The sequence below is a fragment of the Stegostoma tigrinum genome, chromosome 40 (assembly GCF_030684315.1).
Source record: "Stegostoma tigrinum isolate sSteTig4 chromosome 40, sSteTig4.hap1, whole genome shotgun sequence".
Classification (NCBI taxonomy): Eukaryota; Metazoa; Chordata; class Chondrichthyes; order Orectolobiformes; family Stegostomatidae; genus Stegostoma; species Stegostoma tigrinum.
This window is the reverse complement of record NC_081393.1, coordinates 16,590,119-16,813,786: the sequence shown is the minus strand read 5'-3', so window position 1 is coordinate 16,813,786 and position 223,668 is coordinate 16,590,119. Positions and strand designations below refer to the sequence as shown.

The 223,668-nt window shown below is 44.7% G+C and overlaps 4 protein-coding genes across 6 annotated transcripts; 3 read left to right on the top strand and 1 right to left on the bottom strand.

The window, feature by feature from the left end:
- Nucleotides 1-1,266: 1,266 nt before the first annotated feature.
- On the bottom strand, nucleotides 1,267-19,417 carry LOC125448086 (VIP36-like protein). Of its 2 annotated transcripts, XM_048523097.2 has the most exons (9): nucleotides 19,279-19,417; nucleotides 18,076-18,197; nucleotides 17,236-17,353; nucleotides 11,078-11,160; nucleotides 9,204-9,236; nucleotides 8,425-8,586; nucleotides 7,597-7,711; nucleotides 4,986-5,105; nucleotides 1,267-4,159 (listed from the first exon to the last, which is right to left on the bottom strand). In XM_048523097.2, exons 1-9 carry the CDS (start codon nucleotides 19,394-19,396, stop codon nucleotides 4,017-4,019), a joined length of 1,014 nt encoding a protein of 337 aa, XP_048379054.1. In that variant the 5' UTR covers nucleotides 19,397-19,417; the 3' UTR covers nucleotides 1,267-4,016. The 2 variants fall into 2 exon arrangements, with proteins under 2 accessions (XP_048379054.1, XP_048379055.1); XM_048523098.2 differs by lacking the exon at nucleotides 9,204-9,236.
- Nucleotides 19,418-30,113: 10,696 nt separating this feature from the next.
- LOC125448083 (metal transporter CNNM4-like) lies at nucleotides 30,114-55,388 on the top strand. The gene is made up of 8 exons (XM_048523088.2): nucleotides 30,114-31,545; nucleotides 38,342-38,485; nucleotides 39,095-39,232; nucleotides 40,929-41,098; nucleotides 42,779-42,875; nucleotides 45,693-45,755; nucleotides 48,837-48,997; nucleotides 51,512-55,388. The coding sequence occupies exons 1-8, from the start codon at nucleotides 30,114-30,116 to the stop codon at nucleotides 51,707-51,709; spliced, it is 2,403 nt and encodes an 800-aa protein (XP_048379045.1). The 3' UTR covers nucleotides 51,710-55,388.
- Nucleotides 55,389-59,425: 4,037 nt separating this feature from the next.
- On the top strand, nucleotides 59,426-138,544 carry LOC125448152 (metal transporter CNNM3). 2 transcript variants are annotated; one of them, XM_059641102.1, is made up of 12 exons: nucleotides 59,426-60,740; nucleotides 63,737-63,877; nucleotides 66,334-66,486; nucleotides 67,236-67,405; nucleotides 69,370-69,466; nucleotides 71,292-71,437; nucleotides 71,888-72,023; nucleotides 73,101-76,224; nucleotides 81,603-81,695; nucleotides 83,389-83,444; nucleotides 99,715-99,836; nucleotides 138,434-138,544. In XM_059641102.1, the coding sequence occupies exons 1-8, from the start codon at nucleotides 59,429-59,431 to the stop codon at nucleotides 73,160-73,162; spliced, it is 2,217 nt and encodes a 738-aa protein (XP_059497085.1). In that variant the 5' UTR covers nucleotides 59,426-59,428; the 3' UTR covers nucleotides 73,163-76,224; nucleotides 81,603-81,695; nucleotides 83,389-83,444; nucleotides 99,715-99,836; nucleotides 138,434-138,544. The 2 variants fall into 2 exon arrangements, with proteins under 2 accessions (XP_059497085.1, XP_059497084.1); XM_059641101.1 differs by having other exon boundaries at nucleotides 73,101-78,453.
- Nucleotides 104,664-220,724, top strand: LOC125448151 (bone morphogenetic protein 1-like). Its single transcript, XM_048523220.2, has 21 exons — nucleotides 104,664-105,290; nucleotides 138,434-138,544; nucleotides 165,820-165,903; nucleotides 166,705-166,857; nucleotides 167,556-167,673; nucleotides 172,460-172,638; nucleotides 173,507-173,612; nucleotides 183,816-183,940; nucleotides 197,958-198,073; nucleotides 199,610-199,712; nucleotides 203,035-203,151; nucleotides 205,804-205,949; nucleotides 207,171-207,366; nucleotides 209,078-209,203; nucleotides 210,392-210,552; nucleotides 211,401-211,581; nucleotides 213,921-214,046; nucleotides 215,012-215,139; nucleotides 215,937-216,150; nucleotides 217,454-217,704; nucleotides 219,374-220,724. Exons 1-21 carry the CDS (start codon nucleotides 105,149-105,151, stop codon nucleotides 219,506-219,508), a joined length of 3,018 nt encoding a protein of 1,005 aa, XP_048379177.1. The 5' UTR covers nucleotides 104,664-105,148; the 3' UTR covers nucleotides 219,509-220,724.
- Nucleotides 220,725-223,668: the final 2,944 nt, after the last annotated feature.

The following is a 223,668-nucleotide window of genomic DNA, read 5'->3' as shown; positions in this document are numbered from 1 at the left end:
TGGACGAGTAGCACAGAATCCCACATTAATGCTCTGGGGATTTGGGTTCAAATGGCACCAAAGCTGATGATGATGTTTGAACTCAACAACAAAAAAAAATTGAATTTAAAAGCTGGTCTATGCCAACCATGTAACTAAGCTGTAAAGATGTGCCTTTTTAGCAAGCCACTCAGTTGTACCAAACCACTACAAAGTCGAAGGAATGAAATCAGGCAGACTGTCTAGCATCTTAACTCTGTACCTAACCCCGTGCTGTCCCTGGGAGTGTTTGATGGGAGGACAGTGTAGAGGGAGCTTTACTCTGTATCTAACCCCGTGCTATATCTGTCCTGCGAGTGTTTGATGGGAGGACAGTGTAGAGGGAGCTTTACTCTGTATCTAACCCCCTGCTGTCCCTGTCCTGGGCATGTTTGATGGGGGAAAGAGTTTCAATGGGGATTTAGTTTCATTTTAAAAGAGCAGAAAGAACCTACTTTCAGATTACAAGTGTAGGTGAGGCTTTACTTTGCATCTAACGCCATACTTTCTCTGTACTGGGAGTGTTTGAGGACACTAATTTTTGTATAAAAGAGTGGAGAGGGCTTTATTTGCAGTTTAAGAATAGAAACCTTTACCCAGTATCTAACAGTGTGCCATCATTGTTCTGTAAATGTTTGATGAGGACAGTGCAGAGAAAGCTTTACTTTCAATTTAAATGAGTAGAGAAATCTTGACTCTGAATCTCATCCATTACTGTCCCTGTCCTGGAGTGTTTAATGGGGACAGAATGGAGGAAGCTTTACTCTGTATCCTAAAACAATACTGTCCCTGTCCTCGGAGAGTTTCATGGAAAATGTTGGGGAGATTTATCTTGTTAAAATTTATTCTGTATCCAAATCTATGCTGTCTCTTGTCATGGAATTTTTGATTAGGACAACATAAAGGGAGCTTTCCTTTCAGTTTAAGAGTGTAAACTTTTCTTTGTCACAACAGTACTGAGGAAGGGTCACCGGACCCGAAATGTTACCTCTGTTTTTTCCTTCACAGATGCTGCCAGACCTGCCAAGCTTTTCCAGCAACTTTGTTTTTGTTCCTTTTTCACAGCATCTGCAGTCCTTTCATTTCTCAAACTTTTCTTTGTGACTCTCACCAGTGCTGTATCGACCCAGGGAGTGCTTGATGTGAAGTCTGGGTTCATCAAATGATAAATTTTATTAGCCAGCATCTTTTAGAGTAACATGTAGTGACCAAGAAAGACAGATGAAAAACAGATGGGGAAGCAGCATCTTTGTTTTTTTCCAGAAATTTCTTATGGGATTTATTTCACGATATTTAAACAGCAGCATGTGAGAACAGTGGTCTGATAACAGGTTCACCAACAAAAGTAGTCATCAATATTCCTGCCTGTCTAGATTTGCCATTGGTCTGGTGTTTGGATCATTCCAAAGAGGTGTTTTTTAAAAAAAAAGTTAGTCACCTCAGTACGTCCCAATCAAGTTCATATATTATTCAACTTGGAGCTGTACTGTCTGTTTAGACAGCTGCAGAGCTGATATTTGCTACTTTGTTTGATCCAAACACTTGTAAATCCATAGACTAAACAAAAATAGTACAGTGGTTATAAACACTTTAATGCTGACATTTGCATTTTCATCGATTCCAGTGACAAACTAGATATGAATCAACTCAACTCAAGTTGTCAATACATTAGAGAGAAGCTTGTATTTTGCCCAACACCTCGTGAACACTGCTACGGCAATACAGTAACCAGTTGGCTCAGTTTCCATTGTCTGCAGACTATCTACCATTGTATAACTGAAGTATAATACTCAGCAAGGGACAGCCACTGTAGTTGGGATTAAGGTAAACCCACCCTGCCTCCGACTCCGCACCCTGTAACAAGTAGCAACTCCAGCTATGTTGTCGCACATCTGTCTATAAGCAACTCACAAATCCCCTGACTCACTTGCTTTTACTTTGAAGCGAACAAATTTATGCCTTTATGTTCTGCCCATCCACCCCAAAGGAGGTCACCGAGTTCATTCGACAACAAAAGATGACACAAACTGGGCACACTGCGGCAGACTAGATTGGAGACTTGCACCTCAAAGTTAGCTGTGTTGGAAGAATCTGAGCTTACAGTCCCATTCCTTTGGGATAAACTTTCTGTTGTCAAACAGTTCTGCCTGCTCTCGGAGGATCCGGGCCACGCAACCAGCACCTCAGGAAAAAAGAAGTGCTATCTGGTCATTATTGTTTTGTTGGTGTTGGGACCTGGTGGAGAGCAAATAGGCTGCCACATCTGCGTTAAAAAGAACTGCATTTCAGTGCCTTTCGAGTAATTTTGAGGTTGCAAAATGCATTGCATAACATGCAAGATTCTGTTTTTTAGGATGTGTGAACTGCAACATCATTAACTGACAGATTATGGTTGTGAGAAGGAGGGATTACTTAACGATTGTAAAGGCAAATCTCCTTCAAAATACTGAATGCATTTTGCTGCCTGTGGCAGAGTGATGGAACACTCCATTGAGAGTGAATGAATTGTATTGCCATCAATACTCTACCTTCGCTCATCCTCAAACGCACACCATTTCACAACTACACCCCTCAGCAATGCTGTCAAGCAGCAAACTGTGGCCCTTGTTCAGGCAGGTTTGTGGGCACGTACACCTCCTGAAGGGTCATACAATCCAGTTTCAAACGTGGCTCCCTCACTTTGTTCAGAACATTTATAAGTACAGCAGTACACACAAAAAAGGATCAAAAAGTGCAGGTAAAGTAAAACCCTGACGAGAGACAGAGAGAGAGAAGCAACGTCCCTCCTCTTCAGACGGCCAGCAACTAACTACTTAAAAACTTAGTTTAAATGCACATTGATTCTCTCTCAGCCCCTCATCCTCATGGTTTCACATTAAGATTAAGGGCCATTGAACAAGAGGGCATGCAACCACAAGCTAACCCAACTGAAACACAAAATACCCAACATACAAACACACAGACTGACAAAACCCGACTGGTCCCAGCAGCTTAGTTTTTGGTAGTTCCGGAATTTTCAACCAGCCCACTGCCCGACAAGGCAAGGGCTTAGCTAAAGATAGTACTTTACAAGGCATGCAGCCCCAGCACTGTCCGAACACCCCCAACCTCACAAGGGTGAGCTCACCTTTACGGCCTGACACCAACGAGGTGTACAAATCCCATCAACACAGCAGTTCCATTCTGCACCGTGACAGTAAGGTTCACAGAGTAAAGAAAAGCAAACAGTTTTTCTGTGACAGTCGCACTTTTGATGCAAACTGATTCAAAAAAGGAAATGAACTAAGGCATTGTTAGCGCTCTTACACAAACAGATCACCAACTGTCCCAAAATCCCCCTTCCTATCCTTCTCCAAAATCAAAAGGTGTAAATCACAACTGAAATTTTAAACAACTCACACTCTGTACAAATAGCGACTAAATCCTCAGTGATTTATAAAAATTAAAAAAAGGGGAAAAATTCGCAAGATGATATTCTTCCTCAATTTAACTTTTGTTTTTCAAGTGACTTGTGACCAACTTGCAAACATGTGCTGTAACTCTGCAACAGCCACAGTCTCGTCTGGAGGAGCCCTGCAAGATTATTTGAAAGTTAGGGAAGTGAGATTGCGAAGACTTGTTATAACACACACACACATATATACAGATACAGGAAAGACATTTTAGATATATCAGTAGTGTCTGATAGAGGGATGAAAACAGAAACAATAAAGCTTTCACCTCTTGGGTCTTCTTCTTGCTGAAACCTCTTGCAATTAAAGGGGATTTTTTTTTTGCTGATCACTGATTGCAAGTCAGTCCCATGATCTTAGCTAGCAGTAAACTAGTTCCAATACTGTTTCTAATCTGTCCTCAGTACAATTGGAAACAAGATCGAAGAATCACAGCTGGCGATGATCCCAAGACACCGGAGATGAGGGAAATAAACCTGCGCTGTGTTCAATCTCACCCCTCTCCCCCGAAGCTGGGGCCCGAAACCTCGGTCCCCCAGCTGGGCCTCAGTAGAAACGCTTGCGGCTCTGTTCTTGCCACTTCTGGAACACGATGATGCCGATCACAGCCAACACCATCAGGCCAACGAGGGAGAAGAAAACGATGAAGAACAGGGTTAAACCACTCATCGGTTCGTAATCCAGGTCATCTGCTTACGGGAGAAAGAAGACCCACGATAGAAATAAAGTGACTGTGAAACAAGTAAAACCAAAATGCTGGAGATCTAAAATTTTTTTAAAAATAGAATGCAGGGGACATTTAGCGGTTCTGGCAGAGAGAGAAACAGGTATGTGTTTGGGGTCCAGCATTACTCCTCCAGAACTCAAAGCAACTTTGAAACAAGAGACTTGCACGGGGAGGGGTTGTCAGTAGTTGGTTTGCATACAACTAACAGCTCAATCCCTTGTCCAATGTTTACCGTCACTTTCAAACCTCTCAATGGACTTGACCATCCCTCTGCCTCCTTCCCATTCTGGGCATCTTCTCTCGCCTCCTCAGCCGCTGTTCCATCACCAGCACCTGAGCTTTCCGCGAATGGGAGTCAAAGCCCCGGTAACTCAATCCCAAAAATCTCTCCTCTGTAAACCAAACGTCCCAATACCTGTCCAGTTATTGTGTGTGGCTCAGAACCAATCTGCTTTACTAAAGGTACTATGGAAATGCAAGTTGTTGTTGTTGCAGGGACTGGCAATGTGGAATTAAACTTGCCTTTTTCTGGATGGCTGGGTCATCAATCCTAGGCCTTTGAATTAATCCTCAGCTTTCAACTCATTTTGATGAAGTAAGGGGCAGATATTCTCGCAAAAGAATTAACTGGACAGCTCTTCCAAAGGGCCAACACAGGCACAGAGGGCCAATAGGCTTTGTTCTGCACTGCAAGATTCTACAGTTTGCTGTCCCTGTCCCAGACTATTGAACATTCACATTCTGGTGTCTTTTCTGTGCTGGCAGGAAGCCAGAATGATTTGCCCTACCGTCTTGAAACTTGAGGTTATCCACACTTGGAACCAGCACAACGTCATCCAATTCAGTCTCCTCAGCCGTTCTTTGCACCGTCAGCTGGTAAACTTTTACCGATATAACGTCATGATTATCTACAGGGGAAAAACATTTAGCAATAAAAGGTACAGAGCACTCACTCTAAAAGTACACTCTTTCCTCCTCCTCTCGGCCAGCTCGGATCAGCCCTGAGCTCCCGCTCTGCACCAGCTGCCCGCTCCACATTGTCCTTGTTGTGGACGTGCCAGCTCTTCTTTGGCAGAAAGCCCGGCCACCGCGGGGACAGGCTGCTTCCGAATTTAAACCTCTCTCCTCCTCCCTCTAAGACAGCAAGACTGGTCCCCTCCACTGACAGGGCACCTGAATGAGGGAGGATCCTCAGCCTTTAGTAAAGCTTCTGACAAGGTTCATCACGGAAGACTAATGAGAAAGGTTTGTTCACACAGGATTCAGGGACAGCTTGCCAGCTGGAGACAAGGTTGGCCTGACGTTAGGAGACAGAGGGTGGTAGTTGACGGTTGTTCCTCAGACTGGAGGACAGTGACCAGTGATGGGTCCACTTTTGTCTGTCATTTATATAAACAATTTGGTTCAGCATTTGGAGACCTGGTTGGTAAGTTTGCACATGACACCAAAATTGGGTCAATAGGCTGAGGAGTGGCAGAGATGGAATTTAATTTGGATAAATGTGAGGCATTGGATTTTGTTAAAACATTTAAGGGCAGGACCTATACAATTAATGGTAGGGCTCCAGACAGTGTTGTGGAGCAAACAGACCTAGGGGTGCAGGTACATAATTCTTTGAAGCTTGCCACGCATGTAGACAGGGTGGTTCAGACGGCATTTAGCCTTCATTGCTCAGACCTTTGAGGATAGGAAGGTAGGATGTCACGTGGAGGTTGTTCAAGATGTTGATGAGGCCTCTTCTAGAGCATTGAGACCATAGGACACAGGAGTGGAAGTAAGGCCAATCGGCCCATCGAGTATTCTGGTCACCCTGCTACAGGAAGGATATTATTAAATTGGAGGAGGTTCAGAGAAGATTTACCAGAATGTTGTCAGGAACGGAACTAAAACTAGGCTGGAAACACTGGGACCTTTTCCTCTGGAACACAGGAGATTGAGGGGGGACGTTGTAGGGGTTCATACAATCATAGGGCGAATCGCAAGGGTCTTTTCCTTGGGGGGTGGGGGGTGGGTTCAAAACCAGGGAACATATTTTTAAGGTGAGAAGAGAGAGTTTTAAAAAGGACACGGGGGCAACTTATTTTACACAGTGATTTGTGTGTGGAATGAACTGCCAGAGGAAGTGGTAGATGGGGGTACAGTTACAACATTTAAAAGACATTTGGATAGGTGCATGAATAGAAAAGGTTTGGAGGGATATGGGCCAAACACAGGCATGTGGGACTAGATTAGTTTGGGAACGTGTTTGGAGTGGACTAGTAGGACTGACGGGTTTGTTTCCATGCTGTATTACTCTGACTCGGCTCATATGACCAATCAGAAAGCAAGAAAACCAGCAATTGTACACCTATTTCTTGTGATGTGGGCATCGCTGGTTGAACCGGTGCTCACTGCCCATCCCTAACTGTATCTTGTCAAGGCAATGGTGAGCTGCCTTCATGAACCACAACAATCTATGTGGTGCAGGTGGACCCACATTGCTGTCTCGCAGAGAATTTCAGGATGTTGACCCAGTGACACTAAAGGAATGCTTGGAGGGACGGTGTTCCCTTGTATCCATCTTGTCCTTATAGCTGGTAGTGTGTAGAAGGTGCTATCTGAACAGCCGCGGTGAGTTGCTGCAGGGCATCTTGTAGACGGTACACACTGCTGCGACAGTGCCGGTGGTGGGGTGGGGGATGTTTGTGGATGTGGGGCCAATCGAGCGGGCAGCTGCTCTGTCCCTGGATGGCGTCAAGCTTCTCGAGTGTTGTTGGAGCTGCCCCCATCCAGGGCATGTGGGGGGTATTCCATCGCCCTCCTGACTTGGGTCTTGAAGGTGGACAGGCTTTGGGGAGTCAGGAGATGAGTTACTTGTTGCAGGATTCCCAGCCTCTGACCTGCTGTGGTAACTGCAATATTTCAGAAGGCCAAAAAATCCCCGGGCTCTCATCCTTCACTGATGAGTGTGACCGTCCAAACCTCCTCAAAATGAGTCAGCCCTGCCCAGCGTTTAGGGACTGTTGGTTCAAATTCCAGACTGACAACACCAGCGCAGTAGAGGGACTGCAGCACTCTTGGGAGCAGTCTTGAGCCGAAGCCCTGTCACCATGGTGGTATTTTTAAAGCAACTAGGTAAGATCTCCCCAGTGTCCAGGGACCATTACTTATCCCTCAGACACTACAGAACAAACCAGATTGCCTGGCCATTCTCACAGCTGATTGTGGCAGCTTGCTGTGCACAAATTGGCTTCTGAACATCCTGTACCTTGTGATCTCATTGGCCCCAAAACATTTGGGAAGACCTTGCAATCGCTGAAGGTGCTATATAAATGCAAGGTGTTTCCCGCCTCCGCCAAGTTATTTCTCCAGTTACCCCAGTGCAACTCAAGATACAGGAAAGGGTTAAGTGGAACATACCTGTCAAATCACCAGTCGCTGAAGAGATCCCAAAGTAATAACCCAAAGGCAGTTTGACGCCAGGAATGTCAATGCAATCTTTCCACTCGTTCTTGCCTTCAATGTTGATCATGACCTGCAAACGATGAAAAAAAATTCATCAACTTACTTCACAACGTGTCTTAGTTGCTCCTGACATTGACCAGAAAGCTGAGGCTAAATACCTCATACTAACAGGGCAGCCTGTATGCCAGGGTCAGCAGGATACAAAGGTCTGCTTGAGGCACACAAACAGTAATAAAAAGAGTACGCTGCAAGAAACTGAGTCACTACATATTGGTCCAACGAGCCAGTGGGAGCCTCAGGTTCAAATCTCAATCCAAAGTTGGTACCTCGCACAAGTACACGAGCTGGAAGCCACAAGTACTCATATGCAAGGACCCATCCTCTGCATGCAAAAGGAACCTGTCCAGGCACTGCACCTTTCCCCAATTTCAAACCAAAAAAAAAAGCAAGGGGAAAATGCTTCTGTCATGCATTCTCCAGGGCAAACCCTCAAACAATCAGCAATGTTTTCTCATACAGTTTAAATTTGAAATTTGGCATTCTTGCACGTGTCCTGATAAGCAAAACCAAAACCTTCAACAACATATCTGTCTGTCTTCACTGGGCAAAGGCAGAATGTCCTCTGTGGTGTTGCCACCATCCAAGTACCCACATGAAGAGGGGCCACTTGAATGACCGCGGTTGGCACTGACAGAAACCACAGCTCGATAAGGGGATCGGTCAGGGTGGGAAACCTTACATTTTGCCAGGAGCCGAAAGACTGGTCCTCTGGCATCCACTCACCGTGAGCCTCCGTTTGAGGTACCGGATCACCACAAAGGTGTCATGGTTGAGATTGCGTACGAGGGCAGTGCACCCTCCGATGGTGGTGGGCCGTCCATCTCGCGAGTGATCGTACGACAGGCTCCCGTTGTTCACCATTGCAGAGATGTAGGGGAAAATTCGCTGTGTGGCAAGAGGGGACAAAAAAATAACAGATGAGTCTATGAACGCAGAGCACCGAGCTCACCAACATCCTTAAAACACATGCCTGGGAGCTAATGCCAGCCTACTGTTTCCCAAACTGACAGAAAGGAGATGAACTGAACGCCCTAACACACATTCTCTTAATCTAATGGCGGTCCTATTGTCACTTATTCAAAAGCAATCATTTGAACCCAGGGCTGCAGCAGACTGTGTCGAGCTCTCAGGGGCAAACACTCTGGTCCAAAACGGAGTTTGAGAGGATGCACAAGGAAGCTTTCAAATTCCACCCCCCGCTTCCTTGCATCACCCAACAATCTTCCCATCAGTCTCCCTCTCAAAGATAGCCTTCGACTTTGTATGTTCCAGCCAATTTCTTTGAGAGAGGCTGTGATCTCTCTACATGGTTCCGGTCCTTCAATGATGGTGGATGAGAAGAGGACAGAACACATCACAGAACACAAAGATTAAACACTGTAAATTAATAATTTTCCTTGTATGAGAATCACATGTTCAAATAAAAAAGAATGCAGAATGATAAACTCAGACAGGAAAGCAAGAAAACAAGCAAGAGCACGGAGATCGGAACACAAGACTACCTGATTGGAAGATGAATATCTTCTCTTCTTAGCCTGCACATCCCCGGTAACAATCCCAAATAGTAGCAATGAGATAAAACAGCAATTTCAATAACTCATTATTGTTTGCAGTCAACCGAGTGGCATGCAATTCCTGCAAACAGCAATCTGCTGCCAATACCGACCAGCGCAGAACAAACACATAGACTTCTCTCACCGCTCAGAGAAGGCAGTGCCCCTTATCGTAGCCTCAGTGCTGTCTTTCCAGGTGAGGCTATTCCAGCGGATTACATCTGCAGTGACGGATCAGGATGCAGGGAATATGTGAAACCAGGAAATGAATTGTGGATGGGGTCGTGGTTTTCACCTTCTCAGAATAGGTCCACCTCTGACTTTGTCACAGTCTGTTTTGACCTCGAGGGGTCCACCAGAAATGGACCAGGGCTGATGGTATCAAACAGTTCTGATCAATCCCACCTTTCGCACTGTGCCCAGTTCTCATCAGTCTTTAGATCCCACTGAGTGGTTAGTCAGATGGGGGCTCGGTGTGGGGTGGGGGTGGTGCACAAGATTGGCAAACGGGATCTTCAGCGAGAGAATAGAAAGGACTGAGGGGGTTCTGCAGTGCCTCCCACCCTGACAGTAAGCTCACTAGTGTTTTTGTGGCAATGCCAAGAGATTGGACAGGATGGGATACAAACAGCTGTATTCCTATCAGACTCTGGCTACCTTGCTGAGACCTGTTGATGTTCCTCTGGAAGGAATGGATCTTGCATTTGGTAGTACATGAAGTTCGGCAAACTGCAATATTGCAAATCTCTTAGCTCTGCCCAGCAAACCTTCTTTACTCAGCGCCGAAAGACGTATCATTTTCCTGACAGTGGCCACATGGACGTGAAGGAAACAGTTCTGACAACTGGATGTTGGAGCGCAAGCGAGGATCTGTTCAGATAAGTGAGCAAATGGGCACGTATGTATTTTTTTTTAAGGTTCTGAAACCCACAGTGCGAGACTGTGCACTTTGATAGCCTACTTCTCTGTTCCCTATCTTCAAAGCACGGGAAGGATTCAGAAATCTGAAACACAAGTGGACTTGGGAGTCCGGCTTCAAGAATCTCTTAAGATTAACATGCAGGTTCACTTAGCAGCTAGGAAGAAATTGGTCCGAAGAAAAGGCTCTGGTCAACATGCATTTGGAATATCGAGAAAAGTTATGGGCCCCGAGGATGTGCTGACACTGGAGGAGGTTTATAAGAATGAACCCAGGATGAAGGCCTTATCATTTGAGGAACAGTTAAGGACTCTGGATCTGTACTTCTTGGAGTTTAGAAAAAATGAAGGGGAATCTGATTGAAACTTACAAAGTACTGACAGGCCTGGGTAGAGCAGACATGGAGAAGATGTTGCCACTAGGACCCAACAGCACAACCTCAGGGTGAAGGGACGGCCCTTTAGAACTGAAATGAGGAGGAATTCTTTCAGCCAGAGGATGGTGAATCTATGGAACTCATTACTGCAGAGAGCTGTGGAGGCCAAATCATTGAGTGCATCTAAGACAAAGATATGTAGGTTCTTGATTGGTATGGGGATCAAGGGTTTGGGAGAGAAGGCAGGAGAATGGGGTTGAGAAACATCCCAACCTCGATCGAACTGCAAAGCAAATTCTATGGGCCAAACGGCCTGTATCTTATGGTCTGACATAACTTGGCAATCCAAAGAAACAATGCTGCCACTGATATCTTTGATTTTTGCTTACAGGTTAATCAAAATGTATTTTAAATCGATCATGTAGTTATATATCCTTCTTTCAAAGACCACTGATAAAAGATGTTGAGTTCTATTCTAATGTTCACATTATACTTAAGAGCCGCAAACTATTGTAATAACAAGCTCACCTCTTGCTGTTTCTCCTCATTGGGGTAGGTATCCATGAATATTCCCAGACCGGAGAACAGATCCTTACTTCCGAACACTGCACCTGAGGGGAGAGAGTGTTCAGAAAACTATAAAAATGGGTTTCCTGTCTGGCATCGCGTTTGTCCCCCCTCCCTATCATAATTCCTCCCCATCTCAACTAGATAGTGATCAAATTTTGAGCCACCATTTGGAAATCTGCCCAAGGAGACATTCAAGAACAAACTGTATTTATATGAAACCTTTAACCTAATTAAACATACATCAATCCTCACAGAAACAAGACGTGACCAAGCCATAGTAATAAAATGTAAGGCTGGATGAACACAGCAGGCCCAGCAGCATCTCAGGAGCACAAAAGCTGACGTTTCGGGCCTAGACTCTTCATCAGAGAGGGGGATGGGGTGAGGGAACTGGAATAAATAGGGAGAGAGGGGGAGGCGGACCGAAGATGGAGGGAAAAGAAGATAGGTGGAGAGAGGAGAGTATAGGTGGGGAGGTAGGGAGGGGATAGATCAGTCCAGGGAAGACGGACAGGTCAAGGAGGTGGGATGAAGTTAGTAGGTAGGAGATGGAGGTGCGGCTTGGGGTGGGAGGAAGGGATGGGTGAGAGGAAGAACAGGTTAGGGAGGCAAAGACAGGTTGGACTGGTTTTGGGATGCAGTGGGTGGAAGAGAAGAGCTGGGCTGATTGTGTGGTGCAGTGGCGGGAGGGGACGAACTGGGCTGGTTTTGGGATGCGGTGGGGGAAGGGGAGATTTTGAAGCTGGTGAAGTCCACATTGATACCATTGGGCTGCAGGGTTCCCAGGCGGAATATGAGTTGCTGTTCCTGCAACCTTCGGCTGGCATCATTGTGGCACTGCAGGAGGCCCATGATGGACATGTCATCTAAAGAATGGGAGGGGGAGTGGAAATGGTTTGCGACTGGGAGGTGCAGTTGTTTATTGCGAATCGAGCGGAGGTGTTCTGCAAAGCGGTCTCCAAGCCTCCGCTTGGTTTCCCCAATGTAGAGGAAGCCACACCGGGTACAGTGGATGCAGTATACCACATTGGCAGATGTGCAGGTGAACCTCTGCTTAATGTGGAAAGTCATCTTGGGGCCTGGGATAGGGGTGAGGGAGGAGGTGTGGGGGCAAGTGTAGCATTTCCTGCGGTTGCAGGGGAAGGTGCCAGGTGTGGTGGGGTTGGAGGGCAGTGTGGAGCAAACAAGGGAGTCACAGAGAGAGTGGTCTCTCCGGAAAGCAGACAGGGGTGGGGATGGAAAAATGTCTTGGGTGGTGGGGTCAGATTGTAGATGGTGGAAGTGTCGGAGGATGATGCGTTGTATCCGGGGGTTGGTGGGGTGGTGTGAGAGAACGAGGGGGATTCTCTTGGGGCGGTTGTGGCGGGGGCGGGGTGTGAGGGATGTGTTGCGGGAAATGCGGGAGACGCGGTCAAGGGCGTTCTCGACCACTGTGGGGGGAAAAGTTGCGGTCCTTGAAAAACTTGGACATCTGGGATGTGCGGTAGTGGAATGTCTCATCGTGGGAGCAGATGCGGCGGAGGCGGAGGAATTGGGAATAGGGGATGGAATTTTTGCAGGAGGGTGGGTGGGAGGAGGTGTATTCTAGGTAGCTGTGGGAATCGGTGGGCTTGAAATGGACATCAGTTACAAGCTGGTTGCCTGAGATGGAGACTGAGAGATCCAGGAAGGTGAGGGATGTGCTGGAGATGGCCCAGGTGAACTGAAGGTTGGGGTGGAAGGTGTTGGTGAAGTGGATGAACTGTTCGAGCTCCTCTGTGGAGCAAGAGGCGGCGCTATCCGACCCCACCACCCAAGACATTTTTCCATCCCCACCCCTGTCTGCTTTCCGGAGAGACCACTCTCTCCGTGACTCCCTTGTTCGCTCCACACTGCCCTCCAACCCCACCACACCCGGCACCTTCCCCTGCAACCGCAGGAAATGCTACACTTGCCCCCACGCCTCCTCCCTCACCCCTATCCCAGGCCCCAAGATGACTTTCCACATTAAGCAGAGGTTCACCTGCACATCTGCCAATATGGTATACTGCATCCACTGTACCCGGTGTGGCTTCCTCTACATTGGGGAAACCAAGCGGAGGCTTGGGGACCGCTTTGCAGAACACCTCCGCTCAGTTTGCAATAAACAACTGCACCTCCCAGTCGCAAACCATTTCCACTCCCCCTCCCATTCTTTAGATGACATGTCCATCATGGGCCTCCTGCAGTGCCACAATGATGCCACCCAAAGGTTGCAGGAACAGCAACTCATATTCCTCTTGGGAACCCTGCAGCCCAATGGTATCAATGTGGACTTCACCAGCTTCAAAATCTCCCCTTCCCCCACCACATCCCAAAACCAGCCCAGCTCTTCCCCTCCACCCACTGCATCCCAAAACCAGTCCAACCTGTCTCTGCCTCCCTAACCTGTTCTTCCTCTCACCCATCCCTTCCTCCCACCCCAAGCCGCACCTCCATCTCCTACCTACTAACCTCATCCCACCTCCTTGACCTGTCCGTCTTCCCTGGACTGACCTATCCCCTCCCTACCTCCCCACCTATACTCTCCTCTCCACCTATCTTCTTTTCACTCCATCGGTCCGCCTCCCCCTCTCTCCCTATTTATTCCAGAACCCTCACCCCATCCCCCTCTCTGATGAAGGGTCTAGACCCGAAACGTCAGCTTTTGTGCTCCCGAGATGCTGCTGGGCCTGCTGTGTTCATCCAGCCTCACATTTTATTATCTTGGATTCTCCAGCATCTGCAGTTCCCACTATCAGTGACCAAGCCATAGCTGGTCAAGAAGGTTGATTTTGAGGAGTTTCTTGAAAGAGGACAGATTCAGGCAGAGAGCTGTATTGGTAATTACAGATAACAAGGGTGAAGCTGGACAAACACAGCAGGCCAAGCAGCAGAGGAGCAGGAAGGCTGACGTTTCGAGCCTAGACTCTTCTTCAGAAACGTCTAGGCCCGAAACGCCAGCCTTCCTGCTCCTCCGATGCTGCTTGGCCTGCTGTGTTCATCCAGCTCTGCACCTGGTTATCTCAGATTCTCCAGCATCTCCTGTTCCTACTATCTTGGTAATTACAGAGCTTGGGGCCCAGGCAATTGAAAGGCCATTCAACAGTGATGAAGCGATTCAAACCAAGGAGACACAAGAGGCCAGCAACAAAGGAGCACAGGTACCACTTTTGGGGTGAAAAAGAGGTTATGAAGATTTTTGGGATGGGTGGGTGGGACTGGTTGGGTTTGGAAAGGACGATGAGCGTTTTAAAAATCAAGAACTTGTTTGACCAGGAGCAGGTCGGTGTGTGCGTGAGGGGTTGACAGGGCGAAATGGGACTCGCAGCGAGCTAAGACACAGGCAGCAGTGTTCTGGATGAGCTCAAGGTGAAGGAGGATAGAATGTGGGAGTGTGTCGGAATAACCGAATCTGGAAGGAAAGAGGAGGTTTCCAGCAGCTCTTGAGCTGAGATGGGGGTCAAGTCGGGGCAAGCTAAGCAAGTAAAAACAGGTGATCTTTGTCAGGGCAGGGGTGTGAAAAGATGACACGCAAGTTGGTGAAGTTGTGGACAATCAGGCAGGTTGTCAAAGGATACAGGATATCGATCAGTTGGAAAGTTGGGTGGAGAAACGGCAGGTGGAGTTTAAGACAGAAAAGTGTGCATTTTGGGAGGTCAAATGCAAAAGGAATGTAAATAGTAAATGGCAGGACCTTGAGGAGCACTGATCTGCAGAGGTCTTGGGATGCAAGTCCATAGCTCCTTGAAAGTGCCAACGCAAGTGGATAAGGTGGTAAAGAAGCCAGACAGCATGTTTGCCTTCATTAGTTGGGGTACTGAGTATAAAACTTGGCAAGTAATGTTGCAGCCGTTTCAAACGTTAGCTGGGCCACATTTGGAGTATTATGTGCAATTCTGCTTGCAACACTATCGGAAGGAATGTGGAGGCTCAGGAGAGGCTGACCAGGTTGTTGCCTGGATCGCAGTGTACCAGCTTGTAGGAGGGGTTGGGCAAACGTGAATCGTTTCTACTGGAGGCTGAGGGGCAACCTGACAGAAGTATGTAAAATTATGACAGGTATGGATAGTCAGGAGTATTTGGAAATGGCAACTACTAGGAGGCACAGGTTTAAGGTGACAGGGGAAAAGTTTAAAGACGTGTGAGGCAAGTTTTTTTTTAAACATAGACAATGATAGGCACCTGGAACGTGCTGCCAGGGGAGCTGGTAGAAGCAGATATTATAACGACATGTAACAGGCACTTAAATGATGCATTAACAGGCAGGGAATAGAGAGATACAGGCAGATGGGGTTAATTTAGATTGGCATCAAGGTCGGCACAGACATGGTGGGCCAGAAGGCCTGTTCCTGTACTGCACAGATATTCAATGTGGAGGTCAAATATGACACCAAGGTTTAGTCTCAAACAGTTGGTATGGAGAAGAATAGAGTTGGAGTGAGGGAAACAGTTTGAAGAGGTCCTAGATATGCACTGACTTAAATGTACATCTTGTATTTATCCTCTTATTTATTATTACTGGTTGATATGATCCCAGCTTGTTATTACGGAGATCCCAGACTGAAACCTGGCCTGATTGATCACGTTTAGTTTTCATGGACAAGTTGGATTGAAGGGTCTGTTTCTGCACTGTATGACTGTCTGTCTCATTGAAACATAACCACACGATGTTGTGGAATTGGATTGAACAATGAAAGAGAAATTTATGAAACAAAAGAAACAAAGACAAAATAGAACAGAATATTTGCTTATAACACAAACAAACATTTTGAAACACTTTTAAATTAACCCCAAAAACACTCATCAACAAAATCTTCAACAGCCCCCCTTGCACAGTACTCTCACCAGAACACCTTCCTCTAATACCTTGATAAGTTTAATCTAACTGTGATTTCAATTCCCAATCTGAAAAAAATCCAGGAAAAAACTGTCATACATTCGAGCTCAAGTGTACTCAGCTTCAAATTACCTCCAAGATTGTTATTCAAACTCTCGCAATATGGGACTGCCACTACATTGTTTGTTTTAAGGTAAACTGTTTTTTACCTTCTCCCTTTCTCAGGAAAACTGAATTAAACATCTGTCTTCATCCACCAACTTCTGCAGCTCTGCCCCAAACTTTTAAAAAAAAAACCACCTCTTTCCTTAAGCTTAAAAAACACAAGTCCAAATATTTCCAATGGAAACCCTGAAGCACAATTGCTTGGAGGTAAATTTTCCGAACATACACAAAAACCCATTAGTTCTGTCAGCCACTTTTCTATCAAAAGTTGTTTTGAACAGAAATCATCATTGCTGCAGAAAAGCTTGACAGGTTCATCATTAAGCCCTTCGGACAAGGAGAAAAACCCAACTGTCACAAATTCAAAAATCAAACTTTCAAACTTAACAATAAATGGTATGAAAATCGTTTGAGTTATAAGGAGAAGCTGGATAGGCCGGGACTTTTCCCACTGGAATGTAGGAAGTTGAAGGGTGACCTTGTAGAGGTGTATAAGATCGTGTGGGATATAGATTAGGTGAATGGCTAGTGTCTTTTCCCTAGGGTGGGGAATTTCAAAACATTGGGACTTTTTTAAATTTTTTTTTCTTATATTAAAGTGAGAGAAGATTTAAAGACGACATGAGCGGTTCATGTTTGGAATGAAGAAGTGGATGCAGGTACAGTTACAATGTTGATGAGATATTTGGGTTAGTACACAAGTACGAAAATGTTTGAAGGGATATGGGCGCAGGCAGATGGGACTAGTTTAGTTTGGATTACATCTGTGTGGGTTCGGCATGGGTTGTTTGGACCGAGGGTCTGTTTCTGTGCTGTATGATTCTACATATAAATGAAACACCTAACATCACATTATTCCAGTTTTGATGAAAGATGACAGGCGTGAAACATTAGTTGTGTTTCTCCAAGATGTCGCCAGATCTGCTGAGTTCTTCCATCACTTTTATTTTTATTTCAGATGTTACACAACTGTGATATTTTACGTTTGCATTACAGCATCAGACGGGGAAGATCTGATGTTATCTTTTCTACCTGTGATTGGGTTCCAGTAAATAAGCCCCATTCAGAGTAGTGTCACTAGCCCACTTATCTTGGAGATTTCAGATCACCGTACCTGGTTGCATGCGATCTTTGGTATACCATATCGCAAACCCGTCACCATTCAGATTTTTTTTCCCTTGGCCATGAATTTTGAAGTGGACCTGCACCTCCCAGTCTTGCATTAAACAGGCCTAAAGACACACAGACGGAGCATGAGTAATCTCTGAAGATATTAAAGATGAAACTATAACATGAGTAAATTACAGCACAAAGCAATTAAAAGGCAAAGTCCACATTGTCTCTTAAATTGCTGTGTCTAATCCTGTGCTGTACCTATCCTGGGAGTGTCTGATAGGGACAGTGTCAATGGATCTTTACTTTCAGTTTGAGAGTAGTAGTAGCAGCAGCAGCTTTACTCTGTATCTAATCCCACGTTCTCCCTATCCTGGGAGTGTTTTGATGGGAACATTGTACAGGAAGGCCTTTAGCCGGGTCTATCCTGTGCTTAACCTGCCCTGCAAGTGTTTCATGGGGATAGTGCAGAGGCCGGTTTCCTCTGTATAAATCACTGCTGTATCTGTCCGGGGAGTGTTTGATGTGAAGCCTGGGTTCTTCAAATGATTATTTTCATTGCTCGACAGCACTTTTCAATGTAACTTTGTGATGACCAAAAAAGACATCTGAAGCACAGATTACAAACAAAATACAGCCTTTGCTCTTCTATAACTTTGCTGTACTTGTCCTGGTGGTGTTCAATGGGGCGGAGGCTTTACTTTCTGCGAAAAACGTAGAGGATGCTTCACTCTGTATCACCACATTGATGCTGCCACTTGTGTGAAAAGCACTTATTTCCCTGTGCTAACATGTTAAACCAAAATTAACAAATACTTCAAAACAAGGAATGAACCCTTACTACACGATTCCAGATCGCTCCCTGTTTGCTCTGAAGATCCGGTGTCAGTCGTATAAAATGGGAGGTCACCATTGTGTTTCCCTGGAGGTCCCAGTGAGTGTTAGAACCTGTGGCTCCCACACCTACAAGAGAGACAGAAACAAGCAGCACTTAGCATGAAGGCAGAAGAGCTCTCTTGAACGAAATCATTCCTTTGCTGACACTGGGTCAAAATCCTACAACTGTCACTCACAGAAATGGGAGTGGCAGCAGATGCAGGCCATTCAGCCTTTTATCTGCTTTCCCCTATTCAATAAGATCGTGGCCAATCTGATTGCATGTTCAAATCTGCATTCCCAACTCCCCCGAAAACTTTTCACCCACTCTTCGCTTATAAAGAACCTCTTTCAACCTGGAAAACATTCAAAGGACTCTACAAATTCTGTCTTTTCAGGAGAGATCCAAACATTCACCACCCTCAGAGAAAAGAATCACCTTTCAAATGGATAACATCTGATTTGTAAACAGAGACCCCCTCGTTCTAGCTTCTCCCTCAACAGGAAACATCCTTTCCACACCCACCCTGTCCAGACCCCTCAGGATCTTAGCTCTTTCAATCAAATTACCTTTTAATCTCCAGCAGGTACAAACCTAGTCTGCTAAGACACCCTGCCCTCTGCCAGTATTAGTCTAGTAAACCTTCCCTGAACTACTTCCAATGCACTTAATCATAGAATCATACAGTACTGAAGAAGCCCTTCAGTCCATCGAGTCTGTACTGACAAAAATCTAATTTAAGTCTGCACTCATGCCACTTTCCAGCAATGGCCCAAAACCTTGAATGCTATAACATTTCAAGTGCTCATCCAAGTAAATTTTAAAGGTTGTGAGGTTTCTGTCCTCAACTACCTCCCTAGGGAGTGCATTCCAGACTATCACCACTCTCAAGTGATTTCCCCCCCCGAATCCCCTCTAAATCTCATGCTTTTTACCTTAAAATGATGCCCCCTTGTAATTGACCCAGGGGTCCATTCTCCCTGATTATGGTGATTGCGATCCCTGCACTTGGCCCCCCCAAAGGTTCGAGGTGCTTTGCTAGTAACAAATTGGGTGAAGAGGGTCCGAGGAAGGGTGATGGTGGTGGCATCGGTGTTGTTAATGCCATTCAATGCAATTCGTTCGAATGGTTGCAGCGAGAGGAAGGGTAGTAAAGGCAGCCCTTACCCTGGTAGGGTTTCATCAAGCTGTGCTCTCGTTTCAGATACTCCTCTGTGCCCGCGTCCGCCCGGGCCCGGCTGAGCAGAGCCACAAGCAGAGAACACAGAGCCCAGTGCAGCGCCATTGTCGCCGGGGCTGCAACCGCAAGCGGAACAGCTACGCGAGAGATCCCGCCTCCTCCGACTGCGCCCGCCGCTCGTGGATTGGCTGCTGCCGCGGTCAATCACGGCGCGGGCTCCGGGGCCGCGTTCCATTTTGGAACGTTGCGCTTTGGGCCCCCGCCGCCCATTGGTTGTCGGAATGGATACTTTTTCACAGGCTGGGCTCGGTCTATACTCGACAGCCCGCTGCTACCACCTTCCCAAATAGACTTTGCTTAGTTTCTGTCCCTCCACCAGCGTGGCAGGGGTCCAAACTTGGAATGAAACAAATTGGAAGTGCAGGAGAAACTCAACAGGTCGAGTAGCTTCTGTGCAGAGGGAAAAACACAGTTAACGTTTCCTCTCCCACATGACTTCTTCAAAAGACTGGAAATGCTAACTTATTTTTTGTCTCAACCAGCGTGCAACAATTGGACCCAGAGTTTTGAACAAAATTTGGATACATTTTTCTTTCGGCTGCTAATTTTAGCCGAGAAGCAGCGACGAAATTAATGGTTGACAAAGATTTAGGAAACTAGCATTCAAAGTAAAAACAACTTAAAACATCGTGGGCTGAAACGAAATCAGTAGTTTGACCCCTGTTTCTTAAAGTTTCCAAATTTAGTCGGATTTTGCTTTCCATTTTGACACCACAAAGTCCGACGGAGAGGTTCAAATAGAGAGATCCGGCAAATTCTAGTCATCAGTGGACAGTTTTCCTTTTAATTCATCTCAACTTAATAATCACGAGGAACATCACGTCTTGCGTGAAACATGCATTTCTAAATTTAAACTGGAGCTATCTGTCGGTTTTCAGTAAGCTGCACTGTAATAAAGTTGTCTGGCCAAACATATTTAGATAGAATTACAGAGAAAGCAATAGCTGGTTGTCGGTGAATCGGAAGGCACTAATTGAAGAGTTTCGAAGATGTCACGAGTTTTTTTATGAATGCCCAGTTAGACCCTAATTTTGTTATGTATGGGTATTATGAGCCTATTTTGAATGGTGGCAATTTCCTTTGAAGGTTTTTTTTGCAGTGAGATTAACAGTTCATTTCTCAAACTACCCTTTCCTGCCCCAAATCTGAGCTCTTCCTTGCGTGGGACGCCATATTTGAATACCCCCAGGGTTCACAGTCGATACAGTGTGGAGCTGGAGGAACGCAGCAGGCCAGACAGCATCAGAGTTGATGTTTTGCGCCTGGACCCTGGGACTCCAACGGACCCCAAACAATGTTCAGATCATCCCCATTTGGCCCATGTCGACTCTCCTGCTCCTCTGATGCTGCCTGGCCTGCTGCATTCCTCCAGCTACACATTGTATTGACTCTGACTCCAGCATCTGCCGTTCTTGCCACCTCCAGGGTTCAGCCTCCATGCTGCAATGGATCTCTTCAAAATCTCAAGTGTGTTCGTCTGAATCATAGAATCCATACAGCGTGGAAGCGACCCATTTGGCTTGTCGAGTCCACAGCAATTCTCTAAACAGCACCCAACCCAAACCTGCCACACTCCCCACCCTATCCCTGTAACCCTGCATTTCCCATGTCTAACTCATCTAGCCGTCGCATTCCTGGACCCTTTAAGACAATTTAGCATGGCCTAACCAAGTAACCTGCATATCATTGGACTGTAGAAGGAAACCGGAGCACCCAGTGGAATCCCACATAGACACAGGAAAAATGTGCAAACTCCACCAGACAGTTGCCCGAAGGTGGGACTGAACCCAGGTCCCTGTTGCTGTCAATCAGCTTTGCTGGTTCCAATAATTATTTGGGAAAAATTTCGGCTTGTCCAATATTAGATGTCAGATAGGCAGTCTGACAATTTAGACACAGTGGAAGTGGGTTCAGAGAGGTGATGGGAGGTAGAGCTGGGTCTCATCTGTGTGCACTGAAAACTAATATGCTTTCAACTAGTGTTACCAGGCAGATTGTTACCAAGCTTTTGGATACCTGTTTTAATATGGTTTGGTGTCAAATTCGGTTTGGGAACATTCCCATGAATCTCTGTACGTTGTTTAACTGGATTCCAGACACTGAACAGGCAGTCTTTGCTGTGTTGGAACCTTGCTGTTGTGCTTTTCATTTTCATATAAATTTGCTTATTGCAGGCAGGCACGTGGCTGGGGGATGTGAAGTTTCAAAGGAGTCATAGGGTTGTACAGCACGGAAACAGACCTTTCAATCCCACTTGTCCATGTCAATCAAATATCTCAAATTAATCTACTCTCATTTGCCAGCATTTGGTCCATATCCCTCTAAACCCTTCCCATTCATGTCCCCATCCAGATGCTTTTTAAATATTGTCCCTGTACCAGCCTCCACCACTCCCTCTGGCAGCTCATTCCATACACGCACCACCCTCTGTGTGAAAAAGTAGCCCCTCAGGTCCCTTTTAAATCTTTCTCCTCTCACCTTAAACCTATGCCCCTCTAGTTTTGGACTCCCCTACCCTGGGAAAAAGACCTTGACTATTCACAGTATCCATGCCCCTCATGATTTTATAAACCTCTTTTGGGTAATCCCTCAGCCTCCAACACTCCAGGGAAAATAGTCCCAGCCTATTCAGCCTCTCCCTGTAGCTCAATCCCTCCAACATTCTTGTAAATCTTTTCTGCGCCCTTTCAAGTTTCACAATACGCCTCCTATAGCAGGGAGACCAGAACTGAATGCAACATTCCAAAAATAGCCTAACAAATGTGCTGTACAGCTAGAATATGACTCTCCCAACTCCTATACTCAATGCACTTGAAACTTTGTCTTGAAATTTTGGGTAACTATAAGAGATTATTAGGTCACTTACCTCACTACTTATGGGGGTATACTATATGCAAATTAGTACATTTCAGAAAGAATGTCATTAGTGTTAAAGCCCCTTCGTGGCATGCCCTGGGACCCAACAGCAGAAATGTTAGGGAATTCATACTCTTTTCTCAAAGATGTGCTACCTCATCATTCAGGAGGGTGATTCTATTTCTGGGCAGAAATTTGAACTCAATTAGCTTTTCACATGGAGAAGGTTACAGAGTAGAACCTCAAAGGTAGGAATCTCTGGCTTACTCCCAGTGTCATGCTCTAGTGAGACTGGGAATTAAAATATAGGGCATATAAATTGATGGCTGAAGAGATGGTGCAATGTGCAAGGATTCAGATTTTTAGATCATTGGGATCTCTTCTGGGGCAGAAAAGACCTGTTCAAAAGGGACGGGTTTCATCTGAACTGGAAAGGAACCAATATCCTGGGGGAGAGATGTGCTAATTCTATTTTGGGCGCAGAGGGGGCGTGCGGGCTTCCAGCGTAGCAGTAAAATTAGAAAGACAAATGAGAATCAGAAAAGACCTTGTTAATGAGGAAAGGCAGACAAGAGCAAATCCGAAAACAAGGTAACCCCGAAGAATTAAACTGCATTTATTTCAATGCAAGGGGTCTCACAGGTAAGGCTGATGATCTCAGGGCATATATGAAAACATGGGACTGAGGTGTCATAGCTATTACAGAGACTTGGCTGAGGGAATGCAGCACTAGCAGCTCAATGTTCTTGGTTTTAATTGCTTTAGGAGAGCAGAAAAGGAGGCAAGAGAGAAGGGGGAGTGGCATATTTGATTAAGGAAAACTCGGCTGCTGTAATTAGGATATTTCTGAGAGGTTGACCAGTGAAACTATTCAGGTAAAAATTAGAAAGGGCATCTTGATGGAATTGTACCACAGGCCCCCCGAGTAGTCAGGGAAATTGAGGAACAAATGTGTAGAGAAATCTCAGATACATCTAAGAATAATACTGCTGTAATAGTAGGGGATTTTAATTTTCCAAACATTGACTGGGACTGCTGTAGTGTTAAAGGCTTGGATTGTGAGGAATTTGTTAAATGTGTTCATCTAAAGTTTCTTTATCCATATGTAAACACGCCTACTAGAGAAGAAGCAAAACCTGACCTTCTCTTGGGAAATAAGGCAGAGCAAGTTTTAGTAAGGGATTAGTGATCATAATTCTATTAGTTTTATAGTATTTACAGGAAAGGATAAATCTTCCAGAAAAGTTAAAATTCTTAATTAGAGTAAGGCAAATTTTAATAGTATGAGGCAAGCAGTCTCAAAAGTTGATTGGACTAGAATGTTGGCAGGTAAAGGGATGACTGACAAGTGGGAACCTTTCAAAAGTGTGTTGAGAATTCAGAAGCATTATGTTCCTGCAAGAGTGAAGGATAAGCCTGATAAGAGTAGGCTAAAATGGATGAATAAAGATGTTGAGGTTCTAGTCAAGAATAAGAATGAATCATATACTAGATATAGACAATTGGGATCAAATGAATCTCTTAAGAGTGTAAAGAGTGTCAGGGCATTCGTAAGAGGGAGATCAGGAAGGCAAAGAGGGAATATGGGTTAGCCTTGGCAGGTAAGGTTAAGGATAATCCAAAGAGATTCTGTAAGTAAATTAAGAGCAAAAAAGCAACTACAGAGAGATTACAATTCCTTAAAGATCAATGAGGCCATATGTGTGTTGAACTTCAGGAGATGGCAGAGATACTAAATGAATATTTCACGTCAACTTTTGCCACGGAGAAAGAAACTGAGGCTAGAGACTTGGGGAAATAAACATTAATATTTCAAAAACAGTTCATATTACAGAAGAGCAAGTGCTAGAGGCCTTAGGTGGATAAATCTCTGAGACCTGATTAAATTTGTCCTCGGACATAGTGGAAAGTTAGGGAAGAAATTGTGTGGCCCCGGCAGAAATATTTGTATCGTCAAGGAACATGGGAGAGGGGCGGGATGACTGAATGTTGTGCCTTTATTTTAGAAAGGCTGTAAGGAGAAGTGTGGGAACTATAGACCTGTGAGCCTGACATTGGTGGTCGGTAAGTTGTTGGAGATGATTCTGAGAGATTTATATGCATTTGCAGAAACAAGATCTGATTAGGAATAGTCAGCATAGTTTTGCGCAAGAGAAATCATATCTCACAAACTTGATTGAATTTTTTTGAAGACGAAACCAAAAAGATTGATGAGGGCAGAACAGTAGATGTTGTTTACATGGACCTTGGTAAAGTCTTTGACAAGGTTCCCAATGGTAGACTTATTCGTAAAATTAGATCACCTGGAATTCAGGAAGAGCTTGCCAACTGGATACAAAATTGGCTTGATGGTAGGAGACAGAGGATGGTGGTGGAGGATTGGTTTTTGGACTGGAGGCCAGTGATCAGTGGTGCTCCACAGGGATTGGTCCTGTGTCCACTCTTGTTGTCATTTCTATGAAAGACTTAGGAGCCATGGTTGGTAAGTTTGCAGATGACACTAAAATTGATGGTACAATGTACAGTGAAGAAGGTTCTCTAAGATTACAAAGAGGTCTTGATCAATTGGGCTATTGGGCTGAGGAATGGCAGATGAAGTTGAATTTGGATAAATGTGAGGTATTGCATTTTGGTAAAATGAACTAGGGCAGGACTCATACAATTAATGATAGAGTCCTGGGTAGTGTTGTAGAAAGGAGAGACCTGGGGTCAGGTGCATAATTGTTTGAAATTTGCATCATAGGTAGACAGGTGATTAAGAAGGGGTTTAGCACACTTGCCTTCATTGCTTTCAGTGTGGGAATTGGGAAATCATGTACAGGACATTGGTGAGGACATTGTGGAGTACTGAGTGCAGTCCTGGTCACCATACTAAAGGAAGGATATTATTAAATTGGAGAGGGTTCAGAAAAGATTTATGAGGATGTTTCCAGGTAATGGAGGGTGTGACTTATAAAAATAGGCTGGGGTAGGCTGCACATCTTTTTATTGAAGCCTAGGAGGTTGAGATTGTAGCAGTTTGACCCCATAAAAGTTTATAAAATCATAAGCGGCATAGATAAGGTGAATAGCAAAGATCTTTTCCCTAGGATGGAGGAGTTCAAAATTAGGGGCCATGTTTTTAAGGTGAGAGGAGAAAGCTTTGAAAGGGACATAAGGGTTTAAAAGAGAGTGGTTCAGAGAGTGTGGAATGAACTGCCAGAGGATATAGTGGAGGTGGATACACTTGCAACATTTGACAGACATTTGGATAAGTGGTTGAATAGGAAAGAAAAGCAGAAGTTGCTCGAAAAGCTGAGCAGGTCTGGCAGCATCTGTGAAGAGAAATCAGAGTTAATGCTTTGGGTCCGGTGACCTTTCCTCAGACCTGACGTAACTAGGAAAATGCTGGTTTATATGCAGAAGATAGGGTGGGGGGAGGGAGTGAGGAGTAAATATTAGGTGGGGATAGAGCCCAAAGACAAAGAAGAACAGTTGGACAGATAAAGAAATGTATAACAATCTGGTTAGGACAGCGAATAGCCGTTATGGCCTTGATATCACATCGTCTGCCATTACACACTACCTATTGTTGGTCATTAACAGTTTTGTGTATTGTATTCGCTGCACCCAACGTGGCCTACTCTACATTGGAGAAACCAAACGCGGACTGGGTGACAGTTTTGCGTAATACCTCTGGTCTGTGCGTAACCAGGACTGTGACCTTCTTGCAGGTGGTCATTTAACACAGTGTCCTGCTTGCGTGCCCACATGTCTGTCTTCGGCATGCTGCAATGTTCCAGTGATTCATGGTGCAAATTGGAGGAACAACATCAGAAGGAGGGTCCTGACCCAAAACATCAACTTTACTGCTCCTCTGATGCTGCCTGGCCTGCTGTGATCCTCCAGCTCCATACTGTGTTATCTTATCGTCAGATTAGGTACTTTACAGCCTTCTGGACTCAATATTGAGTTCAACACCTATAAATTGGGAACTCAGAGATGGTAAGAACTGCCGATGCCGGAATCACAGATCACACATTGTGGAACTGGAGGAACACACAGCAGGTCAGGCAGCATTGGAGGAGCAGGAAAGCTGATGTTTTGAGTCGGAACTGTTCTTCAGAAATGGGGAGGGGGAAGGGGCTCTGAAATAAATAGAAAGAGAAGGGATGGGGGCTGGGGAAGGTAGGTGGGATGGTGATAGGTGAGTGCAGGTATGCAGTGGTGGGGATTGATCAGTGAGGTGGGAGGGGCAGATTGGTCGGAGAGAAGATGGATGGGTCAGGGAGGTGGGGATGAGAGGGAGGGTTGGTCCTGGGATGAGGCCAGAGGTGGGGAGATTTTGAAGCCAGTAAAGTCCACAATGAGACCTTTGGGTTGTAGGCTCCCAAGGTGGAACATGTGGTGTTGCTCCTCCAGTTTCCGGGTGGCGTCGTTGCGACACTGGAGGCGGCCCGGGGGTCCAGGGAGTGGGAGGGGGTGTTGAAATGGTTCACGATTGGAAGGTGTTGTCGTTTGTCGCAAACTCAGCACAGGAGCTCTACAACAAAGTCTCCGAGCCTCCGCTTGGTCTCAACAATGTAGAGGAAGCCACATCAGAAGCAGCGGATGCAATAGACCTCATTAGCAGACGTGCAGGTAAACATCTGTCTGATGTGGAAAGTTTCTTTGGGTCCTTGGAAGGAGGTGAGGGGGGAGATGTCGGGGTAGGTGTAGCATTCCTGCAGTTGCAGGGAAAGGTGTCGGGGGTGGTGGGGCTAGTGGAGAGTGTGGAGCGGACGAGGGAGTCGTGGAGAAACTGGTTCCTATGGAAGGCAGATAGGGGTGGGGAGGGAAATATATCCTTGGTTGTGGGGTTAGGTTGCAGGTGGAGGAAGTGGTGGAGAATGATACGTTGAATCCAGGGATTACTGGGATGGTATGTGAGGACAAGGGGGATTCTGTCTTTGTTTTTGTTGTGGGGAGGGGATGTGAGGGCAGAGGTGCAGGAAATGCAAGAGATGCAGTTGAGAGCATTTTTGACCACTGAAGGAGGGGATGTCGCAGTCTTTGGAATAAGAAGAATCTGGGATGTTTGGGAGTGGAATATCCTATCTTGGGAGCAGATGCGGTGGAGGCAGAGGAACTGGGAGTAGGGAATCACATTCTTGCAGGAAGGTGGGTGAGAGGAGGCCTCCTCTACATGGGTGAGACCAAGCAGAGGCTCGGAGAACACTCTGTAGAGCACCTGCGCTCTGTTCGCAACAAACAACACCTTCCAGTCATAAAACATTTCAACTCCCCTCTCAACTCCCTGGATGACATGTCTATCCTGGGCCTCCTCCAGTGTCACATCGATGCCACCCAGAAACTGGAGAAACAGCACCTCATATTCCACCTTGGGAGCTGACAGCCAATGATCTCAATGTGGACTTTACCGGTTTCAAAATCTCCCCACCCCCAGCCTCATCCCAGGACCAACCCTCCCTCTCATCCCTGCCTCCTTGACCCATCCATCTTCTCTCCCACCAATCCGCTCCTCCCACATAACTGAGCAATCCCCACCATTGCATACTTGTGCTCACCTATCACCATCCCACCTATCTTCCCCAGCCCCACCCCTCCTCTCTCTATTTATTTTGGAGCCCCCTTTCCCCTCCCCCATTTCTGAAGAATGGTCCCAACCTGAAACTCCAAGTTTCCTGCTCCTCTGATGCTGCCTGTGTTCCCCCAGCTCCACACTGTGTTATAAATTGGGAACCCTTTCTTTTAGGTTGTTATCCACCCCTCCCTCCGTCCAAGTTTCTGCCTTCTCGTCTGGCAGTAGACACACCATTGTTCTGCCATTCTCAGATTCCGATCACTTAATCTGAACCAACATCTTTTCTCCACCAGCATCCTATACCCACTGCTGGCCAAACTATTATCTAAATGATGTCTCCTCCACACTTAACTTCAGCTCTGAAGAGTCATCCAGACTTGAAACATTACCTTGCCCTCTCTCCATGGATGTCTGACCCACCGTGATCTCCTGCATTTATTGTTTTCATTCTCCGTTAACAGCTTATCACTCTCCCAGCCAGATTGTTATTCACTCTTTTGTATGTCCAACTGTTCATATCTCTCTCTATGGGCTCTATCCCCACCACCTAGTTTACTCCTGACTCCCTCCCCCCACCCTATCTGCTGCATATAAACCGACATTTTTCTGGCTACACCACTCCTGAGGAAGGTTCACCACGCCCGAACGTTGGCTCTGATTTCTCCTCACAGATGCTGCTGGACGGGCTGAGCCTTTCCGGTAACTTCTGTTTTTATTTCTGATTTGTGGCCTCCGCAATTCTTGTGGTTTTTACATAAGTAAGAAAGGTTTGAAGAGTTAGGGGCCAAATGCAGACAATTGGATCTAGTTTAGTTTGGGAATATGGTTGGCATGGACTAATTGGACCAAAAGATCTTTTTCCATTCTGTCTGACTCTATGACTGTAAATATAAGTGGAGAGCTACAAACCAATCTAACCAGTTCTACAAATCTGTTGAGGTGGAATTCTTTCTCCCCGAGTATTGACACACCTCTGCAGCGCGCCTTGAATTTGCATGCCGGGGTGGGAAGGACTGGTTTACCTTTGGCGTTGGTAGAGCAGAATTAGGTCAGAGCTCGCCAATGGTGAGTCACATCAGAGTAGTGCAGTAGCATCCGAAGTAGTCACCAGCAAGGGCCATGCATTTTTCTAAATCGAGAAAGATTTTTGGCTGCATGGAGTGACACGTTGTAGTATCCATGGACTCTAATCGTGATACCCAGTCTGATGGTTGGGAGGGGGGTGGTGGGCGGTGACAAATTCTATGAGTAAAATCTGTAATTGAAAAGTAGTTTCACTATGCTGGTGGAACTAATGGTTTAAAAAACCTATCTGGTTCATTAAGGGATAATAAGGTGCAGAGCTGGATGAACACAACAGGGCAATCAGCGTCACAGGAGCAGGAAAGGTGACTTTCCGGGTCGAGACCCTTCTTCAGAAATAGGTTCATTAAGGTCTTTCTAGCAAAGAAATCTTCTGTATTGTATTGGTCTGGTCTACATGTATCTTCAAACGCACACTAATGTGGTTGACTCTTAATTGTTCTCTGAAATGACCATGAGACCCAGGCTAATCAAGGTCAATTAGGAATGGAGAACAAATGGTGGCTGGGAGTGTAAATATTTAACCATTTGGGCAGGGCTTTCTTTGATGGTCTCTGTCCACTTCTCCCTGTGGTTCTGAACTCTCTTGAGTTCTGAGCTCACGTCTCGTTAAGTTTTTGCTGCAATTTGTTTCCGCCCCTTTATCGTTTGATTGATACCATTCGAGCCAATAGATTCCGGGCGTAAGGACGGGGCGTGGCAAGGTGCTCAACGGAACACAGGGATATAATGATTGGCGTCCACATAGCCAATAGGACGGAAAGGCGTGACTGAGTGACTGGTGGTCTATCCAATGGAAAAGCAGGAAGTTATGGTGGCCCAGCCAACAACATACGGACTACAGGGCTGGACGACGTTTAGATTGGTGAGGCATTGAGGGAGGCGGTCGAGAGGCGAAGCCGTGTGACAGAGATGACCAATACGAATGCGATGTTCCGTTAACGAGCAACCAATGGGAACATGCAACCATCGATTGATGTGCATACTGGCCAATGGACGTAGGTTACGGGCGGGAGACGGCTCACGATTCGCAGAGGCGTTGAAAGGTCGGGCGTGGCTGCGTGACCAATCGAAAGGAAATAGTGTCGAGTCCCAGCCAATTGTGGAGCGGGAACCCGGACAGACGCGCATTATAGCCAATGGAGTTGGCGAGCAGGGCGGGAGGAGGTGGAGGATTGGCCAAGGTGGTGAGTGGCGGGGCGGGTCCGTCAGTGTCTCGAGGTGAGGGTCGGCGGCGGGGCAGGGACAGTTTCAGTCAAGATGGCGCTGTTGGTGGGGCGGCGGACCTGTGGTTGGAGCCTAGCGGCCGCTGTGACAGCTCTGGCGACGCTGCTGCACGCCTGGGGCAGGGCCGAGGCGTTGAACGAAACGGGGCTGGAGACCGGTATTTACGGGCTGCGGCTGGTGGCAGTAGAGCGGCCGCTCCAGGAGGAGGAGGGGTCGGCGGCGGTGGAGGGGGCCGGGGAGGTGCTACGGGTCCTGGAGGGCCAGACGGTCAAGCTGCGGATCTTCGGCCGGGGCATCGACGCCGGCACCTGGAGGAGGGTGGGCTTCGCCGAGCTGGGCCCCGAGGAGGGCTCGGCGAACTGGAGCGTGAGGCGGGCCTGCCCTTCCCGCAGCCGCGACCTGGAGGTGAAGCCCGGGGTGGAGGAGAGGCGGGAGACGTCGGGCCTGCTCACCGTGCGGGTGCAGCCCCTCCGCAAGCAGGAGAAGAGCCGGCTGTTCGGCCTGTGCAGCCGCCCTCCCGGGGACGAGGCCAGCTCGGCCTGGCTGCTGCACTCGGAGCCCGACAGCCGCCTGAGGGTGCACGAGGAGACGCCGCCGCTGCTTCCCTTCTGGCTGCAGATCATCCTCACTGCGCTGCTGCTGGTGCTCTCGGGCATGTTCTCTGGCCTCAACCTGGGCCTGATGGCCCTGGACCCCATGGAGCTGCGGATCGTGCAGAACTGCGGCACCGAGACCGAGAGGCGGCACGCCCGCTGCATCGAGCCCGTCCGCCGCCAGGGCAACTACTTGCTGTGCTCCCTGCTGCTGGGCAACGTCCTGGTGAACACCACCCTGACTGTGCTGTTGGACGGCCTGCTGGGCACTGGCTGGGTCACTGTAGTGGCTTCCACAGTGGGCATCGTCATCCTGGGTGAGATTGTGCCCCAGGCGCTGTGCTCACGGCATGGGCTGGCGGTGGGTGCCCACACGGTGCTGCTGACCAAGTTCTTCATGGTGCTGACCTTCCCTCTCTCCTACCCCATCAGCAAGATGTTGGACTGTGTGCTGGGCCAGGAGATCGGTAAGGTCTACAGCCGTGAGAAAATCCTGGAGATGCTCAAGGTGACGGGCCCGTACAATGGCCTCGAGGCCGATGAGCTCAACATGATCCAGGGTGCCCTGGAGCTGCGCAGCAAGACGGTGGAGGATATCATGACACCCATCCACGACTGCTTTATGGTATCGAGTGATGCCATCCTTGACTTCAGCACCATGTCAGAGATCATGGAGACAGGCTACACCCGGATCCCTGTCTACGAGCAGGAGAAGTCGAACATCGTTGACATCCTGTACGTCAAGGACCTGGCCTTTGTTGACCCTGATGACTGTGTTCCCCTCAAGACAATCACCAAGTTCTACAGCCACCCATTGCACTTTGTGTTCTACGACACCCGGCTGGACACGATGCTGGAGGAGTTCAAGCAGGGTGAGTGTCATGGGGCTGGCGTTCTGAGCTGAGCCCCCTTTTGGGTTGTTGGGGCTGCAGCCGTAAGAGCTTGATCCCTTCCTTTCTCCTCCTGTTGGTGCCCTGTTTGTTGACAGGAGTAGACTGACTGTGCTTATTGCTGGCACGCATTGTGCCCTGTAGCAGAGGTATAACTGGCTGTGCAGGCAGTTAGCCCAAGAGCACTGATCTAAAGACTCACCATTAGTTAGAGGTATGAAGGGTTTTGGTAGCAAGGAACGGTTTAGCATAGGAGGGAAGTAATCGTTAAGTAAAGCACTTGAGTCCTTAAAGGAGGAATTGAGAGCTGATAATCTAACCCTTAAATCTCAGACTGTGGTTTGGCCTTTCGGGAGGGAAAATAATTCTCCCCCTAACTGCGTTGATTGTCTAGTCACTGCAAGGTATTTTTATTTTCTGATCCCTGGTTACCAATTTGCTGCAGCAAATTATTTTTCTTCCTTTACCCTGGCAAGCCCTTTGCAGCCAACGTGAACCTTGGTGAAAAGAGACTCCGTTGCCAGAGCTGTTTCCCTTGGAATCGTCAGGATGAATGCAGAAAAGCCACACAGCTAACGATTGCAATGTTTTACAATCTGTGCGTGTGCAGTTTTATTGCGCTGATGACTGCAAGACCAAAAGTTTCAGGAGCGGATCTCTTTTACTGCCAAGCAGTTTAATTTTGCTCACTTTTCGTCACAGTTTCCTTCAGCTCATGTAATTGCCAGAGAATAGCCCCAGCATCTCCTGGGTAATTCAAATCTCCCGCATCCTGTCCCTGCTACTTCTGCGATTATACTCCACTGTATTCTTTCCAAGACCTTGACATAAACTCGCGTGTCAAAAGCCGCTGTCTCCTAGCTCGGTAGGTTGACAATCCTCTGCCATTTCCTCTTTATTGTCTCACTCTTAGCTGGCACTGGCAGTCCCTGCATTGAGCTTTCACTCTATAACCTGTTCCGAGACCGCTGACCACCACTCTGGACTGTCGCTTGACTCACTCGGGTGGATGGTTTGTCTTTTGGAATGCTTCCTTTACCTGTACCCTCGACTGTTTGCATATACTCCTGGTTAATCTTCAGTCTTTGCAGTACTGCTGCTTGGGTTACACGCAGTTTAGAGGGAGCTTTGTTTACAGTTACCAGTGTCTCTGGTTTGTGATGGAGTGGTGTGTGTGAGTTATGGTGTGGCTCATGTTTGTGGCCTGGATTCTAGAGTGGCTGTGATAATCTAGGTATGCAATTGTACTCATGTATAAATTTCCCTTTGCTTTGATGTAAACTAGTCATCAGCAGCTACTGAACAACAAAGGAGGATGATAAGCCACAGATTTGGGAGAGAAGTGGGGAAGACGATGGTTTCCAACCTGCTGGTCCAGGTGTTATCAGAACAGCTGCGACAGAACTCAAAACAGTACAATTGTGTCAGATTGTGGAAAAGATGAGCTTCAACCATTGAAGACTTTTTAAAAAAGCTGCGTAATTGATGTGCAGCTCGGTAATGCTGTCTGATATCTCGGGTTTCCCCTTCTCCGTTTCTTTTCCCAGTCCTGTGTGTGTGTGTGTGTGTGTGTGTATACGTACTGTGTGCATGGTCTGTTTGCACGCAGTTGGTGCACGTGTGGTCCTTCTGTTCTCTCCACCCTTCTTCCCAAGCTGCTCCTCTTCACTTTCTGAAGACAAGACATTTTCTGTTCAATCACTACCACCGTGCACGCAGCAGCCCAAACATAGGTTATGCACCAGGACTGTGGTTTGTGATTAAATGGCAAACGCATCAGGTTGGAGCTCCTCTGACCTTCAGTGACCGAGAATGTGTTTTTGATATGTAGAAAAGGGCAGTTTACAGGATGAACATTTAACCTGATCTTGGGCTTGATGGGGAGGATTAAATTTAATCTATTGTCTGTTATTGGGTTCTCACTATAGTTAGCTCTTTGGACAGCTTTCAGTGCCTTTCCACTTGGGATTGTGTTCAGATCATTGAGTTACCCTATTTTTGGGGTGGGGGTTGTAGGTGGAGGTTCTACCTCAAAAGGGTAGCATAGTTTTTCAATAAGGGGTCTCATTGAAGAAGGGGGTGAGAATGTTTTCTCTTCAGGGTCATTAGTTTGTTTAATCTAATTTCCTGCCAGCATTGTAGGCAAGAGTGTAGTGTATATGTAAAGCTGAGGTAGATGGATCACTAATGTGCGTGCCTTGATTTTGAGTGGTTGAGGAATGTGAAGGGCTGACTGGCCTGACTCCTCCTCAATTGTATGTTCAAAAAGGTGAAATGCTGTAGAGTCCTCGGCTCAGTATTTCTGTGTCAGGCAATTCTCTGAACAATGATCCTCTCTGATTGTTGAGGAGATTTTATGAACCCTCTGTGTTCATACCTTGTTCGTACACGCCCTGCTTTTCTCATCTCATGCTGGGTTCATGGTTTTCACTTCACAATGCCGAGCAACCCTGTTTAACATCTCAGCAAGTTTTGTGACATCGTTTTTGAGTTAGTCATGAAAGTGTGTTGATGCTTCAAGCTGGAAGCTTGCTTAGCGAGGTACGATAGAAGGCATTGCATTTCACCACCTCTGGGCATTCTCAAAGTGCAGAGAGTGAGGGTGCAAACAGCAGAGCTTTCCTAATGGTGGCTGTATTGTAGGTTAGGATGTGCAAAAGTGCAGATTCCATGGTTTTGTGGGACAAAATTTAGGCTACTGTGTCTTGCCTGGCTGGTCGGCACCTGCAGAGTTGCTTTTGTATAACCAATAGTGCGGTCGAGTGTTAATAGACGTCCTAATGTCTTCTGTTGCCCTGTGCCCCTCGAGGGGTCAGACTGTTTTGTTTGTTTTTGCCCTATCTCCTTGTTGAAACACTCCTGCTCAAATTTGGGCCATGTCTTAGCCGTACTCTGGCTGCATCTCAAATTGCAATTCATTTGTTGCACTGGTGTCTGAGTAAGGGACGGATTTAGATTGTTTACTTTCTCAGTAATGTACTTGGGTGTCACTTGCCCTTCATGACTCATGTCTCTGGGTGCTCGTGAATGTCCCTTTTTTCCCTTCTTTTCAGTCTTGTCCCTGATTTCAAATCCCGTCTTGATGTCAGCACTTAATCCTATACCTTCTGCCACCCTTTACAGTCTTTATGTTCCTTTAACTCTAGTCTCTTCTGCTTTTCATTGCTGCACCGTTGACAACCATGACTCGGAATGAAGGGGCATTCTGGAATTCACTCCCTAAATGTCCTGGTGCCTTTCCCTTTCGGGGCGCTTGATCAAATCTGTTTCTTTGCCACATTTTGAAGGTCGTGCAGCATGCATGTTAAGGTGGTTTGGGTTTGTGTGGATTTATTTTCCTCCCTCGTGCATTATGTAATGGCCATAAATGAAGTTTAACAAACTTGGAGCAGCACTTTAGGCTTGTTGCTTCAAGGTCACTGAGCTGTAACTGCTGGTTACTCCAGCCTTGGTCACGTATGTGAGTGCTTATGAGGCAGTTAAGCATGCTAGTTTATTTGTATGACCTTTCACAATCTCAATCTACTGTAAACCACTGAATTACCTTGGAAGTGCAGTCATTGTGGTAGAGAATTTTGGTGATTTTTGTGCCCATGGGTATCTGTGTAATGGCATCCAGTCAATCTGGTCTGTTCTTGCTCCTGTCTCAGGTGGGTCTTGGTACCACCTTTTTTATTTGAATGATCAGTGTGCACTCCCTTGAGTTTTTCAGTCTGGTACTGTATCCTGCAGAGAGGGTTTTGAATTATCTTATTTTTCTGATTTGGATCTGGAGAAGAATACTTGGTCTTGGGATGTTGCAGACCAGAGGAGCCTTCAATATGAAGAGTGAATGTGAACAGGGAGGGAGGAAAGAATCTCTAGGAGCTGCTACTAATCTGCTGTACAGCACTTGTGCTTTTGCGCTTTGTGACATACACCAGGAAACCCCTTTAAAGGGTTTGCTTTCAGATAATTGAAGCTGGAATTGACCAGCTGGAGGATGGGACTATGTATCTCTGTGTCACACTAGTGTATGTCTTGGTCTTAAATCACGCGTTGCCACTGGGAGAATTCGGTCTATTCTGTTACAGGATGTTTCCTATACTTGATACAAAATGTGTCTGTTCTGTGTTATCGAACTGGGTTAAACGTTCCCAGTACAGGTACAGCACAGACGTGATAGAAAGTAACACTTGGTGCCCTTTAAAGCTGAAAAGAGAGGTCTTTTGACATGGTCCCCATCTCATAATTCCAGGTCATGTAAAACTTGGTATTCAATAAAGAGTTAAGCCGTCTGCTATTTAAAATGAAACTAAAAAGATTCATCTGTGCTGTCTCATCAGACACTCCCAGGAAAGACACAGCATGAGGCTAGATACTGAGTTTGGTTTTCTTGACTGTTTTTAAACAGAAGGTAAAGCCAATTCTGTGCACTTCAAATTGCAAAGAGATTTCTCTACACACGGTCCCTATCAGACACTTCTAGAGAAGGCTGGATTTGGATGCCTGAGGTGAATGGTTGTCTGTGATCTGAATGAGCGACTGCCCAGTGGGAGAGAAGGGTTTTAAAATAAATAACTTTCTCAGCATGTGTTGTGAATAATACAGGGTGGAGATGATTCGAGAAGATTGCTCCCTTCAGACATGCTTCCCATGAGGAAAAATAGGCCCCCAACATGAGACAGTGGGGGAACCAAACTGTTCGTTTGCAATCGTTGGACAGGTTTGCAGACAACAGTGAGGTATAGATCAGCACAGGATTGTGCTAATTGGTACTTAGGATCTGAGTCTTTGATACAATCCAGCTATATATTAGTGAGAGTCTTGGCACTATGCCTGAATAAGCACGCATATGCAAGCTTCAGAAGAGCACTGCCCTATTCCCTGGGACTGGAGTCCAGTTTCTGCAAGAGTTGGGGGGGTAGAATGTGGCTTTTGTGGGTCTGGTGTTTCAAGGCTGAGGGGTGAGCCTCGACAGTTGGTCAACTCGATCGACATATAACCACAACAAGGCTTTTTCTCTGTGCTGTTAAGCTGTGGCTCAGGTATTTAAACATTCCAAGGTGTACCGTGACACGGAATGCGGATTGCTGCTTTGCCCCATTGGCATTGGTTGGCTTGTTTGGACGTTATTTCGAGTTATTGGCGATGTAATTGTTCAGCACTTGAAGGCGTTTTATGTGGAGAATCTTTGGCCCCTGGTTGTGTCACTGGGAGGGCCATGTGAATGAACTGTCATTTGTGTTGGGGAGAACTCTAATCGTTTAGTTCTGGGGAGTTGGACTGCAGCTTTGTGTAGACCAGAATCAGAAGGGTGAGAGGTTTCACATCTCTTGAGTAGTGGATTTTAATGTTTTGGAGAAACAAGTAGTTCCATGGCGCTCCCCTTGCTGAAACCACAAATGGAGGTACGGAAACATTTTGGCAGAAAGCTAAGTTTTAAGGAGTGTCTTGATGGAGGAGGAGAAGACAGAAGTATCGGAAGGGAATTCCAGTGTTTGGGATCTGGCAGTTGGACAAAAAATCCTCGGTGAGGTGGTTATAATTGGGATTGCTTGAGCGCAGAATCGGCCAGTTTTGAAACTGGCTGTAGAGGGATCTGAGCACTTGGTGATTGGAGGTTCTCACTGTTGTCCGATCTACTGGGCACAACTTCTGCCAGTCAAATGATGAGTGACGAAAAATGGGGAACGTGGAGCTCCTCTGCTTGATGCCTGCTGTTGGGTTCCAGCTGATGGGCTGAGTGGCAGTCACTAATTGTACTGTATTGGGGTGGGGGTGTGTGTGTATGAGATAGGAGGAGATGTAGGAATGAGCTGATCAGGAAATGTAGCAGAGACCCTGTCATGAGGGACCCTGTTTTCCTGCACAGTAGAGCATCTGGTCTTTTGATGTCAGCAAACACTGTGATTTAAGTGGGGAATTAGGTGAATTAGTGAGGTTCTGTATCAAACTGCCTTGCAACGAAGTTACAAACTACTTTTTTTTTAGCTTGCACATCGTACCGGTCTATGAGATCATTCATTAAACTGACCGCCCCTGCTCCCCGTGGCAGCTCTTGTCCTCTTATTATGAATCAGTGTGGGTTAATCTGGCAGTATGTAATTCAGCCTTTTTAAGAGTTCTGTGAGAGTGAAGCCATCCTCGTGGGTAAACATGAGACCGTAATCATTAAAGAATAGCAATCGTGTCATAGCCAGGAGTAGATTGGGCTTATGTTGACCATAAAGCTGACAGATTAGTGGCTGCACAAACTGAGCTTTTTTCCCCAGGAATGAAGTGAGGAATTAGATTTAGTGGAGTTGCTCCAAGCCTTTAGGGAGTTTGGAGCAAATAGAGAGAAATTGTTTCTGCTAGGAAGATAGTTAGCAATCTGGGTCAGGGGCAGAAATTGAGCTGGTGATCATATTTATCTCAAGTTATGATCTAACGTGTACTCTCTGAAGGGGCAATGAAAGTAAAAGTGTTTTAAAAAATTGTCAGGTGCTGAGGAATGCTTGGAAGTGGGGCTAATCAGACAGCTTTTAGAAGGTACAGGCATGCACCCATATTGTATGACTTTGGGGTAATGATAGAGCCTACAGACATTATAGTGGGAGCTTCACTGAATCTCATCTGGGCTATCCCTTTCCTAGGAGTGTTGGTGGATAGTGCAGAGGAAGGTTTACTCTGTTGCACAAGTACTGGGTAAAAACGAAGTTTCAGTTCCTTTTTCCCCTCCGCTCCGATGGCAGTGAGAATTTTGAGTGTTAGTGCAGTTTGTTTTACATTCCTCTCTCATTTCCACTGCTAATAGGTAAATCACACCTGGCAATTGTACAGAAGGTGAACAGTGAAGGTGAGGGAGATCCTTTCTACGAGGTGCTGGGCCTGGTCACCCTGGAAGATGTTATTGAAGAAATCATCAAATCAGAAATTCTTGACGAATCGGACATATTCAGTGAGTTGATTTTGTGCATGTGAAGATTAGAACATGGGGCAAGCAGAAGCTGTTTCTCCCTTCAAGCCAGTTCTGTTGGTCAACCAGACTGATCTGTGTCTTAACTCTGAACTACCATGGTTCTCTGCCCATGATAGCAGTGTCAAACCATGTGTCAATCTCAATGACTCTCAGCATTGACAACTTTGTGGGAGTGTGGCGAGCTCCAATTTCCACTACCCTCTGTAAACGTTTTGATTTCCGTTTTCTCGAATGCCCCACACTAGAAGAAATGATTTCTGTTTACCTTAGGAAACCCTTTCTTTATCTTAACCACAACAATTAGATCACCTCTTAATCTTTTATTACCACAGGGAAGACAGCCAGTTGTCTGAATCCAGTCCTGTTAGCATCCTGGTGAACCTGCAGTCTGCTTTTTCCAAGACCAAAATATCCGTTCTCATAGGAGTGGCTGGCCAGATGGGAGTGTGTTGCTCCATGTGTCTGAACCAGAGCTTTTTTGTATTGGCAGTGGGATTGAGTTGAGGGGTGAGGAGAATCTTTTGTGGGGGTTGTTGATTTTTGATCCAGCTTATAAGCTGCCCTCCTGTCGCCTTTTACCTTTTCCAGCCGACAATCGATCCAAGCAGAAGGTTGTCCACAACAGCAAGAAACGGGACTTCTCTGTTTTCAAACCCACTGTCCATGAGGTGAAAGTCAAGGTGTCCCCGCAGCTGCTGCTGGCTGCCCACCGCTTCCTGTCGACAGGTAAGTGGCTGCTTTCGGACCCCTGCGGCAGTTTGCTGCTCCTCGGCTTCAGGACCTGAAAGGTGGAGTACACACTCGCTCGTCCCTGGTCTGTATTTTGAACCTCCAGCCTGTCCAGGGGCTGCGAGCCTGCTGTGTAAAAGCACAGGAGGAGGAGCTGAAAAGCTGCTTTACACATTTGTTGGCCTCTGACTGAAAGCATGATGGGAGTAAATTTTGATGTTTTTTATGAAGTGGGAATGCAATTGTGCTTGAGGATCAAAAATAATTGACCAGAGGAATGGAATTAACTTTACTGAGATGCCATGGATACACAGGGCCTCAGCATTCTGATAATTCCATCTAAAGTTATAATTAGAAAACTGGAATGAGGTATTTGAAGTGAGATTTGATCATTTGGCTGAGACCGTGATGGTGTGTGTCTCTCAATAAGGGACTGCCTCTGGATGTGCCCCCATAGTATCCGCAGAACTTAAAATAAACCTCTCCTCTTTTTTTACCGTGGTGAAATGCACCAAGGCACGACCATCGTGGTTGATTAAACAAGATTTGAGACTGAACCATGTAATACGTCTTCAAGATAGACATTTTAAGATTCTTGACGGAGGTTAAGGGAGGGAATTAGGGGCCCAAGCTGCTGAAAGCCGGCCTGCCAATAATGTGCCAGTTTAAAACCAGGGATGTTTAAGTGGACAGAGTTGTAGATATCTTGCAGGATTGTCTGGCTGATGGAGGTTTTGGGTGGGGTGACACTACGGGAGGGATTTGAACCCCGTGAGAATTTTAACTTCTGAGGGATTGTTGGACTAACAGGCAATATAGTTCAGTAAGTGCAGGGGTGATTGAACCTTGTCACCACGTGTATGTTTGGTCACGATTGAGTGAGTTTCAAATATTAAGATTGTAAAAGCACTTTGTGTTCACTGAGCTGTGTAGACAGATGAGCTCAGAGAACACAGTCACCCGCAAGTCATGACATAATTACAGGGATCCAGGCAATTACCCATCTTGTCTGTCTCGGACTGTGGGAAAAACACGGTGCGGTTGCTGGAACAGGAACCTGTTTGTTATTCCAATGACTTGGCAACGATTTGGGCAAAATACATAGATCAGCCATTTTTTTCTGAATTTCCTCCCCTTTTTGTTTTGCATTTGGTTTGAGACAGCAGGCTGGTTAGCTTGGCATGAGGGTCTGTCATTGAGACCTCTGGCTCCATGTCCCTCACTGGCCACCATTCCTTTGGGCGCAGATGATCCACGTGCTTTGACCCTTTGAGGGTGAGGGTGCCATGGGAACCCTGTGATTGCCCCCACTATGAGCACGGGCTGTAGGAGATGTGGTTGAGCCCAATCACACCACACAAAAGCTGAAGCAATCCTGTCATTTCTCAAACTAACCCTTAGGAGCTATTGCAACATAGACTTGAGTGAGGAGGTGGGTGACGTGAGGATTGAGGAGGTGGGGCTATTGGAGAGTGAGGCAGAATACATAAAACGAGGTTTTGCACAAGTGTTGTTTGCTGTGATCTGGAGCTTGTCAATGAGTGGAGAACTTCAAATTGTTTCTTAACTGGGAATCAGTGTAGGTCAGTGAGCACCGGGGTGGTGGGGTGGATAGGACTTGCAAGTTAAACAGTGAGCACAGTGTTGTGGTTTTCTGAGATGCTTGTTTGACCATTCCCACTCTCCTTTGCAGAGGTCAGTCTCTTTGCCCCTGCCCACATCTCTGAGAAGATTCTGCTGCGACTCCTCAAACATCCCGACGTCATCAATGAGATCAAGTTTGACGAGAGCAACAAACTGGCTGCTGACCACTATCTGTACGTGCGTGGCAAGGCAGTCGATTACTTTGTCCTCATTTTACAGGTAAGCGGCTTCTCCACCTTGGTTCACTTTGCCATCTCACGTGAAAACTCCTTCTTGGTTTGCAATCTGAAACTGAGCTGCAGACAGATGCTGCACCACTAGATCTGTGCCTGGGGTGGGAAAGATTAAACTGAAGCCACCATGGCTTGTGTAACATTTGGTCTTCACTCCAACTCTGTTCCTGTGCCATTGACTGTCACAGTCAGTGTCTGAGACGGCATCGGACTGCTTGTGATCTCTGCATGTCATTTGATCCTGTGTTAACCTGCTAGCCCTTTCAGCTCTGTCAGCTGCTTCTAGCTTGCCCTGTTCCGGCCTGCCTTGGCTTGTCATCTGCCGAAAGCCTTGCATGTAGTTTTGCTACCTCCCGATGTGACGTTTCCAATGCACTCCAGACCAGCGCCCCGCCCCCTAACCCATCACCCTCTTTGCTCACTGACCTGCAGTGGCCAGTGTCGTCATCCTGCTTACAATTCTCTCAGCACCGGAACAGACCCTTCAGTCCCACCTCGTCCACACTGACCAGTCAGCCCAATCTGACTGAGTCCCATTTGACCCCTACCCCCTCAATCCTTCCTAATGATGTACCCATCCAGATTCCTCTTAAATGTTGTTGTAATTGAACCCACTTCCACCACTGCCTCTGGCAGCCCATTCCATACATGCACCACTCTCTGTGTGAAAATGTTGCCCCTTCAGATAACGTTAAAATCATTCCCCTCTCACCATTAAAGCTATGCCCTCTAGTTTTGGGCTCCCCCACCCTGGGAAGAAAGACATTGACTGACTAATCACCCCATCTATGCCTGTCTTAACTTGTCACCCTACAGCCTCTGCTCCAGGGAAAATAGCTCCAGCCTATCCTGCCGCCTTCCCTATCTCTGGCCCCACAAACCTTCATGGTATCTGTGGTGTAACCCTGCCCCCCAGTTGATCTTCCCTGATTTTTAATCACTCCAATGTGAGCTCTTTAAACCTCTCAATTGTTCTTTCCTTCTTTAAAATGGTCCTTTCAGCTTAATTCTGTGACCAACTATTTAGTCATCTGACCTCAGCTCTGCTAGCTTGGCTCAGTGTCAGATTTTTGTCCGCTGTGTTGCTGTCAAGTAGCATGGGATGTTATTTTTCATGCCTCAATACAGATGGAGTTGCTGAAATGCTTAATTTGTCCTTTTTAAACTGCCCTTTTCCCATTTCTGGCACACTGTCCTCTGCAATACTACGGCCCAGCATTAACCCGCTCAGTTTCCTTGCACAGTCCACCTTAGAATATACTGACAAAGATAGTCAGGAAAAGACTTGTCCATTGGTAGAGCACTGTGTCTGGTCCTGGGCTCATTTCCTGTCCGTGCTGCACCTGATGGGAATTGTGTTAATTGCACTTTTCCTGGGTTATGTCAGGCAAAGATCCTGATTGATTTTGGGTATCATGGCCAGGATTGAACCCTTCTCTAATGATGGTATTCTGACCTTCCTAGAATTGACTAAGGAAGGGAACTTCATATCAGGAAGTCTGTCAATGCTGATTAGGGAAGTAGGGGGTGGCAAGGGAGGCGCAGGGAGAGTAAGAGCTCTGAGAAAGGTGTCAAGATTACTGCATGCGGTGTTTCTAATGGTGCACTGCTTAAGTCTGTGGCTTCTGGTCTATGTCCTTTTGAAGTAAATGTTGTTATACCTCAGGGTAAAGTGGAGGCAGAGGCTGGCAAAGAAGATATGAAGTTTGAGACAGGGCCCTTTTCCTACTATGGTACCATGGCCCTCACCAGTCCCACTTTGGGTAAGAACATTTCTCTCTTTTTACCATAAGTTTACAGAAGATAAAAACTCTCAACCCAGAAATGAGATGTTAAAGCAAATGACAGTAGATGCTGAAATATGCACTGAAAACAAACCATTGCTGGCTGTGACAGTGGGTCAGCTAGCATCAATGGAGAGAAAGAAAACTGATGTTTTGACTCAAGATGACTCTGAAGAGTTGTCTGTACTTGAAGTGTTATTTGCTTTCTGTCTACGAGATGTTAGCAATTTGCAAGTGGGGAACCTCTTAGCTTTTTGACCATTTGAAGAAATCGTGGCTGATTTGTTATAACTTCATCTAGTCATTTTTGGTTTGGTTATCCTTCACGCTGTTGAGTAATGAAAATTTAAGTGACCCCACCATTCCCTCAGCCTTGACTTTGCAGATTGGGAATTCCTGGTTTCCACTGTCATTTTAGGAGTGAAGGCTTTCTATCTGGTTTCTCGCCCTGCAAGATGGCTCAGTGAGTAGTTAATCTTGAGTCAAAAGCTTGTGCTGTTAAATCCCATTGCAGTAACCTGAGCACAGAATGGAGGCTGACACATCGAAGGGATCATGGAATGATTCAGTTCAGTACAGCACAGGAGACGGCTATTTGGTCTGTTTGTGTCTAGCGCTGACTGTCCGCGTGAGCGATTCACCTTGTCGTTCAGGTTTGGACTGGAATGTAAAATGAATTTTTCTAGCTGCCCCAAGTGTCAGGCAGTGACCATCCAGCAAGAGAATTGAACTATCACCCCTTGATAGTCAATGGCATGACTATCGCTGAATTCCAGATGTCAAAATCCTGGGGTCTTCCATTTGACCAGAAAATGAACTGAACTCTTCATACAAACATTGCAGTTACAAGAGCAAATCGGAGGCTGGGAATCCTGCAGTGAGTAACTCCCCTCCTGGCTCCCCAAAGCCTGTCCCACCATCGAGTAAACACCAGTCAGGAGTGCGATAGGATAATCCCCACTTGCCCCAGATGGAGGCAGCTCCAACAACAGCCCACTTGATTGGCACCACATCTCCCCCCTCCACCGATGCTCGGTAGTAGCAGTGAGTACTGTCTACAAGATGCACTGCAGCAACAGACCAAGGCTCCTTAGCACCTTCCAAACCCACGACCCACTTCCATCTAGAAGGACAAAGGCTGCAGATACGTACGAACATCATCCCCTGCAAGCCCCCCTCCAAACAACTCACCAACCCAACTCTGAAATATATGGGCTGTTCCTTCTGTGTCGCTGGGTCAAAATCCTGGAACTCCCTCCCTAATGGCTCCGTGTGGGTGCCCCTACAGCACACGGACTGCAGCGGTTCAAGAAGAAGGCTCACTGGCGCTTTCTCGGGAGCTTAGGACTGGGTAATAAATCATGGCTGTTTTGTCCAGATGGCCCTTGATTTTTGAAAACCTTTCAGATTTAGTCTTGACATCTCCTTCTCCAAGGACAGCAGTCTGAACTTCTCCTGTCTTGCCAATGTAACTGAAGTTCCTCATCCTTGGAGCCATTCTCATCTGATGCCTTCACATTCCTGCTGAAAGTGGTGCCCAGTATTGGGTGCAGTACTCCAGCTGAATCTGACTGTGTAATTTTATCCAGGTTTTGAAGGACAGGGGAGTTCACCCCAATGTCCTGTCCAATATTTATCCTTTTTTCCAACATAACATAGGACTGGGGAATAAAGATCTGGTTATCAGGCTTAGAGCAGCACGATCGCTCAGTGGTTAGCACTGCTGCCGTCACAACGCCAGGGATCCGGGCTTGATTTTACCCTTGGGCGACTGTGGAGTTTGTAAGTTCTCCCAGTGTCTGCATGAATTTCTTCTGCTTGCTATGGTTTGCTGCCACAGTCCAAAGATGTGCAGGTCAGGTGGATTGGCCATAGCTAATTGCTTTGTAGTGTCCAGGATATGCAGTCTAGGTGGATTAGCCTTGGGAAATAGGTTCCAGGGTGTCAGTGGTGGGATGGTGTTTGGCAGGTCAGTGTGGCTTGATGGGTTGAATGGCCTGCTTCCAGACAGTAGGGATTCAATGATCTGGCTGCTGTTACATGGCTGTTTATGGGAGCCTGCTGAGCACAAATTGTCTGCCACGATTCATGCAGTAATATGCCTCAACAAGTAGTTTATACGTGGTGAAATACTGGGGGACACTTGAAATATCGAGAGGTTTGTCCAAGTGTCTGTCTGCCTTTTGATCCTTTCCTTGCTGACCACCAGTAAAGTGAATGTTTCCCTCAGGTTTTGTTCAGTTTAATCTATCTTTCTCTCTCTCCCCCCCCCCCCCCCCCCCGGCTTCTTTTCTCTCTTTCCTCCCCCCCCCCCCCCCCCCCCCCGGCTTCTTTTCTCCCCCTCCCCCCCCCCCCCCCGGCTTCTTTTCTCTCTTTCCTCCCCCCCCCCCCCCCCCCCCCGGCTTCTTTTCTCCCCCCCGGCTTCTTTTCTTCCCCCCCCCCGGCTTCTTTTCTCTCTCCCCCCCCCCCCGGCTTCTTTTCTCTCCCCCCCCCCCCCCCCCCCCCCCCCCGGCTTCTTTTCTCCCCCCCCCCCCCCCCCCCCCGGCTTCTTTTCTCTCCCCCCCCCCCCCCCCCCCCCCCCCGGCTTCTTTACTCTTTCTCCTACCCCCCCCCCCCGGCTTCTTTACTCTTTCTCCTACCCCCCCCCCCGGCTTCTTTACTCTTTCTCCTACCCCCCCCCCGGCTTCTTTTCTCTCTCTCCCCCCGCTCTTCTTTTTTCCCCCTCTCGCCTTTTCGCTCCCCCCCCCCCTCGCTCGCGCTGTCTCTTGCTTTCTCCCCTCCCTCGTCATTTCCCAGTTCCCACCTCCAGGCTCCGTACTTGCAGCCTCAAACGGCCTTCCCTATTTTCTTGGTTCCAAGGTAAATCTTGCATGGCTTTCCTCGTTTTTAGCTCGAACCTCCTCTGTTACCCTTCTGCCTGGAGAATGTGGGATCATGAGGGTAGGCCCATACTGCTTCCTTTCAGATCCCCTAGAACTTGGGGGATCATCACAGGCCGTGACTTTATCTTTGTGCCTTGCCCTCCTGGTGATTTAAATCTTTGGGTCTGTAACCTAACTTCTTCCCCCGCCCTGAGCCCAAATGATATTTTGTGCCCCTTAATCAAATCTGTCATCACCTTTCTCATCTAAACAAAAACCGCAGTTGATCTGTTCTTGTCAAAGAATAACACACCAACAATTTTCATTTCCTCTCCCACATTCCTGGATCATTATTGATTCCCAAATCTATTCCTGTGACCGTGTGCCCTCGGCCATGGTTAAGCTCTTCTCTCCTTGTCCTTCTCGATTCGTGTGCAGCGTTTGATTCCATTGACCGCGCTGTCCTCCTTGGGCACCTCTCTGTGGTCACCCAGCTCTGTGACAGTGTGCTTACCTGGTTTCATTCTTTGCTGTTCAGTTGTAGCTGCAGTATCATCTGCAGTGGTGTCACTTCCTGCTCCTGCATAGTTACCTGGTGGGTGGCTCCTGAGAATGTAGCCTTCTATTTCTGAACTACCTGATGCCCCTGCACGACAATGCCACTGTTAACAGACAGTGTCCGCATGGTCGTACGCAGCTTGACTTCCCTGTTGCCTCCCATGACCTGTCTCTAAGTTGTCTGGATTCAGTACTGGAAGAGCAGAAACCCTTTCACCAAGAAGGGCATCTTGAACTCAATCCCTCCCCACTTAAAAATACTAACTGCATATGTATACCTGTCTGTAACCTTCAGATTTTGTTAACAAAAAGTATCAATTTTGAGTTTTAAATTTAACAACTAATCTAATTCCTGTTTGAGGAATTCAAAACTTTTAGCATCCACTGTGTGAAGGAATGTTGGAGATACCAAGGACAGCAGGTGCTGGAGGCAGAGTAAACAGTGTGGAGCTGGAGGAACACAGCAAGTCGGGCAACATCAGGGGAGCGGGAAAGGTGCAGTTTTGGGCTGGGACCCTTCATCCGGACTCTGGTTCTGACAAAAGGTCCTGACCTGAAACACTGGTTTTCCTGTTCCTCTGCTGCCTGAAAGAATGTTACCTGATTTCACCACTGAAAAGTCTGACTTTAAGTGTGCCCCTACACTTACTCCTCAACCAGCAGAAATAGTTTCTCATTAGCTGTTCTCTTTAACTTGAATTTAGACAATTTGATGAAAATTTCGTGAGAGTACAGTGTCAGTTTGTATAATCTCTTACTTAATGTTTGCTGCCCAGATATGATGCTGATGAAGCTACACTGTGATCCCTTCAAGTCTTTCCTAAAGTGTGGGATCCGGTACTGCTCACATCTCTCCTGGTGTGAAGGATCGGGCCCTTCCTGCCTGTATTCTGGGGTAAGGGAGGTTCTGAATTTGGCAAAAACCTCCATGTCAAGTCTTGAGGTAGTGATGATCAATGGTTGTGGTTGGAAAAATGAGGCGTTGTGGAAAGTAACGGTCATTGTGCAGCTTACAGGGATCAGCAGCAATCACAGAACCATGAGAATGGTGTAACAATGGGAACAATGTCTTCACCATTTCTTTTAAGATACATGCATGCGCAGCTGGATATCAATCTTGAGGAACTGTAGTGCAATGAAGATGAACACCTCAAACAAACTGGAATTTGAATCGAGTACTCATAGGACAAATACAAGAATGCCAGACTGCAAATAGCAGCGATGGGCAGCATTTGCATGAACATCTTAGTATGTTGATAACTCCCAAGTTGAGATAATCAGTTGAGATTGTAGCATTTTTGCCAGTTAGTAGTGACATTAGTTCAGGTTTAGGGACCTTTTCTTGGTAAACAAAGGAACGTGTTCAAACTTTGTTCCTTTTTTGTTAATTCCTTGGCATGGGGTGTCTATTCTAGAACTACCCAATGCTTTACCCATGGCAATGCCTTGGTCAACCAGGGTTGTTGTTTGAAATTTTGGCATTCTTGCATTTGACTTGATGAGCACAAGATGCTCAGTTTTTGCAACATGTCTCTCACTCTTCAATTTAGAATGAATTCCTTACTGGCAATCTAATTTACCAACACTTCGCGCTCTCCGCCTCAAATGAGCATTGCTCGCCATGTCCATCCTACTGTGTATTCATGCCTTGGGAAGCTGATTCTTGTCAAACTATAAAACTTGCACCTCTTACAATTTCTTGGAGCCTCCAAACCCTTTCTTAGTCTGTTAGCTAAAAGAACAGCAATGAAAAAAGGTCATTATTTCCCAAGATTCAATCTCCAAATAGCCTGGGTTTTGGAAAAATGAAATCTTGGCTGAAATTGTTTAGGATTTAGCATCTTGTTATTGGAAAGTAGCCGTTCTGTGGTTGTGGTACCTAATAAAAGGTGGTTTCCAATTCACCTCCGTTTGCACCTGCAACAATTGCTTTGCTGTTTGTTCTCTGCAGGGAGTTGCAGACATTTGCCACACTGCATCGTTTAGAACAGACTTCACTGTTTGAAACAAATTCCAGCTTGTTTTGTAACTGCATGGTGATTTCTCTATAGTCCTTCATCGCAAGGGTTTTGTTGTGCAAAAGACCATCAAAATTAAAGAGAGCAAAAACAGGAGAAATTCTGACCAGTGATTAAGCTAATGTGCTAGAGCACACTGAGGGTGGGAAGAGCCAAGACTGCTCAGGAGTTTAATGTTCTAGGGAGACACAACTGTAAGGACACATGCTGAATGAGGATGTAGGGCAGAGGAAGCCAGTGTTGGATGATGTCTAAAGAGTGCTAGCACTAATAACATTGAGGCATAATCTGCAACATCTTTGGGCATGCTTTTCACTGATTACTGTTCATCTGCACTGCATGTGGTGAAAGATTTGTTTCCTGTGTGTGTCTGTCATTCTAGAGCAAGATCTGGTCACCCAAACTGACTGTTCTGCTGAGCTGCCTCGTGCCGTGCAGACCTGTCCAGAGTTGCGCTACTTATTTCAGACACTGATTCTTTTGGGCCCTCTGTTTCTCCTCAGAAACCCGACCGTCCTCTCGCACCAGTGAGCTGAGTCGCTCTGTCTCACTGAGCTACACAGAACGCTCGGAATCTGCGCTGTCCGTCGTCTCACCCCCCCCCTTGACGCACTATGTTCCGGATTTCTCTGTGAGGGCGCTGACTGACCTGCAGTACGTCAAGGTAAGCGGCCGCTGGGTTGGGCAGCATCAAAGGGAGCTATTTCGTCCCTCAAGCCTGTGCCTGCTCTTCTGATAGGGTGAACCACTTTGACCCATACTACTTGCTGTTTCTGATGATCCTGCACATTTCCCCCGTCAGGTACTTATCCAACCCTGTTTTTCAAGTTACTGTTAGAATCTGACCCTGCTACCAGATTATTATTATTATTTTGTTTACTCACAAGTGACTGATCCTGCTGCCAATGTCAACAATTTCTCTCTAACTGCATCAATGCGATCAATGGTCTTATTTTGAGTATTTGTCACAAATTTGCCTTTAGCCATTTCCATTCTCGAGAGAACGATCACAAATTGTCTCATCTGGGCATGCAAGTGAGATCCCTGGTCTCTCATGTTGTCTGGAACTCCCCATCTCCCCTTCTCCAAGTCTTTATATCATTCACAGTGTGGTACCCAGAACTTGTATTTGAAGTCTGGTTTTACTCCTGTTTTTCTTTGCCCTTTAAATAGACCCATGCAGTGTTGGCACTATGAATATAAAATAATTTAATGTGGGTTAATTCAGATTATACTTTGTGGATAATCAGAACCCTTTCTCCTGTACCCCATTTCTTTTGGTGACAACCCTCTTCACACAGACACAGCCCAAGGCTTGGGAGAGCTCCACTGAAATTAGCACTTTGAACCATCGAACGATTGCAGTGTAGAGGGGGCCACTTGCACTTCCTGCCTTTCTGTGCAGTTCCAAAGTCGGACTGCACAGTGTTCAGTGTTATTCCCTTCAAAGCACTGTCTGCCCATGCACAACTAAACCTGGATAATATTAAAGTTTGGTTTAGTAAGAGGCAGCCAGTATTTGCACTCTGCAGTTGTCAGGTGATCATTATCCGACAAGAATGAATCTAACCATTGCCGCTTTATATTGAATGATGGCTGTCTCTCTGTCAATAGACCAGGGACTGAACTGGACCAAACAGCGGTAGGTTTGCATCTGAGAATTCTGCAGCAAGTAACTTGCTTGCTGATTCACTGCATCCTGCCCAACCACCGATGAGGCACAAGTCAGGGGTGTGATGAAATACTCCCCACTTGCCCTGAAGGGGGACACTCCAGAAGCTTGACACCATCCAGGACACAGCAGCCCGTTTGGTACCACACCCACAAACATTAACTCCCTCCACCACCGGCCTTCAGCAGTAGGGTGTACCAGGTACAAGATGCACTGCAGAAATTCACACAGTCGTCTTGGACAGTGCCTTCCAAACCCATGACCATTACCAGCTAGGAGGCCAAGGGTAGAAACTAAATGGGACCACCACCACCCTTTGAAGCCCCACACCATCCTGACTTGGAAATATATCATTGTTCCCTCAGTGGTACAGGGTGAAAATCCTGGAACTCCCTCCCTAACATCATTCAAGACATGGGTCCACCACCTTCTCCAGGATAAATCAGCATTAAACGTTGGCCAGGCCAGAGAATCCTGCTTCTCAACGGTTGAGGATTGGGGCTGCAATACTACTCAAAACCAGCCCATGGCATTGCTGTGTAGTCAATGGTCTTGAAGCTCAGCAGCTCCCCCACAAGGTGTTTGGGTGGAATTACTGCTGTGATCATTAGCTTTTGTATGGACTGACTGAGAATATAGTTTCATTGACTGCAGAGGACTTACTTATAAGCTGGGCATGGTCCTGAAGTATGCAGTCATTAAAAAAAACGCCACCTGATATTGCAGAAAACTGGTAACAGGTCTGGCACCCTCTTTGGAGAGAAGTAAAAACAGTGAGTGCTTCAGGCCAAGATAATAAAATGAGAGGCTGGATGAACACAACAGGCCCAGCAGCATCTCAGGAGCACAAAAGCTGACGTTTCGGGCCTAGACCCTTCTGCTCCTGAGATGCTGCTGGGCCTGCTGTGTTCATCCAGCCTCACGTTTTATTATCTTGGATTCTCCAGCATCTGCAGTTCCCATTATCAGTGCTTCAGGCCAGTAAGCTTGTGTCACAATGGCACAAATTCAGCTTTTGCTTTATTGTTTCATGAGGTGCAGGCAACATTCTTTCTCGGCTGGGTGTGCATGCAGGCGCTCTGACCCTCAGCACGTGGTATTGGTATGCTGATCGTGGCATTGATTTCTGGTTCTGGAGGTGGGTACCACAGCTCTTTGCCAAACCCTAGTTACTGTTTGGCTGAGAGAGTCAACCACATTGCTGTGTGTCTGGAGTCACATGTAGGCCAGAGCAGGTATGAATGGCAGACTTCCTCATCATAAAGACCTTAAATTGCAGTTTTTATTTTATTGATTGGAATTCAAATTTCTCCCCTTATCCCACAGCTCCTGTAATGGGATTTGAACCCGTATTTCCAGAGCATTATCCTGAGCTTCTGGATTACCAGTCTGGTCACCACAGCGTGTATGCCTCATGCCAACACTCTGGCATGATTATTTGTGCTCTGCCAATTTAGTTATTGTGTGAATGGCAGAAGTTAATTCATTCTTTGTTGAAATGATCAGGTGACACGGCAGCAGTACCAGAATGGGTTACTGGCGTCAAAGATCGACAGCACTCCACAGTCCCCGGACAATCCCCACACAAAAGTCGACATCAAACTGGAGAAACCTGAGACTATAGCAGACGAAACCACGGACCTTCTGAACGAGCAGAACTCTTTGAACCGTAATTTGAACCACACTTTGGAAAACAGTATATGACCCTATGCCAAGATGCCTGGAGGGTCAAGACTCTGCTCTTGGGGCATTTAAAACAGTTCCTGCAAACAATCACAGTGCAATCTTTTTATAGTGTGTGTGTGTGTGTGTGTGTGTGTGTGTGTACACACATGGGGATGAAAGAGGAACAATACGACACAAGACAACTCGGGCCTGTCTAGTGAACGACTGATTTGCTACAGCCATGCAAGCCGGAGTCAGCATGAGGACAAAAAGATGAGACTGCTGATAACACCCCCCAACCCCAGGGTGGAATCTTCAACAGCCGTCTCTTCTCGTCCTGGCAAGTGAACCTTCCAATGTCGAATAAAGGCAGGACCACACGTCTTTGGCTGGTTGCCAACTATCTTGGACAGCTTCAAATGGGTTTTGGCTGTGCGTTGCTGGGTAGCGTTGCAGCTGTCACCCTGGGTTGGTGTACACTAAATACTCACTCCCCAGCGCCTCCTTCTCCAGACTGTGGTGTTTCCCCACCTCAGTCCCAAACTAACCTTCAGCCTTCGTTCCTTTGTACATTTTGACCATTGATAGGTGGCAGAAGAAATTTTTGCTGCTATTACAATGCACAGATAAGTCACTTCACTTTACATGATGGGCTGTAACGACCCGTAGCAGCTCTACTATTTGGGGGCCAGTAGCAGTGTTTGGGAAGTGGTTATTTTTAACCAGTTTAATTTTGTCCTGAAGTGATTCCGTGTTTCAGATCTGCCAATGTCTTTCCTTTAGTGTGGTTAAACCCTGAATAGCCGGTAGGTGGGACCTGGTGAACGTAGCCCTCAGTTGACACTGATCTCTTGTTAGTTCTCTGCTTGTCTGTCAGCGTTTAACCAGAAGATGGAGAATTGCCAAAAGAAGCTGCGTTAGTTCAGGTTCTCTGCGGACTTTTGTCCTGTGATCGGGTCTTTTGTGACCCTGATCTACTTTGATCTAAAGTGGCATAGCTGAGCAAACGGCATCTCAATAGTTGAAAGTATTGTTATCTAGAAACTAGAGAAAGTTTCAGTTCATTGCCACGTCCATTGGGACTTGTAGAGTGGGGCATGAAGTTGGGACGCATGAAATATTCTAGAGCGATGAGTCTTGTGTTCACTGAATGTCTGATCCAATTCAATTCTTGGAACTGGGGTTTATGTAAATTAGGACATTCGCAGTTTTAAGTATTGACAATGTGTATTCTGAGCGGGGATCCATTCCTGATATCCTCAGCCATGCATAACTATGCTTCAGGTACATAGCTGTCAATCACATTAATCGTAAGCCCTTGTGTTGTCACCCAAGGCCAGGTCACTTGTGCACGTACACTGCTGTACAAATCATACAATATCCAGAAATTCCTTTTTGGGCCAGTCCAGCAGAAAGTGCTGAGAGTCAACAAGATGCATCTGCTGCAGGGAGAGACAAGTCAGCACTTTGAATACAAAACCTTCATTTGAACTCGTAGCCTTTTGTTCTCAGTTTTCAACTGAAGGAAGTGTTGTCTGGTCCACAGATCAAACTTGTCCTGTTTTTTTTATTGTGGGAGGGTTTTGTTTTTAAGTTACTCCAACCTTGCAGCATGGTTCAGATCAGTTTCCAAAGTGCATGTCCCTGTTTGTGTGTTGGTCAGAGCTGCTGATAAGTAATTCTTCCAAACGTACATTGTGAAGGAAATCCACTCGTCGGTGAATCTTGCTGGGCCAGGGATGGGAGGTTATCAAGTGGACAGTCTAGAAGTTGTAACAATCCGCACCAACTCCATTGGCTGGCACCAGCTGATTCTTTTTTTAATAACAATTTATTTCTAGATCTCTGAGATTGACTGAAGGAACAAACTGGGGGGTCACCTCCACACTGCCAGGCCACACCTGTGTGCTATCATTCGTGACTGGGGCTAACAGAAAAGCTTATCTGTTTATTCTGATTAATTTGTAATGTGATATCTTACTCTGGTTTATTTATTATTTTATTATTGACGCTTGCCTTCTAATTGCACTCTGGGCAGCCTTTCTGATGGATCCCATTTTCTTGAGACTTTTTTATTGTATACAGTTCGTTTGCAATATGCTGTTCAAGGTGCTGTCTGCTTTAGAAGTTGGTTTGCCCAGAGTCTTCCCTGTGAATTAAACAAGTCCCTCTACCTTTTTTAAAATGGTGACCGGCTTGACTTTCAAATTGCTTTTCTTCGGAGACTCCCAGTTTGCCTCAGATTGTAAATCCGCTGCCTCTTTTGCAACCCTGCTCCCAAACTGAGGAGATTGCTGAGAAACTCAGCAGGTCTGGCAGCACCTGAAGCAGAGTTACCATTTCATGCCCAGTGTCCCTTCTGTGGAATACAAGAAAGGTCACTAGACTTGAAGTGTTAACTTCATTTTTCTCTCTCCACAGATGCTGCTGCACCGCCTGTGAATCTGCAGCAATTTGTTTAATCAAACTCTAATTGCTGTACAGAGAGTCCAACAGTTGGAGCCTGTCAGGCCAGCCCTGCTGAGAAGGGCTTGTGTACAAACTGAGAGGATGGGACTGAGATCTGAGGTGCCCAGAGTAGTCAAACAGGCGATTTAGAGGGCTGACACAATAACAAAGATTATTTCCACCAAAAAGCTACATAGAGTTGACCTCATGGCGTGTGATCACTTGTATAGTCATTTCCATTATTATCTTCTCTTGTAGAGTCAACAGTCTTTGCAAGGAGTTTCCCTCCATGTATTGTTTAACATCCTGTTGGTATTAAACAGCTTTACAATTTGTTCTTCCCTGGGGGAGTGCAGGATATTTAAATCTTTTAAAATAAAGCACACACTGAAATGGCAATCCATTTTTCAGAATGTACTTTTTTACAATCCTTTTCAAATATAAATCTGTATATGAAAACGTATTTTGGAGGTTGGCAGTAAGAATCAATCTTAAACAGTCATTTGCGTTGAGGGGGAAAATGGGGGAGCAAGGACGGGGCTTGCATCCTCTGCCTCTTGACAGCTTCTACAGAAATAGGCAGATTTTTTTTAAAAGAAAGTCCAGGAGGGGATGTGTGATTAAATAATGTTTTATTATTTTACCACTTGGTGCTGAATACCAGCAATAATTATAGCTCCAAAATACTGCAGTCTTCCCAGGCCGTCTTCCATGATTGTGGGTAATGTTCCTCTAATTCTGCATGTTCAGGGGTCATTTGAATTAAGAAATCTGATGGGTGACACTCCGCTGTAGACTATATTTATTTGGCAATAAGATGTTGTTTGTATATTTGATTTTTTTTTCCCATGACCTGTTTGGATTAGTATTCTGTCTAATGTCTTTTTGAACCAAACACTTGAAAACTTTTAATGTCTGTGTGTCTCCTGAGCGTTTTCGAACCAATTCCCTGTTCGAGTCGTGCACTTTCTGATGTTTTAAATAAGGTTATTAAATGCCGAACGTGTCTCTCTCCATGACTGGTTCATTGCTGACTTTTGCCAATGTAAACTAAATTTTGTATCAGTGACCAGCAGGTTTGTTTTATTTCCTCCTCCCTCTCACTACTTTAAAAACAGATGTGTCAAAAGACCTGTTAAATGGATATTCTTTGTAAGCAGGAGAGTCAATCCAGTTTCCTTATCGTCGTGGTGCATGTGGTCACCATGTGTAATGCGATTTCTTTGGATTTTGAGGGAACGTATTCTATATTTCTGTATTAAAGAAATAGTTTTAATCTCGTTTTTCTATTTTTTTAAATGTCTCAATTGTTTAAAAAAATTTTTAATAATGGAGGCTGTTGTTTTGAAACCCTGTTCCCTTACTGATGGATGGGCAGTACTCCATAGAGTTTGATCCAGGTTATTAGACCTTCAGATTGTTTGCCTATTGAACTGGTGGCAATAAGTTTCAATTAATAAAGCTGAAATTGAAAGTTGGTCTCAGTGAGGCACCCTCATCAATTTCTGGAAATCACCATCTGGTTCATCAGTGCCATTTTAGGGGTGGAAATCTGTCACCTTTAATCAATCTGGCAGCAATGTGGTTGACTCTTACCCGCTCTCTGAAATGGCCCAGTAGCATGAGTTTGAGGGAAATTAACAAGGGGTAACAAATGTTGGCCCAACTGGGATGCACGGTGGATAAGTTATCAATTAGGAATCTTCAGAATGCCTTACTTGTCGTTCCAGATTGAGGCACATTTCAGGCTTGCTTTTTGCCTCTGTGTTAATTAAATAGAACTGGAGGGAGGAGGCTAAGGAGATAAATTCTTCTTTTCATGTGTTACTAGATCTTTCTTGCTGTTTCCCTTCTGACTGAAGGTGTGCTGGAGCCTGTCCTTAAGCTGTTGAAACACAAGTTGTGAGCCAAATGTAGAGTGCTCTGTTTCTGATGTGATTGGATGTGAGGGAGCCCTGGTTACAGATTCCCTGTGGATTTGCTGCAACATGATGCATTGTTTTCCAAGTACCATGGTAGGGGATTATACAGTGGGGGAAGCATAGGGTTCAGCACCAAGTCTGCATTTATCTTGACTTACAAGTTAAGCTTTACCTTGAACTTTGCAAGTAACTTCAAAAGAGCCTGTTCCAAAAAGGTGCATGTGTATTTAGAGAACCAAACTGAGTATGAATAGTGATTATTACTAAGGACATGGCCCAATGCAAGGGATTCAAAGAGCTTTTTAAATCTGAGAATTGTACCCAGTGTTGTTTGGAGAGTAGAGTTAGGTTCCTGCTAAATGGCAAGACTGGCAAAATTCACTACAAAGTGCTCACTGACCTGACCTGACCTGACCTGACCTGTGCTCGTCAACCAATGTCTTGATTTTTAAAGTTCTCGTTCTTATTTTCAAATGTCTTTGTGGAGTAAATCTCCCTCATTTAGCACTCCGTCTGTGTTCCCTTTATCCGTTTTCAGCTTTCCTCATTTAACCTGTGCCAATGTTGGCAGCCGTGCCTTCAGCCGTTCCCAGGCCCTCGGCTCTGGAAATCCCTCTGGCCATCGCACCTCTTTCTTCTCTTGTTGACCATCTTTAAAGACCTGTCCTAATGTGCTGCGTGGCTTAGCACCAAATTTTGTTTCACAGTGCCCTGTTACAACACTGAATTCAAGCCACTTTACCCTCCCCCAATAACTAGCATTCATAAAGAAAATCTGTGCTGTATACTACCAAGTTCATGGGAAATGAGAGCTTGCATCTCTATAGCACCTTGAGCCCTCCAGCTATCCACCGGTTTGTTCTACCCAATAGAGTAGTTCTGAATTGCAATCAAGTTTGTATTATAGGAAACAGTAGCCAAGAGGTAGAAGAAAGAAGGCATGCCTCTCAAAAGGGTCTTTAAAATTCTGAAGAAGTTTGATAGACAGGAATAGTATGTCTGTCCATAACTAATAGGTAGCTATTAACTGGAATCGATAGTAACAAAACTCCTCCTGATTTGCCTCACTGTACTCAATGTTGGCTTGGAGACAGATCATTAACAAAACTAGCTTTTCACTAAACATATCTTGGTACTTGAGAGGCAAGTGGCGAGGAGAATATGAATAGAACGTGGTCTCCGGATGTAGGGAGGCTGTTTAATCCTTGCCCCAGTCCTAATGCCTTCATTCAGGGTGGTGAACCTGTGGAAATTTCTGCCTACAGAAGGCTGTGGAGTCCTATATTTTTTAAGAAATAAATGAATTTCTAGTCGTTCAAGGCATGTAATAGTACAGGGAGAGAAGGTAAAAGGTCGATCATGACGAATGATGGAGCAGTTGCTATGGGCTGATTGATTGGCCTACACTCATTCCTATTTCTGCCTTTTATCAAGGGGAAAAACAGGAGGTGGCTCTTGGAATCACTCCAGCCATTGTACATCCTTTCTTCTTTTGTGACCCTTCTTAAAGACCTGTAGTACTATTTTGCTTGGTTCAGTACCAAATTTTGATCGACCCTTTACCTTCTCTTTCCCCCCCTCTATTACATGTCTTGACTGACTAGAAATTCATTTATTTCTTAAATATAGGACTCTGCAGCCTTCTGTAGCTGGCTGTTAGGGTGCATAAATACGGCTATTGAACAGATGGGCCAAATGGCCTGTATCTGTGTTGCAATTGGTTTTATCCCATTCTCGAATGGATGGCCATCTCAAAGACTTCTAATTTTAAAAATCATCAGCCCAGAATCCATGTGGCTTAAAGTTAGTTACTGGAGACCCCAGTGCTATCCAGGGTACCCTTTGTTTTGGCAGATTTTGCCTGTGGAGGGGAAAAACAGAGGAAGGGTCACTGGACCTGAAACGTTAACTCTATTTTCTCCTCCACAGATGAGCTTTTCCAGCAACTTTGTTTTTGTTCCTGATTTACAGCATTCACAGTTCTTTTTGATTTTATTTTTAAAAAAGATAGGTGGAAGGCCAGGTAGTCTTGAGGAAGCAGGGAGGCTGCAGAAGGGCTTGGACAGGTGAAGAGACTAGGCAAAAATGTGTTCCATCTGCCATGATGTGGGAAGGTGAGAGGTGATGCATTTAGGTTACACCTCTTGTTCCTCCCTATTTTCTAAATGGGGAAAGGCATCAGAAAACTGAGGCATAAAGGGACTTGGGAGTGCTAATTCAGGGTTCTGTAAGGTTAACATACAGGTTTAGTTGGCAGTTAGGAAGGCTAATGCAGCATTAGTGTTAGCACTCACTCTGAGAGAGTGAGAATAGAATGCTAGGGATGTACTGCTCTATAAGGCTGTGGTTAGACTGCACTTGGAAAAGTGTGAGCAGTTTTGGGCCCTGTACTGAAGGAAGGATATGCCGCCAGTTGAGGGGACACGGGAGGTTTACAAGACTCATCCTGAGGATGGAGGGCTTGTCATGTTCAGGAGCAGTGGAGGACTCTGCACTTGATGGCGTTCAGAGGGATGGTGGATGGATCTGATTGAAACAGAATACAGAGAGATCTGGATAAAAGTGGACAAGGTGTTTCTTATTAGTAGGAGAGAATTGTACGTGAGAGCACAGCCTCTGATGAAGGGATGGCAGTTTAGGACTGAGATGAGGAAGAATCCCCAGCCAGGGCATGGTGAATCTGTGAAACTCGCGGCTGTAGAGGTCAAGTCAGTGCGTGTATTTAAGCGAGAGATGTGTTTGCCTTTAAGGGGATCAAGGGTAGAGCAGACTTGGGTTGAATGGACTAATTCTGCTGCTCTAACCCAGTCACTTCAAACGAAGTAAAATCCCTTTTCCAATTCGACACAAGCTTTCTGTATTCAGTTGGAAAATGTTTGAGGGTGGGACCTTGAAATAAAACAAAAGCAGATTCCTTCTGTAATGCAGCTATTGTTTTCACTAGGGGGAGAGGTGTGTCGTATTTGTGGTGAGGATCCTGGTGACTTTCCCCCTTTAAGAATCACTGCTTTGGGTGTTGTTTACCCTGCACACTCACCCAACCTTGGGCAAAGGTGGTCTCCCTGTCCCCTTCTGATTATGATTGGCCAGTGTGGGACGTTGGGTGGGGCGCAGAGCACGATTAGTGGCCGGGTTGGATGCCGGTCAGTCGCTGCTTCGAGTCTCGATTGGATGGGGCGACTGTCGGACAACAGGAGCGTGCCAAGGATGGAGTGGTTGAAGCCGTCAATCGGGCGAGTTCGGCCGGCAATTGGACGGAGAGGGTCTCAATCAGCGGCAGAGGTCAGCGATTGGTCGGCAGGGTCAACGAGCGAGTTAGGTTGTCCACGGAAACGGGGCGGGCTCAAGATGAGCCCACCCCCTCACATTTGCCCACCTTCCCGCGAATATGGCGGCGGTCGACGGGAGCCTGCGCTTGGCGCTGGCCGCCCTGTGGGCCCTGGCGTCCGGGCAGCCGGACGGGGGCGAGGTCGAGGTGCGGGGGGTCCGGCTGGAGGGCGGCGGCAGTAGTGGCGAAGGCGGAGGCCCGGTGCGGATGGCGGGTGGCGCTATCGAAGCCGGCGCTGGGGCCCGTTTCCAGCTGAGGGTGTTCGGCCGGCGCCTGGTGGCCGAGAGCTGGCCCTGGTTGGCCTACAGCCCCGAGCCCGAGTGCGGCAGCGGCAGCCTGGAGACGGCCTGGCTGGACCTGGGGGATAACCAGACGGACGGCTCGGTGTTGGTGAGCGTCCGGGCCGGCCTGCGGGGGAGGCGTTACTACCTGTGCGCCCTGGTGCACCGGGAGAGGGGCCTGTGGCAGCCCCCTGGAGGCTGGGAGACCCCGTTGGACATCCGGCCTCCGCCGTCCCCGCTGTCGGTGTGGGGCCAGGTGCTGGCGCTGGCCGTCCTGCTGCTCGCCTCGGCGCTTCTCAACCTGCTGCGCCTCAGCGTGCTGTGGCTGGAGCCCCTGGAGCTGCACATCATCCGCCACTGCGGCACCGAGGCGGAGAAGCGGCGAGCCGAGTCGCTAGAGCCCCTGAGGCGGCGGGGGAACCTGGTGCTCTGCTCCCTGGTGCTGGGCAACGTGCTCGCCAGCTCGTGCCTGGCAGTGCTGCTCCACCATGCAGTGGGCACTGTCCTGCCGGCCGTGCTGGCCTGTGCCGGCCTGCTCTTCCTCCTGGGTGAAGTGGTGCCCTATGCCATCTGCTCGCGGTACGGCTTCACCGTGGCCTCCCATGCTACCTGGCTGACCCGCCTGCTGGTGGTGCTGGCATCGCCGCTGGTCCTTCCCGTCGCCCTGCTACTGGACTGCGCCCTGCGCCAGGACGTCAGCACCTGCTACGTCCGTGAGAAGATCCTGGACATGTTGCGCTCCACCGACCCCTACAGCGAATTTGTCAAGGAGGAGTTCAGCCGTGGTACACTGAGGACCAAAGTCGTGGAGGACATCATGACCAGCCTGAAGGACTGTTTCATGCTCAGTGCTGAAGCTGTGCTGGACTTCAACACCATGTCTGAAATCATGCAGTGTGGCTACACCAGGATCCCAGTCTATGAGGGGGAGATATCCAACATTGTGGACATTGTCTACGTGAAAGACTTGGCCATGGTCGACCCTGAGGACTGCACTCCTTTGAATACCATCATCAAATTCTACAACCACCCCCTGCATTTTGTGTTCAATGACACCAAGTTGGATGCTGTCCTGGAAGAGTTTAAGAAAGGTGATTGTTTATCACTGGTGGAATCTGTTCCACCATCCAAAAGGAAACATTAATTTGCCCCATGCTTTCTGAAGGGCTTTTGAACAAGGTGTGCTCGTGGTGACCTGAACTTTTTAGATCTGCCTGGAGATCTTCACACACCACCATGTTTTTCCCCACTGTAATCCAGGGGCCCTGCTAGAGAAGCACCACAGAGTGTTTTATTGTATGTTTCAATTTTGTTTCTCTCCCAGGTTCTTTCTACTCTGGTCCTATTTCACAATCTAGTGCTGTAGTTCAGTTGTGGGATCACCTACACGATTCTCGAACTGCAGTTAGGCAAGTTGACACGGTTGTGTTTAACAAAAACATCAGTTTTAGAAATAGTCTTAGAGTGGCACAGTGAGAGATATTGTGTTGAATATTCTGGATGGATAACTGAAGGAAGAAAAGACCTTTTCTCTCTCTTTTATGCGATGTGGGTATTTGCTGACCATCACCGATTTCCCATGAACTGAGTTGTTTGCCTGACCTGTTCAGAGTCAACCACGTTGCTGTCGATCGGAGTCATATAAGCCAGATCGGGTAAAAACCCATCTGCCATCTTTACGTGAATTGACAACAATTGTCAGAGTTGCAAACACTGAGACTAGCTTTATTTGCATTTAAATTCTGAGACAGACATGTTTGTAATATTTAAGGGAATCAAAAGACATGGGGGAAAAGGCAGAAAAGTGGAGTTGATTACTCGGTCAACCACGATCTCATCGAATAGCAGCAGATTTGATGGGCTGAATGGACTATTCTGCTTCTACACCTTTTAAATTCACTTTAAGGACAGGAGCTGCAGTTATTCTCATACCAGGGAAAAGGAGAGTCGATTGATGTTTTTCCAAATTGTAAATGATTTTTAATAAAACTGGGAGAAAATGTTTCCAGTAATTGGAGGGTCAGTAACCAGAGTGTGCAAAATTTCAGTTTCGAAAGAACCAAAGGCAGCACAAGAGTTTGCAGGACCTGAAAGGGTGATGTTGGCAGATTCACTGGTAACTTTAAAATGTATATCAGGTGGAGCGTGGAGGAAGTCCTTTGAAAGACCACGGTGGGTTGAATGGCCTCCACCTGATAGGCTCACTGATGCCTATTCTAGTGGTTGACCTGAAGCCATGAAGCTCGATAACTCAAAAGGTTTGGTGGCGGTTGTTAACGCTTTGCTGTTTGTCAGCACTCATTGACACAAATTGCCTTATCTGCTTTGTCACAAGGGGGCTAGATTCCAGCTAAGGACACGGTCAACTACTGATACCTATTCTACAAGATCCACTGTAGAGGTTCAGTAGGGCTGAAGTAGTTTTATAGTGATTATCTTGAGAGATGATTTATATTTAATAACTCCTATTCATGAGCAAGAGTTAGCAGGCAGCCTTCAGGTCATGAACTGTTGCTTGAACTGGTTAGGGAATTTCTAAAACATTTCTCAATCTAAAAGCATTTGTATCAATGTCAGATCTTGGTGTGGCTAAATATTGTTGATGACTTCTACTTTAAGATGTAGAGGGGCCTCTCATTTGCTTTCTAGATCATCTCAATGTATCCTGTTTGAATTTGTGAGCAGAAGCACAATTATGGTCCCACTTTCCATTGTCAATTTGAGAAACCTACTGTTTTATTTGAGAATGCCCAGTTCATTTTTCCAGGATTTTATGTCCCATTCTGCCTCTCCTGACCGATTTAGCCAGGATCCCCTGACTCCTGTTAGGAGCTTGAGTACGGGTTGTTGATATATTAACTTCAAACTTTCTTTGCAGTGATTGCCTGAAATGCCAGCCAGATGCTGCCGCCCCCCCCCCCCCCCCCCCCCCCCCCCGCCACACACACACACACACACACACACACACACACACACACACACACACACACACACACACACACGGGGTACTGAGCAACTTCAGCTGAAGGCTTAGAGCAAAAGGGCCTACCACTCTCAATCAGGGTGTGCAAAAGCAACACAGAACTGTTACAGGACAGAAAGACACCATTCTGTTTGTGCAATTCACTGATTAACATTTTTCCTCCTCCTCTCCATAATCATGCGCACGCTTTTATTTTCAAATTCAGCCTAATTCTAATTCCCTTTCAGTAGACCTCAACGTTCAGTAAAACAAGCTAAGAGAAGGTGGTGGTAATGTCACTGAATTAGTAATCCAGAGGCTGACAGAACTTGAATTCAGTGAATTATTTTGGTATATAAAACTGGAGTTGGTGAAGGTATAAAAACTTATTGTTGATAGCCTTAAAAACCCATCTGGATCACTAAATGCCCTTTAGGGAAGGACGTTCTTCATACTTACCCGGTCTGGCCAGTGAGATTCCAGAATAGTGTCCCCTCCTAGTTGCCAGTTGTGCTTGTGTTGTATGCACGGCGATCGGTGGAAAAGATTCCAAATGCAGCATTGACTTCCGATGCGGCATTGACTCCCAATTCCAGAAGACAATGCTGTGCACGTGCCTTGGAGACTTGAGCAGCCAGCAAGAAAATTAGTGGAAAGCCGCTCCAGGTGCACAGCAATGTGGTTGACTCAGCCCTCTGAAATAGCCAAGTAAACCACTTCAGTATAGGACATCTGGAGATGGGCAACAAATGCTGGCCTTTCCAGCAGTACCCACATCCCATTGAAGAATAAAGAAACTAAATGTAAATGACTTCCCAATATCTTTGACTCCCCTATCAGTTCTGAATCAGCCTTAAAAATATTCAGTGACCCTGCTTTTACTGCTGTCTGAGTTTTCCCCTCTGTCTGGAACAGGAGACCTCTAATTTGTAAGCAACACCCCTTAGTTCTAGTCTCTCCTTTGTCCTTTCCATATTTGCAGATTATCAGAGCGGGAGATGTACAGCAGCAAGGAAATTAAACCTCTCTGAAAAAGACTTAAATCCAAGTTAATCTTGGTTGTTTTTTATTATCTAACCCTGTTCTGTGGTTATAACAATGCTGTGTTTGTCTTTTTGTTTTGAGGCAAATCTCATATGGCAATGGTTCAGAAGGTGAACAACGAAGGCGATGGTGATCCCTTCTACGAGGTGCTTGGTTTAGTGACCCTTGGGGATGTCATCGAAGAAATAATCAAATCTGAGATCCTCGACGAATCAGATAATAGTAAGTAGAAACAATAGGAGTTTCGAAGTGATGGCTTTTGAAGTTGGGGGTGGCGTCACTAATCTCCTTCTCAACAGGATTATTCAGCATTTCATTTCAGGGACTGACCATTCTGTCTTGCAACTTTGTGCCAATGTCTATCGTCTATACAAATGTCCTCTCTGTCATCTTCTTTTCACCCATTCAGCATGTCCTTCTAAGATAACAAGGTGTCAGAGCTGGATGAACACAGCAGGCCAAGCAGCATCAGAGGAGTGTAAAGGCTGACGTTTTGAACCCAGACCCTTTTTTTCAGAAATGCATATTCAGCATATCCTTCTGTTTGTTTCTCTGTCTTGTTGATCTGCCTTGCCATTAAACGCATCTCTGCTGATGATCTCAAATTTCCACTGTGTTTGTGTGTTCCACAGTCCAACCGTTTCTCTTGAATTTCCTGTTGGATTTATAAGTGACCACCATTGATTTATGGCTGCTGGTTCTGGTATTTCCTGCTCTTGGAAATTTACGTGTATCTGTCCTATCAAAATTATCCATGATCTTGAACTTGGACCTGCTTAGAGCAGAGAGCCCCCAGTCTGTCCACTTTTTTTTCACGTGTATCTCAGTTCTTGGACTTTTAGCATACTTTTTTCTTGCCCTTTGGTGCCGCTCAAGTTCTTTCTTTAGTAGCCCAAACACGACTTGTGTGGTCCTAACCAAGGTTACATACATGTTTAGTATGACTTACATTACACCAAAAACTGCAACACTAATGCTGATTCACCACAGGACACCCTGTAAAGCAGAGGATGGATCAATTTCCTTCTACTTTCTTGTGCAAATTCATTCCAGGGACATTGGTGCTACAAGCAAGACAGGCATTTATTGCTCTTTTTCCCTTTGAAAACGTGAGGGTGTGCCGCTGCCTTGAAGCTCGTGTGATTTTTTTTTATGGTGCAGCAGTAGGCCATTTGCCCCACTATTTGTACTGGTTCTCTGAATAAGCATCTCTGTGCCATTCTCCATCTTCTCGCTGTAATCCTGCACGTTCTTCCTTTACAGATGGCAGTCACATTCCCTGTAGAAAACCCCAACTGAGCCTGCATTCTGCTGTTGTGTCTTCCAATCTGACCCCTTGTGAAAAGACTTTACTCCTGTCACTTCTGTTATCTCCGACTTTGAGGAAATCCACCAATGATCCTCAGGCAGTGCCTTCCAAACCCATGACCATTTCCATCTAGAAGGACAAGGGCAGCAGATACATGGGAACACCACCACCTCCAAGCTCCTTTCCAAGCCACTCGCCACCCTGACCGTTTCTTCACTGTCGCTGGGTCAAAATCCTGGAATTCCCCCCCTCATAGCATTGTAGGTCAACCCACAGCAGGAGGAATGCAGCGGCTCAAGAAGGCAGCTCACCATCACCTTCTCAAGGGCAACTAGGGATGGGTGAGAAATGCCCGCCAGGCAGTGTCGCCCACATCCCACGAAATGAATAATTAGAAAAAATCTCAGTTGGCTGGTTTGCGATACAGAGCGATGCCAACAGCTTGGGTTAATTCCTGCACTGGCTGAAGTTACCTGTGAGGGACTTCCCTTCGCAACCTCTCCCCTCACCTCAGTGACCCTCGGGTTAAATCACAACCAGTTGTGCATCTCTAATGGTAGGATTATGGCGACTTTACCTTTTAGTTACCACAAGCAAATTTCTTAAAGGAGGAGTGAACCACGTGGGTTTTGAATGACAGTTGACAGTTACAACATTGGCACCAATTTCAGGGCAAGTCTATCCTTCCTAAAATATGGACTGCATCCACAATTCCAGATGTGGCCTCATTAAAGCCCTGTACGTTTGGAGCCTGACTTTCTTGATTCCGTTCCATTGGCAATTAAGACTAAAGTGCCATTTGCCTCTGTAACTGCTCATTGTACCTGCTCAGTAATGTTCTGCCTTTTGTGAAAGTGCCACCTAGCTTCAGGCTCCTCAATCGAGGGCACAGAAATCAGTTATACAGCATTGTGACTCTTGTGCAATAATATTGATTTCCAGCCCGTAAAGATACAAGTAATCAAAGCTGAGAAAAGGCCCTTAGACTACAAAGACTGTCCCTCTTTAACAGCTCTACATTCCCAACTGTAGTGCTTCTCCAATGATACAGTGGTCCCGCGGTCCTCCCCCTCTGATGCAGTGCTTCTTCAGTATCGCATCTCCAATAGTGCAGAACACACTTGGTGTCGATCATCCGACAGTCACAGAGAATAATCTTCTGGCCTTTGAAGGGTGCACGTGAGCTTCATGATGGATGGTGCTCTTTTTTTAAGCTGGGATCTCACATGAAAAATGATTGACATTTCAAATGGGAATGACCTGTGTTGATTTGCTGAGATGGTAGCAGAGGATTGGGAGCAAATCACAAGTGGCTCAAAGACTCTCAGTCAGTTCCAGTTGTTTTTTCAATTTTCTGTTCCTTCTACAGCGCAGGTCAAGGTGAAGAAAAAGCCTGCTCCCATCAGCACTTCTGTTGAGCGCAAGAAGGAAGAAGTCTCATTTTTTAAGGTGCCTGATATCGATCTAAAGGGAAAGATTTCACCCCAGCTTTTACTAGCAACTCAGCGCTTCTTATCCAGAGGTAGGGAGACAGTTACTGCTGGGGAAAAGGCTGGGTTGTGAGAGGGGTGGTAGAGTGTAAGTGTCTTTGGTTCCTCTCCAAAATGTGCAATGTTTTCTGAAGAGAAAAATCTGTGAGTTTGAAGGGCAAGTCAGCTACTTAGTTGACAGGCTTTTAGTTTTAGCCTGGCAAAAGTGTTTGGGGAGATCAGCGCTGTGCTGAAATTTGTAATACTGTCTGGTGTTGGCTGAGAGATCAAAGACTGAAATCTTGCATTGTTGCTCTGTGTGTGCATGTCTCTGTGCGTGTGTGTGTGTCTGTGTGCGTGTGTAGGTGGGGGGAGCTGTAGATAGTTGGGAACTGGTGCAGGGAATGAATGATGTACGTACGACAGAAATTATATTTCTTGTATTACAGGCTTGATTGATTTTACTCCCACTTTAATGCGGTGCTGCTGAATAATAGCAAATGTGTTCATTTGTTGTCATTCAGATTGTATGCCAATGTGATTTTCTATTTAAACACTAATGTGAATAATGTGCTATTTACTGCTGAGAGGAACAGCTGAGAGTCTGCCTTTAGTTGTTCATGTGGGATTATAAAATCAGTGAGTTTGTTCTCTTCAAGCCATTCTCCCCCACCCCGTTCCCATTTGAAGAATCCTTGCTTCATTAACTATTAACTGCAGCGAAGTTTGTCACTCTGGTACTGAGCATGTTCGTTTAATTTTGCTGCTATACTGCTATAACGACCGCAGGTTGTGTTTGCAGAAGTGGAATTGTTCAGCCCCTCGCGGGTCTCTGAGAGCGTTCTTCTCCATCTACTCAAGCATCCCAGTGTCAACCAGGAGGTGAAATTCAACGAAAATCACAAGATGGCCCCAGAACATTACCTGTACCAGCGGAATCAGCCAGTTGACTACTTTATTCTGGTGCTGCAGGTACGAGCTCATTCTGATGTTTCTCCTGGACGTGAAATTTCACTTGGGTATGTGCCTTTACCCCAGTCATCAAGGGAAATGAGACAAGTAACTGAGACCAAAGGGTCTAGAGGGTTGCTATAGTAGAAAAGAGGAGGAAAGCTGGGTGGAGGCCCAAGGAGGAGTGGAATGTGAAGTACTGATAATATCACTGGTTGAGAGATCCAGAGGCCCAGGTGAGTAATTTGGGATCACAGATTCAAATCCCACTTGCCAGGCATTTAAATTCAGTGAATTGATAAAACCTGAAATTGCAAGCTGGTTTTGTCAGTAATGCTGATCACGCAACTATGATAAAAGGACATTCAACGATAATTTATGGAAGGACATCAGCCATCAAATGTGTGGCCTGGCCTCCATATAATTTCAAACCACAGTCATCTGTTTGGCTCCTAACTACCCTCTGAAATCGCCATGCAAACCAGTTGAAGGATAATCAGGATGCCAGTGACACGCACATCCCATGGAAAATGCAATAGTGTCTAATGGCACACAAAACTGCACTCATTGTCCATGCATGTTAATCCAGAAACATCTATGTGCACAATTCCAGACATGCTGTGTCATCACATGCAGTCTCACTGATGTCATTCGCAAAGGCTTGTGCAGAGGAAGAATGATATTGAAATGGGGTTTAGCAGGGCAGTGAGGTTGTGGGAAGAAGAACGAAAAGGAAAGGACATCCTGTTTAAACTTGAAACCCCAATTTGCATGTGTGTCTATTTAACTGGTGCATAACACAATGTGCAGGCAAAAAAGAAACGAAAAGGATTGGGGCATTGTCATTGGAAATGGATTGATTGTGCCGAATAATTCATTTCTGTGCCTCATATCATAGCTAATTCTGTGCCGAGCATAATGTAGTGGCACTTAGAACTAGCAGAGAGGGCAGGGTGAGTGTAAGTAGAGTGGGTGATCAGTCAGAGGGATTGAGGACTAAGGAGATATGCAGCTTTGGAAAGACTTATTTTTGAGGAGCAAAGAGTCAACTGGTGTCAGGGAGTGGTAACTGTGTTTGGGAACATGAGAGAGCAAAAGCTTGGTGTTGGGCTGGCACAAGACTGTAAAGTTGACTTTAATAATGAAAATGTTGCTGTTCTTTCGGGGACCAGTAACATGTGGGCCAAAGGGCAACAGAGGTTCAGGGACCCTGCACTGAAAACTTAGGCTCTAATATTTACAATGCCTGGCAACTCCTTTTGTGCAGACTTTACTAAAAATGCGAAGTGGGATGTTCTATCTTTTTGTCTGCCCACTTTAATACCCAGTCATGCCGCCACTCTATGCAGAGGTGTCTGTGCAAACAGCACAAGTGCAGTCCTTCAGTATTGTCGGGGCTGTCATCTTTCACATGAAGCATACATTGTAGGTAGACTGGAGACGGGATCCTGATAGGTTCTTGGTTGATCTGGAAAGGGCTAGATGGACCAAATGGCCTAACCCTGCTCTAATTCCCTATATCCCATGGCACCATTTCAAAGAAGAACAAAGCTGTTCTCCCCACTGTCCTGGCTAATATGTATACACTAAACAACATGACTAAGAAACAGGTGATCTGGTTCTTACTGCTGTTCGTGGGAATTTGCTGTGTGCAAACTGGCAACAGCAGTTCTGAAATGACAAAATATTACACATTGTATTTCTTAGTCTGTAGTTGGGATGCTATACTGTTGATGAATTCTTTGGCCAAGATACGTAGCTGAACGTCAGTAACTCAGCATAGTTGTTGTGTGACACTGCTCGTGACAATAATATTGCAGTCTTTTCACTTGTTAACATCGTGAAACCTTTTTCAATATTTCTGTCTTAAAAAAACTCTTCAGGTATGTCCCCTGTCCATATCTGCTTTGCTGTGTAATAGAAAGTGTTGTTGCATTCTTGTTACAATCAATAATAATGTGTTGTAAATCTGCTCTTGAGAACAGGGGCGAGTGGAGGTGGAGATAGGCAAAGAGGGTTTGAAGTTTGAAAATGGAGCCTTTACCTATTACGGTGTCTCCGCACTGACTGCCCCATCCTCTGGTAGGACTATATGCTTTGTATATTTCTATTTGTTCTCTACACTCCCATGTAAACTTTACTTTAGCATTCCACTGATGTGTATGCAAACAGCTCGGATGTATTTAGGAGCTGTTACCCACATTGTTTCTCTGCATTGGTAGCAAGAGGATAGGGGTGGGTGAGACTGGTTGTTGGGGGGCATGAGATTGGTGGTGAAAGGCACTGTGTTGGAGCTGTCCTCTAAGTACTTGATACAGGCACCATAGAGAGAGCTTTGTTTTGTATCTAATAGCACATGTGCTAGGAGTGTTTGTGGGCAGTTTAGAGGCAGCTTCACTTGCAGGTGAAAAGTGTAGAGGTAGTTGTACTCTGTGTTTAACCCTGTGTTGTCCTTGCCCTGGGAGTGTTTGATGTAGACAGCGTGGAGGCAGTTTTACTTCCAGTTTAAAAGTAGTACTTTCCATTGTACCTGACTTCAGCAGTATTTGGTGGTAACAGTGTCGAGGGTGCTTGAATTTCAAATGAAAGGAGTTGAGGCAGCTTTACTGTGTATCTAAACCTTGTGCTGTCCCAGTCTTTGGGGATGTTCGATGGGGACACTGTGGACAGAGCTTTAATTTCAGCTCAAGAATAGAGGGTGTTTTGCTTGCCATTTAACCCTGTACTGTCCCTGTTTGGAGATAATGCGGAGAGAACTTTACTCTGTATGTTACCTCGTGCTGTCCCTGGTCTGTGGATGTGTGATGGGGTCAGCTTTGAGGCTGCTTTACTTAGTTTAAAATAAATAGTAGGGGCAGTACTGACACTTTAAAAGAATAGAGGGAGTTTAACTCTGTCCAACCCCTTTACCAATGTTCAGAAAGCTTTACTTTCAGTTTAAGAAAGTAGTGGAAGCTCTGCACGACCTAACCCTGTGCTGTCCATGTCCTGGGGATGTTTGGTGGAGACTTTGAAGAGGGAGCTTTACTTTTGGTATAGAAGAGTAGAGGAAGATTCACTATCTAACCCTGTGTTGTCCCTGTCCTGGGAGCTGTTAAAGGGGACATTGTGGAGGGGAGCTTTACTATCAATTTAAAAGGGTGGAGGGAGCTTCACTTATATCTGCCTCTGTCCTAGGGGCATTTGGTGGGGACAGTGTTGAGGGACCTCCACTTTCAGTTTAAAAGAGTAGAGGAAAGTTCTGAATCCTTACCATGTACTGTACCTGAAACAAAACCTGGAATTGCTGAAGAGACTCAGATCTGGTAGCACCTGGGGAGAGAAAACAAGTGTTACTGTTTTGGGCCCAGTGCTCCTCCTTCCTGTTCTGGGAGTATTTGATGGGGATGGTATCGTGGAAGCATTGCTCTTATCTAACTTGGTGCTATACCTGTCCTGGGAGCTTTTGATAGAATGATGATCTAAGCTGTATGATCTGAATCATTGTCTCCCGTACTTGTATGTTTAGAGCTCATTCTCCTGGCTAACTACAGTTGTATTTTACTCTGCAGATCTGTTGCTTGTGGACATTTTATCTCTTGTGAAATGCTGTCTCTGATAAGTAAACACACCAGGTGTGTGACATTTTTACACTGCACTTGACCAACATCGATTATAAATGCAGTGTTGTTGTTTAGAATGGAAGTAAAAAGATAATCTCGAATATTTGGTTTTTAAAATGGAATTGAATTTCATCTGCATGCATGGCCCATCTGACTCCTGCACTCTAGTTCCATGACACTTAGTCTAAACTCACTGTGCATTGTCAAGAGTAGAGGGCTTGGACGCTTGCTGAATTTGTCGCAGAACCTCTGTAACTACTGTGTGTTTCACAACTGTGGTGCTCGTTTAACTCTCTTTTTCTCAGTTCATCAGTCACCAGCCACCAATGTGAAGTGGAGTCGGCGAGACCCGTTCTCCAAGGACCTCCTGGAATCTGGGGAGAATGCAAACTTTTCCATGTACTGCCCTGATTACACTGTGAGAGCACTAAATGACCTTCAAGTTCTGAAGGTGAGGTTGCATCTAGAAAAGGTAAAGGAAGGGAAAAGAAAACCAAGTGAAGCAAAGCTGAAAATGTTGCAGTCATGCGGTGGAGAGGTGGAGATGGCCTGTTGTCATCTAACAGCAAAGAGACAAGTCAGATTTCTGGTCCACCTCCCCTGTTGGAGCAGCTCTTTCTCATTTTACACAGATTACAGTTGTACAATTCTAGATGTTTTTAAACAGCCTATTCACGTGTATTACGGCACACTGGACTAGCTAGGTTTTGTACCAGGCCTTCTGGCTCATTACTGAGGAGCCCTTTGTTTTGGAATTCTGTATAGAGTCTGCATCTTTTTGGAAGGGAGTTTGCATTCTGAATATTAATTGGAGCAACTCACTAATTTTGCCTGCCTGTCTATCTATTGTTCACCACTGTTAAGCAAGGGCAGTTGTAGACTCTCTTTTGTTTCCCCTCAGGTTACTCGGCTGCAGTATTTAAATGCGATTATGGCCTCGAGAATACACAGTTCTTCACTGTCGCCAGATACATTTGAGCTGAAAGTGATTCCCAGCAGTCAAGCGAATTTGCTCAAAGATCAAAACTCCTCCAGAAGTGAGTGCTCTTTTTTTGATGTGCTGGCCTTCATTGTTTGGAGGCTGTTCAAAAGAGATTAACTAGACTGGAATGAAGGGTTGACTTTAAGATTGGCTGAATAGGTTAGGCCTTTATTCATCAGAATTTGAGTGAGAGGTGAACCTGTTGAAACACGGAAAATTCTGAGGGAGCTTTACCAGGTGGGTGTTGAGAGAATATTTTTGTGAGTGAGGAAGCTTCAGACTGATGGGCATAGTTACAAAAAATAGGAATAATCATTTAAAATTGAGACAGGATAGAATTTCATCGCGAGAGGAAAAGGCAGAGAAGGGACATAGGCTGAGAGCCGGCATGACTGACCTAATGGCCGCCTCAAATGCGGTGACATTGCTGCAGTTCTGGCATGGGGGAGACAGTGGTGAAGCTAAACCAGCTTTTAGGAGTTGGGAATTATGAGAAAAGATTTTCAGTTCAGGAGGAAGATGTCACCCTACACGACTGTCTTTGTTTGACTCAAGATGACGATGAAAATGGTAGCTTAGGGAGAGGTTGTCAACCACTGGAGGCTGTGCTGGAACGAAGAGACATCACGACAGGGAATTGCATGTGTAAACGCTAGAGGCATCTGTGAGACCACTGGCACTTGAACTGGGACAATCTGGGCTCTTATTTGAGGAACAAATCCAAGTGTAAAATAACAATAACTTCTGGTTCATAATCTCATCATCCATCCGTCCTCTGTATCCATTGCCCTTTGTAATTTAGCTAGTGAGAGAGACAGGCTGAGCATCTGGCGAGTTCTGAAAATGAATGATGGCTATCTGTTAGAGCTGTCTGTTTTCTCTTGATGGAGAGCAAGAGAAAACCATGGTGTATCCCATAGGCCATTTAGATTTCACAGAGAAAGACGAAAAGTGGAGCAATAGAGAAACTATCTGAGCTGGAGCCTGCTCACTGCTTTTACCCACCGTTATCCTCTGGGCTATGAGTCACTGTCAGACAAACTGCATAACATCTCAGATCTCACATGGGTTATCTTTGACAAAAGGTTGACTTTTCTTTTGTTTTTCTTTTTTCCCTAATTATTGTTGTCAGGTACCAGCAGACGTAAACCACAAAGCGAAGAAGACAGTCCAGAGAGGGATGATGGTGTCTAACCTAAGAGAATATGCGAGGGTATTTGACTTCTGTGTCCAAAGCCACACCACTTCAGTAAGCTGCGAATGTACCGTGCTAGTGCCTGGCTGGAGCTATGGCCATCCATTTGCTGGACAAACTGTAATTTGTTGCAAAGTGGGTTTGGGATGGGTTGGAGAAAGGACTCTCTTATTTTTGTAGACTTTGTGCATCATGAAAAGACGGTGGCATTTATAATGCTAAGACAACTAACCGTGACTAATTCCTCAGATAGAACTCTTTCTGTGATTTTTAGACTTGGAAGGATTACAGTATAAGAGACAAAAAGGTTTACATCACTTTTCTCCCGTAGACGATGAGGTCTAAAGCAGTTACTTGAAGACTACGGAATGCAGATGTGTTTGAGCAATATTGAATGTGAATATACCACAGTTCTTTTGTTTTTAACCCCCACACTAAGAGGAATACTATTTATAGTAAAACCCTGGTTCATGAATTCTCTCTTGAGTTTCTGGTTGCTTGCAAGTCTCTCTGTCCATGCAAAGTCTTCATTTAAGAAGTAAAGAAAGTCTTTCATTTCTGCAGGGATTTTTACTATCTCAGGATATGTGAAAGTGCTTTACACCTATCAAAGTGCTTTTGAAGCATTGTCACTGGTGTAATGCTGGAACGCAGCAGACCCGTTCTCACTCAGCAAGATCCTACAAGCCGTAATGTGCGAAGGACTGGATAATCTGCTTTAAAGTTGTTTGGGCAATAATTGTAGAGTTTCAGCTGCGAGTGGAAAGGCGGGGATTATTCTCCCTTTTGTTTTTGAAGTGCTGCTGAGAGATCTTTGACATCCCACCTGAGAGAACAGGAGCAGCAGTAATTGTTTCATTCAAAAGCTAGAATATCCAAATTTGAAGCTCTGCCCGCAGTACTGCAATGGCTTGTCAGCCTGGATCATTGTGTAGTTTGTGATCTGTGGTTACCTGATCAAATTTTAATAACGTGGATTGAACTGCAAGTGGCCAACAGACGCTTATGGACTCCTCAACTCTGCTAATCTTAGGAACGATAGATATTATTGAGCTAAGGATGGAGAGCTTTGTCCTTTGTCGTCAGGTGATGCTCCCTTCAGGATTGCTCAGAGTGGATTCTTACACGAAGTACAAAGGGGGGACCGAGTACCAAAAGAACCAATGCATTCAGGGAACCAGATGGGAAAATGTTTTAGCAATCAGTTTTGAGACGCTAAGATTTCTGCACAATCCTTGCAGGAGAGGCCGTTTACTGTTGACCAGGCAGTATACATGTGCCAACTAGTGCTTTCATATTGAATCACCTTCTGCCTAGAACCTAATGCCTCATTCAGTTGGTTTGAAATTCTTCACGCTTACCAATGAATTATTGAGCGACAAAGAGATAAAGAAAGGTCAAGAATGAGCGTTGTCTTTGGGCCACGGATTCATTCCATTCTGTAATCGGGAACTGGGCTGTTTCTTGTATTCTTTTTGGATGGAGCTGAAAGATAAGCACACGTTATCCCTTATGGAGCACTCTTTTGAAAATTACTAGTTGCCTTCAACCTTCTTTTGGCTAGACTCCCTGCTCCAAGCCCTCTGAGTCTTCATTCATCTTAGGTCTGACTGTGGGTTGGTGCAAGCCTTCAGAGATGGCATTGTTCTCGGCATTGCTGGTATCTGGAAAGGGAAGGTGAATAAACCTAGAGGCTCCCCTAGGAAGGAAGAAGATTGCATTTAAATAGTCACCTCAAAGGCACCTCAAAAAGCTTCATGGGCTGTGAGATACCTTTGAAGTGTAGTCGCTGTTCCGTATGCAGAAATATCTGGCAAAAACATGAAGTGACAATGAACATACTTTTTTGAGGGATAAAACTTGACCTGGACATGAGAGAGAGAGCTCCCAGATCTTCAGAACTACACCAAAGATGTTTTACATCAACTTGAGATTGGATGGGTGCCTCAGTTTGGCGACAGCTGCAAAGGTGCAGTGCTTCTTTCTTGCTGTATTGAAGTATTGTTTGAAATCATCAGGCTTGAGTCTCGAGATTGGAACATGAACTGACAAGCTATCGAAATTTGCATTCCCTATTCCATTATATAGAGAGCATGTGACACGATGCTGTTGGAGTGAGTGTTTTCATCAAATACTGAATCCTGAGCTGTCTGTCGTTGGAAAGAAGATCCTGTAACTACTCAGCTTTACGTATTTGGACTTCAGGGCACCTAGTTTGCATTTCTGAATACTACAGCATATTGATCCATCACTTGGAGAAGCCAATGAAAGCACACTGCTGTTCTGCAGTTAAAGTCGGGCTTGAATTGTACTTGTGCCACACCATTGCCATTGCTGAACCCTCTCAAATATTGGCCTGTGAGTTACCATTGACCAGAAACTGAACTGGGCTCATCACTTAAGTACCTTGACTGCAACAGGTCAGGCTTGGTATTCTGTTTTGTGTACCTTGCCTCCTGACTCCCCAAAGCCTCTCCACCACCGACAAGGCACGAGTCAGGAATGTGTTGGAATACTCCCCACTTACCTGGATGGATGCAGCTTTAGCTACACTCAAATCTTGACACCACCCAGGACAAGACAACTTGCTTCATTGGTACCACTCCCATGAACATTGGCTCCTTCCAACTCAGCTGCTCAGTAGCAGCAGTGTGTATCACCTGCAGGATGCACTACAGAAATTCACCAAGTTCCTTAGACAACATCTCACAAACCCAAGACCTCTACAATCTAGAATGACAAGGAAACAGATGTGTGGGAACACCACAATCTGCAAGTTTCTCCTCCAAGTAACTGGCCATCCTGAACTGGCACTGTATCATTGTTCCTTCAGCGTCACTGGGTCAAATGCTGGACTTCTCTCCCTAACAGGACTGCAGCAGTTTGAGAAGGCTAGCTCGCCACCACCTTCTCAAGGTCTGTTAAAGTTGGGCAAGATATGCTGGCTCAGTTAGCAACACCCAAAAGGATAATAAAAAGTGATGGTCTGGCAGAATTATAGCAGAAGGATTATGCTACAGTGGATGCAGCCAAGCGGTCAACATGTTTCACCCTCAGCGGGGTAAGACGTGAATTTGAATTTGACAAACCTGGTGTGTTGGAGCAAGTGAAATAAACTGAAATTGGCCAAGTTATTAACAACCCAACTCAGAGCGTTTCCTATCTCCCCTGTCTCTTACTTGAAGGAGAAGAACCCCGTTGCATGAATACAAATTCAATCTTTTAAATTAGAAACAGCCTGAGTTTGGACCTAGAGTTCATTAATGCCTCAGACTGGTCATGCGTAGCATTAGTTTTGTAGGCTTACTTTATCGTCTCATTTCCAGTGAGCTTTTGACTGCTGTTACTGAACTGTTCTGAAAAAGGAAACCCTGCCACAGTAAGAGTTCCAGTTCAATTTGAGTGGTTTTGGTGGCCTGCTAGTTACAAAAAGGTAGATATAATGGAGCGGGAGGGAGAGAAGGTGGATTCAGCTGTTCTGCAGTAACGTGTCAGAGAGAGGGCTGGGACACTGCATTGATCCTTGACTTCTGTCCCTGCATCTCTTGAGACCTCCCAACAAAGGGAATAGCAGTTATTGTCTAAAGTCATTGCTGACTTAAAACCTCAGATGATCAAACATGTGGATGTTTCTGGACAAGTGCCACTTGGTAATCAGTTAAGACGGTCACTTGCTGCCTAATTTGTTTCCCTGAAGACTTGTGCCATCTCTGCATCATGCATGCAGTGTGCTACTTCTTTAGGGCAGGTGCGCAAACCATGATCAAACCTTGCATCTTTTTGATCGGATTTTCTGCAGAATGTGGAATGTACACCCGTGGCACACGGATTGCAAACATGCATAGCTGCTTGTCTTTCACAGGTATTGGTGCAACCAAGACAGGTTCTGACACAAACCAAGAAGTCATAGGTTCCATCTCTACTTCATGTAGAGCTAGCTGGTTTTGGGCAGGTACATGGAGTGGCATTACTATAATCAGCCTGACATCTGCAGATAGGAAGTGAGAAACACACCGGGCTTTTCATCTCCTGACTGCTTTGCAGTGAGTGCAAGGATCAGATCTTTGCAGCAAAGTCCCACAGTCAAACAGCATCACTAAAGAATGGGTAACTAGATGAGGTTCAAGAAGCTGAGCCCAGCAACAGACAGGAGGGATGGAAACTGAGAAAAAAACAAAAACACCAATCACACGTGACAGCTGATCGTAAGTGTCACAGCTGAAAACAGAACTAGAATGTGATGAAGCAGTTCAATTTAGCTTTCTTGTCTCTCGATCTGATTCTGTTTCTCCTTGGCTGGTATCTCTGTCTTCTCTTTTAATGCAAGCAACATTGAAATATTGTAGGCAAAAGCACACTGTGATTACATACTTTTTGAATACGTAAGAAGTAATTTATAAAATTCTGTTTTACCAAAGAGTCTAGGAAGAAATGTAAGTGCCAATTATTCAGCCAAAATCAGATTAGTTCTTATTCAAAATGCTTGGTTGTTTTCCCAGTATATCTAGAAGCTTCTGAATCAGGAAGCAATCATCAGGTTTCATATAAATGATTTTGAGGGTTACTTTGTGCACTTGTGTTTTATATACAAACAAATGTATTAAAATTGTGTAGCTTCTGGTACATATTTTAAATCACATTCCAGGTAAATATTTTTTAATCATTACAATTAAAAGGTACCTCTCATTTGTATGTACATTTATAATGTAAAATTGCAGATATATATTTAAAAAAGAAATGGGTCTGTATTGTACTGATGGAGCTGTTGCATTAGATTTCAGGTCAGTTTAATAAATAAATAAATAAAAACTCCTGAATGAGTGCCATGTACACTGTGGAGGCACCAGCTTGCAGCCTGAATTTACCTCCCTTAAAAACTGCAAGATGATGGAGAGTTTGTCATCTCTTGGACAGCCTGATGTTTGAAGCTTTGTTCTTTAAGCCTTCTAGGTCCAACAGCTCTTTTTCTCTTGTGTTCTGTCAGAAGTTGCATATGATGTACATGAGTGCATGTTGTATAATTTTTAACAAGTTTTTGCCTGTTTCTTACCTGCATGGCTGCCAGCACTGCAGCTCTTTATTCCTTCATCTGAGTACATTGATATGAATGTGTGGAATGGTCTATTTGGCCATGTTTGACGAATCATTTATTATGATTGTATTCATTGAATGTTTACCAATTTACTTCCCATTGGGAGGGGAACAGGTTAGAAGCAGTAAATAATTGAAATGCAGGTTGATCTCCACCCATCTTACCCAAGGCGAACAGCAATGCATATTACCAGTTAAGGTAAGTTGGCACAGTTAAGACATAGGTATTTGGGCCTTTATGTTTGCATGGTTTGACTACTAAGGGTGGGATATCTTTACCATTACTTTGTTGGATCTCGAGGGGTGGCGATGCTTGTGTCTGCAGACTGCTCAGACTTTCTGTTCCTCAATCATTCCACATTGTAGAAAGGGGCTACTCTCCAGCTCATCTTACACAAGTGTGCATTCTTAAACAGCTACCATGGGTGTTGCGCTCCTCCAAGGTAATAAATTACCCACTGCTTTCCCAATCTTCTACTCCTTTCCCTCTTTCTCGATCTCTGCAGTGTGTTTTGCATTTGACATTGGAGCATTCAAAGGTTGTAAAAAATGCTTATGTATATGCAGGTTTATTTCTCATTTATTATAAATCTTCCTTCTGTATCTAGCATATCAACAGCAAATTATGACAGTATCAAATTCTCGTGCAGTTGAATTAGTTGCTGCTGTAATTGACTGAAATTGGAGTATAGATGTGCCCCAAAATCATGTGAGCAATGTTTGAAGTCCAGTATGGCAATCCGTTCTTGGGGGAGATGTAGTTAAAGCTTGGTTACCCTCCTCGAACTGTAATATCTTGAGTTTGGCATTGAAGGTTTACTCTTTCAAGTCTCTCCAGTCTTTTTTAAACTCCTTGAGTTTTTGAAATGGGTGCACTTAGTAGGAGGAGACCAGGAAACCTCACACTACTGTTCCACCATTCTGTTCAATCTTATCTGTATCCTGACTCCATAAATCCTCAATGTCAGCAGTTTGACTTGCTATATGCATGTGCTTCGCAACTTTTCTCCCCCACACATTCCCTTCCCTTCAACAATATTAAGCCCAACATTATGTCAGCATTTTGACTTACTATTTGGACTTTGCTCACAGTCCTGCAAACAAATTATTTAGTTGCTACTGCATCCTCATTCCTCCGTACTTCAATGAGTCCGATGTCAGTTTGGCAATGGGAGAGGAACCAGGGTAGTGCAAGGTACCCAGTGGACTTGGGAGAGGCAAACTACATTAGTATTGAGAGTAATTTAAGATGAAAATAAAAAGGAAAGACTGAGCGTTTAGAATCTGCCTGCATTAATTCACACAGCATGGTGAATAAGGTTGGTGAACTGCAGGCACGAGCATCACTTCACTATTCAGAATAAAATAAGCTGGGATGTCTTTGTCCTTCTTACAAGTATGTTCCCCTGAAGTCTGTTGCTACCCTGCTCATGACTTACTACATTTCCAAGCTGAATCATTCGCAAACTTCAGTATTTAATTCTGTACTGAAGGCCTACCCCTGTGCTTGCAAAGTGAAAAACAATGAACCTAATTATGACTCCTTAGAGACCCTACCTTGCACTTAAGTCAGAAATGCATCTTTTTGTCACGACTCTTCTATCCTATGGCCACTTTTATGTGTCCAAATCTCAGTTCCTTGTTATACCATGTCAACTTCTGTTTTCTCAATCAACTAGTACTTTATCATGTGGCATTTTGGAAGTCCATATATACATCTGTCCCACTTGCTCTGTCAACCCTGGTACTTCATCTCAAGCTAGTCAGACATGATTGTCCTTCAACAAATCTGTGCTTACAATTCTCAAAGTCAGAATTGATCTTGACCTTGATAAATGGTCCTTAATCATTTTCATTGTCCTGCTGTCAGTTGGTTTATTCCTTCTCCCCTCTTGCTTTTCAGTAGATGTGATGGCTGTCTCCCAATATATGACACTAATCATAAAGCCAAAGAGCATTTACAGATTGTAATCGTAGCCTCTGCATTTTCCCCCTTCCCTCCATAACCCAGGATTACCTCATCCTGACTGGGTGACCTGTTAATCTCAAGTAATTGTCAAACTATATTTTGAGCATATCCAGTACTTCTGTTTCCTCCCTCCTCTACAGTAAGTTCAGGTAAGTTTTAGTTTTAAGGTTTAAATATAGATTTTCTTGACTTAGAACAAACAATCTTCAAGTCACGTTGGATGTCTTGTTTAAGTAGGGAGCTGCTTGGTAATAACAGATATCTGACAATCAGCTGAAAGCACTCGGTTCATTTGCTGAAGTAGGAACCTAAACTAACTGGTGGTTCATCAGAAACTTTATAGAAGAGGCATGTTTTTCAAATCACATGGTGAGGAGACTGGCTTGATTGAGATGTAAACTGAATAACAGCAAATTAGGTTAATGAGAGAATTTGGTGCTTGGAGGAAAGAGATGCTTTGAATAAGGATGATTGCAATAACCAGAGGGTTTCAAATATTGTTTGGATTTAATAAGGTTTACTCATTTTTGTAGGTATTATTAAACTAAGACGAAATGAAGCTATTATAAGCAAACCAAAGGAAAAGTCACATAAATGAAGTGAAGTTAAGACTTGACGGGGCAGCTCAGTAGGCCAGTTGGATGCCCCATAAAAAATGAGAAGTCATGGATGCTTTTGAAAACTCAGATGACCACATGGAACTCAGGACGTTAAAGTTCAAGCTGTGGAGGATCCACAAGGCAGAGAGCCATGTGGAAAGGAAGTTGAGAGAAGTGGTCATTGTCAGAGTTTAGTAGCTTGGAGGCAGAAAGAGGATGGCTAACCATTAGACAGTCCAAGAAAATCAGGCAGGCCTTGCAGGAGTTCCCTTGGGTCCTGTTTATTAATCGGTTTCCCCTTTTGGATACTATTGAGGGAGTGAGTTGCTTAGAGAGTGCAGTCAGATCCAGGTTTGTGTCAGCTTTGCTGTACAACAGAGGAAGACAGTGAAAAAAAGAACAGTAATGAGATGTGATTTGTGGTTGGCTAACCAATTAGATGCTTCTAGATGTGTTTCCAGAATGGTATGTTGCCTCCATAGTGCCAGGCCCAAAGATGTTGCAGAACAATAGCAAGATATTAATATACACAAATCCCTGGGTTGCGAAAAGATTCTATTCTTGAGTCTGTTCACAATTGGTATGCAAGTTGGAACACAATGCAGGACAACATAAAGGACCCATTCATTTATGTAGGCAGTACTTGTATGTCAGATCTTTAAAATTTCAGCTTTGTATGAGATCACGTCCATAAATCATGGACCCCTACAGACATCTTTTAATGCTGTCAAACTCCTGTGCTGTAGAGTATTTAACCTTTGCTTTTTTTCTGTTTTTCAGAGTCAGTCGTTAATTTCGCCCCACCCCCCCCACTCCTCCTGGGGAATCGTGAACAGCTGGAGGTCGTGGCCCAGATTGATGCCAGTGATTTAGGTAGGAGAGGGCAAGGTGCCCTGAAAGCAGATTTTAGGGAGCTAGAAAGAAGATTGTAAAGTGACCGCTAAAGCAGTAATCTCAGGATTACTGTAAATTCCATGTGCTAACCCGCATAGAATTAGGCAATTGAACTCTAGGCTAGAAAGTTGATATAAGAAGGCAGGCATCAGAACTCTCGGGTGCTAGGGCATCTTCTGGAGAAGATGAACCAGATGGTCTACCTCCAGAGCGGGACCAGGATGAATACCCTCAAGAATATTAGCTAGTACTGCTGGGCAGGGTTTAAACTAGATTGGCAGGATGGAGAAGGCCTAGGATCTTTGGGGCAAAATCTGACCCCAGGCTGGGAGACAGTCACCCAATAAATTTCCTACGACGGATGAGAAAAGCAAAGGTTAAAAAATGTGCAGTGCAGGAGATTGACAGTGTTAATATGTATATAAATCCAGAGTATAGCAAATTTAAGAAAGGGGCCCTGTTGCAATATTAGCTGAAGAATCAATTACAGCTGTCTGGAGGAATGATACACTAAATAAATCGTCAGATGTGGCCATGTCAGTTGAGCTCAATTTAAAACAAGGCAACCACACTGCTAGGGGTTTATTGGAGAACTCCAAATAATGAGCAGAAGATGGAGGAGCAAATACGTAGGCAAACTGATGAGTGCAAAGGCAATGGGACAATCACAGCTGGCAGTTTCAACTACTTTAAAATGAACTGGGATACGAGCAGTGTGCAAGACACAAGCAGAATATTGTCAACGTAACAACAAAAACAAAGTCGGTGGAAAAGCTCAGCAGGTCTGGCAGCATTTGTGAAGAAAACAAAGAGTTAATGTTGCGGGTCCAGTGACCCTTTCTGAGGAAGGGCTACCAGGCCCGAAACGTTTTTCTTCACAGATATTGCCTGACTTGCTGAGCTTTTTCAGCAATTTTGTTTTTGTTCCTGATCCACAACACTGCGGTTTTTACAGAGTATCGTCAAACTACATTCGAGGAAACCTTTTAGCTGGCACGTAACATTTCTTGCTTTAGTTTTCAGAAATGATGCTGGCAAGCGAATGAAGTTGTGGTAGGTGGCCATTTTAGGGACAGCAACCACAAGACAGTTAGATTTAGCTTCAATTTGGGGGAAAAAATGCGAAGTACCAAATTTTGTGAGGCTAAGATAATCTTCAAAAGGTGGATTGTATACAGCTACTTGAAGGAAAATCAATGGTGTGGGAGATATTCAAAAACAAGATTCTGTGGGTACTGTGTGGACATGTTGAAATGAAAAAGGTGGTACTGCCAAACCTGGAGACCCTTTCTCTTCCCCCCCCCCCCCCCCCCACACCCCCGATCTCATCGCTCCCCCCCCCCCCCCCGCCAAAGTTATTCAGAAGCATACAAGATAAGACAAAGCAGGAAAAGAAAGCTTATGACAGTCACAGAAACTTCTTTCTGTAGAAAGCCTGGAGGAGTATAAAAAGTGAAGTGAAAGGGAAATTAGGATTGCAGATGGCGTATATAATAAAATATTGAATGTTAAAATGGAAGGTCATATTTCTCTTTTCTATCAGGAAAAACAAAATGAGAATATTGATAGAAAGATTAGTGCCTATCACAAATAGTCAAGATAAGCAGTTATACATAAGTGAAGATGATGTGGCAGGGTTCTTAATGAGTTCTTTGTCTCTGTCTTCACAAAGGAGCAGGAAGAAGCAGACATTCTAGTTGAAGAGGAGCAGTTGAAATATTAGATACAGTAAGTATAATGTGAGAGGAGGTACTGACATCCTTGAATGTGGATAAGTAAACAGAGCCAAATGGATTGTATCCTTGGCTGTTCAAGGATAGTAGGGAGGAAATACTGGGTGCTCTGAGGATCATTTTCCAATCTTCCCTACATGCAGGTGACTTATCAGAGAAATGGAAGTCTGTCAATATTGTACCATTGTTTAAAAGGGAGTGAGGGGTAAGGAAAATAATTTGTCTGACTTCTGTGGTGGGTAAATTATTGGAACCAATTCTTGAGATAAACTGTCGTTTGGGAAGGCATGCATTAGTAAGAGATAGTATGGTTTTGTTAAGCAAACATCAAGTCTGTCTTCCTCAAAAACTCAAGTTAGTAACAGGAAGGATCAATGGGAGTAGTGTCACAACCCAGATGGGAAAAGTGCACTGGAAGTCAAACCCCATTCTTCCACAAGTCATCACAAATGTGAAATATGACTAGTTTGATTGCTAGCATGGTTAGTTTGCCTGACTGTGACCACTGAAGTAAGAAGTCCTCATCAGGTTATGTTATTAAGTGAGAAAACAGAAACATATTTCTTGATAAGTAACAAGTTCTTTAACAAGTAGCATTATTATTAAATGCTAAGATGCATACTTAAAATATCCCCCCTTTAAAATCCAAGCAAGTCCATGCTCATTCACAAATAGGTCAGGCAGGACAGACAAGTCTGTGGCGGATGGAGAAAATAGATGGAAAAAGAACGAGGTCTGTTGATCAAGGGTCCAAATCAAAAGATGTAAAATGGGGTGACTTTATCAGAATTCTTATAGTTTTCTGCGGTGATATCACATCTTTGACTATGACGAGCCTCACTTGAGTAACCGGACAGTTGGACCTAGATCTGGGCTTGAGTATCAAATTTTTCTTTTCTTTTTGCAGAGTCTTTGTTATTTCCTTTTCACTCACAGGAGGAGAGTGAGCAAACAGGCTTGCTTTATAGGCTTTTGAATGTCTGAACGGATGTCTGTTCCCTTCTCTGTGACAAAACTACATCTTACAACCAATCTAAAAGCTGTTGCTGGGTAGCTGCTTTGTGTTTCAACCAAAAGCATCTAGTGCCAACTGTTCTCATACAAGTATCAAAGCTAGATTCTCTCTAAAATTGGGTACAATTGGGTAATCGATGAGTGGTCACCACATAGTTCCACTTTTACGTCAAGTTGTTAAAAAGAAATGTGGTTCTTTCTTTGTGACAAAGCATTTCAAATTTCCATTTTTTAGTTTAGATTTCAGTAACATGTTATCCTTAAAATAGTACAAAGAATGTTGTCTACATGGTTTTTAGTGAGCCTATTTGACAGATTCACAACTTACTTCCTGGTCAGAAAAGCCCATGGAATGAGTAAAATATGGTGAGTTGAATCTATAATTGGCTCATCAACAGGAAATGTGAGAGCATGATTCTGAAATTTGCATGTGAAACGTAAAATATTGGCCAGTTGGCTTGCAGTGAAGAAAATAGCTGTCAACTTCAGAATTGTACCAGCAGTTTGGTTGAGTAGATGGAAGAATGACAGTTGGAATTCAGTTTAGACAAATATGAGGTACTTGAGGTATGAGGTACTTCAGTTGGGGTGTGCAAACAAAGCTAGGAAATTCATAATAAATGATAGAATGTTGACCGGGGTAGAGGAAGAGAGTAACCTTGGCATGCATGTCTACCAATCTTTGAAGAAATGCTTTCGTTTATTGGACAAATTATGGGATGCAAAAATGGGTGTGTAATGCCGGAACTGTATAAAACAATTGGTAGGCTACAGCTGGAATTGCAGGTGAGACAATTGCGCTGGAGAGAATTTGCATAAGTGTTGCCAAGGCAGGAAGTTTTCACCTATGAGGAATGCTTTGAGAGGCTGGGATTTTTTCCTTAGCAGTGAAGGCTGGGAAAGATGTTGTTAAACTTTACAGGGTACAGAAATGATTTATAAGGCTGTTGCCAGAGTTGGAGGGCTTGAGCTACAGGTAGAAGCTGAATAGGCTGGGGCTATTTTCCCTGCAGCATTGGATGCTGAGGGCTGACCTTAGAAACAGCAGGGTAAGGTTTATAATTGGGGGAAGGGTAATTACAATTCTGTTAGGTAAGAACTGGGTAACATAAATTGGGAACAGATGCTGTCAGGGAAGAGCACTATTGAAATGTGGAGATTGTTTAAAGAATACATACTGCGTGTGCCTGATATGTTCCTAGTAGTCATGGAAGATGCGGTAGAGTGAGGGAGCCTTGGTTCTCAAGAGAGGTCGAACGTCTGGTTAAGAGGAAGAAGGATGCTTCTGCAAGGCTTAGGAAACAAGGAATGGAAAAGGCTTTAGAGGGATACAAGTTATCCAGGAAGGAGCTGAAGAAACAACTTAGGAGAGGTATAAGGGGGCATGAGAAAACCTTGGCAGATAGGCTTAAGGAAGACTCCAAGGCTTTGTACACGTACGTGAAGAATAAGAGAATGATCAGAGAATGGGTAGGTCCGATCAAGGATTGTAAAGGGAATTTGTGCACGGAGCCTAAAGAGATAGGAGAGGTCCTTAATGAAAACTTTTCTTCGGTATTCACAACTGAGAGGGACCTAGTTGTAGAGGAGGACAGTGTAAAACAGGCTGGTCGGCTACAGGAGGTCACTATTAGTAAGGAAGATGTGCTAAGAATTTTGAGGACAGGTAAGTCCCTCGGGCCTGATGGGATTTATCCAAGGATTCTATGGGAAGCGAGGGAAGAGATCACAGGGCCTTTCGCGCTGATCTTTTCGTCTTCACTGTCCATGGGTATAGTCATTCCCTTGTTCAAAAAAGGGAATAGGGATTACCCCGGAAATTATGTCAGTGGTGGGCAAATTATTTTATTATCACTTGGAAAGGCACAGTTTGATTCGTGGTATTCAGCATGGATTTGTGAGGGGTAGATCACACCTCACAAACTGTACTGAATTCTTTGAAGAGGTGACCAAACATGTGGATGAAGATAGAGCAGTGGATGTGGTATACATGGATTTAAGTAAGGCATTTGATAAGGTTCCCCATGGTGGGCTCATGCAGAAGGTAAGGACGCATGAGATAGGGGGAAATGTGGCAGACTGGATTCAGAATTGGCTGACCCTTAGAAGACAAAGGGTGGTAGTGATGGAAAATATTCAGCATGGTGCTCAGTTATGAGTGGTGTACCACAAGGATCTGTTCTGGGTCCCCTTCTATTTATGATTTTTGTAAATGATTTGGATGAAGGAGTGGATGGGTAGATTCGCAGGTTCGCAGATGATATGAAGGTGGGTTGCGTTGTGGACAGTGTGGAGGGCTGTTCTAGGTTACAAAGGGACATTGATAGGATGCAGAGCCGGGCTGAGAAGTGGCAGATGGGGTTTAACCCTTAGAAGTGTGAGGTGATTCATTTTGGAAGGACAAACTTGAAAGCAGAATACAGGGTTAACAGAACGATTCTTGGCAGTGTGGAGGAGCAGTTGGATCTTGGGGTTCGTTTTCACAGTTCCCTGGCAGATAGAGTTGTTAAGAAGGCGTATGGTGTGTTAGCTTTCATTAAGAGAGGGATTGAGTTGAAGAGCAGTGAAGTTATGCTCCACCTCTCCAAAAGCCTGGTTCAGCCACATCTTGAGTATTGTGTCCAGTTCTGGTCGCCTCACTACAGGAAAGATGTGGAGGCATTGGAAAGGGTGCAGAGGAGATTTACCAGGATGTTGCCTGGAATGGCGGGAAGGTCTTACGAGGAAAGGTTGAGAAAGTTGAGGATTTTCTCTTTCGAATGATGAAGAATGAGAGGTGACTTGATAGAGGTGTACAAAATGATCAGAGGTAGGGATAGAGTAGAAAGCCAGAGACTTTTTCCTCGGGTGGAGGTAGCTATTACAAGGGGACATAGTTTTAAAGTGAGTGGGGGTGGATACAGGTGAGACGTCAGAGGTAGTTTCTTTACTCAGAGGGTGGTAGGGGCGTGGAATGCATTGTTGGAAAGGGTAGTGGAGTCGGCCTCATTTGGGGCATTTAAGCGGCCATTAGATAGGCATATGGATGATAGTATAAGGTAGGGGTGGAGGTTAGATAGACGTGAGGATTAGGGTAAAAGTTCAGCACAATGTCATGGGCCGAAGGGCCTGTACTGTGCTGAACTGTTCTATGTTCTGTGTAAAATTATGAGGGGCCTGGATAGGATGAATAGCCAAGGTCTTTTTCCCCAGGGTAAGGGAGTCCAAAACCAGAGGGCACAGGTTTAGGATGAGCGGGGAAAAGATTTGAAAGGGACCTGAAAGGTAACTATTTCACACAGGCTGGCGCATTTATGGAAGGAGCTGCCAGAGGAAGTGGTGGACGTGGATACAGTTATGACATTTAAAAGATATCTGGATGGGTACATGAATAGGAATGGTTTAGAGGGATATGGGCCTAATGTTGGCAAATGGGATTAGATTAATTTAGGATGTTTGGTCGGAATGGGCGAGTTGAACTGAAGAGTCTGCTTTCATGTTGTATGACTCTGAAATACTGAGAGACTTATATAGAGTGGACTATAAGTCCTGTTTCCCTAAACAGAGAGGTCAGTTATCAGGGGCTGCAGATTTCAAGTGATTGTTAGAAATATTACAAGGTATAAAAGATACCCAGATTTGCTCCTGAAGTGCAGTAACCCGCTAGGTTACGAACCGGGTGCTGGAAGATGGAGACGGAGAACTTGCATCTCTCTTAGGTGGCATATAGACACTAGATTGAATGACCTGTCTCAGTTGTAACTTTTTTGGGGTATTACCATGAAAACATCAATCTGTACAGTTCCTTTTATGGCCACCAGACACTCTGAAACCCTTCACAGCAAACTTCCTCCCAGGTGTCACTGTTGCAAAGTAAGGAGTGTGGTAGCCATCTGCACGCAACCACCTCCCATAAACAGCAATTGGGTAGTGACCAGAGAATTTTATTCAATGAACATGATGAAATACAGGGAGTAATTCCCCTGCTCCTCTTCAAAGTTGCTCATCTGAACCGGGGAATGGAGCTGAGGTTTAATATTATGTTCAGAAGATTGCAGCTCTGACAGTGTTGTGCTCCATCTTGGGGATTTTGTCCTATCTGCTGAATGACCCAGCCAAAAACACTTGCATGTCATTGCTCAAGGGCCAAAGTTGTCACTTGCATTGAATGAGTCACCAGCAAGGTGACTTTTCCACCGTTACAAAATATCTTCCTAATCCAGCAGATGGGTCTTTGCATTTTTATCTTTCTAAGGTTCTGAGAATTATGGTGTAATAAGTGATAAAATGCAGATGATGCATGGTACAGTTGAGGCAAGGGACACATAATAAACTCCAATTGTACAGCATAAGTCTGCGTTTTTCTCCCCATTGAAGGAAACGTGGCAGGATTACTGAAAGAGAGAAGGAATTTGAGGTTGATTTGGTAATGAGATTTGGTAGAACACAGTTTTTCAACTGTGTGGCTGAATGGATGATCTCTTCTAAGGAAATTTATTAATTTTGCACGTAAATGCAGGAGAGCAGACTAGACTGAAACAATGCCCCCAGCAAGACCCTACACCTGAACAAGCAGTTATTGTGAAGTTATGCAGCTAGATAGCTCTTGGGTGACTGGAAAGACAGGCAGGTAATGAATGATTTGTATTTATGTAGTGCCTTTCAGTATTGTAGTGCATCCCAAAGTGCTTCAGAGCTCAGTGACTCCCACATGCCTTGGTGAGAGAGAATTACTTGGTGGGTTTGTTGATGTTGGTTGATCGCTTCATGGAAGAATGCTAGGGTATATTTTGCATCCATTCTGGTTTACTATCTCATTTGAAAGATCGTACCTCCCATAGAGCAGTGTCTCCTGCAAGCAGGTTTGTTTGCTTGGTGTGAGTGTTAAGGGCTTTTGACTTGACAATTGACTAAAGGATTGACTTGAGCCTAAAGCCACCTATTATTTATTTGTTCATGGGAGGAAGGTGTTGCTGGCTAGGTCAGCATAATGTATTGCTGGCTACTGGAGCATTGGACTTGTCATTGAAGAAAGATAGCCAGTCATGGCTGCATTGTGTAGAGCTAACACATTATCCCTCTCTGTCCTGTCCCACCAGCAGAGCTGGTAAGTGGTAAACAGTCTGGAGGGATTTGCCCTGGGAGTCCTCAGCATTGACTGTAGATCCTGTGAAGTCACATGGCTTTAGGTTAAACATGAACAAGGAAACTGACTGCTCATTATCATGTACCATCATCCCTTGACCGATGAATCAGTACATCCCCTTGTTGCACGACACTTGGAGGAAGTTCTGAGGGTAGTAAGAGCAGAAAATGTTCAGGGTGGGGGCTGATTTCAATATCCACTACCAAGTGTTCCAAAGCAGCAGCATTACTGATCAAGCTGGTCAGGTCCTAAAGGACGTAGTTGTTAGACTGGGTCTGTGATGACCAACAAGGAGGAAAAATATAGTCCTTACTGGAGGTTGCAGATGCATCTCTTCATGACAGTATCAGTAAAAGTGACCACTGTACAGTTCTTGTGGAAACAATATCATGCCTTCACCTTGAGAATATCCTACATGGTGTTACATGGCAGTATCACGGTGCTAAATGGGACAGACTTGGAACAGATCAAGCAACTCAGGATTGGACATCCATGATGCACTTTTGGGCCACCATTAACATCAGAAATATACTCCAGTACAATCTTCAACCTCATGACCCAGCATATCCCCCACTCAATCATTATTATCAAGCAAGAAAATCAACCCTCGTTCAATGGAGAGTGCAGGAGGTCATGCCAGAAGTAACATCAGGCATACCTAAAAATGAGATGTCAGTTTACTGAACCTGCCAAACAGGACTACATGTATACCAAAAACCATAAGCAGCAAGTGATAGGCAAAGCTAAGCAATCCACAAGCGATGGATCTGAGCTCTGCAGTCCTGCCACGTCCAGCCAGGAATGGTGGTGGACAATTAATCATTGACTGGAGTTAGGTGCTCCATGAATATCCCCATCCTCGATGATAGAATAGCCCAACGCACAGGTACAAAAGATAAGCTGAAGCATGCACAGCAATCTTCAGCCAGAAGTGCCGAATAATGATCCATCTCGGTCTCCTCCAGGGTCCTTAGTATGACAGATACCAGTCTTTAGCCAATTCGATTGACTCCATGTGATGTCAAGGGCTGATGCACTGGATACTGCAAAAGCCCTGACAACATTCTTGAAATAGTACAAAGAACTTGTGCTCCAGAACTTGCTGCTACCATAGCCAAGCTGTACCACTTGCATCAGGCATCTACGGGACAAAGTAGAGAATTGCCAGGGTGTGTCCTGTACACACCAAAAAAAAAGGCACATCTAACTTGGCCAATTCCAACACCATCAGTGTACTCTTGCTCATGAATAAAGTGATGGAAAGTGTCATCAACAATGCTGCCAAGCACCACCACCTCAGTGATGCCCAGTTTGTCTTCTGCCAGGGCCAATCGGCACCTGACCTCATTACAGTCTTTGTCCAACATGGACAAAAGAGCTGAATTTCAGAGGTGAGCTGAGGTGAATGTGACAGCCATTGACATAAAGGCTGCATTTGTCTTGAGTGTGGCATCAAGGAACCTGAACAAAACTGGAATCAATGGGTATCAGGGACTGCACTGGTTAGAGTCAAACCTGGAACATGGCAAAATGTTTGAGAGTGTTGGAAGTCAGTCATCTTAGCTCCAAGACATCTCTGCAGAAGTTCGTCAGGATAGTTTCCTAGGTCTAACCATCTTTAGCTGCTTCATCAATGACCTTCCCTCCATCATAAGGGCACCGTTCAAATACTGAATGAGCCCATGTTCAACTGGGTAATATCCAGGTTTGGGTTGACACGTGTCAATAATATTCACACTGTGCAAAAGCCAGGCAATGACCATTTCCAAGAAAAGGAGATCTAACCACAGCCCTTTGACATTCAATAATGTCACCGTAACTGAAATCCCTACAGTCAACATCCTTGGGATTACCATTGACCAGAAACTCAGCTGGACTCATCACATACATAAAGTGGCTGCAGAGTAGGATCATTCCTGCATCCAATCTGTCTAGCCTATCAGAACTGAATATATTTCAGTGTGATCCCTTCTTGTTCTTCTAAACTAAAATGAACACAAACCCCATCATTCCACTGTCTCCACATATGGCAGACCTGCCATCCTGGCAGCTGCACCTTCTGAAATCACGACCCCCTCCCCTCCTCCGCCCACTGGGAAGGATGAGGGCAGCAGAAACATTTGAACACCAGCACCACAAGTTGGCATTCAATTCAAGCAAGATAGTGACTTGGAAAAATTCTCTTCTGCATACGCTGTTCTACTAGTTGATCATCTTTGGACTGAGTAATAGATGTGTGTAATCTACGTGTATAAAGGGACACAAAGAAGGTGGGCATGCAGAGCCCGGTTGCAGCTTAGCCGTGATCTGACTCAATGGTATACAGACTCAAGGGTTTCAGTCAGCTACTATTATAGCTATTGAAGGTAAAAACCATGCCACTGTAAATTAATGTTTTAAAGGGGACACACAATGGAGTATCTGCTGTGGTTTAAGAGTGGTTGATCACTGGCTTCCATCCTCCAGCTCGTAATACCATGTGTCCCAGACAAATTCAACTTGACACCACTAGAGGGACACCTCACATTTCCTTCAGGAAACTGGCAAAGTGCCATTTGTGTGTGTGGAAGCGTTATGTGGCACTTTCCACAGCAGCCAAGCTCATCCATAAAATTAACATCCCCGCATAAAGTGTAGTCTTCTCTCAATCATTAAGAAACAGTGGTCAACTTCAGCTGCACCAGGCTAGGAACTTCCATTATAGGTAAAGCTTGCAGAGGATCACACTCTGGCTGTATGTTAAACTTCTCTTAGAAATGCCTTTAAAGCCCTGCTCCTGGACTCATCCCCTTTGTTTTATTGGCAAGCTTAGCAGCTGTTTTGTGTTTGGCAGGATCACCTAAAATATCCTGGAGACAAACGATGGGGGTTGACCGTTATCTTTGAAATGTCACAGCGGCACCACAGGAACTCTGTCATCTCCCTGAACTGAGAGAACAGACAGATGGTAGGCCTTGTTAGGTCCCACAGGAGTTGAGCTTTCCCAAATTCTGTTAATTCAGGCAGCGTTTTGAACCTGGGATCTGAATCTGTTTGCAAACACAAACAGTGTGAATCTGGGAGTGGTGAGGATAAGCCCTCTTTACTTTAGACCTGTTCTGCTCTGTGTGGGGAAGTCTTAGGGTGAAACGGTGTGAGCTTGAAACAATTCCCCCCTTAAGAATGGAGCTAGATAGTCATCTGACTAGGAGTGGGTGACAATTTATAGAGACAGGACACATTAGTTCCAGGAGATATGTAGTTCCGTCTGCTGCTGGACTGATGTTCTGAGGTCCATGGTGCAAGAACCAATCTCAGGAATAGTCTCACAAGTGTGCTACTGAGGGAGGGCTGCCTTTCAGTTGAAACGTCAAACAATGTGGACACAAAAGATCCTGCAGCACTAGAGGAAAAGTGGGCATGTTCTTCCTGTTCTTGCAGCCCATGATTTCCCTAAGCCGAAGGCTAAAAGTAATTATCATCATACTGCTGTGAGTGGAAGATGGTCACCATGTTTCCTACATTACACCACCTCTGGAGATGCCCAGCATCACGCATGCTGGTCTTCAGGCAATTCGATTCACATCTTGTCGTGTTGACAACTTTCGGATACTGCTATGGTAACATTCTGGCAATAGTGCTGAAGACCTTTGCTCCAGAACTGGTCATGACCCAAGCTAAGCTATTCCAGTACATCTGCAACACTGGCACCTTCCCAACAGTGTCAAAAACTTTTGCCCAGGTATGTCCCGGATGCAAAAAGCAGCGCAAATCTAATCTGGATCATCAATAAAGTGATGGGATGTGTCATCAACAATGTCATCATACAACCACTGCTCAGCAATAACCTCAGTGTGCCCAGTTTGGGTTCCACTAAGGTCACTCGGCGACTGTCTTTATTACAATCTTGGTCCAAACACAGACAAAAGATCTAAATTCCAGAGGTGAAGTGAAAGTGACTACCCTTGATTAGCGTTAGTGGCTGATCTTTCAGGAATCACTGGAGTTAGGCAGGTCCCAGAGGACTGGAAAGTAGCTAATGTAACCACTCCTCTTCACCCCCCCGCCCAGTTTAACAAGGGAGGAAGATAAAGGATGGGAAATTACATGCCAATTAGCCTGACCTTGGTCATTGGCAAGATTTTGGAGTTCGCTGTGAAGGATGAGATTTCTGAATACATGGAATTGTATGGTAAAATAGGGCAAATTCAGCATGATTTCAGCAAGAGGACGTTATGTCTGACAAATCTGTTAGAATTCTTTGAGGTGTAATGAGCAGCTTAGAGAAAGGAGAGCCAATGGATGCTATCTACTTGGACTTCCAGAAGACCTTTGACATGGTGCCGCACAGGAGGCTGCTGAATTCAATAAGAGCCCCTGGTGGTAAAGGAAAGGTAATAGAATGGATAGAAGATTGGTTGTCTGGCAGAAAGCAGAGAGTGGGGATAAAAGGGTCCTTCTTGGGCAGCTGCTGACTACTGGTGTTTTGTAAGGGTTAGTGTTGGGACCACTACTTTTTACTTTATACGTTAATGATCTAGGTGAAGGAACTGAGAGTACTTTGGCTAGGTTTTCAGATGTTACAAAGTTAGTTGGAATGCAGGTAGTATTGAGGAGGTAGGGAGGCTGCAGAAGGATTTAGGTTAGGAAAGGAGACAAAGAAGTGGCAGATGGAATACACTGTGGGAAAATGTGCGGTCATGCACTTTGGTAGGATCACTAGAGGCATAGACTACTTTCCAATTGGGGAGAGAGTTCAAAATATGGAGTGCAAAGTGACTTTGGTGTCCTAGTCCAGGATTCTCTGAAGGTTAACTTGCAGGTTGAGTCAGTAGGTAGGAAGGCAAATACAATGTTGGCATTTATTTCAAGAGGACTGGAATATAAAAGCAGGAATGTACTTCTGAGGCTTTATAAAGCTCATGTAATGCATTTTGTGAGCAATTTTGGGTCCCATATTTCAGTACGGATATACTGTCCCTGGAGCAGGCCCAGAGGAGGTTTGTGAGAATGATCCTAGGAATGAAAGGCTTAATATATGAAAAATGTTTGAGGACTCTGGGTCAGTACCTGATGGAGTTTAGAAGGATGACAGTGGATCTAATTAAAACTTACTTAATACTGAAAGGCCTGGATAGATTGGACATTGGAAAGGTGTTTCCAGTAGCAGTAGAGACTAGGAAACAAGGGCACAGCCTTACAGTGAAAGGAAGACCCTTTAGAACAGAGATGAGAAATTTCTTCAGCCAGATTGTGGTGAATCTTTTGAATTCATTGCCACAAAAGGCTGTGGAGGCCAGGCCATTCAGTTATTTAAGACAGAGATAGGAATCATTCTTGCTTGTTCAGGGGATCGAAGGTTCTCGGGAGCAGGCAGGAGGATGGGGTTGAGAAACTTATCAACCATGATTAAATTGCAGAGCAGACTTGAGCTGAATGTCTAATTTCTGCTCCTTTGTCTTACCGTTTTGAGACCATTGTCTCATTTGACCAAGTGAGGATCAATGAGCCCTGACTAAACTGGAACCAATGAATAGGAGGGGAAACTCTTGACCGGTTGGAGTCTTACCTGGTGGCACATTGGAAGATGTTTGTGGTGTTTGGAGATCAGTCATCTCAGCTCCAGGACATCTCTGCAAGAGTTTCTTAGGGTGGTGTCCAAGGTCCAGCCATCTTCAGCTACTTCATCATTGACCAAACTCCATCGCAAGGTCAAATTGTGGATGATTGCACAATGTTAAGCACCATGCGCGACTCTTCAGATCCCATAGCAATCCATGTCAACATGCAACAATATCCAGGTTTCAGCTGACAAGTGATACCATGGAGTGTTGTCCAATGACCATCTTCAATAACACTATCTCTAACCATTGATCATTGACATTCAGTGGTGTTACCATTGCTGAAACCATCCCCCCCGCCATGAAAATCCTAGACTCATAGAACACCTAAAGAGTGGAAACAGGCCATTCAGCCCATCATGTTCACGCCAACCCTCCGCAGAGCACCTCACCGTGATACACTACTCCCCACCTTTTCCCTGCAACTCTACATTCTCCATGGCCAATCCGCCTAACCTGCACATCTTTGGACTGTGGAAAGAAACCAAAGCACCCGGAGGAAACCCAACACACTGGGGAGGACGTGCAAACTCCATGCAGACAGTCACCCGATGGTAGAATTGAACCTTGGGTCCCTGGCGCAGTGAAGGCTGCAGTGCTAACCAGTGAGCCACCGGTCAGCCCTAATCTTGATAGCCTGATCTAATTTTCCCTACTCCAATCGATATTGAAAGAGGGATAAATATGGGCCAGTACACCAGGTTGATCTCCCCTGTTCTACAAAACCTGAATAAAATAACTGAATCAGCCTCAGCTGGAGTACTGTGCCTTATTCTGGGCATCACTTTGAGCAGGAATGTAAAGGCATCTAGTGAGAATGGTTCTGAGGTTTCTATGTTTCTGTGTAAGACTGGAGAAGTTCAGGCAGTGCTAATTACTGAGCCACTGTGCTGCCTCTAAGTCATTTACCATTGACCAGAAACTGAATGCCTAGCCATATGAGTGCTTGCAAGAGCACGTCAGAGGTAGGAGTCTTGCACTGTGTGCCTCATCTCCTTATTCCCCAAAGTCTATCCAATATCTACAAGGCACAAGTCAGGAATGTGATTGAAGACTTTGAGCGCAGTTCTATCAACACTCAAGAAACTTGACAGCATCCGGGACAAAGCAGCCTCCTTGATTGGCACCCCATCTACAAACATTCACTCCCTTCACCACTAATGTTCAGGAGCAGCAATGTGTACCATCTATGAGATACGCTGCAGAAATTCACCAAGGCTTCTTTGACAGCTCCTTCTAAACTCACAGCACTGTCATCTAGGAGAACAAGGACAGCAGAAAAATAGAAACGTCACCCCTGAAAGTTTGCCTTGAAGCCACTCTCCATCCTGACTTGGAAATATATTGCCAATCCTTCAGTGTCACTGGGACCAAATCTTGGAACTCCCTCCCTAATGGCATCGTGGCTCAACATACAGCACATGGACTGGCACAGTTCAAGAAGGCAGCTCATCATCACCACCTTCTCTAGGACAATTAGGGATGGAAAATAAATGATAGATTAGCCAGTGATGCACACATCCAATGAAGGAATTTTTCAAGAGGTGTTGTAGCAATTGAATTTGTTCTTTAATCATACGTAACTAACTTGTATGTTGTATAACATTAGTCAGTGAAGACTGCAGTCCACCACCCAACCTGACTTATTGATGATTTTGGATGCACAGTCACAAGAGCGGTTTTGAATGAGGGTTGAGTAAGCAGGTTCTACTGGCAAGAGATAATGGGAACTGTAGATGCTGGAGAATCCAAGATAACAAAGTGTGAAGCTGGATGAACACAGCAGGCCAAGCAATATCTCAGGAGCACAAAGGCTCTTTGATGAAGGGTATCAACCCGAAATGTCAGCTTTTGTGCTCCTGAGATGCTGCTTGGCCGGCTGTGTTCATCCAGCTTCACACTTTGTTATCTTAGGTTCTATTGGCAAGGTTGCTGGTGTCTCCTTCATATAAGACACAGCAGCACTGCCAATACCTTTAGCAGCAGTTCAGGGCATGGAGCCACTCCTATCCGTCACTTCTTTGAGCTGCCAAAGCGAAATCATGTTCAGCATTTTCCTTTTGAGTTTGGAGATTCAAAAATTATCCTTGAGCACCAAGCCTGAATCAACTCTTCATTGCACCTCTGAGGCAGCCATCATATGGGTGAGATGTTAAACTGAGGCCCTGTCTTCTGTCTCAGGTGCGTGTAGAAGATCCCGTGGAATTATTTAAAGAACGCTGAGACTTGATACATGGTCAATAATTATCCCCTCAATCAGTGCCTTAAGCTAAACCCAATGTGGCCATTGCAGTCTGTGGGAGCTTGCTGGACACAGATGGGCTGCCATGTTTTTTCTTAGGCAACACTCCTGAGGTCCTTTGCATGATCCATTTAGGATATACTGAAGTTGTGAAAGGCTGGAGAAAAGCAAAATTTTTCACTTTTCTTCTCCGACCGAGTTACATGTGATTGTGGTTTGTGCTGAATTTGCTCTGGCCCCATGATGACCCAACAAGAGAGTGTGCCAGCCTTTTTGCACACAGCAGCGAGGGTGAGCAAGCGGTTTTCAACACTGTTGGTTGGAGGGGGAAATGAGTGTGGCCGCTGTGAGGAAGCAATATTAGCCCAGGAACATGGAAAGCTGTTCACTACTTCCAGTCCTTCCACAGCATCGTTTAACCTCCAACTGGGACCATAACATCTCCTGCAGAGGGTTGAGTGGGTTGAAAGTTAAGGTCTGGCTAAATTGGAGTTCAGGCTTTAAAATTCCAGGAAATCTGCTCATCTTTAATTCCATGCTGCATTAGATTATTAGCTTAATATGTTGCTGCTTTATTATTACAAAGGTGCCAAAGGCTTTGGGGTTTAAAACTTTATTTGATTTAAGTAATAACAGACATTTGGCTGTACTCGAGCAGCAAATGGAAAGTAAACAGGTCAATTAAATTCAGTTACCGTGACCATAATCCTTCAATTTACCATCCTCCATTTTCTGCTATTACTTAAATCAAGTAAGCCTGAAGGGGCTTGGCATTTACTAATGACAGATTATCCTCTTTTGAAACTTCAATTGAATGGAATTATTTGACACGTCATGAATTACAACATTTGAATGAAAAAAGCAGGAACTCTATAATATAGATCAAATGGCAGCGAGTGATTGCAGGGCCATCATGGCCACCAGGGCTGTGGCTTCTGCATTCATTCACACTTACCAATGGTAGGGTGTGGGAAGTCTGCCTGATGCCAGTAGCCTTTGAAGCACTGGCTGAGTTAGCTCCTCTTGATTTTAAAATCGCCCTCCTGGTTTTCAAATTGTCCCTTGATGTTGACACCTCGCTTCTGTGCCTTCCTTCAAAATCCTCCACTCCAACCTCATCTCTCCAGTTCCGTAACCCTCTGAGATATCTGTGTTTTGCCAGTCTGGCCTCTTATGCTTTCCAGATTTTAATTGCTCCACTGTTAGTGTCCATGCTTTCAGTTACCTGGATCCTAAGCTCTGGAATTGCCTCTGTAAATCATTCTGTCTCTCCTTCTCCCAAATGCTCCTTACAGCTGTATCTTTCATGAAAGTTTTGGTCATCTAACATCTGCTTAAATGCTTTGATTTCAATTTTTTTCACTGATGATCCTCTGAAATGATTTGCATTTATGTAGTGCTTTTCATGACCATCAGATTGGTAAATGGATAGATTTTGCAATGCAGTTGTAGGAGACAGAGCAGCCAATTTGAATGCAGCAAGCTCCCACAAACAGCAATGTGATCATGACCAGATTATCTCTCTCTTGTTGGAATGTTGACTGAGGGTTAAATATTGGCTTGGACGCTGGGGAGAACTTGGATCAGTTCTATGGGATCTTTCACATCTAGCCATGTGCACGGTCTTTGGTTTTGATGTCTTTTCTGAATGATGGTTTCTGTCTTCAGTATAAAGGCTACAAAAAGCTTTTGGTATTGGCTGTAAATCAGGAGGTGATAGGAAGATAGCAGCTTAGTAAAATTAGCATCATGCAGAAAGTTGTTTTCAACAATCCAATGCAGTTGCAGATTCAGTCTCTGGATCGAGGTGGACTTTATCTTGGGGTTGTAATTTTCCAATATTCCCCAGATTGAGGAAAGGTTTTATCAGACTGGAAAGCAGCAAATAAAGCCTCTGAATTCAAGAAGGGACAGAGGCAGAAGCAGGAAACTATAGGCCAGGTAGCTTGATGTCTGTTGTGAGGTCATTGTTAGAATTGGTCATTAAAAAGATTTTAGTCACATACTTAGGAAAGCTCAAGGCAATTGGAGAGAGCATAGCTTTGTCAAAGGTAAGTTGTGTTGAGCCAATTTATTAGACTTCTTTTGAAGGAGTAACGTGTTATGAATAATGGTATATGAATATACTTGTGAAATACTGCACTTGTTTTACCAAAGGGTATTTGATAAGGTGCTACATCAAACATTATTGTGGGAAGTAAAATCTCTTAAGTGGAGGGTGTAACATGTTAACATGAAGAAGATTGGCTAGCTGGCAGAATAACAGAGTTTGTCTTATTGACAGAAATTGACAAAGGGCCCAGAGAATCGAATCTTCATCAGTGTCTGCGATGAGGGAATTGAGGGCATGGTACCTAAATCCCAGACAACACCAAGAAAAACTGGAAGTTGTGTCGTGAACAAGATGTAAGTAAGTTACAGGCAGGTATATAAGAATAAGATTGAGTGTGTGGGCATACATCTGACAAATGGAGTACGTTGGGCAAATGTGAAGTTGTTCACTTTGGCAGGACGAACAAAAAAAGTAGGGTATTACTTGGATGGAGAATGACTGAGGAATTGTGAAGTGTGGAGGGATCCGTGTGACTAGCGCATGAGTCACAAAAAGTTACTGTGCAGGTACAGCACGTAATCAAGAAGATGAACGAGATGTTGCTAACTTGCCTTATGAAAGGAATTGCATGTAAAAGCGGGCATGTCATGCTTCAGTTTTACAGGAAATTAATGAGGCTGCATCGCAAACACTGTGTACAGTTTTGGTCTCCTTATTACATAAATTCGATAAATGCTTTGATGGTGGTTCAGAGGAGGTTGTCTTATGAGGATAATTCAAGTAGGCTTGGCTTGCGCCTAAAGCCATAGGCAGTGTGCCAAGGTACCCCAGCAAAAATCATTGCTTTTCGAACTTGTGGCACTAAGGGTGGGGAGTTAGAAAAAGTAGTTTTGATCTGCCTTGAAAATGTTTTCAGCTTTTTAGAGAAGGCTTTTCTACAGTACCAAACCCGACTTCAGGGCCTCCCCACCGCTCCATTCTTACTATTGAGGGAGTCCAGCGGAGGTTAAACAGACCGATTACCGGTATGGCAGGACTGACATACGAAGAAAGACTGGATCGACAGGACTTGTTCGCACTGGAAGAATGAGGGGAGATCTCATAGAAACATATGATGGGTCAGAACAAGCTAGGTGTGGGAAGAATGTTCTGGACCTAGGGGCCTCGGTCTAAGATAATCCATTTAAGACTGAGATGAGGAAGAATTTCTTTACTTAGTGAACCTGTGAAATTCTCTACCACAGAAAGCTGTTGGGGTCAGTTTGTGAGATAATCAAGAGGGAGGTGGACTTGGCCCTTGTGCTGAAAGAGATTAAGAGGTATGGAGAGAAAGCGGGAGTGAGATAATGAAACTGCATGATCAGCCACGATCATATTGAATGGTGGTACAGGCTCAAGACCCAAGTGGCCTCCTCCTGCACCAATTTTCTGTTTCTCCGTTTCAAAGTGCTTTTGAGGTGCTGTCACTGTTACAAAGTAGGAAATGTGGCTGCTAGATTGCATATTGCAAGGCCCCACAGACAGCAATGTGACAACAATCAGGTAATTGCGTTTTTGTGATATTAGTTGAAAGATAAATGGCACCACAAAACTGGAATAAGATAGAGGGTGAATGTAATTTTCTGACTTGGATTCAACCTGATCAATTCCTAACACTTGGTGTTTCCCGTAATATCATTGTCATTGGTATTCCCATGACGTGCCATGAATGTGTTCCGTCCTTTAATCCAATTTCCAGTGATGCAGGAGTTTCCTTTTGTATAAGCATTGATAGAGTCGAACATCAGTTGAGTAAACAGCTGAACAGCTTGATTTAATGTTTCCCCTGGGAATAATCATCGGCAAGCCAGCAGATCTGGATGTAATGTTGTAAAGTGAGTCAGATGTAAAGGAAGCAGATGAGGTTGCATGACTGGAAATTAGTTATTTCTCTCTTTCTCTTTCTTCACATGTCTTCCAGCTTTTGTCTCCTATCACTGGTCTTCATAAAACAAAGGCAAGGTATATTCTGCCCTAAGACTGGGAAATGGAGACCACACTGGTTTCTAAAACTGATCGTACCTTTCTAATCCATTATGTCTGTCGCATTTTGTTAACATAAAGACTACTTTATGGTGTTTAATGAACAGTCATTGCAAATGCCTGATATATTAATTTCAAGAAACATTCCTTTGTATCAGGCCCTTGAGATTATAATGCAGGATGAATTCTCCCAAAAGTATATTTTTTGCCTTCTTGGGCTTCTGCACCTGTCACCTTTTGTTTCGTGTAGCTTAAATCGTTTGTGGGATGTAGGCATTTCTGATGTCAGTATTTGTTGTCCATCCCTAATTGCCCCTGAGTTGATGTTGATTAGACTTCTTGAACCATTGCAGTCTGTACGAAGTAGGCATACCAGAATGTTGTAAGGGAGGTGATAGGAAGATAGCAGCTTAGTAAAATTAGCATCATGCGGAAAGTTGTTTTCAACAATCCAGTGCAGTTACAGATTCAGTCTCTGGATCGAGATGGACTTTATCCTGGGAGGGAGCACCAGGATTTTAACCTGAAGGTGAAGTACTGGTGATACAGTTCTAAGATGGGCTGATTTAGTTTGAAGGGGAATCTGCAGATGGTGGTATTCCATCCGTCTGCTACCTTTGTCCTTGTAGATAGTAAAGTTCATAGACTTGGAAGGCACTGTCAGAAGGAGCCTTGTTTAGTGCCACTGTGCTTTGGTGGACTTAAGTGCATTTTTAAGGTGCCACTGGGGTATCAAACCTTCTCAAGTATAGTTGGAACTGTTCTCATCCATGCAACTTGGAAGTATTTCAACCCACTCTTGACTTGTACCTTTGGTGATGGACAGGTGTTGACAAAATCAGGAGGTGACTCACTCGTTCCAGCTTCCGTTGTGAGAAACTGTGCACCACCTTGCTACATAGTCAAAAAGGCAAGCTGTGCAGTGTTGAGGCATGTTAAAAGAGGCATCCAATTTTATTTACTCAAAAGTTACAATGTCCTGATTATTGGTGAAACACAATGGTGGGTAGCTGAAGTTTTTTGACTTTCTTTGAAAATGAATTGCAGAATATCCAACAAAACAGTTGCCAGCTGTGGCCTTCTGGGCTTGCGCTGTGTGAACTTAGAGGTATTTTTCAGCCCAATTACATTGAGCTGAGGTATTGGACGTGTTACCATACTTGAAGGGAAGGAGGTACAGTTGCCTGTTTTGATCTGCTTATTTAAGGTGGGATATTCGAAAACTGATACCAATTCAGAGAAGGTGCATGATACTGGTCCTGGAAGGATTTGAAATCAAACATTGTCTTGATTTTGAAATTCTATGTTTGACTGGCAACCACTGTCAGTCAACGAGTATAGGGTTCATGGCCCAATGGGACTCGGTACAAGTTAGAAAACAGGAGAAAGGTTATGGATGAGATTAAGGTTTGGATGACTGTAAGACTGGAGTCTGGCAAGAGAAGTATTGAAATGGTAGATTTTAGAGGTTATAAAGACATAGATACGAGTTTAACCAGTGTTAACAGCACTAAATCATGAGGACATGGACTCAGCTGATTTCTGGAGTAAAGGGATTGTCTAATGGGGAAAGGTTGATCAGGTTGAGCCTGTATCCATTAGAGTTCAGAAGAATGAAAGGTGATCTTATTGAAACATACAAGTTATTTTCAAGATCAGAGTGGAGGAGAGCTTCTAAACGAGAGCTCATCTGCCCCGAATGTTTTCTGCTTTCTCACTTTATTTTAGTTTTTTTTTCTCTATTTACCTTCTGGAGGGAGCTCAGCCATGGAGTGAGCAATGGCACTGGCTGGGGGCTTTGGCAGTCCGCCACCAGGTGGCTGTTGTGCCTGGGCAGAACTCTGGTGGTCGGCAGCATCGCAGTTTCTTCGAGGCCAGGAGCACAGAAGTAGTTCTGGGAGCCCAGTGCAGTATCTGAACAGGACCCTAGCCATGTGCGGTGGGGCAGCTGGTGAGCCCTTATGGTGGTCACTGGTGAGATGGCTGCTGAGCACAGATGGCAGTCGGCGCAGGGATCTCCCAGTGCCAGAGAAAGATCGAGCTCTCGTGCGGAGTGTGGACCTTTGTGGAGAAAGCCCAGTGTGGAGTGACAACAAGCCTTTGGCTACGAAAGGGCTGTCATTTTGAATTTTACTTCTTTATCTACTACTCTATGTGGAGAAGAACTCTAATGTTGTACTTTTCACTTAATTTATTTTTCCACTTGTATCTAAGATCTTGTACATTTTTCACTGCACTTCAGTGCAGGTGACAATAAAACCTGATTCCTAAGATTTGGAAGGGACATGAAGGTTCGATACTGAGAATGTTTTCTTCCTGAAGGAGTCTAGAACTTAGGGCACCGTGTCAGAATGTGGGATTATCCATTTAACGTGGGCCCAAGGAGCAATTTCTCTCAGAGGGGTCTGAACCATTAGAATTTTCTGCCCCAGTGAGAAGAGGAGGCAAGTTTATTGCATATATTCAAGGCAGAGAGATGTTTGACCCAGATGGGAGTCGAGGGTTATGGGGAACAGGCAGGATAGGGGAGTTGAGGCCACAATCAGATTGTTGCATGGCCGAGCTATCCCTCACCGCCTGTCTCCTATGTTCACTGGTGGGAGGCCTTCTCGAGGTTAGACGACGTGATGTTGACACCGATTTCCCCGTATTGCAGGGATGAAACGGGTTGTTAGAATAAAGCAACATGGTTCTGGAGAGTTGATTTTGAGGGATGGGGGGGCAGGCAGGTGTTAGATAGGACACCAGCCAAAAGAGAGCACTGGAGTAGCCAAGTCTGGAAGTAACAGTGGGATACAGTACTTCAAACACTGGAGACCATTTGGCCCATCGCGTCTGTGCCGGCTGAGATGCAACCACGGTCCCATCTCTTCCATTCTCTCCCCGCAGTCCAGCGAGTTTATTTCCCTGAAATGCCCGTTCAGTTGTCCTTTTTGAAACTGTTCGACGTCTCCCCTTCCGCTGTTCTGGCACGCAGCTCGTTAAAATCTCCTTGGCACCCCCCCGCGCACACATCCTCCTACTCATCATTGGGTCACCCTATTGTTTATCTGCCAAATAAACAATGTTGTGCAAAACAAAAACATTACTTTCCTTGTATATTGCCTGAGATACGGTGGGAGGAGACCGCAAGATCGAGTGTAAAACGCAATCTTCGTGAGATGACCGGAGAATTGTAGTTTTGGCAGAGAAGTTCTTTTGTGGGAAGTTGTGAAAGATTTGAATGAGGGATACGATTATATAAAGAGGAAACTTGAGGATTTGAGGAGAGCAGGGAAAGGACGCTGGAAAAATTCCTTCTCCTCGTCAGCAGCACACACATTCAGAAGAGACACGTTTACTGTGTCGAGTTGGAGTTTCTCTGTTGGTTTGGCTTGCTTTGCAAATCTTGCTCAGCTGATTAATGGCAGTTTAAGCTTTGCAGAGAGGAAAGAAAGGGGGCTGGAGCATTGCTGCTGACCCGCCCCTGGACCACACTCTCCACCTCCTGATTTCCCTTAAGCTCTGGGCTTTTTTTTTCCTCCTCTGATTTCCCTTCCTTCGTTATTCTTTGTGTGTTTTCTCTCTCTGTCTCTGTCTGCCTGTCTCTCTCTCTCTCTCTCTCTCCCCCCCTCTCTTGTCCCCAACACTCAAAGCCCCAGTGATGGCTATAGCCAGTTTTGTACTCTTTTGCTTGGCTCTGCACCGGGCAGCCTGCTTGTTCGACTACGACGACACCGTTTACGACTATTTTCCCGACCAAGACGATCCGACAGATGTCGATTATAAAGATCCCTGCAAAGCTGGTGAGTTTGCAAGTCGAGCCGCGTCCTAGAATGAGAAATGAGAATGGATTTAAAAAATCGTTGAAGTCAGATTTAAAACCAAGAGAAATGAAGCTTAACGTATGCAGATATTTGGAGAAGTTTTGCAGAAAGGTTTTGCAGGAGTTACTAATGGGATTTGTGTTTTGGCATAAAATGTGCACGTTTCAAACAGCAACCGCCCCCCCCCCCCCCGCCACCTTTCCCTTGGAAGAAATGACAATAAAACACCGACTGTGAAATTTTGGGAGTCTTGTTCAAATTCAGTGAGAGAGTTGGGGGTAGAGGCAGGCAGGGGAGTTAACGGGCAGCGGGTGTTGGGGGAGCGATTCAGATTGTCCCTTCCCAAGTGTCAGTTTTTCTGCCCGGGTCGGCTGTGCAAGTTTCCAGCCACTGTTTTGGATGTACGGCAGACGTTAAGACGCCTGGGGAAGAGAGCGGGAAATCTGAATGGGGGTGGGTGGGAGGGGGAGAGAAAGAGAGATAACATGGAAGATCGGAGAAGGGAGTGAATGCAAGAATTGGAGAACAGAGTGAGATAGAGAATGAGATCGAAGGAAGGGGGTATATTAAGAGAATGAGAGATATAGAGATGGGGAAAGATAGAGAGGAGACCGTAAGGGATGTGAGTCGAGAGAGGTCAGAAAGATTGAGAGAGATGGGGATCGAGAGGATTGGGGTCAGAGGTAGGATAGAGAGACAGTAAGAGAAGTGCGGTCAAGAGGCAGTAAGAAATTGGATGGAGAAACAGTAAGAGGCAGTAAGAGATGGGGTGAAGAGACAATAAGAGAGAGGCAGTAAGAGATGGGGCGGAGGGACAATAAGAGAGAGGCAGTAAGAGATGGGGTGGAGGGGCAGTAAGAGAGAGGCAGTAAGAGATGGGGTGGAGAGACAATAAGAGAGAGGCAGTAAGAGATGGGGCGGAGGGACAATAAGAGAGAGGCAGTAAGAGATGGGGTGGAGGGGCAGTAAGAGAGAGGCAGTAAGAGATGGGGTGGAGAGACAATAAGAGAGAGGCAGTAAGAGATGGGGTGGAGGGGCAGTAAGAGAGAGGCAGTAAGAGATGGGGTGGAGAGACAATAAGAGAGAGGCAGTAAGAGATGGGGCGGAGGGACAATAAGAGAGAGGCAGTAAGAGATGGGGTGGAGGGGCAGTAAGAGAGAGGCAGTAAGAGATGGGGTGGAGAGACAATAAGAGAGAGGCAGTAAGAGATGGGGCGGAGGGACAATAAGAGAGAGGCAGTAAGAGATGGGGTGGAGGGGCAGTAAGAGAGAGGCAGTAAGAGATGGGGTGGAGAGACAATAAGAGAGAGGCAGTAAGAGATGGGGTGGAGGGGCAGTAAGAGAGAGGCAGTAAGAGATGGGGTGGAGAGACAATAAGAGAGAGGCAGTAAGAGATGGGGCGGAGGGACAATAAGAGAGAGGCAGTAAGAGATGGGGTGGAGGGGCAGTAAGAGAGAGGCAGTAAGAGATGGGGTGGAGAGACAATAAGAGAGAGGCAGTAAGAGATGGGGCGGAGGGACAATAAGAGAGAGGCAGTAAGAGATGGGGCGGAGGGGCAATAAGAGAGAGGCAGTAAGAGATGGGGTGGAGAGACAATAAGAGAGAGGCAGTAAGAGATGGGGCGGAGGGACAATAAGAGAGAGGCAGTAAGAGATGGGGCGGAAGGGCAATAAGAGAGAGGCAGTAAGAGATGGGGTGGAGGGACAATAAGAGAGAGGCAGTAAGAGATGGGGTGGAGAGACAATAAGAGAGAGGCAGTAAGAGATGGGGCGGAGGGACAATAAGAGAGAGGCAGTAAGAGATGGGGTGGAGAGACAATGAGAGAGAGGCAGTAAGAGATGGGGCGGAGGGGCAATAAGAGAGAGGCAGTAAGAGATGGGGCAGAGAGACAATAAGAGAGAGGCAGTAAGAAATGGGGCGGAGAGACAATAAGAGAGAGGCAGTAAAAGATGGGGCGGAAGGGCAATAAGAGAGAGGCAGTAAGAGATGGGGTGGAGAGACAATAAGAGAGAGGCAGTAAGAGATGGGGCAAAGAGACAATAAGAGAGAGGCAGTAAGAGATGGGGCGGAGAGACAATAAGAGAGAGGCAGTAAGAGATGGGGCGGAGGGGCAATAAGAGAGAGGCAGTAAGAGATGGGTTGAAGGGGCAGTAAGAGAGAGGCAGTAAGAGATGGGGCAGAGGGGCAGTAAGAGAGAGGCAGTAAGAGATGGGGCAGAGAGACAATAAGAGAGAGGCAGTAAGAGATGGGGCAGAGGGGCAGTAAGAGAGAGGCAGTAAGAGATGGGGCGGAGAGACAAATAAGAGAGAGGCAGTAAGAGATGGGGCGGAGAGACAATAAGAGAGGGGCAGTAAGAGATGGGGTAGAGAGACAATAAGAGAGAGGCAGTAAGAGATGGGGCGGAGAGACAATAAGAGAGAGGCAGTAAGAGATGGGGCAGAGAGACAATAAGAGAGAGTCAGTAAGAGATGGGGCGGAGAGACAATAAGAGAGGGGCAGTAAGAGATGGGGTAGAGAGACAATAAGAGAGAGGCAGTAAGAGATGGGGCAGAGGGGCAGTAAGAGAGAGGCAGTAAGAGATGGGGCGGAGAGACAAATAAGAGAGAGGCAGTAAGAGATGGGGCGGAGAGACAATAAGAGAGGGGCAGTAAGAGATGGGGTAGAGAGACAATAAGAGAGAGGCAGTAAGAGATGGGGCGGAGAGACAATAAGAGAGAGGCAGTAAGAGATGGGGCAGAGGGACAGTAAGAGAGAGTCAGTAAGAGATGGGGTGGAGAGACAATAAGAGAGAGGCAGTAAGAGATGGGATGGAGGGACAATGAGAATGAGGTGGTGTCGGTGAGAATAGTGAGATGGGGACAGGTGAGTGAGAGAACAAGGCAGACAGAGAGACAACAAGAAGGAGATGGAAATTGAGAGTGAAGGAGAGCGAGGTGGCGAGATTGAGTTAATGTGTGTAACGGGCATACAAAGAAATTGAGAGGGGGAACGGAGAATACAAAGTGAATGAGAGGGGGAAAAGAGAAAACAAAAGAAAAATGAAGGAGTAGGGGTGAATGAATGAGAGTTGAGAATAAGGAGAGCAGATGAGAGATGAGAAAGAACAGGGTTCTCTCCCTGAGAATTGCCAGGGAGGTCTGTTAAAACTGAAAGCCGGAGATTGATTAATTTTCTTGGAAGAAGCCTAGAAGAAGGAATTAGAAGTGAAGACACGATGATCAAGGCAGTGCCAAGTAGGAAGGGATGGAAAAGTATGGAGTGGGAGCCATTGTTACATGTGAGGGCAGTATTGTAGTCTGAGGCATTTCTGGTCAAACTCGGTTTATTGCTGGGAAAGACATCAGTGTAGTTGGTGCAGGCTTATGGGATTCCTTGAGCACTTTTTCTACTTTATTTGTGTCATACCAGTGCTCGTCAATGCTCTGATCTCTTGGGAATAAAAAAAGCCACAAAACAGGTCATTGTAGTTTCATGATTTGAGGTGGAAAGAAAGGTTTGTCTTTGAAAACCTGTGCTATAGGATATAGCTTAGATGGAGGTTCTGTTTGTTCCCAGTATGATGATGATCCCTTTTAGCTTACAATGGCTTGTTTTTTTTTGATATTTGCAGGCAATATCCTTGTTTTGCAGTACTATCAAACAGATTAAAATCTTGTAATAAACTGCTAACCCTTACCCAGAAATAGTTATATGTAATATTCTTATCCTGTTTCTCTTATCTTAATGCTAAGGATCAGATGTGGCTCATTGGGCAGTGTGTGCATCTCTGAGTCAGGATGTGGTGGGTTTGGTCCCTCTCCATAAACTTGAGCACATAATGCAGGCTGAGACTCGGTTGTCTGTCTTTCAGACAGAGTGTTAATCCAAGGCAATGTCTTGCCCCTCAGGTGATTGCTAAAGTGGCTATGGTATTGTCCCTATGGAGAGCAAAGGACGTTCCTTCTGGTGACCTGGCCAATATTTATCCCTTGACCAAAGTCATCACATTGTGTGATCATGCTGTGCATGTACTGGCTGCTTCAGTTTCTGCACTCCAAGGAGGAATACACTTAGAAGCACTTAATAGACTGCAAAGTACTAAAAAGACGTCCTGAAGTGATGAAGCACATGATGTAAATACAAATGAAATGCATCACTGGTGTATAAATGTAAATGTTCCCTTCATGCTGTGTAGCATTGCAAGGCTGAGAAAATGAATGCTGGCTGTTTGGCACTGGTTATTTCAGCCTGTAACAGCTGCCTTCACTGCCAGTCGAGTCTCCATGAGTCATATTTTGCTTTTACCCACCTGTGCCCCTCTTCTGCATTTACCCCCCCACTTCATTATTTTCCTTGACTGTCTTCAGATTTCCTTTCATGTTGTGCATCTGGGGTCAGGCAGCCCCTTGTCAGATTTGAGGTTTAGAAACTCCAGAGGCTCTGTACAGCCTCCATTCGATAAGCATTCCCTTAATACTGATTAAACTGCTAGGATCGCTGGTTTCTTGCATTCTACTGTTTGCGAACCAGAGGTCATCCAAAACTCTCCTGTCCATGTTGCTTCTGTACTGGAGTGATCAGAACTACACCAAGAACTACACTAGCCTATAAACCCAATTTTCCTTGATGAAAAATACTAGGAAATTTTTATAGATGTGTTAAAGAACCACAAGAAATAGGAGGAAGAGAAGGCCACTTGAGCCTTCTCCATTATAGAATAACATCTTGGTTGATATGCTTGTAACCAGCAGGAATTTTGCTTTAAATATCAACTTGTTAAGATCTTGTTAAGATGGAAGGATGTTGGAAGCAGAATCAAAAACAACTTCCAGAAGGGAGCTAATTGATGGAGAAGTTTGCAGGAGTGATCGGGGACTGGTGGAGAGCCCCAAGAGCCAGTTTGGGCTCAATAAGGTGAATGGCCTCCTCCCGTGCACTATCACTAAACAAGTCAGACAAAGTCTTCTATTCTTGTCCTGTTTACCTTGTGCTGCTTGGCAGGGTCCTTGTGGTCCAACTGGTGCCCATAATCTGAGCACTGACATGCTCACTAAAATGATAAACGTACAGTCACTCCCATGTGACAATATCTGAGTAAATTACATAGCAATGGTGGGCAGTCTTGGATTTGTTTTCTTTCAGTTTGGGTTATTTTTGGTGCTTGATTTTAGCATTGAATCAAATTGCGGGATCCCCTGTCGCTGTAAATGAAGGGTTGGGCAGAACAGGCGAAGATTGTGGGGAATTATGGTGAATTATGCTCAATAGAGTGATCAGGCAAAGGCTAGAATTTAAATGAGAACCAATTTCTTTCTTTGAGCAGTGCGCAAGTTTTGGCTGCAATATTTTAGGAAGGATGTGAAGGTATCGGAGAGGGAGGAAAAGATTCTTGAGAATGGTTCCAGGGATGAGGAATGTTAGTTATGATGGCAGTAAGAGTAGGTTAGATGATATAAGATCATGTGGCATCTGAACATATAGAGAAAGAGAATATATACAGAGAAACTGTTCCTGCTAGCAAAGGATCAAGAACCTGAGGGCACAAATTTATAGCGATTGGCTAAAGAAGCAGCACTAACACGAGAAATGCAGAGTGGTTAGGATCCCCTGTTTTGTAACCATTCTACAAATTAAAGTCTCCCACCAGATAACAGGATTTGCGAACAAAGCGAATGTCTTTGACTGGATGACTCTTTTCTGGTGTTGCACATGGAGTGAGCAGGCATTTCCCATGTGAGGTTTCTGGCATGTGTTTGCTGTGTTTTCTTTTCTTGAGTCCAGATGCAGCACTTTGAAAAAAAATTCAATGAGTTTCGGTTATTTAGTTGAACAAGTGACAGGGGTATGAGGAGAAATGAGGATTTTCTTTGCTTCACTGAATAAATCCCTCTTTTAATAGTAATTTTATGGTCATTGCAGGCTTGGGTTGTCAGGAAAATCAGCTGTTCGTTCCCTTCTAATCCACCTGTTGAAACTATTATTCGGTCCACTGCTGTGTGGCGTAATATTGGACTGTAAAATGTACTCACTGTGGGGAACCTGAATTAGTCTGAACTTGAACAAGTCCAGCTTGTACCCTTCCAAATCTGATGAGTGCGCGGGCAGATTGTTTTGAGTTGTATAACCCAGGAGAGGTTTGGTCTGTAAGGAGCTGTAAATGGAGCACAGACAGTTTGAGGAGATGATTGATGAGTTACAATGACAGCAATTTCCCTGATAGTATATGGGCATGAATACACTGTATGTGCCCATACCACTGTTGCCTGATTGTAGCTTCACAGCCATAAAGTGCTGTGCGAACAAAGTGTATGCTGCATACCACAAGGTGTTTAGCAAAAGTTGAGTGTATCATGATGGACTTAGTAAACACAGAATTAGAACCAAACCTGTGAGGCAGCAACACAACCTGAGGTTCTATGAGAGTGCCAAAAGAACAGGATCAAGCATTGGGAGCAGTAACTGATTCAGAAAAAGCCTTGCACTTATATAGCACCTTTCCCAACCACTGGACATCTCAGTATGCTTCACAGCTGATTACAATGTGGCAGCTAATTTACAGACAGCAATCTCCCACAAACAACAATGTGATTATGATGAGATTATGTTTTAATTTTAATATTTATGCCTCAGTCAATATTGGCTGAATGCCAGGGATAGCTCCCTGAGCCTTCCTCTTCTTTGAAGTTGTGACCTGGGCTCTTCTCCATCCACTTGTGAGAGCGGGCAGTGACCTAGGTTTAACATCTTTGTATCATAGTCAAGCATCCACCTTTGTGATCAACTCCGACCTGTGATAATCTGCTTCAAAGACAAGAATGAAACTACTGAGCCACCTCTGCCGTTGACAGCTGACTGATGGGCCAATTCCTTGTCATTGAGGTTTTTGTCGAGTATTGATGTTCTAAGTGGACAACATTGCATTCTGTGAAATGTGTATTCTGATCCTTCCAGAATGCTGGATGGAAAGTTTACTACCTGTTAATGCCTAAAGGGGTGCAGAAGCAGTAACAGATTAGTGGTACCCAGAATTGCAGAGTGTGCGGACCATCTCTCTCCTGTTGTTTTGAAATCAAATCAGGGACTGAATCTTGGGACAGTCTGGTGAAATAGATCAGCTGCAATTATGAAGTGGGAGTTGCTGTTTCATGGCTTTGTCCCTTAAGGCGGTAAGATCGTATGAATGAGGATAGATCATTCAGCGCATTGAGTCTGCACTGCCATAAGATTCAAGAAGATTCTTCACTGATTGATTGTGATTTCACTTCCTGTTTTATGTCTGCCCTTCATAACACTCGACTCCCCTGCGGATCAAAGTTTTGTTCAGCTCAGCCTCGAGTATGTTTAGCAACTCACCCTTTGCTACTTTCTAGAGAACAGAATTCCAAAGAGTAATGAACCTTTGAGAGAATTTTGTTTTCTTCACCATGGACGTTCAGTCCCTATATTCTTGCATTCCCCATGCAGATGGCCTAAAGGCCCTCTGCTTCTTCCTGTCCCGCAGCCCCGACCAGTCCCCCTCCACTGACACCCTTATCCGCTTAGCAGAACTCGTTCTCACCCTTAACAACTTCTCCTTCAACACCTCCCACTTCCTACAGACAAAAGGGGTGGCCATGGAAACCCGCATGGGCCCAAGCTGTGCCAGTCTCTTTGTAGGTTACGTGGAACAGTCCCTCTTACGCAGCTACACTGGCCCCATCACCCTTTTCCTCCGTTATATCGATGACTGTATTGGCGCTGCCTCGTGCTCCCATGAAGAGCTCAAACAGGTCATCCACTTTACTAACACCTTCCACCCAAACCTTAAGTTCACCTGGACCATCTTCGATACCTCTCTCTCTCCTTTCTGGACCTCTTTGTTTCCAACTCTGGCAACCACCTGGAAACCGATATCTATTTCAAGCCCACCGACTCCCACATCTACCTAGAATACATCTCCTCTCGTCCACCTTCCTTCAAGAAAGCCATCCCCTAGTCCCAATTCCTTCGCCTGCGCCACAGTTGCTTCTCTGCAACCACAGGAAGTGCTACACCTGCTGCCACACATATTCCCTCGCCCTCAACCCAGTCCCCAAGAAAACCTTCCACATTAAATAGATGTTCATCTGCACATCTGCTAATGTGGTATATTGTATCCCATGTTCCCGATGTGGCCTCCTGTACATCAGGGAAACCAAGCGGAGGCTTGGAGACCGCTTTGTGGAACACCTACACTTGGTTCGTGACAAACGACTACATCTTCCAATCGCGACCCACTTCAACTCCCCTTCCCACTCCTTGAATGACACGTCCATCCTGGGCCTCCTCCAGTGGCACACTGATGCCACCCGAAGGTTGCAGGTACAGCACCTCATATTTCGTTTGGGAACCCTGCAGCCCAGTGGTCTCAATGTGAACTTCGTCCCCACCCCGACCTCATCCCAAAACCAGCCCAGCTCGCCCCCACCCCCCGACCTCATCGCAAAATCAGCCCAGCTGGTCCCCTCCTCCTTGTCTGTCTTTTTTCCCATTTATCTGCTCCCCTCCTCTCACCTCAACCCCCACCCCACCCCCACCTCCTACCTACCAGCCTCACCCCGCCTCCTTGACCTGTCCATCTTCACTTGAGTGACCAACCCCCATCCCAACTCACCACCTACACCCACCTTTACTGGCTCCATCCCCACCTCCTTGACTTGTCTGTCTCCTCTTCACCTATCTGCTCCTTTATCCACCTTCCATCCGCCTCCCCATCTCTTGCTACTTATTTCAGAATCCCCTTCCCCTCCCCCATTTCTGAAGAAGGGCTAGGTCCGAAACATCAGCCTTTCTGCTCCTCTGATGCTGCTTGGCCTGCTGTGTTCATCCAGCTCTACACCTTGTTATCTCTTGTTTTCCATGAGCTCTTTTAAATCAGCGAATCTGTTATCTCAGTCACTGAGTCTCGTAAATTCTGTTTCCTGATAACCCCTCATTCCCGAGTTAGTAGGAACTGCAGATGCTGGAGAATCTGTGAAAACAAGGTGTAGAGCTGGATGAACACAGCAGGCCAAGCAGCATCATAGGAGCTCGAAGGCTGACGTTTCAGGCCTAGACCGAAAGAAGAAGGCCTAGACTGAAGAAGTGTCTAGGCCCGAAACGTCAGCCTTCCTGCTCCTCTGATGCTGCTTGGCCTGCTGTGTTCATCCAGCTCTACACCTTGTTATTGCAACCCCTCATTCCCCTCCACTTTTCAAGACAAGCAATACTCTCAGCATACAAATTAATTTTTCAGGAGGCTCCCACTCAACAAGTCAAAATCAAGGTTCAAGAGGTAAATGACCCCATCACCACACAATCCGCATTTAGTTTTCTCAGTCAGACACCTTCATGCTTCAGCAAATTTAGATTTTTTTTAAGTGCCTAATTTTCACCCACTAACTTTGATCAGAAATCACCATATTTTATAATGCTTTACTCTTTGTCTCTGGCTATAACAGCTGGCTGAGGCATGAGAAATAAATAGTGTGCCATTTAAATTTCCGATCTTTGCAGCTATAGAAGTGTCCAGTGTTCAGCAGTCAAATTCACTAGTTGCGGACTCCAATTCTTTGGGAAGCAGGTTTAACAAATATGAACTGCAGCATATTTGAACAGGTTCATTTCCCTGCGTTTACCTTAATAAGCAATAGTTAATGATTGCCAACACTACAGTGAACTTGGGGAGAAGAGGGTAAGACAAGGGAATGAGCCACACACTTGAAAAACAGATGTCTCTAATTTCACTTGGAGATATTTCAGATGGCTTTACTGCTGCTTCCTTTGTATGCTGTGTGCTCCATAGGTAGTATAAACACACTTTTTCCCTTATCACCACGCAGGCATTTCATGTTTTCAGACATTTAACACCAATGGAACAGGCCAGTGATCAAAATCTTGCCCATTCACCCCTTTTATATCAGAGAGTCAAACAGCACCGAAACAGAACCTTTGGTCCGACTTGTTCATGCGAATTAGGTTTCCCAAACTAAACTGGACCCACTTGTCTGCGTTTGTCCTGAATCCCTCTAACCTTTCCTATTCATGTACATATGCAAATACCTTTTAGATATTGTAACTGTACCTGCATCTACCATTCCTCTGGCAATTCATACCGTATATACACTACTCTCTGAGTGAAAACGTTGCCTTTCAGGTTCCTTATAAATCTTTTCCCATTCTCCTTAATCCTATGCCCTCCAGTTTTGAATTCCATTACCCTTAGGAAAAGACCTTTCCTGTTCACCTTATCTATACCCCCAATGATTTTATAAACCTCTGTAGGGTCACCCCTCAACCTCCCTGAACTCCATCTGCCATCCTCAGCCCATTGGCCAAGCTGATCAAAACCCAGTTGTATTCTTAGATAATCAGTCTTTGCTGTTCACTCTACTACTAATTTTGGTGTCATCTACAAACTTATTAACCATGCTTCTTATTTATCATCCAAATCTTTTCTCTAAATGACAAACGATGGTGGATTCGGCATCAATCCCTGTGGAACTCTGCTGGTCACAGGCCTCCAGTTCAAATAACAGCCTTCGATCATCACCTTCTGTTTCCTACCATCAGACTAATTTTGTATCCAATTGGATAGCTCTCCCTGGATCCCATGTGCTCTAATTTTACTAACCAGCCTACCATGTAGAACTTCGTTGAAGGCCTTGCTAAAGTCATGTAGACAATGTCTACTGCTCTGCCCTCAGCAATCTTCTTGGTCACATCCTCAAAAAAACTTAATCGAGTTTGTGTGCACACCTTGAGGTTTTGAATATTTTCGTCATATCATAAGCAGTGTGTCCTGGTGATTTCCTTCACTGCATTCTAGCCACTTCACACTGAAGGTCTGTGTTCTAATCTCTGGCTGTTTTAAGAATCTTCCTGTTCCACCAAACTTACCGTGCACTTGACTTTATATTCCAGCTACTTCTTTGCATTTGTCTGCTGCTTAGGGACCCTGCCATACAGTTAATTGTCTTTAGCCCATGTTTAGTTTGGTGCTAATTCTTTGCATTGGAGAGATTGTAGCCTGCCAATGTGTACAGTCTGAGATAACAAGGTGTAGAGCTGGACGAACACAGCACGCCAAGCAACATCGGAGGAGCAGGAAAGGCTGATGTTTCGGGCCTAGACCCTTCTTCAGAAATGGGGGAGGATAAGGGGGTTCTGAAATAAATAGGGAGAGAGGGAGAGGCAGATAGAAGATGGATAGAGGAGAAGATAGGTGAAGAGGAGACAGACAGGTCAAAGAAGTGGGGATGGAGCCAGTAATAGTGAGAGTAGTGGGCAGGTAGGGAGGACGGACAGGTCAAGGGGGCAGGATGAGGCTAGTAGGAAGGAGATGGGGGAGTGAGGCTTGAGGTGAGAGGAGGGGATAGGTGGGAGGAAGGACAGGTTAGGGAGGCGGGGACAAGCGGAGCTGCTGTTGGGATGCGGTAGGGGGAGGGGAGATTTTGAAGTTTGTGAAGTCCACATTGATACCATTGGGCTGCAGGATTCCCAAGCAGAATATGAGTTGCTGTTCCTGCAACCTTCACATGGCATCATTGTGGCACTGCAGGAGGCCCAGGATGGACATGTCATCTGATGAATGGGAGGGGGAGTTGAAGTGGTTCGTGACTGGGAGGTGCAATTGTTTAGTGTAAACTGAGCGTAGGTGTTCCGCAAAACCTCTGCTTGGTTACCCCGATGTAAAGGAGGCCACGACGGGAACAGTGGATGCAGTATACCACATTAGCAGATGTGCAGGTGAACATTTGCTTGATGTGGAAAGTCTTAGGGTCTGGGATGGGGGTGAGGGGGGAGGTGTGGGGCAGGTGTAGCACTTCCTGCGGTTGCAGGGGAAGGTGCCGGATGTGGTGGGGTTGGAGGCAAGTGTGGAACGGACAAAGGAGTCCTGGAGAGAGTGGTCCTCCGGAAGCAGATAAGGGTAGGGAGGGAAAAATTTTAGTGCTAACTGAGCGTAGGTGTTCCGCAATTTTATTGTGAACTGAGTGTCAGCTCAGTCTTTTACGCTCACAAGTAATCCACCATCAGTTCTTTTCTTCCTCCCACTCTACATCAACTCCTCCTCACAAGCTCACTCACCCACTGCTTGTCTCACACTCTGCTCCAACTTTTTTATCTTCTTCGTTGATTAGTTCTCACAAAACGTTTTCAAATTTCAAGACTGCAAAGGATGCCAAAGTTAGCTGCCTGTTCCTTTTCTTTTTAACAATTAAGGGTGTCTTGCACAGCTTAAAAGTTAGGAAGCTATTACACACAGAGATCAGAAAGAAATTGATTCGTTTATACTGTGTTCTGTCTCTCGAGTTTTGTGGTGCAGTGCTTACTATCCCGAAGTTGGAGCAGGAACTGTGGATTTGAGTTCTGCCAAGGACATCAATGACAGGCAGTAAAGCAGGGAAATGTCCCTGGCCGTATGATGCAAAGAACGTAGCTCCAAACAACAACACACATGTAAAAGTACATGTTGCCACAACAACGTGGACTTCCTGTGTGAACTTTAACACGCCACCTATCATTTGGAAATATCCAAAACCTTTGACACACAGTTAATTATAAAGTGTAGTTAGATAAACAATGTTCCTTTGATGCAGAAAATCTCAACTGAAGCCCACCTTTTTGCCATGTTGTGTCTGGCATTAGGCACAGTTTTCTTAGCTAATGTTTTTGAGACACAGTTTGATTCTTTATGCACTTTATTCTAGCCTGTAACTGTTTTGGGTTGCAGCTTTCGGTTGAAAATCAACGTGGCTTGATTGTGCCAGAGTTGGAGGCATCCAGATAAGATGGTGCACCAATTCAAGGATGTTTTGATTATCTGTGGGAAGTGGAGTCATCTCCACCACAATAAACAGTTCGGATTTTTTTATAATTTCCTTTTCAAAAGACTACTCTCTTCTGTGACTAATATTTTAACGCAGTCACCTGACAGGATTCACAGAAAGTATTTGAGGTGTCGAGAGTCAGAAGTGGTGAACTTGCATTAGGGAAGCACTCAAGGGCAGAAGTTGAGCAACGTAGCTACAGCCTTGCTCACGGCCTAACGCCTTTTCAAAGTTTGAGGGCCAGTAACCTCAGACTGCTGGCAGTGGAACAGTCACAATGATTCAACAGAAATGAACATGGACGCCCTGCTATGTGCTACACCTTGGAGGGTTGTTTTGGACAGTAAGGCAGAAATGAAAGTTCTCACTTCAATTGGCTGTTTTCAGGACCAGAGAGGTTGCCTGTCAATCAATGGTTTATTAATACTTGTTTCATGAAATGGATATGTAAGTTTGTAGTGACACATTACACCCAAGCTAATGGTTGTACAACATCATGGTTAGAACAGACAGCCTGTTGTTATTTAAATGTTTACATCTTTATGTGACTTGAACTGTCACATAGTTTTTTTTTGGCTGTGATAATTTTGGAAGGCGAGCAAGGACTAAAGATCCCTTTGAGCTGAATATGGTTAATATGTATGCTTATAACAATAATTAGCTGCAGCCTATTGGTGGGATTCACATATGTAGATAAAAGTAAAAGGCTACAGATGCTGCACATCTGAAACTTCTAAAAATCAGGAAGTGCTGGAGAAACCCAGTATCTATTGTGAGAGAAACAGAGTTGATGCATCAAGATCACTGTGATCCCTCTGCTTCATGTGCTGGACTTGAGTTGTGAGTGGTCAGAAATTGTTGCCATGAACAAAGTTTCACCACACTTCAGACTGCCGACAAGACAAATGGCAGAAAGTTGTTGCTTGAGGGAGACAAACTTCTGTTAAGATCTGTTTGGCCACAGGAAGATTGTCTTTTGCTTTCAGTCTGAAATGAGAGACTAGACTGAGATGAACTTAACCTGGCACAAATCATACTTTGGAGATTTGCGCCAACATCCACTGCCACAATTCCTGGGAAAGCATCTCAGCAAGGATGGTTATCAGAATCTGAGTAAAAAGGGAGAGCCGATAACTGAATGCTTAGTAACCAAATGCACAGATCTTCAGAAAGAATGGAAGAGGATCTGGTTACTTAGTGTCTGAAATATGATGTTCACAGAGATTCCCTTATTCTATAAATTAATGGATCAGGAGTAGCCATTGAAATATCGGCAAGGCTGATGGCACTTTCATTAATTTAAGAGTAAATGGTGCAGGTATTTCAAATAGACTGTCATATGAGGTTGCATGAGAATATCCAAATTGTGCTGCTACAGCATTAACTTTATGAAAATGCAGCTCACCCAGTAGATTCAACACCAAATGTGAAAACTTGTCATTCTAAGCATAAGTACCCTTTTAATGAAGAAACAAAAACAGAATTCGTTGGAAAAGCTCTGGAGATTGGCAGCATTAACACTGTGGAGCCGGAGGAACACAGCAGGCCAGACAGCATCAGAGGAGCAGGAACGTTGATGTTTCGGGCCAGGACCCTTCTTCAGAAATGGGGAAATAAACAGAGAGGGGGGAGGTGGGCCTGGCGAAAGTAGGTGGGATGGCGATAGTTGAGTGCAGGTAGGCACTGGTGGGGATTGACCAGTGAGGTGGGAGGAGCGGGCAGGTGGGAGAGAAAATGGCCAGGTTGAGTCAGGTCAAGTAGGTAGGAATGAGAGGGAGGGTTGGTTATGAGATGATGCCGGGGTGGGGAGATTTTGAAACTGGTAAAGTCCACATTGAGACCATTGGGCTGTAATCTCCCAAGGCAGACTGTAAGGTGCCGCTCCTCCAGTTTCCGGGTGGCGTCATTGTGACACTGGAGGAGGCCTAGGATAGACATGTCGTCCAGGGAATGGGAGGGGGAGGGGGAGGGGGAGTTGAAATGGTTTGCGACTGGAAGATGTTGTCATTTGTCGCAGACAGAGCGGCCTCCGAGCCTCTGCTTGGTCTCACCGATTTAGAGGAGGTCACATCAGAAGCAGTGGATGCAGTAAACCACATTAGTGGATGTGCAGGTGAATATCTGTCTGATGTGGAAGGTTTTATTGGTTCCTTGGATGGAGGTGAGGGGGGAGATGTAGGGGCAGGTGTAGCACTTGCTCCGTTCGCAGGGAAAAGTGCCGGGGATAATGGGCCGAGTGGGGAGTGTGGAGCGAACGAGGGAGTCGCAAAGAGAGGGGTCGAGTTTGTTTTTTTTTTCACTTTTCCTCTTTCTTTTTCTTTGTTGGGTCTTTAATTCTTTGTCTGTACCTGATCTGAAATTAAATGTGTTCCTTTTAAATGAAACTCTCATACAATCCTTCCTATGTTCATTTCTCAAATCTTGGGTGACATTATGCCTTGGGCTGATAAGTGGCAAGTAAAATTCATGTTATGTAATTGTCAGGCAATGATGTTAGAGTCACAGAGATGTACAGCCTTGAAGCAGACCCTTCGGTCCAAGTTGTCCATGCCAACCAGAAATCTTAAATTAATCTATTTCCAGATTATTCCCAACAAGAAAGAATCTGACCATCTCCCTATGATATTCAATGGCATATCCATTATTAAATCCCCACTGTTAACAGCCTGTGGATTGCTATTGACCAGAAACTGAACGGGACCGCCAATTTAAATGCAGTGCAGGTCGGAGGCTGGGGATTTTGCAGGGAGTAACTCACCACACCAGAATCTGACTACCATCAATAAGACACAAGTCAGGAGTGTGATAGAGTACTCCTTACTTGCCTGGTTGAATGCAGCTCAAATAGCATTCAGGAGCTCGACAAAATCAGCCATCTTGTTTGACAGCCCATTCACAGCTTTGAACATTCACTCCCTCCCACCACCAGGTGCACAATTGCAGCAATGTGGGCTCTCTACAGGATACACCAGTGGCAATTCATCAGCCATATTCACTTGCACCTTCCAAACCTGTGTATGCTGCCACCTTGAAAGATGAGAGTGGCAGATTCATGAAAACACCACCATTTCTCTCTAGGCCACACACCACCCTGATTGGAGCTGTATCATTGTTCCTTCACTGTCATCGGATCAAAATCCTAAAACTCTCATCTTAACAACACTGTAAATTTAACGACACCAGATGAACTGCAGCAGTTCATGAGGCAGCTCACTATAATGTTCTCCTGAGCAATTAGTGATGAACACCCCTTGACATTAAGACCCACACTCCAGGAACAAATTAAACAAAAACCTCCAGCCCAGTATAATTGAATCTATTGCACTGAATTGCTGTCTTTTATCAGAGCCTTCTCTTCCTTCTTCCTTTCAGTCCAGTTAATGCCCAGCCTGTGCATACTCTCTGGGGAGCTCATTGTCTTTCATCCTTCTTGGGTATGTTCCTTTAATGAATCTATTAATGAGCACTTGGCCTTTGACTGGAGCTATGTTGCTGTTTTTATTGATGCAGTGACAAGATTTTATGCACCTTCTTAACAGCTAAGGAAGGTGCTCTCCTCTTGCCTCTCCAGCCCAGGCACATAAGCCAAACTGTCAGACAGATGGGGATTGCATCCGTCAATTCTTAGCAGTTTGAATGCACTTGGGAGTTGAGACGAGTATGTTTGCAGTTTGGTGTATATGGATGAATCGGTAGGTCTCGTCGGAATACTGTTGGTTATGACATGCATGTGATTTTGGTTCAAGTACCTTCTGTTGCCTCAAACCTGCCATATTCAATTTTGGACTTTAAAGTTAAATACTATGAACTCCCAAGAGTGTGGTGCAATTTTGGCGGAATTTGTTTCCTTAAGTTGGCTGGGGGTCAGTGAGCACTTTTGAAAATTTAAACAGCAGATTGAGCAGATAAATTTAGCTTGGCAGACCAGAGCATGCCAAGTACAGACTTACACACTAGTGATGCAGAGAATGGAACACCTCTGTTCCCCATCTTTCTCAGTAAGGAATAATAGCCTCATGGTCGTGTTATCAGTGTCCCAGGCTAATGTATTGGGACACAGGTTCAAATCCCAGCCATGCAGCTAGTGGAACGCAATAAATCTGTAATTGAATGCTTGCTTTGACTGTGAAACTATAATCAATTGTTGTAAAAACCCTGCTGTTCCCTATTATCTTTTAGGGAAGAAACTCTGCTGTTGACTGAGGAACTAGAGTAAGCAGAATGGGCAGCTACTATTAATTAACAGAATGTACCTGATGCCATCCACAGGGACTGAACTGTTCATTACATTTATAAATAATCAGTTGGCTGGAAGGCTGGTTTGCGATGCAGAGTGACACCAATATCATGAATTCGATTCCCACACCAGCTGAGGTTACCATTGACTTTCTGCCTTCGTGACCTTGACCCTTACCTGTGGCTTGGTGACCCTCAGTCATCCCTCTCTGATGAGAGACAGCAGCCTCTGGTTCTCTGGGACTATGGCGACTTTACCTTAAATAACTTTGATAACAAAGTGATAAAAAGCCACAAATGCAAGTTTTCAGCTGACAAAAACATAGGTGAAACTTGAAATTACCCAAGAGATATTGCGATAAAGTCCAGCAAAACTGGATTTCAGTGTAAGCAATTGCACTGAAAATGCTTGAGGCAGTGGAGATCCAGACAGATTTGGCTGCCCATGTAGATAACCTGTTAAAATATCATGGACAGGTACAAGAAGTAATCAGAAAGCAAGTGAGCTGAAATTATGCTTCACCGACACAGGCCCTGGCTAGACCACACCTGGAGTCACTGTGAGCAGCCCCGGACCCCACACTGAGGTGTGATATATTGGCCTTGGACACGGACAACACTGTAGATTTACCAGAATGACACCTGGACTTTGTAGATTAAATTACAAAGTAGAATGTACACGGCTTGTTTTTTGTTTTATTTGTACAGAGAATGTGGGATTCAGTGACAAGGCCAGCATTTATTGCCCATGCCTGTTGCACTTGAGAAGTGGCTAGTGAGCTGCCTTCTTGAACTGTTGAAGTCCATTTGGCATAGGTACACTTATGATGCTTGTTGAGTTCCAGGATTTTGACCCACTGACACTGAAGGAACGGTAATATATTTCCAAGTCAGGATGGTATGTGACTTGGAGAGGGGAACTTGCAGGAGTGATGCCCATTTCCTGCTCGATGAAAGTAGTCATGGTTTTGGAAGGTGCTATCTAAGAATCTTTGCTGAATTTCTGCAGTGCATCGTGTAGATAGTACACAGTACTGCTATTCAGCGTCAGTAGTGGAGAGAATGAATGTTTGTGGATGTGGGGCCATCCAAGTGGCCTGCTTTGTTCTGCATGGTGTCAAGCTGCTTGCATATTGTTGGAACTGTCCCCACCCAGGCAACTGGTATTGTATTCCCTGTAAATTAGACGGTTAAAGGGTTATAAGAATTAAGTTTTAAAGATGTTAAAGGTATCAGATAGTTTAGATGGAGAGAAGCCATCGGTTGTGTAGCCTAGGAGAAGTGGACGCTACCCAGGGATTAGAACTAGTCCTTTTAAGAGTGAAATCAGGAAACTTTTCTGTTTCAGAGGGTGGTACCAGTTTGGAGTTCTATTTCACACAGTTTCACTGATGCTTGATCAATTGTAAATTTTAGATCTGTAACTTGCAGGTTTGAAATAACCAAGGGTATTTAAGAATGGGGGTATATGGAGATCAGTAACAATAATATTAAACAGCAGAACAAGTTTAAGGAACTGAGAGGTCTACTTAGAGTTATAGATCATCCAGCACAGAAACAGACCCTTCATCCGACAAATCCATGCTGAACATAATCCCAAACTAACTAGTCCCACTTGCCTGCTCCTGGCCAGTATCCCTTCAAACCTTTCCTATTCATGTACTAATCCAGATGTCTTTCATAACTGTGCCCACATGCACCACTTCCTCTGGAAGTACTTTCCACATGTGAACTACCTCTGTAAAAATGTTACTCTTCATGTCTTTTCTTAAATCTCTGCCCTCTTCTTTGGGTCTGTCTTGAGCCAGATAAGGAGACACCTGGATAGATAACCAAAGGTTTGGTTAACTAGCTCAGCCTTAAAGAGTATCTTACAGGAGGAAGGAGAGTAACAGATATTTGTTTTGGTGTGATTTGCTGCTCTTTGTATAGCTGCTATTCATCAGAATGGGGATATTTTGTATTGAATTTTCCAATACTTGATGTGGTACTGACTCTGTTGATCTGTCTGTTTGTTTGAGTTGAAAAGCTTTGTGTTGTTTGAAAATAGCAGAAACTGTAGTTTAAAAACTTGTCATGGGCAGCCGTTCAAATGGTGCATTGTACAAAGCCATCAATCGTCGAATGACAAAACTGAGTCAAGCTTTGAGAAGTTTTGTTATTTCCTGAGTCTTCATATTAAAATGACACATGTTACGAGTGGAACTGAAATGCTATCCATTTGAGGCACCTGTGTCAGTCAGTTCAAAAACAGTATGGGAGAGTGAAGCCACACCACTGTTCCCATCAAACCCTCCCAGGACAGATACAGCACAGGGTTAGATACAGAATAAAGCCCCCTCTACACTGTCCCATCTCACACTACCAGGATGAATACACATGGGGTTATTTAAAGGGTGAAGTTTCCCTACACTGTCCCATCAGACACTCCCAGGACAGGGACGGCATTGGGTTTGAAGCAGAGTAGAGCTACCACTACACTGTCTCACATTGAACACTATTAGTACAGATACAGCATGGGGTTAGGTATAGAATAAAGCTGTCTTTGTACTGTCCCATCAAACATTCCTAGGGCAGGTATTGCCAGGGTTAGATACCAAGCTTCCCTTTTGATACAGTTTGACATCTTTTTATTTTCCTAAGGTTTTACATTTTGTGATACATTACATTATTCAGTAGTGGTGAAGTAGTTGAATAAATGCTCTTAAGCTACTGTTGAGTATTGTTGAGTGGAAGAGATGAGAAGAGAGTGGTCCTTGGCACTGGACCTGATGCTCGCTGTTGAACACATTGAATATGGTCAGGAGCTGGTTAATATAGGCATTCAATTCCTGCATTTATTGTCCTTTTCAAATTAGGAGAGAGTCTCTCAACATTCAAACCATGGAGCAACCCTGAATTGATGGTGTTGCTAATATTTATCTGTCCATGTGCTTTGTGCCTTCAGCAAGTGTCTTGGAGATTTGTGTGATATGGAGGAGCTTCCACAAGTGGCAATGTGAAGTTCACGCGGCAGGGGATTCAAAACTGGCTACGTTCCACAACAAACTTGCCAGTGTAAATGCTCTTCTCCCCTCTTTCTCCTCTACACTCTGCTAATATTGGCGAAGAAACCTGTGCCCTGCTTCCAGAGACCGTTTCTACGGTCTCCCTTCTCTCTCTATTGAGCAGCTGGTGTTTTCACTGGCAGACGATCTGTGTTCTGTATCCTGGCATCAGCTCGCATTGCCAAGCAACTGGGGACGCTGGTCGACATCAGCTATGTGTTCAGCTGCTTTCCCTGAAAAAAGGCTGTCCAACGAGCTTGGCTTAACAGTCTGCATACATTATTTGCTCTCAATCCATCTCCGTGGTTGTGGTTACCATCTCACCGGGATCCTGATACATTCACAGAGAAACCGTTCAGGGAAGTGACCGTGCAACATTAACTTGTACATAGAATGCGCCGATCACACAATTGATGTGTTTCTGAAGCTATTCGCAAGGAAGGAGAAGAGACCTATTCTGATCTTTTGCTGTGACTTTCGCATCCAGTAGTCTGATATGATAAGAAATGCTGTGTGATAAATGCCCATTGAGCTCAGCTGCTGTGACCCTTGTAGACGCATAGAGTCAAACAACAAGGAAACAGACCCTTCAGTCCATGCCAAACGTAATCCCAAACTAAACTAGTCACACCTGCCTGCTTCTGGCCCATATCTCTCCAAACCTTTCCTATTCTTGTACTTATCCAAATATCTTTTAAACAATGTAACTGTACCCCGCACTCACTACTTCCTCAGGATGTTCATTCCACACACACTAACCTTTGTGTGAAAAAAATTGTCCCCCATGTCTTTTTCAAATCTCTTTTCTCTCAGCTTAAAAATACCCCCCCCCCGCCCCGTCTTGAAATCGCTCATCCTAGGGAAAAGACACTTTTCATCAACCCTATCTATACCCTGGAACATGCTTTAATCGCCCAAGCCATGTGTCGAATGACTAATGGGAGGTTTTGCACCATTAAACTTCATCTGTGACCTGCCTGTCCAAGGGTACTTAATTTTCCTCTGATTCAGGCCTCAAGTCTCCACAGCTGACAGACCTTTGCTGTGTACGAAGGGTGTTGCTTCCCATGTTTCTTCTGAATTGACAGCTTCTACTGATCTAGGTGGCTGCAGCTGAACCAGCAGTTAGATCTGGACAGAGTGCAGCAGATTCCTTCTCTTCTGATTTCATGCCTGCACCCACAGACACAGTGAGGAGGCATTATATTTGGCTGGAAAGCTCCATGTGGCCAAATAGTCAACTGGCAGGTCATTTGCCTTGGCTCTTGCCTGATGTCACGATAAGGTTCTGTGATCTGCCTCCCTGTCTGGTGAGGTGCACTATCACAATCGTAGAATCCTTACACTGTGGAAGGAGACCATTCAGCCCATCGAGTCCACAACAACCTTCTGAAGACCACCTCACCTAGACCCAAACCTGCGCGCGTGCGTGCGTGCGCACCCCCCCCCCCCCTCCCCCCGTTATCCCCGTAACTATGCATTTCCTATGGCTACTCCACCTAGCTTGCATGTCCCTGGACAGTATGGGGCAATTTATCATGGCCAGTCCACCCTAACCTGTGGAGGGAACTGGAGCACCCAGAGGAAACCCACGCAGACATGGGGAGAATGTGCAAACTCCACAGTTACCCGAGAGTGGAATCGAACCCGGGTTCCTGGTGCTGTGAGGCAGCCGTGCATAACTCACCTTTCAGGAGGGAGAGGTTTAAAGGATAATCCCTTGCATTCAGAGGAGTCCACCCTGCTAGCTATTTATATCAGTGTCACAACAGTCATTCAGCCCAGCACCTTTCTTTCGTCCAAGAAAGGACTGCACTCCAGCTCTTCAGAATAGTGCCATTGGATCTTCTATATCTGTCTGAGCAGGGCAGACAGTCTCAGTTTGAACTCTGAACCTAATGATAGCACTTGGCCAGTACTGTTCTGGAGTGTAAGGGAATTCCAAAGATTTGCTAACCTCTGACTGAATAAATTCCTCCTCATCCCAGTCCTAAATGGCTGGACTCCTGCTGAGACTGCAACTCCCACCCCAACAGAGAAAAAGGGGGAAGCATCCTTTCTGCATTTACCCAGTTGAGAAGAAGAATTTTGTCTGCTTCAATAAGATCACCTCTAATTCTTCTAAACTGTAGAGAATGCAGGTCTGGTCTGTTCATAAGACAATCCTGCCATCCTGGTAATTGAAAAAGGCCACCGGAAATGCATTTCCCCATTGATCCTGGCAATGTGAAGTTCCAGCTCATTGACTTCTGCATGTCCAGTGTTGAGACATAGTGCCAGTTCTCCTCTATCAAGGTAACAATAAGTGCTTCTCAGGAGTTGGCAGCAGAAATTGAGCAGCAGATTGCTATCATGCTTTATGTCTCTTGGACAATGCCCAGATACAGGAAAAGGTGGCAGTATCATTCTCTCAGGGGTAGCCAGGTGTTCTTGTACCCCCATCACTGGTTGAATGGCCTTTGGCTTCCTCAGAAGCAGTCATTTTCTGAAGGGAGGAGTGTAACTGGTGCATAGTGGATGACAGAACAGTTTATACAAGGACGCACAGATGACATGGCTAATGGACTGCAGTTTTAGATGAACCACTGCACTAATCTGATATTGGCCATGTCTCCTAGGACGGTGTGTTACTAAATTGAACAAAGCTTAGTTCATTTGAATTTGTAATACATCATTTCAGAGAGACAGAAACCCTCAAAAAGTCACATTTGAAAAGCACTTGAAATGCCATAATATCCAGGGTTAGGGATCAGAAGCTGGAAAATGAGATGAGAGCTGCATAGCTTCTTTTCATTAGGCACAGACACAATGGGCTGAATGGCCTCCTGCTTTGGAACCTTGTCATATATCTGTCTGTTCACTGTCATCTATGCCCATGGTTTTGTGTAGGTCTTACATACTGCCATCATCTCACTGACAGTCTTTCGTGTAATTTAGATGTCATTTAGATGTTTTTAAGTTTCCACTTCAGAAGTTATTCAATCTATTACCTTCTCCATCTGACCACCCCCACCATCTCTGTCATCAGCAAATTGTCTTCTGTTTTCTCTTTTGGATTCAGTCAGGGCTATTGTTCTCTGACCTCCTGTTTCAAATGTTCACTATTTGAAGTTCTTTTCATGTATGTGTTTTCTCATGTCCATTCTTGGAATATATATGTCTTTACCAATGCCAACATTATTGCCTATTCCTAATTGGATTTGAGAAGGTGAGCTATCCTTCTGAGTTGAATTGCATGTGGTGTAGGGATATTTGGGCTTAAGATTCTACTCATAAGATTGTCTACAGCTGTGATAATTGGCCTCCCCAGCCACAATCAACTTCCCGAGAGCTTGGGGTGATTCCAGTCATTGGAGGGCCTTTCCGCTAATTCCCAATGAGTTCAGTTTGGCTCAGGCTCCCTGATGCCATACTTAAAACAAATACAGCCTTGACATCAAGGGTAGTTACTTTCTCCTCACGACTGGAATTCAGCTCTTTTGATCCGTGTTTGGTCCAAGGCTGCAATGAGGTTGGAAGCAAGTGGCTATAGTGGAACCCAAATTATGCATTGTTGGGTGTGTTACTGGCTAGTAAGTGTCACTGAAAAATACTGCCCACAACCCCTTCCATCACTTTCCTGATAATCGAGAATAGACCAATAGACTGCTAATTGGATTTCTCCTGCTTTTTATGGATCATACAGATTGAGGCAGTGTTTCATGTTGCCAGTGTTGAAGCTGTTCTGGAGTAACCTGGCTAGGGGTGTAGCTAGTTCTGGAGCACAAGCCTTCCACACTACAGCTGTGATGTTGTCGGGGCCCATATTCCAACATGTGCATCTCTGGTACAATAGGCGACGATTGCACTTTGGTGCCGGTTTGGGACATAGTTTCAGTCTCCACAAGTTGACTACCACTCCCATTTCTCCTCTCTTAAGAACACTACTTGTGCCTTGCTCAAATTATCAGTCTATTGTAAAACATTTCTACTGAAGTGATAAAGGCATGAATAGAAGATGGCTGTGCCAGAGCTGTCACTGCTCACCATATAGTAAGAAGGAGTAACCAGAAAAATTCTCAGCCATTCTCTGTACTGCTGTCAAAAGAAAATATTGAGTTTGATACGTAACCCAACATCTTTTATTTGTTTTTCACTCCGGGAATGAGACTAATTTGACTTCTTAGTATTATATGTTTCCAAAACAGTGACATTTCTCTGGCTGAGTGTAGCACTGATTCTGCCGCTGTAAAAATTCCAAAGGATTTTGGCTCATAAGAAGATATATATGTTATATTCCTTTTATGTGTCAGCCACAATTCTATGGCATGTTTTCAAGGAGAAATAAAGAACAGATTGGTTACACTGATTATTGAAGGAATAGAGGCCCCTTGCTCCCTTCGATCACAGGATTTGCACAACACAGGATTGCAAAGAAAGTGTAGACTTCCAAAAAGGCTCATTCTTTTTAATGAAGTATCCCCACTTATTCACCTGAGGACTCCAAAACTAGGGGGCTTAATTTTAAAAGGGTCCTGGGGGCAGCATGTACACACGGAGGGTGGTTCGTGTATGGAACGAGCTGCCAGAGGAAGTGGTAGATGCAAGTACAGTTAAAACATTTAAAAGTCATTTGGACAGGTACGTGAGTCAGAGAGGTTTAGAGGGATGTGGGCCAAACACAGACAAATGAGTCTAGTTTAGTTTGTAAAACTTGGTTTGCATGGGTGAGTTGGACCGAAGGATCTGTTTGCATGCTGTACGACTAGGCCTGTATTTACTGGCCTTTTGAAGAGTGAGAGGGAATCTCATTAAAACTTAAAATTCTGATAGGGCTGGACAGATTAGATACATGTTGGATGCTGTCCTATGTCTGCAGAGGAGTGTGCATGTCTACAATGGAGGGTCTCAGGCCACATTAAACTGAGATGAGGAACAATTCCTTCAGGATGGTGAACCTGTACAATTCTGTACCACATAATGTTGTGAAGGCCAGTCACTGAATATATTTGTTTAAAAAAGAATTCCCAATATTCAAGACATCAAAGGATATAAGGATTGAAGTGAGAAAATGAGATAGTGGATCAACCATGATCAGGCAGTATGACAAAGTTAGTTGAATAGGCTGTTACTCCACCTATTTTCGATGTTTCTATATCCGTCAATCTCATATCTGTCTTCTCATCACATCCTTTAACTACCTTTTGTCTGAATCTCTGCCCTTTTATTGGTGGTCATTATTACTTTATGAAGATTAGAAATATTATCAGTTCATGTTGTAAATTAATTGCTTCAGACACAAAGACGTTGCCTTCCACTTCAACACACTGTTGTCACCTACTGTGCTCCTGAGATGCTGCTTGGCCTGTTGTGTTCATCCAGCTTCACACTTTGTTGTTACCTACTAGCTATGTTTGGGAGACTACCTGCAAACTGTTTCTCCTCCTCACGGGACTCCTAATGCAATCTCATGAATCTGGCTTTTCTTTCCATGCTTTCGACCTAATAGAATATTGAAGTTGAATAAATCAGGCCCAGGATTTCCCCACAGTGATCCCAGATTTTTCAGCTATTAGCCATTCAATGATCGGACAACCTTACTGATTGAGATGACCAGGGGCTCATTAAAAGGAACAAAGGCAGCCAAGGGGAGCAAGGCCCTTTAACAGAATTTGAACAAAAAATGTCAGACTAATACAGAAAACTGTCTTTAAAGAGAGCAGGAGGGGAAATTACAGAGTTTAGTTTCAGCTTCCAAAGTCTCCACAATTTGGGATTTGACCCTTTAGTTTGGAACATGTACTGCAAACATAGTTCAGCTATTTAAGCAAGGAAAGAGGGAGAGAGATCAAGATATTATAAACCTGTTAGTCTAAAATCTATTTGGAAAGCTAATGCCAGGACAGAGCAGCTGAGAACTTGGAGAAATTTGAGCTGATTAGAATCAACGTAGGGTTGGTCATATACTGTGAGTGTAATTAGTCATACTAAGGATATAGCTAAAGTAGTAAATGAGACTAAAGATGACGTTTCTGTGAGCTTTCAGAGTGCATTTGACAAGGTTTCACATAAAACATTGTGAGTTAAAATGCAATGTTATGGATTGAAGATACCTTTCCAATGTGGTTGAGAACTGTTTAAACCTTAGAAGATAGAGTGAGGTTTCCACTCAAATTCAATACATGACATGTGGTGTTGCACAAGCAAATGTGCTCTATTTATATTCTTTATATTTATTCATGACTCAGACAATCCAGTAGAGATTTTTAAATTTACTGATTTGCAGGACAGGTGGAACACAAAGTGAATATTTGAGTTTTCTTTTGCTGGAACAAGGGTATAAATGGATATGGAGACAATGATGGTGAATGGTGTTAGGATCAGCCACGAACTCATCGAATGGTGGAACAAGCGTGTAGAGCTGAATGGTCTCCTCCTCTTCCATTGCATAGTGAGCTGGATTGCCACTGTTGAGTGACTTCCTTGTCATAAGCCTAAGGTCACTGCAGTGCCTTTTGAGCTCACCCCGGCAGAGACAGGCATGGTCAGGAAGTGAGACTGGAGCATTCTCAGGATGGCATTAGATGTCAAAATTACCATTGGGCTGTCGAGGGGGCTGTGCATATTTCACAAATAAATTGTGCAGCTGCTGACGAACCTCATACAGAAAATCTGCCTGCTCCACTGCTATCCTCTGACTTTCAAGTACAGGGGATTCCTCTTAAAAAGAAATGCACAAAAGAATTATTTTAAGTGGTCCACATATTTTGTATAGTACGCTTTTGTTTTAGAGACCACAGCATGTTTTCTGGTCTCAATTCCCTTTTGATAAAGATCTATTGCTCCTCCTCTGTTCACTGAATTATAGAAGGAACTATTAAACAGTCTGATGTACGAAGATGTGAAAACAATCCATTTACATCTACAGCTTGCGGGAATCTACATGCCGCAGTCTGTGTTCTTCGGCCAAGCAATTATATGTTCGGCTTTAATGAACTTCTTCATTTTTCATTCCTTTATTCCTGTTTTATTCAATTATACTTATGAGCATGAAAACCTTTGCAAACTTCAACTCGTTCAGATATGTGACTGCCCAAGGCATCGTCCTTGCTATGTACATACGGATCGGGAGCAATAGCATAGTGGTTATATTACTGAACTAGAAATCCAGAGGTCTGTACATATGATCCTGAAACATGAGTTCACACACATCCCAGCATGGCACCTGGAGGAATTTAAACTCAGTTGATTAAATAAATCTGAATTTGAAGAGCTATCTCCAGTAACGATTACCATGAAACTACCGCATTGTTGTAAAATCCATCTGGTGCATGAATGCCCTTTAAGCGAGGAAATATACTGCCCTAACCATAACTGCACATGACTCCAGACCTTCATCAATGTGGCTGATTCTAAAATGATCCACTCTGTTGCTGAGTTCCCTCTTTTTAACGTGTGCAGGTCTGTAGGGTGTCTGTTTCGGGCTTAGTTCCACAATTTTGATCCAGAAACGATATTGTTCCAAGTCAGGATGGTGTGTGGTTTGGACAGGAGCTTACAGAGAATGGTGCTCCTGTTCAGCTGCTGCCTTTGTCCTCGATAGTTGAGATTGCAGAATTTAGAAAATGTTGTTGAAGCAGCCTTTGTGAGTTTTGCAGTGCATTGTCTAGACAGTGCATGTTGCTGCCATTATGCACTGGTGGTGAAGGGAGTGATTATTTAAGGTGGTGAAATGGGTTCAATCAAATGGGCTGAGAGATAACATCTTAGGAGCAGAAAAGCTGATGTTTCGGACCTAGACCCTGATGAAGGGTCCAGGCCCGAAATGTCAGCTTTTCTGCTTCTAAGACGCTGCTTGGGCTGCTGTGTTCATCCAGCTCTACACTTTGTTATCTCGGATTCTCCAGCACGTGCAGTTCCTATTGTCTCTTAATCAAATGGGCTGTTTGCTTTACCTGGATAATGCCAAATTTCTTGAGTGTTGTTGGAGTTGTACTTATCCAGGCAAGTGGGCATGTTCCATCCCACTCCTGACTGGTGCCTTGTTGATAGTAGACAGACTTTGCCGAAGTCCCAGCTTCTAACTTGTTTTTTAGTTATAGTCATCAATAATACAATGGATGTTGATGGTAGCAATTCACCACTGATAATGCTACCCCAGTGAGGTGTAACAAGATGGAATACACAAAGGGCTGTACTTAATGGGGGTGCACTGATGTGAAATAAGTAGCCAGGTTTGCTCGAACTAACTGAGCCTCAGCAGGTTAATGGTAAGTAGGTGTCACTTGCTAGCACTGTCCACGACATAGTCCATTACTTTGTTGATGATCAAGAAGAGATTAATGATTCAGTAATTGACGAGACTGAATTTGCCCTGGTTTTTGTGGATAGGACACACTTAGGTAATTTTTCACTCTGTTGGGTAGATGCAGCTGTGTTGGAGCATCTTGGTTAGAAGTGTAGCTATTTTGGTCCATAAGTCTTCAGCACTGCTGGCAGAATTTTGTCAGGGCCCAGATTCACAAGTGAATCAAATTGACAAAAGACTGGCATCTTTGGTGGTGCCCTCAGAAGTAGACCAAGATGGATCACCATTCGACATCTGTGGCTGATGCTGATTACAAATGCTTTAGACTTTTACGCTGAGCATATACTCACGGAATGATTACATCATGAAGAAGGCCCTGCATCCAATCCTATTTGTTCTAATGCTCTGGAGGAGCAATTTAGCTGCAACCATTCCTACAATTTCCCCCTGTACATTGTTCCTTTTCCATTAATCTCCAGTTAAAACTGTCTCTACCAGACTCTCAAGCGGCACATTCCAGATCCTAGCCTCTCAAGACATTGTATCTGTGTAGATCAAAATTTCAACTTTGACTAACCCGATTATATAGAATAGAACATAGAACAGTACAGCACAGAACAGGCCCTTGTGCCGACCATTGATCCTCATGTATGCACCCTCAAATTTCTGTGACCATATACATGTCCAGCAGTCTCTTAAATGACCTTGCTTCCACAACTGCTGCTGGCAACGCATTCCATGCTCTCACAACTCTCTGCGTAAAGAACCTGCCTCTGACATCCTCTCTATACTTTCCACCAACCAGCTTAAAACTATGACCCCTCGTGTTAGCCATTTCTGCCCTGGGAAATAGTCTCTGGCTATCAACTCTATCTATGCCTCTCATTATCTTGTATACCTCAATTAGGTCCCCTCTCCTCCTCCTTGGCCAATAGATATATATGATGGAAAAGTCCGAAAGCACGCATAGGACTGAGATAAATACATGCTTGGCAAGTTTTGGGGGTTCAAGGGTGACGGTGAAAGGACAGCAAAGTGGGTATGCAGAGTGTTACATCAACCATTATCCTATTGGATGGAGGATCAGGTCAGAGGACCTATTTCTATTGGCCGTGTCGTCTTTAACGATGATATTTGGTAACTAGAAGGACAAGAACGATAGGTAAATGGGGACCCATCAGCAGGATGTTCCTATTCATTTTGATGCATTTTGGAAGGTCGAATTTGAAAGCTGAGTACAGGATTAAGGATAGGATTCTTGGCAGCGTGGAGGAACAGAGGGATCTTGGTGTGCAGATACATAGATCCCTTAAAATGGCCACCCAAGTGGACAGGGTTGTTAAGAAAGCATATGGTGTTTTGGCTTTCATTAACAGGGGGATTGAGTTTAAGAGTCGTGAGATCTTGTTGCAGCTCTATAAAACTTTGGTTAGACCGCACTTGGAATACTGCGTCCAGTTCTGATTCTCTGCTGATTAGCCAGCCATTCTTCATGAATTTCATCTCATGCCTGTATCATATCTAAAGTGGTTCTCTTCACTCTCTGTCCTGGGATCCCACATCCATAATGCGAACGATGAAATATTTTTGTCTTGTCTAAAATCCCTTTGTGCACTCACAGCTCCAGCCATGCAACATTGAGACAACGCTGGGTCTTCTGATTTCCATCTTCCCCACCATTCAAAGCTAGACTTTCTCTTAAGGTCTCAATTTCTGGAATTTAATCCTGAATCTTTTCCTATCTTCTCTCTCCTGGCTCCCAGACCAACTTGAGTTCTCTCTAGCCTGTCCCAACAGTGTCAAGTATCTTAGGTCCAAAGAGATCCTCCCACTGTGCCAGCATGACATGTTTGCAATCCCACGTTTCTTGGAGTGAAACAATTAAGTTGGTGTCGTGTTAGGGCAGTTTTGGTGTCAATTTTGCAAGCTAGGAACTGAATGAAGACTCGTGCTTATTTCACATCAGAGCATCCCTGTTGAGTCTTTAAGCATTCTATCTTGTAAAGCCCCACTGGGTAGCACAGTGGAAATCAAGCCCTGCTATTTCCAGAGTTGTAGTAAAAGTTAAAGATTTTAAAAGGTGTGCAGAATTCCTCAATTACCTTGCCTTTTAGTCCAGTATTGAGAGAAAGCACACAGCAGGTTTCCGTATTCAGGAAGAGCTGCTTTTTATCCCAAGTAAATAGATTCTAGTTATAAGTAAACAATCTGCATCTATACAAGCTAAATCTCTAATGCCCTTATAAACTCCTCCGTACATAACAGACTAACACACACAGGAAAAAACATGGGTGTTTCAAGCAGTGAGAAAGACTAGGAAGGCAGTTAGCAGTTCCTGTTTACAGAGTTGCTAAGGCAATTCTTCTGACTCTTGTGCTGGTTGTAACACTACTTCTCGGTTTACCTTCTCCAGATCCTTTCACTAGTTTGTAAGAGGCCCAGGGGACCCATTCACTCTTGTAGAAATGTCTCTGACTTACTAAGTAAAAGTCACAGCTTCTCGCAATTGCCAAAGGACAAATAAACTGGTGCTGTTGAGGCTTAAAGTAGGTTTTGCAGCAGGGAACAGACACTATTCCTGAGCTGGTGGAGATCTGAAAGCTTCTGTGTAACCTGTCTGCAGCTGCCAGCTGTTTAGCTACCTGAGAACCAGTAATGTAGTTTTTGGCAGGCAGAAGGCTTTCGTCAATGATAACTGATCACCAGTTCCCAATCACTAGTCCATGGACCAATCGGCTACTTGCTGCCAACCAAAACATCATCTGTGCACAACCCCTTGGCTCCTGTTCATTTGCAAATTACACTTCTACCACTGCTGGAACAAGCAGCTGTATAAGCGGTGCTTGCAATGAGATCAGATAACTTGCTTTCAAAATATACAGCAATGCTTCCTTTCTAATACAGTTCTTTTCCCATTTTGAGCCCTCACTTAAAAATACAGAAAAAATAAAAAGATGTTGTATTTACAATCTGGAGATTTCACTTGCATGTATTTCATTTTTGTTGGAATTGATGTGACCGTGACGCTACTAAATCTTTGTGCACGCCATGCCTGTTCTCCAGCATTCACTATGGAAGGATATTTCCCTGTTCTGTCATGCTGGATTGTAGGGTTATTGCGACTCAGGAACCAGGTGATTCTTTCTTGGCACTTTATTGGAGGGCTTATGCCATTTCTTCAGGTATAAAGTGAAATTCAAGGATGTTGTCCATAATGAGAATTGCTAGACCTGGCTAAAAGAAACGTTCTCTTGAAAATAATTGGCAGCCTAAAGGAAACCTGTCAAAACAGATTAGAAAACCTGCCTGTTAAACTCTGAACTATGTGCAAAATGTTAGCGGCTGGTTGAGTGAGAATGTCAAGCCTTCTCTCGAATCTGTGTTTGTGGAGAGGCCCTGCTTTGGGCTGCTAAAATGTTTTTCTGTGAGGGGGTGGTGTCTAGAAATAGCAGAAGGCTGTTTAGCCCCTCGAGCTTGCTCGCCACTCTGTCAGTTCCTGTCTAGGTCAAAACCTAAACTCAATTTTGCGGGCTTTGCTCAATGGCCCATCTATCACGTTGGTTACCATGCTACGGTCCCAAAGTCTGTCTTAAGTCATGACGATTTTGCTACAGTTGAGGATTGACTGCAGATTGAAAGAAATGTGCCTTTGGGCACCATTCCCTTTTTGTTATTCCTCCTAAGTTATGTCTGCCTCTTACTGCAGATACTTGCATCTCTGCTCATTCGCTGTTGGGATCTAATTTCGCTTTTTTGTCTTTTACTTTGACTCACCGTATTGGTCTTGGTCTTTGCTTTACCCCACAATCCCTATGCTTCTCAAAACCTACTCTAGTAAATCACAATCACTGCTTCTAGATCTAACTCATCTTTTCAACCTCTCTGTTCACCAACAGCTTCCCTTTTTGGGTGCATTTAATGCAAGTCAGAGCTCACAAAGGGGAGCCATTACTAAGGGGGAGGGCTGAGTGAGATGGATGCTGTGGTGAGGATGGGCTTTTCCAAGGCTTTGAAGTGCTCTGGAACAGGCAGGGCTGTGGCTAGTGAAGGCTGTATCACTGATAATTCAGTCTAGAGTTATTGGTGGAGAGGTAGCTGCCCTGGGTCTTCCTGTGCATGAGTTTTCTCCCCTGTTTCATAAAGCCGTTGACACTGAATGAGCTTATGCGTCCTTGCTAGCTGTCTGTAGAGCCATTCAGTTAGTCCTATTCCCCTGCTGTATCACCCAGTGCATGTACTTAATTTTTAGATTTTATATTGAATGTTTGAATTGTTGATTGTGCTGTTATTAACTCAGCTTGTAACAAAATGTTTTCCCTCACATTCGCAGTCTCTCGTATCTCCTGCCAAAACCTTAAATGTGTGTGCCCCGGCACTGTTAGCTAATGGTGCCAGCTTTTTTTTTAGTCTCTCTTATCTAAACATCTCCACATAATCTTGTACCTTTATCAAATCTCCCCTCAGCATCAGTGGTTGGATGGTTGAGGTGAGTTTAGAGTCAGGGCAACCTCCAGAACATAGGTGATAGGTGTGACATTTGGTAGTTCACAGCTGTGTGTAAGTTGGCTATACCACCCAGTGTGCCGAGGTTCACAATGCAAAAAGTACAAGGTGAATGTGTGGTTTAGCAAGTACAAGTCAATAGCCTTGGTTTTACTGTCCTCAATTTACTTGTTTCTCCCCTCACAGAGATACAGTTTGTGAGTGTTTAATTCGTGATTCCTGACATCTGCTTTGCGTTCTGTAGCTGCCTTTCTGGGAGACATTGCACTGGATGAAGAAGACTTGAAGTCATTTAAGGTCGACTGGATTGTAGATTTAAAGAAACATCGAATCCAGAAGTTTGGGCTGTCTGCAGGTATGTTAATTTCCATTACTGTTTGAACTGTCATGGCCTTGAGTTGTTTCTTTGTAAGTTTGCAGAATTGGCAAATAATTGGTAAATTGAAGTTCAACACAGATAAACATGAGGTACTCCACTTCAGTGGGAAAAATAGTGAAGTCACTGCTATTTGGAAAGTGCAAGTCTTGATTGAGTATACTGGCCTTGGAATACACATAGTCATATCATTAAATGTTGTGCACAAGGTTTGATTGAGTGGATTTGGAGGCAATGTTTCCACTTGTGAGGAAGAGCAAATCCAGAGGTTATCAAGATCGGACTGACCCCAAGGTATCCAATTGGGAATTTCAGCAGAAACGTCTTTACTCGGAGATTGGAGAGAATGACGAACTCATTCCCATGGGAAGAGAAGTCAAATGTATCGATATAAATTGAGAAGGGGATTGACAGAGTTGTGAAGAGGAGAGGATAGAGGGTTATGATGCGAGATGAGGAAAAGTGGAAGGAGGCTTGAGTGGAACACAGTCATGGCTCAAGACTGGATGGATTGAATGGACTGTTTCCGTGCTGTTTATCCTATTTCATTCAATGTACAGTTATCACGTTAGCAATTAAGCTACCACTGGTGATGGTTTCCTGCTCTGGGTACCCTCACAACCTGTTTCACTCATCCTCCTCCCTTTCAGTTAAAAGCATAAGAATAATCACTTCCCAAACCTTTTCTGTAAATGAAGAAAAACTACACTGGATTCAAAACATTAACTCTGTTTTTCTCCCCAGATGCTGCCAGACTTGCTGAGTTCTCCAGTGCTTTCTGTTTCTATGTCAGATCTCCAGCACCAGTGGTATTTTGCTTTTTAATTAATAGAAAGTGGAGATGGGATATCAGTTTATGAGAATGTGAATTGTCATAAAACAAGAGACTTGTGTTTCTGTAGCACCTTCCATACCTTCCAAAGCATTTCATAGACAGCTACCTAATTTTGAAGTGTGGTCATTGTTGCATAGCAGGAAGCCCAGCATTGCCTACAGACAGCAATTAGATTATCCAGAAGATGATACTTCCTAACAGTGCATTCCCTCAGTACTGCACTATTGCTTCAGTGTCAGTTTTGTGGCCGAGTAGCTGGAGTGGGATTCCAAACTGCAGTCTTCTCACTCGTACCAAGAGTGCTACCCAGTGATCTGAAGCACCAAAGGGCTGCATTCTGCCTGAACTTAGCAACAACAGTTCTCCTGCATAACATAGAGTCTCAGGTAGGGCCCATAGAAGGATGCCATCTTTTACAGGACATGCATTGTGTTGGAATTTTAGTTTCACTTAGACTCTGTCATGAGGTTATCTGATAGATAAATATCACTGCTCAGCAACCATGACTATAAAAATCATTCTACTGGGATTTTGACCTAACGTCAATACTTTTGACAAGCAGATATCAAAGTCAGTCAAGTTGCCAAGATCATTGGAGCAATGAAACAGCTAAAGCTTGCGTTTTTTGAGTAAAGCACTTACTTTGACAGTTATATTAAATATATGTTCTATGATTGCTGTTGTTGCTGCTATTGGAATTAATTTCACCCTAATTACCCTATCAAAACACGTGATATTGGAAACCTCAGTTAAATCTTCCCTTATTTTCTCCACTGCAAGGAAAACAACGGTATGTTAAAGTTCACTCTGAGTCTTAAGTTGCTGTGGCAACGCACATACTTTACGTGCCTTCTGCAGCCTGGAGTCAAGGATAGTGATGGTAGAGGTATCGATGGTCTTTCCATCTCATAGCCGTCCAGGAATCTCTCCTGGCTGCCATTAGTATGTATTGGAAGGGTTTCCCAGTTGATACTGAATGCATTTGGTCATGGTACGACTGCATCTTCCTTGCCATCATGTCCTGGGATGGAACTCAGATCAGAGCTTCTGGTTTAGAGACAGGGACGCTACCCAATGTGCCACAAAACCATCTTTGGTCCCATTACAGTGATTCTTTTCCGCATCCACTCTAAGACATTTGACATCCTATCTGTGTGGTGAACTGAGTTATAGTGGACAGTGTGCAATTTTTCCTCTGCATCAGATTCCTGTTACTGCATGCCTGTCGATGTCTCTATAAATTAAAACGAAAAAAAGATGATTTCAGAAGATCATATACAGAGTGTTGGCTGCTGTCAGAAGAATGATTTCTTTGGTTCAAAACAAAGTTAGCACAAGGCAGCAGATGTAATGGTAATTGAATAACATAAAGGAATGTTAAGTGACCAGGTAATGAGGGGTTGCTTAATGATTGATGGCCACATTCTGCGTTTGTACATGTAGAGGAACATGAGACTGAGTGAGGCTGCCGTAGAAGAACTTGAACCAGAAAGCAGTGAAGCAGTCTATCTGAATGTGTAACTGTGTGAGCAGTTTACAGATTCATTATTTTAAGCAGGATCGTCATCCTCCTGTGGGCCTAAAGGGTAAACAAATCGCAGAGCTATGGGGCAAATGTAGAGCAGGATAACTACATTGCTGTTGCAGAGAACCGTCACAGACAGAATGGGCCAAATGGCCTCCTGTGCTCTAACCTGTAGTGTTGTAGTGATTTGAAAAGTGCACTTTATGCATTTGCTCACTTTAAGAGAACATACTAAATTGTGCCAGTGGAAGGTGTATGCAAGACAAAACAGAAAGTTTGAAGATAATAAAGTGTGGGGCTGGATGAACACAGGAGGCCAAGCAGCATCTCAGGAGCACAAAAGCTGACGTTTCGGGCCTAGACCCTTCATCAGAGAGGGGGTTGGGGTGAGGGTTCTGGAATAAATCTGTTTGAATAAATTTGAATAAATAAGTTTGAAGATAACAAGTTGTAGAGCTGGATGAACACAGCAGGCCAAGCAGCATCGTAGGAGCAGGAAAGCTTGACCTCTCAGGCCTAGACCCTTCATCAGAAATAGTTCCTACTATCTCAGAAAGTTTGAAGAAGCTCCTTTTAATGAAGAAACCACTTTTAATTCTCACTGTCCCAGGCTGTTTCTAGTCTGAAGAACCGCATGTCACCATTCAATAATAGTCTAATAATGAAGGTTATATGCTTCATAAATGAAGGGGTGAGATTTTTAACAAAGGCAAGTTGAATTTGTTCAGGATTGGTTAGCCCCCAGTTGTTATATTGTGTCAGGCTCTCAGGATCCCATTATGTGGATGATATTGGGCTGTCGAAAGGTCAAAAGAAAAGTGCTTGGACGATGTTTGAATTCTTCTCACACATCTTTAGAATGTGGAATGGTTCATTGTTAGTCTTACTGAGACTAAGTCCATCACGTTATAATTTACATCCTGACTCCAAAAGCCTGCCCATCATCGACAAAGCACGTATCAGGATTGTGGTGAAACATTCACCACTTACCTGGCTGGGGACAGCTCCAACAACATTCAAGATGCTTGACACTATCTAGGATAAAGCAGCCTGCCTGATTGGCACCGTATCCACAAATATTCAGTCTCTCCACCACTGATGCTCAGTAGGAGCAGTATATGGCCTCTACAAGATACAATGCACAAATCACCAACTATCCTTTGACAGTACCTTCCAAACCCACACTTTCCATGACCTAGACAGCGAACGCACAGGAACAACACCACAAGCAAGTTCCCCTCCTTCAATTTCTCTCAGTCTTGAAATGGAGGGAATTCCTGAACTTTCTTTGTGGCAATACATGTTTGTGCATTTCCACTCATTTGAAGTACATTAGGCGGGAGAATATCTTTAATCCTAAACTTTGAATGAAAGCGAAGACCTAAACACTATAGAACAATGCTTCGAGCTGTTATCTTGACAACACAGAGACTGGTCCTTAGTCAGCAGCGCAGACTCATATGTTTTATGTGTTGAAGGAAGCTGATATCAATGGAAATGTTACCACCATTGAATGGAAGGGCTAAATAACCTCTTATGCTTTGTGGCTTCGTGATATCCCAAAATGCATGATAGCCTATGAAGTAAAAGCCAGAGAAATACTTGTCCCTGGCTGGGGAATCAGGAATATGGAAGGGTACAGTCTCAGGATAAGGGACCGACTGTCCAGCACAAATTTCTTCAAAGGGTTGTGAATCTTTGGGATTATCCACCTCAGAGGGTTCTGGGTATCCCATCATTAAAGGCTGAGATTGAGACAGAATTTTAGTCTCTCAAGGAATCAAGGGAGAAAGAAGCAGGTATTGAAGTTGAGGTCATAGATGACAGAGCAAGCTCAAGGGGTCAAACAGCTTAGATGGGTAATCCCAAAGATTCGCAACCCTTTGAAGACATTTCTTCTGGACAGTCAGCCCCTTGTATCCTGAGACTGTACCCTGCCATATTCCTGATTCCCCAGCCAGGGAAAAGTATTTCTCAGCGTCTACCCTGTCAAGGCCCTTGGGTGTCCTGATGAGAATATCCCTTCTTGTCTGATATACAGCCCCTCAATGTAGGACAGTCTCCTCAACCCAGGGAAAAATTCAGATGACTTTTCAGAGTCCATCTGTGAGGCTGATGTAGCCTGCCTTAATATGGAGAGCAAATATTGAAATCTGGATATTGCTGCACTAATGACAATTTATGTGCTGTCGAAGTCTCACAAACTGCCTGGCCATTTTTGCCATAGTGATTTTGGTTTAGAGACAAATATTGACCAAAACGCCCAAGAGTGCTCCCCTTGCTCTCATCCACATAACGCCTTTGGGTGTCTTGCATCCTTCTGAGAGGGGCAGAGAGGCCTCAACTTCCAGCCTCATCTAAGAAACAGTGCAACATTTCCTTCCGATCACATCAGCCTAGATTTTGTGCCTGTTTCTCTGGAGTGGGTGTTGGAGCCACACGTTTCTGACAGAGGTGAGGCTGTTACCACTACTGTGCCAAGGTGGTTGAAAAATACGCCAAATTGCATCAATAAGGAAGGGAGCTCAAGAGAGAATTGAAATAAGCCTCAGAATCTCACCTGCTGCAAATACCATTCGCAGATCTTATTTCTTGATCAAAAGCTCCAAGCTGTATGGGCTCATTTATGACTGAGTATTCAGTAACATCCCTTAGCCAAGATCGTTCTAGGATTTGCCAATGTGAGCTGCACAATGTGGCCTTTATCTCGCAGCAAACGGAATGTCTATCCAAACCCCACTGAGGATCCTTAAGCGGTGGTTCGAATTTTTTTTTAAAAATCAAGTTTGGAGCAGAGAGTCTGGAAATGAATCTCTTAAGAGATGTGTCAGCTGTAAACACTCGTCACAATAAGTTGGGTAATCTGTTTACAACGTGTTACACAACTTGAGGAATCCAGAATCGCAGTGTGGGAGAATTGCACTGCTGTCCACTTTGCTTCGCACAATGCCACAGGCACTGGCTGTCCTCCAGTGCAGCAACCAAATAACTATTCGTCTTCAGTGACCCTTGACAGTGAGTGTCACAGGCCATTTCATTGTGCATCATGTCACAGTCAAAATCAGAGTCTGTCCCCATCCTATCTCTCATGTGTCTCCTGAACAAGAAACACAAATAGGGGCTATGGTCCACATTTCCTTTTTTATCACTTGTGAAAAGTCACAGATAGTTGTCACAGCCACTGGTGCCCTTTTCAGTATGTTGTAGCAGCTCTTTTTTGTATTTGCTCTTGGTATCTTACTCTCCTTTTTGGAGATTTGTGCATCTGTGCACCTAAATGCCTTTACTCCTTGATCCAACCAAACTCCAAAGCCCCAAATGCTGAATGATGTCTTTTCGTTTTACAGCCAAAATGCAGCACCTGTTATTTATCTATGTTAAAATTCATTTGTCAACTATCCATCCATTTATTGCTAATGTCTTTAAATATATCAGGAGGTCTACAGAAGACATAATATCAATAAATGCTCATGCGCCTATTTAGTACTTTTGAAGGGCATCAAGCTGCAGGATGCTTGGACCAACGGTTGTCCACAGAAAATAAAGAAAAAGAATTGCATTTAGATAGCAACTACCTGACATCTGAAAACACGTCACAGTCAATAAGGCACTGTTTGAAATGTAGTTGCTTTTGTGTATATAAAACGAAGGAGCCAATTTGTACACAGCAAACTCCCACCAACAGTAATATAGTCGGGACCAGGTTATTTTCTGTGCGTTTGTTGTTAATTGCTGATTGAAGAACACATATGGACCAGAACATGAGCGCTAATTCCCCTGCTCTTCTTCAAAATAATGCCCCTGGATCTTTTGTATTCCTCTGTGCAGATAGTCAAAGCCCTGCCTGTCATTCTGAAGACAGTGTCCCGAATAGTGTAACATGCCACACTGGAGTGTTAGTATTGATTTTTTTTGCTCAAATCCTGATGTGTGAGTTGAACCCTGAGTCTTGTGATGCAGAGGCAGTTATACTACCAATTGAACCGTGGTTGTCAGATCTTCACCTGAGCACTCTGAAACCCAGATATTATGAAGAGAAGGTTGTCCAAAAGTTGTCCAAAATCATGAGGCATCTGGAGAGAATGAATGGGAAGTATCTTCTGATTTGTGGCAAAAGAGTTGAGAACCAGAGAGCACAGATTTACCTGATTAATTATCAGAAGTGCCAGAGACAACATGCCATAGACAGGCTCTGACGTTATGAAGACATTGTTGTGAGAAGAAGTAATTTAACTGGAAAGCACATGATTGTCTACAGAATCCACATTAGCTTGTGAATTGTAATGTAATTCAGAGATGATGGTGTAGACATAACATTACTGGACTTGTAATCCAGAAATCCAGGCAGTTGCTTTGGGAACATGGGGCTCAAATTCCTCCACCACTTTAAAGCAATTATGAAATTGAAAACTAGTCATTGTGACCCTGAAGTTATCATTGATTGTTATTTAAATCCCTCTGGTTCATCTGTGCCTTTCAGAGTGGAAAATCCCCCATCCTTAACTGGTCTGGCCTCCATATGACTCCAGGCCCCCGGTGATGTTGTTGACTCTTGACTGCCCTCTGAAAGTGCCGAAGGTGCCACTCAGTTCCAGGGCAGTTAGGGATGGGCAACACATGCCAGCCTTCCCAGTGACACCAGAGTTGCATTAAATAATACATTTAACACTTAATCATGAATCAAGATTCTTTTCATCCCTCCTTTTCCTTGCTCAAGCATTAAAAGGGAGGCTAGATAAGTATGTGAAGAAGAAGAGAATAGGTGGTTATGATCAATTTAGGTGAGACAAGGTGGGAGGACTGCAGCATTGTACTTAGATGGACTTGTTGGTGAATGCCCTAGCTGTATTTTATTCAGGTATCAATTATGATATTGAGTGTTATGTGGCCATCACCACAAAACAGCTTGTGATGTCATTGTTAAACATGTAGCAATCTCTGTTTAATTGTATAACTTGAATTCAGCAAAGGATTGACTTGTGCTGGCAAAAGAAGCTTGTAGATTGACAGTTCCTTGAAAATTCAAGATGATGGATCAAATGAACAAAATGTCATTTTATGCTTTTTTGAAGATCAGCAAACAGAATGTAACAGGTAGTTGTAAAAATGAAGACTTGTGCATTTGTTTTATACCTTTTCATTCTAACCTACAGCCAGGGCTACTTAGAAGAGTAATCTCTTTGTATCTGAATTCAAAAAATATGGAGATAGCCATCTGTCTCTCAGACTATCTCCCAGTTTTTAGAATCCTCAGTTTTGGTCTCTCTGGCACATATACCTGTGGAAACCTGGCAAGACTCACTGGCCGAGCTTCCAGACTGGACTGGCTGATACAGAGATTAATTAGAGAAAGTTTGCACACACACTGGAACACTGAGTTGAAGCCAGGTATTCCAGGAAGGTGACAGAGGTCAAAAGTCTACACATTCCTCAATGATGCATTCATGAATGTGTTCAGAAATGTTCTGGTGTCCGTTCCGAAGCTGTGTGCAAACAGCAGCAGCACAACTTCTGCAGCGGAGAAAGATTTACTGGAATTAGGAGCAGGACTAGGCCGTTTGGCCCCTCAAGCCTACTTCACTAATTGCTAAGATCACAATTGATCTGATTATGGCTTCAAATCCACTTTTCTGTTTGTCCTCAACTCTCTTGTCAATCAACAATCTGTCTAATTCAGCCTGAATATGTTCAGTTAGCCAGCTTTCACTGTGCTCTCAGAGGGGCAATATAGAAGAAGTCCAGCGTGCGATCACTTGGTTAGTACACGGGGAGTGCAGCACTGTTGGAGGGAAGTGTTATGGGAGTGCTGCACTGTTTATAGTTCTTTCAGACAAGGATTAAACAAGGAGCCCTCTGTGCCCATTCAGATGGGTTCAAGAGATTCTGTGGCCCTATTTCAATCAAGAGATGGGAAGTTCTCACATGTGACCTGGGACCAACATTTATCCCGTGACCCCATGTGACTACAAAAGATTATCGGTTGTCACTTGTGGAAGCTTGCTGTGTGTAAATAGGCAGCTGTGTATCTGACATGACAACCGTGGCTGCACCTCTAAGGACTTTGTTGGCATTGCTATGCACTTAGGTGTTGAGAGAGAGAGTACATACATACTCTTTTGAAGAGCGGTTATTGCACAAAGATGCTTCCCACTTGTACCATTTATTCAGTTCTATCGATGATGTATATCACAGTGACCATTTCCAAATTTATCCTGCCGAAGTCCAGTGACCACAGGTTGACAAGATCTCACCTTTGTTCTTTCTGTCTGTTCTGTGGGACTGATTGGTATAATTTTTTTTTGCAAGTGTTTATGACTTTGGAGTTTGACCTGACATAGACCATGAACAGAATATTTCTTTTAAGGTGCCACATAAAAAGGAGTCAGTGAGAAGCAGCATGATTGGAGGACACAGCCATGTAGTGATAATGATACTGGCCCATTTTGTGGGGACTTGTATTCGAAGCCTGCCATGGAGGGCAATGAGATTCAAGATGAAAAGAAATAATTAAAATCTAGTCTAATGGGGACTAAGTAAGCATTGTCGATTGTTGTAAGAAAAGTAACGTCCAAGCGGTTTCCTTCAGGGAAGGAAATCTACTGCCTTTGCCCCGTCTGGTCTATATGTGACTCCAAACCCAGAGCAAATTAGTTAACTCCTAAGGGCCTTCTTGAGGGTGAGTGAGGATGGGCAGCAATAGCTGATGATGCTTGTGTCTTGTGAAGGAAATTTTAAAAAATCTTCTGTCTTTATATAGTGCCGTTCATGTAATAAAACATGGCAAGGTGCTTCACCGGAGCAATACAAATAAAATGTCAAGCCTGGAAGATAGTAATAAAGGAAGCACGCAAGGTGGACAGGTCTCGAGAGGGCATTGCGAACTTGAAGATAAAGCTAACTGAGATGGAGGGATTAAAATCAGGGGTCAGAATTAGAGGAGTGCAGATGTCTGAAATGGGGGTGGAGAGGTGTGGGCAAGAAGTGGAACTTCTGGAAACAGAGGCCTGAATGAACAAGTGCCAGGGAAACAAAATAACAAGGACCAAACCTTGAACCTACTTCACTTCCAAGGCTGTGAAAGGCAATGGGGCAGTCCAAGCCTTTACTACTTTCATGAAAGGCAGAGAGGAACTCTTACACAAAACAACTTCCATTTTTAAATCGCCTTTAATATAATTGGTCTAGGATGTTTTCCTTAAAAAAAGAACAATGTCAGAAAGTCATTATGGCGCAAAAGGAAGCCTTTAAGCCCATCACATCAATGTTTGTTCTCTGCAGAGCAGTCCAGTCAGTTCCATTCACCTGCTGTGTGGCTGCTGCCCTACAAGTTTATTTCCTTCAGCGCCTGTCTGATTTCATTTTGAAATTATTGGCTCTTTCTGCTTCCAATGCTGTCATGAGCTGCGAGTTTCAGGAGTGGCAACTCCCACCCACCACCCCACCCACTCCCCTCTCACCCATCTCGAGACGGTTGAGACAGAAGTAGGCTGCGTGGCCTCCCTTGTATGACCTTGTGAAAGCCCAGTGTTTGCTTTCCCATGCAGCAGGACTCAGATACTGTGTCTCTCCTCCAGATCCCCCACAGGAGGTGTCTTTGCCTATGGAATAGCCGGGCAGGAAATAGGACAAAGTAAAACAAAAGCCCTTTAACTGTAACTTTCTATAACTAAAAGGAAGAAATGAGACTCCAGCAGACGGCTTCTAATATTTTCCACACCACAAACTGTCTGAAGCTTTTTATCTTTTATTTAATTCCCTGTGGGCGATATGTGGGCTGTAGACCCTGAGTCAGCTGTGGGCTGCAACCAGATCCTCCTTTGTATCTAGAAGCTGCTTTGGATTTGGCTGCATGCTGTTAGGTATGTTGCCTTTGAATTCAGGAGGATCCTGCCTTTCCCCCGTTGGCCTCTATTTGTCTCCTGACATGAACAGCCTGTAAAGTGCACAGCAAACCTGCAATCAGTTGAAAAGCTAGAAGTTCCGCCTTTTCCATTAAGTAAAGACCCCCACAAGTCTCTTTGGGGAGGCTTTTCCAATATAATTGACACAGTATATAGTCCACTAGTGGACTGAACCAAAACTGTGTGGATCCTATTAGAAGGGAGGAATTAGCTACAAATTATGGGTGCAGAGATGTAACACTAGAAAGTAGTTCTTGAGGATGCTCAGTGTATTGTGAAGGATTGTCTAATTGAAGTTATGCCAGGTGTTTGATATGGTGCATATTCCAAAGGAAGATGTGCTGTTTTGCAGAGAGGAGATGACTCAGATCTATTTTGATCTTAAACTGTGCAGACTCCTCTGAAACTTAAACAATCCGTAGCATATTTGGATGGCATCCAGGCAGCAATTGATCAATGGCGAGTGACATTTGGGCAGACAATAGCTTTCTTTAAGCAAGAGAGAATATAACCGTCTCACCTTGACAGTCTGTGGGATTGTTTTCACTCAGTTGCCCGTTATCAATATTCTTGGTGTTAACATTGACCAGAAACTGAACTGGCCGCGCCATGTAAATACTACAAGAGCCGGTCAAAGTCTAGGAATGCTGCAGTGAGTAACTTAGCTTCTGACTCCCCAAAGCCTGTGCACCATCAACAAGGCATAAGTCAGGAGTGTGATGGAATATGCCCCACTTGACCTGGGTAGCTCCAACAACGCTCAAGGAACTTAACACCACTCAGGATAAAGTAACCTCCTTAATCAGCATTCCAACCACTACCTTCAACATTCACTTCCTCTACTAAAGTATAATAGCAGCAAAATGTACTATCTACAAAATACCCTGGAGAAATTCAAGGGTTCCAAAACCATCTACCAACTACCAGCTACCGCCTTGAGGGATAAAAACAATGGATACTACCTGCTGAATTCCCTTCAAGTCACTCACTATTCAGACTTGAAATATATCACTGTTCCTTCATGATGTTGTCATAAAGTCTCTATGCCATATAGACTGCCACAGTTCAAGAAGATGGCTCACCAGCATCCAACAATAATCCGTAAAATATGCTGTCCACATCCCATGAACAGAGCTTTTAAAAATGAAGTTTTTCTCTTAAACCATGGAATGGCCAAAAGTCTGCAACAGAAACTGGTCATTTAGCCCACTCTGTTGCCACATCCTTCAGTCAGTGCTGGCTTTTCTGGCTTACTCTAGTTCGTGATTGATGCTGTACTGCAAGGGGACAGCCTTTCTGTCAACAACCAGTGATGGTACCTTCCTCAGAGGAGTACAGTGGCTTTACAGTTTTGATCCTGAACACACAACCCACTGATATTGAGATAATGGGAACTGCAGATGCTGGAGAATCCAAGATAATAAAATATGAGGCTGGATGAACACAGCAGGCCAAGCAGCATCTCAGGAGCACAAAAGCTGACGTTTCGGGCCTAGACCCTTCATCAGAGAGGGGGATGGGGAGAGGGAACTGGAATAAATAGGGAGAGAGTGGGAGGCGGACCAAAGATGGAGAGTAAAGAAGATAGGTGGAGAGAGTGTAGGTGGGGAGGTAGGGAGGGGATAGGTCAGCCCAGGGAAGACGGACAGGTCAAGGAGGTGGGATGAGGTTAGTAGGTAGCTGGGGGTGCGGCTTGGAGTGGGAGGAAGGGGTGGTGGGAGAAGGGAGGAGTTACCTCCCCACCTACACTCTCTCCACCTATCTTCTTTACTCTCCATCTTTGGTCCGCCTCCCCCTCTCTCCCTATTTATTCCAGTTCCCTCTCCCCATCCCCCTCTCTGATGAAGGGTCTAGGCCCGAAACGTCAGCTTTTGTGCTCCTGAGATGCTGCTTGGCCTGCTTTGTTCATCCAGCCTCACATTTTATTACCCACTGATATTGAGTTCAGTCGGGTTTGATTTCAAATCCTATCTCGAGTGATTGTGAAAGAGAAGCCTGGAAATGCAGTCAGACCTGTTGGCTGTCTGAATCTCTGGTATTCTTCAAGACATGGAATGTAGCCCCTGCCCCTGGAGCAGTTTGGCCATCCTGTGATACCACCATGTTCTTGAATCTGAGAATCGAAAACCAGTGCAGTCCTGAAGTTGAGGTTGAGTTGTATCGCTGGGGTAAACCAGAGAGAGCTATCCTCTTTACTAAGCAATCTGTATTAATATAGATTCTCAGCTTTTTGTGCTCCTGAGATGCTGCTTGGCCTGCTGTGTTCATCCAGCCTCACATTTTATTATCTTGGATTCTCCAGCATCTGCAGTTCCCATTATCTCTGTATTAATATAGCACCTTTCATGTTGTTAAAAAGCATCAGGCAAAGACCTCAAACACAGTGGGAAGCAGACCACACGGGATGTTAGGGCAGCTGGCCAAAGGCTTAGTCACAAAGGTCAGTTTGGAAGGAATGTTGTGAAGGAGGAAGGAGGAATGGAGTGTTTCAGCAAGAGAATTCCAGAGCCTGGAGCTAAAACAATTGCAGGCAGAGTCACCTGTATGAAGCATTCATAGTTTGGTGCACAGGGAGGGCTGAATTGGGAGAATGCTGATTTCCTGAAGGGCACTGTGGCTGTGGGGGCTGCAGAGATAGGGAAGGGCGAAGTTATGGAGAGATTTCTGATCAAAAATGAGGGTTTTGAAATCAAGACATTGTTTGACCGTGGGCCACTGTCAGCCAACAAGCATAGGGTGGGTGATTCAACAGTACGAGTTAGAATACCGGACGGAAGTTATAGATGAGTTTAAGACTGGAGACTGGCAATGGTAGGAATGAAGTTGTCAACTTCAGAGGTAACGAAGAAATAGATAACAGCGCTGAATCATGAAGACATGAACTCAACAGATTCCTCGCACAAAGGGGTTGTCGAATGGGGAAAGGTTGATCAGGTTGGGCCTGAATCCATTGGAGTTCAGAAGGATGAAAGGTGATCCTATTGAATATGTAAGATCCTGAGGGGGCCTCATGGTACAGAAGCTGGAAGGACGTTTCCCTTGTTGGGGTCAGCTAGAATGAAGATGCAGAGTTTCAAAATAAGGCCTCTCCCATTTCAGATGCAGATGAAGATAATCTTTTTCCCCTCTCAGTGTCCTTAATCTGTAAAATTCCCTTGCCCAGAAAACGATGGTGGCAGTGTGATTGCATATTTTTAAGGCTGATGTAGACAAATTTTTGTTTGACAAGAGGGTCTAACAGTAGCAAGGTAGGGGGTGCAGATGGAAAAGTGGAGTTGTGGCCGCAGTCAGATTAGCCATGATTTAATTGAAGGGTAGAGCAGGCTCGAGGAGTGGTCTGTGCCAGGTCATGATTTGTATATTGAGTTATTTAGGCTGGTGTTCCTTCGATTATGGAGATTAAGGGACGGACGATTTATTTGGGGTGTTTGAGATGACTAAAGGAGTTCAATAAGACCATGTGATGTAGGAGCAGAATTAGGCCATTCGCCCATCGAGGCTGCTCCACTGTTCAATCATGACTAACATGTTTCTCAGCCCCTTACTCCTGCCATCTCTCTGCAATCCTTGATCCCCTTACTCATCGAGAACCTATTTATCTCTGTCTTAAAGACACTTAATGACTTTGCCTCCACAGCCTTACATGGAAATGAGTTCCACAGATTCACCAGCCCCATCTCAGTTCTAAAGGCCATCCTTTCACTCTGAGGCTGTACCCTTGGGTCCTACTCTCTCCTACTAATGGGAATATCTTCTCTGTGCCTGCTCTGTCCAAACTTCTCAGTATTCTGTAGGTTTCAATCACATCCGCCATTACCCTTCTAAAGTACATTGAGTACAGAGCTAGAATCCTCAACCGCTCCTCATATGACAAGCCCCACTTCCTTGGAATCAAACTTATAAACCTCCCTGAACCCCGTCCAATGCCAGCACACCCTTCCTTAGAGACAGGGCCTATAACTGTTCCAAATGCGATCTGACCACACAGAGCTTAATACAGCCTTAGCAGTACATCTATTTTCTTGTATTCTAGCCCTCTTGAAATGAGCACTAGCATTGCATTTGCCTTCCTTACTGCCAGCTGAAACTGCATGTTAAACTTCAGAGAATCCTGAACTAGGGCTCCCAAGCCCCTTTTATGCTTCAGATTTTGAAGCATTTCCCTGTTTAGGAAATAGCCAATGCTGTTCTTCTGAGCAAAGCACACAACCTCACACTCTCCCACATTGTATTCCATCTGTCACTTATTTGCCCATTCTTCCAGCTTGTCCAAGTTCTTCTGTAGCCTCCCCATTTCCTCAACTCTGCCTGCCCTTCCACCTACATTTGTGTCATCTGCATCTTAGCAACAATATCCTCAGTTCCTTTGTCCAGACCTTAATGTGTAATGTGACTAGTCGTGGTCCAGCACAGATCCCTACAGAATTCTTCATGTCACCAGCTGCCATCCTGAGAAAGGCCCGTTGATCCCCACTCTCTGCCTTCTGCCAGTACCTTGCCCCTCATACCTTGGACTCATCTTATTTAGCAGCCTCCTGTGTGGTACCTTGTCAGGCCTTCTGGCATTCTAAATAGATCACATACACTGGATGTCCTTTGTATAAATTGCTCATATCTGCTCAAATTCTTTGAAGAAGTATTGTCAGACATGACCTCCCCTTAATGAAGCCTTGTTCATTCAAGCCTATTTTATCATGCACTTCCAAGTACTGTACAATCTCTTCCCTAATAATAGACTCTAAAATCTTATCAATGACCGCAGACAGACTAATCGGCCCAGAGATTCCTGTCTTCTGTCTCCATCCTTTCTTGAGCAGGGGTGTTACATTAACTATTTTCCAGTCCTCTAGGATAGAGAGAAACTATTTATTTCCATAGCAATTGGGGAGGGGGTGATGTACAAGCAAGGTAGGTGATTGGAGTTAAGATACAGTATAGTCACACTGTAATTAGATGGCAAAGGAGATTGAATGGCCTCCTTGAGTGCCCTGCTGGCTCCACCGTTGCCCGGCTGCACAGTGGCAGAGATGCCAGTGTGTTTTTTTTTTAAAAAAGTAGCTGTCAGAGGGCCAGGGTTGTTGTGTTCTACTGTGGCCTCCTAACATCTCAATTCAAAGCATATTTAATAGAGTTCAGCTGGATACACTTCATCTCAAACTGTCTGGACTCGCTGTGGAATTGGAAAATGCCACAAAAGGCACAGCAGCTCCACGTCTGAAGCATAGAGGAGGAGTTAACAGTGTTCTGGAAGCACTCCTCTACATTTTATCTGTCATATACCAGCTCCACCCCCAAATCCCTCTGTGCAGTTACTGCCTTTTCTGTTCTCATCGCAGTTGTGCTGTTGTTCCATCAATGTTTCCTTTTAATCCAGCTCTGTTCCTGTTCTGGCCGTGGTGAAACGTGGCAGTGTTGCACTGTTGCAGACTTGTTGATCACGGGGGAAGATCCTGTCTGAGTCTGGACCATTACAAGTGGGTGGGATGACAGCTGCCCACATTGCTGGCATTAAACTCTTACAGAGTATGTTTGGCTGAAGTTGCAGGGAATTGCTTACATCTCCGTGTGTGTTCTGAAACAGTTTATCTTGCTGATGGCTTGTTCTCTATCACGATGAGAGAGCAGGTTTGGATTTGTGTCACCTGAGAGTGATGGGCAATTGCCAGAGCCTGGACAATCCCCAACTCATTCAGTTTTCTATCTGGAATTCAGTTGATTGGACGGATTCCTGTGAGTTCCCAGCGTATTTTCAATGACAGGTTAACTGGATTCCACTGATTAGCACTTCAACAATCTGTTTCCCATCTGAAGTGGTTTTCTTTGTCACGATCCCTTCATTCTGTTTAACAAATCCTCAGCTCGGTTCAAAGTTGTTTGCTGTGGCTCATCTTATAGAAAGCTCTCCCCTCGAGTCAGTGAGGTTGCAGGTTCAAGACCCAATCCAGGAGCGCAAAAATCGAGGCTGCCACTCTCAATGTACCAGTGCAGTTTCAAGGGAGTGCTGTGCTGTTGGTGGGACGTCAAGGTGATCCCTCTTTCCATCTCAGGAGGGGGTAGAATGATCCCATGGCACTATAGTGAAGAAGAGTTCTGCCATAATGCTCTGGCCCAAACACATCTCTAGGTAAGACATTAACTGATCATTACTGCATTGCTGTTTGTGAGTGTTTGCTGTGCAGTCATTTGCTACTATGCTTCCAACATTACAACAATGACTACACTTCAGAAGCACTTCACTGGCTGTTAATGCACTTTTAGGCATCTTGTGGAGATGAAAGGTGCAATAAAAACACAACAGCTTCTATAACAGTTGCCTCACTTTATCCATGGCTGAAGTATGACTGACGCTTCTCAAAAGATTTATTTATAAACTGGCAAAGGTTCCACAGCCTCAGTGATATTTGGTCAGCTGAAAGGGTTTGCCTTGTCTTTGCATTTTTTGAAGGAGTTTGATGAGTGGCTACATCAAACTTAAGTGAAGAAAGACTGTAAATCTTACATTTCCTCCTTTCTGCTCTTGTTGTAACATCTTAGATGCGCAATTTGAAGTGGAACTGCCTCGCAAACACACCTCACTCTAATCCCATTACTTCACAGTGCAGATTACTTGGAGTGATGGAAAAGTATCATCTATTTGACCCATCAAGTCTGTGCCAGCCTGGTCCCCAAATTGCCGCCGTGTCACTGAAGTAATTCCTCCTTGGCGTGTTTAATTGTTCCTTTTAGAATGTTATGGTCGAAGCTGCTTCACCCCCACCATATTGGGCTGTGCATCCCAAAACTTTTAACTGTACTGGCTTTTTGTCAAAAGTGGTTTGGCCGTCTTCTTAAATCTGGCCCCTCTGGTTATTGCGTCTTCACCCCAGATGGTTTCTCTTTATTCACTCGTGCCTAATCCTCTTAAACCTCAGTCAAATCTCCTCATGAACTAATCGTCTATGGACGCTTAGTGCAACCTGGCTTTTAAACTTTGTGGTTCTACTGATAAAGCCCAGGATGCCATGTGCCTTGTTAATTGTTTGTCACAGTGTGAGAAGTTGACTACTCATGGTCTTGATTTCTTTTGGTGATACAACTCAACTTGAACAGTGTGGGGTTTGGGAGGGCGTGGAGTATGTCAGATAGCTCAGTTAAATGAGTTATCAATTGATGTGCTAATGAAGAAATCAAAGAACATGGAATGTCAAAGGCAATTAGAGATGAAGCAACAAATGCTGGCCTTGCCAGCGATGCCCGCATTCCATGAAAGAACTAACTCAAAAAAATGTTGGTTAAATTGGAGCTGTTGGAATTACATTATAGTGAGGATGATGGATGTTGTGAAGCTAATTATTGGGCAATCATCTTACGTGAAGCCTTGAACCATCTTCATAGCTTAAAACTATTGTCCCACCCCAGCTTTGAGATTGTGGTCTTGAAACCAATCCTAAAACCTCTCCTTTTATCTATAATTGGAACGGCAGAGTTTCTGTTTTTAATCACCTCAGAATGTTAACAGCGTCCCATGGTTGGATTAAAACTTTATGATGCCGTTAGATGAAGGAATAAATTCTTGCTTTCCCTAATTCCATCTGCAGATATTGATTCTGATGTAGTTACTGCTCACAGTGCAGTGCCCTGTACATTGGAGGAGAGCAAGTGTGGATTAGGTGACTGCTTACTGGAACAAGTCCATTTAATCCGCAGCTGTGACCCTGACTTAACTGGCAGCCTATCGGTTGAATTCTCCATCTTGCTGTCACCCTGACATCCCGGTCCTTGTCCTGCTGCAGTGTTCTGCTGAAGCTCAACGTGAGTCTTCCAGTCAATGCTGAGCTCAACAGTTTGACGCACTAATCTCCACCCCCATTTCATTTGCTTGTTGCGATTTTAGCAGCAGACATATCTTCAGTTTTCTTTCTTACTCCCATCTCCATTCTCTTAAGCCCTGGAGAATTTACTATCTGAGAAGTATGGAAGCTGGGAGCAGGAACATGTAATTCAGCCCTTCAAGCCTGCTCTTCCATTCAATCTGATCATGACTGAACCTCTATATCAGTGCCATTCTCCCTCTTTCTCCCGAGACCCCTTGATGCCCTTAAAATCTAATAATGCACCTAACTTTTTCTTGAATATATTCAGTGATTTTTGCCTACACACCCTTCTGTGTAAGAGAATTCCACAGTTCACTACGGTTATAAAGCAGAGTTGGACCTCCCGCTGAGGACTAAAACCGAAACACCCAGGAGGAGAACCTTACCCTATAATCCATAAAAGGAGAATATCAAGTGGTGTAACCTGTCTTTCAGCAACTTCTAGTGGTTAAATAAAATAAATCCCTGGCACTCACTTTAAAATCAACAAGTAACAGTTTATCTAACTCTACCAGTGAACAGGTTAACTAAACTATTAACAAACCGAATAAATCCCATCAAACTACTAACTATTCCCAAATAAAACAAGATTTTAATGGTAGAGATAGTAGGAACTGCTGATGCTGGAGAATCTGAGATAGCCACATGCGGAACTGGATGAACACAGCAGGCCAACCAGCATCAGAGGAGCAGGAAGGCTGACGTTTCGGGTCTGGACCCTTCTTCAGAAATAAGGGAGGGTAAGGGGACTCTGAAATAAATAGAGAGTTGGGGGGGAGGCGATGATGGAAGGTGGATAAAGGAGCAGATAGGTGGAGAGGAGATGGACAGGTCAAGGAGGCGGGGATGGAGCCAGGAGAGGTGAGCGTAGGAGGGGAGTTAGGATGGGGTTTGGACAGTCAAAGAAACATGGACAGGTCAAGAAGGCGGGGGTGAGGCTGGTAGGTGGGAGGTGGGGGGTGGAGGTTGGTCAGCGAGGTGGGAGGAGCAGATGGGTGGGAGACAAGATGGACAGGTCAAGGAGGCGGGGACGAGCTGGGCTGGTTTCGGGATGAAATTGGGGATGGGGAGATTTTGAAGCTTGTGAAGTCCACATTGACACCATTGGGCTGCAGGGTTCCCAAGTGAGATATGAGTTGCTGTTCCTGCAACCTTCAGGTGGCATCATTGTGGCACTGCAGGAGGCTCAGGATGGGCATGTCGTCCAAGGAGTGGGAGGGGGAGTTGAAGTGGTTCATGACTGGGAGGTCCAGTCATTTGTCATGAACCGAGCGTAGGCATTCCATAAAGCGGTCTCCAAGCCTCTGCTTGGTCTCCCCAATGTAGAGGAGACCTCATTGGGAACAGCGGACAGTATACCACATGAGCAGATGTGCAGGTAAACGTCTGTTCAGTGTGAAAGGTTTTCTTGGGCCCTGGGATGAGGGTGAGGGAGGAGGTGTAGGGGCAGGTGTAGCACTTCTTGCAGTTGCAGGGAAAAGTGCCAGGGGTGGTGCTGCTAGTGGGGAGTGTCGAGCTGATGAGGGAGTCATGGAGAGGGTGGTCCCTACGGAAGGCCGATAAGGGTGGGGAGGAAAAATTGTCTTTGGTGGTGGGGTCAGATTGCAGGTGACGGAATGGTGTTCTAATGGTATACTGTTCCAATAAATATAAGTTCCACTTATACATTAAAAAAAAGTCTCTCGCAATTATAACCAGACGACTTGTCTTCCAGAAGTTCTATGCCTTGTCAGTCGATTCTACTAGTTGTGCTGTGGTTATCTTTGCGGTATCTCCAAGATACAGAGACGTCTGTGAGAGCCAGCAATTCTCTCTTCAGAGCTGAGTGCTGTTATCGCTGACGGATGGCAATTTGCTCTCTCTGGGGTTTTGTCCAGTTGCCCCATCTTATACCCTTGATGACATATCAATATTCTGTACAAAAGGATTGGTCCAAGGTTGTCAAAACCATCAGATTTAAATCTAATTTTTTTTTGGTATTTAAGTGCCTGATTCAAATTGAGCTAAATTCAAAATGTGTTGTCTTGGTAAAATTGCTGCCTGGCCTGCTAACTGTACAGCCTTGTGAAACAAATGTGTCAGTTCGGGTATTCACTGTGTACTTGCAAACTTTCAAGCTCCTGCTCACAGACATCCATTTTAAATCTCTAAGCATAGAAAAAGCACATAAACTTTTAAAGGGACCGCATAATGCCTTCCCCCCTAGCATGTCACAAACACCAAATTGTAATTTCCCTGCCTCCCAATCCACAAGTGCTGTACCCAACTTCACAGCATTACTCTTTGAGCACAAAATGTTTCTTCATCTCAGGTCTAAAAGTCTTACCAGTACCTTGAGACTGTGACCCCTGTTCTAGACTCCCCAACCAGGGAAAACATCCTCTCTGCATCTAATGTGTCCAGTCCCATTAGAACTCTATACATTTCAATAAGATCTTCCATCTAAACCTTCTCACCTCACAGGCCCAGTCAAACCAGTCTCTTCCCCCTAGGACAGTCCTGGTATCAGCCCAGTTAGCCATTGCTGCACTCCTGTCCTATCTTTGGTATGTGGACCAAAACTGCATGCAGAACTCCATGTGTGGTCTCACTAAGTCCTTGTATAGCTGCGGTAAAACACCCCTATTTCTGCACTCCACATCTCTTGCAGTAAGACCAGTATATCATTTGCCTTCCTAATTGCTTGTTGCATTACCCTTCACTGTTTAGTGTACAAGGTTACCAGATCCCTTTGCACATCCTCACTTCCCAACATATCACCATTTAAATAATTCTAATAATAATCTGTGCTGTCATTTAATCACTCATGTAGTCCACTCCATCACAGACTTCCTCTTTGTGCTTGTTCTGCCCACCTCTTCTCAAAATCAGCTACAAATCTAACTTATCCCAGCTCTGATGAAAGGTCACAGACTGACAACATTAACTTTGTTTCCCTCTCCGCAGTTGCTATTGGACCTGTTGAGTATTTCCAGCATTTCCTGTTTTCATTGTAACTGCTAGTTTAGTAGCCTGGCCACAGGTCGAACCAATACCAATAACGTCCGATCAATACCAATACCTTTGACAGCTCTGTCCTCTCCCGTTGCTGATGCCACCCGATGCTGTAGAAGCCCTCATCCAAGTTTTTTTGTCACCTTTAAGACACGTTGCCATTCTTTCAGTATCACCCCCAATTTCCAAGCCATGTCTAAGCACCCTGTGTCCTGTATCACATTCATTCCCCCTTCTCCGTTACTTCAGTCCTCATCCATTTAATCGTTTATGGGATGTGGCAGCACTGGCGAGGCCATTCCTATTTGCCCCTTGAGAAGGTGGTGGTGAGCTGCCTGCTTGAACAGTTGCAGCCCATGTAGTGCAGGGATAGACACAGTGCTATTAGGGAGGGAGTTTATATCTCACCGCTCTGAGATATGAAATATGCAAGTCTCACTTCAGCCGCACACTCTGAAAATCCTTCCAAACTCTTTACCGCATCATTTCTTGAGGTGCACCATTTCAGCTGCAGCTTAGCTGGTCACAGACTCATTTTCGCCTGTCAAGCAGCACTGTAGAGCTGTGACTGTAGAAATCCAGGATGACACCGCAGTGCAGTACTGAGAGTTTGCTGCCTCACTGTCAAAACGACTGCATCTCAATGAGACATTAAACCAAGGCTCTGACTGTCTTTAACCCATGGCAATACTTTTGGGGGGAGGTGGTTCTTGGTGAATGAAAATAATATAAGTCTCACTCACCAACACTGAAATAGATGATGTGATTGTTTGCCTCATTCTGAGTGTGGGAGCCTCCTGCACACAGTGATGGCACTTCTGTAAGTGTTTCATTGGCTGTAAAGCAATTTGCAACGTCTTGCAGCCTCAAAAGGTGCTATGTAAGTGCAAGCCTTCTCTCAAACAAACATCCTATTCAAACCATGCCTATTTCCCCACGTTTTTCCACTTGTGTAGCATTTTGGAATTTGTGTTTAGTGTGTCCTGTTTTAGAAATGCAAGTTCTTGTGAATCACAGTGCTCTGTTTGTTTGAAGCTCAGCTTTTACTTGTGTTGCCCGTGGAGCTTTGTGACAAAGAAAAGCAGTTATTACCAATTTGGAGTTATCACCAAGTTTATTGTATTGTGTGAAGGAAGCTGCAGTGTTGCCTAGGTATTTTTAAACTTAGAGGAAATGTTTCTGCCTTGTAAATATTGGGTGTGTTTGAATAGCTGGTTTGTTTTGGAAGCTGCGCAGATCGAATCTGCCTCCCAGTATTCTCTATTTAGCTCAGTGGGTGTTGGTGTTTAATGAGGACCTGCTTAATGCAACCATATGTCACAAGAAGATCTAATAACATCTTTATCATAGTGTTTAACAGGACGCCATTACATTTCTGTGATTACTGAATTTAAACATCTTCCTTTGATGAAACCTTGCTATATGTCTTCTCTGTTGCAGTCTTGTGCTTTCTGTCTGTCTGTCTCTCATTCTTGCGCTCTCTCATTCTTTTATTCTGTCTGTCACACTGTCACAATTTCCCATGCTCACAAACTCTGCATCATTCTCGCTCCCTTTCTCATGCACACTATTTCACTCTCATACTCTTGTTCACGTTCTCTTACACTCTTGCATTCTGTCTTGGTCACATTCTTTGGCACTTTCTTGATCATTTGCTGTGTCTCCCTTTCACACTCTCCATGTCTGTCTTTCCCAACATCTCTTTCTATCTGAAATTATTATGATTATTTCTTCTTTGAACTTTCCACACCTGTTCCTTGGACATCTTTTCCAACAGGCACTTCACTTTGTAAAGTAACCGGCTGCCTGTAAGCACTTTGGGGTGATGTTGCAAAAAGTGCTATTTAATGCAAGTTTTTTTTTAATCCCTTTACTATCCTGCGGTTGCTCCCTATGACACCATTGCTGTGTTGAAAGGAAGACTTGCACTATTTTTGTACTGTGATTCATTCTACACTAGGATATAAGACTGGAATAACTTGTGACAGATCTGGATAGCCACATGTTGTATTCTTCAATCTTCACTAAATATGGGTTATGGTATTATTAGTGGCTATGTTGTTGGATTTAGTAAACCAAAGACATGGATTAATGATCCAGAGATACTGGTTCCACTCTCATGACAGCGACTTGGAAATCTAAGTTCAATAAATCTAGAATAAAGTGCTTGTCTCATTAATAATGATCCTGAAGCTGCTGGATTATTGTAAAAACCCCTTGGGGAGGAAATCTGCCAGATTTAGCCAGTCTGACCCAACTGAATTAAAAGTAAAACGCTGCAGATGCTGGAAATCTGAAATAAAAACAGAAAATGCTGGAGAAACTCAGCAGGTGAGGCAACATCTGTGGAGAGAGAGAGAAACAGAGTTAGCATTTTAATCCAGTATGACTCGTCTTCAGAACTGAACGGAGTTGAAAAATGATGGTTTCTATGTTCATTACAAAGAGGGGAGGAGGAGCAGGTAGAATAGATGGTGAGAGTGCCTAGAGCAAAAGACAAAGGCAGCAGTAATGGTGGTAAAGGAGAGACAGAGGTGTAAATTAGGGTGAATGTTAGCAGTGAAAAGGAGAAAATTGATCTGCTGTGCTGAGTGCAAAGCCAACAAGAGATCATCAAATCGTGGCCGGGGACGGTGATATATATGTGAAAAATGGAGGTCAGAGGTGCCTACACAGAAAATGATGTGCTATTCCTTCAGCATGTAGTGAGCTTCATTGGAAAACAAGAGCAGACCAAGGACAGAAATGTTAGCAGGCCAACATGGTGCTTATTGAAACTGGAAAGTGAGGGTCATTCCCATATGTGACTCCTGCCCACAGCAATGTGCTTGACTGCCCTCTGACCTGGCCGAGAGAACCATGCCATCCTATTCCAGAAGGCAGTTCAGTGAGAAAGTGCTGACCTGACCAGCAACGTCCATAGCCTGTGAATAAAGAAGAAATGTCTTGAAGTTTTCCTGTGAGACTGTGGTTTAGTATGATGGCTACTGGCAAAGAAGAGCAAATGGTATAGCCAGACTGAGGACTGCCCCATCCCAGAGCCAAGAGTAATCCGTTCATAAAACTGTGGGCTTATTTTCCTCTCTGAGGTTCCACTGAGTGGAAATTTGTCTGAACTGGGCTTGCCAAGTGAACTGGAAGCTTTTACCTCTTGTTTCTTCTCGAGGTGATGCTGCAGGTAGCAGTCCTGTCAGCCAGGAACGCCGTAAAATGAGCCTTGTCATTTTGATGAAATGATTTTAGATTTAGGTTCAGACTTCTATTCTCGTGTATACGCCAGTACAGGAATACAGGGGTATAGCTGGGTTTTAACAGACTAAGTGAGAATTCTGTTCCCTCTGGTGGGGCAGTCGGTATGACAACTGACTCAAGAACTTAGAGTGGACTGAGTCAGTGCTCCAGGTCAGGCATTTCAGATTGGGACCCTTCTTCAGAACTGGGGTCTTCCCAGAGGGAGGACGACAACTTCTTCAAGATGAGCATCCTTGGAACAGGCACCCCCTGCAGTGGGGATAGATTTGTTTTCAAACGTAAGTTGTTGTGATCTGAAATGTACTGTCAGAAAGGGTTGATGAAACATATTCCATCACAACTTTTGAAGTATTATCCAAATTCATTGAAAAAGGAAAGATATTCAGGGGCTTAGTGGAGAAACACAAGTCATGGGCCTATTTAGATTACCCTTCTTAAGAAACAGTTCAACAGTCTTATAGAGTTGTGCAGCACAGAAACAGACCTTCGGTCCGATCTGTCTGTGCTGACCAGATATCCTAAATTAGTCTAGTCCCATTTACCAATGTTTAGCCTGTTTCTGCCTAAAACCTTACTATTCATGTACCCATCTAGATTCCTTTTAAATGTTGCAATTTTACCCACCTCCACCACTTCATTTGGCAGCTCATTCTTTAAATGCACCACACACTCTGCATGAAGAAGTTACCCCTTATGTCTCTTTGAAAACTGGCCTATCTTAGCTTACACCTGTGCCTCTAGTTTAGAACTCCCTTACCCTGGGAAAAAGACCTTGGCTATTCACCCAGCCGTGCTCCTCATAATTTTAAAAACCTCTAGAAGGTCACCCCTCAGCGTCCGAGGCTCCCCAGCTCCTACACTGAATGCTTCTATGAACGATTGATGGCGTTAGTTTTTATTTTGAGAATGGCAGCTTTTTTTGTTAGTCTAAGGTGTTAATGGACCAGATCTTCTGTGGATAAGCCAGATTTCTGATCCTAGGTTGATGACAGCCTTTATTTGACTGCATTTTTGTGAAGCAAGCATTGCTATCTGCGCCAGTAGCCCCATCCCTAATTGCCCTTGAGAAAGGGGTGGTGAGCTGCCGCCTTGGATTGCTGGAGGCCATGTTGTGTAGCTCCACTTGCCAAGGCCTTTTCTACAGTACTTCAGTACAAACAAAACGGCACAAGAGGCAACTCCAGAGGCTAGGGAGAATTGAGAGCTCTGGGGCTGGAGGAACATGTAAGCCAGAGCAGGTAGGAATGATAGATTTCCTCCCCTGAAATGAATTATGACAGTCCAGTTGTTTCATGATCATGAGAAATGAGACTGGCATTTTAGTCTAGATTGGTTCGTTGACTTTAAATTACTGAGCTGCTGTGATTGAATGTCATATGATGTTTCCACAGCATTAGCCTGGGCTTCAGGATTATTACTATATTACCGCTACTCTACAGTTCCCTAAATGCACTGATTTTAAACAGAATGTACTAGAAGATCCTGAATTGTAAGCCTTCAGCTGCCACTTGACCCTGTACGTTTTTAAAATTCAGACTTGCCTCAGTTTCCTGCTTTTTTACAAACTTGGTGGCACCTTGCACTTCAGATTTTAACTTGTTCTGCTAAGGTGCCTGAGATAAGGAATGCCTTTCAGAAATAAAGCCTCCTAATATGTCAAGAGCAAGAGGTGAAGGCCCTTGACTTAGTGGAATTGAATACAATTACATTATAACACAAAACCAGCTTTGTGTTGGACGGCTGTTGTAGCAAATTACTTACTCAGAGATTTGAGAGGTGACTGGGTCCATCTGTAGTACCTTGACACATGCAGGGTCACTGTGATAACCTGTGGGTCAGTTCATTGTTTTGCAGGTACAACCTGCAGTCAACAGTTGTTGCAATATACTTTAGCATGGATTTTGTTTAAAAAGCTGAATTTCCAAACAACTTTGCCTTGTCTCAAATTTGTGGTCTACCCTGTATTGTGCCTTAGTTATCCTTCCAGTGAAATCTGTTTCTTTTCCCTGTTTTGATGTGAAGGCAGTGACCATCATTAGGTACTGTTCTACATGTTTATCTTCTCTGCACTCCCTTTCAGAACTGGCTGTTGAAACATTCGGGGGATAATTGCTATGAATCCATGGAGTATCATCCCTGAATCCTGCCTTAGCCACAGACAGGCACTTGCGTATCCTGAGACACACATTAATATTCCCTCATACTTCTATACACACTCACACATTATATAAACTGTAGCTTGCATGTTCGCACACATTGTGAGGAAAAAAAATTCTGTGATCAATACACTTGTATATGCCTAGTGCATGTATGCGCACACAGTCACACATACGCTCATGTAGATATACTTAAAAACTCATTCTCTCACACATCTGCTGTTGCTCACTCACATACATTCAGATGCCTGCATGTTTGTGCATTGTCATAAAAACTCATTGACTCACTCTCTCTCACACACACACACACACACACACACACACACACACACACACCATCATGTGCACAGTCACACAGACTCCTATATGGTTGCACACGTGTGCATGAACACACACTGCACATGTACTTCCATATACTTAGCCCTTATAAATACACATACATGCAAATATATTCATCTGTCACATATATACTCTCATTTGTGCACCCATACACCGTCAATACACACAGTTCCACAAACGCATCCTTCCAGCCCACTCAATTACCATTTCCTAGGTTTTACATTAGCCAGTTCAATTGGACAAAATTTCTGTCAGTGAAGTTGGAGAGCATGCATCTATTGTACAATTGTGTGATAATGACAGTAATTTGTACGGTATTAGCACATCACTTTAAACTCTTTGGATGATTCCTGTTGAACAGAAAAAAACATTAACAGCCTCTTTTACTTTCCCTCTCAGATCAGCTCAGTGACCTGCAGTTGAACGGAACGAACCTTTCAAGGGACAGTACAGTGGGCCGACTCAGCAGCAAGGCACAGCGAGGTACAAGCCCACACAATCCTTGCCATTTTAACAAAGTTCTGTTGGCTTATTCAGAGAATGTAAATGGGGCAGGACTCTCACTTCAGATGGCTGTCTAGCTGTTTAGGAAGTGAAGACCTGTAGGTGCTGGCTCTGCCTTGGGCCCTTCAGGCTAGATACTGGCTGGCACTCACCAAGTGCACGTCTGAATGGGGGATGTAAGGTGCAACTGGTGACTTGCCTGAATGAGATTGAGTTTGTTCAGCAGACATAAGGGGTGGGCAAGTTGGTGATGGGAAATCGGGAGGGAAAGCTAAATGCAGAGCTTTTAGTGGAAAGGCTCCACTGCACTGTGGGTAAATTTCACTGCCATGTGAACATCTGCACAAGAATCTTTAACGTGTCAACTTGGCTGAGTTGGTGAATCTTTTGAGCCCTGCTGTGAGGAGAAAGAGAATCGCTTCTGATTCTTCAGTGTAAGACTGAGTGGGACCAGCCCAGTTGCTCTTGCAGGGAGCGGACATGCAGCTTGACATGGCCTCCATCTCTGATACAACCTTTCTATGTTCCCGTCTTCTTGCCATGTTGACGGGCAGCTGCCACTTTGGAGCACCCGTTTTCCCTAAAAGTCTGTCCCCTCTCCTAACCCTCTTCAGTGAAGTCACGACGAGACCAAATTGGGTAGAATTCCCCTCCGCCGCACACTGTGTTTGAATCCATTCCATCTCATAACTCTTTTGTCAATGAACTAACCTGAGCTACGGGATTGCTTTCTATTTGTGCTATTACCATGTTCTCAGACTTCCTCCTGCTCCTGTGTAGGTGATAGAGCCCGGAATATAAGAGGCAAGAGGAGGGGCAGAAAGTTCCGGAAGAATGAGACTCGTAGTCGAACTCGCCGAGCTTCCACTTCCCGTCCCGAGCGCGTCTGGCCTGAGGGAGTGATCCCTTACGTGATTGGAGGAAATTTCACTGGTGAGTGCTACCCTTTTCCTTCAGTGGGAACTAGCCCACCTTTATCAGACCAGTCAGCTCATTGGGTTCATCATGATGAGCACAAAAATATTTTTGAATATCCTCGAAGAGCTTTTTTGTCCTGCACTCATCAAGTCAAACACAAGAATGCCAAATTCTGCACAGTCACACCAATTTAGTTTATAAAGAAAAGGATGCTGATTGGCTGGCACATCAGCTCTAACTGGCTGAGGTGTATCTGGGGATTGAATGTACTAACAACTAATAGTTCAATCAATAAATAGTTAGACCCTAGGTTTGAAAAAGCAAGTAAAACATCTGGAGTAGCAGATTGGGATGTCAAATTAACAGGTAACGAGAGGACAGGAATTAATTTCATGAAAAACATAGAAACAAGTAATGAGTTAGTGTAAATCTTGCTGAAATAAATGTATAAAGTGTACTTGCCACAATGCCTTGTATAAGAAGATAAAGTAAACAGTCTAGCAAGAGATTACTACTCTGGCTATCAGTTATTCTATGCACAACGCTGATGAGTGAGTCGTCAAAAGGTGGGTAAAGAGTTGAGGAGAGCATTTTTCAGGCGCCAGCGGTGATAAGAATGGGATGGCTCACTGTAGATGTTTGCCCTGAAGCTGTCTTGTGCTTTCTGCTTGGTTTGTCTGAAATGATTGAATAGAATCTGCGCTGTTTTACAGGGAGCCAGAGAGCTATCTTCAGGCAGGCGATGAGGCACTGGGAGAAGCATACCTGTGTCACATTCCTGGAACGCACTGACGAAGACAGCTATATTGTTTTCACATACAGACCCTGTGGGTAAGTGTCTGTGAGGAACCAATGCCTCCTGATGCCAGCACAGTTAACATCTGTAACCTAGGACAGTGGAAACAGAGGGGCCAATGAGGACAGATTGTTACCTTTACTGCAGGTTGTTAGGGTCCAGAATGGATTCCCTGGAAAGCTGGTGAAAGCAGATTCAATTGTAACTTGCTAAAGGGAATTGATTGTAAAAGGTAAACTGCGAAGGATTATGGGAAAAGGGGGAATTGGTCAAATTGGAAGCTTGCTGTATAGTTGGCATGGACACATTGGGCAGAAAGGTCTTGTTCTTGTTCAGTGTAATGTGTTTGTGACCACAGATTCATTGTATATGCACGTCCCCAGACAACAATTAAATTCAACGAGATGGAAGGGAAAATTACAAAGCAAAATAGGGGGCTTTAAACCTTTGACTTTTTTTTATTTTTGTGAAAGACTTTAACAGTAACAGATGAGGTTTTACAACTAATAGAATTTATTTCTCAGGGGGTTAACACTGTGTCAACAGTAGGAAATAGCTTGGCAATCAAAACAACATTTTAATGATGTTTTTGCTCATAAAAGTGATGGATGTTCATCGAATGAAAGCATGATGAATACTAGTAATTAAACATTTGCATTTCAGAAACTAAGTACCAGCATCTTGCAGGGCAGGTATAGCATGAATTATGATACAGGGGAAAGCTTCCCTATAAACTACCCCAACCAAACACTCCAGGCAGGAACAACACAGGGTTAGATACAGAGTAAAGCTCTCTCTACTCTCTCCCCATCAAATACTCCCGAGCCAGGTACAACTTGGGGTGAGATACAGTGTGAAACACTATCTACACCGCCCCCATCAACCACTTGCAGGAGAGACACAGCTCAGGCACTGTCCCCATCAAACATTCACAAGGCAGTTCGATACAGAGTTGGATACAGAATAGAATTCTCTCTAATCATTGGAATTTGGCCCCACTCTACCAGCATCCTCCAATTCATCAGTGTGACATTTTTCATTGACCCCAGGTGGACATCTTGGAATGAAATCAACAGTATCCGATAAAGTAGCAGTGATATGTTGTGTGTCCATGTTCTTCGACAATAGAACTCAAATCAGTAAAGGATTTTCACACGTTACCCTTGAAAGCAAGAGATAGTGATCTCTAAAGATGCATCACTTTTGGTTTAACTGTTAAGAGTCATAAAGCAAAGATCGTGGCCTCCTGTGTACCGCTCTGAAACAGCAATTACGTTTGTCCCTTCCCTTTGCTCTTTCCCTGTTTGCCTGCAAGTGTTTCCTTTCCAAAATGTTTATCCAATTCCCATCTTGGAAGTGACAATTGAATCTATCTTTCAGGCACTGCTCAGATAAATCCTGGCAGCAGAGGTCCCAAATCTGTGCCACTCTGTGAACTGTGACCAGTTGTTCTGGCCTCTACCCCCATCACAGATCTTGAACTGACTTAGCTATTGTAACGTCAGGCAGTTCCAGCCTCAGTATTACTGACTCCCATAGCTGCAGCCCTGGTGCAACTGATTACACGCTGATGATAAAGAATAGTTAGAACTGTTACAGCATGGAAGCACAGCGCCTGTTGTGTCCATACCAGCTCTCTGCCGGAACAACTCTCCTCTGCTTCGCTGCAATTTGTTGTTCCCTGCATCACGTCAGATAGGTTTAACATAAATGCGGTGGGACAATAGTACCTACAAAATATTTATGTAAAGATGTTAAACCATTCTGCGGACACTTCGGTTGGAGAGTTTCAGTTGTAAACATGAACCAGTTTTCCATCGGGGCCAAGAATTGAAACAAATACCTTTGTCAGAGGGGATTTACCAGTTTCCTGAAGCAACAGATGTGAAGTGTTGTGTGTAGCCTTGTGCCGATGAGCGTTGGTGTCAACAAACTGCTTGGCCTGTCATTAAGCTACCCGAGGCGAGGGGTTAATGCATTCCGTGTGTTGGAAGATCACCAAGAGCCTTTATGTGGCGTGTGAGATCTGATTTATTCTCGTGATACAAGCTGCGTGAAAGCAGTTGGCCCTTTTGGCTGTGGGGAAATAATAAGTTTGAGTGTGAGCATGTGGCAGCAAAGTCTCTCACTTGGGCTTTGCCGCATGAACGTAAACAGAAGGACAGGATGCTCTGTATCTTGAGCTTATTCCCCACAATAAAATCAGATCACTGCTGTTGTTCTGTACCTGGGTGACAGTGGTGTTGTGGTAAAGCCAAGGGACTTGCTATCTAGAAGCTCAGATTAATGGTTGAGGACGTGGGTTCAAATCTCACAACAGCAGCTGGTAGAATTTCAATTGAATTAATTAAAATCTGGAATTGGAAAACACAAAGCTATCATTGATGATTGTAAAAATGCTTCTGATTCACTAATGCCCTTTATGGAGGTAAATCTGCCATCCCTACCCAGTTTGAGACTCTGGACCCACAGCAATGTGGATAACTCTTAACTATCTTCTGAAATGGCCCTATCAAGCCACTCAATGGCAGTCAAGGACAGGCAACAGTACAAGCATTGCCAGAGATGTCCTTGTACCATGAACAATATTTTTTAAAACCTCATCTGCTTAACTTGGCTCCCTAACACACGTGCGACAGAAGTCTTTTGGTCTCAGTTTTAAAGTTTATAAACTGTTCCAGAGTATTTTTCTTTATAAAGAAAGCATGAGATTCAGATTCACCCAATGTGTGAAGTGATTCCTCTTATCATCCCTGACCAGCCTAGCATTAATTTGAAATTTATGCCCCTTTATTAACCTGAGGCCCCAAGTGCCTGTCTATTTCAACGGAGATCAGCATCTATTTGTTCATACTTCTCCCTCAAATAACATTGCAAAATCAAGGAAATAAGTTGATCACTATCCAATTGCTGATTGGTAAGGCGCTGTGCTACACTGAGTAACCCCTAGGATCTGAGCCCCTAGGGATTAGAGAACCATCCCACATTTTGACAGTTAAGGAAGGTACATTCGTAATGTGGCCAAACAAATGGACCAGCAATCTGCGAATCCTTCCAATGCACATAACTGCTATGCAGTAAGAATGAGATAAATCCTTGGTCGCTGTGTTTTTTCATTCATTCACAGGATGATGGTGTTGCTGGTTAGGCATCATTTATTGCCCATCCCTAATCGCCCAGAGGGCAGTTAAAAGTCAACCACATTGCTGTGGGTCTGGAGTCACATGTAGGCCATGGCAATTTCCTTCCCTAAGGGACATGGGTTTTTCTGACAATTGACAATGGATTCATGTTCATTATTAGACTTTTAATTATGGATTTTTTAAAACAGAATTCAAATTACACCATCTTGCCATGGTGGGATTTGAACTCAGGTTCCCAGACCGTTATCTGGGTATCTGGATTAACAGTCCAGTAATAATACCACGAGGCCATCACCTTCCCTAAAGATGTGTGATGGAAAGGAAGTGTGTGCCTCTAACATCACTGTCCTTAACCCCAGGTTGCTGCATAGGTGGAAAGAATTTCCAAAGCGACTCAGACCCATTGAGTGACCTACAACACCAAGTGATGTTTGAAGGAGCTTGCTGTGTACTCATTGACTTGTGTGCTTCAAACACTGCAACAGTCACTACATTTCAAAAGTCTTTCTTTCGGTTCAAGGCTTTGGATGCGATGGTTGTGCAAAGCGCAATGAAAATGCAAGTCTGTCTTTCCTTGCAGTGCCTGTTCCAGACACAATATTGCTTCCTTATCAACCAAAGAATATGATTTGTAGCCTTCTCCTCTTCGATGAGGAGATTGCTGTTTGAATTTTCTTCCCAATGTTCCTGTTGTTTTGAAATTTATCTTTAACTTGGGGAAACCCAAGCTCAGACACATGACGATTGGAAAACTTAGGAGTGGTTAACAATTCCCATAAATAGCAAGCTTGCCGGCTTTGCTTTTTGCAGTCTCAGCAATAGTAAAAGGAATTGCTCGGTAGGGTTCCAGGAGGTGTCTCTGTTGACCATTAGCACTATCAAGGACCAGTTGGGCCAAATGGCCTGTTTTCTGTGATGTGTGTTTTGCACATGGGTTTCTGTTTGAAGGTTCAGTAACACAGAAGCAACTCTTCGACTCAGCTTGAATCTGAGCTTGGTATACGTCTTCTATCAGAGACCCTTGCCCAATAGCCTCCCTAGTTTTGAATTAAAAGTTAAAAGCTGCAGGTGCTGGAGATCTGGAAGAAAAACAAAAAATGCTGCAGAAACTCAGTAGGTCTGGAAGCATTTGTGCAGAGAGAAAGTGAGTTTGCATTTGAAATCTGATATGAATAGGGAGATTCAGTTCTGAAGAAGAGTAATTTGCACTCAAAAAATGTAACTGTTGACCTGCCAGGGTCTGTAGGAATGGAAATATTCTGTTCCGAATGTCTTTTGAACCATTTCTTACATTTTTCTCTCTTCTCCCCCTCCCTTTGCCTTTAGTTTCCTCAGCTCCTTAAAAAGTAGAGCTGTGTGTCAGGCTGAGGGCAGGGAGGGCTGGAGCAGAATTAGTTACTTGAATTCTTTTCTGTGATGTTACCATGAGAGCAGCATGTTAATAGATTGAGAAAGGACAGCTAGATAAATTTTGGAGTTGATCTTAACTTGAGGTCATAAGAGGTTACCCACCGGCTCTCCCTACTGTCATTGTCCCACATCCATATGATAGCCGTAGCATTAAGGCTAAAAGGCATGGTGAGGACTGTTCAGAATTGGCAGAGATATTGTTGATCCAGCAACAAAAAAAGGCCTCTTGAAATTCTCACAAGGCTCTGTGTGGCTTGCTTCTCTGCAGCTGTTGTTCCTATGTGGGGCGGAGAGGCGGAGGACCTCAGGCCATCTCCATTGGGAAGAACTGCGACAAATTTGGGATTGTCGTCCACGAGCTGGGCCATGTCATTGGATTCTGGCATGAGCATACGCGGCCTGACCGAGACCACCATGTGACCATCGTAAGGGAAAACATCCAGCCAGGTAAGTGTGGCTGCTGTCTATTCCTTCAAAGTCCAAGGGTTTGTGGGTTCAAATGTCAGTGAAGGACCTGAAGGCGCTATATGAATACAAACTACACTTCACTTCTTCTGTACACCTTCAACACAATTAGGGAAATTCTCTGAGGGTGGTGACTGATGTGGTGGTGATGGAGTGAGTGGTAACGTCATTGGATATGTGTTTTCTGCTAGACCATAGGACAAGGCTGAAAGCAAAAACAGCAGTTGCTGGAAAAGCCCAGCCGGCCTGGCAGCATCTGTGAAGAAAAAATCAGAGTTATTGTTTCGGGTCAGGTGACCCTTCGTCAGAACTGCCTTAGGACAAGGCTAATGTTCTAGGGACAGGGGTTCAAAACCCACCGCAGTGGAATTTTAAATTAAATTGGTAACTTAAAAATATAATCTCAGTAACTGTGACCATGTTCACTACAGTGGTTATTACAAAACTCCATCTGGTTTACAAATCTGCTATCCTTACCTGGTTTGGCGTACGTGAATCCAGACTCTCAGAAATATGGTTGACACCTAATGGCCTCTGGAAAAGCTGAGCAGGCTTCTCAATTCAAGAGCAATAAAGGGTGTGTAACGAATTCTGACCTTTCACAGTGGCGCCTACTTCCCAAGAAGAACAATGAACTGGAAATTATATGTCAGAATTTTGATCAAGAATAAACCCAACCCACCCCAAAAACTCTCATGCATGTGCCCTCCCTGCACACGTGGTGATGTGTACTCGGAAGCCCATACTTCCATTACATGTGCAGAAAATACCCACTTGTTTTATAAAGCTGTGTGCTATGCTTCTTTGCTCGGGCCATTGGGCCAGTTATACCTCTTGAACCCTTTTTCAGGCCAAGAGTACAACTTCCTCAAGATGGACCCGGAAGAGGTGGATTCCCTGGGGGAGACATATGATTTCGATAGCATCATGCATTATGCCCGGAACACTTTCTCGAGGTTTGTGCCAGCCTTGTGCCCTCCCCTTCCTCATTCATCTTGTTGACCTCCCTCTTCCTTTCCTCACTCAATCCATCTAATCCACTCCTCTTCATCACTTCTGAATAAGTGCTGCACTGTCAGAAGGTCACCACTCCGTGAGGGAGCTCCGTACCTGTTGGAGGATCAGTACCGAGGGAGTGCCGCACAGGCAGAGGTTCAGTCCTGAGGGAGTACAGTGGAGCGGTCAGTACACAAGGAGTGCTGTACAATCAGAGGGTCAGTGCTGAAAGAGCGTTGCACTGTCAGAGGGTCAGTGCTGGGGAAGTGCTGTGCTGTTAGGGGGGTCAGTACTGAAGCTGTGTTGCACTGTCAGAGGGCCAATACTGAGGGAGAACTGCATGCTTGGAAGGATGAAACTGAGGGAGCACTGCAGAGATGCTGTCCTGAGGAAGCAATGTAATGCCAGAGGGTATGCACTGAGGGAGCATTGCACTGTCAGAGTGGAAGTGTTGCGAGAGTGCTACACGACAACGTGATAATAATGAGGGATCTTTTCATGTCAGCAAGATAGAATTGCAGAAGTGCTGCATCACCGGAAACACAGATTTGAGGAAATATTGAAGTGTCATTATTTTCTGTTTTACTGGATTTAAATGATCTGGTGGTATAATTCAAAGCAGAGCAGGTAAGGTTTCGCACTATCCTGGCCAAAACTTTACACTGCCTGTTCATCAAACTGCTCTTTCTGGCATATTGATGTGCATTCTCCAAGAGTGTTTGCCTTTCATCAGCATGTAGCCGGCTGTGAAGTGCTCTGGGAGTTTTTTGCAGTTTATGAAAGAGATTTTACAAGCATCAGCTTTTTCTTTGACACTCTTGCACAGTGCACTGTGGTTTTATCAGATATCTATTGTTCAGGAAGAGTCTTATCAGACAGGAAACCAAAGTATAATTCCCTTCCTCTTCTTATGTGGCTCACAAATTCTGCCGCAAAAAATGATTCTTTTTCTTGGTTTCAGGCCCGTTGCACAAATAATTGTGATGCTTGAGTCCAGAATTAAGGGAAAAATTTTCTGTTTTTTAATTCAGTCTTATCAATTGATTGGGAATCAGCTGCTGTCTGTGTTTCGAAACATCACTCCTGAAAAGTCTGACAGTAATTTTTACAGCTTGTCTCAGCTGCCCAACTGGCAGAAATAGTTTCTCTCTGCTAGCTTCCCCAGCTAAATAAAGGATGTTGGGCCATTGAGAAAACTCTTATTGAAGATGGAGACTTCAGCCAAATGCTGCCAAGTCTATCATTTTAGTCTTCCACCTGAATGACTTGGAGGCCAGGGAAGAACTCTGTTTCCAACTCTATGATCGACCGTCTGCTGCCAAAATGTCTCGGCAACACTCTTGACCATACATTGGCCTGCTTGCAGAAGGCTGGAGCCAGGGTCAAAATGAAAGTCAGTTTCACATGGAAACTGGCGGCTATCCCGTGCGGCAATAGAATGAATGTGCTGCTCACTGGTTCATGTGCCCTACAGCAAGGTGCTGCTGCTCAGCTTGGGTCAGAAACATTAGACCAATATTTATGCCTATATGCACTTCTAGGAAGTCATGAGGGTTACTCCTGGGATATTGAGACCAACACAGCTCGAGTGGCCTCCTGCGCTAGCGTGCATTGAACTTAGTTTTTGCAAAGAACAGCACTGACTGAAAATTAACACAGCACACACACTCTGAAATTCTGTAGCGCCTGCAGGAACATGCTTTGCACCCTATAAATCGACAAAAGTCCCACTTCGCAATGGCATACCTTGTGATTGACTACAAACATCACAGACCACACACTGGTGACTGATTCGACTGGTTTTGACCTTCCTCAGAAAATGTGAACATGACTCAATCACTTGAGAACGGGCTGGGGAAGATGTGCCTGCTTGCCCTGGAAGTGGAACATGAGGAACAGCCATCAAGGCAGATCACAATAGATCACATACTGAATCTGCCTTGTCAGATACATTCCTAATGCCATCACGCCCACTTGCACTGTGTTTGCTGAAGCTATTGAACAGATTTTTACCCTCAACATTGAATACAATTCCTTCACCACAAGTATGAGTAAAAAAATCTTAATTGCTGGGCAGTAGCTTGAATCTACTTTTCTTCATGTAAAGAATACATAAGAGCAGTCTCTGCCAAGACAAACAGATAAGTTTTCCTGTCATTATGGGTTGTTGGTAGTCCAGAGTGAATCCTTGCTGAGATAGACCAGATGGAAATGTTGGAGAAGGGGCCCTCCTACTTGAAACTTATGATCAACAACGTTGTCAAGTTGGATGGAGTCCAAGAGCTGTTGCCCTGTGGAGCAGTTTGTCTAATGTCAGGATTGCCAGTTTTTATTGTTTTGGTTGTCTTGGTACATATAGGAATGTTCTATATTTCTTTATATTTTTGAATGTGGGTGTCACTGAGAAAGCCATCATTTGTTACCTATCCCTAATTGCCCTTAAGAAGACGGTGATGAGCTGCCTCCTTGAATTGCTGCACTCTCCTTGGTGCAGGGACACTCACGGTGTGATTAGGGAGCAAATTCCTGGATTTTGATTCAGCTGACACTGAAGGCGGAATGGTCAGTGGCGTGGGGGAGAACTTACAGGGGGTGGTGTTCCCATGTATCTGCTGCCCTTGTCCTTCGAAATGGAAGTGGTCACGGTTTGGAAGGTGCTGTCTAAAGCGTCTAGGCGAGTTGCTGCAGTGCATCTTGTAGGTGGTACATGCTGCTGCTACTGAGCAATGGTAGTGAAGGGAGTGAGTGTTGTAGGTGATGGCTGGTGTGTCCATCAAGTGGGCTGCTTTGCCCTGGATGGTTTTGAACCTTCTGAGTGTTGGTGGAGCTGTGCTTGTCCAGGCAAGGCACTGTTGCCCGGTGTATGGCGGACAGGCTTTGGGGAGGTAGGAAATGAGTTGCTCACGACAAAATTCTCAGCCTCTGCAAAATTCTTGCAGCTACAAAATTTGAATGGGTGATACATTTCAGTTTCTGGTCAGTTAGACTTCTCAGACTGTTGACAGTAAGTGATTCAACAATGGTAATACCATTAAATGTAAGGGAAGAACGCAAGTGTGCCCTGGATTTTGAATTTTCACTTGCCATAAGCTCTGAATAAGACAACTAGAACATCTCTACTCGGCTTCTACTCTTGGTCAATAAAATTAAATTAAGTTTGTTACAGTCTTTTTCTGCCTTTCTCCTTGCCTGTCCTGAATGTGGAATTTGGCTCATTTTCTCTGACTCGCTTTTCCTTGGATTGTGGAGCTCTAGAACCCCATACTCCCTCCAGGGCTCCAGCCTTCACAACTTCTTCAAGTTGTGAACTTGTTCTGCCACTGCTTCTGGATCCTGTCATTTCCTGATATTACTCGAAGAAATTAGAGTATGTGATTCCTGCCTTTTTCAAAGCCTTGCACCGTGGTTCCTTGGCTCAGTGAAACTGCACAGTGTATCTCTGGTATCTCACCAATCGCACACAGACTTGATTTTCGAAAGTTGGACTTGATATTCCAAGTTCCAAATTGGCCAGTGGGCTATAGATTAACTTGCTTTTTTTTAAACTCCCTGAATTTGAAGGATCCTGGGAATCCTAGAGTACTGTATTCGGTTTTGGTCTTATTGAAGGAGAGATACACCTGCAGTGGAAGCAGTTCAGAAAAGGATTACCTGACTGGCCTCTGAGATGAAGAAGGTTGTCTTGTAGGGAACGTTTGGCCAATGCTCTTCAGAGAATAAAAAAGCCTTGTTGAAATATATGTGGTTCCGAGGGGGCTTGACGAGGTGGATGCTCAGAGGAAGTTTCCCCTTGGATCGAGAACTAGAGAATATGGTTTAATAAGGGTGGAGAAAAGGGGCTTTCTACGACTTAATTTCTGGATGGAATAAGTTCATGTTTAGTCAAGTTTGTTTTGTGGGCTGTGAGCATTGCCGAGCAGTCAGGCATGAGAAAATCCCTGAACTCTACCCCTTGATGGCCTCGAATACAGGCATCGAGGAGTATGGAGCAAAGTTGAGTAAAAGTGAGCCAATCAGTCACATTTCAGTTACATGGCAGAGGGGCTGCATGGCCTCCTATTGTTTCCACACTCTGACACAGAAATACATCCACGTCATATATTAGCTTCACTGTTGCCAGCCTAAGTAGTCCCTTTCTGATACGGAACCATCCAAAAGTCTCCCTCCTTGTGAAGAGGCTGTCCTGTAGGAAGTGAGCAAGTGTGTTGCAGTCTTCGATTCAGATCCTGAACTGTTCGGCACAGCACACAGAGAGATGGGTCATGTTGCTGTTTGAAGTTGCTCTTCATTTGGTCTCTTTCTGATTTTGGAGGGAAGGAGAGGCATTAAAGATTGCTTCAGACTGCGGGGCGATGTTGGGTGGAGGAGGGAGCTGGAAAATCTGTGCCTTTGCCAACTGTGACACATATCGGTCTGATGTTGAGAGCACTTGGGGCATCTGGTTGATGTTCAGCTAGTGTCTTTAACAAGCCTATTTCATCTTTTAATTGTATTTTCCAGCTAAAATGCATTCTAATTTATTACACCAGATAATGTTCTTTCCCCTGCAGCACTCAAGAAAATCAGGTATCTTTCATTGCTTTTTTACTGTGACACATTCTGCCTCCACTCATCTTGATTGTAACCTCTATTTAACCTTTTTCCTCATGCCTAGATTGACAGATTAATGTGGATTAGGTTGAATTGAGCTGTGTGATGGAATGATTCACTATGTTAGAATGAAGCTGCTTGTTTTGCAGTATTACTCCATATTAACAAACCTGAACCCTGGGACATTCCTGAAGTACAAAGCAACCTCTGGGATTCATTTTAAAAGGCATAGCGTTGAAAAGCTAGGAAGTGAATTTTACACTGAACTAGTGTGATACTTTAGTTAAACTGCAGTGAGCAATGCTGCACTCCATCATACCAAGTGTTCATAGCGATACTGGAGAAGGTGCAGTAAAAAAAGATTCATGAGGGTGCTGCCAAAACTGGGAGGCTCCATCAGAAAAGATAGAAGAGGAACGGTTCTTGTTGGCAGAAGGATGGAGAGTCAGAGGGCCAAAAAAGCAATTATGATGTGAGGAAAAGCTCTTTTTATGCAGCAGTCTGGAATTCATGACCTCCGCGTGTGCTGGAGAAGGTTTGGTTGAGGCTTTCAAAGGGGAATTGAGCGGCGAACTGAAGACAGGAAGTCAGCAGGGTGAAAGTGGGACTAAACAATTGCCCTTGCTGAGGGCCAGCATGGACTCAACTGGCTGAATGGCCACCTTCTGTACTGTGACCATTCTCTAATTGGACAGAGAAGATAGAAGAGTCACCCTTTAGTAATTTAAGATTATGAAAGAATTTGATAGGGCAGGAGTAGGGAGGTTGAGATCAAGGACCGTAAACATAAAACAAGGAAGAAAAAAAACTAAAGAACAGTGGAGGCTGGAAATCAGAAACAAAAACAGAAATTGTGAGGAAAACTCTGCAGGTCTGGCAGCATCTGTGGAGAGAAAGTTGAGTTAACGTTTCTGGTACAGTGATGCTTCTTGAGGACTGTTCAGAACTTTTAATGAAAGGCCATGTTGAAGTGAATCAGCAGAAAAGTTCAGGATATCGTTTAAAGTGTGATCACTGCAAGATGAGCCATTGCTCACGAACAGTTGGTAGACATAGCTGGCAGAAGCATTAACCAGGAGAGCTGGACAGTTCTGCTTCCTCAACCCAGTGCTTGCACCCAGCAGGTGTTCTCCTGGATTGTAGCCAAGTGGCTGAAAGGACTGAAAATATGGCAAAGAAGTTGCAGTTATGTAGCGCCTTTGGAGATCTCAAAACATTTCAGTGCATTTCTGAAGAAGGGTCTAGGCCCGAAACGTCAGACTTCCTGCTCCTCTGATACTGCTTGGCCTGCTGTGTTCATCCAGCTCCACACCTTGTTATCTCAGATTCTCCAGCATCGGCAGTTCCTACTATCTCAGTGCACCTTGCAGCTTGGTATGCTGGCCTTTGTTCATGGAGGAGATTTGACAGCCTACTTGGCACACAGCAAGCTGCCACAAACTGCAGTATGCCAAGGACTGACCAGATACCTGTTGTATTAATGTTAGTTGTGGAGTAGGACCCACTTACTCTTTATTAAATGGTGTCGTGGATTGTTTTATCTAAGTCTTAAAGGGAAGAGTGGACTTTGGTTTGATTAATCAGCTGAACAGGTAAGTGTAGAAACAGGTCATTCGGCTGAACAAGTCCACTCAGGCTCTCTGAGGAGCATCCCACTCAGACTCACCCCATCTCTGTAACCCTACATTTCCCATGGCTAATGCACTAAAGTGTATACTTTTGGCAATTTAACGTGGTCAATCCACCTAAGCTGCAATTCTTTGGACTGTGGGAGGAAATGCGCACAGACACAGGGAGAATGTGCAAACTTTATATGGACAGTTGCCCAAGGGTGGAATCAAACCTGTGTCCCTGGCAGTGAGGCAGCAATGCTGACCACTGTGCGATCCTTTCTTAAGGGACTGTGCCTTATGCAGTGTCCCTTAGATGAATGGTTCCTTTAACAGTGCTTTGTTCTGTTAGTAATGCTTCTCGACAATACAATGCTTCCTGTGGACTGCCTTGTTAACAGTGAAACACTCCCTTAGTATTGTCCCTTTGCAAGTACAGAACCACTTCAGTTTTAACCCTTTGACAGTGCAGCCCTCCCTCAATACTGACCCTCTAAATGCTCAACGGTCCCTCAATATTGTCTCTCCCACAGCACTACACTGAGTATTTCACTTCGGACAGTGAAGCATTTTGTCAGCACTCTACTGAAGTGCCAGGTTTGGAGATAGTAGGAACTGCTGATGCTGAAGTCTGAGATAACACGATGTGGAGCTGGAGGAACACAGCAGGCCAGGCAGCATCGGAGGAGTAGGAAAGCTGATGTTTCGGGTCTGGACCCTTCTTCAGAAATGGGGGAGGGGAAGTGGGTCGTTCAGGTAGTGGGAGGGGGAGTTGAAATGGTTCGCACCTGGGAGGTGTTGTCATTTATCGCGAACTGAGTGCAGGCGCTCCACAAAGCGGTTTCTGAGCTTCCACTTGGTCTCCTCAGTGTAAAGGAGACCACATCAGGAGCAGCGGATGCAGTAGACCACATTAGCGGATGTGCAGGTGTATGATTAAGGGGGCAGTAGGAGGAGGTGTCAGAGAGTTGGCACCTGGCCTCGGCGATATAAAGGCCATACCACAACTGCGCCTCCCTTTTCTGTGGGTTTGATAGTGAGGTGAGGGTTGGAGCAGAGGGCTGCATGTTCTGTGGGGGAGAGGTTGGGGTAAGTGAGAGGGGTGGAGAAGTTTGAGGCGATCACTGTCATGACAGCAGGTAGAGATGAAGAGGTTTAGAGAGGGTAGGTGGCCTTGGGGTACTGTCCAGGAGGATGATGTGTGTTGGACATGGGAGAAGGGGTCTGTAGAGGGTGGGTTAGACTTGTGATTAAAGAAATCAGTGTGGAGGCGGTGGAAAAACTGTTCAATGCCCAGGCAAGAGCGGTATTCAGGCTTGATGTTGTGTTTGGGTTTCAGGAATAGGACATGGACCCACAACCTTCAAATTTAGAGGCGAGCACGCTGCCTGAGCCAAGGCTGATCTTTGTGTTAACTGGGAATGCAAATACTGGAGATTCACAAGACTGAATCATGCCTGAACTGTGTACATTCTGGATATGGTATCTGGATTTTCTGACAGCAAGAAGGTTCGGTTGAACAGGTAGACCGAGAATGAGCACTGAGCTAAGATTGGCCCTGTTCTCACCTGCTGAATGGATGCTGTGAGGCAATTACAAGGATTACACTTGGGGATTAGAAGCAGGAAGCCTGGCTGCCTTACCCCTATGGCTTCTATCCTCCAAAGGTAACTGAGTGGAGCCCTTCAAAGGTCCCCTGCATGAAGACATTGGCATGGAATTCAACCTCAAAGTTCCGAATGTTTTTGATTGTGGATTTGCCTCCACAGTGGCATTCACTGGGTTTCACACTCACTGTGCTAGCCATGCCAAATACCATTTGCTGAGGCTGTTAGCACACGCGCATGGAATGTCTGCTGTCTCGATACTGGGCTGGTGGGTTGTGATATGTGTTCGTGCCTGATACCGATTTAATGCCAGCACTGCCACCCTGGAGCTCAGTGCTGTAGCAAGCACCCAGCTCTGTACTCAACCAGGGTAATGGCATGCACCTTTTTGTGCTCTGCCTTGCTCTAGTGGGGTGCTCCTGAACAAGAGAGGAAGGAAAGCATGTCGGGGAGGGTGGCACAATTGTCACGGTTGAATAGCTAGCAAGATGCACAAGCTTTGGGTTGTGCATGTGAGCTTTGCAATTGAGTAGGTGGGTCAGGTGAAGGAATGTGAGAGGTGTGTTGTGATTGATCTGAAAAGGCTGGTGGGTGAGTGAGAAAGAACTGGGTAATGTGTGAGTCCAGTGATGCTATTCGAAGATATACTGTTGTTGCCCACTTGTCTGAGGCCACTGAATTTCTTCAGGCACTATATTCAGGGCTGGTATGCGCTCCCACTGCTTTTAGCCTGGCCCTCTGTGTCTCTCGGTACGCTGCTGACAAGGAGCTGCAGAATATGAGCAGATCATGCTTTAAATGCAAGTTTCACTGCTGAATGATAATTGTAATGATAGCACCCAGAGTGGACAATTATATTCTACAGCTTTTCAGCTTGTCTTTTTGTTAACAATTCACCACATTTTGATCAGTTCGAAGCACGTTAGTGGCCAGAATGCACAGATGTGGAGAGGAACCAGTTTCCCCACTTTGTGCCCCTTCTGAAAATTGAACTGCTGCAGAGATTTCTTATTAACTTCTTATGGCAGCCCAGGGATTATGTGCTGAACCAGTTACTTCCCAGTTTTGGCCAGGAACAAGCACAAAGTAAATCAGAGTCACCCTATATGTATCGTCCTCTCCCATCCCTCAGTCTCCCTCCCCTTCACTGCAATCCCTCAGTCTCTCTCCCCTCCACTCCCATCCATCAGTCTCCATCCCCTTAACTGCCATCACCTTGGTCTCCCTCTCCCCCACTCCCATCCCTCAGTCTCCCTCTCCCCCACTCCCATCCCTCAGCCTCCCTCTCCCCCACTCCCATCCCTCAGCCTCCCTCTCCCCCACTCCCATCCCTCAGCCTCCCTCTCCCCCACTCCCATCCCTCAGTCTCCCTCTCCCCCACTCCCATCCCTCAGTCTCTCTCTCCCCCACTCCCAACCCTCAGTCTCCCTCCCCTTCACTGCAATCCCTCAGTCTCTCTCCCATCCATCAGTCTCCATCCCCTTAACTCCCATCACCTTGGTCTCCCTCTCCCCCACTCCCATCCCTCAGTCTCCCTCTCCCCCACTCCCATCCCTCGGTCTCCCTCTCCCCCACTCCCATCCCTCAGCCTCCCTCTCCCCCACTCCCATCCCTTGGTCTCCCTCTCCCCCACTCCCATCCCTCAGTCTCTCTCCCCTCCACTCCCAACCCTCAGTCTCCCTACCCTCCACTCAACTCCCCCAGTCTCCCTCCCCTTCACTGCAATGTCTCATCTCTCCCCTCCACTCTCATCCTTTAGTTTCCCACCACTCCATTCCCATCCCTCATCCCTCACTCCCTCTCTCCTACTCCCACCCCGCAGTCTCCCTCCCCTCCACTCCCATCCCTCAATCTCCCCCTCCACTCACATCCCTCAGCCTCTCTCTCTCCCCACTGATACCCCTCAGTCTCTCTCCCATCCCCCAGTTTTCCCCCACAGTGATCTTTCTTCTGACTACCTTCAACTCCTTAGTATCTGCATCCAACTCCCTGAGCCTGTCCCTCCAATATTGCTGCCTGCAGTTTTCTCCTCCTCAATCTGTCTCCCTGCATCTCCCTTCCCTCTATCTTTTCCCTCCACCTCTTGGTGCCTCACTCTCTTTCACTCTAATTTCCTTCGCACAGTGTATCTCCGTCCATCTCCCATCATTCAGTTTTGTTGTCTCCAGCTCCCAAGTGAGTATGATTGCTCCAGATGTACTTCCAGTTTTTTAACAACTGGCAGTCTGAATGACTTAGCCATTCTGACTGGCGTACTGTCCTCTCACATTCATTCTGTCCATTGCCTAAGGACACAACTGACTCAGTGGGATGGGTTGGGTTCAATCTGACTAAATGACACACTTTTTCTCTTCAGGGGGATTTTCCTCGACACTATCCTTCCTCGGTACGACGAGAATGGCGTCCGACCCCCAATAGGACAGCGGACACGACTAAGCAAGGGAGATATCAGCCAGGCTCGCAAGCTGTACAGATGCCCAGGTAAGGTGGGCTGGGGGGTGATATGAATCTGGAATAACCCATCACGGGGATGGCCTGAGCAGGCATGGCTGACAAAGGACTTGCACTAGCTGAGAATATGTTGGAGGCAGATTCAGTAATGACTTTCAAAAGGAAACGATCATTATCTGAAGAGAAACGGTTTGCAGGGCTTGGGCTCAGTAAGGCAGGAGATTGGGGCCAGGTGATTTGCTGTTGGGGGAGCCAGCATTGACACAGCTGTGTGAATGGCCTCTTCCTGAACTGTAGCCATTTTGAAATAACAGCTAATCACATTTGATCCCTATTGTACCCTCACTTGGTCTATACAGCCTTTTGCACAGATCTCTGAGCAGCAGAATGGTCTGCAATTACCACGGATGTAAAGAGTTGAAATAAAACTTGGGGGTGGGGGGTGGAAAGTGTGATTTGAATCTCTATACTGACAGCACAAACCCCTCAGTCCTCTCACCCCTTACTGAGCTCTGAGCTCTTGGCTCCTCACTGCTTTGGTGTAGTTGAGGTGTTGCTATTAACAGAACATGAGATCCTACTTTAAGATGTTGCGTGATGCAAACCAGCTGTGGCCTGACATCTCTGGGTGAAACCTGATGCTCAAAAGGTTAGATGGAGGATGCTTGCTGAGTTCAGCCTTTGCACACTCTCAGTCTGTCAGCTGGCAAAATGTGTCCTTCTTTTCTCATAGATTGTCTTCAAATTGCACAGTTGATGAATTCTTTCTTATGTGTACGTCCAGGTGGCAGTAAAAGGAATAGTCATCGCGATATTCATATACATAGACATTTATACATGTGTATAAGGTCACAAAACATTCAGAGTGCCACTAGCATCTGGTCTTGGCTCACGTTTACACAGTGGGGGGTTCAAGTTCTGTGATATATCACGCAAAACATACTGAAGAAGTGTGGTGTAGCTGAAGGTGCTGTTGGCTGGATGGGATATTAAACTGAGGACCTGTCTGTGAGAGGCCTATTAGAATGGCCATTAAAAGACCCATGTAAAACTTGAAAAAGGAACAAGTTGTTTACCTGGTCTGTTGGCCAACATTCTCTCTCTCTCTCTCTCTCTCTCTCCTCCCCAACCCACCCACCACATCTCTCCCCACCCCCCAACCACCAACCCACCACCCACAAATTTTAGATACCCCTTTGGATGAGCAGTGTGCAAGCTGTGTTCAGGTTTCTTCTTGCCTGGGGGCCCCAGGAGAAATAATAGGAAGATGAAGTTGGGCCATCGAATCCTGATTTGCTGGGAATAGTTGAGGAATGTAGGCTTACGTAGGAAGTACAGCACAGAAACAGGCCATTTGTACCAAGTATTCCCTGCCATTGTTTATGTTGCACTGCACTGTTTATCCTGTAACTCCACCATCCTCAATCCCTGCGCACCCTCCCTCTTATTCTTAACTATCTCTTCCTTAAATACATCGATGTGATTCACTTCAGCAATTCCCTGTGGGAACGAGTTCCACATTCTGCACCATTCTGTGGTGAAGAGGTTCCTTCTAGAATTTCTAATTGGATTTCTTGGGGACTATGATATTGGCAGCCTCTGGTTCTGCTCTTTCCCCAACAAGAGGAAACATTTTTTGTATCCACTCCATCAAAAACCTTTTAATCACATCTATTAGATCACCCCTGGGCCTTCATTTTTGAGGAGGGAAAAGCCCCAGTCTATCAATCCTTTTCTGAAAATGTATACCCACACATGTCTGAATATCAACCATCCAAGTCTTCTCTGCACTATTCTCCAGTACTTTGATATCATTTTTATGGTCTGATGACCAGGACAGCTTACAGTATCTAAATATGGTCAAATGAAGTTCGTGGCCATTGGTCTGCTCCTATTAGATTGTTATGCGTAGGTTTGTGTACAGAAAGTAGAGTGAGGTCACCTTTTACCTGGTTGTGTAGTGGTAGGTTTGTGTTTAGGTTCAAGGGAAAGCTGAAAGGCTGTGAGGAGCTGTGTCTGGAGATTCCCTAAAGGCCATTATAGAGCGTTGCGTGGCATTTTGGCACGGTGTTTTTCATCATGTCAAAGTGAGTGAGTCCTTCATTCCTTCCCAAAAATTACTGCTGCTAAACTAAAACAATTCCTTCAAAGTAACAAAACTCTGTTTACCAGTCAGAGGAGCCTATGATTAGACTCATAAAGCAACTATCAGGGGAGACATCTAATATTGTGCCTGGCAGAAGCCCAGCACTGAATCCAATATTATGACAAGTTTGGTCTTTCAATTACACACACACACACATACACACGTTTGTCATTGTTGTAACAGTTGTGAGTTAAATGGAGGTGCAGATCAGGTTTCACAGTATTCCAAAGAAATGCAAGCTGTGATAGATCACAAGCACTGTGAATTTATTTCTCTCTCTGCTGCTTTATCATGCTGCCTACTCCATTTTGACTTTGATTCAAAGGGGGCAAGTCATCTGTTGATCTGCTGTGGAAATAGTAGCAGTGAAAGAAAATTAGGCTTGAGATTGGTGAAGGGTTAGGAGTTGGGCAGGTCAGGGGCTGAGCATGGAGTTGTGGTGAGGGTTAGCCTGAAGGAGGCAGTGTGGGCTCGAGATTGAGTTGTAGGTTAAGAGTTGGGTTTCATTTGACAGCAGATGTTTGAAATTACTTTCAGTAAGTACCAGGCTTCGTAGCTTTGATTTTTAGGATTTAAAAATGTTAACAATGAGTTTGGGGTTTTCAGGGTCTCACCCTTGATCGGTGCATTATATCTTGGTTTTAATACAGATGACATGTTATTTCTGTCACTCCTGTGAAACGCATTGTGTCCTCTTTCTGTGTAAAAGATACCCATTAAATGTGTGCCCTTGGTCGGAGATGATGCGTATTCTGCACAATGCAAGTTAACATCAAAAAAATTTTGCAACACAAAGATTTGATAAACCTTCTGCTCTGGATATTTTGATTGTGTTGTGAGTGAATTGCAGAATCTTCCAGTGTGTTAGCAAATAATTTGGAGCAACATGTTATTGATTTTCCGATTTACCTTGACCAATAGCTTTCAGTTACAAAATCCTCACCTTATTAACTCTCATAAATGGTATTGCCATGAATGACACCAGCCACCCACCATTTCTCTCCCTTCGGAAAAGAAGAGATATATGTTTCAACAAAACTTTTTTTTGTCCAACTTCTAAAGCTCCTTTCACTTGGTCCTTATTATTCTTGGACCCTGTTATCCAAGTGACGTCTGTTTGTTTGGGTTGATTTCAAGGAGTGAGTTTATTGGCTGTACAAAATGTCGGAAATCAACTGGCTTCAGCTTCAGTTACGCCCAGAGACCAGTGAAGTTCTTCCATTGTGTGCACGCACTATTCATCACCTAACGTGTCAGCTTGGAGGGAAATCATTGGGTGAAATCCCATAGCAGCCACGTCTACTGAACTTTTCAGAAGCAAAATATTTCTGAGAAAGTGTCAGCCTCTCTTTGGGGTATGTTGGGATGCCAGCAGTTGAGATGAAGACTTGTGCATCCTTCTGTTTTGGAATGGGATGTACTCTAATCATCTTTGGCAGAATACGCAACTGTTCATCTCCAAACGCATTCCGCCCCCCCACCTTCCCCAATATTAATGCAAGACAGATGAGCATTTGTGTTCAATGTGGCTCCAGTTTCCAGCTGATCTGTGTTTGGGAGATTGAAGCTGTCTTAAGGAGACGTTAACCCCGTGTCATTGACAGGATTCTGAAAGAAGAATGTGTTTCAGAGTCCCTAATCACTTAATCCTTTTGGCTGCAATGAAATTGGCAGCGAGTCTAGAATCTGGCTCGTCTCTTGGCAAGTGGGAGCTGAGAAAACAACTGTAGCTCAAGTTCCTTATATTTACCACAGAACCAAACATCACTGAGCTGTGAACTTCGGCAATGATGTGTCAGTCGAGAAGGTACTTGGTGGCGCGGGGGCATCTGTAAAAATAGCACAGATTTAGCAAGGGCCGGATGCGCATCACACCTGAGATGCTTCTTCCAGCAGATCACATCCAGTTTGTGTGGCTCCCAGTGCAATGTGTTAACTATCCAAAGGATTTGACTTAGACAGCCAGTGATGAAACTGCAGGATACATATGTACCTAAATTTGACCCCACTCCGTCATATTCTCTGAATAGCCTTCCCTTCATTCCAACATCACTAAATGATGTGAAATTCCTCCTGTTCCTAGCTGTAATTGTGCAAGTGCAAAATGGGAACATTGCCACTCTCACTAAAACTCTCTTCCCTTCACCTGTAGAGAAAGAATTATATCCACCCGACTAAACCCATTTCTCCCAACTTCAGCTTCATTTTGACTCACCTGTCCAGATTATTTTGATGCTGGAGATCTATTCAGTGTCTTGGGTGATGGAGGGAGGGTGAGAATGAACTTCTTACAATCGATTTTTCAACACTATGGAATTGCGAGAGAGGCAACAATGGGTCAATGTATGGCTGTGTATGTTGGTTAACCAGAACTCTGCAGATAGCAGTTGTGTTAAGGGCTAGTGCCCAAATGTGTAATTAAGATGGCGTTGAAACTTTAGGACCGCATGCTCCAGGGGAGAAATAGCTGCTGTGGAGCTTTGACTGATAGGCCCACTCCTATTCTCAGCTCCCCACGGTGCACCGCAGTAGAGCTGCCTGTGCTCTGAGAGAAGCATCTGACTGTCATTTGCTGACAACAGAGAGAAGACTAAGGGCCCTCTGCGTGTCATGTAGCCATCACAGATCTGAGTATCTCTGGTTGGCTTAAATTATTGTGTCAGTAAGAACATGAGAAATAGCAGCTATAGCCATTTACCCCTTTTATCCTATTCACTATTCAATATGATTGCAACAGAATAGTCTCAACTTGGCCTTCTGGCAACAGTCCCACAGTTCACAAAAATCCATTGGCTTCCTTGTATTTATTCAGTCACTGATCATCTAGCTGTCTCTTAGAGAATTTAAAACAGTCATAAAGTTTGGAATGAACAGTCCTGCCCTGAGAGGTTGACTCCCTGTTCTGAGACCATGACCTCCATGTTTTAGATTTCTCAGCCAGAAGATAGGTTTTCCCAGCATCTATCTGCCCTCTCCATATGTTTCAATTAGATCATCTCTTCTAAATATGAGATAATAGAGATCTGACCCACTCGCTGTCTTTTCATGAAACATTGCCCTCATCTCAGAACTATTCTAATCATTGTTCAGTGAATTTGCTCAGAAGTAAGTATGTTTTTCCTGTTGTAAGGAAAAACATGAATTTGGTACCAGATGCTGAAAATAGGCAACCTGATCCAGTCCAATCACAGAGATAACACGGTGTGAAGCTGGATGAACACAGCAGGCCAAGCAGCATCAGAGGAGCAGGAAAACTTGACATTTTGGGTCGGGACCCTTTTTTTTTGCCTGAAGAAGGGTCCTGACTCAAAATGTCAAGCGTTCCTGCTCCTCTGATGCTGCTTGGCCTGCTGTGTTCATCCAGCTCTACACTTTGTTATCTCAGATTCTCCAGCATCAGCAATTCCTACTAACCCAGTCCAATCACTGGTATTTTTATCCGTAAAAGATTAAGATCACACATTCCTCGTAAGTACAGATTTTACTTGGTATTAGGAAAGCTGTGCATTGTGCAGTCAGAATTAAGTCATTTGTGCACAGATTGCTGCCCACTGTGCACTTTGTTTGAAACAAAACTGTTTAGAGTAAAAGAGCAAGTAGGTGTATGCCCAATAAGTGATTGCCTCCATGTTTACTGAAGTACTACTCTGTGTCTTTATTATTTCACATTCACAGCCTACATTAGCAACAGCAAATGGCATATGTAAAAAAAACTACACAAATAAGTGCTTAGAACAAGCCACAGAGCATCACAGCCAGGTCCACACAAGGAACAGCAACCAAAACACTGCTGTTTGCATTAACAGCTGGCTGTACATTTTGTGATTTGGATCGAGTGTGATAAGAATCTCAGTGTAAGAAAATGGGTAGTTGTTTTTTAAATGTTTTGTACTGTAATAATTGGGCTCTGCCCAAAAGGATGGCAGGAATGAATTAAATATTACCCCACAAATGAAAGTTGGATAAATATTTGGCCATGGGATGAACAGTTGCAAGGTTATTGGGAAATTTACCAGAGGGAAGAGTGAGTTACTTGGAATAAAAGTTTGCCACAGGCATGATGTGAGGTATTGCATTCCGGTAAGGCAAAACAGAGAAGGACTATATTGGTAATGATGGGGTCCTGGGAAACAAAGAGACCTTGGAGTACAGGTTCATAATTCATGGAAGGTGGAGTCTCGGATAGACAGGGTAGTGAAGAAAGAATTTGGTACACTTGCTTTCATTGGTCAGTGCATTGAGTATGGGACTTGGGAGGTCATGTTGCAGCTGTACAGGACACTGATTAGGCCACTAACACTGCGTTCAGTTCTGGTCTCCCTGCTGTAGGACAATTTAAAAGGGTTCAGAAAAGATTCTCAAGGATGTTGCCAGGGTAGGAGGTTTGAGCTATAGGGAGGAGCTGGGGCTATTTTCCCTGGAGTGTCAGAGGATGAGGGGTGACCTTGTAGAGGTTTATAACATCATGAAGAGCATAGATAGGATGAATAGTCAAAGTCTCTTTCCTTTTCCAAAACTAGAGGGCTTAGGTTCAAGGCGAGAGGGGAAATATTTAAAAAGGATCAAGGTTAGTTTTTTCATACAGAGGGTGGTGCGTGTGTGGAATGAGCTGCCAGAGGAAGTGGCGGAGGCTGGTATAATTCCAGCATTTAAAAGGCATCTATATGGGTACATGAATAGGAAAGGTTTGGAGGGAGATGGGCCAAATTTTGGCAAATAGGACTAGATTAATTGAGGATATCTGGTTCGTATGGGTGATTTGGACTGAAGGATTTGCTCCAGTTCCGAACAATAACCATGACTATAAATAATCTCCTTCTGCGCTGTAAGGTTTTCTAAGTGCTTTTGCAGTAGGCACTCAGTATGTATCCACTGGAATGTGTGTGCAAGCTATGTGCTGCAATTCAACTCACCTCGGCTGTATGCCTTGTGGGACCAGCTGTACCTTGATCATATATTGTTTCACCATTGTGAGGATAAAGCAGGCACTTTGAATATTAATCTTCATTTCAAGGAGCAGCCATATTCCCTTGTGGCATTTAAAAGTACAAAGTTGTGCTTTTCTTCTTACATGTTATGAACACTGATCTTTAGACAAAAGGCTTTCAAGCTGCTTTCTCTCTGTTACCTGATGCCAGTTCAAACCAGTTCATTGTCTGTCCCACTCCAGAAACTGAAACCCGAAGCTTGCATGGTAAAATAGGGACTTGATCCATGTTAGAAGCTGGGTTGACCTCCCTCAACCTGATTATATGTACATTTTGCTGTTCCTGAAAGAGGTCATCGACTGGAAGAATCTGTTGGTCTTTCCAATGTGTTTTTCATTTCTTTATCCCATTCGGCTGATTCAGCAATGAATGCCTGCAGGGAGAAGCACAGCAGCAAAGGCTGACATTGACCCAGTTTTGTTATTAGGATTGTTTATTGGCTGAGAGGTTAACAAGCAACTAGCTGATATCCCCTCCTGCCTGTTGCAAACTGCTGTTCATTAAGTTTACAGTGTTCTGCAGAAGGCAACAGGATAAGCCGAGTGCCAAGTTTTGCTAATGAGGGGCTGGCTTCAAAAGTCCTTCCTCCTTGTTGGAAACACGTTATTTAATATAGGCCTTGACAACAGGTCATTGTGTAAATTAAAGAGGGCTTGTGTGGTCACTGTAATTGTGAGTCAGTCAATATGTGCATTTTGCCGTGCAGTGACGAAGGGTCCAATTTGCTTTGTGCTTGGGGGGTGGGATGTGGGGTGTGTGGTTTCTTAAGAACAAGGACATGATTCCTGTCCTCTGAAGGGAGGAAGGCAGAATCTCCGATGAAGAGTTTACCCTCAAGGGGGAGAGAGGCATTATGGAACGGAGTAAGGCTGTTCAAACTTTGGCATCAGAGATTCGGGGCTGTGGTGAATGTGGCATGCTTTCCAATTATCAGAACAAGCCATAAATACAGAAAGTAATCAGTAAAGCTGCTGGAATGCTGGCTGTGATATCTAGGAGACTTGGCTCCGAGGAAGGAGATGTTATCCTTCAGCTATCTTTCTTCACAGGCTGTTCCTCAGATCTGAGCCTGATCTGCTTCCACTTCAAATTTGGAATTTCTGTGATGGCTGATGAGTCTAATCTGCAGGATCTGCCTCATGTGGGGTAGGAAGGTAGTGCTTGGAGTGTCAGGTAGATTGGATTGTTCAGAGATTTATGTGTGCTGCCTCCAGCCTGGACTTTTCTCTGCATGTCTGAGACAAAGTCTTTCGATATGCTTTCTGTCTTCCCCGATGAGCCATCTCCATTTCATTTGGAGGGATCTCACATGAGTTCTTAGGAGTGCTTGAGCGCTTCGAGGAGGCTTTGTGGCCAGCCTCTGCTGAGTCCCAAATGGGGAAGTTGCTTCAGAGCTGGTGTCGGACCAATGAACAAAGTGTCCTGTGCAGCACAGTTGGATTTGAGTGCCTAGTGCCTCTATGCTGGGCACATGGGCTTGGAATGTTGAAAGAGTGAAGTCAAGGCAACAAGTAGATCAGCCACAATCTTATCAAATGGTGGAGCAGACTCAAGGACCTGAAAGCCTACTTTGGCTGTGCATTCTTGTGTTGCATGTCTTGCATTGATGGCCTCCAGTTTTACTCTTCCCCAGAAGTAGAATGTGGTATAGTGGCTCAGTGGATAGTGCTGCTGCCTCACAGTGCCAGGGATCCAGGTTCAGTTTCAGCCTTGGCCGACTGTGTGGAGTTGCATGTTCTCCCTGTTCAGGTTGCATGCTGTGGTTTCCTCCCACAGTCCAAAGATGTGCACTTTAGATGAATTGGCAATGCTATTTTGCCCAGGGGTGTGCAGGCTAGGTGGAATTACCTTGCGAGTTATGGGGACAGGGCGAGGAGCTAGTCTTGGTGGGATGCTCTTGGAGCGTCAGTGTGGACTCAAGGGACTGAATGGCTTCTTTTAGCACTGTAAGGATTCTATGGTTCAAAGCAACATTCTCCCTGTGTCCACTTGATCTGTAGAATACTGCCAGTATCAGTCCAAGAAGTAGCCTGGCAAGACTCCTTCAGGGAGCAGATGAGGAATTGAGCAAAATTTCTCCAAAAGTCTTTTGAGCACTTCAGCCACTTTATCTTATCATTTCAAAATTCCAGTATTTCTGTTTCTCTCTCTATCAGCTGAGCTATTGCAAACTGCTGCCATATGTTCTGGAAATTAGGATTTATGTAATCCAGAGCAATTTTGCTTCTACATCCATAACGTGCAGTTCTGTTCAATCTATAACCCTCTAAATTCTGACATGGTATTCCTTGGAGTGTACGGGCTGGAATCAGGAATGCTGCATCCCAGCTGCCAGGATGGGGTGAGCTATTAGCTCATGTGCTCGCCAGATGCTTGGCTCAGCCAGATGCTGTCGGGTTGTCAAATATTTGGCTGCTTGCACATTCTTCAGAGGGAGCAGAGCTCCGTGGAAACTGCTATCTTAGCACTTCTCAGCCTTATTTTTAATATTGCTGCCACCATCCATCAGAAGAAAAGCTATTGTTTTCTTTACATTCCAGACCCACGGATTCTGTACTATCCTTGCCGACATTATTTGCCCTCAGCTGATTAAAGAACAAAATACCACAGGGCAAGCTTTCTCTGCTGCTGGAATGCTTATTCAGCAAACCTGTCCAAACTGGAAAGAAAGGTTTGATTTTTTTCTTTCTGTGCAGCTTTCCCCACCGAAGAGTGTGATACATTGAAGGTGAGGGATTGGGCTGATCTTACGAGATGAGCAGCAGTACTTAAGAAGTGGCCACTCTTGACCAGTGTAACCAACCAGTTAGATTGTCTTGGGGGAGATGTGGTCCTGTCATAGGATGAGGAATCCGGGGGCCTGGGGACACCGGGTTCAAATCTCTCAGCTAGTGGAATTTAAATTCAGTGGATTTTTAAAAATTAATTCATGTGGCTTTGGAGGGCCAGCATTTATTGCCCAAATGTAGTTGCCCTTGAGGATGTGGTGATGATCTGCCATCTTGAACCGCTGCAGCCCATGCGGTGTAGGGACAGTCACATTTTCATTTGGGAGTTACAGGATTTGGACCCAGCGATGCTGAAGGGACGTTGAAGGTGACTTTCGAAGTAGCTAAAGAATCTGGGGTTGTGAGCCAGTCTCGGTGTTGGTGATAACTATCATGACAGTCATGACAAGCATTATTGATTTGTCTTAGAAACTCATCTGATCCTGTGATGACCTTTTGGGAAGGAATCTGCCATCTTTACCCAGTCTGGCCAACATCTGATTCCAGACCCACGGCAATGTGGTTGGCTCTTAACTGCCCTCTGAAATGGCCAAGCAAATCACGCAGTTGAATGGAAATTGGAGGTTGCAAACAAATGCTGGCTCAGCCATGAACACCTAATTCCTGTGAAAATATTTATTGCCTTCCTGCCTCAGAGTTAAACCCCTGATGGGTCACCCATGGATATTGTCATGCCCTCCCCATCCATTGCCATTCTGTAAACTAACCACTGAGCTTCACCCACAGAGCACTGTGTATGCCTTGCACCTAGATCAACAAAACTGTGTTTGTTTTGTAGCATTGGAAAGCAGCAAACAATACAGCATCACAGCCTGGGCACACTTGGCATCAGTCACTTTGAGTTCAGTCCAGCCAGCTCATTCATGAATGACACTCGCTATGTGAGTGCAAAGCCAGTAATTTAGCTGAGGAAGTGCCATGGAGCCAACGCAGGGGAAGAAACAGACAGAAAATCCACCAATGGCACACCAGCTCTCGGCACCAGTTTTGTTACTTTTTGCATGCTCCATCTTCATGCACTTTGGCCCTACAGGACACAATCTTCTATCATGCAGTTGCCCGTGTCTTCCACCCTTCCTTTTGTCCTGGTCCCACATGTTGGTGGTTAACAAGGAGAGTGAATTCTTCATCATTACTGAAGCAGACAGTTGTGCTCACTGTGACAAACAGTTCATCATCAACCACTGTATAAATACACATCACCTGTAAATTCAGGAGGTCATAGGCACCCTGCCCTTACATTTTAACTGTAATGAAGCACTAATGTATTGGTTTTGCACACAGACAGTAATCCATAGAAAGAACATTCGATTCTCTGTCATGATAATCTGTGAGATTTTAGTTCAGCTTCAGAATCGATCTGGAATAGAGAGCTGGTACATTGCGATTGCAAAGCTGGTGGGTTGTCATGGAGAGTTAAAATTGGGAGCCTGCAATGGTGAATTTAAGGGAAAATTGGACAGTGAAAGAGCAGAAGGGTATGCTGGTAGGGTGGGGTGAAGAAGGGTAGGAGCAGGCTAATTTTTTATTTGTTCATAAGATGTGGGCTTGTAAGACCACTATTTATTGACCATCCCTGAGTTCCCTGGAGAAGGTGGCAATGAGCCTGCCTTCTTGAACCGCTGCAGTCCATGTTGTGGGTAAACCCACAATGCTGTTAGGGAGGGAGATCTAAGGGTTTGACCCAGCAGCACTGAAGGAACGGCAGTATGTTTCCCAGTCAGGATAGTATGTGGCTCAGAAAGGAATTGGCAAGGAGTGCTTTTTCCTTGCATCTGTTGTCTTTGTCCCTCTAGGTCATAAAGAATGCTACCAAAGGCCTGAGAAATTACCGAGATAACAAGGTGTAGAGCTGGATGAACACAGCAGGCCAAGCAGCTTCAGAGGAGCAGGAAAGTTGGCGTTTTGGGTCTGGACCCTTCTTCAGAGTCCTTTCCTGACCTGAAACGTCAGCCTTCCTGTTCCTGTGGTGCTGCTTGGCCTGCAGTGTCCATCCAGCTCTATACCTTGTTTATTCTCCAACATCAGTTCACACTATCCCGGATAAGTTACTGTAGTGCATCTTGAAGATGACACACACTGCTGGCACTGGTTTGGGGGTGTGGGGGGTGGGATTTGTTGTGAATGTTGAAGGTTGCAAATATGCTGTAGTATAAGAAGGCTGTTTTTGCCTGGTGATGTCGAGCTTCTTCAGTGTTGCTAAAGTTGCACTCACCCAGGTAAATGGGAAGTATTTAGTGAGACAGGAGCTGAGTTAGCCACTGCAGAATTCCCAGTCCCAATCTGCTTTTGAGTCCACTGTATTTGTACAGTTGGTCCAGTGCAGTTTTTGATCAACGACAACCCCCAGGACATTGACAGCCAGAGCTTAATTAGTGGTAATTCCTGTGGATGTTAAACGCTAGATGCTTAGATTCTCTCTTGTTAGAGATGGTCATTAGCTGGCACTGGTATGACTCAAATGTGACTTGCCACTTATCAGCTTAAGCCTGAATGGCCTGCTTCTGTGTGTCCGGGCTAAGCAATTCAAAGTTTAAAACCAAAACTGGCTCACCATAAGTATTTTAAACTTTGAATTTAGGAGTAGAAATCTGATGCCCTTAACTAGTCTGGTCTGCATGTGACTCCAGACCAGCTAGCTGCTGAGGAGGACCAAAAAATCATGTTCTATTGGCAACTCTTCAAGGCGATTAGGATACAGGATTACAAACGAAGAACAAGAGCTGGCCACTCGGATGGGTAGTAAATGTTGGACTTGCCAGCAATCCTAGTGTCAGGAGAATGAACATAATGGAAATAGCAAAGTCTTAGTAAGGAAGAGGAAAATTGCGCAGAAAAAAAACTCAAAGATGGTTTGTTTGTTGACTGTTAAGTAATTGGTGAGGTTGATTAGAGCAAGGCTATGTGGTGTCTGGGAGTGCACTTGACGGTGTGTAGCTCAGTGTTAGTGAATCTAATGTGGTTTGAGGCTGCTGTGAGGAGACATGACATGATTGTGATGTGGGTCAGAGGGTGTCCGTTCACTCCGTCTCAGGTAATTGAGGGGGCCACTTTTCTGTAAAACTGTGAGGTGATTGAGTACTTCCAAAGTTTGCACCAAAAGAACTTCAGGGAAGAGAGAGGAAAGCCACTGCTTTTTACTGTCTCAGGGCATTGCACAGCAATTTACAGCCAAAGGAGTATTTTTGAAGTGTACTCACTGTCATAATGTTGGAAACAAAGTGGAAATTTATGTAGAGGGTGATTCCACAAATAGCAAGATGCTACTAACCAGCTTTGTTTAGCTTTGATGTTGGCAGGATAAATATTGGCCAGGACACCAGGGAGTACTCCCATTGCATCACTTACCCCTACCCAAGGAGAAAAAAAGGCAGCCTCAGTTTAATGTCTCATCCGAAAGACAACGCTGTTGAGGGTGCAGTGCTCCCTCAGTACCAGAATCCACTGTGTAAATCATATTGAAGTACTTCAACATGTTTAAGAATTCATTGCAACAATTAAAAAGGGACTGGCATCCATTAGTATTCAATGCAATCTCAGACTGATGCAGTAGTAGTGGCCCAGTCTCTGGGCTGGAAGGCCTGGGTTCAAATCCCAGCTGCCTTGGAGCTGTGCCCCAACAAGACCAAACAGCTCGATTTACACAAACAAACTATTCTATCTGTTTCTGCCTCAGAGCTTCTGACCCTCAAACCTCATCCTCACTGAAGGTCATGACCTACAGTTTGGAAAGCCCTCCTCTAGTGCAACTGACTCACATCAACTCCGCAAGTCTCTGGCTGTCTCAGAGCTGAGATTGAATCTGTTGGTGGAGGAGTTATGCAGTTTCCCATTTTGATTTGTGTTCTGTGAAATTAAGCCCTTTATAGAGCCTCTCCCTTTTATGTATGGGATATAAACATGGCGTGCTTAAGTTTGTGCACCAGGCAGGACAATCTTGTGGATCCAGATCAGTAGAAGATTTATTCAAGTCACGAACTACACAAAGAATCAATTCTTAAGACAATCTTTTTGTCTTTTAATTCTTGTACAGTAGATCTGATTGAAACATTACTGTTTGATCAAAAGTAGACGGTTTCCATACTTATGAATGAAATTAAGTTTGTTTCGTTGTGTTTCAACAGTCTGTGGTGAAACGCTTCAAGACTCCCTGGGCAACTTCTCATCTCCTGGCTTCCCAAATGGCTATTCATCTTTTACACACTGCATCTGGAGGATTTCCGTTACTCCTGGAGAGAAGGTGCAAGTCTTGAACCCTTGTACAATAGGAAAAGTTACTCACAAACCACCCAAACCCATTCAAACTCCTCCCCCCAATGCATTCAGAGACCACTACCCAAACCCATTCGCAAGCTACCCTGATACCTTTCAAACTCCTGCCTCCCAAACCCATTTACGAACCACCCTAAACCCATTCACAGACTACCACCCGAACTCATTCAAACTTCTCCCCCAACAAACCCCAACCTGCTCACAAACTAGCCTGAACCTATTAAGCCACGCAAACTCCTTCAACTCCATCAAACCATTCACAAACTATGCCCCTCACTCCCGGAAGCATTGCCCTTGCTCCTGGGGCTAGTGTGAAACTGGTTGTGTCTGAAATAGGGTTAAAGTGATGTTCCTCCCTTCAATAGATGCCACTCCCCTGAGGTGATTCATTTCAATGAGCCATAACCAGCGTTTATTCCCGAGACGGGCTGAAATGGACAGCTCCATTCATGAGGTCATCTGTGGGAATGATGCCTCATAACCCTCAAAGTTTCTGACAAACTGGTGGGTGGGACAGGAAGAAGAAGAGGAAACGATTGACGTAATGGGAAACCGCTTTATCTCTCACCCCTGGGACCATGGCTTTGTTTCCAGATGTCCCTCCAATAACGTAGAAGTTTCTTGTCTCAAAACATGTAACATGGTAAATAAAAAATCAAAACCTCCCAATCATACTAAGTGAGGCAGCAGTTGACTACATCAGGCCATGGATCGTTTAGCAGAATTGATAATATGGAATAGGTGATGGAATTTAATCCAGACAAGTGCGAAGCAGTGCATTCGGCAGAAGTGATAAGGAGAGGCTGTGCAGACTTAAAGGCTAGACATTAGAGAACAACTCTGCAGGCTGGTTTAGAGGCACAGTCTGTCTCCCCGGGCTTTAGCACAGGCTATCACCATCCCACTCATCACGCACCCTCAAACAAAGCACTAACGTAGCCCAGCTTCTGAATCCATGTTTGTTTTAATTTAGAGCAAAATATACCCAGAGACAGGGCACTGCAAAATGGTGCCACCTCTCTCTCACTCACTAAGCTGCTGTGTTACCTAGTCAGCTTTTGAACTGGAAAGTCTCCTGTCGTCCACTGGGCTTGGGGAGCCTTGCAGGGAAGTGAGGCTGCCTTCTGGTCACTAATTGGGAAAAGCCGAAGGAACGTGACCGTTTATCCTCACGCAATGCGAGCGTCTAGTGACTGTCCTGCCTGGCAACCAGCCTATAATGTGACCCATGGTGGGCCAGATGCAGTACTGCTTTCGTGTGCATTGAAAAGAGATTGAATTTTTACAGCGCTGTGAAGCAGATAGCCACAAAAGAAGAAGCCTATATTAAGCCCCCTTTTTTATTGAGTTAGCAATTTAACGTAGGTCAGAAGTGATGTACGATGTGGCTGCTGTCTTTTACCTGTTTCATAATACCCATCAAAATCAGTTCACATGAGTGTAAATCTCTATTTTCAAATTGGGGACTGTGCCTATCATGACCTCTCCTCATTTCCTTTTCAAGATTATTCTAAACTTCACGGCAATGGACACGTTCAGGAGCCGGCTGTGCTGGTACGATTATGTCGAAGTGCGAGATGGATACTGGAAGAAAGCCCCATTGCGTGGTAGGAACAATCAGACTCCTGGCTTTCACTCATTTGTGACCTGCTCTGCCTTTCACCTCTATCACGTCTGTTCTGTTTTCTGTCTTCGAATACACTTGTCCTTTCATGTTCTTTATCCTCCCTTGGTGCACTTTAGTGGGGAGCTATCTCACATATCTGAGGCTGAGGATGGTTGTAAAGTGTTAATGTTACTGAGCTGGCAATCCATAGGCTGGGCTAAGTTTGTGTAGGCAAGAGTTCAAATCCCTTCAAGGCTGCTTAGGAGAATTAACACTCAATTGATTAATAAATGAAGAATCAAATGGTAATCTCACTAATAATATATTGAATTGTTGTAAACACCCAGTTGCTTCAGTGGAGGAATCTGCTGTTCTTACCCAGTCTGGCCAATATGTGACTCCAGATCCACAGCAATGTGGTTGACTCTTAACTACCCTCTGAAACTTAGGCCACTTAAATGGCTCCTAACACGTCCCAGGGGCAGCTCAGGATGGGCTATAAATGCTAGTCTAGCCAGCAACACCCACATAAATTTTAAAAAAACCCTCTCAGTCCTTTAAAACTTCTGCTCATCTTAAGTCTCTGCTCCTCCTTGAGTTAATGTCACAATCCATGGGCAGTTGACAACTTGAGATACATTGTAAATGGAGGTGTAATGAACAGGTTTTAGATCTTTGCCACAGCTGGGTGATGTGAGTGAGATTTCTCAGCAATATTTGGGTTCAGTCGCAGTGTTTAGCACCCACACCCAGTTTCTGCTCAGCTATTTTTTCATTTTCTAGTGCACCTGCCATTGCAACGTTTAGAGATAAAATGGCATGTGGCCTGTTTGGCACAGGACTGCAGGCTGTCAGTAGTACTGATCGCTGTCTGTAAACTTTATCATCTAGAAATGCTGCAATCCCCATGCTGAATATACTCCTGTAATTCTGTGTAGTCATGAGCCCTGGATTTTGTCTTGGAACCGGTGGAGGAATGGGCAATATATGTCCAAGTCCAAGAGTGATTGAGGAGACTGTGACTGTACTTTCTAGTGTTTAGAAGAATGAGAGGTGATCTCTTTGAAGCATTCAGAATTCTTACATAGGTGAACAGGGTAGGTGCAGGATGGATATTTCTTCCTGGCTGAGCAAGGGGTGCTGTGCAGTCCAGACCCAGGAAACACAGTCTCACAATAGGAGGTTGGCTATTTTGAACTAAGATAAGGGGCAATTGCTTCACTCAGAGGGTGGCAAATCTTTGGAATGCTCTACCCCAAAGAGCTGTGGATGTTCTATCATTGAGTATGTTCAAAACTGGGGTTAATAGGTTTTTACATATTAAATATATCAAAGGATATGGGAATAAGTGCAGGAAAATGGCATTGAGGTAGGTCAGCCAGGACCCAGTTGAATTACAGAACAGGCTTGATGGACTGAATAGCCTCCTTCTGTTCCAATTTCCCATATTCCTACTTTGGCAAGATGTGACTTAGAGTGATGGTGTTCCCATATGCCTGTTGTCCTGATCATCTTGGGGTGTGGTGTGGTGTGCTGGGTGGGGATTATTCGTGGTAATCGATCCAAATCACTAGTCACTCCTGTCAGTCCCTGACAAAGATCAGTTGTGAGGCTGACACTCCTAGCTTGCACTTTGATTCGACAAAATGTTTGTTTCTTGATATTTCAAAGCCCAGGCCCAGGTACCAAGAGCACAACAAGGTGGCGATTGAGGCTGGATAACCCAGCTTGCACTACTTAGGTAATACTGAGTGGAGATGATGGAAACCTGTGAAATGTTGGATAAAAGAGACAGTAATTGAGTGGAGCTGATGTTCTAAATACCTTTGTACCCTTAGAGCTTGTTACTACAAATTGACTGTGAATTTGAGTGGGTGTTCATGCCACACGTTATGACTAAGCTCCCATCTGGTTTAGGGGGATAGTTTGATGTTTTAATAGTGTAGCAGTGAATAATCTCCTGGCAACCTTTCAAGCTACTTGTCCAGGCCCCTTTGCTGTAGTCAAAAAGCTAGCAGCCAGAATGAACATTGACATCCCATGAGCTGAGGAGGGGTCAGCAAGTCAGAGCTTCTGTGGCTGAGTACAACATTAGGGTGACCTGGGAGTTGTGAGACCAAACAATTTGGCCAGAAGCCATACCTCAGCAAGAGACAGCGCTCGGGAGTGTTTGGGGGTGGAGGGAAGATATTTGTTGGCTTTTTACCTTCTATAACATTGAGACGCCTATAATTAATATGATACCTTCATCTTTCAAATTCCGTTTTAAATCCCAGCTGAATTAATTTCTTGTCCTTTTATGACAATGAAATTGCTTCTCTGTCTATGTCTGATTATCTGGCACAGCAGCAGCACTCCTGTGTTGAGACTTGTTTAACTGTCTGTGCATGTTCATTTTGGCCTCATCTTTGCTAGAAGCAGTCTCTGTCTTTTATTGTTGTTGCTATGTGTTTTTCCTTTGACTGCTCTTCCAATATCTCTCCCCACAGTTTCAGAATTCCTAATCTTGAACCATCAGCATTTGCTGTGGTAAGATGCATCCCTGCATGAAATGGTAGCTCAAGACCCTAGTCTATCTTCCTGGATTGATTTGCCAAATAGATAATAAAGACCAAAGATTTCCCTGGGTCAATGTTTTCATCCAACATCAAAATCATTAGAGCTTACAAAAGAGCAGGAGGCCACTCCTGCATGTGTGCTGGCAAACAATATACCATCCAACCTTATTCCTATTTGTGCTTTGCCTTACGGTACTCAAATGCTTCGCAAATTGTGAAAATTTAAAAATGTTCCTAAAGGTGTTGAAAGTTCCTGCCTCGACCGCCCCTTCATGCAGTGAGTTTCAGACCATCATCACTCTTCATGTAATAAAAGTGTTTCCTTTGAATTGTCAGCTACCTCTTGATTTAAAATTACACCAGCGATTTATGGAGTCCTCAACCAAGGGGAATAGAGCCTTCCTATCCACTGTATCTGGACTTTTAAATATTTTTATACATTACCCTCAGTCTCGTCTGTTTCAAAAAAATAGCTCCACTCTATTCAATCTGTCCTATAACTAAAATTCTCCAGCCAAAACAACATCCTTGTAAATCTCTTCTATACTATCTCTCGTAGTTATTCGTTCCTATGATGCAGTAACCAGATTTGTACTCTGTCCTCCAGCTGTGATATTCAGCAATTCCTTTAACAACTTGAGAATTCACAGAGAAATCGAGGGAAACATTGTTTATCAGTTCAATGCAATGACAGCTTGTGTGGTGTTTTTGTGCTTGCGGTTAACCCAATCACTCAAGTGCGTGTTTTTCTCCTTCCCTCTTTAGGCAGATTCTGCGGAGATAAAGTTCCTTCCTCTCTCATCTCAACAGATAGCCGGCTGTGGATTGAGTTCCGCAGCAGCAGCAGCTGGGTTGGCAAAGGATTCTCTGCTGTGTATGAAGGTAATCATGGATATTCTTTCTATCCGACTTAGCTGGTTTCTGTGGGAACTGAGAAGAAAGTGAGACTTATCTCCACTCCTCAAAGGGGATGTTCAAGGGTTGCTGGGCATTCTTGCTTTACTGTGGGAAGAGGTTTTGTGTGGAGCAAACATTGGCATTGGACCATTCAGGCCAGAAGATCTGTTTTGGGATAACCAAATTGCTAGGCACTCTCCTACCTGTTAAAAGGGGGAACTATGTTGATCCGGCAACCTCCTGAATGTTCAGATGATATTGATGTGCCATCCTACTTACCTGCTCTTTTAGTTCCCAGAATCCCAGCAGTGGCACCCCAGGGATGGTGTGGTTGCAGTGTGGTGATACAGCTGGGCAGTCAAAGTTGTAAACACCATTTCCTGTAGCAGCCACCAATTCAGTGGCACTTCACAATAGCACTGAGGCACTTAGCTACAAGAAGCTGGTGGCATAATGGTAATGTCATTGAGCTTGTAACCCAGAGCCTAGTCTCATGCACTTGGAGCATGGGTTCACATCCCACAATGGTAACTGATGGAATTTAATTTCACTTAATAAGAGTGGAATGAAAAGCCTATATCCTGAAAATAAAATGATTTAACAACCCTTGCAGCTGAAGGGAAGCCTTTTTTTTATTGTTTCATGTTATTGTCAAGGTTAGCATTTGCTACCTGTCTGTAATTACCCTTGAGATGGACAGTAAATGTTACCCTAGAAAATAACACGAACATCTCATGAAAAAATACATAGAAAGAATCTGCTTAATTCCCGAGTATCTGAGAAGCAACAGCAGAATGCGGATCACTTATACTTTCAGTGGACTGTTCAAAATCAGCCATTTGCAAAGAATAAACATCCAAGTTTTTTTCCAAAGAGGCATGGAGGAGGTTTATTAGGAAGGGAATAGACAAGTGCTAGTGGAGAGTGAGAGAATCAAACTAACTTCATAAACAGGAGGAAAATAGAGATTTATTTCCTGTGCAGTTCAAGTAGCTCAATGCCAGATGGGGTAGGAATGTGTCTGTGTGGTACAAATCCCAGGAAATGATGGAACATATCTGCACTTTTCTGAAGGGCTTACTTATTAGTTTGCTGCTCTGTTCTTTGCACAGGCTATTAAAAAGAGTGCTGTCAATTTTGAAAAGCCCATCTCACTTTATTTCTAATTGAGTCTTTCTGAAAGCCCAGGAGCATTTAACAAAGATGATGTGCTGAGGGCAAGAACTTGCATATAGTTAGCCTCTATTGCGCACAGTGCTGACTCTGCAGTAATCTCCAAATTGACCGTGACCAGTAATATGTGCAGACCCTGCAGCTCTTACTCTCTGAATTGAATGTAGATCCCGTAACAGGAGGAGGCGATTCAGCCCTCAAGCCTGTCCCACAATTCAGTTCAGTCATGGTTCATTTACATCTCATGTCCATTTACCTGCTTTTGTGAAAATCGTTTCCCTTAAAGCCACTCACCATCCTGACTTGAAATATGTCGCTATTAGTTCAATGTCGCTGAATCAGAATCTTGGCACTCCCTCCCTCTTGGCACTGTGGGCCTATGGGCCGATATAAATGACCTGCAGCAGTTCAAGAAGGCATGTTCACCACCACCTTCTTAAAGGCAACTTGGGATAAACAATAAATGCTGGCCCAGCCAGTATCACCCATATCCCATGAATGAATATAAAAAAATCAATCTCGTCTTTCACACCTTCATTTGACTGAGCCTGAACACATCAATGTGGTATAAATCTCAGGAAATAATGGAACAATTCTGGACTTTCTAAAGGGATTAATTATTAGTTTGGAGGAGTGGGAGAGTTTGAGAGAGAGACCGAGAGACTGAATGGTGGAGAGGTTTAGCAACGGGATCTCAGAGCTTGAGACCCAGGTAGCTGAAAGCATGGTTGCTAGTAGTAAAGCTTTTAAAATCAGGGAACACTGTCAATACCAGAATTTTGGGAGGAGAGGGTTGAGCATGGGGGCTGGAAGAGAAGTTGTTGAAACAGAGAGGGATAATGGCCAAGGAGAATATGGAACTTGAAACTGGATTGAGATTTTACGGACCAAATGGCCCCTTCTTGTGCCTGAATGACTTTGCAATCCCAGATCAGGGAAACTGCGAGCCAATTGAATAAAATAGGACAAGTCATTGTGACCAGTTGTTTAAATTTCCGTTTGTGCTTTGAGTTAGTGAATTGTTATCCCAGAAAGATGATGTTGTCTGTTGCCCGTAGTGCTGGAATAGTTGCCTCAGCGCCTAAGGCTGAACACCAGACAGTTTTCCACCTTCCTCCTTGTTCTCCTGGAGGGCCTGGGTAACACCAGGTCATTGGACTTCAATCTGCCTCCTTACCTGAGCCAAAATAGTGTTGTTCTGTTAAGGGTGTGTTATTTTTTAAGTCTGTCCAGTATTCCTCATTCAGCACTTCGCAGGAGGGGCCACTGCTGTAATCAAAAAGCAGGAATCCCAACTAACCTTTGGCAGGGGTGGGTGTCATGCTTCACCAGTTTAGCACTTTCTTGTCCATCTGTCACTTAGTGTTCATTTGATCTCTCTGTAATGATTAATTATAGTGGCCGAGCAAAACCGCAGCAGAAACCGTGCTGAGTGTGCTATATTTCTTTCTGTTTAAATTTCAGCCATTTGTGGTGGGGATATCAATAAGGATCTCGGGCAGATACAGTCTCCAAATTACCCTGATGACTACAGGCCATCAAAAATCTGCATTTGGAGGATAAGAGTTTCCGACAGCTTCCACGTGGGGCTTACCTTTCAATCATTTGAGGTAGGCTTCAGTTTTCAAAGTCAGGTTATTCCACTTCTCTCACAGTGTTATCAGCGTGGCCAGGTGAGTTATTGGTTATCACAGCGATTCATTCAGAATTGGACATTTTCGCTGATTTCCATGTTGCCTTTATAAATGCTACTTTATTCAGCTTCATGTGACCCATGATGGGTATAGAGGGTGTGCCTGCACCACAATGGATCTTCTGTTGTTATCACTTGTCAGAAGTTGCCACTGCAGATTTGTTGTCCCTTTTGTAAGGGGTAACTGCTGCTAGAATTCAGTTGTAACATGCAGGCTTCCTTCATTCACACCATAAAACTGAAAGGTCTATTAGGCGCTCAATTTTGTATGGAAGCCCATAGATCATATGCTGTCAGGTTGAGTTAACTTAATTCTCAATTTCCAAATTCAAATACTTGACTGAATTTAAATTCACATAATTTCCAGTTCAGTAGTACCAATGAGTTGTAGCCAGCTTCACACGTAAGTGAAATGCAGCAGCAGTTGTGCACACAGCAAGATTCTGCTAACAGCAATGTATTAGTGACTGGTCCATCTGTTTTGATGATAATGGATATGGGTTTAATCATGAGCAGGATACTGGGAGAGTTCCCGAGCTGTTCTTTGAAATGGCACCATGAATCTGTTGCAGCTACCAAACTGAACCCGTTCCTTCATTAGTAGCCAAGAAGGGAAAAGAGTATTTGGTACGTTGGTGGAGACCAGATCCTGTCATGACTGATTTAATGGAATAAGCCCCAGTTCTGCTCAAGAATGCTGAACAAGTGATAACAGGCAGTAACTTGCTTAGAGAGTTGACAGCTCATCTCAATGTATTTAATTGACCTCGGGATTTAAGACACTGCATCATTTTTTAATCTCTGGCTTCCAGCCTGTAGTTACCAACTGCTCAAATACATCCATTCACCCACTTTAATTCTGGAACCACTGCCTTCATGTATATGCTGGAGATGTGTGCATAAAATGTGTGCATAGCATGCACTGTATGCTGTTCCAATTGACTTTATGAGAGTGTGCTTCAATGTAGATTCTGTCTGCCGTATGCGTGGATCACATCTGAGTCTGAAGTTCAAATATGTGTATAGTGTGTTATAACGTGAGCTGTGCTTGTGTATATAGAGTGTGCTTTTTCTGTGTGTGTGTATACCCACATTGCTGAAGTTTAGCAAATCCAGAGCTGCTTTATTCTCCCTGCAGATTGAGAGACACGATAGCTGTGCATACGACTACCTCGAGGTCCGTGATGGAAGCACTGACGACAGCCCCCTGATTGGCCGTTACTGTGGCTATGACAAACCTGATGATATCAAGTCGAGCTCCAACAAACTGTGGATGAAATTTGTGTCTGATGGGTCCATCAACAAACAAGGCTTCTCCGCAAACTTCTTCAAAGGTGCATACACAGACTGATTCCACTTTTAGTCATTGCTTTCTGATTGTTAAGATATTAAAAAATGTGTGTGGCATCCATCAGTCTCGAGGGACCATGGATCTGCGCTTGAAGAGTTTTGATTCAGCTTTTAGTCATTGCTTTCTGATTGTTGAGATGTTAAAAAAATACTCCTTAGAGAAAACATGTATGTTTGTCGTGCTACCTTTCATAGCTCTGAAACTATTTGGAATTGCCCTCCCAATTTGTGCTTAAGCAGTAATAATCAGCATTCTGTTGGCAAGTTTTTTAAAGCCTTAGTAATTGCAGTGGAGGGCATTTGAGTTAAGGTTCATTTGAGCAGTTGACTAGATCAAGAGAAAATAGGAAGAAATAGCCTGCATTTCAAAGGGGACACTCCTGATGCTACAGTTTGAGGAGGTAATAGACGGAACCAGTAGAGAAATACAGTGAACAGTATGTATATGGACTTCAAATAAATTTTTATTGAAGTACCACATACAAGATTATTTGAGCGTTTTCAAAAATGCTCACTGAGGGTGAGGTCAGGAAGGCTTTTAAATGTGTAAACTGGGAAGTTAAACGTCAGCTTTAGGTAAGAGAAGACAAAACACCATCTACATCTTAGAAAGTAGAGATAAGGAAACAAAACATTCTAATGCAAACAAAGTCATGGGGTTTATTTTGAGGTGTACAGAATTCATTAGTACTGAAGTAATGGTACTAATTTGGATAAGTCAGCCTGCACCTGAAGACCCATGCGCAGTTCTTGCCTCCTATTTAAAAAGAAGTACTGGAAGTAACGCAGAAATCACAAAAGGAAGTTGATGAGACAGCAGAAGGACTTGGGTAGAAATAGCGTCACTGATGCAGAAGAGCAGAGATTGATAAGAAGTTATTTGAATTATTGAAACATTATGGTAGCAGATGCCAAATTGTGGTGATGATATAAATAAAACAAGCAATCATAATTATAGACAACAATAGACACAACATTATAGACATAACAATAGATATAATTACAGACATAATTATAGACAATCATTAAAATAAAAATTAAGCACAAAATATTTAAAGGATTGCACACTTATAAGTGTACAAATAATTATAGTGTTGCAAAATTCAGGTCTCCTTAGTTTACAGAACAAAAATTAAAGGTCTACCGCACCCAGCATTTTGTATTAAAGTCCACAGAGCATATCGGGGATTTTGAAAGGACACTTCACAAGACGTGAAAGACAATACCATGGAAAAGACAGAGTGTGTAGAACTTGCCAGGGAAGCAGAATCAGCCTTTCAAAGCATTCAGCATCATCAAGGGGTCTGCATTAGGTGCAAAAGTGACTGTTGAAACATACCGTTCATCTCTGCCTCAACTGGTGAACTCTCCCCACGTGTGGTGGATGTGGAATCACCAGTTTCTCCCTAGCAAATCCACATGTCAGTGTCAACAGCCAGGCCAGGGAGTTGGTTTGCCTGCCTGAGATAGCATTGCTGCCTTTGATCCAGGGTAAAGAAGACTGAAGTACCTGGGGCAACTGTCAGTAGTGGAAATGGCAAAAGAGGCTCCTGCTTTGGACTTTCCACCTCTGTCTGGGTAGTTGTCCTTTACCCTTCAGTGAAAAGCAGAATGATCCAGTCTTGTCAGTATATAGCCACTGGGGATTCCGCCTGCTGACAACTGGTACTGATTTCTTTGCCGTATTTATTCCAGAGGTGGACGAGTGCTCCCGGCCTGACAACGGTGGGTGTGAGCAGCGCTGTGTTAACACACTGGGCAGTTATAAGTGCGCCTGTGATCCTGGCTACGAGCTGGCAAATGACAAGAGAAGCTGCGAAGGTGAGAAAAAGAGGGATTTTGTTTGAATTCTTTCTGAGGATGTGACATCACTGGCTGGGCCATTATTAGTTGTTCTTGAATTGAGTGCCCTGCTTGGGACATCCAAGAGGCCAGTTAAGAGTCCATCATATTTCTCTGGGTCTGGAGATGCACAGAAGACAGATATCCTTCCCTAAAGGATACCAGTTGAATCTGAGATAACAAAGTGTGGAGCTGGATGAACACAGCAGGCCAAACAGCATCTCAGGAGCACAAAAGCTGACGTTTTGGGCCTAGACCCTTCATCTGATGAAGGGTCTAGGCCCGAAACGTCAGCTTTTGTGCTCCTGAGATGCTGCTTGGCCTGCTGTGTTCATCCAGCTCCACACATTGTTATCTTGGATTCTCCAGCATCTGCAGTTCCCATTACCCCAGTTGAATCTGATTTTGTTTTAGGGCAATCCAGTAATTTTCGCATCATTATTACTAAGGAGGGTCGGGTTTTATTCCAGACTACTTTGTTGAATTTGAATTCCCCAAGCTGTAATGGTGGGATTTGAAAGGTTTCCAAGCATCGAGATCTGTGGATTAGTAGCCCTTCAATGTTCCCAATACTTTCCCATCCCGTGGACACCAGAAGGGGAGGGGAGCAATGCCGTTTCTGATGAGCGAGGGAGAGGAGCTGAGGCCAGAGACAGCCATCGTCCTGGAGTTGAGATGCTCCGTGCTGGGATAAAGCACCCTTGGCCCTTTACATGTTTTGATGCCAGGTCCGATGTTAGTCTTGAGTGTTGAAGATGCGGCTAGTGGTTAGGAGAGTTGTGCCAACCCCTCCGATGCCACAGAAGTACAGCAGAAGAACTTGTTGACCAGCAGCAAGTGGCATGGTGCTCATCCCTGAAGCCTGAGTGTCTGAGAGTGCCCGTGAATGTAAATGAAATGTTTGGCGTGGGCGAGAGACTGGGACAAAATTATTTGGGAACAGGGTGACTGAGCCTTGAAATGGTGAAATAAGGAATATTACAGCATTGCAAACGAGGAGGAGTTAAAGCCAACCTCAATTATTGCAATGTTTTTTGTGCCAGACCTCCCTCTGGTATATAGTAATTGGAATATATTTGCCCAGCTGGAAGATTTTCTGTTTGGAAACAGAATTTTCTGCTGCAAATTCTGCTTTTCACTGGAGTAATGGTGTTTTACAAATTGCAGCTGCATGTGGTGGTTTCCTGACAAAGCTGAATGGCTCCATAACCAGCCCAGGGTGGCCGAAGGAATACCCACCCAACAAGAACTGTGTCTGGCAAGTCGTAGCACCCACCCAGTATCGCATCTCCCTCCAGTTTGAGTTCTTTGAGATCGAAGGCAATGATGTGAGTATTTACTCAGAGCAAAGGCCAGTGCAAGATGTCCCAAAGACCTGCATTTGTGTAGTGCTTTGCACCATCCCCGATATTTCAATGCACTGTGGAATGAAGTGCGGTCACTGGGCGAAGTATGAAATGCAGGGACCGATGAACAGATTAATCAGTTTTTGTTTGTGATGTTGCCTGTGGGATAAATATAGATCAGAACATGGAGAGAACTCCCCTTCTGAACTTTAAGACTGCTGCACAGCAGTACATCCCTCGCAGATAAGGATCCTTAGTTTAACACATTGTCTTCTGGCATCAAAGATCATAGAATCTTTACACTCTGGAAACAGGCCCTTCAGCCCAACAAGTTACCCTCAGAGCATTCCCCCCACCCCCCCACCCCCCCCCCCTTCCTTCCCTAAGCCTTTCCATCTCTGCATCACACTGTTCTCCAAGACAATCCTTAACACCCACCTCCTCCAGCAAGCTTGTGATCACCACTCAGTGTCATATTTTATAGTATTGCTGTGAAGTGCTTTGGGACTTCTGCACTTGTTTCAGTTTATAAAGGTACATGAGACATTGAGCTAAGTGAGAAGAAACTGCTTTCACCCCTTACCATGTTGGAATTCAGTCAGGATGGGATGGGGGTTACACTGGGGATGTTGTGTTACTTGGCGTTAGATGCTGTATAATGCCTTTTTAAGTCAATGATTGGTATCCCTGCGGTAAAAGTAATCTGTGTTGGAAGCTGTTGTGCTTGGTGAATTGATCCAATTTGATCTCTTCTGTTGATAATATATTCTGTCTATTGATGTGATAGATCATGTGTCAGTCTGATTTGTCCACGGTCTGTTTATTTCTAGGTTTGTAAATATGACTACGTCGAAGTCCGCAGTGGCCTCTCTGCTGACTCCAAGCTTCATGGCAAATTCTGCGGTGCAGAGCAGCCGGAGGTGATCACGTCCCAGTACAACAACATGCGGATAGAGTTTAAATCGGACAACACCGTCTCCAAGAAAGGTTTCAAGGCCCATTTCTTCTCTGGTATGTGAACTACGTCCTCACAGGTTGGAAGGAGAACAGTTTCAGAGGAGTGTAGGGCTGGAGGAGGTCACAGAGGTCTCAGAGTAACGTGGGGTGGAGGAGATTACAGAGCTCTCGAAGGGATGCAGGGCTAGAGGACATTGCAGATCTCGGAGAGTTGTAGGGCTGGAGGAGATGACAGACCTCAGAGGGTTGTAGGGCTGGAGGAGGTTGCGGATATCACAGAAGGTTGTTGGGCTGGAGTAGGTGATAGATCTTGGAAGGGTGTAGGGCTGGAGGGGATAACAGATCTCAGTGGGGTGTCAGGCCAGAGGATTGCTGGAACCCAGTTAGATTGTCAGCCGATCCCTGCTGTGGTACATTGCTTGTGTATATATCTCTTGTTCCATTTGACTTGGTCAGTTTGTTCAGTATTTGGTGGAGATACCATGAGGGGGCATGTGGCTTCCTGTTGACCATGAAAATGTGCCCCATTCGGTAGCAAGTAGATGAAGAAGTGATGTTCTTAAAGTGTCACTGTTTTTCAAGGGCAGAGTAGAACCAGAGGCAAGTACACTGCAGCAGATAAACACAAATGATGGAATGAAGGACAGGACTGCCCCCTTTAGGATCCAGACCCAAATGACTCACACGTCAGATTTTGCACAGTGTGGTTTGTGACTAACAGCTCTCTCTCTTCCCTGCTCATATAAATTATTCATGTTGCTGAATCATAGTACAAGAGGAGACCATTCAACCTGCCGTGTGCGCGGGCGAGAGCAACAGGCCCAATCTCCACCGCCCTTTCTTCAGACCCCTGTAAATTTTCCTTTCTCAGATATTTCCTGCTCTCCCTTGGCAAAATCACTGTTTCAGGCAGAACTTTTCACATCACCATAGTTGTTTAAATCTCATCTTCCCTCTGGTTACTTTGCTATTTTTCTGTAATCTGTAACACCGTGCTGTACTAGACCTAGGAGATTTGATGGAACAGTGCAATCTCAGAGGGTGTAACCCCTGTCCGTTTATGTTCTCCCTCCTCATTATCCAAGACCCGAGACACATCTTCCAGGTGAAGTAACAATTCACGTGCGCTTACTCAATCTAATCCATTGCATTTGCTGCTCACGAAACACAGACTGGATAACTGCTTTGTGGAACACCGACATTCTGTCTACAAAAATGACTCCAAGCATCCAGTTATCTGTCACATCAACACACCACCATGTTCCCTGGCCAGTATTTCTGTTGCAGGCCTTTTGCAGTGCACCAGCAAGACTCAGCACAAGCTGGAAGAATGGCAAGTGATTTTCTGCTTGGACCCTGCAACCTTCTGGACTCAATATCAAGTTCAGTAATTTTAGGTCTAAACGCCTTCTGCCATAAACTTTATCCACTCCCACACTTCTGGCTCTGTCATGAATTAGACTGCTTTCTTCACAGCCAACCAATTTTCACAACTAATGGGCCCTGTTGTCAGCTATTCTTTCTCCCTGGCTCAGCATTTTCCATCCCTTTGTCTACCTAGCCGCTGCACTCTCTGTGGGCTTCATCTCCACCTATTGCTGCTCTTTTTACCCACCTTTATACAGCATGGTGGCTCAGTGGTTAGCATTGCTGCCTTCACAACACCAGGAACCCGGGTTTGATCCCAGCCTTGGTTAATCATCTGTGTGGAGTTTGTACATTCTCCCCATGTCCGTGTAGATTTCCTTTGGGTACTCTAGTTTCCTTCCACAGTCTGAAGATGTAGATTGGCCATGATAAACTGCCTGTAGTGTCCAGACAGATGCAGGCGAGGTGGATTACAGGCAAGTGGGGTGTTATGGGGTAGTGTAGTGGTCTGGGTCCGACTGATATGTTCTTTGGAGGGTCAGTGTGGACTCAGTGGGTCGAGTGACCTCTTTCTGCACTGTAGGGATTTTCTACGATTCCTGTCTTCAGCATACATAACACTGTTTCCTAGCTACAATCAATTCTGAAAAAGGGTCACTGGACCCGCAACATTGACTCTGCGTTCTCTCCAGAGATATCAGACCTGCTAAGTTTCTCCAGCAATTTCTGATGTTGTGTTGAGAGATCTTTACTCTGCATCTAACTCCATCCTGTATCTGTGCTGGGATTGTTTGATGAAGACACTGTGCACCCAGATGAGAGATCAGGGCCAGAATAACTTTGCCGTAATGTGCCTTTACTGAGGGTTTCTGTTGTCAGTGGACAACAAGGAAGTTACAGTGAATGGGGACCAACTAGACAGAGGGGCAGAGTTCCCAGGGTGACCGTTTGTGGGCATAAAGTTTTAGACTATGTCCGAGCTGTGGAGACTTCACTTTGAGCTTCTCTGCCTTCTCTCCCTCCAGACAAGGATGAGTGCTCAAAGGATAACGGCGGCTGCCAGCATGAGTGCGTCAACACTTTTGGGAGTTACACGTGTCAGTGCCGCAGCGGTTTCATGCTTCATGAGAACAAGCATGATTGCAAGGAAGGTGAGTGACCTTTGACCCCCAACACACCCACGAGATAGAGCAGGGCACTGAGAGCTCAAACTAGCCTGTTGTAAAGCGGGAGTGTTGCACTCTTTGCGTGGTGCAAGCGAACCACTGAGTACTGTACTCCCTGGGTGGGAAATGTTGCAACAGTTTTAATTCATGGAGTGAGAATTGACACCACCCGGCTTCCAAACAAAGGGGAGGCAGTGGACAAAATCTTCAAACCTATAAGCGATCCTGCAGAGTCTTCCGATTGAAGCAGGATTGTTGCTCCAGCAAAATTCAGTCAGTGGATCATAGTTGCAGGATACAAATGGTTTGTGCCTGCTGCAAGGTTGCTCATGTGCATTGACCCACACTGTTCACAACAAGCAAGTATTTTCCAAAGCAGAGCCTCTGGCTGCCAGTCATTCTTTCACTATTATAACAAGCAAGCAGGACTGTTTCCCATTCACTCATTTTGAGAGTGTTCACGTACTTTGGCATTGAAACAGTTCAAAGAAAATTCACTAGATTGATTACTGAGAGGAAAGCTTCTCTTCCGAGGAAAGGTTGAGTAGATTGGAGCCACATTCTTTGGAGTATAAAAGCTGTGATCCTGTTGAAAGGTATAAAATTCTGAGGGGGTTTGATAGGGTAGGCACCAAGAGGATGTTTCCCCTCATGGGGAAACCTAGAACTAGAAAGCACAGTTTCAAAGGGGACTTCCATTTAAGATGAAAATAAGAAAGATGTTCTTCTCTCAGATGGTCGTTAGTGTTCAGAATCCTGTTTCCCAGGGAGTAGTTGTGGGGTCTTTAATTAGATTCCACACTGTTTAGCAGATTCTCAACCGACAAGGGAGTCAGAGGGGCTGTTTGGGACTGTGGAGTTAAGGCCCTGATCTCATTGAATGGCAGAACAGGCTCAAGGTGCATTCTCCTGTTCTTCAGTCGTATGATCTTATGTCCTTGTGACTGCAGCTGGATGTGAACACAAGATCAACAGCGTTTCGGGCACCATCACCAGCCCCAACTGGCCCAATAAATACACAAGTCGGAAGGAGTGCACCTGGGAGATCACAACTACACCTGGGCACCGGGTTAAACTGGTAAGGAATACTCCTTATTGAGGAGGTGCGTCCAATGCAAACCTGTTCAGAATCATCAATATTAAAGGACCAGATTGGAATCGTACATAGTGACAAATGGCTCACTATTTTGATCCAGTTCTATTCATAATATGGAACCTCTGGAGAGTCATCAGAGGCCAGTTGGCCTATTGAGTCTATGCTGGTTCTTTGATAGGTCTTCCCAATTAGTTACACTTCATCCATAAATCTTATGGCATTCTTCTTTACACTAGTATATTCAGTTCCATTTTGAAAATTATTATCAAATCTGCTTCCACCATTCTTTTGGGCACCAGCTTCCAGAATAGCGTAAATTATAATGTAGAACGAGAAAAGAAACTTCATCTTGCTTAACTTTATGTCAAGTTGTCTTTAATCTCTGCCTCCTGGTTATCAACACTCCTGCCCTTGGAAATAGTTTGAGAGTTCTGAAAAATGAGCAGTATGTTGTCGAAATTTTTCCTGAAGTGCTCATCAACACACAATTGCAAGAATGCCAAACCCCAAGGGAATACAGCTGAGAAGATTGTACAAACTGGTTAGCAAGTGAGTTTCTTTTTGGGTTTGTTTCAGAATTGCTCAAGTTCTGCTTACCAAACACCAATTGGAAATGCTTTCTGTAGATTTACTTCTCTCAAAATTCTTCATTATTTTGAATGCATCTATTAGATCTCCCCATTGCCTTCTGACTTCTGAGATTAGACTTGTACATGGAGTATTGAAACTTGGAATTTTGAACCTTGGGCAACATGCAGTTCTTTGCTTTTGTTTTGAAGGCATTTAATGAGTTGGATATTGAACAGCATCAGGAGTGTGCTTATGATCACTTGGAGCTTTACGATGGCAAAGACTCGAAAGCGAAGGTTATTGGCCGATTCTGTGGTAGTAAGAAGCCAGAGCCTCTCATCTCCACCTTCAATAAGATGTTCATTAAATTCTTCTCTGACAACTCTGTACAGAAAAAAGGCTTTGAAGCTACTCACACCTCAGGTAAGAAATGTCTACTATTACCGTATGCATCGCTCCAGTTATTTGAATTGTCATGATTTGAAGCCAAACCAGAGAACGGATAATTCCTTTTATTCATTTGAACTGCTTTGGAAAGTGCTGGTAAATGGAATTACTGAAGGGCGTTCATACACGTTATTCATTGTGTCTTTTCTGCTTCGCCCTGGGTCATCTCACCCATGCAGATAGGTTGCAGTCTTGAAATTATGCATTTAGCAATGTCCTCTCAGACTAAATGTGAGTTTTTGGTTGGAGTTGAGAAAAGGAGCTTATAACAAGTTTTAGCCACAGTGAGGAGGATGTCAGTCAGTCAGCAAAGGCTTAATTTCTGGGCAAGCATCCAAGTTTAAGCACAGCAGTTGACTTTTCCACAAGCACTTGTATTGGAGCTGCAGCAATTCGGAGCTGTACGAAGCTGTAAAATAATGGGCTCCCAGCAGCTCTGGTGGGATGGTGTGGAGTCAGAACTGATGAACCACATGGAAAGCTGGGCTGGCTCCTAATGCTGGTTGCTATGCATTGACTTTTAGTTTAAGTATTAGTTGGCTAAGGAGAGGACTGAATTTAATAGTGAATCCACACTCACTTCACCCCTGCAATCTAGTAACATTGCAACCTGATGCATGGATAGTCATCTTGTCAAAATACTAGAGGAATGCTGCAGCACCATTCCCCACTACCAGTTGGTTGCAGAGGTAATGTGGGTGATGGGGTGGATTGGAAAACTGTACAAAGAACCAGCATAGACTGAATGGCCATTCCTATGCCATAAAACCTTGATAGCCTTAAGCAGCAAATGTACTTAATAACATCAAGCAGAATGAAGTGATGTCAATTTTGTAATGCAGGGAAGGCTGTGTTCATTTCAATGTACTAAAATCTGGTAGATAATTAACTAGATGACTTGCTGCCCTGGGGTGCCTGAAAGGCAAGCAGGACATTGGATTAGGGTCTCAGCTGAAAGACAGCGCCTCTGACGGATCAGCAATGTTTTGGTGTCACCCTTATATATGTTACCCCATGGGCCTTGAGTCTTCCCCAGCTTCCCTGCGTGAAGTGCAACCCATTGAGATAAGAACAGTAAATTGAAGGAAGGTGAACACACAGCCCTGACGAAGCGGGATGTAGTCCAAGCTGGGGAGGATCGTGTTGCTGTCTAGTGAAGGAAAGTAACAAATTATAAATAGCGCAATGGCATTGGAGCAAGTGATACAGTTGAGGAGTTAACTATCTTGGGAAGTTTCTATCCAGGAAACAGTGTTATACGCAGTATTTTGTTCTGCAGAATGTGGGGGCAAGCTGAAGGCCGAAGTGAAAACCAAGGACCTGTACTCTCACTCGCAGTTTGGTGATAACAATTACCCTGGAGGAGCTGATTGCCAGTGGGTGATCCGGGCTGAGGAGGGCTACGGGGTTGAGCTGATATTTCAGACCTTCGAGATCGAGGAGGAGGCAGACTGTGGCTACGATTACATGGAGTTGTTTGATGGCTCAGATGACACTGCCCCAAGGCTGGGCAGGTTCTGTGGCTCCGGGGTAAGCGCTCACAGTGTCTGTTCAGCTATTTCCTGATGCTTTATGGTTCTCTGTCCCAACACTATGAAACCAGCCCAGTTTAGCATGGACCTGCCAACCATCCTAGAAACCAGAGCCCAGATGCAGCAAGACCTGGACAACATTCAGTCTTGGACAAATAAGTGGCAGGCTACATTTGTGCCACACAAGTGCCAAAAGCAACCACCTCCACCGAGTGGGTCCAGCCATCTCCCTTTTAACCCTGAATAGCATCCCATCGCCAAATCCCTGACCTGTGGAAGGAATGACGAAACTTTTATCCATGTTTCCTTGCATTCTGATGTCAGCTGCAGTGCAGCCCCCTTCTGATCTTCATTTTCTGCTCTCATTGTTTGCAGTTCTTCCCACCCCTTGCCCTACACTTAAAATTCTATACGGTGCCTTTGGGAAGTGTATGCTTGCCGTGGGTGGGAGGCTTGTCTGCATATGCCCTTCACTCAACACATCATCCATGAGCTGATCTCTGAACAAAGAGCAGGGTAAACTGCTCTTTGGGCATGCACTCGTGTGAGGACATACGTGTACTCACATACATAAATGTACTCGCATACAAACTCTCACACTGTGACATTAGCACCTATCCATGTATGTGCATTAGTCTATAGTTGTTCATATGCTCATATGCACACAGCACATCTGAATGTGAGGTAAGTGCGCAGATAAGATTTCACAGATATGTGTACAAGCACACATACTTTGAAGCTGCCTGGTGCATGAGGCAAAGAAGGTTTGCACTCATCCTTGTTTATGCAGCTAGTGTTTCCTGACACAGGCCTATCCCCAGAGACAGAGCTTGGCTGACTGGGCAGCTCTCCCATTTTAATCACCTGCCATAAATGTATCAGAAAGATTGATAAGTTGATAATTAACCCGCCTGGCCATGTTATGAACATGGTGACCTTTAAGTCCTGGAGTGGGCCTTAAACCCAGAGCTTCTAGCTCATAAGTGGGAACACTACACTGTGCAGCACAAGACCAATGTATGCCTGCAAATACCCCACTGTGGCAGCTGGTGAAATTTCAAATCATTTAAAAAACCTAGAATAGAAATTTAGTTTCAGTAACATGACTCCAAAACTGTCATTGTTGTAAACACCCATCTGGTTCACTAATGTCCTTGAGGGAAGGAAATCTGCCATCCTTACCCAGTCTGGCCTCAATGTAACTCCAGCCCCACAGTGGTCTGGTTGACTCTTAGCAGCCCTCTGAAATGGCCCCAGCAAGGCACTCCATTCAAAGGCAGTTGGTGATGGGTAGCAGACTGCGGCCTCGCAGCGCCACTCACATCCCATGAAAAAATGAAGGAAAGGTCAATTACATGCTTGAACACAGCGACACACGCAATCTTTTTGGAGTCGGCTAAATGAGGGACAGTAGGGACAGTGCAGCAGGTTTGCTCAGACTCCCAGTCAACTGAGTTTATCTTGCTGACAATAAATTGCTGAGACTCCCAAATGGGGTATCAGTGATCTTTACCTGCCTTCCTTTATCTTACCAGGTGGACTAAAGGAGGAGCACTGGAGACAGCAGCAGCATTGAGTAAACAGGACAGTAAAAACTGGAGTGGGTGTAGGTGCAGTTATATACCAACAGTAGTCTGCTATTGATGGGTCAACATTTTCTGTTGCAGCCTCCTGAGGAAATTTATTCTGCCGGGGATTCTATCATGATTCGCTTCCACACGGATGACACCATTAACAAGAAGGGGTTCCACGCACGTTACACCAGCACCAAGTTCCAGGACACTCTTCACTTGAGGAAATGATCTGAACCCTAGGCGAACCAAGGGACTTGGGAATTTGCAAATTTCTTTTTTTTAATCGTACTGTAAAAATTCTCCCACGAGGAACATAGCCATTTCCAAAATTTCAGCACTTTAAATGAAAAAAAAACAGCTGAAATGACTCGTTTGTATTATGATATGTGATGCTTCAAGTGCAGCGAATGACTGGGAATCGCCAAGCGACTCAGTATTGCAGTGTTTTCAAACAAAAAAAGGACTCAGTGTTGTGAGAGATTCCTTTCGGGAAGACTACCGGAAGCTGTAGTATGATCCCCTTTTCATGGGCGTACATAGCTTTCTTTCAAACAGCTTGAAAGACGAGTCAGTGCAGCTGCCCGCTGTACTGACCCCTGGACTTCTGTGAAACTCCTGTCTCTATCTCTCTCTGTCTCTGTCTCTGTCTCTCACACTGACATTCGATGGATGTCACTTGACCGCAACCATGAGCCACAAAGTAGCAGGCCATTGGTCTGCCACACCGAAGGGTACTAGGCTGTCAAGGGAGGTGTCAAACTGTGACCAGGCACTTCCAGGGCGGCCCCTGCTATATCAGTGCTGTCTAACCTTGTACATCTCCCTGGTGAGAGCACTATTTGGCAGAGGGTAGGGAGTAGGCTAGCTACCTGCTCTTTCTCCATTGGTCAATAGTGTTTAGCATTGGCGAGGGAGGGTGGGGACCCTCAACCGTGAAAGGTTAGGGGTCTAATGTGGAAGGCACTTCAAGTGCCCCCTCAATAAAATATGGTAGCATACAAACAAATGCTGCAGTTTGAAGTTTATGTTCAGGTGCTGGCTTCCACAAGTTATCACAGACAGGCCTGCAATCTCCTCTGTTCAGTCTGTGGAGATTGCAAGGACAAATATCAGTGAAGCAGCGTTTATTGCAAGAGCTGCAAGTTGGTTAACTTATGCTGCTGATTTTAACAGTTCAGCATTGGTTTTGACATCCCTGAGATCACCACAAATATTACCTCCAACCACGCCGAGCCTTGGACGGGGATTGCCTGCCTGTGATGCATTAGGGCAGTGCATTGGCAGACAGTAGACTGAAAAGCTGTGATTTGGCCTGGTTTGGTGTGGTCAGGCGGGGTGGGGGGAGCGGAGGGGGTAGGTGTGAATGCGCACCAGGTGATCGTGCCGATTTTAGTCCGATAAACTTTGAAAGTTCATTCTTTGAAGCCCCAATAAAAATAAATGCTGCAGCTTTTTCTTTTTTGCATTTGTTCCCTGTTTTGTTGTCTTGTTTTTGCCATGCTGCCCATGAGGGTGTTGCCAGTGGAGACAGTGAATGATTTCAGACTGGCCTGGGCTGAAGCCACTCCATGGGCAAGAGGACACGCCTGCTTTGAAGCATTTTAAACTGTTGTGACTGTTGTAGTAAGCACAGCATACAGATTCACACACCACCATCTCCCACAGACGGAATGATCTGTATTTGTCATGTTGATTGGGAGCTGAATATTGACCAGAACACTGGGAAGATTCCTCATGCTGTTGCTTGCAATAATGCCTTGACATATTTCATATTTCCCCAGCCCCACATGGAGCCTCTGTTTTAATGTCAAAATAACAATGCAAATTGACCAAATGATCAGTTCAGAATATTAACTACGTACTGTTCATATTAGCAAAAACACTGTGCAAGATGTGTCCATCAGCAGGTGCTTCTGTTGTGTAGCTTTTTAGCACATCACGTGACCCTGGGTGGCCCCACCTGATTTTGTTTCAAAGGTGGAGTGTTTGCTTTTTATTTCTGTCTATTGCAGCACTGTTTAAATGGAGATGATAGCAAGGTATATGTTGAAATATCAACATGCACTTTACCCAATGCAACAAGAGCACCAGCATGTGATGGAGCTGAACGCAATGCCAAAGGATGGGAGAGCCCCAGGTAAGGTTCCTGTGGCTCCATCCAGTTTTCTATCAAGATTCAAGCTCATTGCTTGCTTGAAGCCGTCTTTGTCTTCTGGAGTCTCCATTGAAAATTCCTGGATTGAAGTTTGTGGAAATCTAGGGAGAATTCAGCATAAATGAAGGACAAAACCACACCCTTCCATGATATGGACCATGCAGTGCTTAAAGACCTGAATTAAGCCCCCACTTGCCCTCCCCTAGAAGTTCCACAGCCAGACCCGACATCAGCATCGCTCACTTTGATTTATAAAAGCACATCTGGACATGGCATATTGCTCCCCAAAATAGCATTGGGCACTCAACACACCTCCTCTTCCTTAGCAGCACCCTCCTACAATCTTTCTCTCACTGGCCTTGCCTGCCTTTAGATTGTCACACGTTGAATTGTATTACTAGTCACTACACTGAGTCCCTTGCAGTAAGCACACCATCCTCTATTACTTCCCAACAGTGTCTCAGTCCAAATGTAAAACTTTGCCACTGATCCCAGGCCTTGTGACTTGCAGACCTGACTGCGCTATGGGGCATTGACAAGTGCCTTTATAGAATCGAGGCAGCATGCATGCACTGCCTGAGATGCAAGAGCTCTAAATGCAAATGAAGCTAAGCCAGAGTGAACTTGTAGCTGCTAAGTGAATGCTGAGGATTAATTCCTTCAACATTGTGCCCAGAGTTGCCTCATTCTGTGCTGTCAGAGTACAGTGGCTCAGCTTTGCACTGTGGGTGTAGGCCCTTCTCTGAATTTGAACAGTTATGCTAAAGTGAAAAATTAAGTATGTTTCACTTGAGACTGGCAGACTCCAAATATAGCAGCTGCTGAAATTGAAGGGGGGAGACCAAAGAATGTTTTGGACCATTTCCACATTGATAATGTATCTGAAAGCCTCTGTTGGCTAAAACGCTTGAGTCTTGTTCAGATTTAATTAGATTTGACTTCTAATTAACATTGTTCAGATATCTTGTTGGCTTTTTTAGTAGAATGTTTCACTTACAATTATTTCCAAAGTAAATCTCTGCGGGTATGAAATCTCAATCAAAACTACCTTATTCAGATCACATCGTATAAAAATCACCGTATGATTAGGCAGGATTTATGAGAGAGAGATAATACTTGACGCTTCAGTGAGCTTGTTCAGTCAGTAAAGGTGGAACAGTGATTGCAATGTATTGAGGTTTTTGAAAAGCACTCATTTAAGGGGTGGTGATTGTACTTCTTGGAGCTAAGGCAGATGAGGTGGGTGATTGATCGAGGTGTACAAGATAATGACAGGTTTAGATAAGGGTCGAGGGATGTGGGTGGGTTGTGAGGAAGATTTTCTTTCAGCAGAGAGTGGTAAAGAGACAGACACGCTGCCCATGAGGGCATTGCCAATGGAGACAATGAATGATTTCAGAACAAATTGGGATTTGCAATTGAAAATAAATTCTTGGGGCCACAGAGAGCTGGGGAGGGGGCATGGAAATAGGATTGGATTACATTACAAAGAGCTGGCATGGGCTGACTGAATCCCTTCTGCATTTAATGACCTTTATATAGTGCCACACTGTAGAGTATCACAAAATTATTCCTGATGGGGTTGGGGGTACCATGCTGTGCTTGGCTGGTATGGGCACAAAGAAACAAATGGCTTCCTCCTTTACTGCATCTATACTATGATTGAGGATTGTTTAACAGACAGGAAACTGACAGCTGGATGAATGGGCCATTTTCCCAATGGCAGGCTGTAACCAGTAGGGGTACTGCATGGTTCAGTACTTGGATTTGTGTTATTTAGAATCAATGTCGCTGTTCCTCCACTGACCTGGCCAGGTGAGAGTTCCTGGGTATGTAAAAGGTCAAGATCCCTGGCTCGTTCACAAGATATTAATTAGTGTGAGCATCTCCTGCATTCGACAGAGGCAGAATTTGCAGGGATGGTGAGAGACAGTGGCTAGAGTCAGATTTCTCAAAAAGCTGACATGCTAACAAATCAATACTTCAATTAAGTGCACCCAAATTGAGCACAAGATCCCGCAAACACAATGAATAAATCTGTATTTGTTGGTGTTGCCATGCAGTGTTCAGCTTCACATATCGACTGTAGTCCTCTTCAATATGGTCGCAGGTTTTTTTTAAAAAATATGATGCCTAAGTGTCTAAGAGATGCGCAGCATGGAAACAGACCATTCAGTCCAACTCGTCCATGCTGGCCCGATATTCTAAATTAATCTAGTCCCATTCGCCAGCA

Coding starts and splice junctions, on each gene's coding strand:
- LOC125448151 (XM_048523220.2), top strand. CDS start 105,149: ATGGCTATAGCCAGTTTTGTACTCTTTTGCTTGGCTCTGCACCGGGCA. Junction 183,941..197,957: donor CAAGCTGTACAGATGCCCAG/GTAAGGTGGGCT, acceptor GTGTTTCAACAG/TCTGTGGTGAAACGCTTCAA. Junction 198,074..199,609: donor CCGTTACTCCTGGAGAGAAG/GTGCAAGTCTTG, acceptor TTCCTTTTCAAG/ATTATTCTAAACTTCACGGC.
- LOC125448086 (XM_048523097.2), bottom strand. CDS start 19,396: ATGGCGCTGCACTGGGCTCTGTGTTCTCTGCTTGTGGCTCTGCTCAGC. Junction 17,354..18,075: donor GAGCGATCTGGAATCGTGTA/GTAAGGGTTCAT, acceptor GTGTGTCTTTAG/GCCTGTTTAATGCAAGACTG. Junction 4,160..4,985: donor TAACCTCAAGTTTCAAGACG/GTAGGGCAAATC, acceptor TCCCGTAAGCAG/ATGACCTGGATTACGAACCG.
- LOC125448152 (XM_059641102.1), top strand. CDS start 59,429: ATGGCGGCGGTCGACGGGAGCCTGCGCTTGGCGCTGGCCGCCCTGTGG. Junction 69,467..71,291: donor ACTGACTGCCCCATCCTCTG/GTAGGACTATAT, acceptor TCTTTTTCTCAG/TTCATCAGTCACCAGCCACC. Junction 72,024..73,100: donor AGATCAAAACTCCTCCAGAA/GTGAGTGCTCTT, acceptor TATTGTTGTCAG/GTACCAGCAGACGTAAACCA.
- LOC125448083 (XM_048523088.2), top strand. CDS start 30,114: ATGGCGCTGTTGGTGGGGCGGCGGACCTGTGGTTGGAGCCTAGCGGCC. Junction 38,486..39,094: donor TGACGAATCGGACATATTCA/GTGAGTTGATTT, acceptor TACCTTTTCCAG/CCGACAATCGATCCAAGCAG. Junction 41,099..42,778: donor ACTTTGTCCTCATTTTACAG/GTAAGCGGCTTC, acceptor GTTATACCTCAG/GGTAAAGTGGAGGCAGAGGC.